The following is a 275,158-nucleotide window of genomic DNA, read 5'->3' on the forward strand; positions in this document are numbered from 1 at the left end:
CACCACAACCTTTTTACTTCTCTTTCAGTGCATAACCATTCTAAACTTACAATGTTAATATAGACTCATACTTCATAGTCATATTACATTACAACATTACATAATAAATTGAAAATTCAATATATTACATAATTACTCATTTTGAGCTTATTATCGCATCGGAAGTCTTTCAGTTATTAGCAACGGAAACAAAACACACCTTGCAAAACTATACAAGAAGCCTCTTGCTCATATCCTTGATTCCCTCACCTGTAGACTTAACCTATACATTGTCGAATAGTGTACCAGACCATCAATGACAAACCCGGTAAGCTTTTTACAGCTCGTATGAGTAAACCACAACAAGTAACACATATATTTTCACATAATTAACATTACACATCCCCTTATTTAGAACACACAAAATCCATGTATTACCATGATAAACTAAATAGAAAATATCGCAATACAATCTCAAATCTTTTATTTTCTCGGAAGCATCAAGTCACTCACTGACTTCCAAAAACTCTCTCTTTAAAAAACAACATTTCGTAATTTTTAGACAAACAAAAGTGAAAATACATTGAATCTCTCATATGTACAAACACTACTTGCAACCACACATGTACATATTGATGCAGTATACTCACGCTACTCGATCTTTAACCAACACATGAACCGGATAGTACACCAACTCATGAGTGAGTATAGTACATGTTCATAATATCACACACATAAACCAGATGACGACAGACTAGAGCTCTAACTGTTTTTGGGTCTTCCATCTAAGGGTTTTAATCCCTAATTGTTGCCATAAGATATGAAATTCCATATTTATAAAATTATATATTTTGAAGATTTAATATTTTATCATTTAATTTATAAATTATAACTATATATATAGTTATATTCATTATATATATATATAAAAGAACCCATATTATTTGCATGGCAGTGTGCACGTTTAGGTCAATCTTAGTATATTTTGATAGATATTTAAATTGAGTGATAAAATTGGACAAACTTATCTTATCATAAATTATATTATATTTTATTGAAAACTTAGGAGTTAATGCTTTAAAAGATATATTTGGTAAGAAGGTGGAGGTGGACTTATTAGCATGAGGTGTTAGATTAAGAGTATTGTAGCTAGAGATGGTGCCACCATTCTTGCTAGGTGGCGAGACATGCAAAGATTGAAGATAGCATCAAGGAGTTGTTATCCTTGACTTTTGTTGCCGCCAAGAATATTAACCAATTAGGGATTTCTTATTGCCTACTCCTACTACTAGAAATATGGCACGGAATGCAAATTTCCTTGACTTATTTTCCCAATGGGTCCCACATTCTGTCCAACCAATACATGGGTCCCTTATTGCTAAAAGTTTGGCATGGAATGCAGATCGCCGTCACTTATTTTCCCTATGGATCCCACATTCTGTCCAACCAATACATGAGTCCTCTATTGCTAAAAATATGGCACGGAATGCAAATTTCCATGACTTATTTTTCCAATGGGTCCCACATTCTGTCCAACCAATACGTGGGTCCTTTATTGATAAAAATATGGCACGGAATGCAAATCTCTGTGACTTATTCCTGTCCAACCAATACGCGTGCATGCATTCTAAATACATCTATGTCTAAATAGATTCAATATGCCATCAACAACGGCAAGAACTTGTCCCATGTGTTTTATTTCTACAACCAGTCAAACAAAAACCATGAGTCGCTAAGAAAAACTCATTCAAATGAAATATTTGTAAGAGACATAACACATATCTAACCCAAACTAGACAATGAGTTAGATTTACAAACACAACACAATACCAAGAAAAAGACGAGAATTTGAAAAAAAAAATAGGCTTTTTATCACAAATAGTCCTTCAGGTTTACAAAATTATCACGAATCGTCCTTCGGCTTTTTTTGTGACACTAATAGTCCTTTAGGTTATCATCCACCCATCAAAATAGTCATTCTGTTAGTTTCTGTTAAAACTGAAGTTAAACTCACGTGCTCATCCTGCTTTTTGAAATATAATCTCATCATTCCACTCAACCTTCGACCAAGCCCAACTGTCGGAACTCTAACTTGCAATGAATTGACTTTTGTTAGGAAAGTGCATAACAATATCAAAGCTTGGATTCCTCAACATAGACTCTCTCCTCCATTGTCGATAGTTAGGAACTACTTTGGTCTTTTTCTTCTTGCTGCTAACTTCATCATCCACATCAGATTCATCATACCCATGTTTGCTATGAAAATCCTCAGAGTTTTCCAAATGGTCTGAAATCTCCCCTGCAAAACCCATCTCTTCAGACTCCTCTTCAATCGGATTATCTATATTTTCCTCAAACATATTATTATCGATCTCAATCTCTTCAACTGCTCCTATTTGCTTATAGTCACTATCTATGAAGTCTATATCCAATGGATCTTCCTCATCTTCATCTTGTTCCTCTTCAACCTCACTGTCGTTTTGCCCCTCATATAGTACCTTCAAAGGCTCATTTTCCCCCCAGTTGGGTTTGGTCAAAAAAGTTGGGTGGAATGATGAGATTATATTTCAAAAAACAGGATGAGCACGTGAGTTTAACTTCAGTTTTAACAGAAACTAACAGAAGGACTATTTTGATGGGTGGATGATAACCTGAAGGACTATTAGTGTCACAAAAAAAGCTAAAGGACGATTCGTGATAATTTTGTAAACTCTGAAGGACCATTTGTGATAAAAAGCCAAAAAAATATTAGACAGAAGGGGTGCGTATAGATTTGAAGCAGAAAAAGAGAGAAGTTTCAGAAAGTTGTTGAGAAAATATAAGAGAGAGAGCGAGAGAGTAATGGAAGGAAAAGAGGAGGAAAAGGAGGAAACAGTAGCAATCTTGGGGAGTAAAACGAGAGTGTGGTTAAGAAAATAATAATTGAGAGAGAGAGAGAGAGAGAGAGAGAGAGAGAGAGAGAGAGAGAGAGGTGGGAATCTTAGGCTGAGAAAAAGGAGGAAAGCTTCTTTTTTTTTTTGGGTAAATGCTACGAGGTGCCCCACATTTGAAGTTGGGATTAATCCTAGTTTGGAATTCGGTTTGTCTTTGGTCACAAAGTTCTTTCAACGGGTTTCAAACCTCTGTCATTGAGATATCAAGTAGCTCGCCAGCTAAAGGTAGCTATTTGTCAACCACATCATATCTTGTAGTTAAAACCATAGGAAAGCCATTTTGGTATACATATAATTTCACTTAGTTGGTATAATGAGTCTTTTATTTATATATTTCTAAAATTTTAATTAAGTTCTTGTGTTGATTCATGTCCACTACTGGAAATGGTAGAGAACTTAGGCACTGATTAATTTGTCAGTGCTTTATTTTCTAATAGGCTTTTTATCACAAATGGTCCTTCACGTTTACGAAATTATCACGAATGGTCCTTGAGTTTTTTTGTGACACTAATAGTCCTTAACGTTTGGGCTTTTTATCACAAATGGTCCCTGCCGTTATAAATTCTGTAAGTGTGACGTGGAAGATAAATGGAGCCTACCTGTTCAATTACATTGAGACATGTGGATAAAAAAAATAAATAATTAATTTTTTAAAGAAAATTCCTTTTTTTTTCTGCAACTTTTCATCCCTCTTCCATACTCCGTCTCTCTCCCCCTCTGCCCTCGCTCTCCACCCTTTGCTCTCCATCTCTTCTCCCTGTCAACTCCAGTCGCCAAATTTCTACTAAGCTAATCTTTTGAAAAAACATCAAATATGGTGATAGGCGTACAAGTAGTTGAATTTCTAGAAGTGAGTATCTTCTACCTCAAAAAAAAAATATCCTAGTCCTCCATGGAATCAGCTGTCCACCCAATAATCAACCAAAAAACTAGTATATTAAGAACTTAAGCCGATCTGCTTGACTTAGAGGAACAGAACCAAATCAAATCACCGTGGAAACCGTGGAGTACATAGAGTACTTGAATTTTGGACCTGGATCAGATACAAGGCACATGGTCAAATAGGGAGGCTATAAAAAGAATTGCAGTGAAAAGATTGCGAGGCAGTTTACAGTTGGTTTGTTCTTACATGGAGCAGGTCATTGGCTAAAGACAACAGGCATTCCACTTTCTTATGGTTCATAAGGAGAAGAAGACAGAGAGATGGAAAGAATTTTTATATGTTCCGGGTATACCACGTCGCTGGTGTACCATCCAATAAATATAGGACATGTTGAATTATTGACGAAAAAGTTCATATATTTTAAATCAAAACATTTATTAAAACCACATATAATCAATATGTTAAAGAATCTTTAACCTTCTCCAAACTCAACAACATATGATTGTACTCATCTCTCTCTCTCTCCCCCTTCAACCTTTTTTCTAATTTCTTATGTATTGAAACTATGAGGTTGTGCTCCTGTTTATAGTGGTTATAGGGATAGGATAAACTTCAATATTTAAAAGGATAAGAATATCCAAGTTTCTCCAAAAGATAAGATCGTCTAAATTTATTCAAATGATAAATATATTTAGAAGAAAAGATCGTCCGTGCACTTCATAAAATACCCAAAATTATTCTGAATATAATAATATTTTCAGGTACACAAGCCAGGTCATATAAACCCCCGCATTTTTCTTTGTTCACCACAATACTTAAATTATTAAACTCTTAAGTTTTATTATTTTGTAACCAAAAAAAATAAAAATAAATAAACAAATAAACAAGTCATCCAACTTAATGCTTAACCCTAGTGCATCTATGCACACCCCACCACTCGTTGGCTCAAATGTAACTTAACCCAGAAACAAATTATCACAGGTATTGTCCGAGAACTAAAACTCAGAAAATTCTCTCTTTCGTTTCACCTCAAACATCAAAACCAATGCTTGCTTTACACAACATAAAGGTTAATACAGAGACTACTCAGGCTCAGCCCCACCAACGATGAGTATGGTCAAAGTTCAAACACTCTAAGTGTGATTTATAACCAAAGAAGGGTTGCAAGAAGAATATGGAAAATCATGCCAAATTTGACGTATTTCTTAAAAGGGTAATTTGTGTTTTTGAATTTTGATACATTGTGTTTATCTTTTTCTTAAATCCTGCTGAGCTTTCATTCTTCTCGGCATTGGTCTTGATGTTGGGTATTGCAGAATAATGGATCTGCATACAAGTGAAGTGACCCTTAATAGAAGAAGCTTTTTGAGAGAGAGAGAGAGAGAGAGAGAGAGAGAGAGAGAGAAGGGAAGACAAGTAAGACGCAGTGTCGGTAGATTAAATCAGTTGGAAAAGAGAAGAGAAGTTGAGGAAGAAAAGTCAGAGATGAAGTGAGTGTGTGGAGCAAAAGAAAACAAACAGATTGTCCCCTCAAAACGGGTCAAGAAGTTGAAAATGGATTTTTATTTTTATATTTTTTATTTTATGCATCACATATTTCAAATTGTTAGCGGGGTGTGAGATGAGAGGTTGATGCGTTTTATTATTATTATTATTTTTTTCTGATGTGTGTGTATTTAAGGGTAGTTTGGGAGGATAGTTGAGTTTTCTTAGAAATTGTGAAAATTGAATTAGAAGTGAACTTAGAATATAGGTGAACAAAGAAAAGTATGGTTTAAATAGAAAAACTCTATAAACAATGCAAATAGCTAATTTTTATCTAGATATTAATTGCCAAAGTAGAATATAAGGATTTTGGTATAAATATGAAATAGAAATAGGATTGAACATGACATGGTCTTTGGACTTTTTATTGTGGGTAAATACCATGAGGTGTCTCTATATATGAAGAGTGAGATTAATCCCCACTTGAGGTTCGGCTTGTCTCTGGCCACAAATTGCTTTCAACGGATTTTGAACCCCTGCCATTGAGGCACCAGTTAGCTCACCAATTAGAGGTGACAGTTTGCCAATCACACCGTACCTTGTGGTTATGGTCTTTGGACAATTTTTACGTGAAGTGAATGTGTATTAAAAAAAAAAGAGTATTTTTGCTCACCTCTTTAACTCAAGATGTATGTTTATCATCATTTTCAACACATGACACGTGTTTATAAGTAAAACTATAATTACATAAAATCAAAATAAAAAGTTAATCATGATTATGTCTATAGACATATATCAAATATTAAGAATGATGATGTTAAAGTGGTGAGCAAAAATATTTTTTTAAAAAGAAATTTGAAATGAAGGAAACCAAAGTGGAATTGAAGTCCTAATGCTGATAATCTACTTGGCTTAAGAGTGATGCAACACGTGGAAGACTTTAATGGGGAGAGGGACATATGAATGGTACCGTGGTTGATTACCATAACATGGAAGACCAACTTTTCCAGGACGTAACGGAAGACTTTAACTTTTCCAGTCCACTATATGATGGAAGACTTTAACTTTTTTGGGACCACTTCCAAATTGGATTATGGACCTCCGAATATTATATATAGTCACTCTTTATTGATGAATTTTTCAAATATTTTTTAGGGTCAATTACGAATTTTTTTTTTTCAACTATTCAAATCATTCATTTTTTAAGTCTACATTCATAGATCATCATTGTAAAAAATTAGACAAATCGGAAACCGTTTTGACATCTAATCGTGTCTTACAAAATTAATAAATACGATACTTCAAGAAAAATACTAAAATTTAATAACTCAATTCGTCATTAAACGATATCGTATTCGTGATTTTTGTATAGATGATCATTGAATGATTATCTAAAAATAGAGGGTTTGGATTAGTGAAATAACAATGCGGAGTGAGTTCTACAAAGATGTCCCTCAAATTACTTATTTGGTGATCTAGTGGAAGCTCTCTGTGCATATATATAGTGAGTTTTTATAGAGATTCTTCAAATAAGTTTATTTGAAGGACACCATTGTAAGGCCTACCACACGTTGTTTTTCAATTATCCGAATCATCTAATTTTTAGATATTCTCTCAAAGATCAAATTTGAAAAAAATCACGTGAATTTGAAACATTTTGACAACTCAATTAGATTATTGTTATTTTAGTCTTTTCTTAAAGCATCCTATTCATCTATTTGTTGCCAGCAATTAGATGTCTTAAGAATTTTTAATTTTTCTGATTTTTTATAAGGATGATTTATGAATGAAGACTTGAAATGGATTGTTAGAAAAAAGAGTGTCATTCCAACAAAATTATTTGAGACTGGTATATATAAACTTGATTTTTGGCCCAGTCTTGTTCTTCTATTCCTTTTAGGCGTACCGAAAAGGAAGCATCAAGGAAATTTCAGCGGTAACGAGGAACCCAAGGAAGGAAGGAAAGAAGAACGTGTTTTCGTTGAATCTTTTTATCGAGGAACCTTCCTACAAATAAGAAAGTCGAAGGATGTGATGTCATGAAAGCTATGCTCATAAAAAAAAGACCAGATCCTAGGGTGCTGTTGATAAAGGACAAATAGGAGGGTCACTGTTGATGGGTGTGAACAAGAAATATTTTTGTGGAGGATGTTTCCTACAATGTGATGGGTGTGAACACAATTGTAATATTTTTGATGGGTCCTACAATATGAACATGTTTTTGTGGGGGATGTTTCCTACAATATGATGGGTGTGAACACTTCACAATTGTAATATTTTTGATGGGTGTGAACACTTCACAATTGTAATATTTTGTAATATTTTTTATGGGTGGGTGTGAAAACTGCACAATTGTAATATTTTTGATGGGTGTGAACACTTCACAATTGTAATAGATTGTAATATCCTACAATATGATGGGTGTGAACACTGCACAATTGTAATATTTTTGATGGGTCCTACAATATGATGGGTGTGAACACTTCACAATTGTAATATTTTTGATGGGTCCTACAATATGCTGGGTGTGAACACCCACAATTGTAATATATTGTAATATTTTTGTGAATGTGAGAGCTAGGGATGAAATGAGCAAACCGCATCCAACTCCCTGTTTGGCAGCCTGGAGATTTTTGGCGCCGGTATCTCCGGTAAGATGCAATCTTTTTCTTTCTTTCTTGGCTATGCGATATCTAAACTGATTTTTTCATAGTTGTTTCGAAACAGAGTAGATTTGAGATGGTTGTATAGTTTTTTGATAGTTGTTCAGAAACACAGAGGAGATTTGAGATCGTTGTATAGTTTTTCGTAGTTGTTTTGAAACACAGAGTAGATTTGAGATGGTTGTATAGTTTTTTCATAGTTGTTTAGAAACACAGAGTAGATTTGAGATGGTTGTGTAGTTTTTCATAGTTGTTTAGAAACACAGAGTAGATTTGAGATGGTTGAACTTCCTAATTTCTGAAATTTGTTCTTATGAGAACATGTCCGTTCGTCAATTTCGTGTTCTCACCCGAGGGACAAATTTTAAGGACCTGTAAGCGACACTTTGTTCTCAGACCTGGGATTGCATTAGACACCGATCTAACAGCTAAAAACACTTGATCCCTTTCTGTTTTTCCCAGAAAAACACTTGATGACTTAAAAGACCCAATTGGGATATATATTTGTTATGAAACAAAACATATCGATGCATAAATCATCTATCTCTCTCTTTCTTTCTTTCTTTCTTTCTTGTGGGTGTCCGTCTTCTCTTTGGGACCGTACTAACTCTGTTTACGATAAAATTTGTCCCTCAGGTCATAAGCTGCTGCTGCTGCCACTTCCTCTTGCATCGTCGCAGCTGCTTCCCCCATCTGTGTGTGTTAAATGGTGGGCTAATATTTAATTGTAGTGTATTTTTTTAATACATTTAAGCCTAAGTTGGAAAATCAGCCCGCCCAGCCCAGCCTCTTCGTAGTTCTTCCCTTGTATATATATCTTGTCGCTTCTCTATTACCAACAAATTAAAGTGATAATTTGTTTGAAATTAGAATTTTTAAAATTGACATGAATGAAAACGTATGAATCCAAAATGATTAATTTCATTTACAAATTTTGCTTCTGTAGATGAGGTCGGAAGATGCTGGATTTGAGCGTTCTAGACTTGTACTTCATTAGACACCAGGTTGACTTTCTTCACGGAAGGAGCTCAAAAATAAGAACTGAAAATAGGTACACAAATTTCAATTTTTATTACGTAGCAATTGTCCTCGACTGAAGTTATATGGTGCCACTGTGGTGATCAATTTTAAAAAAATGAAAAATGAAAAATGAAAACTAAAAACTGAAATGGTTATCAAACATGCATGATATAACTTGCTCTCTAATGTCCGAAACATTAGTCTACAAGATCCATAATTCCTTTCAATTAAATAGCATACAAGTCCCATACTAATTATCAGGTGTCATAAGATTTGTTAAACATTTTTGAGTGGATAAAGTTGAGTAAGACGATCGATTTGAATTTCACTTTAAAGGAATTACTTACTTTAAAGGAATTACTTTTTATGTCTAAATGAAGCAACTGTTCTTCTCTTGAAGTTGTATATCTATGACAACATACTATCGTTTAAATAAGGCCCCACTACTGAGATGAAAGACTTAGGATAAGCTTCATATGTCCAGGAACCTGCTGGGCTGTCTCAAAGAGAACGTGTAGAGAGTATGTTGAATTTCATCATCTTGCTAGATCATTCCATCAAAGAGTGGCACACTTTCCATCTCGCTAGAGAAGAAGTGGAATCTGAGGCTGGAGACTTTATCAGACTAGTGGTGGTGGATCTACAAGGTAGCTATCTCTTACTTTCTTGATGACGTCGGATGCACACTTTCCAGCCAAATCGATTGGCCATGAACCCATCCCAATTAAAAGACAGACACCCCACTCTTTCCAATTCAACCTTGCATTCCCAACAAGAATATGTGCAATCTCTATAAAACTCAGCTGCAGGGTAAGAGCAAAAACCAAAGACACCAAAAACCATGGATGGAGAAGTATGCCTCTGAACACATTTTTCTTCTCTGGCTGCCTTGCATTGATTTGGTTAAACACCTGACAGAGAACGAAAGCGTTGAAAACCATGGACTCACTAACCTTCTGGTTGATGCCTAGGAAAGTTTTCCCTTTGAGTTGCAAGGTGACCAACATGGCTGTCTGGTATGCAACTTGGATGAGTATGTTTCTCCACATTGGGTTGCTAATATTGAGACCTTTAGTTCGTCTTACTGGCGGTGGCTGTTCCTCTGTTGGCGGCTCCATCAGTAGTGCAAACCCAGTTGTGAGGGTCACGACCATCTCTACCCATAATGATTGAATTGTCATGATTGTACTCTGTCCCTTACATATCGTCGCAATGAGGGTTATCAACAGCAATGCTATATTCATGGTGATTTCAGGTTGGATGTACTTTTGAATCGTGTAGTAAATGCACCTTTCAAACTTGATAATCTTGACCATCAAACCGAAATCATTGCCATCCAAGTTGATTATGTCACAACACTCTGGATCTTCACTACTGCGAGTCCCTATTGCAACCCCCACATCAGCTTCTTTGAGAACTGGAGTCTCATCTATTCTATCTCCAACCATTAACACCTCCTGGCCTTTCTCTTTCAGACATTGCACCAAAAGGAACTTGTCAGAATAAGTGGAGTTTACCATCCCATAGATTTGATCTGCTATGTCCATCATGCCTTCTTTATCACTAGTTCGAAACCTTTCACCTTCAACCACAGATTTGTTTGAGTTGGGAAGTACTATTCCAAATAAACAAGCAATGTCTTCCAGCACAGGCGCGCTATCGTCTGAGAACAGTATCACGTTAGATCCTTCTTTTCTCCAAAATTCCACTGCTTCCATAATTTCTGTGTCATAATTATACATTACACCTACCAGTGCTATTAATGTCATATCGTTTTCTTCAAGCATTTGACCATCTGTCTTCTTGTAAGCAAATGCAATGGTCTTGAGATTGTTGGACTGCATGTCTGCTTTTAGTTGGTCATAATCCATTCTTTTCTGTTTATCCATGGAGTTTACGTTCCCTTTGCTGTCACTGTAATGTGAGCACTTGTCTATTATTGTTGTTGCAGGTCCTTTAAAATGCCACCACATGTCTCCATTCTTCTTGTCCTCCTCATCGGTGTGATTCAGCCCCAAATTCTCATCTTCCATTCCCAATGAGGATTCAGTCCACGGAAGGAGTTGGTTCTCTGTGGAGGTAGACCCCGTCGAAACTGATGTTCTGATTGCATTGGACAAGGCTTGAAGAGCATATGGTTCTTCTTTGATGACTTCATCCCCTGTATAGCACATCTTGACTTTCCGAGAGTTCAAAGTGAGCACATTTGTGCTAATGCAAATAGCTGCAGGGCACATGGTGCAAAGAGCGGACATTTCTTGAGCAATATTTGCCTTCTCAGCAGGTAGAATCTTCTTTCTCCCGTGACTGATGGCAAGTGCAACAGAAAAAGGTAGTTTTTCTACCACTGCTGGCAGCAATAAAACCAATTTTGCTAACATATTACTCTTGCTCCCACTTTGTTTCGTGAAAAAATTCTCAATTACATTGATAATTTCTGTGCTTGCAGTTGCTTTCCCTTTAATATTTGGGAGGCCAGAATTGCTGTCTTTCCTTTCAAGCATGTAATGGAGGAAAGATATTGCAAGGATGGCAATATAGAATACGAGGGCAGTCATTTGCATGCACGTGCATACCTTGTCAATTTCAGCCATTAACTGGGCATGGTCAGGTGTAAGGGCCTGGTGCTTTGTGTTCCCAGACCAGAACTTACGCATTGCAGAGAGGACCACAAGTATTATTGCGGCACCCATTAAAATGGCCCCTTCAACCCAACCGGTCCCTGTGCCTTCCTCCTTGATACCAAATCCAATTGAGAGCACTGCGGAAATGAAGAGAAGGAAAATGTTGCAACTTTTGCAGGATTTTTTGAGGAGTTCGAAAAAGCTTGGAGCTGGAGTCTCTGTTATCGTGAGTCGATTAACTCTGGGTCCAGAACAAGCATCTACATCGACTACGAGTCCATTTTCTGAATCTGTATGCTGCTGTTTAGCTTCGTCACCACCACCACCACCACCACCACCTTCCACACTCACATGGACCTCTGTAGAAACTTGAGGCGATACTGGTGAAAGGTCTGTAGTTCTTGGAAGTTCCACGTCCTGCAAAAACGAGTCAGCAATAACTTAAATTACAGTTTGTTACAGATTAACTCTTCATGACAGCATTGCACAATCTCTTAGGTTAGCTTGTCGTCTTTTCTCTTTGTCTTACAGGGTCACATGCTCAGCATTCCAAGCAGCTAATCAGGTATGCCAGTAGATTGCAATGGGCCGGTAGATATACAATACAATTGAGGCTAATATTGAGCCCCAACAAAATGGTAATTAAATGGGTAAGTCTTATCATATCCAGTTATTTAATTTCTTATCACACTCAACATCTAGGAAGTATTTGGAAAAATGCAACTCCAACTAGGGGTGTTAAACAGGCTGTGCCGGCCCTGCCCGCCTATTTAAACTCGTGCTTTTAATATATTCATGTCGGCCAGTCCGGCCCATTTAATTTATTGGGAGGTGCCGTGCTGGCCCATTTCGTAAAATCATTTATCCTAGTTTGGCTCAAAGCCCAAGTCCACATTGAAACGGGGTCGGGCTGGGCCCGTGCTCATGCTCGGGCCCTAGAACGAACCTTAATTTGAATTTTTTTCACTTGATTTTTTTTTTCACTGAAAAATTATCGTAATTAATTTATAAGTCTAATTAACCCAACCTTACATAGAATCAAACTAGGGACGCTAATCTTTATAAAAAAAAAATGAGGAGTTGTTTTATCTCCAATTAATAATCCAAAATGGCCTTCAAAGGTACTCATAAAATCTAGGGGTGGTTGTGGTACGGTAACCGCGAATTTTTCTTCGAACCGCAAATTGATGACTATTTGCGGTAAGGTGATTTTTGAAATCGCAAAAATCAGTCGGTTACCGTGAATTAACAGTTTAAACTGATTTGAATATTTTGAGCATAAATTAGACAATTTTAGATCTTTAAGTGTGGTCTTTTTGTCGGTTACCGTGAATTAACAGTTTAAACTGATTTGAATATTTTGAGCATAAATTAGACAATTTTAGATCTTTAAGTGTGGTCTTTTTGTGTCACAAAAATTCAATCTTCCACACTTTTAAGCCTAGGTTTGGTACTTCTTTTGAAGCTTTTTGAGTTCAAGCATACTTTAACAAAAAACTATAAATTCACAATCTAAAGAAATAAACTCACAACCTTAACTTCTCAAACATTCACAACCTAAAGAAAAATCCAATTCGAAGTTCATTAAAGTTACAAACCAAAAGGAGAACTCAAGTGTAGGTGGTGGTGAGTGGATTTTATTATAAGAAGAAGCCCTTCTTTATGAGTTGGAGTGTAGGTTGTATTTCGGGTGTATCGATTTGTATTTGGGGGATTAGAGGCATTAGGTGTGTTAAGACTCCACCTATAACACAACACAACACAAAAGCAACAACATAAAAGCATATTAATAATAGATTAAACTCAACCAAATTAAAACACGTCGTCTAACTACTAAAATGCAATTTAAAAAATATATATTTACGGTTTACAGTAACTGCAAGTTGCCAAAATCACATACCGCAACCACAATTACAATTGCGATTCGGTTTCTAAAATCGCAATTTTCGGTTAATTTTTAGCTATTGCGGTTCCAATGCGGTATAATGTTGGTTGATTTTTGCGGTTTTTCGATCTAAAATGCCACTCCTAATAAAATCTGCCGGCACATACTTTCTCCTGAACATAGATTACTTAAAAATAGACAATAAATAAAATTATTATCCAATCAGCACGAAAATTTTCAGTACATGAGAAGACATGTATGTGTTCAACATATCAAAAATTCAAATCATTCATCAATATTGAATCATTACACAAAGTCTGTTAGGAAAATTTCTTTTCAACTATCTCATCTTTTTAAATTCCCATAAATTCAATTATAAACGTGTTTTCATGAAATCAGTGCCTAAAGAAACATGAGAAAGTTTACTTTATCACCTAATAATTTTATCATGAATTAATTCGAATTACAACATTATCCAAATAGACATCATAGTAGAATAGTTATAAAAAAATTAAAAAATAAATAAAAAAGTTAAGAGGCCGGGCTCTGGCCGTGCTTGCAGTAGGCTTGGGCTTGGGCCATGAGCCTCATTTTTTGATCTTGACCTTATTTTTTTAAGTTAAATTTTAGCTAAAAACACACAAATACTATAATTATATTTTCCAATGCCTTATAAAATTTGAACTTCAATTATATTTTCTAGTTTAGAAAGTCATAAATACTATAATGAATTTTCAATTCAATATAATTGATCCATGTATATATATTTAGCATTAATTAAGAGTGTTGTTATTTCCACCCACCTTATTTTCAAAATTTTAAAGATAAATTTGCCCCTTTGTAACATGAGTTCTTTGTAAAATGACTTCTAAGGCATTGGGGGAAAAAAAGAACAAACGCAAAGAAAAAAGTGAAAAAAGGGGAGCAGAGGCATGATCAAACTATGTGTGTCTATTTGCATCCACCCCTTTGCTCTCAACTCTGTAAAAACTCTGTTTAGACTAGGAGTGAGAAAGTTAGAGAGAGAAAGAAAGAGTGTATCTGCGTGCACACAACAGTGATACATATATATATGAGAGAGAGAGAGGGAGAGATGCAGCATCACTCAGCATTTTTTTTTTCTTCTTCTTTCTGTGTTTCCTTTCTCAGCAACATCTCTCCACCCACCCAACCCCTCCCCCAAAATCTCAGCTCTCAACAAATCTTCCTTTCGCCCAAACCTTTGATGCATATCTATGAACATCAACATCTCTTCTGTTTCCCCTATTAAAACTTTTCTAGAAAAACCACATAGGACAAACATTAGGGTAGGAAAGAGTACTACATATGTCATGGACTAACAAGAGAGTTCGACACATACCCGAAATAAACGGACAAAACAAAACACAACTCCAAGCCCTGCAAAGAAAAACTCTTATGCACACATAGTTTGATGTCCAGAACAACGTGTTGCGAGCACCCCTATCCACTCTAAGTTCACCTTAACCTCACATTACTAAAAGAGATAAAAACATTGTTGTCAAATGTGTAGCAGCATTATTTTATTATTGTTATTATTTATTTTGTTAAAAATTTGGAGAATGAACGAGGAGATTTTGATAGAGAAATGTTGATAGTTAAATTGATACGGGAGTGGTGCTACGGTTTGCTAACTTGTTATATAAAATAAAATCAACCAAATTTGTTTTGTATATTCAATCTACTTTCATACGTTTTATTTATTTATTTGGGGTGAATATAATTGGAAATTGATCAAATGGGGATGGAGAAGCAGTGGATGATGAGGGTAGTGGATGGTTCGAGGTGAAAAATGTGTAATTTTTTTTTCTCGATTGCCCCATTTTCTTCCATTACCAAAATTAACATCCAGTATACAAAGAAAAGTTTAGGCAGCAGCTTTGGTGTTTTCCTTTTGAGAGCATAGAAACACTTGAAGTTGCTACCTGCTAAAACCCTTTGGCTCTCTCTCTCTCTCTCTGTGAAAAACCAATCAACTCTCAAAATGGCACACACAGCAATGGCAAGTTCACTAGAAGAGACCAAGCTTGAGAGGTTGCTCCGGTGGTTACAAATACCCATATGTTTGTGTTTTTTTAAAACTTAACATGAATGGTGGTGGGGTGTGTGTATAGATGTATTAGGGTTAAGTATTAAGTTGGATGAGATTTTTTTGTCTTTTTACACAATAATAAAACTTAAGAGCTTAATGATTTAAGTATTAAGGTGAATAAAGAAAAGTGTGGAGTTTAAATAGAATAACTCAAAAATATATTAGAACACCACAATTTACTATGAGGGTAAAGTGGTAAAAACCCAATTTGTTAAATCATAAAAATGAAAAAACAAATTCCATCTAAGTAATTATATGGAGGAAGTTACTTCCTACCCCACCCACATTTCTCTCTCCCACTAAGAGCATTCACAACGATGCTCTCTATTTTTTAGCTAAAATTTAGCTAAAAATATAAGAAAGCTATTTTAGGAGCTCTCTATAAATTTCCACTATGGAGAGTCATAAATGCTATAACTCTTTTTTAATTGGTCCATCTCTATTATAAAAAAAAAAATAGTTAGCATTAAATGAATGTTTGAAATACTCATTAAATAAAGCAGCATTAAATTATAGGGAGTACTATGAGTCTTCTCTCTCCTCAAATTTAGGAGCTCCTAGAGGACTCCCTATTTTAGGAGATGGATAGGGAGCATGGGGTTGGAGTTGCATTTTTACAATTCCTCTCTAAAATTTGTCTAAGGAGGTGATTTAGGGAGTTCATTGTGGATGCTCTAAACCTCTATTCTTATCTTTTTAGTTTTTCTATCAGTTTTTTAATTCCTTATGTAAATTTATTCTTTAAATAAAATGTAAATGCAAAAATAAATAAATAAAAGCCAACTGGCATTGACGTAATTTAAAATTAAGTTGGATTAGGTTTTGGTTCACAAATTTTATTTGTTCACGCTAAGTTTGGTCCACAAAAAAGAATTGATAGGAAATTAATTCCTATGTTTTTTAGCAAGGGAAAGAAAATGGAAGATTATTTTCTCATGTTTAATAATGATAGAAAAATATATAGAAAATATTATTTTATTTACTTTCTCATGTTTAGTTTGTGCATGAATTTGAAATAATTTTGTTTTAGTTTATCAATTATATTCCTAGAATAAAAATATGCAGTAAAATGTATTTCATGATTGGTTTTGTATTTTAATTGTTAACGGGTTGTAGTTGTCGTGTTTGTGTCAACATGCTTTTTTTAATGGGTTTACACAAAACGACCCGTTAAGTTAACGGGTGAAAAATACTAGACACGAACGCAACCCATCACAATTTGCGAATAACTGATACGACTGTGTTTCACCCGTTAAGAATTTTTTTAAAAATATTGAAATAACAAACAAACAAACAAAAAAACCCAAAAAACTAAAGAAAAAAGAAAGATGTTCCTTGTGTATTGGATGGTATACCAACCACATGGTATATTCGAGACGTGCAAAAATTACTCCTAACGCTTGCACAACACACTAGGGATGACAACGAGTCGGGTAGGGGCCGAGAATGACAATACCATCCTCGTCCCCGCTCTCCATCCCCACCCCTTTCCCCGAACCCATCCCCATTTAATAGGCTTCGGGAATCCTGTCTCCCTCCTCGTCCCTGGGGGACTATCCCCCATACCCGTCCCAATCCCCGATTTTTTTTTTTTTTTTTTTTGCATAAAAAGAATAGTTATCTTACATTTTAACATTAAGTTTCAAATTAATTTATCATTCAACACATCCAAATTAACTATAAAGTTCAACTCAACTATTCAAAATCACTTCAATATGAAATTCCAAAGAAGATAATAAGAATTAGGAAAAGGAGGTTAACTTAGGGTTAAACATAAATATTATAATTATATATTTATTTATTTATTTATTTAATATAAACATATATATTTTCTGGTCAGGTTCAGGGATGGGGATGCTAATACCATTCCCTCCCCATACTCGTCGGGGATTTTTCAAGTTCGGGATCCCGTACTCAATACTCATTTGGCCCCAAATCTTCCCCTATTATGGTCGGGAACCCGCTCCCGCCAGGATTTTTGCCATCCCTAACACACACCCATTCATTTTTGTTTTGCACTCTTGGGGCAGTCGCCACAACAATCTCCTTTGCCCTCTCAACCGGTGCTTTGGGACGGCGAGATCGCGGGTGAGTCGGACTCGAACACTGCAATCGTGTTAAAGAAGGAAGAAACTGCGAACTGTAAAATTCTCGAATGGCTTGAGAAAGATGTTATCTTTGCTCTCCAAATCGAATCCACTATTACTAAATCACAAACATAAAAACAATCCCAGCCCAACATAACTTACCCACCCTCCAAGAATAAGAATAAAAAATATTGAAAAGAAATAAAACAAAATTTGTGGGGAATTGAATTTGCAGAATGAAATTGGAGCTAAGCATGTGATGGCATTTTAGAGAGAGTTGGAGCAGAGAAAAGTCCTGGAAGGGAGAGCAAAGAGAAGAAAGGAGAAAAAAAAAAACAGCAAATAGAAAATTACACAATTACCCCTCTTAACCGGTGGTTAGTAAATATTTGTGAATTGACACGACACAACCTGCTACCATAACAGGAAGCTAATGGGTTCACTTATTTTCAACCCGATTTGTTAAATCTATCCCGAATATTGATTTTTTACGTGCGAATTCATGTCGTGGACAATACTGATAGAATAGATTAAATAATTCTGAAGTTCCCACATCATCCATGAACAATAAATATGTTCTCAAAGATGTTAAAAGTATAAAGTCAACAGTTGTCACGTCCATGTCAGTTAAGTCTGTTCTTAATCCGTGAGCTTACTTGTACCGTTATTTACAGTTCAGTCTTTTCATCTATCTATTTTCTTCATCTTCTCTCTATTTTTCTTATAAACTAAGAAAGAATAATTGTGGAATGGGAAAACTTACCCCGTATTCTGGGGAAGCAGCATGAGATCCTGTTATATAGTTATCATCAGCATCAGGTGGAAGTGTTTGTTGAGACTCAAGGTCCATAACTTCATCAGGATTCTCCATTGATATCTGTGTTTATTTCCGGTTTGCTTCAGCTCGCAACGATTTGTTCAGTACCTACCAACAACCATAAAAAAAATTAAGTGTTCAATCTCAGATGGTATAAGTTTCTGAATCCATGATATACCAACAAATTGAACTTTAATATTAATTAATAAATTTCTACTCCTATTTATAAATTTTCAAATTCTAACAACTTTCCATGAAAAGTTAATTAAATTTTGTACGAGTAAGAAAATTAATAGATATGCCTCAACTATTTTTCTGTAATGCCATTCTATTTTTAGTTTTAAAGAGTAGTCTACTCATATGCTCCTCACTAGTAAAATGGGGCTATGAGCAATAAATGTGAACCATTTATGGCGCCATTGGGCGGGCACGACACAGTGGGGCGGCACCTCCGAAGAGGCGCCTTTGCTGGTCACCGACCAGCCTCATCCATTGTTTCCGGTAGTCTCCATAACATCGTGGTCGTGGGGAACCACTGCTAGATTTTTGCCTTTTGGAAAGTTTGATCGCCAGCATTAGGCCGTGACTGGCCGTCTGCTTGAGCCCTCCTCTGACTAGGGAGGGTTCTTTCTTTTTCTTCTATAGAGTTAATGTTTATTTTTTTGACGTGTCTCAGGTCATCCAACATAGGACAAGAAACAGGAAGCTTCGAAGAAATTATAAGCTTGCGCGTTCGACTTTTTTCTTCTTAAAATTTTATGGAAAAGCTGCGAAGGAACAAACCTTTTAGACTTCTCCTCTAGTATGATTGGGGTTCCAAAAGTTTGTATATATATACATATATATATATATATATATATATTTCAAGCTTAAGCTAGTAGCCAAATCAAAGCACACTTTAATGATGGGTAAAATTTGGTTTTCCTTTAATTACAAGCAATTAAGAAAATATTATATATTCTCTAAAATGTATTAAAGTGAATTTCCTTTATTTTTCTTCCGGAAAATTAAAGTGAATTTCAATGGCAAATTAGGAGATTAATTAAATTTAATGTAACTATAACTTATAGGTTTGTTGAGAAAATGCACGTCCTGCTCACCATGAGGGACAAATTTTAAGGACCTGTAAGCCACTTTGCTCCAGGCCCTGGATTGTATTAGCTATGATCAAACAGCTAAAAACACTTTAAATTCCTGACCCGTTTTTCTTTCCTCTGTCCCGACTCTGGCTTTCTTACCCGTCTTCCTCATCTTCTCCTCTTCTCTCTTCAATTTTCTTTTCCTGATCTCTCTCTTCACAGATCCAGTTTCTGGTATCCTCTAATGCTGGTGTTAAGAGCATGATAGAAAGAGAGAGAAGAAGATGGGGAAGATGATGCACAAGTCGTCAACTTTGGGTCATATAAGTCGGGTGAACGGGTCAGGAAACATTGGGTCATATAAGTCGTCAACTTTTAAGCTGTTCGATCAGATAGAGTACAATCCAGAATAATCTAGCAGAAGTTTATCAACTAAATGATGCACAAGTTTAAAATGTAACACAAGTTTCTCAGTACATGGTTATAAGGAAATCTCTATTAATTCCACTCACGACTAATCTAGCAGAAGTTTGTATCTGAAAACAAGATGAGAGAAACAAGTAGGATTGAGATGCTTATGTGTACCTTATTTGGAAAATTACTGATAGCTGCTCTCAGAGTTTCCAGAAACCAGCATGATTGATTAATGAAACCGAAGAGGAGGATGATACTTCTTTTTTCTTTTTGAGGGAAAGGATATGAGGAAATCTAGAGTACATTTGTAACGAAAGAGCTAATAGCCTTCCTCTTCCTCTACCCTACAGGAAACTTCGTAGTTAGTAACATAATGAAACAGTAAAAGTATGTTTCAAACAATTTCGCAGCAAAGTTGCTCTTAAAAAGTCAATGAGGAAGCTACACGGATATTTGTTATGCTCTGCGCTACCGACCTTTGCTAATGTGAGTAATTTTGGGGCTTCGTTTTGGGGGTGCTAATTTATATTTTATTTAGGCTTAATGCCGCTCAAACATTCAATTCTCACTTTACCTCAAAAGTAAAGTGACCCACTTTACCCTCATCCTCGTTGCCAAGGTTTGATGTTCCACATTGCTCCCACCGTTAACTCCATCCAAAAGTCCATTAAGTTTGATGACGTGGCAGGGGTATTTTAGTAATTTTGTGCACCTAGGTTTTAAAATAGAGCAAAAACTCATATATGCTTGTGAAAACGTAATGTACCAGCACAACTTATATATGCTTTTATCAGGTCTGATCAAACGGCTCAAATATGAAACAACTTAAAATTCCAATCCATTGCCATTGGAATTTCTTCTAAACCCACCTTCTGAGAAGGAACTCGTTCCAGGGCTTCACTTTGACAATGGGGTCATCCCTTTTCCTTATATTCTCTCTCTCTCCTCCCTCCCACCCCTTCATGTTCGTTCCCCAAGCAAATTTTAGAAAATTTGATTTTTCCCCTTCAAACTCATTTCTCTTACCTTTAACTCAAGATAACATTTTTTTTGGGCTAAACCTTAACGAGTAGGATTCAACCAGCAAATTACCCAATCAAGTTTGATGCATCAGATTTTATATTTTTTATATTCCTAAATTACCCCCACTTAAATTTTGACATACTATTTGAGTTGTCTTGTTGCAATTCGATAGAGATATTTTTGCTCACCACTTTAATCCAAGAGGTGTACCCTCATCAACCTTTTTAATACTTGACACGTGTCTATTGACATACACTACAAAATTGTTTGAAGGAATCAGTCGTTTGAGATGTTTAAGGAGATTCCACGCACACCCAAAATCTCCTCCTGCACTCTTTTGGCCCTCCCTCATTTTCCAAACACAGTCCTCAAATGCAAAGAGGAAACCGACCACTCTCAACATGTCTTCCTATTAGTTATTTTTGTTGTTCTTGTTTGTATTTTTGGGTTTCACACTTCAGCAATTGATGAATTTGTTCTTTTGATTTCAGTTTTCATTATAAATCATAGTTTGGGAGTTCATCAAATTTTGTTACTCCATGCAGTTCTTTCACTAGAAGGTTATGTTTTCTTTTGTTTTTTAATTTTTAATTTTTTTCTGTTTAACTTTCTTGTTTGGTTCATGATTGGGGTTTAATTTTTTGTTTGCTAGGATGGTTAGATGAAATTCATTTTGGCTTTATTTTACATATGGATTATGATGTTTTGTGGAAATTCAACCACTCTCTCCACTGAGCTACCTCCTCCACCAATCAAATGCATCAGCTGAGAGCCCAACACCACCACTGCAGTTGGCATAATGCATGTGGAAGAGATTATCAGCCTTCAGTAGCGATCGATGTTTTATGTGAATGCATTTCAATTATCGAAAACATCTATATTCTAGGCAGTGGCTGATTCAGGATTCTCGGGTCATAGGGTCATAGTGTAAAAAGTGTAGAAATTTTTTAAGACTAATTGTTGAGGTATTTTAGGACAAATGAGTCATTTTCTATCCAATTATTTTTAAATAAAAAAATAAAAAAATAATTTCATATTAAAAAAAAAGAAGAAACAGGGGACTACATTAATTTTTTTTTTTAAAAAAAAAAAAAAACAATATCATGGTGTGCTTCCCAATTCCACAATAGGAGACTTTAGTTTGGCCTTCTGGATCTCCTCTCTGGGGTTTTCACACACCACTTCTTGGGGCTCATCACTTGAGCTTCCAAAGATCACTTTCTTAGCCTTAGCAAAACTTGGATCTCCTCATACACGTTTACCTAGTCAATTCAAGGCCTCCAACCGCTCTTGCATGTCATTAGAGTAAAAATCTACCATCTTTGATCGCTTTTGATTCTCTTCCTGCAATATTTCAGAGGGACTTTTCTCCGACACTGAATGGGTCTACCGTAAAGGGCATGATGAAATTGTCCCCTTGGTCCGAAGTTCGAAAATTAAGCCCCAAAAATGTTTCGAAAGGGTACAGAGCCTTAGGAAGTATTTTGGTTACCTTCACCAGCCAAAACAATAGCAACTTATAGGTAATTTTTGCATGCTTACATATAAACTTTTGAGCTTGGCATGAGAGGCATGTGGCATGGAAGCAAAATCAACATGAGTTTAGCACTGAGGGGAAATTTAGGCTTTCTTAGAGGGAAAAAGGGAAGTGTTAAGGTGATAAAGGAGAGATTTGTAGGAGATTTGGCTAGGAAGAGAGAAATAAAGAACAATGCTCTTCCGACAGCTTGATAGATACTTTGTCTGCCAGAAGAGAAGAATGGAGAAGAGGGTGAATAGTGCATGAGATTGCTGGGTTCTTTGCAAGTTAGAGAGAAAGCTTGCTCTTTAAATCTGAGTTGATTTCGTTGGGTAGAAGAGGCCCCATTTTATAGCCGCTAGAAACCCTAATGGCTTTTACCCATTTTGGCCAAGCTTTTCCCTTCATTTCTCATCTCATTTCTTGACTTTTCCCATCTTGATGAAATCCCCTCTGCCTATTTGCATAAGATCAAAGTTTTTGGAGCTCAAGACCCTTTTCCAATCTGCCTTAATGGGGACTTCCATTCCCAGCCATCTCCTTCATTGCTTTGCTTTCCTTTTTCCATGGCTAAGTCTGATGGGGAAAGGAATTGGGATATATGCTGGTTCGAAGGGTGTTTCTCTTCCCGCATCTTACATGCTAATTCCCTTGGTTCTTTGGAAGTTTTGTGCTTGGAACTTGTTCCTTTCCATGTGCTGGTCTTCCAGCCTCTGCATATGTGGATATTTTGCTCCCTACGTGGCTTCTGCTTTTAGCAAATGGCTGATGCTTTTGCTGCTTCTTACCTCAAATTGTGTGGGTCTTTAAAGTAGCAAGTCAACCAAATGGGCTATCTTCATCTAATATTGGGCTATATGGGTTAATTTTAGTAGATCATTTTGCTTGGGCTTTTGGTTAGACTATTTTGGTTGAACTATTTTGGTTGGGCTATTTTCCCCATTTGTGCTTACCCATATGTTTGGGTCTAAGAAATGAGCTTGGGTTTCGAGGCTCCCAAGCAACCCAGAACCTCCACTTCTCGATCCATCAATGGGCCTCATGACAATTTATTACCATCCATGCCACAACCCACTCAAGCAAGCCCTAGGCATTTGAGTGGCTTGGGTGCGAAATAACGATTTCGTGCTTGGCATGGCATGTCGCTTGGCATGTTTTAATTTTATCATCCTTGGGAAGGCTGCGATGTTTAATTTTGGCATGGGCTTGTAGAGCCGGCATACTTTATCTTGACTCCTAGCATGATGAATTATTTATTTAGCGTGACACGTGAAACGTAACTCGCATGTGGTGGTTTTTGTGAACTCCGCTTTACGCTCGCGTTTTAGTAGAATGTCGTTTTGGGCCTGATAATTTATTCGGGCCCAATCATGAATTTTTTGGGTCTAAAAAATCTCCTTATAGCACTCTAACAATCTTCAACCAAATTTTGTTTTGCCACCAACTAAGCTTTTAACACTTGCACCTCATGGGATTTCACAATGAAGTGATGACCCATACTTGCGACTGACGCCGCACTTTGCACGCCAGTGCCATGGCATCACTTACCACCATGTTATCATCCCTTGTTTTGAGTACGCGCACATCCCTATGAGTCACCAAACTCCTTGTAACTCCAATGGCAACATTGTTGTCAATGAGTAATGAGTCATTTACGGTAATTGGTCTTCGTGAACAAGCAAAATAGGGTATCCACACTGGTGCAGCCCCTTGCCCCCAATGTTTGTGTTAGAGGAGCTAGGTTTAGATCGAGGGAAAATGGCAATAAATAGGCTATTTTATTTTTGAGTTTGAGGAGATAGGTTTATATCGAGAGAAATGGGAAGGAAGAAAATTGGCAGAGTTTGGGTTTTCTTTTTCTGAGTTGTGACCTCTTTTCTCCCCTTGTTTCCTTTAATTTTCCTGCTCCTCGAGCTCCACATCTTAATGGCTTTCCATCATCCCCAAATTTCTGAGAGATTGATTTTATGGGATTTGTCTCCATCGCTTTCTTGAGTCACCCAGATTTGGATGAAAACTAGCGTAATTTTTGAGAAGGAGATTTGTCTCTTGTTCTTTTCTTCCATTATCTTAATATAACAACTGATGATGATTGTGACTCTGTGAGGATGAGAGGGATTTGGGGGTTAGGATTTTAATTAAGGTAAGTTTGGGAATAATTAAGGGTTTTTTGGGGATTGGTTTTACTTTAAAAAAAAATCCTGCCGATAATTTCCTTTCTTTAAAGCTTAAAAGATTAATTTTCCTAATGTTTTTGTATAGGGCAATTTTTTCTTTCAATAATTTTCATGAATTTTTCAGGAGAGGGCAATTTTTTGTAGATCAAATATGAACAAAATTCATGTCAATGACACAATTAATCTAACCAAAATTAATACCAATTAATCTAACCAACAATCCCGATCTCTTGGACCACAGGAGTCCAAGAGATTGTGGTCACCCACCGTTGGATATTAATCCAATGGTTCAAAAATATTTCCTAAAATGAGTGCAAAAGTGAGTGAACTGTTGAAATGACATCCAACTTAAGTGACTAAAAATCTCTTGGACCCTTGTAGTCCAAGAGATCAGGACTGATCTAACCAAAAGTACATATGATTTGGAGGTCACGAGATAAAAGTATACGTGATTACAAGTTTGGGGTAATTTTAGATGAATTTTTCAGAGCACCTATGACTTTTTAATGAATTTATGAAGTTAGTCAAATTAAAAATTGAAATGTGGCGCCTTACTAATGGATCATTTAAAAAAAGAATAAAAATGAGAAGCACTGGAATGCAACCCCAAACACGCTGAGAACACGCTGAGTCTTTCTTCTTCGTCGAACTTACTTTGCAACTTCTTCGTCGAAGTTGCACTAAAATTCATAACTTTGGTTGTGGGATGGAACAAAAGGAATCCCACTGGCTTTGGGATTGGAAGAAATCTCATTAGATAGTTTTTTTTTTAATCTTTTCAAATAAGAGGCGTGTAGGTAGTTAATTTATGAGATCAGCAGCTGTCAAAAGGAATCCCACTAGTGAGTGCTGAGTCACATCCAATCCTGCTCTCCCATCTTGTTTGGAAAATAAACGTTAGACAAGAAGCTCCTCCCTAGGGGGACAACGCGTCAACTTCTACTTTGCGGCGGGTCTCGACCATTAGCGTCAGCTCCTCAACCCAAATTAGATTTTGTGTTGTGATCGGTTGACTATGAAAATAATATCCAAATTTTGTAATACATTATTTTCATATAATTTATCTCAATATTGGTATTTGATCTATACTTCATATTCCCCATATATATTTCTGTAAACCTTGATATTTAACAGATCGATTGGCTAGAAACTCTTCGATAGCTGGTCAATTAAAATCGGAGGTAGCAGATAGGAACCCAATGCTTGGCGATTAGTTGAGGGGTGGTGCTTAAAACTTATGAAGGAAGTTGAGGTTCTACTCTAAAACCAATTGGTAATGGGGAACAACTCCTTATAAGTTCTTATTAGGTTTCTCAATTACTGGGTAGGGCCACACGTGGGTAGGAGACAACTGGAAATATAGTCCTCATATAATATTTTTTATTATCCAATAGGTGCTGAGTGCATGGGACAGAGCCCCCGAGAGAGAGAGAGAGAGAGAGAGAGAGAGAAGATGTTAACCTGGAGCAAACGCCAACATATGCAAAGCCAAACCCCCCAGAAGAGAGGGTGTATTCAAGGGTGTATTCACTTTGACAATGGGTCATCCCAACTTCCGAGAAGGAACTCGTTACTTACCCCACGGCTTCACTTTGGCAATTGGTCATCCCAACTTCTTTTTTGGTTCATGATTGGGGTTTAATTTTCTTACCATTAACGGATTATGAGCTTCTGCATTTAAGGGTGTATTCAATTTAGATTTTATCAGAATTTGTTTCCATTCAAATAATCCAATGCTTATGAGTATGCCACATTGCCTATAATAAATTTGTTTCCTTTTTTATAAAACTACCTCCATCTTCCTCTCCTCTCTTCCTTTCCCCTCTCAACTCCTCTCTCTCGGTTCTCCTATGTGTCTTTTTAATCTTCTTTTTTTCTTTTTTCTTCTGGCTTCTTCTTCTAGTTTAATGTATAGTAATTGAAGATCAATTAATCAGAATAGCAATCAGTTTGGGAATTTCCTAATCAATTTCAGCGGATGACTACATATTGCATTACCAATCAATTGCGGTAGTGTATTTGGATTGCAATAGCAATCAATTGCTATAGTGTAGCAATCACATCCCAAATATGAAATAAAGGATATAATTCTTCTCTCCGGCTTTTTGCAGGAGCAGCAAATTCAAGCTTCATACCTTTGCCTTCTTTAAAAATTGATGATGTATATTGCAGCTATTAAAGGCTTTTTTTTAACAAATCACAATGATGTACTGATGAAAAAAAAAGAAAAAAAAAAAGGGGGATTTGTTTGTACCCAGTTTTGGTAAATGGACCAAAAATGGTTTACTTTTCAAAAAAGAATATTTTAAGAAGGCCCAGGGCCAACAACAACCTTTGTCTTTTCCCTCAAAACCAAAGGGCCCTCGTTTTCTTCATGGGCCATCAATATAAAATAAGTTAGTATGAGGGCCAAAATTAGGAAGCCCAGACTTTTGAGTCACACTAAAGTTAAAAAAATCGGTAACCGTTATACATAGACCCACGTGAGGAGCTGAATGAGGTTATCATCATTAATGATGACTTAACTTTCTTCTCACCCAGCAAGGAAGCAAGCTGTACAGAAGCTACCAAAACTAGAAAAGGACCAAATTGCCAACCAGATCTTCGAGTACAAAGGGTTCAAGTCAGAAGAGCATCACAAAAGACCAGCAGTTCTTGTCAGAAACGTTCCATCATTCCTTCTACGAACTGGTTTAGATCAGCGAACCAACAACTGACTTTGGACAGCAAGCTAAATGTCCTTTCTCAGCTTTCATCATTGCAAGCTCTATCCTTGCGTATAAATAAAGAGCCTCCGCCATAGAAGAAGAGGACTCTATCTCCAAACTAGACACAACGTCTCAAAAAACACTTGAAAAGCTCAAGATCTTTTCGAATCAGCCTGCATAAGTTTTCAGATAACCAGTTAACAACTTATGCGTTCATCTTTGTTGCTCTGCCATCTTCATGGTATGATTTTCTTCTAAAATAATCCATTTGAATTCATGTAGTCATCTAACTGGATAGAGAAATCTCCAGTCTTTCCTTGTTTTGTAACGTATGTTTGGATTAATCGAATGGATTAGTTAAAAAGAGCCTTTGTTTTCTTATTATCTTTTAAGTCAAGATTAGATGAAAAGATCACAGGACCTGTTTTAACTGTTTCATTAAGCATTTGTCATTTAATCACCTAAATATAGATCATAAATAATCTCGGTAGATAAATTTAAGTTCCCGCTCTTGCACTTTTAAATTTATCATTCAGACCCAAAAGAGGGATCTGGGCCCAAATAGAACCGTGATAGCCCAAAAGACAAGAAGTGGATTCGGGCCCGAATTATACCTTTGGGCCTTACACAAATTTCGAATCATGTTGCTAAACCCAATTAGGGTGTTACTAACCACGATCTTGGTTTCTCCTCTTGCTTGCTCAGGTACCGCTCATACTTGTCAAGCTGACATACACGAGTGAAAAATATTGAAGTCTTCTTAGTTGAGGCATAGAAAAGAACTATTCCAAGTCAGTACCCTCCTTGGAGCACAATGGCTTGAACAGAGGTCCAGAAAGAAGCGTGAACATCACCAAATCAACTCACAACATTCCCCCATACCAGGTCTATTGGACTGGTCTCATACCCAATAGTGGCACGCCTACGCAACCCCACAAATTAGGATTAAGAGGAGTCGAGGGACAAGGCCCTAGCCGAGCCCGCTCGACTTTGTCAAGCTGATTCAACTTTCAATTTTGTTCAAGAATCGAAAGAGTCCTCATTGCGAGGCAAGAAACATCAATTGGGGCATTGTTGTTGATCCAACGACCTCTTCGCTCCTTTGGGCAAGCCAACTTCAGCATATGGTAGAGGGAGCGACCGACGGAAAAAAGGACCAACAAGATTACTAGCCAAAATTCGTTCATACTGAACATATGAGAAAAGTATTGTAAACAAAAGAAATGGGGTGTAGAAGACATGAGAGAGAAGATGAGTGTGGGGATTGAGAGGAGAGATCAAAACCATGTATAAACCGCGTCAGTTTGATAATAAGGCAACAAATTTATTGAAATTTCTTCTAAACCCTCCTTCCGAGAAGGAACTCGTTACTTACCCCACGGCTTCATTGACGTCATCCCAACTTCTTGTTTGGTTCATGATTGGGGTTTAATTTCTTTCAATTATCTTAATATAACAACTAGTGGTGACTATGACTCTGTAGATTAAAATCTTTTTGATAATTTTCATAAATTTTTTAGGAGAGGGTAATTTTTTGTAGATCAAATATGAACAAAATCCATGTCACTTACACAATTAATCTAACCAAAATTAATATCAATTAATCTAACCAAAAGCACATGTGATTTGGAGAACACGAGATAAAAGTATACGTGTGATTACAAGTTTGAGGTAATTTCGATGAATTTTTCAGTATGACTTTTTAATGAATTTATGAAGTTACTTAAATTAAAAATTGAAATGTGGCGCCTTACTAATGGATCATTTAAAAAAGGAATAAAAATGAGAAGATTACAACCCCAAAACACGATGAGTCTTTCTTCTTTGTCGAACTTGCTTTGCATCAAATCAAACCGAACCCAGACAGAAAAATAAAAGAAAAATTAACAAACAATATGCATCATCATCATCATTACGAATTTAATCCAGAAAAGAAACAATCCAGACTAATTTAGAAGAAGTTTATATCTAAAAACAAGATGAGAGAAACAAGTTGGATTGACATGCATATGCGTACCTTATTTGGAAAATTACTGATAGCTGCTTTCAGAGTTTCCAGAAACCGGCATGATTGATTAATGAAACCGAAGAGGAGGAAGATGCTTCTTCTTTTTTTCTTTTTGAGGGAAAGGATATGAGGAAATCAAGAGTACATTTGTAACGAAAGGGTTAATAGCCTTTCCTCTTCCTCTACCCTACTGGAAACTTCGTAGTTAGTAACCCAATCAAACAGTAAAAGTAAGTTTCAAACAATTTCGCAGCAAAGTTGCTCTTAAAAAGTCGATGCAAAACTAGGAATTTTTTGGTGGGTGGGGTAGCTAAAATTTTTAACTTAAAATCTAATGATTTTTTATTTATTTATACCTTTGCGGTTTAAATCTCTAAAAATTTATTGACAAATTAAGTTAATATATTGTTCTGTTCTCAGGAATATAAATAAACTGGGAAAATAATATCTCCCTAATGTGTTGTAGTTGATGGTGGGCTAGATAGGCTTTTTTTCTTCTTCTTCAAAAACCTTTTGAGAAAGCCATCTACATCACAAAATATGTAATTTACATATTCTTGCGTAATTATGTTTTAATAGAGCAAAAACTCATATATGCTTGTGACAACGTAAATTTTCACTCACCAAATTATATGAGTGAATTTGTTTACTGCACAAGATATGAGTGAATTTGTTTATTTTCCAGACAAGATGGTAGCACAGGATTGGATATGACCCGCTCACTAGTACTCATATATGGCTATAGCTACCTTAATTATATGAGTGAATTTGTTTACGGACTACGATTCATAGTGACAGCAGGTAAAAAATAATTTCCTATATCTGAATTGAAGTCTCGATTGATTATATATAAATGCATCAAATGAAACCCAAACCTAGAAAGAAAAATAAAAGAGAAATTAACAAACAGTATGCATCATCATCGTCATGAATTGAATCCAGAAAAGAAGAACAGAATAATTTAGAAGATACCTGTCACACCCCAATTATTATTATTATTATTTTAATTATTTGGAAATGTGAGGTAAAAGAAAAACTAAAACTAAAAATTTAATTACCAAGAAACATGAAGATTGAACGTAAACTTCCATTCAAGTAATTTACATTGTATTATTACAAGCAAAATAACAAGAAAGTAACAAAACACTCAAAACTATCCATAATCCATTCTTCTTGTTTCCTCAGCAAAAACTACACTTCAGTTTCAAAGCCTGCAATAGATTCAACAAGGGGTGAGCATTACATGCTCAGTAGGGGTCCTATGTCTTATGTGATTAGTGAGATTTATAATGTACAATTTATACAATGCATGAATGAACTTCAATTCTACCCAACCCGTTAATCTATATAATAGGGCAAGCAAATCTGCATGTCCCATACCATGCATTTTACCACTGTGATTCCGAATGCCCCATTATATAAACTAACACCCATTTCAATCATCCCATAATTTCCCTTTTGCTAGTCATCTTGTCTACACCATTGATCTCCAAGTCCAAATCACCCATTCGACAATTATACCGTCGATTTCTTAATCTACTGTGCACACGGGCTCGCTTGAACTTGGTCCCTACAATGGTTAGACTCAACTACACAAAAGATACTTCTCATTATCCTCTTTTCCATAATTTCTTTATGAACCCAAAAATTCCAACCACCACCGACAACATATGAATATGTCAAAGTTCATCAAATTATAATGATAATTGACAACATGTATACATCTAATATCAAGGATAACAATCAAACAATATAACCAAGCATAACAACAATCAAATATTATCAAGCCTAATGTAGTATTTATAATATTTAATTAACTCAATGTATGCAAAACAAAACCTCCCCAAGATAAAACCCCTACCTCGAATCCAAAGCTATTATACACTTCCCAGTTGAGCTTTTTCCAAAATCTTATCACACTTAGTTTTCACTCTCGAATTTTTAAGAAACTAACATAACTTTGAAGAACCTATGATTCAATAACTACTAGTTAGAACTTATATATAGTAGGTTAGAGTCGGCAAAACAATAGTAGATGAAGCTTTAATATTATGCCACCTAACTAACCTAGGGATCTCTAGGCTACAATCCTAAGATTTATAGACTAAATTGGTGGCTTGAAGGAAAACTGCCACTCCATTTAGTTCTTAGCTGTTGGTTTCCGGGGAGTGCTTAGTAGCACTTTCCAAATACATTTATATATGAGAACATCTATAATTCTTACACCTCAACTCAAAACATACCACCTCATCTTCAATTGGTTTTTGAAGACTTCAGAATGCAACACGTCAAAGTTTAGTAGGCACCAATATATTCTAAAAGCTTTTGTGTGTATATTAAATATTAAAGGAATTACTATAGTTAAAATCATATCAATGAAGTTTGATAGGCTACAGCTGGATTCACACAGCTTACCATTCAACTAACTAATATATATATATATATATATATATATAGTTTTGAAAATTAATAATTATAAATATCAATTTTATGAAATATTAAAATATGGGGTTTCTTCAAATTCAGAAATGGAAGATGATGAATTGTATTCAAGATTATAATTTACATGTGAACGTACTTGAGCATGGTGCTTATCTTTATAACCTGGTAACAAGACCAACTTTACTGGGAAAAGTTGTTGAAAAACAACAAGAGGATAACTCCTGTAAATCAATTCAAGAACATATTTTGGATGGAGATAAAATAGAAGGTTGGACCTTTCATGAAGAAGATGGTTTAAGGTATTTAGGTAAATTATATGTACCTGAAATTCCAGAATTAAAGAATGAAATTCTTCATGAAGCTCATTATTCGTCCTACACTATTCATCCAGGAAGTACAAAAATGTATCAGGATTTACGTCGCAGTTTTGGTGTAATGGTATGAAGAGAGATGTAGCCATTTTTGTATCAAAATGTTTGACCTGTCAGCAAGTGAAAGCTGAACATCGAAACCCGCTGGCCTTCTTCAACCTTTACCTGTTGCACAATGGAAATGGGATCATATCACAATGGATTTTGTCACAGGTTTACCACGATCACCTAGAGGTAAAGATGCAATATGGGTTATTGTAGATCGTTTAACCAAGTTTTCACATTTCATATCAATCAAAACGACAGATTCCACAGAAACTCTTGGGAAATTATATATTCGAGAGATAGTGAGATTACATGGAATTCCTATTTCTATTGTTTCTGATAGAAATTCAAAGTTTACTTCTCAGTTTTGGGGTACTTTGCAAAAAGCATTAGGAAGTCAATTGAATTTTAGCAGTGCATTTCATCCCTAAACTGATGGACAATCAGAAAGGACTATTCAGATTTTAGAAGATATGCTAAGAGCTTGTGTTTTGGATTTTCATGGAACTTGGGAAGATTATCTTGCTTTGGCAGAATTTGCTTATAACAACAATTTTCATTCCAGCATTGGAATGGCACCATATGAAGCACTCTATGGTAGACCATGTAGATCACCTTTATGTTGGGCGGAAGCAAGTGAAACTGCGTTATTATGACCTGATCTGGTACAAGAAACAACAGAGAATATCAAAACTATCAGACAATGCTTGCTTACAGCGTGGTGTCGGCAAAAGAATTATGCTGATAGAAGAACAAGGCCATTGAAGTTTAATATTGGGGATCATGTATTCCTTAAAGTTTCCCCTCGAAAGGGAGTTAAAAGATTTGGAAAGTCTGGAAAATTAGCCCCACGATTCATTGGACCTTTTGAAGTACTACAACGGATTGGGGAAGTAGCTTACAAGTTAGCACTACCACCTCAATTTTCAAATGTTCATAATGTATTTCATGTCTCTATGCTTCGAAAATATGAACCGGATCCAGCAGATGTTTTAGATTGGGGAGAACTAAACATAGATGAGCAATTATCTTTTGAGGAAAGACCAATACGGATATTAGATCATAAAGAACAAGTGTTGCGAACGAAGACTATTCCACTAGTCAAAATTCTTTGGTTACATGGAAATACAGAAGAGGCCACATGGGAATTGGAAGCTGAGATGAAAGAAAAATATCCAGAACTTTTCCTTGAATCGGGTACGTTTCAAAAATTTCGAGGACGAAATTTCTTTTAAGGAGGATAGATTGTGAAACCCCATATTTTAATATTTCATAAAATTGATATTTATAATTATTAATTTTCAAAACTATATATATATATATATATATATATTAGTTAGTTGAATGGTAAGCTGTGTGAATCCAGCTGTAGCCTATCAAACTTCATTGTTATGATTTTAACTATAGTAATTCCTTTAATATTTAATATACACACAAAAGCTTTTAGAATATATTGGTGCCTACTAAACTTTGACGTGTTGCATTCTGAAGTCTTCAAAACCCAATTGAAGATGAGGTGGTATGTTTTGAGTTGAGGTGTAAGAATTATAGATGTTCTCATATATAAATGTATTTGGAAAGTGCTACTAAGCACTCCCCGGAAACCAACAGCTAAGAACTAAATGGAGTGGCAGTTTTCCTTCAAGCCACCAATTTAGTCTATAAATCTTAGGATTGTAGCCTAGAGATCCCTAGGTTAGTTAGGTGGCATAATATTAAAGCTTCATCTACTATTGTTTTGCCGACTCTAACCTACTATATATAAGTTCTAACTAGTAGTTATTGAATCATAGGTTCTTCAAAGTTATGTTAGTTTCTTAAAAATTCGAGAGTGAAAACTAAGTGTGATAAGATTTTGGAAAAAGCTCAACTGGGAAGTGTATAATAGCTTTGGATTCGAGGTAGGGGTTTTATCTTGGGGAGGTTTTGTTTTGCATACATTGAGTTAATTAAATATTGTAAATACTACATTAGGCTTGATAATATTTGATTGTTGTTATGCTTGGTTATATTGTTTGATTGTTATCCTTGATATTAGATGTATACATATTGTCAATTATCATTATAATTTGATGAACTTTGACATATTCATATGTTGTCGGTGGTGGTTGGAATTTTTGGGTTCATAAAGAAATTATGGAAAAGAGGATAATGAGAAGTATCTTTTGTGTAGTTGAGTCTAACCATTGTAGGGACCAAGTTCAAGCGAGCCCGTGTGCACAGTAGATTAAGAAATCGGCTGTATAATTGTCGAATGGGTGATTTGGACTTGGAGATCAATGGTGTAGACAAGATGACTAGCAAAAGGGAAATTATGGGATGATTGAAATGGGTGTTAGTTTATATAATGGGGCATTCGGAATCACAGTGGTAAAATGCATGGTATGGGACATGCAGATTTGCTTGCCCTATTATATAGATTAACGGGTTGGGTAGAATTGAAGTTCATTCATGCATTGTATAAATTGTACATTATAAATCTCACTAATCACATAAGACATAGGACCCCTACTGAGCATGTAATGCTCACCCCTTGTTGAATCTATTGCAGGCTTTGAAACTGAAGTGTAGTTTTTGCTGAGGAAACAAGAAGAATGGATTATGGATAGTTTTGAGTGTTTTGTTACTTTCTTGTTATTTTGCTTGTAATAATACAATGTAAATTACTTGAATGGAAGTTTACGTTCAATCTTCATGTTTCTTGATAATTAAATTTTTAGTTTTAGTTTTTCTTTTACCTCACATTCCCAAATAATTAAAAATAATAATAATAATAATTGGGGTGTGACAATACCTGCCTAGTAATAATTAAGGTAGCTATAGCCATATATGAGTACTAGTGAGCGGGTCATATCCAATCCTGTGCTACCATCTTGTCTGGAAAATAAACATTGGACAAGAAGCTCCTCCCTAAGGGGGCCAACGCCTCAACTTCTACTTTGCTACGGGTCTCCACCATTTTCTTGAGCTCCTCAACCCATTCCGGACGTTGCTTCACGACTGCATCTTTTTCCAAGAGACGTTGCGCTAGCTTAAAATCCTTGCTATTCATTGGCCGCATACACCGTGGATGCATTTTTAACGCCACCACATCACTAGGCCGGAGTCCCAACCACTTTATGTCGCATCCTCCTGCTACGAAAAGAGAGAAATTCTTCACCGACCGTGGACTACTCTCGGCAATGGCTAACACTGGGAGATCCAACTCCTCCTTCATTTTCCTTACAAAGGAGATCGTATCCTCTTCGGGCACGGGGTCTGGTGTGTAGACAATGATACAAGGAAACCTACGGTCAACCTCATCCTTGGTCAATCGAAAGTAAGCCCCGTAACTCCCAACCACCAGTATATGTACTCTGCGTTGCTCGTCATGTCACCACCGCTGCTATCGACATCGCTCAGAGTAACCTCTCGCCCACGGGCATTCGCACAATCAACCATACCCCGCCCATTTTGACAGAAACGAAGATCGCCCGCAATAAAGACCGCCATCGATCAAAGTCAAAGGAAGGAAGGAAGGCAGGAAGGAGTGCTCTGCTGGGGTTTTATTTTATGAGAGAGAGAGAGAGAGCGCTCTCTGATCTGAACTGATCTAGGGTTTTGGAATGTATCTCAACGAGGAGAAGAAGCTTTTATACGGACAATGAGTTTTCATGGGCTACGCTATTATTTGGATTTTAATAGTGTTCCTAATTGTACAATCTCAAACAATCTTACTTACCCGTTTTATTTTCAAACGAATTATAAAGAGAAAAAAAATAAAATAAAATTACTATACTTTCTTTTTCCTTTAGTCGTGTCATCAAATTCTTTCTATTCTATGTGGGACTTGTAAAGGCAAGTCCCCTAGCGTACATCCCCCTATTGGGGGGTGATTCCTTCACTCACACTCAAAATCTCCTCCTACACTCCCCTTTTATTATCCCTCTAGGGACCCATTGAATTCGATTCAAATTGGGAACATAAAATTCCGGGCCTCTACATTTAGAGATAGTGCATTTATCTGCATTTCATGAAATCTAAATCATTCAACTAATCAAACACTTATGAGTATGCCACATCGCCTACAATAAATTTGTTTCCCTTTTTATAAAACTACCTCTATCTTCCTCTCCCCTCTCCTTTCTCAACTCGTCTCTCTCGGTTCTCCCTCTGTGTCTTTTTAATCTAGTTATTTTTTGGCTTCTTCTTCTAGTTTAATGTATAGTAATTGAAGATCAATTAATCAGAATAGCAATCAGTTTGGTAATTTCCTAATCAATTTTGGCTGATGACTGTACATATTGCATTTCCAATCAAATGCGGTAGTGTATTTGGATTGCAATAGCAATCAATTGTTGTAGTGTAACAATCACATCCCAAATATGAAATAAAGGATATAATTCTTCTCTCCGGCTTTTGCAGGACCAGCAAATTCAAGCTTCACCTTTGCCTTCTTTAAAAATTGATGATGTATATTGCAGCTATTAAAGGCTTTATATATATATATATATATATATATATATATATATATATATAACAAATCACGATGATGTACCGATGGAAAAAAAAAGGATTACTAGCCAAAATTCATTCATACGGAACAGATGAGAAAAGTATTGTAAACAAAAAGAAATTGGGTGTACAAGACATGAGAGAGAAGGTGAGTGCGGGAGTTGAGAGGAGAGATGAAGACCAGGTATAAACGGCGTCAGTTTGATAATAAGGCAACAAATTTACTGTAGGCGATGTGGCATTACCTATAAGCATTGAATTATTTGGATGGTCTAGATTTTATGAAATGCAGGTAAATGCATCATCTCTAAATGCAGAGACTCAAGATCCATATGTATACATGGAGCTTCAGTTGAGGGATTCCTCAAATAAGTATTTAAGGGACACTCTTGTAGGGCTCACTTCGTATTGTATTTCACTAATCCAAACAATCTCTTTTATAGATACTCGTTCAAAGATCATCTCTATAAAATAAATAATAAATAAATAAAAAATCACTTGAATCCGATATCATTTGACCATTGAATTGAATTATTGAAATTTTAGTACTTTCTTAAAGTACCGTGTTCATTGATTTTGTAGGACACAATTGGATATTAAGACGGTTTCCAATTTGTGTAATTTTTTGCAAGAATGATCTATGAATATAGACTTTAAAAAAAGATGATTTGAATCGTTGAAAATAAATTTGTAAGGAACCTTAAAGGGTGTCCCTCAAATAAAATTATTTTAGTCTTTCAGTTTGCTTATTTTTGTAATTCTAGACTAGGGCTCGTCAATGGGCCGGGCCGGGCCGGGCTTTAAAGAGGAGAGAGAAAATATCGGGCGGGCCGGGCCGGTTTTTAGAAAATTAGCCAAGCCCGACCCATAGGTCGGCTTGAGAAAGCCCATTGGGCTGGCTAAGCCCAACGGGCCGGGCTGAAACGGGCCTACTTCATTTGAAAAAAATCATAAACTTAATCATAAGGGCATTTTAGTCTAAATTTGAGATTAAACTCACTAAATTCCAATATTTTCACATCAAACCAAATTCATAAAATACTCAATAAAGTCACACAACTTAATAAGATTTTCCACAAAAATAATAAAACAAAGTATTATTTTGAGGTTATTACATAATTAGACCATAATACGTTTTAAGAAATAATTTAAAAAAATAATAAGTATCAAAAAGATATTTTTTTTAAAGGATGGTATAAATAAATATGTAAATGTTTGGTGATGTGTTCAAGAAAAACATGATTATATTTGGTGGTAGTAGTATGATTATGTTTCGTGATATGATTATGTTTAGTGATATGATATATTGTTCATCTTATATATATATATATATATATATAATTGTTGTATTAATAATTGACACAAATTAATATGCTAATCATCCAATTATAAACTAGGAATGAGTAAAGAAAAGTAAATGAAATGAAACAAATTATATATGTGATTTAAGTGATATAATCATAATCCTAAACTCTTATTTATACATAATTATATATCTATGCGGGCCTAACGGGCCGGGCTTTTGTGGTGGGCGGGCCGGGCTTTCTTGGGCTTAATCGGGCCGGGCCTATGCCATCTCAAAGCCCATAACGGGCCGGGCCGGGCTTTTTCCAATGGGCCGGGCCCCCATCGCCCATGAGCCCGCCCAAATGATGAGGCCTATTCTAGACCCAATTGCTAACCTTATTAAAATTGAATAAAAATCTAACGTGGTAACACGTCTTGTGCAAAGTAAACTACAGTACTAAAATTGTTAAGTCCAAAACTACATGATAAAAGTGAAAATTTGTCAAACTATAGTAACCATAAAAGGACTTCCATCGGAATTAAAAATTCGCGGCCATTCTTTAAGGTCGCCCAAATTCTCATAGGTATATTTTGTTTAACTCATGAATGTACGTTTTGGGCATCAACATTTGTAATTACCTGCATTTTATTTTGTTTGTTTGCTAAGTGTAAACACAAGATTCTACGCTTAGTTTAAGAACATCCACAATGATCTCCTTAAAACACATCCTTAGACAAATTTTAGGGAAGAATTGGAAAAATACAACTTCCACCATGCTCCCTATCCACGTCCTAAAATAAGAAGACCTCTGGGAGCTCCTAAATCTGAGGAGAGAGAAAAGACTCATAGCGGCTCCCTATAATTTAATACTGCTTTATTTAATGAGTATTTCAAACTTTTAATTAATGCTAACTATTTTTAATAGAGATTGACCAATTAAAAAAGAATTATAGCATTTATGACTCCCAAAACTAGAGAGTATGATTGAAGTTTAAATTTTAAAGAGAACTCCTAAAATAAATTTTATATGTTTTTAGCTAAAATCTAACTAAAAAATAGAGAGCATGATTGGAGATGCGGGGAGTCCATTTATGTAGACCTACTTATGATTGAATTTTGAATGGGCATAAATCATTCCTTGCTCCTATTTTCTGACCTCGAATGTGTTCTTTGTTTAACTCATGAATGCACGTACGTATGTTTGTATTTTTAAAAATCAATCATATTATGTATATATGATAGACATATATATATATATATATATATGTATTCTTCATGCTTAATACACATAGCTCCAAACTTTGGAGTTGAGTGAACCACATAAAGTCATGCTCTCTTGGTGTCGTTCATCCAGTTTTGAACACCAACAACAAAATCTTCTATTGTGATTTGCCTTTAGTTCAAGTGACAGCTCACATTTCTTGTGAGCAAACTCTGTGTAAAGATATCAATGGTCCTAGTGCTGCCACGTGTCAGAAGATTAAGTACTAAAGCTGTTGAGATATTGTTAGACCTGTTAGGCAGTTTAGGAAAACTGTTAGTACTGATAAGAGAAGGTTAGAGAAGTTAGAGAGGTTAGAAACACGTGAAAAGGCTTTAACCCAGATGATATAAAGTCTGTAATTGTGCTCAGTTGAGCTTAAATGAGAAATACAACAAGTCCCTTCTCTATCTCTGAAATTCTCTCTGCTCCCTCTGCTTTATTTCTTTTATCTCTGCTCTATATTCCTTTTCAGTCTTCCTATCTTAACATGGTATCATTCGCCATGGATCGATCCTGATATTCTGTTCTTCTGCTTCCGTACTCTCTTCCTCTGGCTTCTTTCTCTACTCAAACACAGCAACCAATTTCGTGTTCTTTGCTCTGCCTATTACCTGTTTGATCTTTTGTCTCACTGAAAATTCTTCTTCAATATTCCCTTTTTTGAAAATTTCTTCTTTCTCAACCCTAAATTCTTATATTTTCTTCTTGAATTCTCCACATGGTGACTACTACTCAGCTTCAAATTGTTCAGTCTCCCATTACCACTTTGATTCCCACTGTTTCTTCTTCTGTGACAATCAAGCTTGATGATACAAATTATCTCACATGGAATTTTCAAATGCAGCTCCTTTTTTAGGTTCATGGCATCTTGGGTTTTATTGATGGATCACGGAAGTGTCCTACTCGATTTGATAAGGACTCCAATGTTAAAGGTGTCGAAACTGATGCTTATCAAGTTTGGAAAATGCACGATCGTGCCTTGATGCAATTGCTTATTGAAACTCTTTCTTCCACTGCTATTTCTTATGTCATTGTGTGTACTAGTTCTCATGATATGTGGGTTCAGTTGAAGATCGATTTTCTACAGTTACAAAAGCTAGCATTTTTCAGATGAAAAGTAAGCTTCAAACTATCAAGAAGGGTTATGAAACTGTCTTCCAATATCTGCAAAGGATAAAAGATGCTCGAGATCATCTCTCTGCAGCATGGGTTTCTTTTGAAGATGATGATATTGTGATCTTGGCTCTCAGTGGTCTTCCTTCTGAATATAATACATTTCAGTGTGTGGTTCGAGGCAGAGAAAATGTGTTATCTCTTAAAGATTTTTGGTCTTAGTGCTTGCTGAAGAAGCCACTCTTGAACACACTAACTCTACAACTCTTTTTGTCTCTGCAAAGATGGCTAAAGATAAGACATTTACAGGCAAAGCTCTAGTTCTTAATGAAGGTTCCTCTAATCCTGTTTCGTCTCATACTCAAAGTTATCATTCTAGTTTTGGTTATGCTTAATCTTCTCATTTTCCCTCTGGTAACAATGGTGGTTTCCACACTAGTGGTTATTTTACCAATAGGGGTTCTCATTTTAGGGGTCGAGGCAGAGGTCGCAATCATTATCCATCTGGTCCAAGAACTCATCAAGCTCCACCTAATTCCAGCCCTGACATTCTTGGTCCTGACATTGACATTCCCACTTGTCAAATCTGCAACAAGAAAGGCCATGTAGCTGCTGATTGTTATCAAAGGCATAATCAACTCTCTGCTCCTACCTCATCAGTTCAATGCCAAATTTGCTGGAAGTATGGGCATTTTGTCATTCAGTGTTACCACATAGGCAATTTCTCCTATCAAGGCAGACCTCGTTCAACCAATCTTATTGCAATGCATGCCAACTTCCCATCTTCTTCATCTCATGAGCAATTTTGGGTAGCATATACTAGGGCTACGACTTATATGACTTCCAATTTGTTTAGCTACTCCTTTCTCAGGGAATGATACTATGACTACTACAGGGGGTTCAGGTTTGAGCATTTCTAATGTTGGTTCTTCTACTTTGGTTGCTTCACAACATTCTTTACAATTAAAGCAAGTTTTACATGTGCCAAAGCTTTCTCGGCATTTTCTTTCCATTCATAGTTATGTAAAGATAACAATTGCAGATTTATTTGTGATGCCTTTGGTTTTTGGATTCAGGACAAGATCATGGGGAGTGTTCTTCTCAAGGGACTGTGTACAACCGACTTGTATCCTATTCCTTTCTTCAGTTCTCCACCCAATCACAAGCAAGCATCTTCTTTCCACAATAATCATTTTTTCTACCTTGGACATCACGTCAACACAAGTCTCTGGCACAAACGCTTAGGTTATCCCTCAAATAAAATCACTTTAACTCTTTTATATCAATCACATGTTTCTTTTTCTTTCGATAATACCAAATCTGCATGTACTACTTGTTTAGAAGGCAAACTTGCCAAGCTTCCTTTTCCTTATCTAGCAATCAAATCTATACAACTTTAGAAGTAGTTCATAGTGATGTGTAGAGTCCTTTTCCCACATTCTCTGTTAAGGGTTTCAAATATTGTGTAAGTTTCATAGATGAATGTACTCGATTTACTTGGATTTCTCCAATGATCAATAAAGGAGAATTTTATTCTATTTTTGTCTATTTTCATGCTTTCTTAGTTACTCAATTCTCTACTACTCTTAAAAAATTTCAAAGTGATGGGGGTGGTGAGTACCTTAGTACAAAAGTCAAACTTTATCTTCTTACCAATGGTATATAGTTCATAAAAAATCCTGCCCATATACACTTGAGCAAAATGGTCTTGTTGAAAGAAAACATAGACACACTTTAGAGATTGCAATCACTTTGTTACAAACTGCACATTTACCTCCCAAATTTTGGTTTCATGCTTGTACTACTTCAACCTACTTGATCAATCGAATGCCCTGTGAAATTCTTCATTTCAAATATCCTTATCTTTTATTGTTTGGTTCCAAACCAGTGATTACTCACTTGAAGGTTTTTGGTTGTGCTTGTTTTCCTTTGCTCAAGCACTCCAATTCTCACAAACTTCAGCCCAAAACTTCTACTTGTATTTTTCTAGGCTATGCAGGTCAATATAAGGGATATATCTATTTTGCGCCCCAAACAAACAAGTTGTTTGTAACTAGATATGTCATATTTGATGAAACTATGTTTCCTTACACATCTGTTAATCAAGTGCATGTTTCTCCATCTCAGTCTCTATATACTTCTTATCTTCCACCATCTATTTCATTGCATAACATTGTTTTGACACTTGTATCTCATCTCCATGTTCCTACTCCCTCTCCCACAACCTCTAAAGCCACAGCCTCTTTGAATACACTACCTCCTAGTGCTTCATAATGTTTGATCTCCTCTTCACAAAATCTACCAATTTCAACATCTGTTATACAGTCTCCTCTCCCTGTAGATCATGATTTTCAACTTGAGAATCTTCGTGTTGAATTACCACTTCTAGCCTTGAATCTTCACCCTATGACAACCAGGTCTACAATGGTATTTCCAAAAGAAAGGCTTATTATACTCTTGTACAGTCTGTTGATTTATCTCATATTGAACCTAGTTCTTTCAATGCTGCATCTACAGCTCCAGAATGGCAGTTTGCAATGAGGGAGGAAATTGAGGCTCTTCATGCTCAAGGTATACTTGGGATTTGGTTCCTCTCCTAGCTCATAAGAATCTTGTTGGTTGTAAGTGGGTATATAGAATTAAGAAACATGCAGAGGGTTCTATTGCTCAGCATAAGGCTCGTTTGGTTACTAAGGGATTTAGACAAGAGGAAGGTATCGACTATAGTAAAACCTCTAGCCCTGTAGTAAAACCAACCAATGTTTGATTAGTCCTTGCTCTTGCAGCTCAGTTCAACTAGTCCTTTCGGCAACTCGATGTAAAAAATGCATTTTTGCATTATATCCTTAAAGAGGAGGTTTACATGACTCAACCCCAAGGCTTTGAGAGCACGCATCATCCCTCTAAATTTGTTTGTAGACTAAGGAAGTCTTTGTATGGTTTAAAGCAGGCTCCTCGTGCCTGGAATGAGAGATTTACTAGTTTTGTATTTTTTACCAAGTTTGGGTTTTCAAGCGTCAACTGCTTATCCCTCCCTATTTGTTCAACATTTTTCTCTTGGCATTGTGGTCTTACTCCTATATGTTGATGATATCATCCTCACAAGCAGTAATTCCTCTCTTATTACATCTGTTATTGCAGCTTTTACCCAAGAATTTGATATGAAGGACTTAGGCCAATTGAATTATTTTCTAAGGCTGCAAATTTCATATCAGTCCACTAGTTTATTTGTGTCTCAAACTAAATATATCAAGGAATTACTTGATAAAGTTGATTTGCAAGATTCGAAACCATGTACCACTCCTTGTCTTCCCTATCACAGATTACTTAAAGATGATGGGAAGCCTTATTCTCATCCAACACAATACAGGAGCATTGTTGGAGCACTGCAGTACCTCACCTTCACAAGGCTAGACATTGCCTTCTCAGTGAATCAAGCTTGTCAATTCATGCATAATCCCATGGAATCTCATGTTGTGGCGGTTAAGAGGATCTTGAGGTATTTGAAAGGCACCACTGATTTTAGAATTCATTTTCAACCTGGTCCTCTTAATCTGTAGGCTTACAGTGATGCTGACTGGGCTAGGGATCCTAATGATCAACGGTTTGTCTCGGGGTTTATAGTTTACTTAGGCTCTAGTCCCATTTCTTAAGCTTCTAAGAAACAACATACCGTCTCCCGTTCATCCACTGAGGCAGAATATAGGGTCCTTGCTATTGCCACTGCTAAGCTTGACTGGATTAGACAATTGTTCTGTGATCTTAATGTGCCTTTACGTATTCTTTCGTTAATTCATTGTGACAATATATATGTTATTTCTCTGTCTTCTAATCCAGTTTTGCATTCAAGAATGAAGCATCTGGAAATAGATTACCACTTTGTCAGAGAGCGAGTTATCCACAATGATTTGCTTGTTCAACATGTATCTTCTGCAGACCAGTTTGCTGACATTCTCACTAAGGGTTTTTCTACTCCTCTGTTCCAGCAAAATTGTTCCAATCTTATGCTTGGCTCCTCCAAGCATGCGACTGAGGGGGGATGTAAAGATATCAATGGTCCTAGTGCTGCCACATGTCAGAAGATTAAATAACAAATCTGTTGAGATATTGTTAGACATGTTAGGCAGTTTAGGAAAACTGTTAGTACTAATAAGAGAAGGTTAAAGAAGTTAGAGAGGTTAGAAACACGTGAACAAGGCTTTAACTCAACTGATATAAGGTTTGTAATTGTGCTAAGTTGAGCTTAAATGAGAAATACAACAAGTCCCTTCTCTATCTCTGAAATTCTCTCTGCTCTCTCAGCTTTATTTCTTTTCTCTCTTTGCTCTATATTCCTTTGGGACATTTTGGAAAAGGCCATAAAAGAAGCCAAAATGGACAAAAATGCCCTTATTATTTTTGGATTTCCTAAGGAATTCTTTACAGTTGAGGGTTTTTCTGTCTTTTTCATAAATTTTTTTATTTTTCCAAAATGAAATTTTTTTTGTGGCCAAAACGTAAATTTACTTATTCGTTTTCAATCTTCATATCTTAACACTCTGGTCTTAATTAATTATTTGTTGCCTATTTTCCTTTGGTTGGGCTGGGTTAGGTAAGTTGCACAATCCGTGCTTATGAAGCAAGCAACTAATGTTGTTCAAAGTTCAAAGTTACAAATTTTGCATTGACTCCTCCACATGCTAGGAGGCATGACCATTGCTTACAAGTTCCATGGTTCTCTGCTTCACTGATTTGCTTGTCCTCTTTCCTCCACTTCCCATCCCTCTATCTTTCATAAGTTTCATTAGGGAAAGATCTCGGTTGATTTACTTGATCATTTTTAGCACATTTTAAACAACTTCCTAACCCAAGCACAAAATCTATGGCTCTAGAGAAATTTCATTGTGGTACACAGATTTAGTGCCCCATCATTGTAGAATTCTTTTGTCATTAATAATCATGCGAGGCCCTCTCTCATCCTCTTAATTATTGCACTTGAAAAGCCCCCCTTCTTCATGAAGCCAACCAATGCGCAAAATGCCCTTGATGAAAATGCCAAGCATTCCTTTTTGGAAATTGATAGGTGTGAGTATGTGAGAGGGAAAGGCATAGAGGGAAAAAAGAAAGTTGGACACATGGAGAAGATACCTATCTTATTTGATTAACATTTGAAAAGGTATTTTATATATAAAAGTCAGCAATCAGAACAGAAGCAAGCACATGGAAATTGAATCAAACAACACTCAAAACCTCTCACATCAAATTCAAGATACACAACAATGGGGTATAATATTCCCCCAAAGCCAAAAAGGGTTAGAAAAATACAGGTACAGAAGATTAACTAACAACTCAATTAACAAAGCAATTGAGAAAGAGAAATTAATATGTGGTCTGGTCCTACACTCCATCTTCCAATATCCCACACAGCCTGTTAAAGGAATTCAAAATAATGCGAAGTTTGATGGGTCACATGGAATAAAAAGCAACACTGACACATCCACACATGCCCTGCCTCCTTAATGCATATGCACATGATGCCTGTCTCCTTGAGAGCTCCCTCTGCAACACCACTCATCTATCTATTTCAAACTCTTGTTAACTAAGAATGCTATCATCAGCCGTTCACACGAATTTTAATCGTTGAAGCATTCTCAGTCCCTAAATTAAATCTCACAACTAATCACAACCATTTTCTCCATTTATATTATACACACAAGTCACAACCATCAAAAGTAACTTTTTTTTTTTTTTTGCTTTTTTATATAGTTAGCAAACTATGCACTCACTTCTCTAGCATATTGAGCCCTAAACACTTTTGGGTCATTAATGTTCTCCTCTTTGATGTCAATGATCCTATAGAACTTCTTCCAATGTGGGACGGCGAGCTGCCAATAAGGTACACTGGAGGTGCCTGTGGCAAGTGATCAAATGGTCGTTTGTGAGGCCTGAGGCTTGCATGAAAGAATGAACAACTGTTGGACCCACAAACCTAAATCCCCTCCTAACCATGTCCTTGCTGATGGACTCTGATTTCGATGTCTTAACTGGGATTTTGTAGCCTAATTTGTACTGAGGTGAGATGGGTTTCTGATTGACAAAGCCCCAGATGTACTTGTCAAATGATCCAAATTCCTTCTTAATCTGCAATTAATAGCACAAAAGATGGGGCACATTAGTTTAAATATAACGTACATAATTCTGATGAACAGCCAAGTGTATTAAAATCAAGGGCTATTATTAGGTATATAATTCTTGCAGTAATATAATTCATATATTGCAGACATCATGCAGGACAGTTGGAAGCCACTAGTGGACAAGCTTTTCACCAAATAAGAAGAAAAGAATAATAGATTAAAGATTGAAACCCAAAAAAGAATTAAAGATTAAGCTGCTAATGATGGTCAAAGTCAATAACTGCTTTAATATTCCTTTATTTTTTATGGGTTTTGTTTACTTAAATGTTTCTTTTGAGTAACAAGTCCATTAAAAAAGAAGACATGATCATTTGATCAGCAAAGATGGTCCTTAAAAGAAGGGGACAGAATAGATGGAAAAGATTGATAGATGACAAAATTTTTGAGGATTGCCTAAGTTTTTACCTCAAGAATTCGGTTAGAGTTGTCCACAACTCCTCGGACCCTGCTTATATCAATGCCATATTCTGAACCAATTGACACCATCTGCTTGTCAGTGAAATTGGCCACAATTTCTGCATCAAAATCTGAAAATGCATTCCTGCAGAGAGAAAATATACATGCACTTTTCAGAAATATTATTCCTTTTTTTTTTTTTAAAGAGAAGCAATATGAAAAACAAGGACTCACCTAAAATCTTGGCGTTTCTTTAAAATGGAAGTCCAATCTGAGCCAACTTGAGCTCCACTGAGAACAAGCAGTTCAAACAACATCCTGCAGTATGAACAAATTGAAACAAAATGAGTAAAAATATATGACCAATGCATACAACATTCTTCTGACATTTATCTTTATAAGGTAATTACTTATTGTGAGAGTAATGTTATATACACTCGTTATATATATAATAACTTTTTTGTGTGGAGTAGAGAGGGTTCTTACTTGTCATCATGAACTGGAACTCCCCATTCTTCATCATGGTAAGCAACATAGATGGGATCTGAGAATAGCATACAAAGAAAATGAAACAATCAGTGAATGAGTCGAATATTTTTAAGGAGCATAAGTTTATATTTTCAACATGAAGTTTCTCTTAAGAATATATAGACCATACCTGAATTAGCTGTGATAAAGCTGCACCTTTTCTCTTCTTCAGCTCCCTTGGCTTCTATATTACCAGAAGCATCAACAGGAACAACCCTTTCAAAGTTGGCAGACTTTGATCTTCCATAATGGGCAATCCTCATCTTCCTTTGTGCATGTTGAAGGGCCATCTGCTCCCTCCTCACAGCAGCAATGCTTCCTGGCGCCTCAGTGATCAAAGAAGACGAATAACTCAACGATGCCTCGATATTTGAAGAAGAAGAAAATCCACCAGCACTAAAATCTCCATGATGATGAAGATCAGCAGAAGCACCATCAACACCAACACTAGCACGCTTAAAGCTCTTGGACTTCTTCCTTTCCAAAATCTTAGCTCTAGTGGTACCTCCTGGGGTCACAACTTTCTCAGAACTTGAGTTCAACCCATTAGGGTCATTTCCTCTCTTTATTGCTGGTGGCCTTGGAGACTTTGACTTTGGAGAAATTGGAGGTGTTAACAATGATGAAGCCTTGCTGGAAATTCTAGGACTAGTACTACTAGCAGAAGAAGTTGGCAATGGTGGAGGGGGAGGTGGTGTTGATATTTTCTTAATCGAATTCCGCCTGTCGAGGCTAGGAACCCGATTGCAGGTAGGCTGAAGGACAGGTCTGCCATTGATTCTAGCAACCATAGGTGTGACTTCAACCCCTATGGTCACCTTGGCCTTAGAGCTGCACATAATTTCTTAGGTTCTGTGTATGTTCTTGTGTGTTAAATATGTAAGTCTAAATGTGATGGGTTTTCTAGCAATGAACAGAAGGAGGAAAAAGACTTGATGGCTCAAAGATGTGTACAGGAGAAGAGATCAATGAAGGAGGTGGTATGGGAGTGAAGGAGAGGGGAAGGCAGGGCTTGGGGATTTTATAAAAAGGAGAGAGAGTGGGGACAGGTAAAGGGGGATTTGTAACATGGGGAGGTTGGGGCCTGCCATACTTGCTTGGCCATTTGGGATTGTTTCCTATACTAATTATTGTTAGTATTATAATTGTTCATGTAGTTATATTGAATAGTGAGAGAATCAAAAGGAGATTAAAATGGGGATTTGTTGGGTGGGATTATGGGATAGTGTGCTGAAAGCCACCATGTTTTTCACTTGGGACTTCCCCCCTCTTCGCACTTTACAGAAGATATTTGGATATATCGTTCTGATATGCCAGAACTTAAAGCTGGAGTGGTGGATAAGGAAGGCAACAAGGCAAGTAAAAGACCAATTATTGATACCCTCTTTTTAGCTGGAGGGAATCTCTCTCTCTCTCTCTCTCTCTCTCTCAAATTCTTTTTTTGGTAATGTTTTATAATCAAAACCTAATGGCCCTTTTGAGTAAGCACAAACTATAAAGTTTTTGAGGTTGAAGTTTGGTTAGGATTTAGTTGTTGAGCTAATCAATTGAAAGATATTACAAGTCCATACAAGACCTTTCTGAACTTACAAATGTAACCCCTCTATAATTAATTGATATATCTTTATGTCATCAATAGGCTTCTCTCATTTACTTTCCAGACAAACTGGGCTGCATTTCTTTCCAACTGTGCAGTAAAGCTCTTGATCCATTTTGTATGACCAAAAAAAAAAAAAAAGCTCTTGATCCATTTTCTTTTCCTCTTTCCATTTTGTTTCTGTTTCTTTTATATATAAAATGCCGAAAGGAGAATTACATCCTGGAATATGGGCTTTTGAACATCTGCAAAAGAAAACTGAACTAGCAAAATATTGTACAGGAAGGAAGGAATAATCATGGTTTTACACACAAGTGTAAATGCAAGCTTATATCTGCACACAAAATGTACCATTTAATTTAACCGACCAATTAATTTTACCATTGAAATCTTTTCCCACCATGAATATTTCCTGGATGTGATGACAGCTCAAGCAGTTATTGAAGCCAGTATCATATAATGGTCTCTAAGATATGGTGCTTCTGTCATTGGAAGCAGTTGGAGTTGTCAATTTTCAAACAGAGTGCTGATAAACTTGTCCTCTTGGACTCTTTGGCACCTCGCATGCATTGAGGGGATGACATGTGTCATATAGTACATGTAGTGTTTTCTGAAATCACCAGAAAATGATATTCATACTCGAACTACCTTAAGACTTACAGAGCCCCATTGATTGTAAGTGGACCCTTTTGCTAGCCTCTCATGACTTTTCACAAAGTCACAGACTCACAGGGTCTTAGAGCATACGAAACCTTGCTTCCAAGTGAGAACTTCAACCTGCAGAAGCACTTTTTATCTTAGAGCTTCCTGTTCTTGGCCTATATTACCATCTAAAGCAGCCGCAAGTGCATGCATTTGGGTTTTTTACATTAATCTATCAAATCAATCAGATTAAACTTCTTAATCACATTTAGCTAGTGGTTAAGTTTAATTGGGTACCCCAAAAAAAAAGCATGTCACATGGGAAAAAGAACACCTACCAACATGGGGATGCTATAAGCCCCTATCCTTAATATAACAGATATCAAAGCATCTAACTTTTCTTGTTCCTCTGAGTATAAATTCTAATTTTGTATTTGGAATTTGGTTTGATGTGGACCATTCTCTTGTCTAATGTCTATCCACCACATGAATTTTCCTGGTAATTGATGATGATTGATTTGATGAAACTTAAACTACATTTTCCTAATTAATCTCTTCAAAAAGGAATATTGTTATGTTCTAACTGCATATACATATATTGCCTACCAAAACCAGCTAAAATATTACATCAATGAGACATCCCATGTGACATAGAACCGACATCTGAGCAATAATGAGTTTTCAATCTTTAGACAAAAACAGAGCAAAATCATGCAACTGACAATTTCCATTATACAAAGCCGCGCTTGTGTTCTTCCACTTCTACTTCATCTTTGTATCTTTCTTTATTTTTAAGTCATTTCGTAGAGCCTTCCCTTTTGAATCATTCAGTTTGGATTGTACGTTTCTATTATTCATATCTTTCTAAATTCAAGTTTTCATCAACCAATAATTTTTTCACTTGTGTTAACAGGGAGACGGGGGTTTCTCTCTCCAATCCAAAACTCGCCTAAGCCCTTAAGTAAAAGTCTATTTGGCCAGATGGGTTTAATCTTGATTAATTACTAATTTCTTTACGTCAAACTTGGCAACTCCTGAAGCCAGCCTCTCTAATAAAACAGACAAATGATTTGAAGCAAAAATAGAATTGAGAATTTAGTTGAAAAATAAGAGGGAATTCTGATAGTGCAATTATGAAGCTCATGTGTGCATAATATATTAAGCTTAAGAATGCCAAAGTCTTTGCTTTTTATTGTATCCACCGTCACCAGTATGAAGCTTCAAGGACATCACATTAGGCATATAAGCATTTGCAGAGATGGAGAATATGAAGCACTTTCTGACAAAGTCACTTCTACAGAAATCATTCACGGCATTGGCATTGTCACTGGCAGAGATTACTTTTGTTGAAATTCCAGGAAAAAAAACTCATTCACAGACAAACCCTGCAGAAGATAATATATATAATTCTATATGTATTATTGTACGGACCAAATGGGAGGGAATATTTGGTTTTGCATTGAAGGCTACGGCAGGGAACTTGTGGACATAAGCCCATGGGAACAAAAAGCATAGATATTACCTTGTGTTTTTTTTGGTGCATCATGATCATCAACAATTCATGATCCAAGAAAAAAAAATTGAAGTACAATTCTATCATTCTGTACTTCGTACGTAAAACATTATATTGAATGCATTTTTGTTTTTATTTTCAATCAACATTATTGCATATAGATGATGAAGTAATAATACAAAAGACACATATGTCTCATTCCAAAAGTTTATTTGACTTTAAAAAAAACATATTATTAAGATTAACCATCAACTCAATTGCCATATAAAAACACCATGTGTTGTGTTTCTGACCATGATTTAGGTTTGGTTTGGTTTTTTTTTTTTTTCATGGGCCTGGAGCCATGATGTAGGATGGGAAGTAAATAGAACAAAGCAAATTGGGCTCATTGGAAAGTGGTAGGTTGGAAATTCTGCAGGCAAAACCCAACCTTCACACAGTGTGATTTATTTATTTTTAGGACGACGTGATAATATACTAAACTCAAACACACAACATAAATGCTAAGACTCAAACTTAAGACCTTATTTGAGGGAAGCATATATTCTAAACCACTACTACACTAATAGTCTTTTACCACAGTGTGATTTGAATCTCTAGTCTTTTTCAAGATGTAAATGGGCTGACTGACCTTAATTGGGTCTGGTGTGGAAGCTGAGATGATTGCTTTCTTCCAAGTCACGTCACTATTAATGTTAGAAAAGCCTTGTCAAGATGGTCTAGAAGATGCAAGAATGATCTGTAAAGGTTACCAAAAAAAAAAAAAAAAGGGGGGGGGGGAGAAGAAGTTAATGACCAGAGTATTTGTAAAGAATGAAAAATTCCCAACTGAGGGGGTCAAACTTTAAAAATTAAGTCCAATATCAAACCTGAACTTATCCTAATCGTAACGCATTAACTCGCCACTAACCCAAGGGTTTGTGCATCTCTTATGATATCCTTTTTGTGTACGTAGGTCATTGTGGTGGATGGAGTATTGCAACTTGAAAGATATAAGTTAGACTTGAAGAGTACTTCGAATACAATTTCCAGGTTCTCCTAGAGAGTTCTCCAACATTTGACTTTCCACCCTTTATCTCAAAACGCGCATGGGGAAATGGACCCAACAAAGCCCATCGAAATCAATAATCATCATCTAGGAGAAGCAAAAACACTGTACAATTCCAAATCCAGAAACTTCAAGAAAATCACTTTCGCCTCTTCCTTCCAAATATAAATACTCATACGATCATGTCAAAACACTCACTAAACCATCACTTGTAATTACAACACAACTAAAACAAAACCCAGAATTAAAATCCCTCTTCCAACACACACATACCAGAATTAAGAATGTCTCTCTTGCAGTCTCTCTTGGACCAACCCAACTTCTTGTCTCCTCTCAGAGTTTTTAACTCAGACATAGGCTACAACAACACCTACATGGACTGGAAGGAGACCTCACATGCCCACATCTTTGAAATTGATCTTCCGGGCCTTACAAAAGAGGATGTGAAGCTTGAGGTGCATGAAAATAGAGTGCTTCATGTGAGTGCGGAGAGAAAGGCAGAGCCTGAAGCAGAGGACCCCAAGAATGAAACGTGGCACTGCAGGGAAAGGACAAGTGACAGCTTCTCTAGAAACTTTCGGCTGCCTGAAAATGCCAAGGTTGATGAGATTAAGGCTTCCATGCGTGATGGGGTTTTAGTAATTACAGTGCCTAAGGAGGATGAGTTGAAGAAAAAACACAAGCATCACAAGAAGGTTGAGATCTCTGGAGATGATGAAAAACATGGCTCCAAAGGGCTCGGACGCTTTGTGTGCTGCAAAGCTTAGAGAGTATAATTACATAATTACACTATGAGACCCTTTTTCAATCAATGTTCATGAATTCAAATCTTTCTTGTGATTTTGTTTGGGGTATGTAATCTTGCTTTGTGATTGATTTTTGGTGTGAATTTGTGCTGTTCGTATTGTATGTAGGAATGACACTTGTAAAGGTCTATTAGTTTTTAAGTTCAAGTTCAAAGTAATGTAAATGGAGTGTAATTTGCAACATTGTGATTTTAAGTCCAATTCTCATTTCCGTCTCTTGACTAGTTTAAGTTTAATTATCTTTTTTGATGTCAACTTAAGTAAGTCTAGCCAAGATATAGAAATAATATGTGGCTAGCTTTTGCCTTTTTATATAATAACTCTTAGTGCTTCAAAAAAAAAATTATCAGCATTTCAACAAATAAATGAATTTAAGACCGATTATTCTAATATTTTTAACATTTGTGTAGTGTGTGTGAGTTTTATATATTGTTATTTTTTAAATATTATTCTTAATATTTGTGTAGCGTGTGTGAGTTTTATGTATTATTTTTTTTTTTAATATTATCCTGTGGAAATAAGGAATAATTTGCTAGAATGTTCCACAGGAGATCCCAATGAGCTTGTCCAAACAAAGCAAAGGGAATGTGTTTTGGACGGATTTAAAATGCTTGATTACTTCAACACGTTTGAGCAATTAAAGGATAGTATACTTAACCTAATGATTATTTAGTGGATGAGAAACTTTAAATATTATATGATCTGTACTCTGTCAAGTTCAAGTAAATGTAAACAATGTTCAAATCTTGAACAGCTAATATATGTTGATTAAATTGGTCCGGATGTAAGTTGTCCACTAGCTAGGACCTTCCCCTAGTGGGGTTGACTCAAATTACACCACGAATAAAATACAGTATCAATCTAAAATGAGACTTGATTTCCAAAGCTACATGTTCGCATGTTACCCTCTGTTCGATAAGGCTCAATACTGCTTCTCACGTATTTGAAACCCCACAACATGTCAACTCAACTTCTAGAGCTATATATAAAAACAAGTCTAGCTGAAGATAAAAATTAAGCATACACCATAACACCAACTACCAAGACCTAGCTGAAATTAAACATGAAGTTGTGCATTTCTGTATTGTCTGTTGTTCTTGTTCTGTTGTTTGTATCTGCAGTACCTCAGTTAGCAGCTAAAAATGTAAAAAAGCCCCAGGCCACAGTTGTGCGTGCGGCGGATCTTCTGTCTTTCGACCACTATCTTAAAACATGTCCCCAAGCTGAGGGCATCATTCAGCAAAAAACGGGAGACTGGATCCAGAAGGATTTCACTTTGGCTGCTAGCATCATTCGCTTGCACTTCCACGACTGCGCTGTGAGAGTAAGCTCGCATTCGCATTAAACTTTATCATTTTTTCTTCTTTTACATTGGAAAAGAGCCAACGCTTAACATATCCTAATCCGAACGCATTACTAATTAGTATTTTTTTAATGTCCTTTACCATGTTCTAAACTGTGCGACGAAAATTTAGCAGTTAATAGAACAAAGGCTTAGAGCATATAAAGAAAGAAATCTTTACATGTATTAGATGTGATGAAAATAACTCTACATTGCAGGGCTGTGATGCATCAATTTTGCTTAACCATCAAGGGAGCGAGAGGAGAGCATTTGCCAGCAGGACACTCAGAGGTTTTCAAGTAATAGATGACATCAAGGCAGAGCTTGAGAGGCAGTGTCCTAAAACCGTCTCCTGTGCTGACATTCTCACTTCTGCAGCTAGAGATGCCACCATTATAGCTGGGGGTCCATTTTGGCAAGTTCCGTTCGGGCGTAAAGATGGACGGATTTCAATTTCCAGGGAAGCTGACTCTGTTCCTCAGGGCCATGAAAATGTAACTGCACTGATTGAATTTTTCCAAGCACGTGGCTTGAACATGCTTGATTTGGTCACCCTTTCAGGAGCGCACACCATTGGTAGAAGTTCTTGCTCTTCCTTCAAGTATAGGCTCTCAAACTTCAATGGAACCAGAAAGCCTGATCCTTCACTTAATTCCATGTATTTGAACAACTTCTTGAAGAAGAAATGCCAAAAAGACTTGGACTTGATTTATCTTGATGCCATAACTCCGAAGACATTTGACACGCAGTTCTACTCAAATCTTCACAAGAAGTTGGGGTTGCTATCAACAGATCAGTTGCTCAAGTCAGATGTAAGAACTGGTCCATTTGTTGCTGCATTGGCATCTCAGCCCTCCCTTTTTGAGAGCCAGTTTGCAGTGTCCATGGTGAAGCTTGGAAATGTCCAAGTTCTCACAAGACCAAATGAAGGTGAAATCCGAGTGAACTGCAATTTTTTCAATGCTTGATCAAGCCCATAACATGTTTTTCTGTTTTCCCTTTTACCAGTTTGAAAAGCTAATTACATTTTAATAAGTTCAAGCTTGGATTTATGTGTCTGATCACAAAATACTCCTTAAACAGTATGTAGGTTCGATCCTGCTTAGGGAATTTTCTTGTATTATGATAAAGTCTCTACCCATATATTGTACTGCCATATTGAAAAAGATATAAAAGTAATGATCATGAATGTTATATCTACAATTGCACATTGGTGTGACTATCATACTGCCACGTAAAATAATAACACCACGAGATGAAACAACGGTCGCACCCAGGTATTTTTCGCACGTGTTCCAGGCGACGGACTTTGAGCTTATAAGCATACAGAAAAATGACAAAGTTGAAACAAAAAGGGAATCAGAAAAATTGTACATCAACAACACTGAGCCCGTTGGATCAAATATGCAACTGACCATAGTTATAATAGTCTTGTAAAAGTTGGAAACTTTACCCTTTTGTGACAGCTAGTGGAGTCAATTCCTGCCTGATACTTTTTCCATTTTGTTTCCCTCCATCTTGGACTCACATTCTCATGAAAACATTCATCTTTGACAGAAAAGTAAATTTCTTTTCGGCAAAGAGATTTGTATAATGTGGGAAAAGTGAGAAAAGGGTTTAAATTTTTTCAACTTCTTTCATTTTTCATTTGTGCCAATATGAAAAGGGAGTGTGCTATTCTGGCAATAGATATTATCCAGCAAAGAAAGCAAAGCCAAGACGTGCCTCCAAATCAGTGGAACAAATTTGAGATACTATAATTGGATCTTGGAAATAACCCTAATCCTTAGGCAACTATTATTTATCATGACCCCACACCCAGTCAGGCAGTCACCGATCCAACCCAATCAACGTATTATTTATTACAAGATAAAGCAAAAGTAATCAGTCCAATATTTTTTTCTTTTTCTCAAAACCCAGAAAGGATAAAAAAACAGGGATCAAGAAAGAAAAACAGAGACCAGAGACAACAAAAAAACAGAGTGAGAGAGTGATCAGAATTGAGAGAGATGGCGAAGAAGGCAGTGCTGATAGGATGCAACTACCAGGGAACCAAGGCAGAGCTGAAGGGCTGCATTAACGACGTGAAGAGGATGCACAGCTGCCTTGTGGACAGATATGGCTTCCGTGAAGATGACATCCAAGTTTTGATCGACTCGGATTCCTCCTACACTCAGCCCACCGGGAGAAACATCCGCCGGGCCATCACCAACCTCATCCGATCTGCCGATTCCGGAGATGTCCTCTTTGTCCACTACAGCGGCCATGGCACCCGCCTTCCTGCTGAGACTGGCGATGACGATGACACTGGCTATGATGAGTGCATCGTCCCCACTGACATGAACCTCATCACTGGTCTGTTTCTGATTGCTCTCTCTCTTGTTCTTTCTCTTTTTGTGGCCTGTTTTGGTTTTCAAGTTTTGGGTTTTGTTGGAAAATTCAGTCTGATAATTGTTTTGATGATTGATGATTATGTGGGTTGTCTCTGATGATTGTTTTGATGTGTTTGTTTTCTGTATCTGATGAACAAAATTGATGGATCATGGATAGAGTTACAGCATTTCAGGAAAATAGACATCGAGTTTTGTTGGTCCAAAGATTTTGGATTAACTGAATTTCTGTTTGGAAATCTGGATATTAATTTTAACTACTTGGGTTGTTGGTCTGCATTTGAATGATTCAAAGTGCTGATTCTGAGCTTGACTGATGTGCTTATGTTTTCAGGTTTGATATTGTGTTTAGGTCCAAAATTAGGTCATTTCTATCTAATTATCTTTCTAATACAAACTCAAAATAAACCTTCAGCTCAAAACACTGTAATCTAAATCTCAAAAGCAATATCAACATCGAAATACGAGAAGAGTTTATTTATAAAGGTTCTAATGCTACTTTGAACATAATGTGATTGTTCTGTTTGTTCTTCGGTTGATATGACAAGTTCACAACCGTTGTGGAATGTATTTGCAACAGATGATGACTTCAGGGAGTTTGTAGACCAGCTGCCAGCAGGTTGCCGGCTGACAATGGTATCAGATTCTTGCCACAGTGGCGGCCTCATTGATGAAGCTAAAGAGCAGATAGGGGAGAGCACCAAAGGGGAAGAGCGCAAGTCTAGCTCTGGTTTTGGTGGATTCAAGAACTTCCTCAAGGACAGGGCAGAAGATGCACTTGAGTCTCGTGGAATCCGCATCCCGTCTGCATTGCGCCCCGATCGGCACCATGAAGAAGAGTCTGATGACAGAGAAATTGAAACTGGATATGGGCACAGGGGCTATGTCAAAAGCAGGTCTCTGCCACTCTCAACTCTCATAGAGATACTCAAGCAGAAAACAGGAAAGGATGACATTGATGTTGGGAAGCTGAGGCCAACACTCTTCGATGTTTTCGGAGAAGATGCCAGTCCTAAGGTGAAAAAGTTCATGAAGGTCATCATGAACAAACTCAAAACCATGAGGGCAGCAGCGGTGGGTTATTGGGGAAGATTGGAAGCTTGGCTCAAGGGTTTCTTGAACAAAAGCTTCAAGATAACGATGAGTATGCAAAGCCTGCTTTAGAGACACAAGTGGGTAGCAAGCAAGAGGTTTACGCCGGAGCAAACCACCGCGCTATTCCTGATGGCGGGATTCTCATCAGTGGTTGCCAGACGGACCAAACTTCTGCAGATGCCAGTCCTTCCGGAAATCCGACAGAAGCTTATGGGGCTCAGCAATGCCATTCAGATCATACTCTCTGAAAGAGATGCTGAAGTTACAAACCACCAGCTTGTTCTCAAGGCAAGGGAGACTCTGAAGAGGCAGGGTTACACACAGCGACCTGGCCTCTATTGCCATGACCACCATGTCGATGCTCCTTTTGTGTGCTGATCTAAAGATTTTATATTACATATATGGTGATAAATAATTGTGAGTAGGTACTTTGTGCTGATGAGTGAGGTACTTTGTGCTGTGATTCTGCTGATTTTATTTTCATGAAGGATTTCTTATTATTTTTATGTTCTTCACATAAAGGATTTTTTTTTTCCCAGACGAAGGATTTTCTCATTTCATCGATTATCTGAATGTCTTTGAACATAAAGGATCTTGTATTTCATCTAGTAAATGAATAATATTGAACAAAAATGAAGATTTTCTATTTCATCTACCATTTGAATAACAACTGTATGGACATTGATACAAATTAGTTCCAGCAGAACTATAACCAAGACAGCCTAGAAGACTAACCTCCATTGCCTTCAACAACAATGTCGATGATATACAAATAGGGGGAAAAATGGAGCCAATGGAGGGTGAGAGAAAAAAAAATCAAAATCAATGACTGCTTCCATTACAGTGCAGAAAAATCTGTTTTCTATTTCTTAGGTATTTGGCTTCTGCCTTCTGGAACTATTCCCGTGCCTCCGAGATTAACACGGCATATAGAGCAACTCACCAAAAATTTACAACCAGACTACTGCGTCATCTCAATCCATCAATTTCTTGAACCCATGCAAAATCTGTAACATAATAAAAGCAGCCTCTGTCAAGGTAAACTTCGAAAACCAAACAAATGAGTTAATATCAGGCTGCATTAAACATGTGAACGGATTCCATTCATTAGCCTCTTTAGCCATTTTGGAGTTTCACTTGAGTAAAAACAAGGGCAAGTTTAGCTAGACACCAAGAAATTAGTCAAGTAAATGCTCATTGTTGAAAGAGTTTGGGTTGGAGTGTTTTTGAAAATTTTCTGACTGGTCAAGCATCAGAGCAATAAAAAAAAAAAAAAATTAACAATGGAGATGGGGAGAGACCTTGAAGTACGGATTCAACTGCTGCATTTGGGACAAAGAGACCGACAATTCTGCGGTTATCTGTCGTGGTTTCTATACGCACAACACGTAGCCGCTTGTGGCTTTGCCGGGCCTGTTAAAATTGTCACAAGAGTTAAAAAAATATATTGAAAATTGAGAGGTATGGATGAGATTGCTCACTAATGAACCATAAAGAAAATAGCCTAGAACAATCAAAAGATGTATCCAAAGCAAACCAACAAAACCTTAGTGGGAATAGCTTGGGAACCAATAAACCAAAGTAACACTTGCATTCTTCTTTTTGTATATTTAACTATATATATGATGCTTCAAGAAAGCATGTTTATTACGTATTTCATTATATGTTCTAATTGGATTATTGAATTATATGTTTCGATTTGATTTATGTATTTCATCATACGTTTTTTACCAAATGAAACCCGTTCTGTGGGCATGTATTCATGCACGAAAGCACACATGTTTTCCTGAAGAGTTGAAACTGTTCTACTCTGAAATGGTTGATGCTGATTTTATCCTTCACTATCATGGAAAATGTCTATTGACCATTTTCTTTTTCCTAATATTTTGTCATCCAAGACCCACGGACTTCTGTGAAGGTATGATGACTTGAACTAAAGCACTGAGGGAGAGAGCAAACATGCTTACCATCTCTTTGTTAATTAGTATCAGATAGTACCCAGAAAAATCAAAGAAGTAAACTTACCATGGAAACATTATACAAACAGCTGAAGATAACCATTATAATAAATAAATAAATAAAAGGTCATCTGTACTTTTCCTACAATGAATTATCCAGGAACAATTAGGTGGAACACTGACACTTAATAACACAGCATTGTCATGATTGTCCACAATGGAGAAACAGGCAGCAAATGAAAAAAGTTACCTGCTTAGAAAGAGCCTTTTCAATAGTGCCCCAAACAGGAAGAATGAGGCCACCTAATACATTTACTTCCTGCAGTCTTCTGCCAACAGTACAGAAGTTGCCAAGCTTACAATTGCGCCCATGCATGCACTGCAAGTAAAGGTGAAGTCACAAGATAAATACAATCAGCAAAAGAGATGTATGCACAACTAAAGAATTTTCAACTAATCCACTTAGAATATGAACTGTTATGCACGGGTAGCAGTTTGAGTTCTTTTCTGGTAAAAGAAACAAAATCCAAAACTTCAAGAAAGATAGGGCCAGACTCGCACATAATGTAACCAGCAAAAAATTGCAATGACCATGAAAGTAAACATATTGCACCCGAAGGTTTGAATAAAATTGGTCCAACAATAGTTGCTTTTTCTTTCATTCTTGATCATCATAGAAGAATAGTAAATTTTAATATACAAAAGATATAGATTTTCACCATTATAATATATATAACAACCACCAAGTCATACAATAGCAGTATAGCAACTATTTGTACCAAAAATTCAACAGCCATATCAAATTAAATTCATCAAGCATCTACACCTGTTTGGACGAAACTTCATATTCATCTTCCCAACCACTGCGAGCCTTCTCTAATGTTGACGTTTTTCTGTATTTGTTTTTTAGCTCTGACAGAGGCATTTCTCTGGATAAGGGAAAAAAGTAGGTAAAAGTGAAACATAGATACTTTAAATACAAAAATGAATGGAGCGCGGAAATTATAATTTGATACCTTACTGACTCTCCAACAGCAGGACGGACTATCTTATACGATCCAGAAGTAGAACTGAAACACATTTAGGGTAAACCAATGAAAACAGAGAGTCACGCAGCAGGATTCCCTAATTAAAGGAAAAGAACCACTAACATCTAAATGTCTCTTTTTATAATTAGTTGGCCACCATGGATATAGCTAAATTTCTTGGAACAAAGGTAAACCAATAAATTTTATCATGGCCCACAACATTCAGATTTCAACATCTTGAAATTTTTAAGTTTATTGATCTCAAGTGAACAAATGATATTCCTCCGATTCACTTCTCCAAACTGACATTTTAAAAACTTTAGCAAATTTGGGACCAATAATATCCAATCCAAAAATTCTGGGGATGGTTGGTTCTGTCAATTCCAGTTTGGCATAGTTTGCTCTTATCCAGTTCTATCAATTTATGAAATCGAAATTTCTTTGACACAATTCACGAAACAAGAAAATATACTTAGTATAGACAATTAGGGAATAAAAGTATCAACTATAAGTTCCTCTCAAAGTTTACCACTGCCTAAAGTCTAGTTTGAGTCTTAGCAAAGATGTGCAATTTATTTTTCACCACTTACGGTTGCAATTTGACTTGCAACCAGTATATACTATGTCATGTCTCTTTCCCAGAATTCCAAAACAAATAGATGTAACATGAACTAGCAATCATGAAGACAAACTCAATAAGGAAAAGAAAAAAAAAACCTGGTATATAAATGCACTTGAGTAATATTACCTAGAGCAATCATTGGCAGAACAATCCAAGTTTCAAAATAAAAAATACATACAACTAGAAATGAAGTACCTCTCAAAGGCTAATATGATATGACGTCTCCCCAGCCACTCCCTCCTAGATTCATAGAACCCATCATTGGCAGAACCAAGCCCATCCCTTTGTTTCTCTTCAAGCATGGCACTCGCAGACTACCAAAGATGAACATAATTTAGTATGGTGAATTGACATAGTCATAATCACCACTCAACTACTCAGGTGGAAAAACAATGTACCTCCCACATGATCCCACGATCCAGGGTAAAAGTAAAAAGAACTGTTGAAGCTCCAGACATTTGATCAACATAAACAGTCTGCAACAAATTGGAAGTCAATATCAAGATATATATGTAAAGCAAACAAGTGAAATTAAACAAAGCTTGACCTTCGGAGTTCCTTGTAGCTCTATAACATTAGCTTTCATATCAACAATCCCAGAGTCAAGATTCCCTTCAATGCGTGCATTATGGATAATAAGATCCAAAATGCTAACAAAACACTCGAACAACCTGTGTTTTTTTATGATGTCAGCATATTAAGCCCAACTCTAACTACAACAAGGAAATTATTTTTTAATTGACAGATCATGGACCTATTCTGTATATCAGGTGGCAATCCTAAAATTCGATTGAGGAAACGTCCAACATCATGCATATCTGATTCAACTATACGGCCAGAGAGCTTCCCATAATCTTTCCCAGTAGCTACATTACATATGGCAAGTACAAGTTACCATCAAGAGAAATATAAAATAAAGTTAAAAGCAGATTCACTGTGACACTATTACACAAAATAATATTCTTAAATCAATCAACTGTACTAACATAGTATACAATTTGCAGTATATTTGAGGAAATAAAAGTTAGCATTTAATATTTTATCCAACATAGTACTGTATAGCTGAAAAAAAGCTCACCATCCCTAACTATTCCTACAAAAACGAGAGAAGCTTTTGCCTTCACAATAAAATCTTGAATTGTCTCTGGTTTTTCAGATGAACATCCTGGCGGTACAACAGGCAGAGAATCCTGAAAACTGATTTCTAGTTATTTTACATTACAATTTAATTTTTACTTATATTAATATAATATGGAGGCAACTATATTATTTTTCAGAAGAAGTTCATAAAAACCTGCTCCATAATTCCTCTATACATCAACATCAAAGCTTTCTTTCCATAAGCACTATCATAATTATAGGCACTCAACGATGGGCCTGCCCTGCAATTCATCAAACCAAATGATGAGATAGGCAAATGACTCACAGGATAAGGAATAAAATTACGGCACGTATTCTTATACCACAATGGTAACAACCAATGAATATACATCAACCAAATTCAACTAACCTGCGGTCACCCTGTGTTAGTGCTCCAAGAGATTCTAATCTCTTTGCAACAATGGATGCAAACCGACGTTCTCCACCAAGGTTAGTGAAGAGAAGTCTGCAAAGGAAAGGAAGGATTAAACTACTTTACCAACTCGGAAAAACACTAACCATACATGATTCTCATATCTGTCACAGCTTACACTAATCGCATTGCACAGAAAATGACAAATGAATCATTACAAAAGTATTCTTCTGTGAACAAATGAATTTTATTGCTTCTCAAGAGACAGAAACTCACATAGTTGCAAAGCCACCGGTTGGCATGGTTTAACCATAATTCAACCAAACTACTCATACATCAGCATGATACCATTGCATATGTTGAGCATTCAGTAAATAAGGATATCTAGTTGCACTAAAGCATTAATGATTTTGGATCTTATCCTGTCAACTAGGCGCTCTGATACACTACAGTGTACTGACTCAGTGGACAAGCCCTTACTTCTAACAGTAGAGAAAGCTGGGTGCTTCTAACAGTACTGACTCGAGAGAAAACAAGCCCTGACTGATTTAGCTAACTTAAGATGGGTGAGCCAAATAAAAAAACCAATTATACATAAGCGTCTATCCACCTGTATTCAGGAGCAGAAGCTTGATTTGACCGATGAGTTCTTCCAAACTGTTGAATTGCTCGATCAGCACTCCAAGGAAGTTCCAGAGTTAGATGTACCCTTCTTCTCTGTTGTTAAATGTACATGAGAGAGATATATATATATATATATATATATATACATATCCAATTTCACCGCACTGTAAGCCAGCAACTGATCAGAAGATACAGTTCTAGAAAAATAGGCATACCTGATTAGCAGCTCTTCTATCTGCCTGCAAAGACACACCAGCAGATCCAGCTTCAGAAATGATAGCAACCAACTTCTTGCCATCCATGAAAAGCTGCTTCTCATGCATGTTGACCATCTCCATGGAAATCTCCTTCCTAAACCAAAACATAGTTTAGCCAATTTTAAAAAAATTCAAAATAAGTATGAGAGACAAAAAAATACCATAACTCACGTGTTCCGTGCCTGGTAGGTAACACCTTTCCCACCAGATGCCCTCACAAGCATACCTCGCCTTCCTGTCATTTCTGCTACTTTATCAGGGCCTCCAAGCTGCAGCCCACCCAAAAAAAGAAACTCTGTTGAGGCACTAAACAGAAAATGTTGAGGCCAACTGTTTGAGGGTTGTAGAATATGAATATCAGGTTGGAATCTGCAGTGTAGCAGTCTTGTCAAAGTGACTGTAGATTAAATGGCTTGTACACAGCAGGATCACTGTTAGTGCTTCCTTTATATGGAGCAAGACTTATTGTCAATACAAGTAGAGACTTAAATGGAAATCAAAGATAGTGCTACCTTTCTATCAATCTCACTGATCTCCATTGGCTTTCAATCTCAGGCACAATGGCCTCTCTTACCTAGCATCTTTCTTTCTTCGTAGGACTCTTACCCACCCATCTTAAGTCTTTAAATTTATATTTACTTGAACATACATTGTCATAACCATGCAGGATCGATACTTTTAAGTAGAGGCTGGTATAAATCGGTTTGAACAAAACCAAAGGGTAAAACAATTTTAAGGAGCAACGTTTAAAAATTTATTTACAAGAATCAATTAAAGTAGGAACCATACAGGCACTTAAGATTAAAAGGGATCATTTTACGCATTTGATGATGATGCTTATGAAGAGTGAGCTTATTCAAGGAGTTTGGATGGATATTGTTTCACTAGCAGTGAAGATGTAGACCAGTAGCCTAACTATTTCCTACCTTGGACCTTTGGGGGTTTCTCAAAAGGCAGAGTCGGTGCCGGATTCAATTTTTGAGCCTTAATTAAAAATGACTCGGAGCTTAGAAGAGGATATACCTATCAAAAGTTGTGAAACAGACTTCAATTCGGAGTTAGAATGTGCAGCTGAAGAACTATGTTTTCAGTCTTCTTTTTGAGTAGTTTAATTCTAGGATCTGTGGTAAGAGTTATATTCATAGTGTTGATAGATTTACTACACCAGTAAATGTACCACAGGCATACGGGGTTTTCTTAACTCTTATTTATTGACACTCTGCTTAAGACTAAAAAGAGATGCATGGACCACTAAGTAAATGCATACCAGAGACCTATTTCACATATTTATTATCAGAGATGCCTGCTCTAGCATACAGAGATTTATGACCAAAAAATTTTGGTTCAATTTCAGTTAGTACCCTGACTTTCATCCACAAGGCATGTTGGTACCCGTATTAGTACCTAACAGCAGAACCTCATTATAGTGTGGATACTAAGTCTTAAAATTGAAAAGACGGATACTATCATGCCATCAGGTGAAAGTTCAGGGTACTAAACTGAAATTGACCCAAAATTTTTTTAACAAGTATGCCAAACGTATGCATGAAAAATGATTAATTTAATATAATTGTACAAATAAGAATAGATTTATTCCATTTAGACCTAACTCTTAATGATTTGAGCATCTAACAATTCATGAAAAGAAATAGAAACAGACTACAGCATGGCACACAGCTAGAGCCTCCAATAACTAACAGATCATAGGCACGGCTCTTTCTAGTTAGAATTTGGAAGGAAAAAGAGGGCAAACATGGAGGTATCTACAAAGTCGGATAAAATTAAATTATGAACACATGATTCAGTGTCTTCAAAATGACATGAGAAATAGAGAGAGAGAACATCGCCACTACCTGATCAATGATATCATCCAAAGGATTGTTCGGAAGATTCAAAGAACGAACTAACTCCAATATTTTTAACTTACGATCCAAAGCTGCTTCATACCTACAAGGTTATGAAACTTATATTGATGCTGAAAATTACAATAAAACAATGAATACCAATATGAAAAATAAGTTATTAAACATGAAACTCTTGTGGCCAAAAACAAAATGAAACTAACCTCCTTGTAAGTTCAGCAATATACTCTTGTTTCTTTTTCAAAAAGTCTTCCGTTCTTTCCTTGCATGAATGACATGACCAATCTCCAGATACAACATCTGTCACAGGTGGGATAAGACATGCAGCATGCACCAGTTGGCCACAACAGGAACACTGAAGCAATTTCTTTCTTTCCTGCAGCAAGTATCTAATGGTTAAGAAACATACTGCAAGCGCTAAAACAATCTTAACATGTCAAATGGAATTACCTCCTCAGAACTGCAAATTTCACAAATTTGAAACTCGTCATCAGATTCAGTAGATTCATGAGCAGAATCAGCTGCATTGATCAAACAAAAATTCGAAATAAGAAGCAAAGGTAGTATTGCAGTTGTACTGCTTTTCACCCAAACATAGAATAAAACATGTTGTGATTGCTGTAAAATGCCCCCAAAAGGAGAAGATTGAAAATTAAAAAAATATAATGAACAGTTGCATTGAATATATCAGTAGGTGCATTCTGCAAACAGACTAAAACGTGATGCACCAATAAAAACAATAGAGAGATTTGTGTCGATATTACAATGAGGATCCAAACAAGACAAGTTTGCGAGGTAAATTTCTTGTGAAGAACAAGAAGATACCAGAGACATAATATAAGGGTCCAAAAAGAAGTGTGTTACATCTATTATCAGCCAGTTTCTAAAAACTCACTTTCAGATTCTTCATCACTTTCATCATCACTTGCAGGTTTCCATTTTGCAACTTTCCTCACTCTCCCTTTCATTGAAACACCAGGAGTTGCTGAGTGCCTCTTGCGCTGCAGCTCCTTTACACTTTCTTCTCCTATTATAACTCAAGAAAGTAAATTGGTGGTGACATTAAAATAAACGATGCAAACAATAGTACAAAATCACATATATACCTTCAAGAGGTTCAGGCTTTTCAGGCAAAGGATAATTTTCCTCAACAAATTTAAGTAACAGTTCTCGAGGTCCAGAAATAAAATCATCAAGTTCAAGACCCTGCTTAAGCAAGGACACACAAAATAAATGAAGATTGTACACATCAAAAACCAAATACATCAGGAAAAACCAATGTGCTCACATATTTGGTCACGGCCTCCTCCGTTCGTGCCTCTCCAGTACTCTGAAGGCCAATAACCACACACTTGCCATCCATCAATGCTTGCTTAGCTAGTCTTACTGCAGCTGGCACCTTAGCTGACATACACATATGCCTAAAGAAACGCTGCAATATATGCACAAAACCAATAACAACAAAAAGCCAATAAGTTTGTAATTAAAAAAAAAAATCTAAGGACATAAATGTGAAAATTTTAGAAAACAATTGGAAAACAAAATGTAAACCGACAACATCCAAGAACAGTGAATATTAGATACCTGATGGCTAGCCCAATATAATCGCCAGACTTGACTAGAATTGGGCCTTTCATTAGTGATAAATGCAGCTGCTGATAGTATATCCAATCGCAGCTCTGTCCAAAACCCTGCTGCTTTTTCGTACATGTCCTAAGAAGACAACAAAGTAACATAAATAAATAAAAATTTTAAAAAAAAATAGAAAATTCAAAATATCAAATATCCAGGGAGAAAACTATGCCCCACTCAAAGTTAGTAAGTATGCAGACCCTCACCAAAGGAGAAAGAAAAAAAAAAGTAAATTTATGGGGAGAGGGACTTTACTTAACAACTAGAAAGTCTCAGGTCTTGCCCCTCAAATATGCCTTAAGGTGTTTCTGATGAAATTGTTGAAATATCCAGGTCTAATGAAAGATATATATTTTCTTCCATATCTAGTCTTCTTCCCTCTTTCTATCTCAAAATATCTCTTTATAGATTTATATATCTCTCTCTCTCTCTCCTATTCTTCAAACTTCAAGGAACCTAGCACATCCAGTTGTCCTCTATTGCAGATCAATATTCAAAATTAATTAAAACAAACAGGCAAGCATTTGGTGCATGCTATGATTACAAATTTTGTTTTATGAATTATTCTGAACCTCGTAAAACAATCATTTATCTTTTCTTTTTTTTTTCTTTTTTGCAGATCAATATTCAAAATTATGAAACAAAAGCAGTCAAGTCAACAACCCCTTTCACTTTAATTATCGGACTATTTTCATGACAAAGGCAGTTAGTATATGAGAATCTACAGTCTACCTCACAATGAAGAAACTTGATAAGAATCATAAGCAAATTTCCCTAACCTAAGAAATACTGAATTGTTCTTTTACGCAATATTCCCTTAAAGCAATATTCCAGACAATGTACCCCACATGAACTTTGTCATTATCTTTGAACAATTACCCATGAGTTGGGACAAAAGTTGGCCAAACATGCATGTCATAGGAATTTCTAAACTCAGAATAAGCAATAATAAGCATCTCACAGGTGTTAATCAAGGGCCCATTTAGTAACCTTTTTCTTTCTTTCTTTTTTCCTATTTTGGATTTAAGATACAGAAAGTTTGTAGGCAAGTCTGTGTGACATGTTAGCAAGTAAACTGAAACAGGATAGATTTCATATAAACATGTTAGCACATGAGTATGCCATACCATCATTTCAGGTTCTAGCGGTGCTTCAACAACTTCAAACTCTGCCCCTTTGTAGCTAAGAGTCCGACATACATACATCCCCCTGAAATATTAAATAATACAATTTAAAACATATTTTTATTTCATAATACTGATGGCACTCTAATAAGGGCCTAAGTTGAGGACTTGCACATCAGTTATCAGATCATACATGGACAGATGAGATGCACAGTAGGTGAAGTGAGTACATTTTATCCGTCTATATTTGATTTAAGAGCTTACATGCAAGCCCTCAAATTGAGTCCCCAAACTTAGATCCTTATTACATTGCCTTTGCTCCTAATGTATCTTTTACACGTAACTATCCTTCTCCGTGTTACCTTGCTTTCATGTCCATGGCAACAAGTTCGAGTGCTCCAACACCTCCTTTCTCAAGAGCACCTACATACACTATGCTGTTAGAAAATACACTTCCTAGAATCTGCAAACCAGGTACTCAAATATAGAAAGTGACACAATATGTATAGGTTGGCGGGGGAGAGAGAGAGAGGGGAGGAGGAGAAGGGAGAGGGCATATACCTAAGCAGTCACATGTATGTGCATGTGTATATATACACAAAGAAGCACACACATACAGAAGAACATATGATACATAAGACACCAAAATTTCTTGTTTCATATCCCAAAAATAGTAACAACAGATTGCCAACCAAGCAATCTAATCCTCCAGCAAATTATAGATGTAGAATAACATAAGAACATAAATGTTGGACTACACGAATTCGTTTCAGTTGCCCCACTGGCTGAATGGAAACACATCCTACCAAAAGGGTACCATTCTAAGCCGAATTCACCCATGACTAAATGATATCTAAAGATACTCCATGTTAATTGATACCTCACAAATGAAATTGCATACGGTCTAACCTCCAAATAACAAAACCATTTTAGGATAGTAGCAAAGTGGGGAAGAAAAAAAGGAAAGGAAATTTGGAACAATAATCATGTTGCCAAAAGAAAAAGAAAAAATTGAGTATACCAGAGACAGAAAAGCCAGGTGTTTCTCAGAGAGACATAGAGGTAGAGAGGGAGGTTTCAGCTAAACATGCTAGCACCACAACTGTTTTACTGATTTAAGCATCAAAATTAATTTAGGATAAAGGAAACTAAACTAGATCCAGCAGATATCGTAGTGCAAATGATTTTTCCTATTTTTATGTGATTTCATATTGAAAAGCAATATATATAAAATAAAAATTGGAAGGAGAAGTGAGTAAGAGTTTATAAACAAGAAAAAGAAATATATAGGTACTTCAAACAAAAACCCCACCTAGAAATTCACGGAAATCAGAAAAGGATGTTCCAGGACCCCAAAGACCAAGCCGTACCATGTAACCCATATTCCGTGGTTCGGATGCCCCAGTTGCTGAGCAATAAATAACACGAGCTTCAGGAAGCCGAGCCTGTGATGATACAATATTAATATTACAAGTTAATAGACTCACTATATCCAATTCTTCGCCCTTTTACCACTACATATCATTTTTTAATTATTCAGAGGAGCCATCGGTATCACAGTCATGCATATATGCATGATGTGTTTGTAAATGTGATGCCTGTGTGTCAAGTATACAGTTTGAGTACTTGGTAATTTCCTTTGGGGTTGTTTTGATACACTTGAATATTTATTAAAAGGGAAAATAATCAACAAGGAAGACTTTCACTGTTGCCACAGAAAGGTGTGTAACATGATGGATTTCCTTCCATTGGCTAAAGCGATTGAGGGAGAAAATCCCAACCAATAAAAAATGGCCATGGGAGATTTAAATAGGTTAAAACAGAGGACGAGTTTCAGGGTAATGAAGAACTTTCCCTCAAATGCTTGATTTTCAATGATAAATGATTTGTCTATAAGAATCTTTTTCTGCAAATTTTATTTAGTTAATCCAGTTATGAGTTAATTAATTACAGTGCAAATGTCAAACATAGAGAGTGTAGATTAGAGAAGAATGACATGGCGACTATTATCAGCACTCCTCAGATCAAATTTCAAATACAACATATCAATACACTTTGCCCAAATTTGAGGGCACATAAATATATATATTTTTTTTTAAAATAAGGGGATAGTAGAAAAATAAAATGAAAGAGTGATTCAATTGAGTCTCAACTTGACCTCAAGTTTCATTTAGCTTAATAATTTAATCATAAAGCTCCATGTTTCTTAATTTCTATTACCCATATCCTTTCTTAATTCAAGTTTAACTGACTTAAAGTATCTCAAGGAAAACCTTATCGATGTTATTGTCATTAGTATTTATTTTTAGCTGGATAACATGAATGCAACATACCCTACTAAGTTTATCTGAAATAAGAGTTTTATCAGACTTAATAAAGTAAAATGAAAAATCAGGACTCTGCAAACTCAAATATCTTAAATGTTTCTATAAATTACCCAATAATAAAACTATTAATCTAATTCTTGTACAATGACTAAAAATTAGGAATATATATGCAGTATATGCATCTTCAAACCTGAATGTCAAGAACTGCTTCCCCAGTACGTGTTGGCTGACTTCCAGATTCAGGCACCAGATTTTTGGCTTTGTGGCACTACAATGAAGCCATTGACCCTTAGCAATAAAAAGCAAAGCATATTGACACCATGGAATTTTTTATTCCATCAATTAAAGCACGAAGTAAAAGTCATAATACAAATATTTACAACGAAAATATACTACCTCATCAAATATGATAAGGCCATTGTATCCTGATCCGCACCACTGCTGTAGCTGCTGCATACGTGAACGACCTCTCTCAGAGGATGCAATGAGGCTGCTGTATGTAAGGAAAATAACTCCTTCCTTAACGCCAACAGACTTTGAATCAAGTTTAGAATATGGCAGCTTGTTCAAGGCGTGAACTGCAAGCGAGATTATATATATTGTAATACTGTTCTGAAACAGAGAGCCTCTTGTGCATGAAAGAATAGCTTAATTCCAATTGGAGAATATTTTAAATTCAGAAACTTAGTAACCTGTAGCTAAACCTAAGCAGAGTGACTGTGCCATACTCTATCTGCAAATTTTATATTTTCTGTCTTCTCGTCCTCCTCTATTTTTGGCATGTGGCATCGTCTCATGATAGTATGATACCACAACCCCTTACCAGACAATGTGATATACCAATAAGTTCAACCAAGCCCAAGCCAAACCAGAGTTTGAACAAAAAGTTGTAAACCTTAATCCTTCACATTTTGAATAGCAATTGCATATTCTTTGCTAGAATAATGGGAACTTCATGACTTAAAGCATAGTTTCAGTAGTGTGGTCTATAGACATGCTATCGCCACTTACTTTCCAGTTTCCACCCACAATTGTAGGCCTAATTCATCTGTATCAATTTTTCCTGGCAGTTCTATACTTGACTTCTTTCCATTATTAAATCATCCTCACAGCATTTTCAAATGTCATTAAGCTTTAAAGCATCAAGTTATGACACCCCAGAAAAGAACCATCAACCACAGCAACATACTGTGCAATGATACGGCATACATAAATTAAGCAACACAAAAAATTAACCGAGGAAGCAACTAGTCTAACGCGACAATTTCTGTTCAATAGGAGCGTCAAATGTTTTCACATAATGGGAGATCTATGTACTTGTTTTACCGTTTCTTCCTGATATTGGTGGATTACTTGTCCACCTTCTTGTATGGTTTTTATGAAATAAAACTTCTCTTTAAAAAAAAATTAATAATTATAGGAGCGTCAAATGTAATTATTCCTCAAACTCTAACATGATTTTTTTAAAAGCAATAAAAGAAAGGCTAAAGTACAATTCATAACTATTTAAATCATTTGAATCACATATATCTTCTCTAACCTTCTAATTGCTTCCTCCAATGTCCAGAAATTGTGATGCTTTAATGAGTAATTTGTACCGTTTAAAAAGTAATTGAAAATCAAATTTATTTGCATAAATCATATAAAGTCTCTTATTGCAACTTTATCTATATTCAAAAAAATTAATGCCTTATTTACCTTCAATAGAAGTTGCACCTACATCATCTAAGTCTCTTCTTGCATCAAACTTCAAATCTGAACCAACAGAAACCCACCTGTTTAAGATCAATGCAGAGGAGAAAAGCATTAAATAAAGATTATTTGAAAAGCATAATTCCAGCCAGCCTAGCATAATATTTAGTAATGTAATTCCAACCAACATAATAAAACACACTTACCAACTTTTTCTTACCATATTAAAAGTAGATAAAAATACTGAAACTCCCACAATTGAGTTTCGTTGACATGTTTAAGTGTGACAACTTATTTTTGTGTGGCAGAAAAAAGTTACTGTCACTTAGTATCTTCACCCCTAACACAGAAAATTGGTTTCTTTTGGAGTGCATATGATTTTTTTCTCAGACTTTGTGTCTATTTACTTCTTCTGTTAGTGTCTTAACTTTCCACATGAAACATGTATTAAAAAGACATTTGTATAAGTGATTTTCAAACGCTACTAACAATCTGTATTTGAGTAGCAGTAACAGTTACAATTATAAGTAAGCAACAATTTCAATAGGTACTAGCTTAGAATAGGATCGGAGAGGCTATTTTGCTCCATGTCATCTTTATTTGTCTGCATAGGCTCCATTTTGTCTTTTTATGCAAATGAAGTCAAACACAGACTGCAAGCCAAAACTTACACTGCTTTCCTCATCCCATGGTGCCAATTCTCCCATATTAACCCTGCTATGGTTCGACCTTTCCCCACACCAGCTCCATCCCCAACAAAGAATCCTGCCCTCTCTCCACTTGGAAGATGCTGGAGGTGTCTCTGTCAACAAAACGAAAACTATTTTACAATGGAGCAGACAATTGAAAATTGACAAGAAGAGTGGCAATAAGAGCAACCTGACAAGCATAGACCAATGTCTCAATCTGTAAACATGATAAAGCCTTTAAATTTTCCAGATCATCCTTGATTTTTAGATCATAAGTGGGCTCGGGTGGCTGCACAGCAGACAACGACGATGTTTCCACAACAGGATCTGGATGAGGAGGTCCAATGGATAATTTTGGAGGGCGCTGCACAAAAGCAACATAAAGTGTATCTGAGATGCCAGTTCCAGAGGCTTAAATAACAATTGAAGACACTAAAATTGTAAAAGCGAAAGAAAACTGCAATATAGAACTTGTAATCATGAAATCCTAACAGTTATGAAAAAAATATCACATAGTACTTGTTAATGGAAAACTGAGAGACTCACATAGTCTGTAAATGTTTCTCCTGCCGTGCCACCTTCATCTTCTTCTCGCTCCACTTCAATGGCTACCTGACATATTCAAAAGCAGCAGGGAGAATATAAGCCTACATGTAAGAACCTGGCTAACAGGACTTCAAAATATAAACAAATGTATATGAATGCCAATTTTTTAACTATATCAAATGTTGGATTTTGTATTTTTCAACACTTCCACTCACGTGTGGCCAAACTAGGCCTGACACGTCGATGAGTTGCGTACCATATCTTAGAATATCTAATCTGGTATTTTTGTATTCTGAACACAAACAATTGTTGACTGCATAGATTTCAAAACTAGAAATAACCAACATGGGATTAACATAAAATATATGTACAAATATATATATATATATATATATATAAGAAGCCAGAACCTATATTAAAAAAAGCATAAAGCATGATGGACTAGAAGTCCGTCAGGAACATATTTGTTTAAATAATTGACAGAAATTAACACAAGTTGACATGAAATAACTAGGTAAACAACAAATACCCCACTGACAATGAAGTAGGTCTGCCATGCTGTGTCACCTATAGTTAGTGTGTCATGTTCATGTTGAGCTAAAATAACACAACTGTGTATCGCACTCATATCTTCTTTTTCTTGGCGTGTCAATTAAACTCTAAAACCATCACCAAAAACAGGAATTACCACCCCTAGCAACAACAAGTGTATGTATTTGCTTTACAGACTTAATATACATGTTCGTTATTGATGGGAACAATTCATTAAATTGACACAAAGGAGTGCAGCACCATAATATTATACCTCACTTTATAGTAGAACATATTAGAAGCTCACTAAATAACTTATAATGCGTCCCAAAAGATGCATATGCAGCATTTTGTGATTACAGTTAAGGTTTGGTGAATTCTGAAAAAATCGCTGGAGATTTTTAAATAGAATTAAAAGAATTTTAGAGTTGATGCCAAGGCTTTGCAAGTTCAAATGCTGCACTAGGGTTCTGACCTAAAATCATTATTCTTTTAATTTAAGTAATCTGGTAGAAGTTTCTCAACCATTCCCCATCATAAGTTTCCCTTTCGATTTCCCTTTTTATTTTTATTAGACTGCAGTTAAATTAATTTAAACTCCAAGGACAAACAAATATGTTGGAAAAACAGAGACTTTGGGCACATAAGTGGACACTTATCCCTTGTTAATGGTTGCCCAGTCAAGAACACTGTTCCCCAATAACAAACATATAGGAAAAACAAAGACTTTGAGCACATAAGTAGACACTTATCCCTTGTTAGTGGTCGTCCAGTCAAGAAAACCGTTCCCAAATAACAAACATATAGGGAAAACAGTGACTTTGTGCACATAAGTGGACACTTATCCCTTGTTAGTGGTCGCCCAGTCAAGAACACCGTTCCACAATAACAAACATATAGGAAAAACAGAGACTTTGAGCACATTAATACAAAAAAGAACACCGTTCCCAAATAACAATCCTATAGTAGACACCTCCAATATGTGCTGGTTAGAATTCTATATTCTCATGGTGCGTAGTAATGGAACTGCACAGAAAGGAAACTTTTTGGCATTTTACTAGTTTTAGCTACCAAGGAAGCGAAGTATTACTAGTACTCATAGCATTAACATTAACACATTTCAAACTTTCATTTCCACATTCCCGCAATTTATCAGCAACCAAACAATTGTGTTCAACAATTACCTCATTGACCTCCTCGGGAGGAGGCGGCAGGGGCAGGCGGGGAGAGAAGAACTGTTGGAGCTTCGACACGTCGACGGCGAGGTCAACTTGACACTGAGGGCACCGGAATCTCGCGAGGCCATGAGGCACGTTGAGGATGGCCTTGCAGTTGGCGCAGGGGAGCTGGATCTTCGTGGGATCGACGCCATGGGGGCCCCGTGGGGCGGCAGCAGAGGAGGAACTGTGCCCTTGTTGGGCCCATGTGGGGGCAGCGGGGCATGGGCCGGGGCCCGGGTCATCAGCTCCGGCGGCAGCATCTGCGGCAATTGGCACGTGTCGCACGAGAATTCGGTGGCCTCCACCGTCAGGATCTTACCGCAGCCGGCGCAGCGCACCTGCACTCCGCCTCCGGTCCCACCACCGCTCTTGGATGGCGGTGGGACTGAAGGAGGTTGATGCTGCTGCATCGCACTGGATCAGTATCGCCCTCCTCGTTTTGCTCTCTCTAATCTCTTTCTCTCTGGCTCGCTCAAACGGCTTCAATTTGGTTGAATTGAGCTTTGGATTAAGAGAGAGAGGGAGAGGTTAAGGCGCGAAGAGAGAGGGTTTGGGAGTTTGGGGTTTTTTTTCCCACTTTCTCTCTGTGTGTGTTTTTGGTTTTTGCCTCGGTGGAGAGTAATTATGAGATCAAAGTGACGTTTGACATTTCGTTCTTTATCCGAGCCAACTGTAGGCTCGGGCTGGCACGTGCATTAGGCACGTGACATTCCCCATTTTCAAATTTTTCTTATTTTCCTTTGCCAACACTGTGAAAATCTTGTTGCCAAAGAAGTTGGTAGTTGCTACTTGCTAGTTACTTTCTACATTCAAGCTACTCTCCTCAAACCTCCTATTGTCATCTCCTTGTTTTTGTCTCACCAAATCCACAAACATCCAATGGCCAAAGAGAAAAATCCACAAAGCAATTCCAACAATCCACTCCTTTCCTTATGGTCACTACATCACCCCACCCTCATATATAGAACAATGACATTGTTATATTTTTAGTCTCTTTTTATGATTTTGATGAGAGACTCGTTTAGTTTTGGAAAATGTATCACAATTACAAGTTATTGGGAGCAAACTAATCGATGGAATGAACGAAATGTAAATAGTTAATATAACATGGCCATAGATTTTAGGTTGTAACTTTATCTAGTGAGTTTGTTGATGTTGCACCCATGAAGTATGGAAGGTGTCAACTAATGGGAACTACTTAGGGAGGAGTTAGGACACGAACTAAGAGCATCTCCAACAGAGATGTTATTTGTCAGGTGGATGATCTAACGGAAAGTTTTGACAGCAAGTGATATTCCAACCAATGTGTTAAAGCTAACTTGGAATAAAGGCTAGAGTTATTGACCGCAAATTTGACAGCAATGTGAAATTCATTTTTCTGAGTTTTTTAATAGTAGAGTCCCATCTAAATGCAACTTTCTTTATTATTATATATATATTTTTAATAGCCTGGGTCCCATTTTGTGATTAATATTAGTAAAATAATAAAATGATGTTTTGGTTGGAAGAGGATATGGAAGATGTTAAATTTCACTACCACATTAGCCATGAAATATGACATATCTTATTTGACATCTCCCTTAGAGATGCTCTAAGAGAACTATGGATTACTTAAAGTTGAGGAATCAATTGTATTTCTACATAGAAATTGATGATAAAAAAGGCACTAATTTGATGACTTATTATGGGAAATAAGAAATAAGAGCATGTTATTGAACACGTTTGCATCATAATGCTTAATTGATTTTGAAGTTTAGAGATTGGATTGGACGTAATTGTCATGAATTTTCTTGTTTTGTGGTTGGGATTGGGAGGACTAGTTAGTTATCTTATATGTCCTATTATGCTAATCAATATAAACTTCTTCTTCTATTTTTTAAACGTTAGAAAGAGAAAAGGGGAAAACTTACACACACAAGTATCATAGAGGCTTGAACTCATGACAACTTAGGAGCACCTAAAGACATGGGTCAATCCCACCAATGGCAGACTCAATAATTTTTAAGAGAAGGGGCAATATTTGAATGAGGATTACTAATGCCATTTCATAACTTTATACTTACAAAAATATAGAGCGATAGCCACATCAGAAAAGAATAATTATAAAAAACACATATTATAAAAAAATAAAAAACCAAAATAAAAAAAGACCAAAAGAAAAATAAAATAAAAAACGATTGCAATTCTTCAATTCAATTCAAATGGAGTGAATATGGACTCTCTTTATATTAAATTATTAATAATACTAATTGCAATTTGGCAGCAGGTTCTGTAGAATATAAGGCTTTAACTATTTCTTTATTTTTTGCCCTAGTTCAAAACGACGTTGTTTTGGCTAAGAACTTTAAAAAAAGTACGCAGATTGTGTTGCGCGAAACAGCCCAACAATACAACACCACAACCAACAAAAGGAGTTTCGCTAAGGCATTTCCTTGAGCAGATTGTGGGCACTTTCATGGCAGAGTAGGGCAAATTGCACCACTTCCAAAGCATTTTTAAGAGAGGGGAGGTGCATCTGCTTTATTATTCTGAACTTTCTTAGCCTTGATGATGTACAAGAGGTGAAAATCGTAAATGACCGAGCAACATTAAAAAAACAATAGAAGAAATCACTAGACCATTTCCAAGAGGCCTATGTCATAGGCCTTTCTCTAAAGAAAAGAAAAGGACTGCACGGCAAAGCCCATTACACTTGGAGCACATAAGTTTTCGTAAGTGGACTGAATAAGTTGGATTTGGGAAGGAAAAAAAAAGTTCGTCCCATGAAAACTTCACCCGGCTTAGCTATTGAGAAAGGAAAAAAAAAAAATTGATTTGGGATTCTCTCTCCATTTTTACTTATAATTCCTCTCCAAAAATAAGTAGATTTCACCAAGGAATTGATGCAATCTTGTACGAGACATTTATTTATTTTTCTTCTTTTTGAGGGGGGAATATTGTGGGAGGGACTAGGAAATTTCCCAAAAGTCTTTAGAATAAGAATAAAGTAATAATTTTTTAAAATGTAAAGTGTTAGAGCATCCAAGTAACCCATATGCTTCTCCCTAACGGCTCTTTTTTCACTCATTTAATATAAAAAGTATGTCATATAATGTAATATTCTAGTATCAGGAAAATACGTTTGTGATCGTATTTCAATATCATATAATAATTTTTCCCGATGAGTCAATTAAAATTAAGTTTGGCCCATTGAATACTCTTGGAAGAAGCACTTATGCTCCTTCACTGATAAGTAACGTTTCCATTAAGAAGCCAAGCTCCCTTCTATTTTTTTTCTTCAAAAAGTCGTCTTCTGAGTCTGCTGCTTTAAATTGTTCACAAAAGCATAAACAAAAAAAAGCTACACATATTCCTTCCTTCAGCTCCTTGCAGCTCCCATAATTTTATTTTATTTACCTATAATTAGCTCTTAATTTGTTCTTTGCTGTATCTTTACATCTATATATTTACTTGGGTTGGGTTGGAGAAGACATAAGATGTTATGGGCAGCGTCATGTCAATTTTCAGGAAGAAGCAGAACAGCCGTGGAATTCCAAGAACCAGCTCTGGTGGGCCCAGCAGCAACCCTAGCATAACTGCCAGAACGGCGTCGTATGGGTCTAGCATGTTCAGGAAACCCAGCATGAGTGAAACCAGTGGGAGCAAACCAGACCAGGGTACAGAGAAGAAGAAGCTCTCTACCCAGAAGAAGCAGAAGTACGCTTATATCCCTGATAACTTTTCAACCCTGGAACAGGTCTCTCTCTCTCACTCACTCTCTCTCGCAAAAACAAAAATTAATTTCTTGCTTCTTTGGGTTCATTTCTTTCTCTGAAATTGAAATTAAGCAGATAACAGAGGAAGATTTATTCAATAAATTCACATAGAAAATGGGGAATCTTTTCATTTTGTTGAGAAATTATTCTTTCTTTTAGAAGAATCAAATAAATTGTCTGTTTTCAGAAGTGTTCCACTTAGTTTTCCAACATATTCTTAATTTTTTTATGTACTTAAAATATTTATTCTTTGTTCTTGCATATAGCTTTCTCTGGATTTCTGTTTTGTTTTTCTCCTGGAGGTATCCCTTTGGTTTTTGTTTTGAGGGGTTTTGTTTTAGCTGTAAGGTTGCTATGATGGACTTTTCTCAGAAAATCGAATTACAAATAATTGAATAAATAATAACAATGTCAGCCTCTAGTCAAAATTAATCTATATTTTCTCTCTCTCTCTCTCTCCTCAAATTCTTCCTCAAGTTCAAACTTTGAAATGTCATAGCTTTCATTTTTCATAAAAATAAAATGCAAACTGAAAGAAAGACATGATAGTAGTAGCGGCCGTTAGTTTTGGTTGGTAAACATTTTAATACCATCTTCGACATCTGAAATATAGTATTTAAGGCTAATAAAAATTCTTAACCAAGTCCGTGAGCGGTGAGAGAAATGAGTTAGGATTAAGACTGAGAGTTTTGAAAAAAAAATATATCAAGAAAGCTAATCCATAATTATAAAAATAAAAAAATAAAAAAAGTCGTCACACTGTGAATGAAGTAAAGACATGTCATCCTATCGAAAAATTGACTAATGCCTTTTTTATACAAGCGATATTAGGGAATCGATTACAAATCCTTAGGGCTATAAAAAAAAGAAAAAAAAAAAAGATTTCATAATTATTGGCCAGTGGTTTTGGTGCTATGATCTATTTTATGGTGGTTGGGCGTGGACCCATCTCAAGCAATTCAAAATTGATAACTAAAATCCAAAACAGTCGGTGATCTCAAAGGCATTATAGCGTTTTTATTTTCTTTTATATAAGTGGTCTGCTTGCTCCAATAATCATACTTACAAAACATACTGGGGTCTACTTAAAAGTAATTTAGCTTTTCTAGTAAGTGGGTGGGTGCACGTCTCAGTGATGGCATGTATGTTGCTATCCAATTGGATATTCTCTCACCTTCTAGCTTCTAGTCAAGCTGTGGTAGTGTTGACTTGGAGAGTCCTTTAAACTTGGGTCCAAACAAATTGGAAAAGTGCTTTTTAATTTAATTGTATGGGATTGTCTTAGAACTACTGTTTGATATGATACCTTTAAGTCAATTGTTTAGAATTTCTAATAAAACAACAAAAATAATATAAGGTCCTCTGTTCAAACCTCTCGTTTCTCGTTGATACGAAAAGATTTTGAAATTTCATTTTTCAGTTTAATTATTTTAGAATAATGACATGGTTTTTATTTTTGGTTGAGAAAGAATGGCATGGTATGATTGTTTATAATTTTTTTACATAAAAAAAGAACTACACCCATGTGGCTAAGACTATGTTCAATTTATTTAACATGTTAGGTTAGCTATTAGTTGTTATCAAATAGTTATAGTAACCATATATGTTGCACGTGTTTTTCTTTACAGAAAGATTTGCATTACTGACGTCAACGCGTCTGCATTCATTTGATTGAAGAATCAAGAATCTGATTTTTTTTTTCTTTTCTTTCTAAGGCATCTTTTGGTTTTGGTTTATTTAGCAATAGCACACAGACTAGGGCTTGCTTTTGTAGGTGGTCCTACAAGCCCACCCCACTGGTGGTCTTGTGAATGTGAATGTCAAGATTCAAAGTAAGATTGTGAAACACGAGTGGTTTCTTCTTTCTCTCATTATCACTTCACGTGTTTCATGTTTTAAGCTTCTAAAATAAAACGTAATTGTTGAAATTTTTTACAGTCATACAAGTTCCTTGACTAGTTTATGTACTGCCGGTTTGACCGCCTTGATACAAAACTGGTTATCTGTAAATGCGGTTAGCCGTATTATAGAAAATATGCAGGTTCAAGATACTTGATATAAATTTGAATAAAAGAATAATTATTAGTATAAGTTTGTGCATTCGAACTATGTAATGAAGATTGCTTAAATGGACTGTCATAATACAAGTTGTATCATTCCTTTTGCAGGTGACAGATGCCTTGAGAAAAGAAGGCCTAGAGTCATCTAATCTGATTGTTGGAATTGATTTTACAAAAAGCAATGAATGGACAGGTTTATGGATGTACAGAAAAACTGCAATTTTCATATATATATATATATATTATCATAAAATAGAAACAGATAATTGTAACTTGTATATCTTTGAAGCTGATTTGCTGTTGTTTTAACTGAAGGCAAAGTTTCATTCAACAACCGGAGCCTGCATGCCATTGGCAATGAACCTAATCCATATGAAAAGGCTATCTCCGTAGTAGGAAAAACTTTGGCTCCATTTGATGAAGACAACTTAATTCCTTGTTTTGGCTTTGGTGATGGTAAGGCCCTGCTCCCTCAAACAGTTGAAGCTCTGGACAATTTTCTTTCATTTCCTATTTTGATCACTGGATTGACTTCAACTTTTCCCACCTTCTTTTTATAGCTACCACTCATGATCAAGAGGTGTTTAGCTTTCACACTGATCATTCACCCTGTCATGGTTTTGAAGAAGTTTTGGCCTGCTACAAGAGAATAGTTCCAAGTTTGCGACTATCAGGTTGGTTGAATCTTATCATTTTGTGTTCTTTATGAATTATAATTTGGCTTTTGATAAGATTTACATCTTAATATATATATGTTGTATTTAAGGGCCAACTTCTTATGGACCTGTAATTGAGGCTGCAATGGATATTGTGGAGAAAAGTGGTGGCCAATACCATGTATTAGTTATCATTGCAGATGGCCAGGTTTAAATCTAGTGCTTTCTCTCTGTCTCTCCTCCCTCTCCCATGTATGTGAACAATCTTTTTCCTTTTGCTCCGAGTGAACAATCTTTACTAAGTACGGCTTCCTTAACTGTAAAGGTCACAAGAAGTGTCAATACTAGCGACAATGAATTGAGTCCGCAGGAGGAGAAGACAATCAGATCAATTGCAGATGCAAGGTAGAACCTGGAAATTAAGCATATTTATGCAGTTGTCATAACAAAAGGCACTAGATGTGTCAATTTATCAGTCATTACTTGCACTATTATAGCAGGCATATTGAGTTGAACATACAAAATTTACGTTAAAAACTTATGTAAGCAGTTTCTATCCACTCTCTATTGTTCTTGTTGGAGTCGGTGATGGTCCCTGGGAAGACATGAGGAAATTTGATGACAAACTCCCTGCGCGCGAATTTGATAATTTTCAGGTATAATTGTTGCACTAAGTTAATTTGAAATGGAGAGTTTTTAAGCATACATTGGTTCACTAATTAGATTCTTTTTGTTTGTAGTTTGTAAACTTTACTGAAATTATGTCTAAACCTTCAACTCATTCTGAGAAAGAAGCTGCTTTTGCTCTTGCTGCCCTCATGGAAATCCCAATCCAGTATAAGGCAGCTGTTGAACTTGGTATACTTGGGTATGGTTAGCCAAATTTTCTATGAACTTTTAATTTTCATTTTCTTCATTGTCTGAGTAGGGAACTTTCTATAATCTTGGTACCTTCTGATTCGCTAGCATTGCCTGAAAACTTATTTCTGCAAGCCACTCGAACACATTTAGACAACCAACAATTCAGATGAGGATATAACCACTGATGTGAATATAAGGGATTTTTATTAAAGATTTCAAAGTTGTTATTGGAATGCAATAAAATGAGTTATATTTCATTGCTATTGTAGTCCCAACCCAAATGTGCCTTCTACAGAAATATCATTTTGATTGAACTAGCCTCTTGGCCTCTTGCATGGTTTTTTTAACATAAATCATATTGTACCTGGAAAAAGACGTACGACAGGGAAAGCAAAGAAAATTGTTCCACGCCCTCCACCAGTTCCTTACACTCATCGTGCACCGCCAACTCGTGAACCAAGTGGTGTTTCAGCAGCTGTGGGGGATGACCGAAGCGAGATGGTACAGTTAACTTACCTGTGTTCTTACAGTTTCTGTGTGTAGTATGATATTGAGGAAAAAACAGAAAGGGGTACATATTGACGAAAAAAAAGGTGGAACATGCATAAATGAGTCTGAAGTAGTTAGGAATAGGGCTGAAATAGAGGTTTACCTGCTCAGTTGAAGCTATCCAATGGTTGAAATTCGGGTAACAAATCCTTTATAATGTTTGTGAACAAATTGGTAGGATGGTCTAGCCATACTGAAAGATGTTTAATTTCCAACACATCTTGCCCAATCTGAAGTTATTGTAGTTTGTTGGCTTTGCCATTCTGAATCATCTTTGTTTAAAGATCCGATTGGCAAAGCTCTCAATTTAGGGGTTTCATGTGAGATTACTGATTTATCTTCTTTTCAATTTGAATGCAGGCCTGCCCAGTCTGTCTGACTAACAATAAGGACCTAGCCTTTGGCTGTGGACACATGGTGAGCTGCATTAGAAGAACCTTTGCCTTTGTTCCTTGCTCTTTTACATGTCATTAACTATTGTTTCGTTGCAGTCTTGCAGAGATTGTGGACCAAGATTGTCCAACTGTCCAATATGCCGCCAGCCAATCCGCAGCCGTCTTAGGGTTTTTACCGTATAACTGACAAAGTGATTCATGTGTATATAAGATTGTGTATATCTAGAATGTCTGCTTTCTATCATTGTCTCCCAAATATGGGTTTGCACCAGATTGTACAGTTTTCTAACCCAAATGTGTAATGCTGCTTCTGTTTTTAATAAACTATTAAATATTTGGTTACTTTAAATCACTAGAACTTGTGACCTGTGCTTTTCTGCTACTCCCTTCCAAATTCCAGCTCTTGAAACAGCCTCCTCTGTTCATTCTAGCTCCAAATTACTCTCTCATTGTCCAATACTCATGAGAAATAACAGAATAGCTTCAAATTAGAGATGGAGTTCAGCAAGGTTATTATTATGAGAATTCCTTTTGTCAACATTCCCGAAGTGGCGAGTGAATCTGATCCAGTTCTAATTCATTTTTCAATTAATTTGCACACAATGAAGTCGGTTTTGTCTTCCTGAATTTCGGAGTAAATTAGATCCAGTTCTGATTCCTTCAATTTGCGTAGGGAATCAAGTTAATACAAAAATGAGAAGTGAAAACTTGTAGTACAGCAAGGCACTAGAGTCGAGGTATCCAGCACAATTGCTCTAACAGTGACAGGGACCATTATAAGCAAATTTTCTTGGGAGTTTCACTAAAACACCCAAAATGGGGGTTGAAATTATAAAAAAATCCAAACACTATTTAAACATATAAACACACCCAAAACCTATCATTACACACACTCAAAACTCATTTATAAACACACCCAAAAAGTTGACTTTGTGGTTGATTTTGGGTGTGTTTCTATGTTTAAATAGTGCTTGGGTTTTTTTATAAATACATGTCTAGGATTGGGTTTATTTATAAATTTGTAAATTTTCTTTACAAGGTACTGGACTAACAGTCCAGAGTATTTGCACCTTCCACTTCTTCTGAGGCACAACAATCCCATTAAACCACTACTGTTTGGTCTTCAATTATCCTATCCAATCTCTCCAATGTGTTGAAAATCTGGTCTGTATATGGGTGAGACTCATCATCTGCTCCAAATGTGTGGTATGTGCAGTCCATCTCAATTGAACTACTTCCGGTTGGCTTCTTGACGTTCTTGTCTCTGAGTAGCTTCCTCACTCTAGCTGCATCCTCCCATCTACATGCATCTTCATACATGCTGGCCAGAAGAATATACCTCCCAGCATTTTCAGGGTCCAAAACAAACAACTTCTCTGCAGCTTCTTCGGCGAGCTCTATGTTATTATGTATTCTACAAGCTCCAAGTAAGGCACCATATACATCTTTCCCTGCCTGGATGGGCATGCTCTCAATAAGCTTGAGCGCCTGGTGAAGTAACCCAGCTCTTCCCAGAAGGTCTACTACACAAGCATAATGTTTCTCGTTTTTCTCTACTCCATAATCTCCCATTTCCTCGAAAAGTTCCAGGCCTTTCGTAACCATCCCTAAGTGACTACAAGTGGACAACAAACACAAAAATACAACACCATCTGGGTGTAAGCCGGACTCCACAAACTGGGAAAACATTTGGAGTGCCTCATCTGCATGTCCATGCATTCCATAACACCTCATCATTGCACTCCACAACACTACGTTTTTTTCGCTGATTTGATCAAAAATAACTCTGGCAATGGTTACACGGCCACAACTTGCGTACATAGAAATGAGAGCGCTGCCCAAAGCAGCATCAACTTTCACACTTGACTTTATAGTGTAAGAGTGAATCCAAAAGCCCACTTCGATGGCTGATGCTTGAACACAAGCTGGAAGAATGGAAACAAGAGTGGCATGATCAGGCAAGCTTGTGGCATGATCTTGCAACATAGCACGGAAAAGCACGAGAGCCTCATGCGGATATCCATTTGCCGTATACCCCGAAATCATGGAATTCCAACTAACAGAATCTTTCCAAGGGATTTCATCAAACACTCTTCTTGATATCTCAATTTCCTCGCACTTAGAATACAAGGCTATAAGACCGTTCCCAACAAACAAATCTGAATGAAGCCCGCATTTCACAACATGTCCATGAACAATCTGACCATGCTTTCCATCCTTCATTGCACCACAAGCCTTGAGCACAAAAGGGTATGTGTACTGGTTTGCAGGCACACCACTCAACCTCATTCTATCATACATTTTAAGTGCTTCAACAAAAGGCCCCGCATTTGCATAACCCTGAATAACCATGTTCCACACAAAAACGTCTCTCTCCAACAACCTATCAAACACCTTCCGTGCAGTTTCCATGCTTGGTTCACTGCACTCAACATACTTGCCAACCAGCTTTGCAACAACAAATGGGTTTTGCTCAAAACCTCCGATGATTATCTGGGCATGCAGTTTTTTTATTGATTTGGTGCTTCTACAGTGTTGTAGCAAGTAGGTATAGTGATAAGAGTCTCCGTAATGAGGGGTCATGTATGTTCTCACACCACCAATGAAAAATCCTAATAACCTAAAGGGTTCCCTCCATGAAACTAATAAAAGCTCTGCTTGCCTAGCTAAACCATTCATCTGGGTCTTCAATAGCAGCACCATCACAGAAGACACAGGCAATCACCCAGATGCCACCATGGAAGCAGTCTTTCTGTCCTTGGTAGATAGTTTTATTTTATAGTTGTGTGTAATTGACCAGAGTGTGCCTTGGAATGGCCTGGCTGAAGCAGATAATTTGATGCCAAAGTTAGAAAATGTCATTGATGAATTCAAGCATTAAGAATTGAAATTATTAATTAAATAAAAATAATATGGTAAATTCACATTTTTTATATTAAAAAAATAGAATAAAAACAAAATCATATAATAAGTCCTACTTTTATGGAACATAACTACTCATATTATTTTTTATTAATTCTATAAATAAAATCTAAAATAAAAAAAAAAAAAAAACCAATCAGCACATGCGTTACTAATTATCATGATTCATAGGTAATCTCGTATGTAGCAGCAGAATTGTTAACAACATGAATCATTGACATAAACCTAGAAGAATAATCAATAATGGGTTCCAATATAGCACACCAACCAAATATAGGTTCTTTAGATATTAATTTTGGGCACGAAAACAATAAAAACAATTAAAAATTTAGTGAGGAATGAAACCCGAATACTTCTATATATATATATATATATTTATTTTTATTTTCATATTACTGTTATAGAAATAAGAGTGGGAAAATCATAACCCATAAATAATCACAGCAAGTTTCACTTAAACTGACTCGAACAGCGGACGGTGAAGCCCAGTGTTTAATTATAATATTAAGCCGTCCGTTTTCCAAACCAAAAAAAAAAAAAAGAAAGGAAGGAAGAAAAGCCCGTCCGTTCCTAAAAGCTAAAGGAATCCCACTAATTTGGGGATTTTTAATTCTATAAATACCCATTTCCTTTCCCTCTCCTTCCTATTTTCCTATGACAAAACAAAATTCCCTGCTCAGCTCTCCTACCTACATCACTAGATTCACGTCCATCATAGTTTATTTGTGCAAATAATCTCGCAGGAGAATATTCGCTTATAAATCCTTCAACCTTCGATCTTCCTTCTCTCTCTTCCTCGATTCATGTAAAAAAGATCGGAATAAATAGACCACACCGGGGGGGTGTTGACCAAAGTGGCTCTAACAACCCACCCGGCTGCTTCTGCAATGTCTTGTCTTGTTGGCATATAAGGCAAGTCCGCACGAATGTGTCTACATCTTCCGCATCTATGGCAAGTAGTAAGCTTCACTCATCAATTTTAAAGTTCGATGAGTGCATGGATGTCCCGCCTATTTCGAGTCATGACACTCCTTCAGTAGCTCTCGCCTCAGATTGTCCCACCTTGGAATATAGATTCTCTTCCCTATTGCATAAAGAACACCATCATCAAGCTAAAATCGTCTTGTCTTCCCATTTTTGACAAGCTCCAACAGATTCTTGGCTTGGGGATTATGCAACAAGCCTTATCATATCATTTGCTACTAGTGCGGCCTTCCAGCTTAAGGCATCGGCAACGACATTCGTCTTCCTTTGCTTGTACTCAAATTTGTAGTCGAACTCTGCAGGAAGTCTTGCCACCTAGCATGTTTGGGTAACAACTTTTGTTGGGACTGAAAGTAGCTTATGGCAACATTGTCAGTCTTGACCACGAACTGAGAACCAAGTAGGTAGTGCCTCCAAGTCTGCAAGTAGTGCACTACGGCTGTCATCTCCTTCTCTTGAACGGTATACTTTCGCTCGATGTCATTGAGCTTTCGGCTCTCGAAAGCCAATGGGTGTCCATCTTGCATGAGTACACCACCAATAGCAAAATCAGATGCATCAGTATGTACCTCAAAAGGTTTGCTAAGATTGGGAAGTCTCAACACTGGTTCCTTTATAAGTGCCCTCCTTAACTCGTCGAAGGCATGCTAGCATGGAGGCGTCCACTGCCACATCTTGTTCTTCTTTAGCAAATTCTTCAAGGGGGCGGCAATGACTGAATATCATTTGATGAACCCACAATAATAGCTGACCAATCCAAGGAAAGACTGCAACTTCGGTACCTTGGTTAGTGGTTCCCATTCTTGAATGGCTCACACCTTGCCCTCCTTCATGAACAATTGTTCACCCTATATCTTGTGACCAAGAAACTCTACCTATTCTTGGACAAATGAGCACTTCTCCTTATTCAAATATAGCTTGTTCTCTCTCAGAACTTGGAACACATTCTGCAAGTGCTCGAGGTACTCCTCTAGGGAATTGCTATACACCACAATATCATTGATGTAAACCACAACAAATTTGTCCAAGAAAGAATGGAATACCTTGTTCATTAGAGTGTAAAAGGTTGTAGGGGTTGGTCAAGCCGAATAGCAGGATAAGGAACTCATAAGACCCATATCTTGTTACACATGCGGTCTTCGGTTCGTCTCCCGATGTGATCATCACTTAATAGTACCCTGAGCGTAGGTTCAACTTGGTTAAGTACTTAGCTCTTCCCAACTGATCAAACAAATCTACAATCAAAGGGATTAGATACTTTTTTTTAATGGTCACCTTGTTTAGCACCCGGTAGTCGATGCACAACCTCAGTGTTCCTTCGCATTTGTTATGGAAAAAAACTGGGGCACCATAAGGAGTTTTGGATTGTTAGATATACTCAGCGTCCAGCAATTGCTTCAACTACTTCCTCAATTCCTCCAACTCAGGAGGTACTATCCAATATTGTGCTTTGGCAGGGAGCTTGGCACATGGTTCTAACTCAATGACATGATCCATATCTCTCCTAGGTGGTAAGGTTTTGGGCAGCTCATTGGGCATGACATTTGCAAACTCCTTAAGGATTGCCTCCACAGCTTTTGGGACTGGTTGAACTTCTCTATCAATTGTATCCATTTTCATAGTTGCAAGGAACATCGGTACACCCTCCTTCTAAGACTTGGAAAATTGCATGGCTGATAAAAAGCTTTGACTCGCCTTGTTGCCTCACCATTGGCACCATGCATGGAATTACTCCACTATGTGCTATGCAAATAGTATTATAAAATGGAATAGGAAATGCCTTTACCTTGTCCATGATCTTCATTCCTAGCACGACATCATAGTCATTCATCGATCACGGAGAAGTCAGCCACTCCCTTCTCAGTAGCAATATGAAGCTCCATGCCACGAGCTACTCCATCAATTGGATTGGCAGTTGAATTCACCGTCTTTATACTGCCTGCTTCTTTGAGACCCGACACTTAAGTCTCTTTGCTTCTGCACTGACATGAACTTGTGCGAGGCACTCGTATCCACCAGACAACGGGCTGTCTTGCGATCCACCATGACGTCGACGAACATCACTCCCTTAGTTTGAACATGTGGCTGAGAGTCTTTGACATGTAGAGCATTGAAGCAGTGAATGGCCCTCATTCCTACTTCCTGTTGGCTTCCTCTTCCTTCTTTTGGTTCATAGCATTCAAGGCTTTCTTTCACGGACAATCCCGCATCATGTGCGGGCACAAGTAGCAAGCTAGCTTCGATTTGTTCTTCCTATTATCACCTTTGTCATTCTTCTTCACAGATGACATGTGACGATAAGACTTGTCTCATAACTTGCTACCCTTTTTTGGCTTGTTGTCTCCCTCATCGGATCCACTGCTACCTTTCTTTCCTTTGAACTTGGAGTCGCTTTGATCATTCTTCTTGAACTCTACAAGAGACTCAGTTGTAGCAATTGCCTCTAACAAGGTTTGGACATGTCTTTTTTGTAACTCCAGCATGGCCCAATTCTGTAGGCCACTCATGAAGTACATGAGCTTGTCTTCATCTGCCATGCTATGCACCTCGAACAATACGTTGGTGAATGTGGTGACCTAGTTCTTCACGCTCCCTATTTGCTTTAGCCATCTTAGCTTCTTTTTCGCCTTATACTTAACATTCTCTAGATAGAAATGCAACATAATATCCTTCTTAAATGCATCCTAAGTCTTAAGTGCAAACGTACCTTAGTCGATCTCTATGGATCGACGGCGCCACCACATGAGAGCATTGTCGATGAGAAACAACGTTACTGTAGCAATCTTGGACTCATCATCGTCCATCTTGAGATACTTGAAATACCATTCAATATTCCACAGGAACGTGTCCAGCTCATTCACCTATCTCTTCCTATTAAAGGATTTGGGCTTGAAAGTATCTAGCACCTTGGGTTTCTTCATAGTCCGAATTTTGTTCGAGACAACTTCTTTGCACAAGGCCCAATCTCCCTTCACATCCTTCACTTCATCGCGAAGTGCAGTAAGCTCCACCATGAAATGATCTAGTTTGGTTTGGACATTCAGCTTGATTATATCCAACACGGAGTTGAGGGCTCCCTGAAATTGGCCTTGAAGCTATTCTACCACAGTTTCAAAGCCTACCTTCGTAAGGACATCCTCCTCAAGTCGATGATTGAACTCGACCACGACATTCTCCATCTTTGAAAGCCACTTCTCCATCGCTGCTACCACATCTTTGGATCGGTCATTCCTCGATTTGCTCTCACGATCCAAGTTGACCTTGGACATATCCATCTCTACATCGGATCCGCTCTTCGACATGCTTCTTCGAGTGATTCGAGCTTAGAGCTCTGATACCAACTGTCAGAGGATGACTTTTTCGGAGTCTTCCTTCTGTGCGGCCTTAGACTTGATCGAACAAGCTAAGTCAAGCTTCCTTCCTACAAAATATGATCGAACCAAGCAATAATACAAGAACAAGAGCAACAACGATAAGAACACTCAAGAATACTCGAGAGAGTTTGGGAGAATATATGCTTGTATTGCTACTCAATGCTTTACAAGTTGAGGGGTAAGGATACACAATGAGACATCCTCCTTATATGGAGATCCTAACCCACCTACCACCACAATAGAGAGTTAGGATCGAAACAATCTAATGATCCGAAATCTACCACTACTATACATTGAATCTAGACATGTGGACTAAGAGATCTAGAATGATCCATCCGATGGGCCGAGCCTTGAGCTTCTCTTGTGGGGCTTGACCTTCACAAATGGATCCTCTAGGTTGGTTCGATAGTTGTTGGGTTGAGCCTTCAACATGCGGGCCTTGACGCTAGTCTGTCTTACTAACAATAAGGACCTAACCTTTGGTTGTGGACAAATGAAGAGCTACATTAGAAGAACCATTGTCATTGTTCCTTCCTCTTTTACATGTCATTTAGAATTGTTTCATTGCAGTCCTGCAGAGATTATGGACCAAGATTGTCCAACTATCCGATATGCCGCTAGCCAATCTGCAATCGTCTTAGTGTGTTGACTGTTTTCTCTACTATGTTCTCTCTATTATGTTACCATGTTCATTATGAAAGAGATAATTTCACAAAATCCAAGAAAAGCAAGAATCTGTGAAGAGACAGAGAAACAAAGCTACAAAACTAAAAAGACCGAAATCAGTAAAGCTCCAGCAAAAACAATGGAACATGCACAAGCAAATACTAAGGAAACGGCAGCAGAACTTGAATCAACTCAAGACAGACTGAGTCCTCTTTGTAATCTGCAGAAAATGAATAAGCAATATTATCATTTAACATTCCATACAGTAAACTCAAACCTGCAACTATATATTTAACTAGACATACTATAATTTTTTTTTTTTATAGTGGTAAATCCAGATCACTAATTGATCCAAGAATACAATCTTTGTAATTTGTAGAAAATGAATAAGCAACATTTTTACAAAATTCAAGAGAAATATTTCATATATTTAAAGCAAGAGAAGCAAAAATCTGGGAAAAGTCAAAGAAACAAAGCTACAAAACTAACAAGATCGAAATCAGTAGCAATAATCAAAACCCCTGCATAAGCAAAGCTACAGTAAAAACAATGAAATAAGTCTGCTATCATTACTAGGGAAGTGAGTGTAATTTGAATCAAACTTAAGGTAGAATAAGTCATCTATGTAATCCACATAAAATGAATAAGCAACATTATCACATCAACATTTATCTCTACTCTTTTATGTTGCTTTGATATTGTACTTGATGTTTTACAGTGGAGGGTGTTTGGGGATACTCCACAAGTGTAGCCAATTGAAAACGTTCATAAGATGTTGAAGTCTACACTGAGGTGGAGGAAGTTGGGCAACAAAAACAAACTCAAGAAGAAGAAGATGCTTATAATCAAGTGGACCCGCCATCATTAGCTAGGTCCATGCCCAAGAGAACTATGAAACCCCACTTCTAACACATCATCATATTCTATTAGCTATCAATCAAAATGCATGGCATGTTTACTTACATATACTGTAAGACCCGTGTCTTGGGGAAACAAGAACGGTGAGCAATCCCACATCGCTCGGGGAGGGAAAGGTGAAGTGCTTAAATGTGTGGGCACTTCTCTTCCTAGCACGAGGCCTTTTGGGAGCTCACTGGCTTTGATTCTTAGGAACTCCGAGTTAAGCGAAGTTGGGGGCTAGAGCAATCCCAGGATGGGTGACCCACTTGGGAAGTTGCTCGTGAGCTCCCAGAAACAAAACCGTGAGGGCAGAGAGGGGGCCCAAAGCGGACAATATCGTGCTAGGAGTCTGTCGTGACAAATGGTATCGAGCCCACCGAGGAAGTGTGCCGTGAGGACGCTGGCCCCAAGGGGTGGATTGTAAGACCCGTGTCTTGGGAAACAAGAACGGTGAGCAATCACACATCCCTCGGGAGGGAAATGTGAAGTGCTTAAATGTGTGGGCACTTCTCTTCCTAGTACGAGGCCTTTTGGGAGCTCACCGCTTCGGATTCTTAGGAACTCGAAGTTAAGCGAGTTGGGGCTAGGGCAATCCTGTGATGGGTGACCCACTTTGGGAAGTTGCTCGTGAACTCCCGAAACAAAACCGTGAGGGCAGAGAGGGGGCCCAAAGCGGACAATATCGTGCTAGGAGTCGGGTCGTGAGAAGTCGAGGGACAGGGGTTGGCGGTTTTGTTTTAATTTTGTTTTAAAATTTTATATTATTTTATTGTTTTATATATTTGATTTTAAGGTTTTAAAATAATTTAAGAAATCAAGATTTTTTTAATTATTTTTTTAGCCCACGTGGTGTCCACATGAAAATAAAAACCTGACATATATTGGACACGTAAGCATTTAACGGAAAAACTGATAAATTAATTAACGGATGATGTATTTTAAAAGGTTCTGTAAAGTTGTGGTACTGGTCAAACGAGTCTTTAAAGGTTGTGTATGAGTTTGTTATCTATATATATATAAAGCAAAAGACAAAGAATGTGAAACATTCAAAATACCAGAAAATACCCTTGGTTAATTCAAACATTAAGAATTAAAATTATTAATTAAATGAGGATAATATGGTAAATTCACATTTTTTTTCATATTAAAAAAATTAAAATTAAAAATAAAATCAGATAATAGGTCATACTTTTATGACACAACTACCCATATTATCTTTTCTTAATTCTAAAAAGAAAATAAAAAATAAAAAAGAAAACCAATTGACACATGCATGAGCATGTGCCAAGGGGCTAGTTGCAGTTAATCCTAGATTTAATTTAGGCTTTAATTTTAATTCATATCCTAGATTTAATTTAGGCTTTACTTTTAATTTATGGCCGCGTTGTAATCAAGTCAACTTTTTTATTTTTTAAATTCTGTTTTATTTTTATAATTCTTTTTAGTTACAATAAATTGACAAAAATACCCTCAAATTTAACGAAAACTTTAACGGAATTAGACAAATGTGGTGGATTGCAACACTTTACAAAGTTCAGGTGGTTAAAAATAAAAATTAAAAGTTCAGGTGACAATAATGCAAAATTCCCTTGTTTTTAAGCTTAATTATTTGTTATCTTTTTTTTTTTTTTTTTTTTTTCCTTATATGAGGTATCATGCATGTTCTACTATCAATGAAAAATCATTATATAATCTAATAAAAGAGTGCCTCGGAATGGCCTTGCTCAAGTAGATAAATTAATTAATTGATACCGCAGTTTTGCTCACCTAAAGACCTAAAAATGAGTTCTAGTGCACCAATCTACCTATTAAGCCAACAACACCAATCTACCTATTAAGCTTCGTACGCATAGCCCACCATATTACAAATTATGGTCAATTGGTCTTCGATTTCACACTTAAAATCCTAGTGGCACCCAACTAGGTGGAGCAAGGGATCCTAGCAAGACTTAAGAAAATCCTTGTTGGAAGAGGTGGAGTTGCGGGGGCTCACTCTTGAAAAGTGTGGGTGCCGTGAACGACCCGGTTTCCTTGGCTTGGATCTTGTCAAAGTGGAGATTGTTGGTGTACGTGGTTCAATACAAGCCATGATGTGGAAATCCCATACCGAAGAAGACAATAATAATCTACAGTTTAAATAAAGTGGTCCCACACCTAGAGCTCCATTGGACAATATTTGATGCATAGTTTGGACTAATCCTATTGCCCGTTTGTTCAACACATTTATCATTTGATATATACAATGAATTTTTCTAAGGTTGATAGTGTATGTGTAGATTGATTCTAGCCATTAATTGATGCTCTATGGGCTCCCATAAGCTTTAACTTGTACTTAGTTCCTATTGTCATATGTTAGCTCGTTTGGAAGTGCTTTTGGAGCAGTGAAAAACGCTTCTAAATGAGTGAAACCGCTTCTGTCTTTTAAAAATGGTGTTTGGCAAAAATTACAAAAATGCTTTGGGTGAGATCCAAAAGCACTTGGAGTGGTTTTGGAAGAAGCACTTGAGAGGTGCTTCTTAAAAGCAGTGCATGACAAAAACATGGGAAGCACTTGGCTCCCTTTAATGAAAGTTTTAAATACCAAAAATACCCATATTTAATTTTTTTTAAATGCCAAAATACCCTTTTTTTCTTCTTTTTTTTTCTGTTTAAACTGAGAATATCTTATAAACACCCTAATTAAAATACTCTTGTTCATTAATTTGACACCCCTTTTATCTATATCATGGACCAACGATAAAAATTTCAACTATAGGCCATCATATCTATAATCTGACAAAATGAACAAGGAAAATTACGAGTGCAGGGGCAGCAAAACAGAGAGAACATAATAATTGATTGAAACCAACCAACCTCTGCTGAAGATCCAGTTGGCTCCGTGAGTATGATTCGGGGCAATACATTACCATCATGTACTATATTCAACGGCATCGTTCTGAGCCTAAACCTCTCTCTTACAAAAACCCAAAATAAAGGGATACATCAAGATTAGTCTTTGACAACCAGAACAGAGAACAATGTAAGAAAGACAAAATCTTTCCAAGAAAAACAATGAAGAACCATAATGAACAAGCGTAACAAGAGATGGGTTAGCTTACGTTGATTGCTATTTCATATGGAATGTTATCGGCTTCTGATTTTGAAGCAGAAGAAGAAGTAAGCCTAACTGTGTGTTGGGTTCATAGAAAATCTTTGCTGCAATGTCACATGGCCATAGATACGATATAATAAAATGAATGATTTTATATCTGAGGGAAAGAGAAAGAGAGAGAGAGAGAGAGAGAGAGAGAGAGAGAGAGAGAGAGAGAGAGAGAGAGAGACAGTGAGGAGAAGGATATCCAAAAGAAGAAAACCAAGCACTCAACAAAATATAAAAAGTGCTTTTATGTAATGTAAAAACACTTTTAAATGTGACATCTAAACAACAAACTGCTTCTTTGTAGAAGTGCTTATATCATAAGCGCTATTGGCATAAGCATTTCGGGAAGAAGCACTTCCAAACAAGCTCAAAGTAGTATAGTTATAGCAGGACTCTTCTAATACAAGTTAATGGACCACATCTCATGGATTATTGATTCTAGGCAGTAATTGATGCTTTAATGGACTACTACTAAGAAATTAGGTGGTCTGTGACCCATTGAGCATAGCTCGAACTATGAGTAGCATATAGCTTTTAATGGCGGGGCGTATATTTCAAAGATGAATGTAAATTTCCTCTTATTAGCATATAGCCCATTATAGAATGTGTTTATATATATATATTATAATTAACTACATAAAAGTACCCAACCTTTAGGGGTCGTTTCAAATTATAGTACCCAACCTTTTAAATTTTTCACGGGCATACCTGATCTTTCGTTAAAACATACAAATTAGTCACTCTGTTAGTCAAACTGTAACATCCCACATCGACCAACGGAGAGGGGGTGATGTACCTTATATGTACATGCCTACCTCCATTTAGCATGAGACCTTTTGGGAGCTCACTCGGCTTCGGAGTCATGGGAACTCCGAAGTTAAGCGAGTTGGGGCTAAAGCAATCCCATGATGGGTGACCCACTGGGAAGTTGCTCGTGAGTTTTCAAAACAAAGTCAGTGAGGGCGGGACGGGCCCAAAGCGGACAATATTGTCATGGCGGAGTCAATCATGGGATGTGACACAAACCCTTAGTAGAGGCCTTAAGTAATGACGTGGCTACTCCAATGTATCTTTTTTTGCTGATGTGGATACCACGTGGATTAAAAAAATTAAAAAATTTCAATTTTAAATTAATTAAGAAGACTCAAAAATATTAAAAACAAATAAAAAATTAAAAAGAAAACTCTCTCACATTCTCTCTTCCCCCTCCCCCCAAACCACCCAACCATCTCCATCTTGTCGATCTCCCTCAGCCCTCATATGTTTCTCAAATATCCAATAGCCTCACTGCAATATCCCGTCGCAAAGAATTTATTTAATTTCCTAATTCTAAAACAAAGGACGATTCCACCTTTAGGGTTTAGTGGTTTAGGTTTGACTTTTTGCTCTAGGATGGTTTGGGAAAATTTCTTGGCTCCATTATGTAGTGCGTGAGCTCACGAGTTTATAAACACGTAATGGGCCCAAATTGGAGTTGAAACGAGAAAGTTACGATCTATGGAAGTGTAGGGGCCCAATCGTAATTTTTGCAAGTTAAGTGTTCAAAAGTCAGTCATTGTGCAACCATAATTTCTCTCTCCTTCCTCCCGACTCTCCTCTCCTTCGCGTGTCTCTTCCTCTCGACACAGTCACTGTGCAAACAGTGACTATTCATATTCTCCGGCGAATTTTGTCTCTGTCCAGTCATTCCAAGCGGCACCACCACCCAAAAAGCTTCATCTAAGTCTCTTTTACCTAACCCTCGCTCGACGCCGGCAGATTTCTAGGCTTTTCCGACGATTCTAGCTGCCGATTTCATCAAGTAAGGTATGGATTTTCATCCTTTTTCCACGATCTATTCATTTACATAATTGGTTTGGGTTGATTTCAAGGTTTGAAGAATTGATCTGGACACCTAATTTGGCCGACGACTTTGGCTGTGTTTAAGGCCACTCCGGCCAGTTTTTGGCTTGGTCCAAGAACTAAAAACACTCCTCTAGTTGTGCTTGACCTTTTGGTATAGAACTTGACCGGTGGTTTGGAGATTTTCCGGTCACAGGAAATCTCTCATGCCACCCACCATCAGTGGCGGTGTGTGGCGGCACGTGAGTCAGATGTCGACGATTTGTTTTCACCCTAGAATTAACCCCTCGTCATCCGGAGCACAATGGTATGCTCGAACTAGCTAAATTCAACCGGTTGAGTATTATACCAAAACTTACCTATTAGGCGTTTTTGGGTTCGATACATTCGGACCGTCAAATCTTAATGAAACTCTTGGGACTTGTTAAAAGGGTTTTGTTAAACCTGTAGAATTTTTTAAGGTCGTACACACACACTTAAAACTCTGAGAATTAGGTTTTTTATTAAGGGTTTGAGGTGGAGCTTTTATTTAACCAAGCTTGTTTTCTTTCAATAGGTCTTCAGACTCCACGTACTCAATCAGAGGGACCTTCGAAGGGTCAAGCAAGTTTGGACCCACAGTGAATGGACATTTGTTTTATAAATGATTTTTCATACGATGTTTGTTTTATAAAATGCTTTATGAATAAATTACTTATGGTGTTTACTTTCCGAGCATTTGATTTTGGTTGAGGTGATTTCATATTATTATTATTATTATTAAATGAGATTAGCTCGGAAAGTTGAGAATGATTTGAGAAATGGATTTGAGAAAGGATTTGGGAAATGTTTTCAAAACCACCTTAGATATCCTTTTGTTGCATTCAGATATTATGATGTCCTTGGACATCTCAGTTGCCTTCAATTTCCATAGATGCAAACAGCGTTCAAATTTTTTTCTTTCAATTTGTTGGTTTTTGAATTTTCAAAGAGATAGATGGGTAGAGAAAAAGGATGATCCAACGATGGTGGTGAAGAGAGCAGAGGCTTCATGGCCGCGCCTTGCCATGGTTCCTTGGCCGCCAGGTTTGGGAGGCTGAAAAATGGTTTTAAAAGTAGCGATTTTGGGAAGAAATCATGGGATCTAAGAGAGGGGAGGGTAAGGGAGAGAGGGGAGAGTAAAGGAGAGAGTAGTGGTGAAGGGCTGGGTTTGTGTGGGGTTGGGTCACTGAGAGAATGAGAGAAAGAGGGAGTGAGTCGGGGAATGGCAGATTTGTGAGGGTCGGGTCGATGTAGGGAAGGGTCTGGGGTCGGGAGAGAGAGAGAGAGAGAGAGAGTTTTATTAAGTTTATTAATTTTTAAATCCACGTGGCATCCACCTCTGCAAAAAAAGCCACGTCGAACCAACCACATCATCACTTAACGCCTCCACTAACAATCTGACTAACAGAGAGACTAATTTGTATGTTTTACGAAAAATAGGGTATGGCCTTGAAAAATTTAAAAGGTTTGGTACTAATTTGAAAAGACTCTTAAAATTTGGGTACTTTTATGTAGTTCATCCTTATATATATATATATATATATAAATGTACAGAAAATCGAAGTATTTTTGAAAAATACGTCAGTGTGCATATACGTCAATTGGCTAGGCTAGGAGCCCTACCAAAGCTCCGAAGAAATATAAATCAAATCAAATTAAATTATTGATATAATTTTCTCTTTTTTACGTCAAAAGTGAGGCTATATATATATGAACCTTTGCCTCCAAAGAAGATTGCTATACACCAAGTTTCCATTCCATCATGGAGTTTAAAATAAACTTGCAAGCTGATAAACAGCAAAGACGATCTGCCGAGTACAAGCTAAATATTTGGAAGTATGGTTTCCTCGAATCTCTTAACAGCAAATACGATGTGAGTTTTCCTTTGTCCTAATTAGCCTACTTCTCAAGGTATTAATAAATCTTAACTAATAGAGTAGCACATTAACTGAGTGCAGGGAGATAATTATACAAGGCAGTCTGAGAAGCTAATACAAGATGTTAAGAATACGATGTTTGTTGAAACTGATGATTTAATAGCTCAGTTGGAGCTGATTGACAACATCGGAAAACTAGGCCTCACGAACCACTTTCAGAAGGAAGTGAAGGAAGCCCTGGACAAAATAGAGTCTATTCAAAATAACGACAACCTTTATGCTACTGCGTTGCACTTTAAGATCCTTAGGCAGCATGGCTATAAAGTGTCACAAGGTAAATACATAAACAACTCCCATAAGTTTATCTTATTTCCTGTTATTTAAATTGTCCAATTAATAATGTGTACGTGAAAACACATATCTCTACGTACAGATGTATTTGGTGGCTTCATGGATGAGAAGGGTGCATTAAAGGAAAGCCAAATTTCGGATCTCAATGGAATGCTTCAACTTTTGGAGGCCTCAAACCTGGCTTTAGACGGCGAAAATATCTTAGATGAGGCGAAAGCTTCCTCTACGGTAGCTCTCAGAGATTCCAATATCTGTAATATTCTGGACAATAACCTTGCCAGGCATGTGGTCCATGCTTTGGAGCTTTCATCACATCGAAGAGTAGTGTGGTTTAATGTCAAATGGCACATAGACGCCTATGAGAAAGACAATCATGTCAAAACCATTTTACTTGAGTTGGCTAAACTTCACTTTAACATGGTTCAAGCAACGCTGCAAAAAGATATAAAGGAAGCATCCAAGTAAGTAAAAGCATAAATCATGTATCCTAATTCTTCAGAAAATAGAACAATATTATTTAAGAACATTCACAACATAATGGTAACTTGCTGTTGCTTTGGGTTTTGATATGTCACTTAGGTGGTGGAAGAATCTGGGCCTCGCAGAACACTTGAAATTTGCAAGAGATAGACCGGTAGAGTGTTTCATGTCTGCTGTGGGATTAAATTTCCAGCCTGACTACACATCTTTTAGAATACGGCTTACTAAAGTCATCTACTTGATTCTGATAATAGACGACGTTTATGACGTCTATGGCTCACTGGAAGAGCTAAAGCTCTTAACCAACGCCGTCGATAGGTTAGCTAGTTTTGGCATAAAACAAATTAATTAGCAGTATTAGCCAATTAAATTAGGGTTAGTTTCATAATTAATGTCTAAAATTCTCATAAATTAAAAGTGCCTTAAATTTAGGTGGGATGTTGGGGAAACTGACCAGCTTCCAGAGTGCATGAAGATCTGTTTCCAAGTGCTCTACAACACTACTTGTGAAATTGCTCATGAAATTGAGGAGGACAATGGCTGGAACCTAGCGTTACCTCAGTTGAGCAAAGTGGTACTATGGCCTACCTAGGCCTGTTCCTTTTCTTTCATTATTTTTTTCTTTTAAAGTTTAATTTTATTTATCTTTATATATATGTGTGTGGGGTTAATCATTTTATTAGTCCCTGAATTTAGATTCAATTTGCATTTGAGTACCTCAATTTCCAAAATGATTCCCGTGGTCCTTAAAATTCACTTTCGTTGGGACAAATGGTTATGCCACAATTTTGTTAACTTTTTATGTTAAATGTAAGGGCAAAATGGTATTTTTATATTAAAACCAAAAAATGAATAGAAAATTATATGTTTAAAATAACAATAAAAGAAAATCAAATAAAAAACCAACAAAAAAAATAAGAAAAATTAAGTTTTAGGGGAGTAGAAATCGGATTTGGGGGGGGAGAGAGAGAGAATTTAATTTTAATTTTTTATTCATATTTTAATCAATTTTGATACAAAAATACCATTTTGCCCCTGCGTGATTTAATGAAAAGTTAACAAAATTAACGGCAGGACATTTGTCCTCACGAAAGTGAAGTTAAAGGATCACAGAAACTATTTTGGAAATTGATGAGATACTCAAATGCAAATCGGGTCTAAATTCAGGGACTAATAAAACAATTAACCCTATACATGTGTGTGTGGGGTTGAAGTTGATAAATTTTTTGTTTGGCTCTTAGTGGGCAGATTTCTGTAAAGCATTACTATTGGAGGCAGAGTGGTACGGTAGCGGCTATACACCATCCCTTGAAGAGTACCTAAGTAATGGATGCATTTCATCATCAGCTTCAGTCCTTTTGGTTCATACATTTTTCTCCACAACTCATCGTGATCAGCCAACCGAAGAGATTGCCGATTTTTGGCACAAGAATGAAGATTTTGTGAATAACATATCTCTTATAGTTCGGCTCACCAATGATTTGGCAACTGGCCGGGTAATGTTCTTTCTTCCTATAATCAAACGAGGAAAACTTTGATCAAAATTAGTATCAACGATTTGGCAGTGTCCGATCAACTTTTACAGCTTACTTCCCTTATCTTTAAGAAACTAATGAATTAATTAACAGGCTGAACAAGAGAGAGGCGATGCTCCTTCAGCAATCCAATGTTACGTGCGAGAGATGAATGTTTCTGAAGATATAGCCGAGATGAAGATTAAGGGCATGATAGACAAAGCGTGGAAGAAAATAAATGGGAAATGCTTGAGAACCCCACAAGTTCCTTTCCTCTCACCATTCGTCAACATTGCCACAAATATTGCGCGCATGGTGCACAACCTTTACCAAGATGGAGATGGATTTGGTGATCAAGAAAAAGGCTCTCGGCTGATCCAGTCTCTACTAGCTGAGCCTTTACTGCTGTGATCATTTGAACTCATTAAACTCTCTGTGTATTTGACAAGAAAGGCATCTGCAAATAAAGTCATTAAACTCTCTGTGTAATCGTTGAATGTTTAGACTCCCTTGTATCTTAATGTCATAAAAATGATAAAGTAAATTGTCTTTACGTAATGTCATATAAACTGGTTGTCGTCTTTTGAATTACATATAATAATTCAAATCAACGGTAGCTGTGCGGTGGGGATTTCCAATCTAAATGCAAGGCTTGTTCGTTCTTTCTTAATTTATTATATTATTAATATTGTGACCAAAACGAAAAAAAGGAGTTGGGTACTTATTTTTCTCCACAAATTTTAGGGAGGTTGTCTTTGTTAATTTCTCAAGGGTAATGAGACCACAATAAAGGATTTGGAATGAACTTTACAGTTTTATGCATGTTAGGTAGATATCATGTAGCTTGCTACCCTGAATAAGCATCCCGTGGTGGAACTCCTTGAAGAGGCACCACAAGTAATTAAAGGGGTGCATTAAATCTAGATTTCTAGAGACTTTCATAGAGACTTGTTACCCTGAGCATCCCGTGGTGGAACTCCTTGAAGAGGCACCGTGAGTAATTAAAGGGTTGCATTTTCAAACTAGATCTGTAGAGACTTATGGAGATTTATGTAGAGTACCTTTCAGCTCGCACAGCAACCGATCACTTTGCAAACACAATAATATTAAAGAAGTAGTTTCGATCAGCTATGGCAGAAAAGTTAGGAATGTTCCACCTTCAGGTTGGTTTTCTCAAAAATTGCAAATATAATTGAAAAAATAGGTTAATTTGTTTGACATTATATCTTCTTGTGTTTAAGGGCCAATTTCTTATGCTCCGGCAACTGATTTTTGCGGTGGACATTGTGGAGCAAAAGGGTGGCCGATTTCAAACACTTTTTCTTGTTGCCGATAACAAGGTTTCAATCCTACTCTCTCTCTCTCTCTCTCAAAAGTCTTAGAACATGCATAATCTTATTCTTTATGGTATCTTCTGATGTAAAGGTTACCAAAAAAAATTTCAACACAAGCGATGGAGAGTTGAGTACAAAAGGGGCAAAAACCATCGAATCAATTGTAAATGCAAGGTACATAGAAGCTTAAGATTAATCGATTCTTGCTTTAGGCTCTCAAATTTTCTTAAGACCTTTGGCCTTGATCCCATAGTTTTATAGCGAAAAATCAAATGGATTATTTGCTACTAGGAAGGTATGGGTGTATTTCATGAAGGAGATATCTGAGGTCTACACCAAATTCAAGGAGTGGAAGGTGGGTCTAGAGAACCTTATCGGAAGGAAGATCAAGATTATAAGGAGTGACAATGGAGGAGGATATTAAGTTAGCAAATTTTTTGAGTTTTGGAAGAGCGAGAGTGTTAAGAGGCATTTTACTTTGAAGAAAATTCCCCAAATGAAGTGAAGCCATAGAGAGGATGAATCGAACTCTCATGGAGCATGAGAGGTGCAAGAGGATTCACATAGGCTTGCCTGAGGCATTTTGGGCAGAGGCAGTTAACCACACTTCCTATTTGGTTAATTGGTCACCATCGAAGTATCTTGATTTCAATTGTGTAGAAGGGGTATGGTCTAATAAATCTGTTGAGTATACTAATCTTAAAGTATTTGGATGGAGTGTCTATGCTCTCATACCTAATGATGAGAGAACCAAGTTGAAACCGAAGTCCCTTGAGTGCATATTCCTTGTCTTTGAGAGCGGTGTGAAGGGTTTCAAGATATCAGATCCACTGAACCAGAAGAAAATACTCAGCGGGGATGTAGTGTTTGAAGTGAAGACCATGCCTATGATCAATGTCAAGAAAACATGAGGCGATGGATGTTGTTGTTGGAATAAAGACAACCGTTACAATTCCATCATGGAGGGTGTTTGGGGATACTCCACAAGTGTAGCCAATTGAAAACATTCATAAGATGTTGAAGTCTACACTGAGGTGGATGAAGTTGGGCAACAAAAACAAACTCAAGAAGAAGAAGAAGAAGAAGAAGAAGAAGAAGATGCTTAGAATCAAGTGGACCCGCCATCATTAGCTAGGTCCATGCCCAAGAGAACTATGAAACCCCACTTCTAACACATCATCATATTCTATTAGCTATCAATCAAAATGCATGGCATGTTTACTTACATATACGGAATAAAAAATTATTTGAGTTTCATGGTAAAATTTGTAGTCAAATACCCTCAAAACTAGGGATCATATCAATTAGAGGGAATACTTGATCCGATTCCACCTATTCCCAAATTCTTAAGTTCCCTGATTCATTACTTCTTCAATTTTTATTTTTTTATAAATTAGGGGGGATCAGACCCCAAACCAAACAGACTACAAACTGTCAGCACAAACTAAACAGGTTCTAACAACCCCTTCCCCATTTCTTTTTCCTTGTAAGTAAACATGTCATAAGTTGAGAACTAACCTACTTTAAATTTTCTTACAAGCAGTTCATATGCACTCTCGATTGTTCTTGTTGGAACTGATGATGGATGCTGGGAACACATGAAGAAATTTCAGGAAATGATCCCTAAAAGAAAATTTGATAATTTTCAGGTATTAATTGCACCACTACTCACAACATACAACTTTTTATCAATATAGTTATTCGATAACTTTTTAACTAAATGCATGTTTTTTTTTCTTTCTTCTTGTACATATAATATAGTTCGTCAACTTTACTGAGATTATGCCTAAAGATGGAACTCTTTCTGATAAAGAAGCGGCTTTTGCTCATGCTGCACTCGAGAAACTCCCATCCCAGTACAAAGCAGCTGTTGAACTTGATCTTGTTGGGCAGGTCTTCCTACACTAAATATAATGCTTTAAGGGATGACCAAATATGTGCACCGAATTTTATTCACCAAATGACGTGATAGTATTTTATTTATTGAATAATTAACGACTTTTACATAATTACATAACTTGACTGACTCAATCTAATCTATTCTAATCTGTCTGTTTTATTGGAGAAAAGGCGTGTGGCAGGAAAGGGAAAGAAAATCGTTCCAGGCTCTGCACCAGTTCCTCACACTTGCTGTGCCAATGCCATGCCAAGTACTTGTGAACCAAGCACTTCGGCATCCATGATGATCAAAACCTGATGGTGTCATGGTATGCTTAAGAATTAATATAACAGAATTCACATGTAATTCACTTCTTGAAATATTGCTATCTAAGTAGTGCTGGTGGCTTAGATGCAGAATCAATCATTGATTTACTTCTTTCTCTATTCAATCTAAGTGCAGGTGTGCTCAATCTGCCCTGAGCGAAGGACTTTTCTTTCGACATGGTGATGAGCTACATATTGATCAGATCTTAAAATTATTTCGACATGGCAATGAGCTACAAATCAACCAGATCGTGCAAATTTTAGGGAGGTTGTCCTTGTTAATTTCTTAAGGGTAATGAGACCACAATAAAGGATTTGGAATGAACTTTACAGTTTTATGCATGTTGGATAGATATCATATAGCTTGCTACCCTGAATAAGCACCCCGTGGTGGAACTCCTTGAAGAGGCACCACAAGTAATTAAAGGGGTGCATTAAATCTAAATTTCTAGAGACTTTCACAGAGACTTGTTACCCTAAGCATCCCGTGGTGGAACTCCTTGAAGAGGCACCACGAGTAATTAAAGGGTTGCATTTCCAAACTAGATTTGTAGAGACTTTTATGGAGATTTATTACCATGAATAAGCATCCCGTGGTGGAACTCCTTGAAGAGGCACAGCATGTAAACTAAAGGGATGTATTCAATCTAGATTTGTAGAAACTCTTATAAAGAATTTGATGTGATAGGACTTTTGTAGAGTTTTCTTATTGAAGGGCCAAAAACAAGGAGAGAGTGCAGAACGAAGAAATGTGTGTTAGTTCTCGGATGTCTCTCTTATCCGGGAGTTCATACTGCACTTAAATATTCATTAAAGAAAAACACAGCTCACCAAATAGTGCCTAAACATAACATCCAAAACATAAAATACCAACCCCATAGTTGTTCTGAAGAAATATACAGATATCCTGAAGGCAAAAAGGGTTCATGGCGGTAATAGATGCACATATCCCCATCTACTTCTGTTCCTTGTCAGCTTCGGTGTTGCTTGGCTTTGGAATCGGTTGAATTCTCACATATGGATTCCTAGTCAATGTCTCTCCTTTCAGTGCAGCAACATAGCGATCATTTGTATTTTCTTTCCGCTGCAACTCACCAAGGAATTCAGCCAATCTTTCTTTATTTACTTGCCCCATCCTCTGATACACAATTTCAAGCAATATACTGTCAGCTTTTGTCTTGATTCAGAGTATGAAACTGCTTCGAAGAAACAACCCAAATTTGAAATCCATTGGAACTGAGCAAGTTACTTTAGCCTTCAATAACAGAATTCTATCAAAACTTTATATCTGCAATCTTGGTTTACATAACATGACTTATTCACTATTCCAATGGATGACAGGGATTAGTGACAAATGAGTTAACCTGACTTTGTAATGGGACAAACCAGTGATAGTTCCTCAACAAGATCCAATTTATTCACTGTTTCTGATGAATTCAGCTTGCGGAGAAGTTAAATGTGGAAACAAGAAAAAGTTATAGGTGTTATCTACGTGCAATTATCTGTTCAAGAGCCCAAGTAAGGAAAACATGGAAGCAATACTTGACCTCAGTTTTCCATACATTTTCAAAATCACAACAAATTTGAGACATGAAAGTGTAGACAATCAAGTAGGGGGGCAGGCGCAAAAGTGTTAGTGAGGGGATTTTCTTAGCAGAACTAACTCAACAAATAGATGATTGAAGCAAAACTAATTGGTTCCATAAGATTCAACAACACACACTACATGTGGGTAAAATTCGTTTAGCTGGATATCTAGATGTGCTTTACCTAAAGTCTTAAGCTTACACAGATCCCTGCATCAATAAGGATGCCATGGTCTTGGTTTTTCTCAAAACAAACTGTTCTGTTCACTACGTAGATAAAATGAATTCGTTTTATAATACCCACTACTTCTAGAACATAATACAGCTTGATAAACAAGTCAAGATTGAAGCTTTCAATTCCATCAGGCAAAAACAACCCACACAAATCAACTGTCAATTTCAGATCATCCGATCGCCAATTTGATTAGCTAGTTTCTTCAAAATTAGGAAAGGGGTTGCTTTAAGTCTCCATAGTTGTTTTGATATCCAATAAAGGAACACTTTTGAGGCTATTACAAGCAAAAACCATTTCTTAAAATCGAAATAATTTCAGAAAACAAATTGGGTTGAACAGAAAACGTACGATGGATTCGGGTCGGGCGTTGCGGCGGAGTTCGGCCTCGAGCTGTTCATTTCGGGAGTTGGTGGTCTGCATAACGAAGTAGCCAATGACACCCGGAACGACGCCGCATACGGTAGCGAAGGCCAAGAAGAAGGGCTTCGAGTCACGGGTCTTGTTCACTATCCACCGCCATGTCCCGCTCTTCTCCCACAGTATCGACATTTTCAACTTCCCGCGGCACACCCTGTCTCTCCTCCGTTTCTTTACCTCTACTGGTTTTTGTTAATTTATTTTCTTTAGTTCGAGCGAAATTTGGGCTCTTAATTGTTTGGGCTCCTATTGGGCTTAAGACTTGGACTGATGGTGGAACACGTGTCAAAAACTCTACCTTTTGAAGGACCAATAGTATGGCCCAATGATAATGCTTTTTCTGACATGCTCACAATCCCATCAGAGGCCACGATATGAGAAAGAGCTATAGGTCCTTTGCACGTGTACACCTTTTTTTTCTTTTTCTTTTTTTTTTAAAAAGAAGTTAGACACTCCCTACTGTTTAACCCCAATCCCTTCCCAATAAAATTCCTTGATTCCCCCTTGGATGTGATGTATTATACATTTTTTGGTAAATACAATGAGGTGTCCTCATACACGAAGGGTGGGATTAATCCCCTTTCGGGTTTGGCTTGTCTTTGGCCACAAAGTTCTTTCAACAGGTTTCAACTCCTGTCACTAAGGCACGAGGTAGCTCGCCAGCTGGAGGTGGCAGTTTCCAACCGCATCATACCTTGTGGTTGATGTATTACACCTTTTGTTTATAACAATCTATCAATTTTTATTTTTGGCACAACCACCTTCTTTTAGTTTTGGTATTAACAACTCTTTGTATAGCCACTCTCTAGCTAGCTAAACTCTCTTTTTTAAGAGAATGCCCAATAATTTTGGGTCATACTAGACTCTCTTTTTTTCTCCTTTGACAACAATTGGTAAAAGGAAAGGACCTTGCAAATTGCAATTAATTAAGTCTCTGGTCTAAGTAGTGGCTGCAAAGTTCAGGCCACCCACCAAGTCTCAGAGTTTGAGTTGGTCCAACTTTAAACTTGAAGTTGATTGATAAGCATGATGACATATGGTCATATATACCAGGACATCTAGGTCAGAAACTAAAGCTGTTGCATACAGTTAGCAAATGACATATGTGCCCTCAGGACAGGAGGCATAATAGGCTCCCAGAGAAGGGCCAGAGCTCACATGAAAGCTACATCTATATGATCTCATTGCTCTGTAAGGAAAAAAGAAGAATCTAATTAAACATTTGTCTTTTGTGCACAAACTAAAAGGATATATGTTGATAGAGATAGATAGACAGCAGCCGACATTTGGGAATCTGATTTTCAAAGCCAGCCTACAGTCTTCCACAAGCGCCCACATCCCCACCATCCCCCCTTTGCCCTTTGCTTTGCTTTGCTTTATCTCTTACCCTTCTACAAGATCATCATCGTGTGAAAGGTTGCATGGCTTTAGAACCCCATTTAAACTACTCACATCTCTCTCTCTCTCTCTCTCTCTCTCTCTCTCTCTCTCTCAATATAAAATGGCTAAAATCCATGCTAGGAACGTGGTTTGAAATGATAAATGACTGAAAGGGTTCGAGCTTGAATCAGGCTTACATATTTTATCAGGAAGCATATGTGATTTGTCATTGGATTGGAGAAATGGAAGAGTTTGGAATCTCTTTATGCAAAATGATCAAATGCTCCCTCCTTCAATAAGGTTGATCCGGGCATTGTTCGATCTCTCTTAGGCATGAATATTGTGCGGGACGGTTGGTAAAGGCCACAAAAAGTAATTCTTTCGGCAAAAGACCTTAAAGCCCTCTAGCTCTCCTCTTGGTGATCTCTCTCTCTCTCTCTCTCTCTCTCTCTCTCTCTCTCTAAATGTAATTGGTTATGGACAACTCATTTGATGTTGTGCTTGTGGTGTAAAAGCCATAAATCAAATTTAAAGAAAGGATAACAAACATAAAAAAGGCCCTGTTTTTGCTGTAATCATGACTAGAAGTTCACTTCTCAACCACAGAAACCTTGCACTAATTGAGAAGACATTATTGCTACCACTTTAGCAGCCTTGCACTGTTATACATAGACCTAATTCTAGCTAGCTTAATTTCATGACCTAATCCTAGAAGAACTTAGAATATGGTCAATAAAAACGCGGTGCAAACATATGAAGCTCCTAGCTCTGAGGATCTAGAGCCCTTTCATCTAAAGCCAAAGTTTGAACATCTCCTCTCTCGTTTGTCTTGTTTTACATAAGAGTTTAACTAGTATTCATTTTTCTAGCTAAAACATGTGGTAAAAATACTTATTTAGTTCTCAATATGCGACATGTATAAATCAGTGGTAAACAAATGTAGTACAAGTACTTTTGTTGCGTTGGTAGTATATAAGCATTCTAATTAAACTAGTAATTAGCATCCATCTTCTTAAATCTTGCTTTCCAAAGCATAATTTTTGTGTGACTATATTTACACAGCGTTTTTTTTTTTCCACTCTAATCATGTGTAATGTTTGTATGAGAGAGAGAGAGAGAGAGATAGACCAGTCAAAGATTTTGTATCGTAATCATTAAAGATGTTAGCATGTCTTTACCCAGATGAAAATGATATTTTAAGGAAAGGAACTAAAGGTTCACTATAGAGAACAAAAATGGATAAAGAAAAAGCAGTTTGGATGGCAGGAAAAATAAAAGAAAAAGAAGACTGTGACAGTGTGCCAGGTAGATTTGTTCAGCAAATGATCATGGGTCCCTCATCAAGTCATCAACTACTGTTGAATGATAAAAGTGTTCTTTTCCCTTTGCGATAAAAAATAAAAGAGATCAGAATTATCTGATGGCCCCCATCTTCTACATGGGTAAGGTCCATCACACTCATCCCTGTTATGTAAAAATTCATCCAAATATATTTATGTGTTGTCTTGTGATGAAGTATTCTGCTGCTATAAACACTTTTTCTTCTTCTGAGATACTTATATCTTTAATTCTGGACAGCAGGGAATTACGAAAATATTAAAATTCTCCTTTAGCAGATTCTATTATTTGATGCTGTGACTCGTGTATATGTATGAACAGAACTGAAGTTGGGGTCCATTTGTTTTTGAAGTATTAATAGTTTAGGAAGCGATTATTGGTGCCTTAATCATACCATTTGAATGTCGTGTTCATGTTTCCACTGGTTTTTTTTTTTTTTTTTGGTGGCTAAAATATTGTATTAATTCATTACAAACCCCACCTTCGTGGAAAAAGTAGATCATCATCAATCGTATGTTATACTAAAAGTACCTATACATGCATTGTTCATAGCTTTAGTTTCAAGGAAGATTCTACGTAGAGTAGAATAAGTAAATGTACTGTAAAATATACAGAGGACCAGAAGGGTGCTTAAACCATATACCTGCTAGCTTTGTTTCTTGACTGAATCTAGATATCATCAATTGGTAAGATAACATTGCCCTATAAATATATACTTTTAAACAATCCAACAAATCTTATTATAGTAGGTAATATAATGACATAAAGCATAAAAAGCTTATCCTATTATAGTAGGTAAGTACTAATAATAGCTTTAAATTGGAAGCTTCCCCCTTTTATTTTTGTTGTTGGATCCCTCTTGCTATCCTTTGATCAGCTGAACCAAATATAGGAAAATAGTTCGAACATAAAGACAGCCTACGTTTATGATCTCAAGAGACCTCATCTAAGACCTAATCCAATCTCCCAAATGTTCAGAATGTAGACCTATCTATACCTTGTTCGCCTTCAAATGGTATGCCAAGAATATTAACGATGAGATTGCAAAATACCCTAACGGTGCATTTGGATTAGGGAAATAAATTTGGGATTTTGACATAAACCAATTTCCGTGTTTTGATTAAAAAAATGACGAAATTATAAAATTCTTTCTAAATAGTGATCATTTCTAAAAGGTTATCAAATTTCAAAATGATAAACGTTAAATTTCGTGTTTAAATCCAATAGCCAACAAAATAAATTACAAATTCTAGAACATTAATTTCTATCATTTTAAATTCCATCGTTTATGAATTTCATAATACTTTAAAATTTCCGGTTCAAACACACTGTAAAAGGCAATCACAAATGATAACCTTGCTAAATAAAGTATTCAATAGTACAATACATCAAATATTGTATGTATAAATGTCGATAATAGAGCAATGTATAAAATAGGATTTCGGATTGCAAGATTGATTAAAATAGTAGGAGTTTAGGGCATAGTATTGCGTGTTGTAGGGTATGGACGGTCGAGTGGCCCACACAGCCTTTTGAGAGGCCCTCTGTTTTTTGTTAGTTTGTGTTGTGAGCAGACAAAAGCAGGGAAGCTTCTTATCCTTCCCTCTGGGTTTTCACACAAAACCTTACACATAGAATCTCTTTAAAAGCCAAAGATCCAAACATCACCATCCCAATATTCCCTCTATTTTCAACCCCATTTCCAATCTTATTTACAATACACACCACTCTCTCTTTTTATCAATCATGGCAACACAAGGATAAGTAATACATTGTAAATCTAAGGGTAAATGCTTTATAGGTTTGATGCCAACAGTGGCCTATATAGTCCATTGTCGTACAAGCCAGTTTAGTTCAAGGTCCAGTGTTTTGCTCTCTCTCTCTCTCTCTCTCTCTCTCTCTCTCATTCTTTCTTTGCTTAGCTTCATCTTTCTCACTCTCAGAGAGTGCAATGGCACCCATGAGCCTTCCTCCTGGATTCAGATTTCACCCAACAGATGAAGAACTTGTTGCTTACTATCTAGATAGAAAAATCAATGGCCGCACCATTGAGCTAGAAATAATCCCAGAAGTCGACCTCTACAAATGTGAACCCTGGGATTTGCCAGGTAAGTAATTTTTGGTTTAGTGCATCATCTAAATAATTCTATAGTGATATTAATCATGGTCATAAACTTGTAAATCAATACCTAACATGTTTTATATTCTCTAACTATGCATAGTGTTCTGACATATATATTTGATTTGTTTGTTTCAGATAAGTCATTTTTGCCGAGCAAAGACATGGAGTGGTACTTCTACAGCCCAAGGGATAGGAAGTACCCAAACGGGTCAAGAACGAATCGGGCAACTCGAGCTGGGTACTGGAAAGCCACCGGAAAAGACCGGGCGGTGAACAGTCAACAGCGTCCTGTTGGGATGAAGAAGACATTGGTGTATTATAGAGGCAGAGCCCCTCATGGGATTAGAACCAACTGGGTTATGCATGAGTACCGGCTGGTTGACTCTGTGTGTGGCAATGCATCATCATCTCTAAAGGTATAAGCTTGTAATACTTGTCGTTGATCATCGATTTTACTATGCATCTAATTCCCTCCTCTTCCCTTTTTCTTCCTTTCCTTGAAAATTGGTAAATAAATATGAAGTTATGGAGTTAAAATCTTATGAAAACCTATTAATATATGGGCTAGCTGCTTGAATTCACCGACGTGGGATCTAAGCGACGGAGGAGAGAGAGAGAGAGAGAGAGAGAGTCTTTAGGGTTTGATGAAATTTCCAAGAGAAAAAAAAAATTAGGGTTCGGGAAGAAAGATAAAAATACAATTAACGACATATATCTACACTTAAATTAATTAAGATGCATATGCATATGATGTAGGAAACTTCCCCAAGATTCATTTAAATTAGTCAATAGTTGTAAGCTAGCAACACATATGACTGTATATGAGTTACAGTTTACACCATCTTTTGTACAAAATATATATGTCTATGGACTCAAATAAAGCAAATAATCTCATCAGTCTTTGTTCTTTTTCTTCCTTTAACATTTTTTTTGTCCTTTTAAAGGAAATGGCTTATCAACATGATGATTAAAGACTCTTAGGCCTACACTTTAGGTGTACTTGCTAATATCTTTTTCTAGTCTTTAGCATCATCATATATATATATATATATATATATATATATTTCTGTTCTTTTTCCCCTCTTCTTTCTCGTCGACTTGCTTTTCAATTACAGTCTTTGTAATTTGTGTGTTTCTTACATATGCATGCATATGTAATTTTAACATGCCATGTTAACAAAATTTGAATTTTCTAAACCACAGGACTCTTACGCATTGTGCCGCGTTTTCAAGAAAACAATACAAATGCCCAAGAACAACAAAGAAGAGAAGCCGATTGGGATTGATAATGCAGAGAATGATTCAGTTTGGGTCTCCAATAATGAACAGTTATTAGGGGAAGACAATAGTGGGATTAATGAGACAGCTTCAAGAGGGATTGAGACTGATCAAGATGAGAATTATTCCAATCATGATTATCCCAAATTTCTTTCTGACACTTCTTCTTCAGATCTCACTCAAGGGACACCAACTGAAAATGGCATAGCAGATGATTTTCAAGCTCCATTTGCCTCTGATGAAGCAAACAGTTCTGCTGATCTCTACTCTTTTGGTGTTCGCTGCTCCTCAAATCTAATTGATCAGGTTTGTACAAGTATTGCATATACGGTTTGAAAAAATTTAGTTTTCTTAGCACAGTACATTTATACTAGGCCCTACGTTAGACACTCATAGGAATTATTAGTACATTGATTGCTTTAATTAGGAACTGGTATTCTATGTACTTTCTTATCGAACAGTCTAATATATTATGTTATTAAATCATTAATTTAGAACATACAATTAAATAAAAGCCTATATGATTAACGATTCAGATTAACTATTTGACGACATTGGTAAGAAAACATTGCCCTTATATAGCAAAATACTATGCTTTTTTTAAGTCTTTCCAAAACCAAAATCTTCATGATTTGATTGCCTCTTTTGCCAAGGCAACATTTTTGGGCAATATTCTACTTTTGTATATAGCTAGCTGCTTTAAGGCTTCATGTTCACACCACATAGAATTTTGAGATGAAGCTGGTCTTACGTAAATAATTTGATGCATCATGGACACATTTAAACACGCGCAAACAATTCCATGATTGGTTGGAAGTGGCCCACAAAACAAGGCCTTGGAGCTTTCTTTTGATCTTAAAGTAACAAAAGTTATAAGTAATGAGTTACATATAGCTTTTGCTAAAGCTTCGTTCAAAAATCTTTTGTGGTAGACTGACTCAAATGAGCTTTCTTCATCATCTTCTATAACTTCTTTTGACTGACTTAAACATCTTTCTTCCCCATTTTCCTCAGAGTGTTCCTCTCAAAACTTCTAGCTCTATCCCCAATGACTTTAAATCTCCCTAACAATTTGAACCATTCTCTTTTCTTCTTCTTCTTCTTTTCTTTTTTTTTTTTTTTTTTTCCGAAAACAAAAACAATCGGTTCAATAATTTATACCGAAAAATGAGCAATGAAAGAATATACATTTTCCAATAATTTCTCATATTCAATCTTCAATCATTTGAGTCTAAACAAGTATCCCTTTTTCTTGTTTTCCTGTTTTCTAAGTATCATGCACATGAATATCTTGTTCTTGTACTGTTTCATGCACCAAAATATAGAAAGAGTCATGTAAGCTTATTTGAATTTTGCCTCACATATAATTTGCATCTTGATTATCTTGGTTTATGATTGTGATCAATATTAATTCGTTGTATCCATCTGCCAATTTATGCAGGAAACATATATACCACACAATGAAAGCTTATTGAATAACTATCAATTTCCTTACCCACCCTTAGAACTTGAAGACTTCCCGCAGATCAATTTAGCTGCAGAGGCAAATGCATCGAAGCCTGAAATCATCGACGACTACATGTCGTACGACAAATTCAAGGATTACATGAATGGAACATTTGAAGAAATCTTCTCTTTATGTTCCTCTCAAGACAACTCTGCTGCCCTCCCCATGCAAGAATTATAAGTACTACCCTGACGTACACTCACATATTTTCATATACTAGAATTCATTCACACACAAAGGTAGAATTTAGAATTGTGTTTGGCTAAATTTATTACTAATAACCAGAAGTGGTGGATTATATGTTGACAGCAGTGAGATGATCATGATAAGGCGCTATCTATATATAATGTACCACACAAGAGAATGAGGAGTCAAAGCAAACATTTATATATATTTTTTCTTTTATAATGTTCCTTGTAATTTTGATTCCCCCCTTTTTGCATGTTGGTGTTGATTCATTTTAAGTCAATTTTGGGAAGGGAAATGGATACGCTGATTATATTGTAACACTGTTATTATTATTATTATTATTTTTTTTAAAAATTTATTGTGGCAGTGTCCATGGGCTACAGACGCAATGTACTTACATGTCTTGACTAGGCCCAGCATATGGGATGAGTTTTTGTGTTGGCAAAGCTTAATTTGGCTTTGATTACGATTAACAATCTCATAAGCACGAGAATAGGAGGCCCAACCCAAGTGATATTAATTTGGCCCTAGAAACTGAAATAGTAACCTACAATTTGTTTTGTCCCTAACTTTTTGTCTTTTCTTTTTGCTTTTTTGATGAGGCAACCTAACTATAGGATCTTTCAAAAAATATATTAAAAACTAAAGTCACATCATTGTAGTTTAGAGGTTTTGATTTGAGTGTTCTATATATACAGTGTTTTTTTAAAGTATGATTTGCGGGGAATTCGCTAATATACGATGATTTCATTTCCGGGAGAGTGTAATAGTGAATGTAGTAGTACCATAATTTCTTATGGTGCAAAAGAGGATTTTACAATGTTGTTTGATTAATTTGAGGGTTCATGAAATCAATTGCCAAGGGTGCCACCACTCACTCAGCACTACTCACTAACTACACGGGAATTGGACTGAATTGTTGGAAAAGAGGCATTCTCCAATGACAGTAAAAAGGGGAAGGTCTCTTTATGGAAGGGCACCTTTAGTCTTTTTAAAAACATCAATACATAAATAGTCAAGCTCTATTTGATTACCTTTCTCTTTTTTGATAAAATTATTCCAAAACAGTCAAGCTATGTATGATTTCCAAAAAGAACCAAGCTAAAGTAAGAAAAATTATTTAACTGAGTTCTATATGCACACACAGAAAGTCTAATAGTTCCATGCAAAATCAGCCATAGAGTTCAGATCATGAGATGTTACTCCTGTAGACATAAGTGTAGACTCCAAAAAGCTAAAGTCAAAGCTAGTGCTCTCCATCAATGAAGCATCCATGTCCTGATCAATAGCCTTGAACATTTCCATCTCCAAGAGCTTTTCCTTTTCTTGCTGCAGTACTTCTTCTGATCCCTTCGATTGCTCTCCCTCTAATAATATTCTTGGGGCTTCAATGGGCTGAGCACTAGCATAGAGGCAATTACTATTATCCAAGAGCCCAAACACTGATAGGTTCATTGAGGAAGATGATGATGAAGAGGAAATGTTGAGTGTGCTTTCTGCAGATGGTTCATGGAAAGTAGGATCCTTAGCACTAGTCCAAGCAGCATTAGGGTTTTGATCATCATGATATTGATAAGTGGGTGGTGTGGCCATGGTTTGGACCATTGGAGGTTGTTGAGCATTGTACAATGTTACTATAGGTGATGATGATGAGTTTAATTCTGCTGAACAATTTTTCTTCTGTGAATTCACAGTAGTGAAATTTACTGAAATGGGTTTCTGTTGGTCATGGGGTTGTGATCTGATGCTGCCTCCAATCTTATTAGATGATCTCTGATGAGAAGAGATCAAGTTATGGGTTTTTGGGTCCAAACCTTGTGACATGAGCTTTTTCTTAATGCATGAATTCCAGAAATTCTTCACCTCATTGTCTGTCCTTCCAGGGAGGTGCTTGGCTATCTGAGCCCATCTGCCACATTAACCAAAATTAACCAAATTAACCAAAATTTCCATGAAATCTAGCTTTTCCCAACATCTCACATCACAGGAAATTCCTTACCTGTTGCCTAAAATTCTGTGAACATCAATGATAATCTGTTCTTCCTCAGGAGTAAAGGAGCCCCTTTTCAGTTCTGGTCTCAAATAGTTTATCCACCTCAATCTGCAACTCTTGCCACATCTCTGCAAGCCTACCAGGACATAAAACTATTTAATCAAATACACAAACGCTTACGTTAACATTCAAATGCTTATATCGTCAGACTGTGAATCTCAGCTACACGTTGCTAGACAGTCTGATGATAAAACATTTTCCTTGAACCCCGGCCTTTCTTTCTCACTCAATGCCACAGAAACAAATAATTAAGAGATCTTGTATACCTGCATGTTTTGGGACAGAACTCCAACTGCCATGGCCGCGGGTGGTGATGTGTTTGATGAGCTTCTCATCTTCTTCAGGTGACCATAGACCTCTCTTGACCTTCTGTTTGCCACAGCAGCGATGGCCCATCTTACCCCTGCAACCCACTCTTCCTCAAGAGTTCTCAGCTCCAGATTCGTATATTATATACACGGCCCCTTCACGCACAAGTTTAAGTATGCATATTTTAATATTCATATAAAATTGTTTATAATCAGACAAGACATACAATATTCATTTCCTATTTTCAATCCGAAATGGAGAGAGTCAATTAATTGATTAATTAATTAGTGTGTGAGTGAGATTACTGTGTGACATACGCATGACAAAGGGCCAACTGGTAACACATTTATATTTTATAATAACATAATCATTGCACCAATATATATAAGATATTCGTAAATTATATCAGTAACAAATAGCATTGCATAAACTAATCATACATAAAAATAATGCTACTCTTACTACATTTGTATGTCACATTCTCATACAACCTTATGTGGCTGATGAAATGGACAGTCATATCAATTAAAACGTGTCAATAAATCATAAAAAAAATGTTAAATTAATTTTAATTGATGTGGCTTTACATCTCATCTGCCATATAAGGTAATATAGAAATGTGGTATACAAATATAATAAGAGTATAATATTATTCCATGCATAAAACACCTACAATGATGATTTTGTTCTATGGTCAAGGTCAACCATTTTGTAGTTAAACTAATTCAATCTTTTCTCTTCCATACACATTAATTTGCCAGATAGCTAGCTAATGTAAGATAGTTATAATTCTAAAATGTGGAGCACATGAGGCCATTGGACTTCACACGAGGGCAAACCTTGCTCCGATACCATGAGGTTCCTCATAGGAGGAGTAATCCAACTCCTTATAAGTACAAATTTATTAATTTTCTAATATGAAACATTTCTTCACATCCTCACAAATTTAAATCAAATATGACGTAAAAGTAGTTATAGCTATTCTACTGAAGATGATCCTAAACATGAATTTGATTTTATAATAATATGTTTTTCCAAAATTAGAGGAAACCCACAAGTACAATAACCATTTGGGTAACATCAAGGGAAACATGAACCCACTTGTGTTTTTTTAAATTGGGATATATCTATCGATAGCCTCCTATTCCATGTGTATCTACCTGAGTATACCTGAAAGACAACAAGAATCCAATAGAGATCCTGTCTGTTTTGTCACAAAAGCTAATACCCCAATTAAGAAATGTGCTGGAAATAGTAACTTGGGGTGCACTCATGAGAGGGTAAGGACCACAAAGGTTTAATTGAGTGCTTTGTTTCTGGTAAGCCATCGATGGCTTCTTACCACTTTCAATTACAAAACTCATTACAGTTCATTGCACCAATTAGAGATGGAGGATGCACAAACAAAACATGTGCTTTGAGAAGCAACCTCCTCGTCCTTAATCATTTTGCTTTGCTAAAATGTAAACAAAAAGCCTCCACTAAATACATCTACGTTTGCATGGTGAAAACGTGCAAGTCATAATATTCAAACACAACAAAGATTTAGATCAGTTATTCGATTTCTAATAAATATTTTACATAGTAAGAAATTTGTAGCTCAAGTGATTAAGAACAGTTACCACAACACATTGTTAACAAAGGAAGCTTTGACATGATGATTAAGAAGAAAGAATTTAGAACTTGAGCTAAGAGAGAATTGAGAGAGAAATCTTTGAGAATTTTCTGAGTGCTATTTCTTAATGATCAACTTCCTTCATACCCGAGATCCTGTATTCAAATCCACTCTCCTCTAATATTATTTCTATTAAAAAAAAATAGATATTTTATGAGACCGTAAAATATCTAATACAGGACCATATTTGTCCTCTCGGAAAAGCTTTCTTAATCAAATTCATTCTCAACCCATAATTTAGTTTTGGAATGATCTCGACTTCTCTTTTTTCAAGCTGGACATGCTTTTCCCTTATCATCTTAATTCATTAGCTATGTACCTTCTTATATCTTTTCTTTCCCTTACGAAACCTCATCTTTGTTTTAGTTTCTTGTTTTCTCTAGTTACTTTTTGAAGTGGTCTAAGGGATGCGTGCTAGTCACGTGCATCCGTTGTAGACATCTTGGTGATGATTTATTTATATATTTTTCTTTCCTAGCTGCAGAATCATTGTTATGTTAATGAAAAAAATCCAGTGTTTTGTTGGATAACGCTTTCTCTCTATCTATTTCTCTGCGCTTTCTCTCAAGGAAAACAGTACTTAGTCAAAGTTCAACTTAATTTCCCTTTGTTCTGTCTTTATATATATGCTGTAACATCGAGGAAAATTCATATCTTTTGATACAAGTGATATTGAGGAGGGGGTAATTGAATCTATGACATCGGGTGCAAGAGTAAATGCTCTTAACCAGTTAAGTTACAAGTTACTGGAGAAAAATTTATATTTAAATAATATTTTGAATACTTCTGCACATGACTTGTGTGTGCGTAATATATATTTAGGACTCATGACCAATTCAATCCATTGAAGTTAACGAAATCACTCAATACTTGCAAGTTATGCATTTGAAGTATTGTGTTTGATTTTTCCCTCCTCCAGTAATCACTTTGAACCACCCCAGTGCACATTGTTGAAAATACAACAATTTAGTGCTAATTTTAAGGATTCATCACACTAAAAGAAAATTAGCTCATTCCATCCTTACAAGAATTGGTCCACTGCACTCGAATAACTCCTTGCATAAAACCACTCAGCCACGAACACATAATAGACAAATGAAAAAGATTATAACTCAGTCGTGTGAAAATTTCTGATTTCACCCTACATGTGTCTAATAAAAACTCAATATTCTGTAAATTAAAATCAGTATATCACTCTCTTGGTAGATCAATGTTAATGAAAGATACGAATATGCATCTCTTTTTTCCCATAATTTCCTTTTGAGAAATTAACCATGGATGGATTATCGCTTCACACGTATTCATTACTCCTTGTCATTTACTTTTGTCTCTAGCTAACCTAATTGTTCACGTTTTGTCTCCATGCCGTCTGCATGTATAGTATCTATGAAGTATTTATTTTTCTTTTTTTGTCGAAAGTTGAAATTTAATAAATAAAGAAAGGAACCTCACTCAAAACAGGGAGAGCACTGAATTACAAAACAAGAAACCCAGTAAGGAAGTACAAGAGAACAACTAATCTGTGACATCACATGAACAAGAACACCAAAATTGTCCCACATAATGATACCAACAGATAAATAAAAGTTAAAAATATAACAAAAATTGAAATAAAACAGCAAAATGCCCAATTGAACAACAAACAACGGATAAACTTGTCGGCCACAAATCCACCACCATAACCCCAATACCACTCAAATCCGTCAAAAACCATAACCCCATAACCCCGAAACCATGAAAATAGGAAGGAGGTGGTGCAAGTATAGACTATACATGATTTCACGTTTTGTCGCTATGCCTTTGCATGTACAGTATTTGAGCAGCATTTTTAGACTAAACTTGCTTTTCCCAAAAGCCTCCCCAAAGAAGAGAACAATTTACACCAACATGGTGGAAGATTACCTTAATTTTGTAGACCAATGATTTTATGTTTGAAACTTTTTATTATCTTAGAAGTGTGTGTGAGAAAATTCCTCTCTTCTTCCCTAACTTTGAAAAAAAAAAACAGAGGGTAAAAAAGGAGAAGAGAACAATTCATCCAAAGGCGACAATATTCCCAATAATCATGATTAATGTCCCATCACAAGTTATTACACCAGTCCATGTCAGTTTGACATTTATGATTTTCTGAAGTATTATAGTGAATGACTAATCATTAACAACGCGCTTTTGCGGATGTTATGAGTCTTATGACCCACTAATTAGTATCTCACCTTTTAATTATGTTCTCCCATATTCTATTATGGAACTGTAATTAATATAATTCCGCTGATAAACAGATCTCCAGAAATTTAGCCGTTGCAGTGCCTCCACGGCATAGCTGATGAGCTGAGTTATCGTTAAAAACTAATTATGCGATTATTGTAAATGACACCAACTAGCTATTAGTCTAACGATATTTCTCTTCTTTCAATATATTGGAAGAGGAAGACTCAAGTTCAAATCCGTCCTTCCTTCCGTGTTAGTTCGTAGACAAATTATTGTGAGAGGCAGTCTAAAGCAGGACAAACAACTCTTAATTCTTCTAATGTTATTTATATTATCATCACTACTTTCGTCACTCATACGGTAGATTTAGTCAATGCCAAACTTTGATGTTTCTTGTAGTTCCATACATGTTTGTGTTTCCAGTTATATCTAATCACTTGTCTTGCTAATTAATCCTTGTCTTAAGGACGTCAGTGGATAGCGAGGACCAATAGCAAATCATATGTTTGCTAGTCTGACTGCAAAGCTCTCTCTTACATAATTTAGAACTAAAATAAAATTATATTTTTTTATTTCTGGATTTTACTCGATCGATCGTGTTAAAAGATGCACAGCAATGGAGTGCTCAGCATTGTTTATTGATAATGACATGATTGGGTTAGAGGTTGTCGCCTGGGATTAAGCTTGAGCAAGACGCTTTTGGTCTGATGAGGAATATTTATCTTTCTATCACTTTCTATAAAGCATTTGCCCATATGGTTGTATATAATGACTTAATTTGTAGAGCAAAACTTTGATTTGAAATAAAAAAAACAATGACTTGTATGTATGCCTCATTTTGTAGAAAATACTACCCACCTCATACATTTCTTGCAGCGAGTCATATTGTCATATACCACATTAGCACGATGACGTGGTATATCTGGTTACCTCTAGATTCTTCTTCATTTCATGAGATAGAAAGTTTAAATCTTACGCATTCCTTGAACACAAATTAGTATGATGACGTGATATGATGTCTTATATGATGGTAAAAGAAAAATTCAAAATCTGCGCATCAGATAACATAAGAAAAATTCAAAAGTCATCAGCATATGCATTGACGTTCATGGTCAAGTGTTCATACGAGTCAAGAGTCCATGATGGTCAGAATCTTAGGTACAGCTGATCAGATTCATTACAAGACAAAGTCATCAACATATCCAACTCCAACTCCCAAGTTTATGGGCAACGCCGTTTCTAATCAGCTAGCCCCAAATTCATCATCTATAAGTCTATATAATCCAATTCTTAGGGTTACGTGATCAATTGATTTTATCTCTCCAATACGCTACTTCTCTCTAATTAGCATATTAATTAGCACAGTTAATTTCCCATAACCCGAGCAAGATGTCACTTCACTGATTTAAAAATCTTCACTTTGGCTTCTGATTCAATTCCTTCCTTAATGTAAAATATGTATTAGTTAGAACAGTTTGTGTCCCTACATTAAAAATCTTGTAAAACAAGAAAACGCAAAGGCAATCAAAGTCTAAATTTCAGGTTGGCAAAAGCTCTAGCTAATGCAAAGGTAAAAAAATAAATAATGCAATGTGGATTTTTGACCCGAGTTGGAGAAAACGGTGTCGATGAAGTGCAAGAGTGAATAATCAAGCATACAATTTAAACCAATTAATATTCTATTGACGACTGTGTCCAATAATGACTGACCTATTTGACAAAATCTGATGGACAATTGCAAGGTTGCAAGTCTTTGCTCTACATATACATTTGTCTGTCTCTGTCGTTCTAGAATCATGTGAAGTTGCCAAGACGTATAATTTGGAGATGCTCTACCAATTCTTGGCAAGGCTACCAACTTAATCACTGTAGCTAGGGTCCGCAATAGGATATATGAAATGGAGAAAAAGTGTTTGGAGTTGAAATTAATTAAGCTAGCTCAATTATGGTCGGGAATGTGATAATTTAGGGTTTAGGGTATTATTTATGAGGGATTGAAGGTCATCAGAAGATGTATGATTCATACAAACTAGCTCTTAGCTTAGTAGCATTTCTCTTTTCAATATTAGAAGATGTTACAAGGTCGAATTCCCGTCTTCACTTAATAAAGAAAAAAAAAGAAGAAGAAGATGTGTATGATTCATAATTGGTGGTAGATCTAGTAGGAAAATTATGTCTAAGGTTAGAGTTTTATAGGATGGGATGTGATAGGCCCAAATCTCAGAATAGAACTAAGTGAATATATGGTGCAGCCCCAAGCAGGTTGAGCTCAATCCAATGTAAGTAAGCAATAATCAGAGCAGAGGACTAAAACTATTGGGCTGAGTTTTGGGTTATCCATCAAATCCAAAACTCACAGAAGAGTTAGTATTGTTTGGCCCTTGGCCTCCACTTGACAAAATACATTTATGGTAAATTACAATGAGTAAATCATCAAATAAGTATACAACTTTTATGTATATTTTTCAAAATCGATAAAATTTCCTCCCACCGAAAAATAATAATAATAATAATGGAAATTCTAAAAATCCCAATAGATTTGAATTTACAAAAAATGATAAATAAAAATATAACTTCTTTTTCATTTAAGGCAATAGATGCGTAGTCTTTGGAATAGGGATACACTAGTGTTGATAATTTTTATTTATTTATGGCTTAATTATGTATATGCCCCATGTGCTTTCAAACTTGTTTCTAATTATCACATGTGTTTGCAAACGACTCAAAGTACCCCCAAACCTTTTAAAGGTTATTTGTTCAGCTTTTTGACGTTATTCGAATGTTGGGCCCCACTTCCTTTTTTCTTCTTTTTCTCGCCCTCTCCCCATTCGAGAACATCAGCCCTCCCTTTGTTACTATTCATCCGACCAGTTTTGCACCTCCATCTCCTCCTCCGCCACCCTAAGCGACGGCATGGGTATCAAAAGAACCAAAGATGTTGTCCTCTAACACCTCACATCTCACCCATCGCCAACCGCCGTCTGGATCGCGGAAAAAGTAAGAAATTGCAGTTTTTACCCAAAATCTCCAACGCTCATTTGAGCGATTCCGAGCACCATTTGCTTCGATCTAAGTATGATTTTTCAACCTCTCGAGTTATTCTTGCTGCTAGTTGTGTTGGTTAGGAGAAATTTTGAGTTTTGGAGGGTAAATAAGCGATGAACAATAACAAAGGAGGGGTCTGTTCTCGAATTGGGGGTGGGGGAGGAGGAGACAAAGAAGAAGAAAAAGGAAGTGGGGCTCAACGTCAGAAAGAAACGTCAAAAATTGACAGTAACCTGAGACTATTTTTAAAAAGTTGGGGTACTTTGAGTCATTTGCAAACAAATGTAGAATCGGCATAAATTAAAACACAGATGTACATAATTAAGCCTTTATTTATTTATCAATTTCAACTTATTGCAAACACAAAATTTGTGCAAATCTAAATTTTTATAAACTTTTTTTTTTTTTTTTTGCATGAATTGGGGGAAAACCCCCCAAACAACACAACTACACAGAAAAATGCTTAATATCTTGATTATCACGAGAATAATTTAAAAAGAAACTTATTTTCATATGCCGTAACTCTTATTTAACTTATACTTGTACAATTTTCTAAAGAAAAAAAAAAACCTTGTGTGCTTGTACAATTCACACATTGCAAAATTCTTATAACCAAAGGTGAAGTATGACACAATCTTTCCCATTTAAATTTCTAAAACCTAAATTTATAATGTAACAAAAATTATAAAATAATAATTTAAAGAGTAAACCAAAAAAAAAGAAAAAAAAAGAGAGGCCTCCGGGGTGAAATGCTCGGCAGCGGCCAGTCCCAGTTCAGCCTGTCTGCAACGCAGAAAGACCCTTAAACCCCAAAAATCTCAATATCCTAAAAGAAGTTTAAACGTAAAAATGAGAGGCGGAACCGCCATTGGAATAGGAAGGAAGCTCACGAACCCACCATCAAGCCTCTCCATTTCCAAACAAACCCTAATCCCCTTCTCCACTTCCTCCAACAGTGGCGGTGGCCGAGGTAGAGGTCGCGGCGGTCCATTTCCCCCGACTCCCGCCCGATTCGACTTCACTCCCCCACCTCGCGTCCCTGGTCAACCAGACTCCGACGACCCCAAACCTGACCCACCCCCGTCCGCGCCCGGACTTGGCCATGGCCGCGGCAAACCCTTACCTACCTTCTCTTCCTTCGTCTCTGCCATCAAACCCAATTCAGGAACTGGTCGTGGCCAGCCGAATCAAGTGCAATCCATCCCCGAATCACGTGATTCGGTGGCCCCTGATGCCGGACCCAGCAAACCCAGTAAACCCATTAAACCCATTTTCTTCGTAAGGGGAGATGGGTCCGACCCGACGTTGCCCGGTAGCGGGCGGGGAAAACCCATGAATTTTACCCGCCCGGAGGTTCAAGTTAAGGAGGAGAACCGGCATATTCAGGCCCGATCCGAACCGGATCCGGACCAGCCTAGAACCAGGCCCAGAGGTCCGAAGTTGACCCGGGAAGAGGCGGTGAAGCAAGCGCTGGGAATATTGGCACAGGATGGTGCTGAGGGAGATGATGTTGGTGGTGGTGGTGGCAGAGGCAGAGGCAGAGGGAGAGGGATGAGAGGCAGAGGAAGAGGCCGAGGCAGAGGAAGAGGAAATTTTAGAATGAGTGAGAGAGGGGATGGGAGAAGGGGTAAGGATTCGGATGATAGCTATGCTTCAGGGCTCTATCTTGGGGACAATGCTGATGGGGAGAAGCTGGCTAAGAAGCTTGGCCCTGAGATTATGAATAAATTGGTCGAATCGTTTGAGGAGATGAGTAGTGAAGTGCTGCCTTCGCCTCTGGATGACGCGTATGTGGATGCCATGCATACCAATTTTATGGTAAGGAATGCTTCAATGCTATGTCTTTTTTGGTTGCTAAGGAAGTGTAGGAAAGGAGTAGTATGTTTCAGATTGTGAATCTTATGTTGTCTGCTTGTTAGAGATTGTTGTAGTTAACTGAGCCTAGTACTGCATTTAGCTTTGTGCGAAGATTCATGTTGTCTGCTTGACAATTTTCGACAATTTTAGTTTTTTGACGCTGTGGTGATTGTTCACTATTGTTATTTGGATTGCAGATAGAGTGTGAACCAGAGTATCTGATGGGAGAGTTTAATAAAAACCCGGATATTGATGAGAAGCCACCTATTTCTCTCAGGGATGCTCTTGAGAAGATGAAGCCTTTCTTGATGGCATATGAGAATATTCAAAGTCAAGAGGAGTGGGAGGTATATTTTGTTTTCGAGTGTTAATTTTTTTCTGCTGATTTTGCTATTGTGCAGTTCAATCCTGCATCTTTATCTTAATTCACGCTATAATAGGAGTTTGGGTTCTGCTTGTCCTTTTTCTTCGTTGCAAAGTCATTGGACTTTGGTAGCAGTTGAATTTGATGTTAGGAATTTAGGTTTGTTGGAAGCAGGAAACCTTTTCAAGATGATCAAAAGCTGTATCTTATTTTGTTTCTGCTTGATTGCTGTCATATTCACTTCTCTTTGATAATGCACATGTGCCATCTAGGTTGTTTATTTATTGGTTATCTAGACTTTATCAGATAAGAATCTGGTAAAATGAAATTATTGTCAAACCTTTATGTTTTGTACCTAATTTGTTTTAGAAGGTCTTCAACTCATATCAGGGAGCTCTAATTGACAGAAGTTGGAAGTGGCAAATATTTTAGACTTCAACTATAAAAGGAAATGTGGGGGGTTTGATTCTTATATGCACCTGATCTGCTAGTTCTCTAAGTTGACATTTTATTTTTTGGCATATTGATGTCTTATTACCTACAACAAAGAGAAAAATTGAGGAATGTGTGTTTGCAAGAGAGTAGACTTATTGAGAGTGATAGCCAGGAAGGGTGAAGGGGCAATCAGCTCTCTGGTTCCAGTTTTCAACAGTTGGTTTATGTACTCGGCTACCACTTTTGGTGACCTTTTCTAATGATTTTAGTTTTTTGTTGTTAGAAAAAGAAAACTGTCTTTGTTTTATGGAAAAAACCAGATATAGAAATCGATATGGGCAACTGTTATTCATTCTTAAAAAGAGAGAGTGGGAGAGAGGTAAAGGAGAAGGAAAAGGACTGCAAGAAGGTGCTCCCGTCTAGAAGGCTTATTTAATTGTCTTTTTAAAGGTTGTCAAATGCATCGTTTGTTCCATTTTCCAAATAAAGTAAACAACGAAAACAAATACGGAAATTTAACATATCAGCTTTTTAATCTTTTAACCTTCGCCACTACTGGGCTTACTTTGTATCTCATTTAAGGGTCTTGGACTGGTTATGGGAGTAATTTGACGTAGGGTAGACCTACCATGAGTTTGTAGGCTACTAAAGGTTATGGGAGTAATTTGATGTAGGGGAGACGTACTAAAGGTTAATTTTTAAAACTTCATTATTAATGCACTGATTATGTTTGATTCTTGGGAATTGGTATGATGGACCTTAAACTTTGAGCATGCTCATAATAAATAAAAGTACAGTTCTTGTAAATGGGGTGACTCATTTGTTTCTGTTATTCTATGACCTCTTTGATATCATCAGGAAGTCGTGAACGAGACTATGGAAAGAGTTCCATTGTTGAAAGAAATTGTTGATCATTACAGTGGGCCAGATAGGGTAACTGCAAAGAAACAACAAGAAGAGTTAGAAAGAGTTGCAAAAACTCTTCCTGCAAAGGTACCTGATTCTGTAAAGCGGTTCACTGATCGTGCAGTGCTTTCTCTCCAGGTGCGTGTTTGTCCTTGTGCATTCTAAGCCCTCATGTTGTCTATCCAATTTTATGCATGAAAAACAACATAGCAATTTTTAATTTTCTTTGCCTTTGGTTGTTCTTTTGTCATATTATATTTTGGATGATTTACTCTTGGAGCCTCATGTTCCGGGAGTTCCATTTATGCTGCTTGAAATTGTTTCACTGCATTGTTGAGGGACAATATTAGTCAGTTTGGCATGTTCATACAAAGAAGGGTTTCTTTTTCTCAAGAGCATGGCACCAACATGTCAGTACATTTTACTGTTTAGGATGAGCTGTAGCGAAATCATCTGTGCAGTATAATGTCAAGTTGTGTACAATAGTTGTTTTACTATTCCTTTGAGCGTACATGGGATGGGTATAATAAGTTGTTGAAAATTAATTTTACTTTATAGTTTAACTTGTATTTATTTCTTTCGTATTAAAATTTATGTGAAGAAACACTACATAAGTATTTTGTTCATCACACTCTCTTGATTTGCAGAGCAACCCTGGGTGGGGATTTGACAGGAAGTGCCAGTTCATGGATAAGCTTGTGGCGAAGGTTTCCCAACACTACAGCTAAACTCAGGAAGCTTAGTTTTTAATGGTTAATGCTGAAAATGGTCATTGCCTAAAGCTCTAATGCTGAAGTTAATTATGCTTTGATTTCTTGAGTTCAATTTTTTTATTCCTCAGAATTTTGTGCTTGTAGTTCTTGTTCTAAGCTTTTTTAGTTGCCATTAGCAAAAGAAAATGTCAAGCTGTCTTAAAATTCTATCTGCAAAAGTGACAGAAGAGTTGCATAATTTGTCTGTAATAATTTGCTCTTTATGCAGCATAGCACTTTTTGTGAAGCGCTTGTCAGGGCGTTCGATTGAATGCTGATAGTATATGCTCAATGAGCTGATTACGTGATTTGTTGCTTGCTTATAAGAAAGGTTGTTCCTTTTACACACTCTTGGCATATTGTTTATCATGTGCATTACATGTTCACTGAGGAATTGTTGCATTGGCATCCAGTGAGAAGAGCTACAATCCAATCCCGGTAAAACTAGTTTTAGATTTGGTGAAGTTAACAGCATAAGCATTTAAAGTTTTTGGCTTTAGATGGTCTTTTGATCAGTTTCTGGCTGTGTAGCTAATCTAAACTGGAAATCATTGAAATGAAACTCGGAGAACGACAATTTTAAGGAGCAAGATTTGCTCTTCATTGTTTGTTTTCTTATTCCGTGTAGCTAACGTTGCCCAAGGTTCAAATGCCCTTGAGCCCAAAAACAGAAGGAAAAAACAAAAAAAGAACAGGAATCGTTGCAGGTGATCCTCATCTGCTTTTGTTCTTCTTTTGGGTAATTGAAGATACACTCTTCTTCTACCCAATTCATTTCGATGTTGTCATAAGTCTTTGAATCTTCTAAAATATTGATGACTGTGTCATGCGATGATGCATGCTGCTCATTCTTCGTTTATTTTGTGCCTTAAACGCAGTAGATCTTTTGTGTCAAATGCTGATTGTATTCCACCACTTCTTTTTTTTTTTTTTATACAAGCGTCATTTTATTTTAATCTAGTCTAAACTACGAAGAGGGGATTCGAACTTGAGTGCATAATAGGGTACATATACGCTCTAACCAACTTCACTAAGCACGTGTCTGCAGTTGGATCCCACAGCTTTATCAACCATGTCAGGCTCTACAACATCATTTTGTCGATATGATCATATTATGAATCTTTATTATCGTTATCATGTTGAGAGAGTTGTGAGTGTATGACCACCAAAAAGCTCCAAAGGCCTGGGTCCATGCTTTTCTAATCAACAGCTGCACTGCACTCCACAAAGCCTGCTATGATATCTTCAACATATATAAACAATTTTATCTGGAAAAAGAAAAAGAAAAACCCTTTTTCTGTGAGTTTCTGGGGTCTTCAAAGCTTATCGATAAAATTTGAACAGCTTTTTTGGTCCACGTGATGGCCACAAAAAAATACAGACAAATATTATAGTAGAGTTGTTTTTCAACTTGAATTGATTCTTACAAACGTACACTTTGATTTCATTTTGACATGAAGAAATAGAAATAGCAGATGGTATTGAAGGGTGATGATCAAACTTTTTTTTTTGTAAAGGAGATGTATGACAAATTTTGATATTTTACAAAGACAATTCCAATCCAACTCTCAACTAGCTATGTTCACCATTTAAAAACGCAACTTTAGATAAGTTAAGCAAAGGTAGCCCTACAAGACAAAGGTAGTTAAAATCAATCTAGACACGACCAACCGCGTTACAAGCAGCTGTGTCTTTGTACTCTTGTTCATCCATCGTATCACAAATCCCACAACCTCTTGTCTCTGGCAAACATAAAGCAAACAACCCACAAACCCCAACCACAACCCCAAACACTCCATACGACAAAAACCCGCCATTGGCTCTCCCAGCAGCCGCCAGCATCGGACTAAACACACCACCCAACACCACCGCTTGCCTCACCATCGACAGAGCCGAGTTTCTCACGCACGTGGGAAATAGCTCAATCATAAATATAAGCAAGACATTGAAAGCTGAGCAGGCGCTGAAAAAAGACACAAGCTCGAACCCAATTTGTAATCTTGTCCATATTGGATTCATCCCTTTCAGCACAGACATAATGCTGCAAATCCCACAAAGGCTGGTGAAAACAAGGAGTGAGGTTTTCCTGTTCATTTGGTCGATGAAGAAGAATGCGATTAATGAAGCTGGTAGTTCAGACAAGGCATTGAATGTGACACTCAGGTAGAGATTGAAGTTCAAGCTTCCCAAGGCTAAGGGCATGCCATAATACACCATTCCCGTGCCAAACCCCATTGCCATAACGGCGGACAATCTCCGAAAAGCCCATCTTCTCTCTACCAGAACGCTGATCGACGAGCAGAGATCAACGTTCCATGTTTCTTGCTCGAAGGACAAGCTCGAAATAAAGCTCGAGGTAAATGGTGTTTTAGTAGTAGCACTATCAATGGGTGCAATGCATTTTAGGGTTGCAATTGCGTCGTCTTTGCGACCTCTAACAAAGAGCCATCTTGGTGACTCACGAACCAAGAAATGAACCATAATAGAATACAATAATGTGGGAATAGAAGTCCAAATATAGAGGCTTCTCCATGAATGAGCTCTTTGACTATATGCTGTTGCGGGTAGGGATAGAAACCCTAGGGTGAAGCAGAAGAATCCGATAACACCAACTTGGCCGCGCCACCGCCTCCCAACAAGCTCCGTTGATAAGACAAGAGCAGAGGTGCCAATGGTGGCGCGGCCAAATCCGGTGATGAATCGGAGGGCGGAATAGATCCATATGTTGGTAGAAAAGGCGGTGAGGAAGGTGGACAAAGACATCATGAGACATGAGAGGAACAGCATGTTTTTGCGTCCCAATGACGTGTCAGCAAGTGTGGCCAAGGCCAGTCCGCCAATTAAACAGCCCATAAAAAACGCGGAGGCGGGCAGGCCAGTCACGAGGGATGACGAGCACTCAAGGGCCCATTCAGAGACGGTGGAGGTGTATTTCGGCCTGTCCCAGGCCCATAAGTTTTGGGGAAGTTGGCAAATGTTGGAGGCTGAATTGCATGAGCTGTGGCGGTCAGTGAGTTGGGTGCAGTGCCATGTTGGCTCCGCGTCTGTGAAGACGGTGATGAAGGTTTGTTGGGCATCAAAGAACCATGAAAATGATACAAGGGTAGCTTGGAGGAATTGGGCCCACCCGAAATCTCCGATGCACCGTTCAATCATGGAGTCGAGGGAGGGAAGGTGTGTGTGCAGTACCGGAGGTTCTGAGTCGGCCAAGTTGAGTTCGGAGAGAAGAGGTGTTGAATAAGCCATTTGGTCCAGAGCTAAAAGCAAACGCGTTTGAGTTATGAATGAGTGAAATAATATAATGAATGCTTTTATAGGGCTTTTGGTGTTTGAGAAAATTATTGGTGCTTTTGTATAAGAATTTCAGTAAAAGCAACTTATGTATATAAATTAGTGTATACACATCAACAATCTACGAACATAATTAAACGTGTTTCACATGGCATCTGCTCACATCTCTTAACTTTTCTTACAATGGGCTGCTCTTTCAATTTGGTATATGGGGGACCAACTTTTACTATGTTTTAGGGAATATCCTAATTTTTTGTTTCCAAATACATATTCTTTTTCATTTATATTGTTTAAATTTCATCAAGGCAGTAATTACAAGACAATTGACAAGCATGCAGTATCACAAAGGTGGTTTTATACAAGGACTTGTCATAGAGTTTTATTGGTTCGGAAGACTACTTGACATTTCTAAACTGAATTAATTAACATAAAAGATTAGGCTTCATACAATTTTTTTAGATAAAAAAACGATAGATTACATTTATATTTCAGGCACAAACACCGTCAGCAACAAAATTAACTTCATTGATTAAGAAAAGAAAGAGAGCACACATTTTAGCTTTGTTCCTTGAAAAAATTAAATAAACAAATATCACTTGGAAGTCTGAGTTTGGATATTGAATGGCGAACATTGCAATTGGGTGGTAAGTATTGATAAATCTTTCCTCATGCTTTAATGTGACCCACACGTTTACATATCAATCGCAAGTGACAAGTACTCTAATTTAAATTAGAGAATTGAAAACATTCACGTAATTGGATGTTTGAGGCATCAATCTTATCACTACAGAACATAGTTTAATCAAGACTTAAAAAATCATATAAACAAACCACTGAAGCAAACAAAAAATGGCGGTAGTTGGGTTAATATTAAATGTCATTGAGCTTCTTAACATTGATCGACGCATTAAGCGACAAGAGAGGTCAGGTTAAGAACTTCTTAACCGGAATAAAATTAATGGTTTTGAGCTTTTGGTTTTTATTATCTTATTTTTTTAGAGAGCTTTTGGTTTTCCATGATTAACAACTCGAAAATTGCTTTCCAGCCCACAAGATATATATGGTTTAGTTTTGCTTGATTTTCCAACAAGTGCACTTTAATAATGTTAGAAAGTGGAAGATGACAAAGCTTCTCATCAGGTATCACCATCTATTAGTATATTGTTTCAAGCATGCATGAATCGACCATCCTCCAACTTGGATAAAAAAGAAGCCTTTTAGATATTCTAAAATAAAACCCCTTTTGCCCTTTTTGGGTCTGAAATCTTCCTATTATGGCAGGCAGGCACATTAATGATTGAAAATATTTTCACTCAACACTTTAACTTAAGGTGTATTTTTATTATCATTCTCAATACTTGACACGTGTTCATTGGTATAACCATAGTTAACTCATTACTTTGTATTTCTAGAGCCATGGCTGTGTCAATGGACATATGTGTTGAGAAGGATGGTACGGGCACACTTTGACTAAAGAGGTGAGCAAAAATGCTCTCTTGACGATTAACATCTTGTGCATTTTAATTAGATTAATAAAAGGGTGGTTGAGGGACTAGAAATTCCATAGCAGAAATAAAATTGCCAAATACGTTAAAGAAAGAGGCGCATGTTGTCGCTTTTACTTGGCAGTGAACTCTGTTAGAAAATTTAATAATTTTACGTTCTTTGGAGGAATACAAAATAAGAAACTTGTATTTAGCCACAATTTTGTTGGGAACCGGGTTTTGCCTTGCACAAGTTTTGAATGACAAGTTGCTTCGGGTGCTTGATGAATGTGGGTGTGTTTTATGAATAGATCGATGCATCATATCTATTTCAATGAAAGGTTATACGTATTTAATTGCCTGTGATAAGCTATGACTCATGGCAGTTATCTTATCTAAACAGTTGTGGTCAGGAAATAGTTAGCCCTGAATTTGAAGAATGAATTCGTTTATTTATTTTGGTGGTGCTTAGGGTCAGTTTAGCATTGTTGTGTTATTGAAATAATCACTGTCGAATTTGTTTTAAGAGAAATCAGCTGTGAAAGAAATCAGTTTGGTGTTTGGTAAACTTTTTGTTAAAAGTGACGATGATACAATAAATTTTTGTGTAAAAGTGTTGTGAGCTATGTACAATAACTTAAAAAGGGCAGCAAGTGTTATTTTAAATTGCAATACCTAAAAACTAAATGTTATCAAACCAATTAGAAAACTCAATGATTGGAATTTACAACCCAAAATCTTCAGTGCCCTCTTCTTGCATGTTCATTAATAATTCGCACCATTTAACTCAATGGCCAACAACCAATTGCCATTAAAAGAGTCTAGATTGTTGTGGTTTTCCATTATCAAATAGCATAGGGAAAGAAGGCAATTCAAACACGCATACACTCACAACCACCATAGTTCTTCTTCCATTCACTTTGAACCTCCCTCCAGATGCGTTATGTGGCATCCTTGTTCTTTTTATTTATTTATTTATTTATTAATTACTAGCTTTTCATTGAAGCCCAGAAAAAGAGTAAACAAAATACACCAGGAATCCACAAAAAACAGGGGGATACAATCTTGAGAATACAACGTAACAAGTAAATGAGAAACAACTTAAACTTTAGATCACTCTGCTGGACTGAATATCCATAATTATGGAATTGAACTGATGACTGGAAACAATCTGGAGATTTGAAGGACTGTCAGAATTTGTTCTTTGTTGAGAACTAGTAGCGCAACCAAGGTCAACAAGAAACAAAAGGAACTCAACTAGAAACAGCGAAGAAAAGATTTTACCATATGAGGCAGGAGCATAATGCATGGGCAAGTGCGGCAGAGTGATATTGAGTAAAACCTTGTTTGAGAATACAACCTAGAAATTTAGAGAGAAGGAGAAGAGTGAAAAAAAAAAGAAAAAAAATCTTAGATCTGGTTGTAGGAATCCTGAATCAAATTAGAGAAGAAAGGTGTGTAAGATAAGAGAGAAAGGAGAGGGGGAGGGGGAAGAAGAAGAAGAAGAAGAAGTGGCTAGTAATCACCAGAGAAAAGGAAAGAGCCACTGAGGAATACACTGGCAAAAGTGAAGAGGACAGTAGATGTAAAAGATTTTAGATTGTCGGATCAGTAGTCTTACTAGCAACAACGATATTGTTCCCAACTTAATTACCTACAAAACCCAATAGGTGTGATGTTTTACCACAAAAAGACTTGGTGATATTAGTAGTGGAACCATTCATTATTTGTTGAATTTTATTTAGTTAAGTTCTAATATAGGATTCATATTCTTCAATATATGGTTGTAAAATATCATTCACTAAAACTTTGAGAAAGCTTGTACAGAGTGGAGGAGGACCATTCAAGAAAGTTAGAGATGAGAAAAAGTCTTGTGAACAGGTTTTGTGGTGTCAGATTGTTATGTATCTAGTTTTATATCCTACATGATATCAACCTATCTAAAATTCTATCGGACACAAAGTTAAATTATTACATATATGATGTTGACTACTTTGGCTGTGTGTAACCAAATGATCATTGCGCATTCATCGCAAAAGGCCCTATAAAATCCTTCACCCATATGCTTCACTAACTCATAGATATATCTTAAACATTTTTCTATGAGCCAATGAATGGGCGATTCAACCCCTCTTCTCTCCGAAATCAACTCGGCCGAGTCAGAACCCCCATTGTTGCACAAACACGTTCCCTCCCTAGACTCCACGATCGAACGGTGCATCGGAGATTTCGGGTGGGCCCAATTCCTCCAAGCCATCCTTGTATCGTTTTCGTGGTTCTTTGATGCCCAACAAACCTTCATCACCGTCTTCACAGATGCCGAGCCAACATGGCACTGCACCCAACTCGATGATCCTAACAACTCATGTCACTCAGCCTCGAACGTTTGCCAACTTCCTCAAAATTCATGGGCTTGGGACTGGCCAAGACACACTTCCACCATCTCCGAATGGGCCCTGCAGTGTTCACCGTCACTCGTCCAGGGTATGCCCGCCTCAGCTTTCTTCATGGGTTGCTTAATAGGTGGGCTTGCCTTGGCCACACTTGCTGACACGTCACTGGGCCGCAAAAACATGCTCTTCCTCACTTGTCTCTTCATGTCTTTGTCCACCTTTCTCACTGCCTTCTCCCCCAACATATGGATCTACTCCATCCTCCGATTCATCACTGGATTTGGCCGTGCTACCATCGGCACCTCTGCTCTTGTCCTATCAACGGAGCTTGTCGGGAGGAGGTGGCGTGGCCAGGTAGGTGTCATTGGATACTTCTGCTTCACTCTAGGGTTTCTATCCCTACCAGCTATTGCATACACTCAAAGAGCTCATTCATGGAGAACACTCTATTTTTGTACTTCCATCCCTACATTCTTGTATTGCATAACGGTTCGTTTCTTGGTTCATGAGTCACCAAGATGGCTCTTCGTTCGAGGCCGCAAAGAAGAAGCAATTGCAACACTAAAACACATCGCACCCATCAATGGTACTAGTACTAAAACACCACTCACATCTAGCTTCTTTTCGAACTTGTCCTTTGAGCAAGAAACAAGGAACGTTGATCTGTACTCGGCGATCAAAGTTCTGGTGAAGAGAAGATGGGCTTTTAGGAGATTGTCCGCGCTTATGGCAATGGGATTTGGTGTTGGAATGGTATATTATGGAATGCCATTAGCCTTGGGAAGCTTGGACTTCAATATCTACTTAAGTGTCACGTTCAATGGCTTGTCAGAGCTACCAGCTTCATTAATCACATTAGTCTTCATTGCCAAAATGAACAGGAAGACCTCACTCTTGGTTTTCACTAGTCTTAGTGGGGTGTTTAGCATCATGTCCGTATTGAAAGGAATTCATCCAATATGGACAACAATACAAATTGTGTTCGAGCTTGTGTCTTTTTTCAGCGCCTGCTCGGCTCTCAATATCTTGCTAATATTTACGGTTGAGCTTTTCCCCACCTGCGTGAGAAACTCGGCTGTGTCGATGGTGAGGCAGGCGGTGGTATTGGGAGGAGTGTTTAGTCCAATGCTGGCGGCCGCTGGGAGAATCAATGGCGGGTTTTTGTCGTATGGAGTGTTTGGGGTTGTGGTTGGGCTTTTTGGGTTGTTTGTGGTTTGTTTGCAAGAGACAAGAGGTAGAGGGATTTGTGATACAATGGATGAAGAAGAGTACAAACAAAGAGACAGCTACTTGTAATGCGGTCCCTGGTGATGTACGTAGATTGATTTAAACTACTTTGTCTTGTAAGGCTTTCCTCAAATAATCTGGAGTTAATATTTTTCCACGACAACTCCTTTGGTCTTTGTTTTTTGTTTTTTTTTTCATGCGGAAAGGAATATTATAAAGCAAAACCTCTTGGACACGCGGGCCAAAAGAGATAAAAAATTAGTGATACATAGGATATGATCAAGACACTTTATTAAGGGAGTGACAAAGATATAATATAGCACGCCAACTATGACTTGTACTCGGACAGCAACAATTTGAGGAATTAATCTCTTCCTCGAACAGTAGGATTTGTCTACACCCGATTCGTGTGAGTTATTTTGCCGGCCATACACTAGTGCTTTGCTTTCTAACCATAAATCAATCATTGTACGCTGATAATTACCACCCAATACATAGAGGCCACAAAAACCAAATATTAATATATTTGAGAAAATTTGAGAAACAACTGCACTTTACAACACTAAATATTAATATATTTATCTAATGGTGAAAATTTATTTTTTGTGATTGGTGAAAATAATCCAATTTTATCATAAGGAGTTTAGAAACTAACAAAGGTTTGTTTCAGATAACTTTGTGGTGTTGAAATCAAATTTTACATCATTCACTCCCAACACTCAAAGTGAACTAGACCCAATTCATGGCAGTTTTAGGCTAAAATTCCAATTCCCCCATGAGTATCTATAAACATAAAATCTCACAAATGCCTTTAGGCACGCTGTATTCGGTGTCGGCATTGGATAAGGCTACAACTTTCTGGTTTCTTGCTCCGCCAAGGAATCAAATACCTCCCACAAATATGAAGTAGCCAAAAGTGGGATTGCCGGATGTGGACATGGCATAATATACTTGCCTTAGAAGGAGTGACATTATGTGTAATTTTGATATTTTTAAATTATATTATTGTAAAATTAGGTAAGACCAAATTAGTAAACTATGTTGTGTTTTAAAACTAAAGCTCCCTAATAAAAAAAATAGTTATTCTTGACATCTGATTCACAAAGCCCCATTGGCGGGTGACAATTGATGAGTATAAATATAGTTTTCAATTTGGATATTTCACCAGCTTAAAATTATCAAGTGAGTATCTATCTGGAGGCTTCCCCTAGGTACTCTGATAGCTGTCACTATCAATTTGTTTAATAGTTGTATGATCAATGACAGAATTGTTAATATTAATCTGGTTTTCTAGACTTATCTTAGGAATACCTGCATGAGAAATAACATGATCGGGTACTGTAGGAGTAGAGGAGGGGAAAGTAGTATAAGAAGCCAAGAGGTCTGAAGAAGACGGCAATGGCGGCGACGACGACGTCGCCGGTACAGGTTCTGCCTATGAGTCTGGTATTGTACTCGTTGCTAGTGGTCTCTTCAAATCGAGTTCTGTCAAATCTGATGAGGGTACATCAACTAAATCTGGTAGCCCAATCATCTAATTTGGCTCTTCCATGCTTACAATCTCCCCCTGAAGAGGAGAATTGGACATTGGTTCAGCAAAATACATCTCTGTTTCTGAAAAAGTAACATTCATTGTATGACGAAAGAAAATCTTCTGGTGTGGAAAGTAGCCAACAGACACACACTTCAAAGCACAAGGGTCAAGTTTAATACGCTGATTTTTATGAAAGTAGACAGAAACAACACATCCAAATATCATAGCGCAAGGGATAAATGGGAAGAATGAGTGACATAGGTAGAGAGTTTCTCCAAAGGTGACTTAAATTGTAGGGTACTGGTTGGGACACGATTGATGAGATACACTGCAAAGGTGATAGCATCCTCCCATAAGGTAGGTTTCATATGGGCACCAATGAAATTGGCTCGAGTCACCTATAGGATCTGACGATTTTTCCTTTCCACAACACCATTCTGTTGTAGTATTTGAGGACAAGTTGTCTCGTTAATAATATCATAATCCTGAAAATAAGCTTGTAATAATTGATTGACATATTCACCTCTATTACCAGAACGAACAACTTTCAAGGTAGTAGAAAACTAAGCATGTACCATTTTTAAAAAAACACGAAATCAATCATAGACATCACTCTTGTTTTCATCAAATATAACCATGTCATACGGGTGCAATCTTTCACAAAGATCAGAACCAGTAGAAACAGGATCATGTCCCCAAACATCAGTTTAAACCAAAGCAAATAGAACATATGTTTTATTTGAACTTAATTGATAAGTAGCACACTGACTCTTAGTCAAAATGCAAGTATCGTACTTAAAATCCGAAATAGTACAATATGAAAATAAAGACAGAAATAAATGTCTTAGATAACTAAAAGAAGAATGGCCTAAACGATGATGCTATAACCAAATATGATTCTCTTTATCTCGAGCAGTGCTCTTTACTGACATAATCCTTCCTAAAGAAGACAAAAAAAAGATAGATCAATAGAAGACAATTTAATTGTTTTATCACTTGAGGAACATATAAGATATTATTTGACAATGCGGTAACAACTAAAGTATGCTCCAAATATAAGGAAAGGGTTAATTCGACTGTGCCAGCACCTTTAACAAGATAGGACACACCAGTTGCATTGGGCACGTACTCGAGTGGTTATGATTCCGAAGAGCATATAGATCGTAAGTCATATGATCCGTGGCTCTAAAATCAATTATCAAGCCAGGGTGTGCAATTGCTAATGAAGTAGAAGAAGACAAATTATGGAGACAAAAGGAAGAAGAGAGAGAGAGGGTAGGTGAGACTAAAGTAAGAAGGAGGTGATGGTGTTTGCCATTAGAGAAAAAGGAGTCATTACCGTCAATTTGGGAAGGAGGAAAAAAAACCTAAGCTGATGTGGCCTACCCACAACCATTAGATTATTTGAATGCTTCATATTTTGAGAAATAAATCTACATATTTTGCGAAATAAATCTAAATACATGCTTTCTAAATGGAAAGACTCAGGAATTCTATTTTATGAATGGATGCATCTATATAGTTTGAATGGGTCATATCTATTTCAATGAAATATTATACTCATTGTCTTTTCACAATAGATGTACCTATAGATACGTATCTATTGATGGGTTTCCCTCGTTAGTGGAGGAGAGAAAAAGAAGGAAATAAATATTAAAATGAAATGAAAGAAAGGACGGGAAAATTTGAAGAAAATGAATGGAAGAGAAAATGAGAAGAATTCTCTTTCATGCACGGCCACCAATTAGTTAGGAACGTTTGCCTATAAAAGCAATTGCATTCTTTCAGTTATAGGCATCCTTTAGAAAACCAAAACATAGAGAGTTTTGAGAGATAAGAAAACCTCACTTGTGTGAGAGAGAAAACCTAAGAGAGAGTTTAGCCACCGGTGTTTGGTGAGATTATTATTGTATTCTCATTATTTTTTCTTAGTGGAAGATAGAGTATTAATTTTGTCCATTTTATTTACACAAAGCTGGGAGAAATCATATCATGAGAGTGCCATATTTATTTATTGGCTCTTTGATTTTTCGCCATCTTTCCCAACATCTATCTAGACTTTTTATCACAACTAATTCATATACTGTTTTCAAACATACAATTTCTTCCTTATTCTTTCACAAGTAGTTCATGTACTCTTTTCAAACATATCAATTTCTTCCTTATTCTTTCAATTTGATCAATGTCATCTCCGTCTTCTTTTGTTGCACATTAATGCTGTCATTCTCGACACCAATTCTATTCAATTTCGGTCAAAATTGATCATGTGCCTTACACATCAATACTCGTGGGTGGGTGGCAGTATATTTTTCTTTGTGATAAGCTATGACTAATTATGAATTTGAACAATGAAATCGTTAATTTATTTTGGTGCATGCGTAGTGTACAAATAACCTATAGTTAATTACTTAGCATAGAGGGCATTTATGATAAGGAGGCGACATAAGTAGAGATTAAATCCCAAGTTAGCACGCATGTCGTATAGTACTGGTTTTCATAATGAAATTTAAACAATAAATCAAAATAACTACGAGTATCTTTAACCGATATGTCAAAATTGTTATATGGATATGAAATTGAAAAAATTGAAGGTTAAAGTTGCTCCAACCAAGTAGTCAAATCTTACATGAATTTGAAGTCCAGAAGAGATATGTCAAATCTTAGAGCATATCCAACCGATGTGTCAAAAGTGCCACATAGACATTTAACAGCTAGAAATAACATCTCACATCACTCCAACCGATGTTTCAAAGCTGATGTGGAATGAAGGCTGAAGATTGAGATGTTATTTTTGACATTCCAAAAGCAAGATGTCAAATGAATATTTTATTATTTTTTCTATGCGCATTCATCTTAAAGCAACATATAGATCGACGCTGACTAATTTGACTGCCCGTGACCAAATAATCATATGCGCATTCATCTTAAAGCCCTATAAGAACCTTCACCATATGCTTCACTAACTCGAGTATATATCTTAAGCATTTGCTCTGAACCAATAAATGGCTGATTCAAACCCTCTTCTCTCCGAAATTAACTCGGCCGAGTCAGAACCCCAAGTGTTGCACCATAAACACCCTCCCTCACTCGACTCTAGGATCGAACTGTTCATCGGAGATTTCGGATGGGCCCAATTCCTCCAAGCTTTCCTTGTATCGTTTTCATGGTTCTTTGACGCCCAGCAAACCTTCATCACCGTCTTCACAGACGCTCAGCCAACATGGCACTGCACCCAACTCAATGATCCTCACAACTCATGCAACTCAGCCTCAAACGTTTGCCAACTTCCTCAAAATTCATGGGCTTGGGACTGGCCAAGACACACTTCCACCATCTCCGAATGGGCCCTGCAGTGTTCACCGTCACTCGTCCAGGGTATGCCCGCCTCAGCTTTCTTCATGGGTTGCTTAATAGGTGGGCTTGCCTTGGCCACACTTGCTGACACGTCACTGGGCCGCAAAAACATGCTCTTCCTCACTTGTCTCTTCATGTCTTTGTCCACCTTTCTCACTGCCTTCTCCCCCAACATATGGATCTACTCCATCCTCCGATTCATCACTGGATTTGGCCGTGCTACCATCGGCACCTCTGCTCTTGTCCTATCAACGGAGCTTGTCGGGAGGAGGTGGCGTGGCCAGGTAGGTGTCATTGGATACTTCTGCTTCACTCTAGGGTTTCTATCCCTACCAGCTATTGCATACCTCAAAGAGCTCATTCATGGAGAACACTCTATTTTTGTACTTCCATCCCTACATTCTTGTATTGCATAACGGTTCGTTTCTTGGTTCATGAGTCACCAAGATGGCTCTTCGTTCGAGGCCGCAAAGAAGAAGCAATTGCAACACTAAAACACATTGCACCCATCAATGGTATTAGTACTAAAACACCACTCACCTCTAGCTTCTTTTCGAACTTGTCCTTTGAGCAAGAAACAAGGAACGTTGATCTCTACTCGGCGATCAACGTTCTGGCGAAGAGAAGATGGGCTTTTCAAAGATTGTCCGCGGTTATGGCAATAGGGTTTGGTGTTGGAATGGTATATTATGGAATGCCATTAGCCTTGGGAAGCTTGGACTTCAATCTCTACTTAAGTGTCACGTTCAATGGCTTGTCAGAGCTACCAGCTTCGTTAATCACATTAGTCTTCATTGCCGAAATGAACAGGAAGACCTCACTCTTGGTTTTCACTAGTCTTAGTGGGGTTTTTAGCATAATGTCCGTGTTGAAAGGAACTCATCCAATATGGACAACATTACAAATTGTGTTCGAGCTTGTGTCTTTTTTCAGCGCCTGCTCGGCTCTCAATGTCTTGCTAATATTTACGGTTGAGCTTTTCCCCACCTGCGTGAGAAACTCGGCTGTGTCGATGGTGAGGCAGGCGGTGGTGTTGGGAGGAGTGTTTAGTCCAATGCTAGCGGCGGCTGGGAGAGTCAATGGCTGGTTTTTGTCGTATGGAGTGTTTGGGGTTGTGGTTGGGGTTTTTGGGTTGTTTGTGGTTTGTTTGCAAGAGACGAGAGGCAGGGGGATTTGTGATACAATGGATGAAGAAGAGTACAAACAAAGAGACAGCTGCTTGTATAATGCGGTCGCTGGTGATGTGTAGATTGATTTAACTACTTCGTCGTCTATCAAATAATTTCAAGTTGCGTTTTTTAGTGTTGCATGTAGAGGTAGGGAATTTGGGTTTGATATTTCTTTCTTTCTAATTAATAAAATTAATACAAATCTAAAAATCTATATGCCTCCCTCCAGTACTGAAACAAGCACATGCTACCTATTCAGAAAATGTGGCATTTATATTATTTTAGTGTTGTCTAATTAAGGATGGGTTTTAGCTGACAAGTTGGAATAGATCATATATCAAATCGATGATCCAGTTTGATTTGAAATTTCTTTTTATTTTTCTTTTATACTAATTTGATCCGAGAAAGTCATAGTAAAGAATTAGAAATTTATAGTAGTATAAAAACCACAACCGACCAACTGAAATTAACCATATGTAAACAGAATTTATCTAAATCCAATCTTATTTGGTTACGGTTCGACAAAATCACCACCACCAACGCAAGATCACAACCGCCAAGGAGAAACTAGTAACCTGCAACAAAAGAATATGGAGAAAGCCATGATTCACGTGTCATAGGTATTTGGATGAATATTGCTCATGATGTAATTGACTACAATGTCGACAAATAATGCCAACGGTGGCGAGGTTGGAAGTTACATTTTTTCCCACCGAAGATTTGACATAATATCCAACTTTAATTTGTTTTGTAGCTTATTATGTTGGCCGATTTCTCAATCAAGGTGGGAAAGATTCTTTTCTGTTGGCAATGTAAGGTGGTTTTATGTCATTTGAAAAATGTTGGTGTATCTAAGCCATAAAATTAAGAAGTATGTAGTTTGCATCAACGTCTTATAGTCGCAAAGGCAGCAAGTCTGAGATGGTGGAGCGGCGAGGTGGAGAGGAGCCGTAAGCAAGTATGTGACAGAGTTGTTGTCTTGGCCCGAGAAAAGCTCTGGTTTTGGAATGTGAAAGGCCTAAAACTAAGAATCCAATCTAAAGTCAGCTAGGTTAACCACTCTAGCCATAAGCATTAGGCCCAAAAATTCATGCCCATCAGGGTGTTTCCCTTTTTAATTGTCTTGACAAATTGGAAACTTTTCAATTTGTAAATAGCCAATGTATCTTTCTCCAACAAGTCAACCTCTCAAACCATAAACCAACCAAGTACCAAAACTAGCACATGATCATTTGACACCAATTAGAGCACTTTCAGCAATTTGCCCCTTGTCATGGCAGGGGGGGAGGAGGGCCTAAGACAGCTACTATTTACGTGAATAGTGGTTGCCCTTGCAAAAAGCAATGTGTGTTTTCGGCAATTGCTCTTTGCCATGGTAAATACTTTTCATTTTTTTATTTTTTTCACAACTTTTTTTACCTAAACAATTAATTTGGATAATATTTTCGAATAATATTTTTGGTTCCTACGTGTCAATACTATTCATATCGGATAAGATTTTCGGTTTCAAATTTCAGATAAATTTCAAAATTCATATCGAGTATTGGTTGGTATTTATAGAAAATAAAAAAATTCACTAATTTTTTGGTATTTAAAAAAAAAAATCGATTTTTTTCATTTTTTTTATTGCACAAAAATTGGCTGCCGTTGGATTTGAGGAAAATTCTGATCGGAGAGCCCAGAGTGCGACACGTGGACGAGAGCCATTTGCGGCATGTAGTGGAGCATTCAAATATTTTTTTACATTAGCGCGTTAAAAATTTGACGCTGTGTCGACGTCGACATGACGCCGCCTTGCCTCGGCCAGCCCATCACTGGGTCCCACCATCTACCCGAGCCATTTAGTGTTGCTGGAAACGTGATTTTGGGCCAAACCAACCCCGGTTGCACTGCTGGAAGTGCTCATATGGCATATATGTGACAAAATATGAAGGTATTTCAGATAGGGCATTGAACATTACACTAAGGTAGATGTTAAATCCTAAGTTTCCAACCCCAAATGGCATGCCATAGTAGACCAATCCAATGCCAGTTCCAAGTGTTATGACAGCCAATTTTCTTTTAAATGCGCATGTTTTCTCAAAAAGGGTCTTCATAGATGAGAATATAGTAGTAGTTTTGGGGTGATTTTTGTTTTCTTGCTCATGGGGCAAGCTTAGCAAGTACACGGTCAAGCTCTTGTCTTCCACTGCTGATCCAATTTGTTTTAGTACTGACATTGATTCGTCCTCACTGCTGTGCGTGAAGAGCCCTCTTGGGGACCCGGTGACAAAAAATTGAAGCAATGAGCCGTAAAAGATACCTGGAATTGATGTCCAAAGATACAGAACTCTCCAAGTAGAAAATCTATTAATGTATGCTATAAGTGGCAAGGACAAAAACCACAGGTAAAGAAAAAGAATCCGAGGATTCCTACTCTTCCTCTCCATTGTTCACCTACCTTTTCTGTTAGTAAAACAAGGGCACATGTCCCAATCGATGCGCGGATATAAATCTCAGGGCAGAGTAGGTCCAAATGTTGTTGGAGAAGCTGGTTATGAGTGCGGCAACAGACATGATCAGGCATGAGATCAAGAGCAGGTTCTTGCGGCCGAGCGATGAATCAGCAAGTGTGCCTAGGATAAGGCCACCTATAAGGCACCCGATGAAGAAAGATGAGGCAGGTAGGCCTGTAATGAATGAGCTAGCACATTCAAGGGACCATTCTGATATGGTGGTCTTTGAGGCAGGGCCATTCCAATGCCCAATCGGGGCAGGGAAGTGCACAAATGGAAGAGGTAGAGCTGCATGTAGTGGAATTGGTGGTGGAATGCCATGCAGGTTGGGCATCTGTGTAGACACTTATGAATGACTGTTGCCCATCACAAACCCAAGCCAATGACACCACAATGGATTGGGAGAGTTGTGCCCAGTTGAATGCCCCAAGACTCTGCTCAATCATTTTGTTCAGGGATGGGATATTTTTTGTGTTGGGACTTAGATTTTCTGGCTCCGATAAATTGGAAGGAGGTAGAGGAGATGTTGGATCATCCATGTGCTTGGTGCACATGGATGCTTGTAGAGAGACAGAATTCTTGGCAGCTATTGCCATGGGGTTTATTAGAATCTACCCTTGAAAGGTTTTATAAAGTAGAAACAATTTGACAACCAAGGAATTTGAATCTCCCCTTGATTCTCCAATTAATTTACCTTAACACTAATGTCAATCTGAGATTTCTTTCATTTTTTGTAATTGATTGATTCCTTGATTTTGCATCCTCTTTTGCTGTACTTCCTATAAGTAAACAGCTTGGGAACTCTTTATTATTTCAGAATAATGGGGAAAGCCAGTGATGTCCTCATTTTAAGGTTATTATTTGAGGATCATCTCTGTAATTTATACTTACTAATCACCCCCTTAGCTATCTTGTTTAAGTCAAGAACTTGCATCTCAGCAATTAAATCATATACGGATGACTACGATACATTTCATTCAATCTAATTTAAACCCAGGAACATTAACATTGCATAACAAACCACATAAATTGTCTACAACTACAAGGAAAACCAATATGTGTTCTTCCTTTATTTGATGGATCATTGAGTCTCTCTGTCATTATTCAATGAGAAAAGAAAAGCTTCATGGTCAATTGAGACATGAATGGGCCAAGGATTTCTCCTCAATGAGCTCTTGTGCAGTTGCATCCAGCTTTCCCCTCGAAAACTCATCAATCTTGAGTCCTGCATTGAAATAGGCATAAGTCCAACTTTAACTATTCAATTTTATTTGGCAGAACCATTACTAGGATTTGAAAGTGTTTCATAATCCTTAATGACAGTAATTTGTTGTTTCCAAAACATGATTTTGAGTTCAAAGCTCAGGTTTCAAATGGCTGAAGGAAGTTAACAATGGGCACTGAGTTCAAACTTACCCTGCACAATTGACCATTGTCCTTTTTCACATGTAACTGGGAAAGAGTATACGAGGCCTGGCTGGATTCCATAAGAGCCATCAGAATACACACCCATGGAAACCCATGAACCCTGAATGACATTCAGATCAACAAAGAAAAATATTAAATTTGTATAGAATTATATCAAGAACGAAAAAAAAACAAAAACCATTAATTGTTCAAGAACAAAATACTGGTAAAGATGACAAGAAACCTTAGGAGTCCCGAGAACCCAATCACGTATATGATCACAAGCAGAACTTGCAGCAGACAGTGCACTTGATAGCTTCCTGGCCTTAATAATGGCTGCACCGCGCTGCTGCACGGTGGTGATGAACTCGGTATTCAACCTAGAGAATGATAAAATGGATGAAGAATTTGTGTAACTTAAAGATTTATACTAAATTTTACCTGTCAGAAATTTGAGATGTACCATTGATCATTAGCCACAAGTTCTCTGACAGGTTTCTCTCCACCGCTGGTGGTGACAGTTGCATGGTTGACATCAGGATACTGAGTTGAGGAGTGATTGCCCCAGATGATAACATTCTTCACATCACCGACGTGAACATTTAGCTTCTCAGAGATTTGTCCTAATGCCCTGTTGTGATCCAGTCTTGTAAGACATGTGATGTTTTTCTCCGGGATTGAAGGTGCAAATTCTTTCAAGATGAGCGCATTAGTGTTTGCTGGATTGGCAACCACCAGCACCTGAATGGTAGAAGAAATGAAACTGCATCAACTTAAGCATAGCAACATTTTGATGTAAAGAAAAACACAGCAACAATATCTCCAAATTTTCAGTATAAGGATTAGGGATGAACATAAAAGATAATAAAAAAGTAACGTCGTGCACACATTTCATATGGCTTCTCTCACCTTGACATCTGCAGCAGCATTCTTTTCTAATGCTGAAGCTTGAGCCTTGTAAATCGATATATTTTTCGACATCACATCCTTTCTTTCCATACCTTCCTTCCGTGGGAATCCACCAACCATAACAGCAATATTGACACCCTTACAAGCTTCCTGGACATCTGTTGTAGCAACAACACCTACAAACATGTACAAGGTAAACCCTAAGAATCCTCAAAAGGAGAAATATCAATCTACCATAAATTAGTATCCAAGATCAGGCTTAACAAGAATACCTCTGAGAAGAGGAAAGGCAGCATCAATCAATTCCATTTTCACCCCATTCAAGGACTCAGCTGCAGGTTCAATATCAAGCATGTGCAGAATTACAGGCTGATCTGGGCCAAGCATGGCCCCCCTAGCAATCATTGGAACAATAGCATAGCCTATTTGCCCTGTTGGATATAATCAAAATCCAATATTATATTACACATTAATTAAAAAGTCATATCAAAGAATCTAAGTTCACCACAGAATTACAGGAAGATGTAGTTCAAATGCAAAAAATGAGTCCTAATCATTATGGGACACTTAACATAAAAGCTTGTCCCTTTTCATTATTTTGTTAACTTGACAGACAAATGCTTAGATACTTGGCCCAATATTTTCAAATCACAAAATTGCATATCATGAGCTTATAAATTCAGGAAATATTCCAAGATGGTTTTGTGGCAATGAGAAATACATGGTGTCTGAATTTTGCATCAGAACCGTTATAAGAAAATGAACTTGTAATTTTTTTTTATAAATTTTTTTAAAACAGGGGGGTGGGGGGGAAGAAATAAAAGGATTGATTTGAGCATGCCTGCAGCACCAGTAACCAATACAGTCACAGGCTCCTTCTCCATGCTCAAGAAACTCCACATGTATTTTATAAGCTTCCAAAAGAAGGCAATAGTGAACAGAACAAGCAAGATTTTCTGAAAAAGAACAATATTCTCCATTTTCTCAAAAGCAGACAGATGCAACAAACAATTCCTGTCAAAATCAAAACAATCCAGTCCTATGTTTTTATATAGGTGTAAGAGTACCGTGATTGAAACAAAGAATCTACAGGGCACTTCCAGAACAAGGCAATCAGATGCCAAAACAAAGTCCACAAGATACTTAAAAATACAGAACATATCAAATTATTCCAAAGAACAGAACCAAACCATCTGTTTGGTCTCTTTCTAAACCAAGGAATACAAAAAATTAATAAAAAGAACAATCTCAAATCCATGATTGTTGAAGAATTTTAGTGATCTCATAACAACCAAAAAAAAAAAACTTGAAACTCTTCTCTTAATCCACATTTTCATTCAAGCCAGCCACACAGTGAAAATAATACTAGAAAGGAAGTAAATTTTGAAAGAATGACCATACCAGCAGCACCAGTGACAAGAACTCGAACTGGGTCTTTCGCCATTGCTGCGAAGTGTGGTTTTGGATAGAGAAAATGGGGTTTTAGGAATGATAAAAATAGAGAAAATGGCGATGAGACTTGTTGAAAACAGGGGTGGTTTAATAAGGATGGGAACTAATGAGAATGAGGTTGAGAAAGAGAAGGAGATGAGGATTTGGAAGATTCAGAGTGACGGAAATCGAGGGTAGAGATAAGCGTGATGATAGGAAGACTGCCAACTTCCATACTCACGCAGATAACAGAAATTGGCACCATGCAAACACTAAGAAACGTCCACTTGTAACCATTTCATCTCAACGACCATGTCATCTTGGTATTTTTTGCCCTACTTTTCAACAAATTACGTCTCATTTTACATATCACACTTTAAAATTTTGTAAATACATCTCTTATTTCATTATTAGTCGAGTTTGGATTGATTTGGTGAATCATTTTTTATCATTTAGTGAGCTAAGTTGAACTATGTGAAGGCTGAGACTAGTAACGAACAATATAATTGACTTAGCTAGCGGTATGGATTAGATAACACCAGGTTATTTTTTGGTGAATTGCAAATTATTCTCCACTCTAAATGGTGAGGCACGTCGTTCGAGTGGGCACTTTATCAATAACAAATTAAGGCCTATGTTTTTTTTTTTTTTTTTCTTTTGCCCCAACTCCATGTGGATGAAAGTTCTTTGCAATTGATTATTAGATTCGTAATCAGGTTATGAGGAATTGAATTGAGGAGGAATTGGAATCCGATTTTCCATTAAAATTGTTTACTAAACTATGTGGAATTGGATTTAGAGTGAAAAGCCTATATCTTACCAGTAAGTTATAGAGTGAAAAGTTTGTATCCTTATTTTGTGTGGGCCTCGTTTACGTTTCGTTCCTCTATTTGTAGTAAATACAAGAATAATTCGTAATTGGAATTCAACTCCTTATTTTAATTCCCATCACGAATTAATAAACATGTCACCGAGAGTAATACAATTAATCTTGTTGAAGCATGGGATGCAATTTTATTCAACCAGTAATCCAACCCATAAAAGACAGAACACATGCCAATTGCCAACGCAACAAAATCAACCAACACATTACAAACGATCTAGTTTTATTATGATAATAAACTAAGCATGTGACAGAAAAAAAATTTGAGCTCTCATCCCAAAATCATCTTCTCTTTGCCTTCTTGTTCTTCCATGGTGTCACAAAGCGTTCCTCCCCTTGTGTCTGGCAAACAAGCCACAAAAAACCCAGAAAAAAATATAGCCAACCCAAAAACTCCATAAGAAAGAAACCCATTGTTGCTCCCTACAGAAACCAGTATTGAACTGAACACAGCACTCAGCACATAAGATTGCCTCAGCAGAGATGTAGCAGAATTTCTCACACAAGTTGGAAACAACTCAACTGTAAACATGGAGATCAAATTCCATGCTGTTCTTGAACAGAAGAAAGAAGCCAATTCCAGCCCAATTCTAATACCCTTTTGCCCATTTCCAACAATTGCACACAAAATGCCACATATCCCACTTACCAAGCAAAATGCAAGCACTGAATATTTCCTGCTCCATCTTTCTAAAATGATGCAAGTGATTGGATATGAAGGTATTTCTAGCAAAGCATTGAACATGACAATTAGATAAATATTGAAGCCCAAATTTCCAACTCCTAATGGCATGCCATAATAAACCATTCCAATGCCAAAACCAAGTACCATAACTGTTAGTGTTCTCTTCATAGCCCATCTTTTGGCAAACAAGTCCTTCATTGACTTGTATGGGTGATTGTTAGTCTTTGAAGTTTCCTCCACCCCCTCAGATGGCATGCCTGTTGAGACCAACAACAATTTCAACTCACTTGGGTAGTTTGGTGCTGAAGATTTTTCCAGTATTGCTATAGCTTCTTCCACAAAACCATGCATATAAAGCCATCTTGGAGACTCAGTTACAAAGAATTGAAGCAATATGCAGTAAAGAATTGCAGGAATTGAAGTGCACAAATACAGAGCTCTCCATGAGTTATCTCTGTTAACATAAGCAATCAATGGCAATGACAAAAACCCCAAAGTGAAAAAAAAGAACTGCATAATTCCCAATCTAGGCCTCCATTTTCTTCCAACTTTTTCCATCAACAACACAAGAACACATGTACTGATTGACGAGCGGCCGAACCCGCTAACAAATCTCACTGCAGAGTAAACCCAAATGTTTGGGGAGAAGATGGTAAGAAAAGAAGCTAAAGACATTGTGATGCTTGAGATCAAGAGCAGCTTCTTGCGGCCAAGTGAAGAGTCAGCTAGAGTGCCTAGAAGGAACCCACCAACCACACCACCCAAGAAATAAGATGAGGCAGGGATGCCTCTGATGAAAGAGCTTGAACATTGCAGGTCCCAATCAGATATGATTGTATGGGAGGAAATTGCATCCCAGGACCAATCAGAGCTGGGAAGATCACAGATGCTGGAGCTTGTGGTGCATGATGATGATGATGATGATGTGGTGGCAGTGGAGCAGTGCCATGAAGGCACAGCATCTGTATAGACACTGATGAATGTTTGTTGGCCATCAAAAAGTGAAGCCAAAGAGACAAGGATGGCTTGCAAGAACTGCTTCCACCCAAAACTTGATTGACTCTGCTCAATTATTTGATCCAAGGAGTCAAGGAGATTGTTTCTTAGAGTTTCTTGGTCTTCCATGTTTGATGGAGGCACAGAAGAGGGGTTGAATCAACCATGGGATATATAAATTGTAGTTGTTAGCTAACATATAAGAATATTTCTGTGTAGTAGATTTGACAGCTGGGTGGAGGCAAAACATCTACTTGTCTTTTTCCATATAGTCATTTGTTTTCATAGACATAAGGGGTGCACTATATAAAATATCTAAGCTTGTTAGCGATTTCTACTTACCTGCAAATTAGTTTGTGTATTTTATCATGCTATCATTTGCAAGAACGAAATGAGCCAAACACTAACCGTGAACTTTCACTTTCAATATAATTTTCTTATCTCGTCCCTTGACATAAATTAAAAAACCAAAAAACAAACATTGGTTGTCGGTTCACATGACAGAGATACAATTTAAGGATTAGTCAAAGAAAGAGGCCCGAGGGGTTTGTGTCACAAGGGATGCGGATGGCAAAGTGCCTTAACATTTACAAGTTGTGAGGGCAGTGTTCAAGTCTTTCTGTGTCCCTTGGGTTAACAAAAAGGCAAAGATTATGTAACAACAAAATGAGGGAAAGACGTATTTGTCCTTGATGGGGCACTTTTCCGAAAATTCCAACCACGGCCACCATTTGTGGAGAAGAACTTACATGGGATATCACGCTATATCGAGAAGTTAGTAACACATAGAAAGAGGTGATTGAGTCGGAATAGCGCCGTAGTGGCACCCCCGTATAGCTAACCCAACCCAAGGAAAGGGTGAATTCCATACGGCACCCATTGATGTATTCAGTGCACCCACTAACAATCCCAACTTTATCTCAGTGCACTCAAAATTCCATAAATCCCAACTTTACAGAGAGCTGGAAGAAGATTGAGTCCAAAAAAATAAAAGAGAGCTGAAAGAAGAGAAACCGGCCAGCCACGGCATCACAAAGCTTAAACCGGTTGGTCGAAAAACTCTCTTCTTCTACGCTGTCTCTAAATTTGAGTCCATATCCGCCGTCGGCTTCAGAGATGAATTGCAGCTCTCAGAATTTGTCATATGGGACTATAAGCTTTGCTTTCTTCTGTTCTTCTGTGGAAAAGGAATGGACTTGCCTCCCAAAGTGTGGCCCTTGCGGATTTCCTTCAACCCAAAATAAAAAATTTCAAGATTTCCACATTCAACCCAAAGTGTGGCCATGAATTGCAGCTCTTTGATTCTTTTCCGGTATGTCACAGTCATGTTCTAGTAATTAATTTATTCTTGTGTAAACTCAGCACTGTGATTTCATTTATATTTTCCATTTGTAGCAGCATAGTCTGCAATGTGCTAAGCTTCCCTTGATGATGGAATGAGTAAGGCATGGATTGGTGAGAAAATTGTTAGTCACAGAATTTTTGGTTTTTGGTTTTGAAAATGGCAGTGATAGAAAATTGGGTGTATGGATTGTTGTCAATAAAACATTGCTTCTAGGAGAAGTTCAAAGAAGAAAATAAAGTAAACAAGAAGATGACAGGGAAAACACAATGTAGGTGTATTTGGACCATTTAATGTCATATCATTAGCTAGGAACTAGGAACTATACTGGCTTGGCTTCAATTGGTTTAAGCTGGGCTAATGCTATCTTAAACAAAACAATTAGTCATTCATCCGTATCAACGTAAACATTTTTTATTTTTATTTTTATTTTTTTTGTGTGTGTGGAGTGTGCTGATTATATGTGCTTAATTAGGGTGATCAATACCCTACAAAACAAAGCAATTCACTAGCAGTGCTGCAGTATAATCTCATACACTAATATTGATCTGCTCTTCATTCTCCTTGCGCTCTTGCTCATCCATGCTGTCACAGAGAGCCACGCCTTTTGTTTCCGGCAACGCAAACACAAACACCCCACAACAAATAATCACAACCCCGAAAACTCCTTACGACAAAAACTCACTGTAATTCCTCCCAGCTGAAATCAACACTGGCCTAAAAATGGCCCCCAAGCACCAGCCCTTGCCTCACCATGGACGTGGTTGAGTTCCTCACACACGTCAGAAATAGCTCCAATGTGTAAATCATTAAGATGGAAAACACTGTGTTGGCACTGAAAAACGACCCTATTTGCAAGGCCTTCTATTTGGAGCTAACCACCACACACCTTATACTGCAAACCCCACTTATCATTATAAATGTTAGCAATGAGCTCTTTCTGTTCCATTGTCCTATGAAAAATAAAGTGAGAGCGAAGGAGGGTATCTCAGACATTGCATTGAATGTCAGACTAAGGTACATACTGAATCCAAAGTTCCCGACCCCCAAAACGCATGTCGTAGTAAACCATTCCAACCCCAAAACCAACTGCCATCAGCGCAAGTGTTCGATGAAATGCCCATTTTTTCTCAAACAAGTTCTTCAATGATGAGAATAGATCCACTTCAGCCGATTCCTCCAAGAGCGCCAGGATGCAAGATAAGTACAGGTTCAAGCTGTCAATAAATTAGAAATGAATCTAAAACCACACATTCAGAAAAGAATCAAACTTACGTTGTGAGACTGAATTTGTGCACATTGGACTCGCAACATTTGGGCTAGAAAGAAAATTTTGTGCACATTGGAACACTCAAATTTGTGCACAGAATCTGTATAGACACTCTGATGAATGTTTGTTGGCCATCAAAGAGTGAGGCCAAAGAGACAAGGATGGCTTGCAAGAACTGCTTCCACACAAAACTTGATTCACTCTGCTAAATTATTTGATCCAAGGAGTGAAGAAGATTGTTTCTTAGAGTTTCTTGGTCTTCCATGTTTGATGGAGGCAGAAGAGGAGTTGGATCAGCCACATGGGATATTTAAATCATAGTTGCTAGCTAACATATAAGAATAGTTCCAGATAGTCCCTTTTTTTTTTTTGTGGTGAAAATAGCCATTTGTTTTCAAAGACATAAGATGTGCACTTTCAGCCCAAAAAAAAGGGGTGTGCACTTTATAAAATATCTAAGCTTATTAGCGATATGTACTTACCTGCAAATTAAGATTATAGTTTGCATATTATGTCAAACTGTGATTTGCGAGAATGAAATAAGCCAACCACTAACTGCCCACTTTCACTTTCAATATTTAAGTTTCTTATCTTGTCCCTTGTGATAAAATAAAATAAACATTGGTTGTCAGTCCACATCACAGAGTAATACAATTTAATCCCTTTCAGTACTGGTGATTAGCCCCCATTGTACCCACCAACAAAAAAAAAACAGTACTGGTGATGACTAAGGTATATATGGTTTGGTGATAAAATTAATAACCAAGACCAAGTTCATATGATTAGCTGGGGAGCCGAAAGATAACTTGTCCACCACATCAACAACCTCTATTTTCTCTCTCTCTCTCTCTTCCATTATTGGGCTTCCTAAAACCTCTTCTCCACTAATCCCATACTTTGTTCTTATTGTTTTCAATCTAGGTGGGATGGAAATCAGATAATTGAAGAAAGAAAAAAAGCAAAGGACCGGTCCTGGAAGGTTTCTTTTTTCTTTTCCTCTGTAAATTTCCTTCGATTTCTCAGTAACCAAACAGAGGTATTAGTCTTCTCTGTCTCAAAGTAATCTTGACAGGCCGTTGAGTTTCAAGGATGAGGTTGCACAACAGCTATGTCTATGAAGAGCCCATAAAGGTAGTGATCACTCTAAACTTGATCATAAGTTCATAACCATAGGTAGACAAGCTAGCCAAAAAAAATTATTGCATATTTCTTGATTGGTAGCTTTAATTTTGAATTGAATTTATAATTAGCTAGTTTCTTCTTTAGGGTACTTCAGAATCAGCAGAGTGGATATTTTTAGCCACTAGCCTTGGCCTAGAGATGTTGTCGGCTGCTTTTGATCAGGCTTCCTCCCCAACAAAACCCCACTATGCACTATTTGGTGTGCTGTTGGCTACTGCGGCTTTACTTATTTCCATCTGGGAGCTAATTTATAATGGTAGAAAGGAAAGAGTTGTGCTAAGGAGATGGGGAAGGCTCTGGTGGTTTTATTATCCACCTCCTCGGAACGCACTTTTCGGTACTCTTCCTGACATTTATGGACTAGTTGGCGGCATCTCGCAGTGCATTTGCTCTGTAGTTCAGTACATGTACTACCTTCGGCATGCCGATAATCCTATCAAAGTATCCATTTTGCCTGCCATATTTCTTGTGTGCTTAGGTGGTTCAAAACTAAATAGGAATCAGCGGAACATGAACACCATCGAACATAAGATGTTTAGGAAAAGGCAACTCTTGCACAGTGAGTCTATCTAAATATGTGGTGAGCAAATCCAACCAGGAAACTAGAGTTTCTTTTAGACAGGGGAAGCAAATATTGCATCGATGCATTTTGAGATAAAATCTCACACCTGGACAAGTTCATGTGTGTTATGAACAAATGAAATACTGAAAATTAAAATTAGACCCTGTGAATGACAAGTTTTTAGCTAGGTAAATTCATGCGAATTATCTTTGATATCATGCAGAGTGAAGGAGGTTGTTCCTCATGAGTGTCTGGATCTTCCACATTGGATGGAGGCACAACCGGGGTTGGATCATCAGCCATGGTATTCTTACTTTAAAATGTTTACAACTCAAATATGTACTTGTCTTTTCCAGATAGTCACTAGCAAAGGTGCCCGCGCGCAATGCCGCTGGTATTAAAACCGTATAATATATGTATAGAGTTGAAAAAACAGATAGGAAGCACAATATTATTTACATGTGAACGTTTAAGTTACAAAAGATAGATTAGTAACATGTGTGAAGTAGTGTTTAAAAAACTATTACTGCTGTTGCAATAGATGGATAAATAACATGTTTTGTACACTAAGTTATACGCTGATTGGTGGCAGAACTTCTCTCTTCACTGGTTCTTGGGTTTTCATCTGTTTTGATGAGCTAATAAACGTTTTTTTTTTTTTTTGCAATCGAATTGTAGTTGAAGACAACCATGAGAAAAAGAAACTGTCCCCAAATTCAACTCAATGAACTATCACTTAATATAGAGAAATTGAGTGGGGAAATAAGCTATGAACAATGAAAAACTACTTGAGTATTGCCTTATTTAAACAAAAAAGGAAACAAAAGTTTACACTCTGCAGCCACCAAAAGAGTATATATCCTAAACCCTTTCAGTAATTCCTTATATGTACCAGATTCCAACTGTCTTTACCAAATGCACAAATGGGTAGCCCCAAATCCCAGTTGTCAACTCTCAAGAAGGCAAACAATGCAAAACAAAATAAAACAGCATCTGGGTAAGACATATATACCAAAATTCCAAGTCAGATCAAATTTGTAAAATAATGTTTTTAGGGTCTTTGATTTTCAGTGGAGGAAAAATGATAATTGTATGCTATCATGATGTAAAGCGTTTAACAACAGAAGTTTAAATTGTTGTTTAACATTTTAGTAGAAACATAAACAGTAGTTCAACAGAATAGAATGAATGGGCATGATGGGGCATTTCCAAATGGGTTTTTTCCTACAATTTGCTTCTACCTGTTGATTTGAACGATTTCTTGAAGGATCCAAGCCAATGTGGGCATTTGTGTTATAAACAAAGGAAATACTTACTGAGAATTAAATTGCGGTCCTGTGCAGGACAAGTTTTTAGCTAGGTAAGTTTTTCCCTCTTGTAGATCCATGCTAATTATCTTTCATATATGCAGGCTTATAAATGTCATCAAGAAGGAAGGCTCTTGGACTTGGTTGACAGAAGTTTGTATACTTACCATACAAAACAGAAGCCTTCACCATCTTAAATTTAGCATTGAAGTGCACCAGTATATCCCCTACTCTAAGACCTACAATGTCTGAAACAAATGTCTCAGATCCATGTCTCATAACTACGTATCTACGTTACCGACAACATCCGTACACCATAATTGTCTCACTCTGGAAAATGTTGCCTCATAACCGATCTAGGGGTAGATACATAGTTATGGAGACATCGATCTGATACATTTGTTTCAGTCATATCCCCATAATTAGCAGTAGTCTTTCTCAATTTGTTGCCATTACTAGTACCCTTAACATTCTAAGCGTGCTTTATTTTGTACATTTTTTCTCATGTTCTGTGTTTTTTTACCTTTCAACCTTGATAAACCCTTTCTTAAGGCAAAATGTTGTACCAAAACTGTGAAATTTGTACCGGGAGGCCACGGATAAATGTTTACCGTCCATCAAAGGCTTTCAAAGAGACAAGGATGGCTTGGCAGAAGTGCTTCCACCCAAAACTAGTTTCATGCTCAATTATTTCATCTGATTGAAGGGCGTTGTTTCTCAGAGTTTCTGTATCTCCATATTGGAGGCACAAGCAGGTTTGGATCAGCCATGGATATATACTGCTAGCACATATATTTAAAATTTCCGGCTTGCATATTAAAATGTTTAGAATTCAAAGATCTACTTGTTTTTCCAAAATAGTCTTTGATTCTTCCTTGACACAAAGTATGGACTTTTTGTTAAACTGAGTTATCTGTTGGCCTGTCCTGTTTGTTAGTACATTGTTACTTTGAATGACTATGCTGGATTGGCTTCAATTGGTCTAAGCTGGACTAATACTATTATTCTAAACAATTTATATCTGTCGTCCACTGAGCACAAAAGAGTGAACATGGAGAAACATATTGTAATAAAGAGATACTCATCAACATTAATTCAGCACAACGCTTAACTGGTGATCAATAGCCTACAAAACAGAGCAATTCTCTAGGAGTTTAATGTTAAACACTAGTATTGATCTGGTCTGTAACCTCCTTGCGCTCTTGCTCATCCATGGTGTCACAGAGAGCCACGCCTTTTGTTTCCGGCAACGAAAAGACAAACACCCCACAACAAATAATCACAACCCCAAAAACTCCATATGAAAAAAACTCATTGTAATTTCTCCCAGCTGAAATCAACACCGGACTAAAAATGGCCCCAATCACTAGCCCTTGCCTCACCATGGACGTGGCTGAGTTCCTCACACACGTCGGAAATAGCTCCAATGTGTAAATCATTAAGATGGAAAAAGCTGTGTTGGCGCTGAAAAATGACACTATTTCCAACCCTATCTGCAACCATTTGGAGCTAACTACCACACACATTATGCTACAAACCCCACTTATCATCATAAATGTCAGCAATGAGCTCTTTCTGTACCATTTTCCTATGAAAAATAAAGTGACAGCGAAGGAAGGTATCTCAGACATTGCATTCAATGTCAGACTAAGGTAGATATTGAATCCCAAGTTCCCAACCCCCAATGGCATGCCGTAGTAAACCATTCCAACCCCAAAACCAACTGACATCAAGGCAAGTGTTCGACGAAATGCCCACTTTTTCTGAAACAAGTTCTTCAGCGACGAGAATAGATCTACTTCAGCCGATTCCTCCAAGAGTGGGATGCTGGATAAGTACAGGTTCAAGCTGTGAAAAAAATTAGAATGCACATATGTAGTCATGAATCTAAACAGCACATTCAGAAAATAATCAAACTTACGTTGTGAGACTGCAAATCTGTGAACATCGACATAACCTTAAAGTTAGAAAGAAAAAATATATATTTATTGTATAAGTATCTTATGTTGCCAAACCTGCTATGATTCCAATGTCCAAGTCTTCCTAGTGTAGCCACGGCCTCATCTTTACGACCCCGAGTGAACAGCCATTTGGGAGACTCACTCACAAACAAAAAGACTAACACACAATACAAGATGCCAGGAACTGAAGTCCACATATATAATGTTCTCCATGATGAGTATCTATTAACGTAAGCTATACCTGGTAGTGACAAGAACCCAAATGTGAAGCAAAAGAACCCGGCAATGCCAATTCGACCACGCCATTTTCTGCTCACGATTTCGGTGGACAGAACCAGTGCACAGGCACCGATAGAAGCACGCCCGAATCCACTGATAAATCTCAACGCGGCATATACAAAAACGTTTGTTGAAAACGCGGTTATGAGTGAAGCCACGCACATGGTGAAGCACGAGAGGAAGAGCAAGTTCCTTCGGCCAAGTGATGAGTCAGCGAGTGTTGCCAAAATGAACCCCCCCAGTAAGCAACCAAAGAAGAAAGCTGAGGCCGGCAGGCCTGAGATTAGGGACGAGGCACATTGAAGGTTGAAGTCTGAGATGATGGTGGTGGAAGATGGTCTGTCCCAAGCCCATGCGGAGGTGGAGAGGTCGCAAATGTTGGAGGTTGAACGACATGTCGTGTTGGGATGTTTGGTGCAGTGCCATGTTGGTTCCGCGTCTGTGTAGACGGTTATGAAGGTTTGTTGGCCGTCAAAGAACCATGACAAGGAGACCAGGATGGCTTGGAGCAACTGTGGCCAGGCCGAGTTGGTTGTGACTCGTTCGATGACTGAGTCGAGCGATATTGGGGGAGTGGAGATGGGGTCGGAGGAGGTTGAGTGAGGCAAGAGTGGAGTTGGATCTGCCATGTAAAATATATTCTGCTTGTGCTAGTATGCTAAGCTAGAATATGATCAAGTAAGGTATACACTTATATAAACGGCTTAATGTACAGTTTACTTGTGTTGACATGCTGTGAATCTCGACTACAAATTTACACAAAACACATCGTCAAAAATAGTAAATTTTCGATTACATCGAAGGAAAAGAGACTAATGTATGTCCCACTTATCTTCAACAAAAACTGTTGAGTTAGCAGTTTGCTTAAAATTTCCCAAAGCCACTCTTATGCATTTGTATCTATCTATCAGTGTGTAGTGAATGATATTCTATTTGTGAAAGTGGAATGTATCCGTAATGGTTAATTTTGTAAAAGCAATCGACAATATGCCACTGCCAGCATGGGGTTTGCCAAATCCAGGCTTTCAGTTTGAGCCATCACATGTGCTACGTAGCCCTCCATATCTATTCATATCTTTGACTGGACATGGATTAAATTGTCATCAAGTACTTAAATGCAGCTCATGCGGGATTTGTATATTTCTTATTCTACTCATCCACGACAAGAGTATAAACCCATATGCTTTTGAGTGATTAATGAATCGATCAGTGATCTCAACTGATGGATGCACAAGAATTTGAAAAATTAATTTGAGAAAACATAGATTTTCAATGTAATCTAGCAATCAATGTAGTCATGACCACGGTACACATTCATCATTCTGGAATTTGGTCCGAGATAAGATTTGTGATCAGGGACAATGGTCACAAAACTAATTGTCACTAAACTCTTTTATTTTGACCCAGGACCTAAATCACATGTGGGATATTCTATAAAAAAAAACAAAATCACATGTGGGATGACTGTATATTAAGTCAGACAAGAGAGACACTTAGTCCTTAATTAATATTTTAGTTCAAATTGACTATTTTACCCCTCAATTAAATTGCAGAATTGACAAACTTTGATGGTATGACCAATTTGACACCAAATAGAGAGTTGTATGACCATTAAAATGAAAAAATTAGTTGAATGACCAAAATGTAAAACTCAGACATAAATTTAGGCTCGTTTCAATCAAAACCTCTAATATGGAGTTGCTTAAAAATATACACCCTGAGATTTTTGGGTGATTTTTGAAAAGCCCTTTCAATTTTTTCACATTACTATCTAAAGTTTTACGATGATATCAATTTTATCCTTTTGATAGTGTTCATGTGTTAACTGCATACATGACAAGAGCGAAGCCCACTTTTCATAGACAATGAGCCCACACCCTAGTACCTCGTTAAGGGCATTTTCGGAAGAATCTTTTCTCCTCCAAATCAAATGAATTAATTAATGTTGGTACATATGCAGAATTAATTTAATTTATTTGTCCTTGATAATTTTATAAATAGGTCAAATGAAATTATTTTGTTAGTTTATGGTCTTAGGATAAATCTATGCTTGGAGTTCATTCTAAACAAATTTAAGTTGAGTTTTTGTTTGTTCTACCCCTGAAAATTCATCCGCAGTGGCCTGGTGTTGGCCATGAGATTGTTTTCGTGTTGTTTGCATAGGCGTGCCATTATTGGCAGCGAAAGCTCCAATAGAAAGTGATTGAAAAATGTAAAATGCACTCCAATATCGATTCTAATAAATCGATTGTGAATAGATGTTACATCTCGAGATCGGCTCCGCCGTAGCACGATATTATCGACTTTGGACCCCTCTCTCTGCCCTCACAATTTTGTTTCTTGGAACTCACGAGCAACTTCCAGTGGATCACCCATCCTGGGATTGCTCTAGCCTCAACTCGCTTAACTTCGGAGTTCCTATGACTCCAAAGTCAATGAGCTCCCAAAAGGCCTCGTGCTAGATGGAAGCGGGCATGTACATATAAGGCATATCACCCTCTCTCCATTGGTCGATGTGGGATGTTACAATCCACCTCCCTTAAGGGCCCGACGTCCTTGTCGGCACACTCGCACCACACGGCAGAGTGGTTCTGATACCAAATTGTCACATCCCGGGATCGGCTCCGCCTTAGCACGATATTATTCTCTTTGGGCCCCCTTCTCTGCCCTCACGGTTTTGTTTCTGGGAACTCACGAGCAACTTCCTAGTGGGTCCCATCATGGGATTGCTCTAGCCCCAACTCGCTTAACTTCGGAGTTCCCATGACTCTGAAGCCAGTGAACTCCCAAAAGGCCTCGTGCTAGATGAAGGCGGGCATGTACATATAAGACACGTCACTCTCTCTCCGGTGATCGATGTGGGATGTTACAATTGGGTGAGGAACTGGCCCAATATAGGTTCTTTTTTATACCTCAATGAAGAAGACTTCAATATTTTTCTAGTGCGAAGATAAGAACAAGCATAAAATAAAAATAACATAAATGAAAATGAGAAACAATGAGATGGAAATGAAGATTTCTCGATTTAGTTCAATATCGATGCAAACTCAAAGTAAATGACATATAGCTACCCTAAATTGAGGATTTCTCTACTTAGTTCATTGTAACTATAGACTTAAAAAGTACATGACATTATTGAAAATGATGAATGTTCATATGAAAATTTCTCTATTCATAAACATTTGAATAAAAGTAAACAACATAGTCTGAAGATTTCTCTATTCAAACTTGGTACAGAAAAAGTAAAGGATTTGGCCTAGCTACTGGGAATCATACCAAGTGTTGGCAGAGCATAAAAGTAAAAAGATAACGATCAAGAGTTGTAAACTAGTTATCTTGAAAGAAAGCAAGTTGTTTATGTTAAATTCAGATAGACGAGTCAGTGGCCCACTACTAACAACACATATTGGGTAAGGGTAAAGACCCAATTCAAGCTCAGTCAATCAACCCACTCTGATACCATGTTAAATTCAGAAAGACGAGCTAGCAGCCCACTACTAATAACACCGATATTGTCCCCAACTTAACCACCTACAAAGCCCAATAGGTGTGAGGTTTTATCACAAAAGGCCTCAGTGATATTAGTAATATAATCATTCATTATATTTTGTATTTTATTTTGTCAAGTTTCCGATGTATGACTCATATTCTTCAACAGTTTCAAGCTTAAGGTTTTCAAGTGTTGAGACGTTGAGTTCGTTTGAGAGAACTGTGTGTTTGATTGATGACTTCTCCTTCTATTTATAGAGAAACTGAGGTGGGTTAAGTGTTGGGACCAACAGCCAATGAGAAGTACCCACTTGCCATTGATTTTGGTGAGTGGGTTGCTGAAAATGCAAGCAAAACCAAAAAAGTTGCTTTGGTGTTGTTCCCTAGGTGAAGCTCCCTAGGTAATTCAAAATATCTTCCAAGTCAAACTTGTTTTCCTCCTTCGGCAAGCATACTTTAATATTTATTTTTTGAGAGTATGCTCAGGCCTTCACATGTTTCATTGACCTCCATTGACTTAACAAAAGTGGCCAGCATACCATTTAGCTTCTTCTCCAAACCTATTTTGATGTGTGATGACTTGAGCAAGCTATATTTATCCAAATGCTATTAAATGTTAATATGTTCTTCTACACATATGTAGGAACAAACTTTGTGAAGAACTCGGATCCATTTTAGCACGGGAGAATATAATTTCGCATTACTGCAATTCACATGTCGTCACAAACATTGTCTTAGACCAGACTTTAGTGTTTAATTCATTCTAAATGAAATTAAGTTAAGAGTTTTAATTGTGAACAATCATAGTTTATCACTCCTACTCTCTTCTCATGCTCTCCTCCCTTTTCTTTTTTAGCCTTAGGATTGAATAAATCTATGGAGGATCAAGGGAAAGAAACAAGGGGAGGAGTGTAGAAAGAAAAACAAAAATGGAAGTGTGAAAATCACAATCCTTTTACGCGCTCATCACCTTAGTCCTTGGATTATCATTATCATACAAATCGTTCATGAAGAACAATTTCCTAAAGAACTATGTAATTATTGTAGTGTACTGTCTTCTCTATTCGAGTTCAATCCCTTTCGCCGCACTATTCCAAACAAGACAATTTGCTGACTATACATGAAAAAGTATATTCAAGACAATTCCTTTTTCCGTCGTCCTTTATGTTAATTTAACCATACAAAAATACATTCAACATGTGCATACCGTCCAATAGCCTCATTCCCGCATGTTCACTTTTTATAGTTTCTAAGAATTCTTTTATCTTGAATTTGCATATATATATATATATATATATATATATATATCATGGTCATTGGTCGCGAGTTGGAAAACTTAGGTATGGCTTAGTTGGAGGTGCATATATATGTTCATGTTTTCCCAAAAGTTATCATTTGGTTCATAATTGTATTTAATTAACACTATGAAATTCAGGTTTTAGTTAATTCTTTTCATAGTTGTTTCGGTCAGTTTCGACCTTCGTACTTGTAATCGCGCGGCTTATAGCCTTGCACGGTTTGCTTTTTCTATTTCGGACCTTATAGTTTGAATGGAAGATGGACCTGAATGGTTGTCTCCATTCTCACTAATGATGTTATGCTTATTCCTTAATGAAATGTTATGATCTGTTTCTCAAAAAAAAAAAAAGAATGGGCATGATCATTCTATTCTTTGGTTCACACATATAGTTCAGAATTGCTGATCTCATCCCTAATGCCCTAGGTAAGGAATGGGGCATTTCCAAATGGGTATTTTGGCACAAATTTACTTCAACCTAATGATTTAGAACTCTCTTGACCAAAACCTAATGATTTAAAAACTGCAAGTCCTAAACCTGAATCCAAAACATGGATCACGAACTTTAAATTTCAAACTATAAATCTAAATCCAAAACACGGACCACAAACTTTAAATTTCAAACAGGAAATCCCAAGTCCTGCATTCTAAACTCGAGTCTCAACACCTAGGACCTAAAAGTTAAAACCCCAAGCTTAGAGATTCAGGACCCCAAACTCACAAGACTTAAAGATTAATTTTCTGATGGTCTACTCTTAAGAGATGAACCAACAAATAGAAATTTGAAACAAATGCTTGCCTTCACAAGGACGTTGATTGATAAAGAAATCAAGAATGAATGAGAGAGGTAGGCCCACTATGATCCAAATCACAAATGTGATGATGCCCATTGGCCAGTCCCAGTCCCAAGCCCAAGTGCCATTAACATTTCATGGACCAAACATGCATCCAAATCAATCCAATGTGGTGCAATTTTTCCAACAACCTATTAAGTTTCTATGTTTAAAAATAAAATAAAGAAAGGAGAGAGAAATGTTGTGGATAAAAATCCAAAAGTCTAAAGACAATGAAACATACCGCATGTGTCAGTGCACAATTGCTTGAAGGATCTAAGGCAATGTGGGCATTATGTGCCTCTCCCAACCAATGAAAGCCACACTTGAACCTCAATATAATACGAACAAAGAGAGCTTGGCTTCAAAGATCACTCAAACCTGAAAACCCATCAACATCATCAAACCCCCAATCCCCATCCGCCGCTCCACCACCATTCATGCACCCTCCTCAACTCAATCGGTCATTCATTTCCCTTGATGCCGACCTTACACCATCGCCACCACTTGCCACTTGCTCTCATCTCCATCTCCCTAATTGGATTTTGGACCAACATCCGGCCCCACCCTCCCTGTGGGCCCCATTTTTTGCACTATCATTATCAAACCCTCCACAGCCGGCCACGTTGACCATCTGGGCTCGAGGTTAAAATCGTACAATTTTGTGTTATATTTTGTGGGGGTGGGGCCCATTTGGGGAAGTGTGAGTTTTTCGCGTTTATTGTTTGGACCGAGGACGAGAATCAAAAGAGGAGAGGAAGATACCGAGTACTAAACTAAAGTACTGCTAAGTAAGGCGTGATGAGATTGAGATCCTTGTTTTTGGATTTGATTTTGATTAATTTGATCAGAGGTTCAGAGTAATTAATTAATTAATTATGTGCAAAGAAGATTTGGTAGATTTGTCCTATATGGAAGTGGGTGCAGAGCCTGCAGTCATTCAACCCACTTTACCATAATACCCTTGGGTAAAATTCACTAATATTTACAAGGAAAAAATGTCCCATCATCGAGTGTGATTCATATGCTTCTTCATATAAAGTGAAACAAAATAAGTGTGGTTCATATGCTTTTTGTTCCCTGCTCAAATATAATATATTAAACTTTATAGGCAATTATCAAACCAATAATATTTAAGTTTTAAGGCAACTTATTGTGCGGCGGAATCGTACTTCGATTTAAAGTGGTCGTGACTTATAAGCTCTAGCATTTCATGTAATAACTGGTAAAATATTGAAAGTTTTGTATTATCGTCCTCAAGAGTGGTAAATTTGTCATATTAGTCTTCTAAGAAATCAAAACATACTTCGTCACTGGACTTATCTATAGTTATCAACAACATGCTATAATCTTAACGAATATGTCATTAATTCAAGTGAATGGGACTTATATGATACTCAAAATTTGTATGGATCATGTGAACATCTTTTGAGTCTCATGTCGATTAGGAAAATTAGCTTATATAAATGATTGTAACCTATTAATGGATGACAAGTCATTTTGGAGACTCATGACTCTACGTTAAAAACAGACGTTTATCTCTATGTTCATGGATATGTCTCACCAGAACTAATACATTACCCCAAGAACTAAAACTGTCATTGTGTTCATACTACAAAAGTACAAAGTATATACCACACAGTGACTGTATACTTGCTAGCAACAAGAGCAAGCCAATAAACAGAATCAGAGACAATGCTTTTTGGTTTCCTTTAAAGGGTATTAGGGTCTTTTACCACTCAAGACATGTAAAAGGGACTAGACCATTCCACATAGGCCCCCTCTCTCTTCCTCTCAGTTGGGTAAGAGAGGCTGAGCAGCTCAAGAGAATAATGAATATAGAAATAAAACGACAAGAGAGAGAAACCTAAAGGGAGAAGAATAAAGTAATAGACAGGCCAACATGCGATAGTGTGGTTTTATTATATTACTACCATTCTCTGCCGTTGGACAGATAAGCTGTCCCTTTTGTCTCATCCCATTACAATACAGTATAATCCAATCCAATCCTCCTCACTCTCCCAACCTTCCTATACTCTCCTCCTCTCTTAAAAAGCTCACAACCCTCAACCCCATTTTGATCATTCTCTCTTTCCATCTTCCATAAACCAAGTAACTGATTTATGGGTTCCAAGGCAAGAAAGAAGCAGATATGGTGTCCACAGCCATTGACGCCGCTCATGGAAGGCCCAGACCCTGAAATGCAAGAAGAAGGAGGCAAGAAGGAGAGCTCTTGGGAAGTCATACGTGAATGGTTTAGGGCACAGAAGGGTGGGCTTCCTAATCCAGGGACTAATTTATGTACCTCAGGATATGGAAGTGGTGGTACTATTCCTGCCAAAAGGCAAGACCTAAGGCTGTTGCTTGGTGTGTTAGGCTGTCCCCTTGCTCCAATTCCCCAAGCCAATGACCCAATTGATCATCACCTCCTTCACATCAAGGACATCCCATTTGTAAGAAAATTCAATTATTTATCTCACACATTGGATTATATACATGTTTTGTTACTAATATTTTGATTAGTTAATTAATGTTGGGTTTTTGAAAAATATTGTGTAGGAAACTTCTATAGCGCATTACATTATACAGCAGTACTTGGCAGCCACAGGGTGCTTGAAGCAACAGAAGTGCAACAAAAACATGTATGCAAGTGGGAGTGTGAAGATGGTTTGTTGTGAAACAGAGGTTTCTGCCGGAAGAAATGTCAAGACTCTAGGAACAAGAAGTGGGGAAAGTGGGTGTTTTGTTCTTTGGCAAATGTTGCCTGGCATGTGGTCTTTGGAATTGGTGGTTGGGGGCAACAAGGTGGTGGCCGGTAGCGACGGCAAGACAGTTTGGAGGCACACCCCTTGGCTCGGTATTCATGCAGCCAAAGGTCCTCAACGCCCTTTGCGTCGCCTCATACAGGTATACAATATTCTTCTCACAATAATTTATAATCATGCAAGAATTTAGAAAATTCTTTTATTTTTGTGATTTAATTTGAACTATAAAGAGCATGAACGAACCGTAACATTCAATTATTCCAAATAGCTTAGCTTTTGGGCTTTACCAAACAAAGATAGAGATTGAGGAACAAATCACAATCCCAATAAAATGGTATGTGGCTGACAACGATAGAGAAACTGTCTCGTGCTTTACCCTACAGACTTCTTTTTTTTGAACAGCTCCAAAGGGACCTAAGAACGGCACGTGATTGCCGTTCTGACGTCATCTAAGGTCATATTATATGAACATCTTGGTCTTGGGATTACCACATACTGAACTAAAGTGTTTCTGTATTATTTGGTTGCTTTAACTTTTTCTTTTACACTTTAGTGAATGCTGCCGGATCTAGTGCATTATGGCTCCTTACTCTCTCTTTCTTTCTTCTTCTTCATTCTTTTCTTTTTTTCTTTTTCTTTAGAGATGTTTCTTTTTGCACCAAAATTATATTAGCTAATATAGTATTGATTGTGTCACACCTGCAAAAATGTGTGGATACCTGTCGTTCACATGTGCATGAGTGATTGTGTCATCATTGTTAATTTGCTACAAAACAAGTAATTTAAGAAGGTGAGGATGTGAGGATGTGCATCAACCATTCAATATCACCATTCATAAGCTTAACCTTCATGTATACTCACAAACTTGATCAGCTATATCTTATGTTTTATTGCAGGGCCTAGACCCAAAGAGCACAGCAAGCTTGTTTGACAAGGCACAATGCTTGGGGGAGAAAAGAATCGGAGAGGATGATTGCTTTGTACTAAAAGTTTCCGCCGATCGAGCGGCTGTGATGGAGAGAAGTGAGGGACCAGCAGAGGTGATCAGGCATGCATTGTATGGCTATTTTTGCCAAAAGAGTGGCCTCCTCATATACTTAGAGGACTCACACCTCACTAGAGTTGAAACCCCAGAAAATGAAACCGTCTATTGGGAGACCACCATAGGAAGCAGCATTGCAGACTATAGAGATGTGGATGGTGTGCTCATAGCTCATCAGGGGCGTTCGATCGCCACCGTCTTTCGGTGCGGTGAGGTGTCCATGGAGTACACAAGGACTAGAATGGAGGAAGCTTGGAGCATTGATGACGTTGTGTTTAACGTACCAGGGCTTTCCATGGACTATTTCATTGCTCCTGCGGATATATTGGACAGTACTCTACAATCACCATGATTAACTCTTCTTAAGTACTGATTAAAGCTTTAATTATTAGGATGTTAGTTTGTTTCTAATTACAAAAAATATTGGTGGTGGGTACACGTTGTTGATGATGTAATATTTTGGGTTTTTCTTCTTTTTCTTCAAGTGTATTATGTAATATGTAGTGGGCTTTGAAGTCATGACCAAGCTTAAAATGACAAATTCAAGCATGGGGTGGAATAAGGGATATGTTGTTGTATTCTAATCTAATGCCTTTTTTTTTTCGACCTTTTTTTATTTCAGTTTTTGGCATATGATAGAAATGCAAGGATATGTCGTGTGAGTAGGAAACAAAAGTTATGTATTCTAATTCATCACTTATGGGTTCGAATTTAGGAGAATATTTGCTACCTTGAAAGGAAATGTTTTTTTGGTCCAAATGTCTTTGTGGAGTATTCTGCAATTTCTCACAAAACTTTTATAATAAAATTATTTGTACCACGTTAATAACATCTCTTATAAGTAGAGATTACTGTGAGAGATGTGACTAATAATATAATCATTTAGCGTTCTCCAACTTTTCAATTTGGGGAGATTAACATGAAATTATTACAAAAATACTATTTTGTCCCTACATTTAACATTAAATTAAAAAAAAATTAACAGCAGGACCATTTGTGCTAATGAAAGTGAAGTTGAAGAACCACTGGAACAATTTTAAAAATTGAGAGACCAAAATTCGAATCATATCAAAATTTAAGAACCATTAGACCTAAAAACCCTTGTTTCTTTATCGTCTTAGGTGACACATGTCTTGTTTACCCTTTTTTGTAGCGTCGGCCCGAGTAAATTGTACTTGGGGTTTCTTACCTTTAGACACTTGGGCCCATACCTTAAACTGAACAAACAACTTATAAAAGAAAAGTGGAAAAGAGAGTTTGACTCCTTCAAAATTGGCCCAGTTATGAAACCCGCCATGTCCAAGTTCTTACAGGCCCATACATACAACTGAGAAGCTTTGTTTCCAGAATAGCTAAAAAGGAGCTCTCTTTTTTTCTTTTGATGATAAGGGAGCTTCTGTTCATACGAATAAATTTGATGTCAACAAAGTTTTTAACAAAATTAAGCAAACATGAAAGGGTAATATCATGAAGTGCGTAACAGCTATTTAACATATTTTGAAATAAAGAGGCACTAATTACATCGTAATCACATATGTTATATTAACTATCTACTAATATCAGCAAAAAATCAAATGAAATATATTTTATAAAAAATACTCACAAAGAAAATGAACAATAATTTATCACTATAAAATCAAGAGTCGAAGCAATAAGAGATATGAAAGGGCAGCAATGATAGTGAGAAAGGAAAATAAGAGATAAATCAAAGAGATAAATAAAATTTGGTTAAGAAAAGTATGATTTTATTAAAAGATAATAGCAATGAAGATTTGAGAGGGGGCACATGCCCACCCTGGGCCAGCTCCCTCCACCATTGGTAACATGTACTACATTGTTTCGATTATTTACTATTTAAGTGTTGTTCCAGTCCCATATATGTGTGTCAAAAACCAAATGAATAGCTTTTATATCAAAGTTGAATCAGGGACTAGGGATTGTAGGTGGACATCTCTATATACTAGCTTAATTTAAGGTGTCTCTTTGTCTCCTTGTTCCCTTTTTCTTTAACATCAAAACAACATATATTTAAGGTGTCTCTTTATTTTTCCATTCGGATGTCTGTACGTTATTATTATGCGGATGCCACTATAACAGAGAGGAAAGTAAGGAGAGATAATAGAAAATACATGACATCTGCACGATAATAACATCCGGAAGTTCACATTGAAGACTTTATGTATATATATTAGTATCGAGACAATATATAGCAAGGAAGAAATTTTGATGGCTTCTTCTGTTTGCTCTTTATTTCTCTCTCTTTTGGTGGGGGGTGAAAACATAGACAACCAGTTCCATGAGCTAGTTTTTAGGGGTCAAAATATGTGTGTGTGTGTGTGTGAGAGAGAGAGAGAGAGAGAGAGAGAGTAAGGGTGTGAGGAGTGGGGAGGACAAAAGAAGCTTCTGGAGGATACTTTGTAAGAAGCAGGAAATTCTTTACTAGACCCAAAGTTGTCAAATGAAGTAACAGAATCCAAAGTACTGCAGATGATTTGCATTTGCATGGAAGGATGTGCCTTGAACACCATATCATTACCATAATCATATGCTGATCATGATTCTGTGCATATAAATCTATAGCAAGAGAACCCAAATAACATTATTGCATGCAAAATGTGGAAATATTATTATTTTTTAAATAAAAATAAATTAACCAATCTAGCTATACACACATATATATAGCCATGCATCATCATCAGCAGCAGCTTTTAATGCAATAAGGAGTATCCCCAGCTAGCTTTAACTTTGCCCACATAAAGATAGAAGCTTCCTCGAAATCTGCACGCGTGGGAGTGCGTTGTATTCTTCCTTGCTTTTAGGCTTTATCATCTTTTCCTCTTCTCTCTCTCTCTCTCTCTCGAGTTGTGTCTATGTGGAGATCAGAGGGGGAGCTTTCCTGCCAACTTGCAGTGGCCAAATTTTCTCTGCAACCAATAAAGCTATGGTGGCACCACTTTCTTTTTCTACACCAAAGAGAAACCCTCTCTCACTCTGCATGGATCTAATTCTAATTAGTCTCTTAAATCCTCAAACGATTTCATCACTTGGGTCTTAATTTGTTGTTATCATTTCATTATCTCACCTAATTATTTAGTTATTGCGTTAAACACATTAATTATCTTTTATAAGAGGATGAGGTCATGTATATATCTTTGTTGAGTAAAAAACAAAGGGAAAAAAGATGAAAGGTACACTTGTTGTCGTCCTTGTATGACACCCAAGGAATGTGAAGTAGTAAAGAGTGAAAAAAGAGCATTGAAAGATAGATACTATTGGTCGGCTTCTATTGTAGAAAATTCTTTCTCATCTTTAAAAAGGAGCTCGCTCGACTCAAATAAACCCTTGTGATGATCTCTCGATCCATATCCTAGTTATTTTTTAATCAATTTTTTCTTTCTTTACTGTGATCTATGCATGTGTTCCTTCCTAGCTAGCTCATACTCCTACGATCTTTTGCTTTATTGGGGTTTATAGTTTGTTAATTTTTCTTTAATTATCCCAATGGCTTTGTCTGCAATAACTAACTTGGACCAACTAACTTAAAAAGCAGCAGGACAGGACTGATAGTAGAATGCTTCCTGCTGCATGATCTAGAATAAACTTAACAAAATTCCTCCAAGACGTGCATGTCCTCACCTCTTAACCCTTATGAAAACCACCCATCAACTGTTAAATGACCTACATTATAATGAAAATGTCTAAATTTTGAATGAAAATGTCTAAATTAATACCTACGTGAGCAAAAAAAAAACTTGTCTATCCCACGTTTTATAGACATTTCTCTTTATCTCTCTTATCAGGTGATGTGAGAGATAGAAATGCATATGAAACATGTCATGAAAGTTTTACTCCTATGGGAGACATGATATATATATATATATATATATATATATATATCAAAGTTGAAAAGTAGGAAGTTATATAACTTGCAAGTAAGGAACAATATATCAATTAAGTAATGGAAAATTAAATTTTGTTTGCATGTACTTTGCTTTCTCAATCAGATATCTTAATAAAGAAAGAGAACATCTTCAGGTTGCTCCATCTAATTAAACAGGAGATAGTGATATTAGTGAGACAACATTGTGGGATATTGCACCTTGCTAGTAATAGTTTTATTCATGTCTAGATCAATTTTCCATGACATCCATGGAAATCTGGAAATTAAGTATCAAGGAGTTACAAGGATATCACACTAAGTTACAAATGTACTGATAAAATTAACAATGTAACTTTATAGGTTTGCCATGCATGGCATTTTATCATACTTTAGTAGAACCCTAATGTGACCTACTCACCTTCGTGACCACTTTGACAAGACAAACAAAAAAAAAAAACTTCATGATCATGATCAAAACCCTAGATCGATCTCATTCTTCAAATCTTAATATCAATTAATTTTTTAGCTCACCCAAACGGTGAATTTCTTCCTTGTCGAACACCGGTATTGATCATGGGGTTCATCCTGTCTGAGCCTAGTGGTGTTCGCCGTGGTGAAGGCCTTTCGAGTTTATTTGCCGAGTCAAACTTCTTGTCATCTCCTGGATCATTGGCTTGGATTCGTAGATGTCCGAAATGGAATCCATCTCCGAGCCTCTCTCAATGGACGGTGGTGCAATCTGAATTGAATCTGAAGATTTGAAGGGATCATCCTGAGGTCCAAGACATGAGGCAGCTGTTCCCAAATCTTGAAGCCGGAGATCATCAGACCAAATCAAAGGGCTCTTGCCACTACCACTATAAGGACTAGGCCTCTTCTTGGGTCCCAAGCAAATGTTATTGTCATTGCTTGGCATGAAACTGTGATCAAGAGGTGGCCTGTCCAAGTTCTGTTGAAGATCAAGGTGGTCTCCTCCATATATGTTAAGGTCTTGAAATGATGGAAAATTGAGAGGAGAGTTGAAATCTTTCAGAGCTCCCATGTCAGCAGGATTGACACCTTGATTTCCAATATTACCCTTGTAGCTTCCCGCTGCAGCTGCCATGTTGTTCTCACCAGCAAGGGTTTGACAGGCCTTTTCTAATATGCTTTGCATGTACTTTCCCTGAGCCTCAATTCTCAACTGCAGGTGTTTCTGGACCTGTTATATATTAATTAAAATCAAGATCACAAGATCATACATGAAATAAATAAATAAAACCTTTCTTTTATCATCATTTAAAGAAAGGTACTTTAATAATTTTTTTGCATGTGTGTTTAGTTACCTCCAATTGTTCATGCAGTCTTCTCTGCACCTCCATTTGCATCCTAATTGCATCAACCATGTGGCAATTAATACACTGTTATATGCAGTTTTTCACATACATTCCACAAGAAAATTCGAATCCCCCAGCCCCAACCAAGCATGAAAGGAAATACTTAGGCAATTTTTTTTCGATAAAAAGAGATAAAAAAGAAACACAAACAACTTCTTGGTTGGATGGATAAATTCCAAGAAAGATTTGGAAATCATTTTTTTCTTGAAATAGAAGAAGAAAGACCGAATACATACTCATTCATACTGCGGCCGATCATGGCAGAAGAAGATGCACTACTTCGTTGAAGATCCAGTGGAGATGCTGCCATGAAAATTAATAAACAGAGATCAGATATTTCAAAAAGAACTGTGGAATGAAGGCGCAGTCCAAATTCAAGAGCTTATAGTTTGTAAAGAACCCTAGAAAGAATTGTCATGCGTCTCATACCATGATCCTTAAGCGAGTGATCATTGAATTCCTTGTGAGGTTGCTTTCCGAGCCTAAATTTCTATTCAGGTAGGGAAACAAAAGAATTTAATGAAAAGAGAGAAAAAGAAATATCGTCAAGGCAAACCGAAAATTGGAATGTTGTAAAAGTTAAGCAAAGAAAAGAAGAAGAAAAAAATCATTGTGTGTATGCAAATTAAACCTGGAGGTGGCTCTTGAGGTGGTAAAGTGTAAGACCCTTTACACCCATAACCCTCATGATAGTCTTGGGTGTGGCCTCTGAAAAAATAAGAGAAGAAATGAGCAGATGTAACATAATTAATGAATTTAGATGCATGAAAACAAGAAATTGAAGGTGAAGGTTATAAGTAGTACTGTCTGGTCCTCCAAGCTGAGTGACAGCATCAACAAAACGTTCATGGAGCTCGACGGTCCATCGGAGGCGGGGCTTAGGGTCAGTGGTGAGGACAAGACCAGAGTCCCCTTGGACACACATGGGTCTGTCATGAGAATTCATAGTTGATGGCTTCTTGTGGTGTTGGTGTGGGTGTTGGAACATTATTCTCTTTTTTTTCCTTTTTTTTCTCTCTCTCTTTCTTTCTTTCTCTCTCAGAGCTGGGGGCTCTGGGAATACCGAGAGATTCAAGAACAAATGCGATGCAAATAGGGAAGAATAGGGTGCGTTTTTGAAGAAGAGGAGGTGGGCTGCCTTTGGTTTCTCTCAAGTACTAGAAAGAAAGCAAGGGGGACAAGCTAACCTTGTAGTATAAAAGAAAAAATAATAATATAAAAAAAGAACAAAGAAAATTAAAGCACACCTATTCTACAATGTGCTGGCCTTCCTTTGCCAAAAGATACTCTCTCTCTCTCTCTCTCTCTCTCTCTCTCTCTCTCTATACAGTAATTCTACGCTAAATATACTTATGCCGGAATGATCATAGTATAATGTGAATTAGAGTGTATTAATTTGAGTGGTTTTTCTGAGAGTGGTATATGTATCTTTTGTTATATCTCCAAAAGAGGAGATCTTTGTGGTGTTATATATTCTGTTAGCATGTGAAGCTTTATTTTTCGCATTAAGATATGAGTGAGAGTGAGACCCCTCATGGCAATGATGATGGGCAGTATGTTGTACCTTTACCCTTCTTTTTCTGAACCGTGTATATATACATATAAACCCTGCATGTTGCCCTCCCAGTCATTAATTATATATCTAAGCACCCGCGCGCGCACACACACATATATATATATAGAATCCTGGCCACACATCCTTTGAACCAGTAACCTATCAAGCATGGTGTTTAGAACACAAAGATTAATGTATCCTTTATGTCATTACCAACAAAAAGGTTTCAATGACAGCAAAATTTCTGATGAAGGGACTAATGATCATTGCCGTTGTCATATGTGTCATATGTTTGTATTATTTTTCTAGTTTTTTTTTACACTTTTTCTTGCTCCTAGATTTCATTCAATGAGTGCTTAATTAGAAGTAGGTTTTTTAAAATTAAATATATGATTACAATTTTAATTAGCCTCTGTCTTTTTGGAAGATTCTGAATCTGTCATTACTTGAATGGTGTAGAGATCATTGTATCAAGCTTTTGAGGCATATGATTACAAGAACTTTGTTTCTATATCATTCAATTCTAATTAGATCTATAATACGATTTAAGAAAATTGAAGATTAACAATATGAATGTGATTTTCTATCGTGGAAGAGAAAGCACTAAAAAACAACAAAATATGGAACCAAAAACTTTAGGGGTCTGTGGTTGGTAATATATGAGGACGTGAACATCAATGCATAAAAGAGTATTGTAATGTGGAGCTTTTGATGACAGGAGGGTAGGGGACCTTAGCCTTAGTCCTTCTAAAGCTTTGCTGCTGGGCCTCAATCCCTTATCTCACTTTCCTGGAATTGAAGATGAAGACTGCTCTGCCAGTGCCATGCATTTCTTCTCCAATCCAAATCACAACAAACAAAACAACTCAAGTAAGGTCAACCCAATAAGTTGCCTCAAGGCCCCACTCACACTCTACTAATAAAGGATGTAAAATTAGAAAGAGTATAACAACAACTTGAGCCTTGGACCCGAGAAAATTAAAAGGAAAAATAAACGTTAGAGATTTAGAATTCAAATTTCATAGACGAGAGTTGTTCATAGAAATGAAAAAAGAAGCAATCTCTTGTATAATCGTACATATATATCACTCTACAGAAGTAATATATACAATTTACTTTTGTTGTAAAAAAAATTCCTACGATTTAGTATTTGCCCCAATCTCAGTTGGGAATCAATGCTTTCTTCTTTGACAATCAAAGGAAGATTCTTCTCCCAAAAATCTAGAACACCATGAGTTACACAAAGCTCATTATTTTAAGATATAGAACAATTTACGACCGTCCCATCTTGTTGTATATGTATGATTTGGTCCTACCGAGTAAAAGATGTTGACCAGGTCCTACAAAATTGTTCAAATCAAAACCTATGCATGCAAGCCAGGTAGGAAATCAAACATTGCAGCATAGATTGATTTTTGGGGGTTCTTTCCTAGATTTTGACCCTCCCCCACCACCCTTTGCATGTAAACGAAAATGCTTTATAATTTGGCACCTCTCCTGGACTCCTATCCAAATGTGTTAGGAAACAAAGCTTTGCATTTAGAATTGGAGATGCTTCTTTTAGACAATTGGCACAAAATTGGCTGGACCTTTTATAATTATAATCAAGCAAAGTTGGGATTTAACTTTTAGTTGGTAATAATGGGAACTTCAAAGCCGAAACCCAGTGGAAAAGTGGGTTGGCTTAGTGTTAAGGCCATGTTTGCTTCAATTTCAAGCATCCTTATGTGATCTATAGAGAATTATTCTTTAAAATGAATATATTCCTTGAAGGTGAATTTGTGGGACCCTACTTTATGTACAATTTGAATACTTTACAAAGCTTCCCGCTTTTCTATCGAGTTCCCAAGAAGGATTGGACAGCACGCATGCATGCATGGTGCATCATCACCATCACCCCATGTCGATGTAGCAACTCGAACTCACTCAATGATTCTTTTATACAAGCGATATTGAAGGGGGATTCGAACACAGGACTTAATGATTTAGTTGACAAAAGAGAAAAAATTAATGAATTTTGTTTTAAGTAGAGATGGTGCAGATGATGGATGAGAAAAGAAAACATACTTGATCTTGAAAGCATATATAACATTGGGGAATATATGACATTCCATTGTCATATTCACATCTTTTTCAGAGGATATATTAAATTAATTTCCACAAACTAAATCACTTCAGAAAACAGACAAGCTGACCTAGACTTGCATGCTTTTCTTGACATTTACTATCTTTTGCAAGTGAAGAAAAAATAGACACAAAAAACGGCGACTGAAAAGTTTGATTCTTGTGGAATTTGGATTAGCTAGCCCAATACAACTGATTTGGTGTAGAACTTCAGTCCAGCCTCAAGCTGGGTGAGCTCAATCTGTAGTCCGTACCAAACATTGGGCATATTCCTTCAAAGAGTGTTGCTTATACACCCAGACATTTGATCACTACACCCTAAACCCTATAGCAACACCCCTTTCAGCTATGGAGTTTGGACTTGGACCAGAAGAAATCTAACCCCTTGCCTCCATTGTAAACCTCAAGGTTCTGTTTTCCATCAACAAAAAACCAACCTCAAGGTTCTGATTAATTGAAAGCCCACACCAAATTTCTAACAAGTCTGCCCAAATCACCCTTACTTGGGCATTGCGCTTTTGTAACTTACCATGGATTTCAATTAGTACAGAAACATTATTAGCAAAAAAAAAAAAAAAAAAAAAAGAGGAACAATTATAATAGAAACATCAAAACTAAATGTTATTTCTGTTCTGCAAAATTACATCAAAACTTAATACAAAAGAGACTTATTTTTCTGTTCTCGCAGAACTACCTCAAAACTAAACACTTATTTTTTTCCAATGCAACACATTTATCATTTTTGAAGCAAAAGATACATCAGATATTTCCAACTTTCGTTTTAAGATTGGCAAGGATCCAGCACGAAACCAAGCACATCAGTTACTGCTCATATTCCCCAGGCACACGTATTTAACCTGCAACACAGTATTTAGAATTGCCTTAATATTACGCGTAGAACTAAGAAGTATGCCTATGTAACTTGCCCACAAGATAGAATTTTCGACTTCTGAAACAATATGGCAGGGATAGCACACAAGTTTTTGATTAATTCAGGATCAAAGAAATGACTAAGTGAAGGGAAAAGAGTATACAGACCAGCACAAGTATATAGATTTCTAGCTGCACACATGCAAGTGCATTTGTGTAAACGTGCATATCCATGCCAACATCATATTTTCTAGATTGTATTAGATTCTTTGTTTTTTTTTCCTTTCTAAATTGACAAAACATTCAGAGTAAACAAGTGATAATGGCCATTCTACAACATTTGAACTACTGATGCATGCCATTTGGGTTTCTTTTATTAAGCATAGTAAAAGGGATCTCTGGTGCACTTACTTCCAAATATTCATCCATCCCATACTTGGAACCTTCCCTTCCAAGACCAGACTGTTTGACACCTCCAAAGGGAGCCACCTTCATTCATACAGATAATCATGAATACACCAATATGTTATTTAAAAATGAAACTGCTGGTGGATGCAGTGTGGGACCCACCTCTGTTGAAATTAAGCCTTCATTGACACCGACAAGTCCATATTCAAGAGCTTCAGAGACACGCCATGAACGTTGAACATTATTTGTAAATATGTAAGAAGCTAACCCTGTATATGCATGCAGGAGAATTTGCTGATGAGTAGCAAAACAGCATTTTAAATGGAAATATCACCATTTTCCTTAAGGTCCTAATGGACGTATCAAAATATGAACAGATACTCAAAAAAGAACCTGCATTGGTGTCATTAGCAATTCGGATAGCCTCATCCTCAGTTTTGAAACGCAAAAGGGGTGCGACAGGCCCAAATACTTCCTCTCTGAGCCAAGACAATGTTTTCAGTGCACAGGTAATAATCTACTCAACAGAACAGGAGGCAAAAGTTGTTGAGCACAACTAGGCAAAATTTTGCAGACCCAAAAGAAGTCATAAAGAAAGTAATAGGTAGAAGCTAACCACCCTTGTGATCATGTCACCCACATTAATGAGTGTCACGGTTCATTAATTCAAATAATCAAATCAACCAATAATTTGGTTATGTCATTTAAATATGTCTAAAATAAAGCAAAATTTTATCTAAGTGTTTACCTTGCTATTAGCATATCATTCTTGACATCACTGAGAACTGTAGGCTCATAAAAGGTCATTCCAAGGCTATGCCTTTTGGCCCCAAGAACAACTTTTGCTCCCTTCAAAAGATTAATTAGTAAAGAATCGAAGGTCATTGTTTCTCATTAAAATAATAATAATAGTTTCAAAGAAAAGGTTCATTCATTTTATGCCCTCAAGCTCAAGTAATGTTGAATAAATGTGGAAAAGTAACATAACAGCAATGAGGAAGATCAAAAGGCAGATATAGTTTGATCCAACATATCTTAGTTCCAATCAACAGGAAAGTAGCAACAAAGTCAAACTTCTACATTTGTTTTTCAAGGTCAAGTTAAATATTCTTATGACACCACCTACATAGCAACTGAATCAATAGAAAATGCAGAAAACCAACCTTTGATATAGCATCTTGAATAAATGATTCAACCTGTGATGTGAATTCCCAAAGTGACATACAGATATCAGTAAAGTGAAGGGGGGAGCACAGACATAATGGAATTACATATTTGAATAGAAAAGCAAACCTTTTGTACTGCTGCTTCATTGATTAGTGGACCCTGCAATGAAATGAAAACAATACGTTAGACTATGATTTTAAAGCTTGAGTAACTTCTGGTTGAATTTTATTATCCAGGGGAAGGCTTTGTCTTCAGATTATCATTTTCAGGTCAGATAATATAGAAAATATCAATAGTCAACCTATACGATGTAATTTATGGCTATATAGGTGACTCCAAGCGTATTCCCTGGAAATCAAAAACCACTTAAAAAGAAATGACAGCAAATGCATGAAAGAGACTACCTGGGCCACACCTTCACTAAAGCCATTCCCAACCTGCATATTCTGAACAGCTTTAGCAAAAGCATCCCTAAATTTATCATAGATACCTGAACAAATAACAATCTACTTAGAAATCAGCATTATCCCTTTGGAGTCTTAATGCATAAGAAACTGAGCAAGAAACCAAAATCAGATCAGAAATTATAGTCAAAAGCTGGTTTTGTGTACACAAGCATGAGAGCCTTAAGTAATATAATCAGAATCTAGCACTAACGTCAAAGCTACCCACTCCAGTCTGCATACATAATCTTATTTTTCGATATGACAAAAAAGGCTAGTATATCAATAGGAAAGGTTGGAGCTCTTGGAAAACAATTCTTACTGACAAAAATCTTTAATTTAAAAAATGAACGCCTTCACTATTCCCATGTACCATTACTTCAGTAAAATTAATATTCCCCTCTTAGTTATTGCATATTATAGCTCTTTAATATATATATATATATATATACAGAAAATCATTGAGCCATGTCTCATTGTCTATTTTATTGGCGATAATGATTGTTCACCATCTGAAGTCCTTGAAAAAATACAGGATATCCTTCCAATTCACAAAATTTGGTGTTTAAAGGATTCTTGTAACAAGGAATTTTATGAAATCTTATACTTGCCACTGGAAAGTAGCTGCTGCTTAATGAGCAAACAGCCACAAAAGCTTCCAATGTTTATGGAAGCAGACATCAACGTGTAGTCTCAGCATCTCTACACAGGGGAGCATTATCTTAACTAGATATTAATACAGACTGAATAGCAATATGGTTTCAAACAGTCAAGCATAAGTTTGTAACTTATTAATTGAATGTGTTTCCATCATACCTTCTTGTACAAGAATCCTATTTGCACAAACACATGTCTGTCCAGTATTACGAAACTTTGCTGCAAGCTACAAAACAAATTGCACACTTGATGGTTCAGCCAATGAATGTAACAGAAGAAAAGAGAAAAGATTCTTTGAATTCAACTATCAAACAGAAATAATTAAACAAGGTGCAATAGTCAAATAAATAAGAACATATCTAATATGAAAGCAACAGTTTTACTTACAGTTCCTTTTACCGCCACATCCAGGTCTGCATCGTCAAAGACTATGCAGGGTGCATTGCCACCAAGCTCAAGAGATACCTAACGTAATCAAGAAACAATAGCAATTAACCACATGATGATTCCTCAAACCTCACTATTTAGCATATACACTTATCATTTAGCCTATATATTTACCTTTTTGACAGTCGCAGCTGCACCAGCCATCAGCTTCTTTCCAACTGCTGTTGAGCCTGTGAAAGTGATCTTTCTTACCTGAATAAGTTATATCAATCAAGAATGGTTAATGTTTTATATTTTCTATAGCTATATACCTCCAAAAGAAAATTGAATTATGGTGTCCCACAGAGAAAGGACCGCATTATGTATGAATTATAAAACCTGCGAACTTGCAAGTAAAGCATCCCCAATTGCTGAAGCATTTCCCATAACCACGTTCACCACACCCTATATCAGAAATGGTAAACACCATTAGAAACAGAAGAGGCAGTAAAAGTTGTGATGACTGAAGCAACAAAAAGTTTAGGAATGCGATGCTCTTTAGAGAATATGTAAAATCAGCAAGTAGCTATTACATGACATGTCTCCTTGTGCATCAGGATTGTTCTTTCTAAGAAGAAAAATGGTCAATATTCAACATCGTGAAATAGAAAACTATAAAGCAATTGAGATTGAATCTCCAAAAGGATATTTGGTCTCAACTATTCATTATCTTTAGAAGAGTGAAGAAAAAAAGCACTCTTTCTGGCCATAATGGCAAAAGTCTTTACGAATTTGTATTATATTATCAAAGCATGAACACTTAAAGCTTTGTAAGTACATTTACATGCTCAAATTTGTTATATCTCCAACTCTAAAGCAAACAGCGCAGACATTTGTTACATGCACCATTCATACAACTCTAATCACCAGCACACAAATACTTGTAGCACTAAGCAATAAATTAAGACATTCATTTCCAGCACAGAGCTGACATATGACACTCTATATTATATGTCAAGCTTGAGGGTAATATTATCCACAATTGCAAGGCCAAATGAAAAACAACGTGCATTATACTAAACAAGAAGTGTGCTTGTGTGTGTGTGCAAACATATAAGAAATATTACCGGTGGTATTCCAGCTTGAAGGGACAGCTCAGCTGCTGCTAAAGCTGTGAGGGGTGTAAGTTCAGAGGGTTTTATGACCACTGTACAGCCACATGCAAGAGCAGGACCAACCTGAAACAAGTGTGGAGCAGAACAGGAGATTTTGTGAATGACAGTCATGCGCTAAAAAGGTCGGAGTTCTTCTACTTAACAAATTCAGCACCATTAAAATATCATAAAAATACCTTGCGGGTAATCATAGCCAACGGGAAGTTCCAGGGAGTAACTGCACCAACAACACCAACAGGCTGCAAAAGAAAATTTAATAAGACATCAAAGAATAGAAACAGAAGTAAATCCAGTGCCCTGCCCTCCACCCCAAAAGAAGGCCAAATATCATTTTTTGTATTTTTATGCCAAAGATTCATAGTAGCACTTAGAAACCCTGCAGTTGCGCATTAGAGGGATATTGAACAGTTTTGTACTATTGTACTTGTATGTTTGGCCAGCAAATGTACCTTCGTGCTTTTCCTTTTCTTTTCTTTTTTCTTTCAGATTTATTTGACAAACTATTCAAAAATATATTCTCAACATTTGGCTACCGGATGAACTAGTTGTCATTTGGAGTAATTATATAGGCCATACAAAATTCAAAGAAACATATAAGTTCACCTGCTTCAAAACAAACAACCGTCGATCAGAAAGAGTTGGTGGTATGATATCACCATATACGCGTTTTGCCTCCTCAGCATACAACTCAATAAACCCGGCCCCGTAACTCACCTGTAATATGAGTTTGAAATTTGAATCACATGATGAAAGTAAGATGCAAAGCTACAGCTAATTGCTTAAATCCCTTAAACAGAAGTCTGAAATAGGATACCTCGCCAATGGCTTCTTTTAGAGGTTTCCCTTGCTCCAAGGTAATGAGTTGTCCAAGATCTTCTTTGTGGGAAATTAGTAGATCATACCTTGAAAGATGGGAAGGAATATAAATATCAAGAACAAATGAAATTTTTTACAAAACCAGATATAGAATCACAGGACAGCAATTATACCATTTCCTTAGACATTTGCTCCTTTCAGCAGCAGTGAGCTTGCTCCAAGCTATACACAGGATAATAAGTTCAGATACTTAAATTAGTAAAAGAATTTTTTACAACCTCAGGCTATGTTAAACAGATGTCATCTATATTTGCAAGATAATAAACGCATAAGCACGATTAGCTCAGTTTATGGAAGTATGCTAAATGCTGTAGATAAATTTCTTCAACTGTCTAACGTAATCACAAATTCACAATGTGGATCAGTTCCCATACAATTAAATGCACCATAGGCTGAAGATATTGCATCATTTGTCTCCTTTTGACCCATGCATGGGACAGTTGTTATTACTTCGCCAGTTGCTGGATTGTGAACCTGCCATGATATGAAATAGAAGTGGTTTCTGAAAACATCGAGGAGAGGAACGACAGATGCAGTGTGAAGGTTGGTAGGTGGACCCAACAGAACTAATATTTAATTAAGTATGGTCATAAGTAGGTGCTCCTATCTCAAACAAACAACATGTAATCAAAAGAAAATGAGGCATGAAACCAGCAATATTCAGAACCAGATAACATTTATAGATTTAATGTAAAGATCATCCAAAGGCATAGGTATCAGAGGAAACGAAGAGGTTCCTAGCTCATACCTGTATGGTTTTCCCATCATATGCATCAGACCATTTCCCTCCGATAAGGCCCTGGCTACGTAATAGGCCAGAACTACTAAGCCGAGAAGCAAAACTTTTTACATCCATGCTAATCTGACAAAGAATCCCCCATTCAAACATTAACATATTGATAAATACTACTTTAAGATAGAAAATTCTACAAATAAATTGTAGAATAACACGAGTTCAACATGTACCATTATTGAGTATTAAGAAGAGAAACCCAAACATAATTAAACAAAAGTACTAGAGTAGAAAAAACAATCTCATTTGCAACAACAAATAATGCTTTTATATACAAAATTTTGAAGGAATGGAGAAGAAAAAAAATTAGATATTAAACCTCTGCCCATGTCAGGACTATAACAACATTTGATATCACCATGTATGCATCAGTCCTTCTATTGATATTTCTATGCACTGATTTTTATATATCTATGCATGTCTGAGCACACAGTCGAAAATGCAAGGGATGCATATTAGCATTTTGTGGTTCCAATATAAACTGGAGAGCTCCTTCAACATCCCAAACATTAGCAACAACCATATTCAATCAAACCCAATATATCACACAGACCCATCTCGATGACAAACAAAACAATCTAAGGCAGGCTTTAAAACTAAAACTCATGACTATTTTGAATGAAATTCAGAAATTCAACAAACAGAACAATATTTCTTGTGCAACATTGACTCTTGATTTTCAATCAACCACCTCAAATTCAAAACTTCATCTTTTCATCAACATTTACAATCAAACCAAGCATATACATATTCATTCATGATCTTCACATACAGACAGAGAGAGAGAGAGAGAGAGAGAGAGAGAGAGAGAGAAAGGCAAATACTTACAACTGCTTACTGCTACAGAACTGAAATTTGAGACTCTTTGAGCTCTTGGGCGATATAAATACACATATACAGAGACAAATGACAGACGGATGGGGGGTTACCTGGCGAGAGAGGAGAGAAGGGGCTTGCATGGAAGGCAAATGTGTGAAAAGCTTAAAGGATCGAGCTGACATGCGTGACGCTCGAAGGTCATGTTAGAAATCAGATTCAAATTTATCGTCTTTTTATGATTCTAGTGCTTCTACGAAGCTCACTAGTCTGGTTTCTTTTGTGATCGTTGAAGTTGAAGCTCACTACTTCACAGTGAAGCTCCACGCTGCCTCTCTGTGACAACAATTTTTGACAATTGTGGCATCCTCTCTGCTCTCTCTGCTTTTTATTATTATATAGTCATCATTTGGGGGTGTTTGGCTGCCCGGCAAGCCCAATCCTTTTCTGGACTGAGCCTTCAGAACCTTTTTCCTTAATTTGGCAAATATTTTGTTTCAAACTTGTTAAAGGTACAATCATGATTTGGGATCTTCGGCTGCCCAACAAGCCCATTCCTTATGACACGTTTGCTTACTTGGAATTTGGTGAGGTCATATCAATTAGTTCATGATTTAGTGACATTTTTCTTACCAATCTTAGACTTAGGTCCCAAGTTCAAACCTAACACTTTTGATTAATAAAGATAATAGTCATGAATTGAGATAGTACCACTAATTGATTGTTATGTTTTTCTTTTTAATGGAGTTAAGGGAGTCGAACTTGTGACTTCAATCACACCAATTTAAACTACATTTGGCACCCTTCTTCTTTTTTCTCATTTTTTTGGGTCTCTCTTCTTTGCAAACCCCTACGGAACCAACTTCTTCGACAAATAAACCGGGCAACTCACTCCCCCGTCATGTTGTAGAGAGATTTTAATCCCTAGTTTTATGTTGGGTTTTGATTCTCCCCAGTTTTGTGCTCGGTTTGGTTTATTCCCAGTCCTTTTGACTAACTTTTAAAATCTTTTATGTTGAGGAGGTAGAGTTGTTATATTTAGATGGATCTTTCATACTGGGTGTTGTGAGATCATGTGGGATGTTGGAGGTGTTGTGGCCTTCTTTGGCCAAGTGGATGTTGAGTGGTAAGGCCCTTTCACTTTTGGTGCTTATGGTTCTATATTCATACAAAATTAGTTGTTCTCATGGTCTCTCTGTAGCACTAGTGTTGTAAAGAGTCTTTTTGATCCTCTATATGTCAACTCTGAGTGAGTTGGACTTGAATTTGTGATAGTTATTACTCACTGTCTTGTTGAATTTATTTTTTCTGCTTCATTGTATGCAAGAACCTTTATTTAGAGTGTGTTCTTCTTGTACATCTCTTGTATTTACCCCTTTATTAATGAAATTCTGCTTGTTCTAAAAATAAATAAAAACTTATGGGGAAAATTACCATTAAACTTAGAGCTAATAGGTAAATTTTATTAGTTTTATTCTAACCTTTTAAAATTAGGAATTACACAAGTTACTAAGTTTTTGGCAAGATATACATATTTATGAAGATTATATAAAATAAAATTTGAGATATTTCTATGAGGTAGACAAGATTGATGACCTAATAATCTTTTCATATAAAAATAAGTGAATCTTATCCAAAATTCATAATAGCTACTAAACAAAAATTGAGGATATTATGAAATATGTCGAAACATATTATAATTACTGTGAGTATGGCACAAAATTTAGGGTCGTTCCAGGTTTTCTAATGGTAAGATCACAAAGAGGGCCACTAACCAGTCCCTAATTGGTTTTTCCATACATTAATCGCTTTCTTATTAATATAGAGTGCTTCCCATGTCTTGTTTCTCCACCCACTTTATTTTTAAAATTTTAACGACAAATTTACTGTTTTGTAAAATGACTTCTAAGGACTTAAGGAAAAAACTTCACTTCTAAGAATATATTTATTTATTTTAAAACTCATTCTCTTTCTCTCCCCATTGCCCAACCACCACTAACCCCCTTCCCCGACCTCTACTTTATTTCCATTTCCTCCTAGAACCATTGCAGGTCCACACAAACTGGTAATCAAAAGTTTGTACAAAAACAAACAAAAGGAAAAACCCAATTTGCTCTCTTTATTCCTCTCTGTCTCTCATCACTCTCTGTGTTTGATTTGTGCTACCTAACCCAAAACCCAAACATATTATTTAGTTGAAAGCTCAAATGAATTAAAAGAAAAAAAAAAAACCCACTTTTATGGATCTCTTTATTCACTCTCTGTTGCCCCATTTCATACAATATTGTTGGGCTCATGGTGAGGGAATGGATTGTAGTGGTATTAAGACGGGCATGGATGATAGTGGGGTATTGGATTGGTTGCATAGACTGTTTGCACCTTAATCAACCGAGCACATTCGACACTGGGGGACTGGCGCATTGACAAGCACATCGACTGCCAAAGGAAAGACACTTTTAGGGTAATCCCTAAAAACAGTGATGACATCATCCTCTTCTTAACCTGCCAAAGGAATAACTCCCTTTGAAGTGGTAATTGCCTACCCAAGACAGTTGCCAAAGCTCCCAACTATATAACATAAAACCTTGGACACATGTGGCCACCACAATGATTCACACAAAGTCCCACATCGAAACTTTGTGCAAACTCTTACTGTCATTTCTCAATAAAAGAGGAATAGTGCCAAAATAAAAAAGGTAACTAGTTTTCACCTTTACTATTACTTTGCTAAAATCACTGCATATCTCACGCTTTATGATCAAAGGCCTCTCCTTGCCGAAGGTCCATAACCCTCTTGTCTTGCTGAAGACTCCACATTTCATCTATCTAAGTTGGAGCCCGATTTTGGGCATCAACATAGACAATGCAACAATTAACGATCTAGAGGAGCATTGGACTTTTGGGTGAGGGGGTGATGTGGATAGGGGAAAGTGGGCTGTGAGGGTGGTGGGTTTGAGAGAGTTTGCAGTGGTGCAGGGAAGGGGTCGATGATGGCAACTGGGCAGTGGAGATAGGAGATTGAATTTTTTTTTTTTTTCAAGATCTCATTTTAATAGTTAAATTAGGTTTTTATTATTTGTTTTCTTGCACACATGGCATACATTTCACAGAAAAAATGTGTCTTGAAGTTAAAGTTATCTATTTTGATTGAATTAATAATTAAAGGGTATTTTAAAATAATGATGGGTGAAAAGATAATAATTATATATTTTTTTTTCCAAATTTACATAATAAATGAAAATATAAAATAAGTGGAAAAATAAATAAAAGGTAAAAATAGCAGCACTATAAAATGTATTGAGAGAACCCCAGAAGTCTCTTTTACTGTCAAATGCATGTTTTTGCCCAACGCATCCGCCCTTGAAAGCCAATTCCAAATTTGCAACTGTTTGATACTATTAATTCAACTATATTATATATGGCTTGGTCTTGTATGACCATTCCATGCATGTGCATCGACATGATCGAAAAAATTGTAGTCTAAGAATAAGAAAACATTTTTTTTACCCAAAAAAAAGGATAAGAAAACATTTCTTTATAACAATGAATTTGAAAATATGATTACAATATGAATATTAAGATTTCTCCACAATATGAGAATCAATCCACCTTTTGTCCACATGCAACACATGTGTATTAGTTTTCTTTTTTAGTACAAGCGATTGGGAGAGAGGGGGTTTACACAAATATTCATTGGCTGCTTGGGGTTTTAAAATTCTACCCACATGGATGAAATGAAAGTGAAATAGCTCAACCAACCGAACTATACCACCAACACATATGTATTAATTAACTACCTCTAAATTCTCATATGTTAGTGTGTAGTGAAAGATTTGAAAATTAATGTTCCAGTTTGTGAGATCATAAATGTATTTCATTGAACTCATTTAATCTCAAAATATTCCATGTTATATGCTCGGGTATGTGCAGTTGAATTTGATAGGACATTGTTAGGGTATTTACATTTGTGCAAACGAAATAATGTATGATAGAATTATATCCTACAACTCAAAATAAATTGTTAATGAACGAAGAAACTCAAAAGAAAATATATCATTATGCAAAATACTACCCTCCATAACAAGCATAAACACAATTAATCAATAGCAAAACAACATGGAAACGAAGAGCTCACACCTCAAGAGTTTGATATGAAGTGTCTATCTCAACCAACTAAAATATGAATTTCTCAGTTTAAACGACCCCATTGAAGTTGATCATGTTTTGACATCAACATGTTTCTGGAGGACTATTATATTACAACTAGTAGCTTTTATGGTAGTTAGGTGCCTATATTTTAATTTACTTTTAACTAATAATTATTGGATCATTGAAATCAAAACTTACTTGACAAAGTCGATGAGGTCTAGCCTAATATAAAAGGGTCTTGACATACAAATCAGTAATCTCAAGTTTGAATTCCAATGATGCCTTGATAATATTTTGTGTAAGAACACCCTCTCTTCCTCCCTAGCGTTAGCCAATATATATCACTAAATTTTAATATGTGACATAGCTTCTTTATGAATGGTTAGATTTTAACTTCTACTTGACATAGCTTCTTTATGAATGTTTAGATTTTAACTTCTACTTATGCTAAGAAAATAGTTTAAGGAGCTCATTATGGATGTTTTTGGACTTTAACTTATTTTTATGCGACTTTCTGTTGTTGATCAATTCAATTTTGCATAAGAAATAGTCGCCTAAAAAACTCTTCCACCTACTTTTCACCTCACAATAATTAAAAAAGGAAAATTCCAAATTCCAAACTTCAAACTCCAATACTATTCTTTTCAATTATATTTTTTTTTTGAGAGACTTTTCAATTTTATATTTATTCATGATGGAAACCATAATATTTTTCCTTATTCACAAAATAAATCGACTAATCAAATTCATGTTTCTATCCGATCCCTTATAACAGCCATTCATTGGAGGATGCCTGAAATTGTGAAGTAAAGCGACATCAAAAAGCCGAAATTTCAAATATATTTCATATTACAAGTTTAAAGTCCAACAAAAATCTTTATTACAAGTTTAAACTTTATAATTTAATTATTAACTTTCACTTGAAACTTAATTTTCATAAAATAATAAATCATTGATAAAAAAAAAAATTTAAATCAGAATTTGTTTTTGCTTTTATGTTCTATAATAGAAACCAAATATTAATATTAGCAAATTATAAAATATAGTAATTAACGCAAAAATAAAAGGAAAAGGATTGGACAGGTCTCGCGCGTGAAGCATTGTATTAGTTTGACATTTCAATGGTCTTTGTTTCTCTCTCTCTGAAAATATTCTTATTCTAGTCTTCTTTCTTCTAGAGAAGAGAGAGAGAGAGGGTCGCCGGCCAGCCACCTTGTAGAGAGGGAACGAAAGGAGACACTTTCTTCCAAACCCTCTCTCTAAAAAAGTCAATACAATCCAAATCTTCAAAACTCAAAACCCACCCACCCCTGTTAACGCCAATACCAATTTACGAAAATCAACCAAAAAGAAACACAACCCTTTACCCAATTCTCCATCTGTTCGTCTCTTTGATCATTTACATACCCAATCCTTCATTTCTTTCTTACAGGTCGAGTGGGTTTTTTTTTTAATTTTTATTAAAAACAAAAATCTTTAAAATCTTTGCTGGGGAAGACAGGGTTTGTCACTGATGAGTTCCAATACGGCGCCGTCTAGCTCAGGAGGCGCCGGATCTGCCGATCCAACATCTACCAGGAGGCATTCCAAGCGACCCAAATGTAATTTCCTCCCAAAGCCCTCAGCTTTTGTTTTCTTTTAAGGTTTTGAGTTCTTCTCAAGAATACCCAGATGATACTTTGTGGATATTTGCCTGTGGGTTTGCCATTTTCGCTTTCCAGTTATCTGATTTACATTTTTATTCTTTCTAAATTAATATTTTTATTCTTTAAATTTATTTCTGTATCTCGAGATTTTCCCGTCTGATATTTATTTGCTGAGTTAGTTTCATAAGATTTCAGAAGTCAATGATATACCTGAGATAGTTCATTAAGTTTGTGAGAGCAAATCTGAAAACTAGGCTGTTTTCATGCAAGGGGCTTGTAGCTCATGTGGTTAAAAGCATTTACCCCTAGGTCCTAGGTTAAATACCTCCTTCCCCCAGTATTGTTTGTATCAAAAAATCTGAAAACTAGGCTGTGTTCATTAATTCGAAGGCAAAATTAAGAAGACTCAGTTAAACATCGAAACAAAGAACTCTTCTGATTTTATAATTTTTTATTTTATTTTAAATATTTAGAGGCATTAAAGCTTGTATGCATATAATATCAGATGGCCTAACATAGATAATGAATACTTAAGAGTCCATACCATTCCAATTACTTTGACTTCAATCAAATTTGTAAGGCATGGTAACTAGTGTTGGAAATCTTTTTGTAATTCAATTGTGGGATGAAAGTCTTGTGATGGTAATCTAAGGGTATCTAACATTGGAGAATTAGGATGCAGTCTGTGTACTAATATTTGGCAAAATAGACGGGTGTGCCACACGCTTAACGCTTTTGGCCAATTTGTGAAATCTGAGTCCACCTAAAGCTGACATACTGATATGTACAAGATGTTTTTCCTGTTTATCATTTGATACGGTGTAGCTGGGCATTGAAAACCCAACTTCATGCCTTCAAACTGTAATTCACATGTTGCTCAGTAGCCTTTCTATCAATCATAAACTAAAGAGATTATAAAATTTGATCTTTTCAGATTCAAGATTTACTCAGCAGGAACTTCCAGCATGCAAGCCAATTCTCACGCCACGATGGGTACATTTTATACTATTGTACCTGATATCCCCTTAGCTACGGTATCGGCATACCTGTTAAAATTTAAATTGAACTGTGGCCTTATCTCTTTATGTGTGTACACGCTTGTGCTTGCAGGTGATCTCAGCATTCATGCTTGTAAGCATTGTCTTCATTCCCATCGGAGTTGTTTCCCTCTTTGCTTCTCGAGACGTATGGCTAAATGAAATCCAATTCTATGCATAATTTGTTTATTCTTTTCTAGTTCTACATGCAGTTGATCAGGAAAATGTTTCTATCAGGTTATTGAAATTATTGATCGGTATGAAACTGATTGCATACCAACACCCTCTAGAAGTGATAAGGTCGGGTACATACAAGGCCCCGGAGATAAAAAATGCAACAGAACTCTGAAGGTAAGGTTCTCCTCCCCCTCCCCCCTTCCTTTATAATTATCATCAAGGGACTGTAATTGGTGGGTGATCATTGTTGAGCTACCAAGACATCTCTAGAAACTATGCAGTATTATATACATTTAGATAATTTTTTTTATTAGCACTGGAAACTCAATTCCCATATTTGTTGATGGATATCTTTTTCCCTCGTGAAGGTAACTAAGAATATGAAGCACCCTATATATGTATATTACCAGCTGGATAATTTCTACCAGAACCATCGTAGGTATGTCTACTGCTTAGCCATAACCCTCCATTTATATTTAGTATGGTTGATGCAATAATATTTATGTGGAAAATCAATGAAAGGGTTGGTTGAATTTAATGCATTGCCAACTTTTATCATAGTTTTATAGGGACCTTGATATTTGTGGGCCATATATGAGCAGGACGGTAGGTAGGCCAGGGTCCATGGAGGCTCTTGTAGCAGATAATGACTTGTAGTCAAGAGTACCACCCATTTGTTTCATGGGTAATTCTGGGACATGTTTTATTTTTCTTTTTTATAGTTGTACAGTCTAGTGAAGATATTGGGTCCTTTATATAGGACCTTAAGTCAGGTACTTGGTCTCCTACAAAATAGAATAAAAACTTAGTCAGTTACAAGTCTTATTAAAAGCCTGTTCCTAATAGGAAAAACTGAAAGTGTACGTAAATGAACGTGAATAGCACCCACTTGTTTCATAAGTTATCCTGGGACATGTTTTTTTGGTGGTTGTTGTAGAGTCTAGTGAAGATATTGGGTCTTTTATATAGGACCTTAAGTCAGGTACTTGGTCTCCTACAAAATAGAATAAAAACTTAGTCAGTTACAAGTCTTATTAAAAGCCTGTTCCTAATAGGAAAAAACTGAAGTGTATGTAAATGAGTGTGAATTTGCAGACTTATGGATTGGAATAATTTGGCTAATAAAAAATGAGTATCTGGTTTAAGGCATGTGCATTCTGTGAATAATTGTTCATGTAATTCAAGCTTCTGCTGCCAGCAAAGCCTAGGGTCTCTCTCATTCTTGATTAATTTCACTCTGCAACTACAATGGATGTTTCCTGGTAGAGAGTTGATACAATTAGCTTTGTGTGGAAATATATATTATCAAGTATGAGATCTTCATTTGGCAAAAAGAAAATATCTGGTCTGACTGTGGCTTCCTACATTTCAGGTATGTTAAAAGCCGAAGTGATCAACAATTGAGAGATCCAAAGTCTGAAAATCAAGTGGATGCTTGTAAGCCTGAAGATAAGGCAGGTGGTCAACCTGTTGTGCCTTGTGGTCTCATAGCTTGGAGTTTGTTCAACGACACCTATAGTTTTTCACGCAAGAAGCAGCAATCGACGGAGCCGTTGACGGTGAACAAGAAGGATATCTCATGGAAGAGTGATAGGGATCACAAGTTTGGCAAAAAAGTCTTTCCAAAGAACTTTCAGAATGGAACTCTTAGAGGTGGTGCGTCTCTCGATCCATCCAAACCAGTAAGCAATTTGCCCACTTCTCATCTCTAGTTTTGAAGTGTTATTATTGCTCTTATGCATCTTTGAAGATTCTGAACCCCAATAAAGTGTTTTTTTTAGTCAGAAATAAGGAAAAATGACTTGTATTACATGGAAGGATATTGTTCTGCTGAAGATGTATTATTTTAATGGTTAAAAAAGGAAAGTGATTAACCAGGTCAATATGTTTTGTTGAACAGTTAAGTGAGCAAGAGGACCTTATTGTTTGGATGAGAACTGCTGCACTGCCAACATTTAGAAAGTTGTATGGGAAGATTGAGGTGGATCTGGAAGTAGGTGATGAATTACACGTGACGTTGGAGAACAATTACAACACATACAGTTTTAATGGAAAAAAGAAGCTCGTGCTTTCTACCACTAGTTGGATTGGTGGCAGGAATGACTTCCTTGGCATTGCTTATCTCACTGTTGGTGGGTTGTGCTTCTTTCTGGCCATGGCTTTCACAGTTGTATATCTTGTTAAGCCAAGGTAAAATCCTAAACCAAATATGCCATTCCTATTTTTATCATGCAGGGAATATAAATTCTGTGAACAGTTGCCTTATATGAACTCCTCCATTTTGTGGCATTATATTTTGTATGATTGTGTGATCAGTCTTTCACGCAGTGGCGGAGCCACTCCCAGACCTGGAGTGGCCCTGGCCCCCCCAAATTTGTATCCCTCCTCTATTATATTATATATAATATGTAGAATTTGTAATCAATAATTTATAAATTAAGTTAAAATTTCCTCTAAAACAAATTAGACATGACTCAATTAGAAAAATTTAGCTTTAAATATGTAATTATTGCATATTTGGATGTTTATATACTTGTATTTTCTACTTTGGCCCCCCTAATTTTACAATTCTAGCTCCGCCCCTGCTTTCACGACGCATAATAAGAACCAGCAATCGAAAGTGTAGTTCATGTCCAGCTAGTTGGTAGATGGGATTGGTCAGAACACAGATATGTGTCCTTTCTGGTCAGTCATTGCCCATTTGTCACTAAAGTAACACTCTTTGTTAGCAGGGCACTTGAAGATATTTATTATTTGACCACTTTTCCCTTGCACCTCAAGTGCATTCCATTTTAATTTATGGCTGGGGCCGGCCTTTGCTTTTCATAACGTGATATTACTTTTTTTTTTTTTTTTTTTTGGGGTCTGAATAACTTGATATTACTTGATCATGATTTTTTATAGGAAACAAAATAATTTTCTTATGACCCATTTTTTTTTTCTTTCAGGCAACTTGGAGATCCATCTTATCTGTCGTGGAACAGAAATCCAGGAGGGCATTAAGGCGTTTTAAACTGCTCATGACAATTGCTTCACTCAAGCGTTTCCTAATGACCGATTTTAATTATATGTATATTAATGTTTTCAATGTGAGCAGTACATATGACTTTGAGATGCATTTCGGTCATTTGGAGTTTTCTTTTATTTTTTATCCCATTCTCTTTTGAGAGCATGACATTATGAACTTTCATGTATAATTCCAGAAATAGTATTGAATACATCTAAAGTTATTTCCATTGTTCGATCGCTTTGTTTAAGCTCTACAAAAAAACTATGATTGGTTTTTTCGCTTGTGTTCCAATGTAAGTGATTGTCATCTTCAAAGCACTCTCAGAAGGATGTTTGAAAGGTATTTGCCTTCAGGGTAGGACGGGTCAATGGGATGATCACATGCTGCTCCAGCCTCCCGCAGAATGGTTATTTTTCTCCCTGCAGCTGAAGCTGCACCCTGATTAGACAAATAAAAATTAAAAGATAAGTTGAGAAAGATGAAGAGATGCTTATAAAATTAAATGGAATTGCATGACGCTCATTTTGTAACAGCAGATAATTACAGCCAAATTTCAGGGAATAAAGTTCTTATGTTATGGCTGATTAATTGCCTATTTTTGTTATAATTAGTATATACCATTTGAAAATCTACTCATTTTGGCCAAAAACAATTTTGAGAGAAACCAGAATTGACCTGAATCTGGAAAGTTCGTCCGCAATCGCAACACATGAACCTGAATGAGTAATGTTCTTCGCATATACGAGGCTCCTTTACATTATGCAATGAGTGATTCCCTTCTTTACATATAATTTAATGACATATGACATCTTACTCTGTCAGTATGTCATTTTTCCTATCAATTTTAGTCTGATGAGAATTTAATGGCGTCAAACATTTTGGGAAGGTGGTTATCTTTATAAAATAAGAAATCTTTAGAATTTCACTAGTCAGGGTACTGCACACCAACAGAGTACAACTTGCCTGAAGAATGTGCAAGAACATCCCACTTTGCGTCATAGCTCCTGAACACGAACAGGTCATGAGAAGACCACCTCTCTTTGTCAGTTGCATTGCTAATGAATTTAGATTTCTATACATGCCTGATGCATTTTGTAAAGCCTGGATTCAATAACGACCCAATAAGAAGTGGAAAAATTCACAAAAGAATCACTTACAGACAGGCAGAGGAAGAAGAAGTAATAGGTAGGGAACAAGCAATGCACTCAAATTTCTACTGAAAAGTGATTTTGATCATGAAACAAATGCATTTAACTGATAGTACCTTCTTTCGGGGAGCTAGTTTCGGAGGATCTAAAATGACAATATCCCATGATTCATTCCTAGAAAGAGCACCCTTCATAAACTCACTTGCATCTTCTCTCAAAAATGTTATTCTTCCTGGATCCATGTTGTTAAGGACAATATTTTCTTTAGCTAGCTCAACTGCAGGCAATGATGAATCGACACCTGATGCAATACAGGAATAATTAGAAACTCATCTAGCCTTGAACATGGAATCTCAAGATGTCTTGTCCAGATGAATTTATAGCATCCAATTCTAGATGCCCTTTGGGAATTTTTTTTTTCCAGAGAAGTTAATGTACCTCAAATGAAAAATTCTCAGCTTTCGTTGCCTCCTAAAATGAGTATAATGCTACTATAATGCTAACTCCATCACCTCAATGTGGTTATTAGTTGATCACTGATACCATATGTATATTGGCATGCTACGAACAGGATGGCCAAAATCAAAGTGGAACAAAAGCAAGCCTCCATTCCCAACTCAGTAACTGGCCAGTTTCAATGAAGTTCTTATAAAAAGAAAGGTTCTAACTTCAAATAAAATCATCCGAATACAGTAAAACTTTATTCATACCAATGACATTCACAGCACCCCCTCGTGCAGCATTTAGAGCAAAACCACCACTGTAGCAGAACATATCAAGAACTCTCTGACCATCTGAAATTGTTGATATAAATTGACGGTTTTCACGCTGATCGGCATAAAACCCTGTCTTTTGTCCCTCAAGTGAAATGGCATAAAAAATCCCGTTTTCCGTAACCTAAGTAATTTCAAAATGAAATTAAATATTCACATTTAAGAGATCTCATAACTGGTTAAAATGTGCAAAATGTAATACTTTGTGGGATATACCTTTGTTCTTTGAGGACAAATAGACGGATCCCTTTCCTTGTAATTTGACGCATCCAATCCTTCTTCTTTCAAAACTTCCGAAGAGGGTCTCCAGTTTATATAATTAATTTCATCAATTCTACCAACACAAGCCTCTACTTCTGGTTTGTACTTCTCAACCCAAGCAGCAGATGATGCTATTACTGCCACATCTCCAAATATATCAACTATTAGTCCCGACAACCTGTGGTACAAAGGTGACATGAATTTGTAAATTAGTGACACAGATAATTCTATGCAATAAAGAAAAAGGTGAAACATCAAGACCAAAAAGCTATGGAGCCCCAAATAACAATTTAGTGTTACCACTAAAAACTAAACATTTCAGATCAAATTATATATATTCCCCATATTTCATTTACACTAATTCAATTTCAAACTTAACGAGTTTCCTATCAAAATACAACCTGAAGAAGTTGCTCTCAATCCCAATATGCATACAAAATAACATCCAAACATGTTCAACTCCTGGAGGAGCTTAATTATTACTGGTATGTCAAATAATTAGCTTAATGAGTGTGTCTTTAGTTCTGTAGTGCACACACAGATATGGACTTTCTAACAAAAGACAAGGGGAGAATCGTTATCTCATACTCAACTAGCAATGACTTCTAGAGATATTACAGGTGCAATTCTCTGTAAATATACTATCAAAAATCTCAATAGACTAAGGTCAAGTACCTGTCTCCTTCACTATTGACAAGACGGAATGCATTTGTACTAGCTGATGGAAGCCCCAAACTCTTACGTAGTTCTTTAGCTTCATTAATTCTTGTCTCAAGAAGTTTCTCCATGTTCAATGCACATGACAAATCCCTGTTTTATAAAGGATAACAATTTAAACATCCATGTGAAGGTGATGATAAATCAGAACTAGAAAGGCCTCATATGAGTAGTACCTCGTTGCTTCCTCTTCCAGCTGCATCAGCCGAACACAGAACATGGAGACGGAATTATACATGCCCCAGCCTATTGGTTTTTCTGCCCCATCAGCTACCAGCACAATGTCTCCAGTCCTAGGTGGTGGTCTACCAATTATTCTATCAACTGCTCCACTGTAAACCATTGGGCTTCCATCCTTGAATAATTGTGTCTTCCCCTTTTTCAAGACAACCCTCGCAACACCTACCAAGGCCAGACCAATTACCATGATGTTTAAGAAATTTTTTTAAAAATTAATCGATGCATTGAAAGCTCTTCGAGAAAAGCAGGCATTTCTAGCATCAAAATAAGCTTAAGGGAACAAAAAAAAAAAAAAAAAAACCTTTCTTTTGGATGATAGGAAATTTTTTAATTTAAGTTGACATGACAATCTGGAATTAGGTTATTCCTAGCAAGATGCAGCATGTAGGAAGATACATGTCGCATTTAGAAAGAGAAAACAAATGACTGGGAAAAAAAACCAAACGGATCATCCACTATCAGGTATATAAATGTACATGGTTTTGAGATTGATCGAGACATAATTACAATGAGCGCAAGCATACTGCCGAGTCTCACACAAGTTACAAAAAATCAATGACTTTCTTCTTGCATATTATTTCTCCTTGCCCGTGGTGGACCATCTTGCCAACATACAATATACACCCAATCCAGTTATAAATTGGTAGCTCTGTTTCGATTAAGAAAACAAATTAAACAGACCCAATAGCCAAAAGCTTCATAATTCACATTTAAACAAACATATGGAATGATGGTTTTAGAGATAACATATGCTCAACAAAGCCCCTATATAATCAAAAATAAGAAAAGAAAAAAAAACTTAACACAAAAGAGAGGAAGAGAGAGAGAGAGAGAGAGAGAGAGAGAGAGAGAAGGACATACCTTTGGGGTGAGCAGAGGCAAGTTCTTGAAGGGTAGTGGTGCATGGTAAAGAAGTAGCAGACAGAGACTTTACCAGGCGGGCTGGAAGATGCTGCATATTTTTTGAGCTCAGACAACAGTGTCAAAGGAGATTTATCACTACCATTTCCATGAGCAAACGATACCCGGTTAAAATCAACATAGGTCGGATTTTCTCCCCTCCAATTTTTCTGGTTCAGTTTTTTGGGTTGGGCTCCATTTATCTAAGGTTCTTAATGGGCCATTGGGAATTTAGCTGCTAAATTGTGTTTGGACAGAACTGCCCACATTCTTGGTTCAATATTATAGATTGCCCATCCATTTTCTTTCTCAATCGCCTCCACCATACTACCCGCTGCTCACCCAAACCAGTTTGTTTATCAACTCTCACCATTTTAAGGCACCTCCTCTACAGTGTCCACACAGTGGATACGCATTAAAAAGCTTGTTCCTTCCTCTTCTTCTTCCTCCTTCCTTCTCGGTATTATTGATTATAAATTAAAAAGCTTGTTCCTTTTGATTGGTCTCTTGGGACGTTTGTGCAACTCGAAGCTGCTGATACAGAAAGGAACCCACCTCAGATAGGCTCAGGTGAGTGGCAAAAACCCATCTTTCTCAGTTAATGAGCTATTTTATGAATTATAGTTTCCTTTTGAACTCTTTGCAACTCTTTCACATTCCAGTATGTCAAGCCTGAAGAGTCGCTGCTTAAATTTTTGATGAGAATTTTAATTTCCCTCTTGGCAATAGAATTTGTTGCACAAAATCAATATTTTCTCTTAAATTGGTTGTTAAGGGATTGACGTCTTTGTGATGTTCGGACTTTATTAGTAATTTATATCATTCTACTGGATCCTCTGCTGTCCAATGGGGAATTTCCCTTTATGAATACTTGTCTGGCTTTGTTCTGTAATAGGAAGAAATGGTTCTTTTAAATAACTGATAATTCCCGCTGATTATGTTTTGTTGGTGTTCTGTTTGTGTGTGTTGATCTTTTAAGAAATTAAGGGAAAGTGAACAATGAACAAGGATAAGATTTTCAAGCTAGCCAAGGGCTTCAGGGGAAGGGCCAAGAATTGCATAAGGATTGCCAGAGAGAGGGTGGAGAAGGCCTTGCAGTATTCCTACAGGGATCGCCGCACCAAGAAGCGAGACATGCGCTCCCTTTGGATCCAACGCATCAATGCTGGCACCCGCATCCATGGTGTATGTATCGAATTGTGACTATTATCTTATATGTGATGCATGCGGTACTATTGGTTTGAGAGAATTATAGCAGTTTCTCTTTCACTTGGTTTTGGACTTCAATCAAAGTTACACTTTTCCATACACTTCTGTTTGCTATGTCTATTTAGTTATCTTTATCCAGTGAAATTATTTCTGAGTTCCTTTCTATATTGCCTACAACTTGGACGCAAAGGAGTGAGGGAGAAGAATACACGTGAAGAAAGATAGATGATGAGTATTGATTTGGTCAAAGATTGTTATCTTGTGCAATAGTAGCCAATACTTTGTGTATATAGATGGTGGTGTGGCAGTAGAGTAAAAGGGCCATCCTATTGATATGGCAGTGAGTCAATGACTCTGGTGATGTGATGCTGTAACTGAGTCTCAACATAGCCTCTGTAGGTCTGCTGATGTGGATTTTCTTTAAACAAAATGTGAAGGGAACTGTTTCAGGTCATTTTGGTTGGGGATAATTCAAGAGACCTTTATTCCTAGCTTGCCCATTTTTAGTCACTCTGTACTTCTCTTCCTTTCCTGGCCCTCCTGCATTCCTTTCACTCTAAGATTGCGTTGTAATAAGTCATGTTTTGTTGAAAATCCTGATTATTGAAAATTAAGGACTTGAGCTTTTCAATGTACTGCAGAACAATGAACTTCATATCAGTTTTTGTTGGTTTTAGGAGTTAAAAGATGGGAAAATGAGAGACTATTTTATATGCTAATGTAGAAACTTACCTCATAGGAAAGTAAGAGAAGCATGGGTCATGTATCCTAACCCGGTTAGAGTCTTTTTTGTTAAGTTTTGTTTTGCAATTGTGTCTAGAGGTTGATTAGTAGCCTTGGTTGCATAAAAGATCAAGAGGATTGTTCTTTCTCCAATATTGGTTAAGCATATTATGGTTGTATTTTTTAAGAGATGGAAATCAAGAGAATGGAGAGTAAACGTCTAAGAACTTGGTTAGTGAAAAGTAGATGTAAAAAAGTAAAAAGAATAGCATGTGAAATAAGGGTCCTCATTGGAATTCTTGGAATTGGTTACAAAGATTGTTAGCATGTAAACCCTGCCTGTGGTCTTAAGAACTTTGCCAAATATTTTCAAATTGACTTCAAGTTTTTTGTTTGACTTGGATATTCTCTGCACAACAGTACTTCCAAATTATATTTTTATGGTCGGGTTTGGAAAAACTAGGAAGTTGGGGAAGGCTACAGAAGTTTAGATTAAGGTGTGAGGAATCATATGTATCTTAGACCTTCTGGCCTGAAAGCTGTTGAGCTGTTGAATTGGTAGAAGCTGGAATATATTGCTGATATGATGATCCTACGCTATTTGAGCGGTTTTCCTGTTTAAAAAAATAAAAGAAAAGTTATTTGAGTGGTTGTCATGTGATTCCTGTATAATATATGTTTTCTACTGAATTTTGATCTCCCTTTTATTTTGTTTTTACTGTTTTCATCAGGTTAATTATGGGAATTTCATGCATGGGTTGATGAAGGAGAACATTCAGCTGAACAGGAAAGTTTTGTCAGAGCTGTCCATGCACGAACCATACAGTTTCAAGGCCCTGGTAGACATCTCTCGCACTGCCTTCCCTGGGAACAAGAACGTGGTGCATGCTCCCAAAAAGGAAGGCCTTTCAATGCTTGTGTAACTGACCATTTAGTTAGATCCATCTTTGCTTTATATTTTAGAGCTTGTATGGAACTGAACTTTCTGAGTCTCTATTTTTGTCCTTTGGTCCTTTAGATTTTGGTTAAGATTGTTGCTTGTTGATGCAAATTTTAGTGACCTTGCTGGCATTTCTCTTTTCCTCCTCCCCCCACCCCCTTATCTGAACTGAGACCTCTCCATTCGGATGGTCGTGTATGCCGTAGACATTCGTTCATGATCATCGTTCCATACAGACAGAGGAATCTAATAATCTAGTAGGCTGATAAACAAATTTGGAAATGATCTCTGCAGGTAGAAAATGAGTAAAAGCACCTCCCCTAGAATGTTATATCTGAGTGAAAGTGTAGGGACAACAAAATTAAGTCTTGAAATTGAATTTTAAAATTTTAATATTAGACTAAACCAGCAAGCACCTCCCCTAGAAAAACTATACACATGTATTCTGTTGATGAAGAAAGCTTTTATATTAAGAATTGAAAATTGAAAAGGCAACTATATCTTCCTTAGGAAAATTATTGGTGGCCCGAATGTTACATGAAAGGAAAATTTATATACCAAGAATTGGAGGAAACAGGTACTGAGTAACTCAGGTGTATACCATATTCATCCAATAATAAGATTCGATGTATATGACAACAATGGAATGAAAAACGCAAATATACCAAAATTAGTCGGATTCAATGTTCTTTGAGAATGAAAGGACATTTTTACCTTTCTGTATTATATTCAATGTTCCATGATGAATCTGCACAAGACCGACTAAACATTAGGAATTTCAAATCCTAGATAAGAATAAGGGAGAACGAATTTCAAATTTGTAATACAGTATTTGTTTTGTTTATAAATTTCACATGTTATAATATTGGGGATTGACAAGATTATGATCAACATTGAGATCCTACCTTTGTACCTATCCATGCCAATTTGCCAAAGTTTGGTAATGCCAAAAAACAATACCATATTTATCAAATAGGAGGAGAAGGTGGCAATATATTCTTGGACAGTGACACGTCAAACAACACTGCAGAAGCAGAAGCTTAGAAAGCAACAGGTATAAAAGAAAAAGATACCAAAGAAAGAAAGAACCATTTGAATTCTTTCTAAGATTTTATAAAAAAACCAGTGTCTTACTTATACTCTTTAATGATAGTCGTTTGTTTCTGACAAGCAGCATCTTCCTCTTCTTCCTGTAGACTTCTGTTGTCGTTTTGGGGTCTCCTGGTGGCCGGTATCTCTTGCCATTTTTGTTCCCATTCTCCACTTACATTTATACACCCCATTTACAAACCACACTCTCTTTCTTTCATTCAGAGGTTTCTGGAGTTGCAGCTCTCACAATCTCTGTGTGTTCGTTCTGAGACAAGTACAGCCATGTCTTTTTCGCACCTCAGCACTGTTAAATGTTCCACCTTTTCCTTATCATCAGGTTTCTCTCTCTCTCTCTCTCTCTCTCAACATATTTCATTTGTTTTTGTTTTGTTTTGGGATTATGCTTGATTTTCTTGAACTGGGTATTTTGTGTTTATGTTGTTACTTTGGTTATCTTGACGGTATTGATGTCCGAACTTTAGAATTTTTCTGTCATTGATCTCAAAAATTAGTTTTCGAGTTATTAGTGTCTCAGGTTGTTAAATTCTTAAATCCAGGCTTGGTTGCAACTTGAAGAATTAACCAAAAGAAGGTTCTTTAATTAAGCAAATAAAATGCCATTTTGACACCTCTTGTCAGGATTCATTCAAGTTTGAGAACCTGATTTATCTGTTCACTAGAACATGCATGTAAAGGATCACACAGGAAGCATTGGTAGCATTACTTCTCAAGAGTTGCCACTAGAAACTAGGAATATATTGGTAGATAATCAAAGAGAAGAATTCATAAAAAAATATTGCGAGGAGTCCGAGGACTAAGGATTTATCTTTAGGATTTCAAGACTCTTGTCTTTGTAGTCTCTCCATCTTCTCTCTTATTGTAAGAAAATATATAAATTTATATATAAGGTGGCTCAAAAGAGCAGGAACTTCAAAAGTATGGTAAAAGGGTAAGCAATTAGAGGACTTACTAAGACTCTTAGTGGGAGAATGTGGAGTCCAAAAAGCATGAATGTAGAGTCCAAATTGCATGAATGTAATTAAGAGATAAATTAATGAATGTGTATTCGAATTGCTTTGAAATGAGTGTAACTAAGGCAGATCCCTTATGTACTAGATCAAAGTAGAAGGTAAAAGACCAAGAGGCTGACCAAGACTAATGTGGAAAAATCAATACAAAATACTTCAAACAATGATTTTAATAGGAGATATTGTACAACATGGAAAAGAATGGAAAGCAAGAATTTGTGTAGCTGATCATATATTAATGAAACACAGTGGTAAAAACTGTTGACTGGAAATCTTATGCTGCAATCTAAGCTTCAGACTCTAAGTTGAAATCTGCTGCATAAGCAGCAAAAAGTTTATTGTCCATAAACTGTGTAGTTGAACTTAAAATCTTGAGATGGATGGGCAGCCATATATACATTAAAGGATGTCATCATGTTGATGCTAAAAAATGGACCAAGGAGTCAACAATCAGTCAAATCAGATAGATTGAGCTGTGTGTATCTTTTCCCTGCTCAGAGTGTCCGAGCAGTCTGCAAGACAAGCCACCAAGTAGCCAACGAAAGGCACCATACGGTACTGGCCTACGACCCTTGGATGCCCAATTCAGCAGGGGAATCTAAATATCGATTTTAGCAAAATCTCAGTAATAGAGGGTAATAACTGCATACCTTAAATGGGGTGAACAATAGGGTATTTATAGTAGCAATAAAGGAGTTCACCTTTGTGGTATTTATATGTAGGATTTGTGCATATTGATTAGGGAATGCCTGGCACGTATATGTCCCTTTCTCAATTCCAGTGTGGGAATCTTTTGAGGTCACTTGGTGTGCCTTCTACTGATGCCATATGGAATGGGAATGCCAGCTGGTGGAGGGTCTGGTGCTACCAGCAGGTCCCATGGTAATGACTGCGGTAGGTTCTGCGGAAATAGCATGGCCCTTTACCAACAGGCTGCTCGGTCATTCAGGCACCTTGTGAGCAATTGGGATCAAGCTACGGTGCTAGGATCTCCGAGTCAAATGGTCCCTATGAGGATAATGCCGACCTTGCTTATTGGGTTAAAGGAGATATCCTTAGGCTTGCTCAAGGATCCTAAGCTCAGCACTCTGATAGTGCCAAAGAGTTTGTGATTACTTTGGGAGGAGGTTGTATGCATGAAATGAAATGGTGACAAACAATCTGTTGACTTATGTCGGATGCTATAGCAATAGAGAAAACTAGGTAAAACCAAGATTGGATTCATGGAAACATCAAATAAGTGAAAGATATGATATGGTTAATTTCAGTGCTAATTTGGAAGAAGAAGGTTTTGTTTTAACTGTTTCTTTTGCGGCTTTTTTCTATGATTGGATTGTCATAGCTTGAAAATCTTTGAACATGTTCCAACAAAGAGATAATGAACTTATGTTTATACAAAACACAAATCCGAGTGTCTACTTATGATGCTTACTATCGGGTTTCCCTATAATGCAAAAACACTGCTTTTTGGGTAACCTACATTGAATTTCTGCTCTATAATATTTATTTTTTTTTCAGAAAAAATTTATGGAAATCATATCTTGCCACAAGCAGCTTCAACAATCCCGACATTAAATGGGGAAGCAGAGGGCAATACTGCTGGTTTGGTAAGATTTATCCTCTACTAGTTCTATTATTTCCTTTGTAGTATTTTATATCATATTGTTGACAGTAAACGTGTCTTTTAATTTTAGCAGAATTTTGAGGGTACTAAACTGAGAATAAAGAAGATGTTCAACAAGGTTGATCTCACTGTTTCCTCATATGACACTGCTTGGGTGGCAATGGTCCCTTCTCCAAATTCCCTGACGGACCCTTTTTTCCCTGAATGCGTAAACTGGCTATTGGGAAATCAACTCCATGATGGTTCATGGGGTCCTCCAAATTTGCATCCCTTGTTGATGAAAGATGCTCTCTTGTCCACCATAGCATGTATCCTTGCACTAAAACGGTGGAGTGTGGGCGAAGAACAAATTAACAAGGGTATATCTATTGTTCTTGCTTCTTGTTAACTGCCAAGTTTCCTCCATTAATGTTCTATAAATGAACACCTCTCTTTTTCTTTTAGGGCTACATTTTATCAAATCAAATTTGGCTTCAGCTAATGATGAAGAGCTACATTCTCCTGTTGGATTTAATATAATGTTTCCTGCGATGATTGAATCTGCCATGAAGTTGGATATGAATCTTCCCCTGGGAGCACCAACTCTAGATGCTTTGTTTCACAGGAGAGAACGTGAGCTTAAAAGGTATATTTTGTTTCTTCTTTTCTTGTTTTAAGTTTGGTCCTATCTCATAGTTATTTATTACTATTATTATTGTTGTTGTTGTTATTATTATTTTATTGTTCTTTTTTTATCTTATCACTAGGCTATCAAGCCAGGTGAGCTCAAATCTGTAGATGTGGAATTAGCTTTGTCTATTAGATAGGAAAGGAATGGATATACGTGATACAATCAGTTCATGTGCTAGTCAAAATAATGGAAATGCACTGGTATGGTTAAATTTCTATATTGCATCCTAAATTATTCTAAAAGATCTCCATTCCAAAATGTTATCATTTAGCGGTTATGGAAGCAACTCAGAGGGGTGGAGAGCCTTCTTAGCATATATTTCAGAAGGATTTGGAAAATCGCAGGATTGGGAGTTGGTCATGAAGTATCAAAGGAAGAATGGGTCCTTGTTTAATTCACCGTCAACCACAGCTGCTGCTTTTACTCACCTTAAAAATGCTGATTGTCTTAAGTACCTCCGCACACTCTTAGAAAAGTTTGGAAATGCAGGTTCGTCATTCAAAATTTTCCATTAATTTTCTAGGTGTATCTACTATATCAGGATAAAGTTTAATCGATTATTTTCAACTTATTATTTTCAGTTCCAACGGTTTATCCTCTAGAGAACTATGCCCGTCTTTCTATGGTTGCCAGTCTTGAAAGTTTGGGTATTGATCGACATTTCAGGGAGGAAATAAGAAGTGTACTGGACGAAACATACAGGTAATGTTTCCTATACATGTATGCACCAGTGAATGAGGTGTTTGGGTGTAGCTTGGACGACGAATTAATTGTGATTATTTTAATCATTCTCAAGTGAAATATTATATTTAGAGATTTATTAGTTTTCATCCATGGGGAAGTATGACATTAGCCAACAAACAGATGCTGGCTGCACGGTGATGAAGATATATTTTCTGATGCTGCCACCTGTGCAATGGCATTTCGGCTCTTACGTGTTAATGGATATGATGTTTCTGCAGGTATTATCAGTTTTAGGTGCATTGGTCTTCATGAGTTTGTTTTTGGCAAAAAATATTTAATTGATTCATGCTGTCTTGTAGATCCATTAAGTCAATTTTCAGAAGATTGTTTCTTTAATTCCCTTGGAGGATATTTGAAGGACATTGGTGCTGCCTTAGAATTGTTGAGGGCTTCAGAATTCATCATACATCCAGATGAATCAGTTATGGAGAAACAAAATTACTGGACAAGCCATTTTCTGAAACATGAGTTATCAAATACTTTAGTTCAGGGTCATATATTCAATAAGCACATTGTCCTAGAGGTAGCTTGTTATGAGAACTCTTATCATATTGATTTGGTGTTTTAGCTTTTTGTAATCCCTAAAAATGCAACTTTTGATTGTCTTCAGGTGGAAGATGTTCTTAAATTTCCTTCCTATGCAAATTTGGGTCGGTTGTCAACCAGGAGGGCTATAAAATATTACAACACAGATAGTACAAGGATTTTAAAATCTTCTTACCGGTAAACCTCTAGCATTTTCTTCCACAGCCCCTGTTGTTTTTTCCTTTTTAAGAAGAAATTGATTTCTGCTGAGTTATTATAACGGACCAGTGTATTACTTACTGATTGGTGTGCTCTTCTTATGTTAGTTGTTTGAATATTGGCAATGAAGATTTCCTAAAATTGGCAGTGGATGACTTCAATATTTGCCAATCTATACACCGTGAAGAACTCAACCATCTTGCAAGGTACATGTTGTTACTACACACACTCTCTCTCTCTCTCTCTCAAGCTGAGCTTCTTGTTTCTAGATTTTCTGCTTCTTGCTTTCATTGCTTAAAGGAATGCAGAATATTTGTATTTTTTTATTTATTATATTGTGATTTCCCTCCATGTAAGCAGGTGGATTGGGGAGAACAGATTAGACAAGCTAAATTTTGCTAGGCAGAAGCTGGCATACTGCTACTTCTCTGCTGCTGCAACCCTTTTTGCTCCTGAACTATCAGATGCCCGCATATCATGGGCCAAAAATGGAGTGCTTACAACTGTGGTTGATGATTTCTTTGACATTGGAGGTTCTGAAGAGGAACTGGTAAACCTCATACAATTGGTCGAGAAGTATGTTTCCTTTTCCCATTCCTTTCCTATTATTTTTTTATTTCTGACAGAGGTCTTAAAAGTTCGTTGTAATTGGACCTCAGGTGGGATGTGAATGTGAGTGTTGATTGTTGTTCCGAGCATGTTGAAATTATATTTTCAGCACTTAAGAACACAATTAATGAGATTGGAGTCAAGGCATTCAAGTGGCAAGGACGCAGTGTGACAAGTCACGTAATTGAGATTGTAAGTTGGAATCTTTTAATTTGTCCTTGTTATCATTGCTTTATCTATTGAGTAATATCGGAAAATATTTTTCTAAAAGCACTAGTTGTCCTCCTAAGCAGCTTAAAATGCACTTCACATTCCTGAACACTCTCTTACACTGATTTTGATGGTACCTTATTCTGTCTGTCTGGTGGATGATAAGATGGTTATTTGATTTTCTATTCCCTCACTTCACAAAAGTAGAGTACATGACAAGGGAGTCTAAATGGTCTTTATCATGTTCATTCTTTTATTCATTTAACTAGGGATGAAGTGAGCTATCTTTGATTTTCAGTGGTTAGATTTGCTCAAGTCTATGTCGAAGGAGGCTGAGTGGTTGAGAAACAAGTCGGTGCCAACAATGGATGAATATATGACAAATGCATATGTATCATTTGCGTTGGGACCAATTGTTCTCCCAGCTCTCTATTTGGTGGGGCCTAAGCTTTCAGAGGAGGTTGTCAGAAATTCCGAATTTTATAATCTGTATAGACTTATGAGCACTTCTGGGCGTCTCCTCAATGATATCCAAGGCTTTAAGGTAGACAACATCACCCCATTCTCCTTGAGAAAATAAAAAAATAAAAACCATATCCCATCTAATATTGTTAACTCATAACTCCTTGCTACGTTGCAGAGGGAATCTGCGGAAGGGAAGCTAAATGCTTTAACGTTGGCCATGATTCATGGCAACAGGGTCGTCACTGAGGAGGAGACTATCAATGAGATGAAGAGTGTTATAATGAGTAAGAGGAGAGAATTGCTAAGACTAGTTTTGCTAGAGAAGGGTAGCGTAGTACCAAGAGCTTGCAAGGATTTGTTTTGGAATATGAGCAAAGTGCTGCATCTATTTTATGCAAAGAATGATGGATTCACTGCACATGATATGATGAAGACTGTTATGGCAGTAACTGAAAAACCCATCGTTGCCGATGAATTTTGTAACCAATTTCATGTGTAGTAGATTTCTCCATACAAAAAAATTGTTCTTTACCAGTCAGTAAACCAAATAGGGATGATATATGGTGCTTATGGAAATATGGATGTGGTTGATCAAGTTTGGAGGGAAAACTAATTTGAGATTATCTTATAGTTTTCTCTATGGCTGTTCCTTCTTCTATTCTATGACAAACCAACTCACTCTTTCTAATTGATTCATCTGGCACATGCACAGAATAGAATGGCTGCACATGACAGGCTAACCAATGAGATTGTAAACCTTCTTCATTTATTAATTATTTGCAAGTTAATATTAGTAAATATGTTCTATACTAACCACCACCAAGTTCTTACTCTTGTGTCAGTAAGGACAATCAAATCTAAACAAAAAAAATATTATATATGATTCTTGATATTATTAATTTGCTGTGTGGGCCCATAAATTGTATCACTTGAGGCACATAGGCAGAACAATTTTTAGCTATCTATAGTGATTTTCTGCAGATGCAAACGAATGTGTTCACATGTTTGTACGGAAAGCCAACTTTTGTCTTATTTTTTCTGTCCTACTTACCTATTTATGCAAATCCTATTGGATTTGGATTCTCTTTATTGTCAGTTTCAATTGCTGGGAAATCTGGAAGCACCACAGTGCGATTGTATTCCTCCAAATCCTGATGCTTTCATTCTCAAATGAAGAATGCTTGGCTACGCAGACATCATTCCATGTAAAGAGCTAATGCCCTGGATCATCCCAAAATGCGTCATTTATGAAAACCAATACTGGTGCTGCATGCATGGGATCATTCTATCCCATATATCTGGTACGCATAGCATAGCTCTTTCCACTGCTTCTATTTTCCATTTTATTGTGTTTTTTGTTATGTGGCCTTTGTTTTGTGCATTCTTCTTACGTTTGACTTGGCCCCTGCATCCTCCTCTTGCTGGCTGCGTCGATTCTTTCTTCCTTCTTGCTCTGCCGTTTGGCTTGACTATATTCAGTTCCGACCAAAAGAAAGAAAACAAAGTTAAGTCAAAACGTCGAAGAAACATTGTAGAAAATCTACCAACAATGTAAAATTGGAAACTCAGAATGTAGCTTGGATTGGAGAGCAACAAATATGAATAAATTCCAATAGCCATCCATGACTTAATTTAAACTTTAGAGCTTCCTATTGGCCGTATCTTTGATTCCCCTGCCATCTTAATTCTCAGGCTCTCCATTCACCACATACTTACATACATACACATACATATTCCAACTCTCTCATTCAAAGCTTTCTCTTTCCTTTTTGGAGTTGCAACTGTCTGTCACACTCTTTGTTCATTCTGTACAACCATCAACCATGTCTTTCTCCCACCTTAACAATCTTAGGTGTTCCACCTTTCCCCCCTCAGGTCTCTCTCTCTCTCTGGCCATATTCTATTTTTTGTTTATTTATTTTTTTGGTTTATGCATGGTTTTCTTGGATTGCGTCTTTTTATTGCATGCTTAATCCTCTGTTACCTTGATAAGTTTTTGTCATTGATGCTCCGATACTAGAAATTTTCTGTGCATAACTTCCTAAATTTGTATTTTGAGTTATTATTGTCTCAGGTGTCTAAGGTGGTTTTATGAGAAATTGGAAGTTTAAGGTGTCTAAGGACATCTAAAATCAAGATTGAACTCATGGAAACCTCTAATAAGTGGAAGATAAGGTTAATTTTTTTGTTTTCAATGATTGGATTGCCACAAATATGAAATTCTATTAGCATGTAACCTATAAGAGGTATAAGCAAAGCATATAATTAGAGTTCTCTCAACTGTTTAGTATTAATTCTTACTATCTCAGTTTTTGTCTATAATGTAAGAACATTGTTTTTTGGGTTACCTGGATTGGATTTCTGCTCTTTAAGATGTACTTTCTTTAATAATCTGGAAAAAATTTATTGCCACAAGCAGCTTCAACAGTCCAGAGACTAAATGGGGCAGCAGAGAGAGAGAGCAATACCGCTGTTTTCGTAAGGCTATCCCTCACTAGTTCTATTGTTTCCTTTATACTCTTTATATTGTTAACAATGCCAAAAAGTGTTTTTTTTTAGTCCAATCAGAATTTTGAGGGGACTAAAGAAAGAATAAAGAAGATGTTCAACGAGGTTGATCTCTCTGTTTCATCATATGACACTGCTTGGGAGGCAATGGTCCCTTCTCCAAATTCTTCAAAGGACCCTTTTTTCCCTGAATGTGTAAATTGGTTATTGGCAAATCAACTCCATGATGGCTCATGGGGTCCTAAGTTTAATCCCTTGTTAATCAAAGATGCTCTCTTATCTACCTTAGCATGTATCCTTGCACTAAAGCGGTGGAGTGTTGGCGAAGAACAAATTAACAAGGGTATATCTGTTGCTCTTGCTTCATGCTAAGTTTCCTTCATGCTGTACTAATGAACGCCTCTCTTGCTCTTTTAGGGCTACATTTTATTGAATCAAATTTAGCTTCAGCTACCGATGAAGAGCAACAATCTCCTGTTGGATTTAATATAATATTTCCTGCCATGATTGAATCTGCAATGAATTTCGATATGTATCTTCCCCTAGGAGCACCAACCCTAGATGCTTTATTTCACAGAAGAGACTTTGAGCTTAAAAGGTATGTCTTGTTTTCTTTAGAGGAACAGATATATACAACAGTAGAGTCTAGTTCATATGCTCGTTACAACGAATGGAATGCACTGAAATTGTTAAGTGAAAAATCTCTGTTTGAAATATTTTAGAGGCTATGGAAGCAACTCAGAGGGGTGGAGAACCTTCTTAGCATATATTTCAGAAGGACTTGGCTCACAGGATTGGGAGTTGGTCATGAAGTACCAAAAGAAGAATGGGTCCTTGTTTAATTCGCCATCGACCACAGCTGCTGCTTTTACTCAACTTAAGAATGCTGATTGTCTTAAGTACCTACGTGCACTCTTAGAGAAGTGTGGCAATGCAGGTTCTTCACTCAGTACTTACCATTAATTTTCTAGGCGTGTTTATTATATTAGGTTGAAGTTTAACCGATTATTTTCGATTACCCTTTTCAGTTCCAACGGTTTATCCTCTAAATAACTATGCTCGTCTTTCTATGGTTGCCAGTCTTGAAAGTTTGGGTATTGATCGACATTTCAGGGAGGAAATAAGAAGTGTACTGGATGAAACATACTGGTAATGTTTCCTATACATGTATGTATGCACCAGTAAATGGTGTGCTTGGCTTTAGCTTTTGTGAAACATTAAGTTTAGATAGATTGTAGCTCTCTTCCATGGGGAAGCATGACATTATCCAATAAACAGATGCTGGCAGCAGGGGGAGGAAGATATATTTTCAGATGCTGCCACCTGTGCAATGGCTTTTCGACTCTTACGTGTTCATGGATATGATATTTCTGCAGGTATTTGTCAGTTTAGGTGCCTTGGTGTGCAAGACTTTGTTTTGGCAAGAAATGTTCAATTGATTTATGCTGTCTTGCAGATCCATTAAGTCAATTTTCAGAAGATCATTTCTTCAATTCCCTTGGGGGGTATATGAAGGACATTGGTGCTGCCTTAGAATTGTTTAAGGCTTCAGAAATCATCATACATCCAGATGAATCGGTTCTTGAGAAACAAAATAACTGGATGAGTCATTTCCTGAAACAGGAGTTATCCAATACTTTAACTCAGGCTTGTAGACTCAATAAGCATATTGGCCTGGAGGTAATTTTGTGATAAGTCTCTGTTGTTGATCTGGTGATTTAGCTTTTTATAATCACAAGGTAATTCCCTCAAATTTAACCTTTTGATTATTTGAAGGTGGATGATGCTCTTAAGTTTCCTTTCTACGCAAGTTTGGGCCTGTTATCAAGCAGGAGAGCAATAAAATCTTACAACACAGAGAGTACAAGAATTTTAAAATCATCTTATAGGTAAACCTCTTGTATTTCCTCCTGTCTCTCTCTTCTTCTCCCTCTATTTTAAGAAGAATTTGATTTCTGCCAAATTATTATGAGGGATCAATGTAGATTACTTATTTATCCTTGTACTCTCATGCTAGTTGTTTGAATATTGGAAATGAAGATTTTCTAAAGCTGGCAGTGGAAGACTTCAACATTTGCCAGTCTATACACCATAAAGAGCTCAACCATATTGCAAGGTAGATATATCCACTTGACCTTGATTTCAATTGAAACAAGGGAAATGCAGGTCGTGGAGGTGGTTGCTTTCGTTGTTTTAAGGCAACGCAGAATATCTTTATTTTATTTTGTTTGATTATTTACGATGTCCATCCATGTATGATTATTTACGATGTCCATCCATGTAAGCAGGTGGGTTGTGGAGAACCGACTAGACAAGCTAAAGTTTTATAGGCAGAAACAGGCCTACTGTTACTTCTCTGCTGCTGCAAACCTTTTCGCTCCTGAACTATCGGATGCCCGCATGTCATGGGCCAAAAGTGGAGTGCTTACAACTGTGGTTGATGATTTCACTGACGTTGGAGGTTCTGAAGAGGAGCTAGTAAACCTTATACGATTGATCGAGAAGTACGTTTCCTGTGTTCCCATTCCTTTCCTATTTCCATTGGATCAATTTGTTGGTCAGCAGTTTATGCTTGCGCTCCTTATTTTGTTTTTCTGGCATTGAGGGCCTAAAGTTCCTTCTGTCTGAACCTCAGGTGGGATGTGAATGTGAGTGTTGATTGTTGTTCCGAGCATGTTGAAATTATATTTTCAGCACTTAAAAACACAATTAATGAGATTGGAGTCAAGGCATTCGCACAACAAGGACGCAGTGTGACAAGTGACATAATTGAGACTGTAAGTTAAAATCTTTTATTTTTCCTTTCTAAAAGCACTATGTCTTCCTCAACAGCTTCTTTTATCAAGTTCAACTTGTTTTTATTCATTTAACTGGGGATGAAATGAGCTATGTTTGATTTTCAGTGGTTGGATTTGCTCAAGTCTGGGCTGAAGGAAGCTGAGTGGTTGAGAAACAAGTCGGTGCCAACAATGGAGGAGTATATGACAAATGGATATATATCAATTGGCATTGGACCAATTGTCCTTCCAGCTCTCTATTTTGTTGGGCACGAGCTTTCAGAGGAGGTTGTAGGAAGTTCCGAATTGCATGAGCTTTATAGACTTATGAGCACCTGTGGACGTCTTCTGAATGATATCCAAGGCTTCAAGGTAGACAATATCCCCACATTATTCTTTCGAAAAGAAAAACTAGTATCCAATTTGTTATCGTTCACTCATAACTCCTGGCTGTGTTGCAGAAGGATTCCACTGAAGGGAAGCTAAATGCTCTATCGTTGACCATGATTCATGGGAACGGTGTCGTTACTGAAGAAGAGGCCATCAATGAGATAAATAGTATTATAAAAAGTAAGAGGGGAGAGCTGCTACGATTAGTTTTACAGGAGACGGGTAGCATAGTACCAAGGGCTTGCAAGGATTTGGTTTGGAACATGAGCAAAGTGCTGCACTTTTTTTATGCCAAAGATGATGGATTCAGTACACATGAGATGATGCAAAGTGTAAATGCAGTAACTGAGGAACCCATCATTCTCAGTGAATTGCGAGTAAAAAGTAAATAAATGGCATTTGAATTGAAGCTGCAAGCAGCAAAGAAATACATATAACTGTTTTACATTTACAAGTCATAAAACATTATGGAAATGTGGATGTGGTTGATCAAGTTTGGAGGGAAAATAATCTTAGATTGCTAGTTTATGAATTCTAATTGGTAGAATCATTACATGGACTGCCGTCAGCCGTCAGGCAAATTGAATTCAGCATAGGCTTCTGTCCCAGAAACCAAATTTTTGGATGTGAATTTTCCATAAGAGGTGGTAATAAATAGGATATAATCTGGTCAAACCAGTTTACTCTGATACAAACCAGAAGCAGAAGCAATACAGGATAAGGCCAGAGAGCATAATTATGTCATGGTTTTTGTTTCTGTAATGTTGTATTTGTAGCTATTATTCTACATGCCCCGTTTGTCTCAGTCAGCTAATAACACCAACACCTTTTGTGACAGAACAGGTTAACAATAGTATGTAGAAGGTTGTCTCAATGATATTATAGACAAGATCATGCATAATCCACTGATAAACAACTTGGTGCTTTCTAGGATTGTTGGGTTGTAGGTTGAATTATCAATCAATTTAGATTATGTTGTTTTTCATCAAGTTTATCACCCAAATCAGTTAATCTTTATGAGTCATTCACTTACATTAGTCAAGTGTGGAAAATCAATCATATAACTATCAAGCACAAAAGAACACACCAAAAAAAAAATTGCACACGCACGGGCCAGACAACCCAGACTAGTCACACCACAAACAAACCAAACGAAAAAAGAAAAAGGAAAGTAAAGGAGCAAAAGAGGGACCAAACAGCCGACATGAATCATGATAAAGGCCAACGATCCTCGGTAGTGAGAGCCGAAAGACACAGACGTTTTGCACAAGTGAGAGGAACACCCTCCCACTTTGTAACTCCTTTGATCGAGTGATTTAATTTTTTTAATTTGACGGTCTGCTATTTATAGGCCCTACCTATGTGGGGGCCACCTCTATTAAAGAGAAGTCCAGATCTCCAGCGTTATCTCTCCACGTCAACCACCTAAGAGAGAGAAGGCCTAATGAATCTCTAGATGTGAGGTTTTATCACAAAAGGTCTTAATAATTAATAGTGGACAACCTATATTTGAACTATAAATTATTGTTGTATTCTCTGATGTGAGACTTACATATCATGAAGTTCATATACATGAATAAGGTATTATATTCCCAATAGCTCACTTACCAAACACCAAAATGCAATTTAATACACATTCTCAAGCCTCTAAACCTTGAATAAAACGAATGTTAGGAATTATAATTAAAGTCTAAAACAAAAACAACAAAATTTCAAAAAAAACCTGAAAAATAAAATGTTCTTTTGACCTTATCTCGTTCTCTTCGAACTGACGGGTTATGATCCCAATCGGAGCTTGAGGCCCAAACCTGCAACAACCAGTTTTGATGACCTTGTGCGTGCATCGGTCCAATTGCCCCTCAATCTCCTCTGCAAGCCGTTCTACATCAAATACTCTAAAATATAAAAATATATCTTCCACCCATATTATCATATGTGAATTAATAACAACTGTGTGACGATGTGATCGTCATGCTTTCTCCTTTTACCCTTTCTTCATTTATTCATCTCTTATTAATTAAGACCTCCTCGGATACGTATATTGTATGATCAACCTCTGCAAAGAACACCACACAACAAAAACACATGTTTGGTACTTTTCCATATATTTCAAATGTCTAAGCAATTTGGTGAAAGACTCAATTCATCAATCGAAGTCGTTGAAGGTAAAGATTGCTACCAACTTGTAGAGCGGAACATATTCATAACACCTTCAAACCAATTTAATGTGCCTAGAATTTAATATAAAAATAGAACCGGATCTTTTATGATAAAACAATAGTACCGGATCTTTTATGATAAAACAATTTAATACATAAAAGGTTTTCTCATTCATATATAGATAGATTATAATTTAGGCACGATCCACTACCACTAGTAATTAAAAAACAACTTGGTGTGCTGTTTAGGTTTGATTTTCTTTTTTGTTTGTGCGAAACACGCAAGGATCTATCTTTCTATTATATGTTTGAAACGCGCAAAGACCTTGACGTTTTGATCCACTACATAAACACCTTTTTCTTTTTTGTACCTTTATCTTTTGCTTTATCTTTTTATATTTTTATCTTCTTCTTTGAAACGTGCAAAGACATATTTCTATCTCTAGAGGTCAATTTGGCCTAATTCAACCCAATAATTGGACCTAGGTGGTTAAGATGATGACAATATCAGTGTATGATTTGGATAGGTAGTGAACTCCTATTAGGCCGTCGGCACAACACTAATAACTATTACTAGTCCTAAAACCGTATGGTAATATGGATTATAGGGTCCTTATGGAAATATGGATGTGGTTGATCAAGTTTGGAAGGAATCTAATCTTTGATAATTTTAAAGTTCTCTATATGGAGTGTAGTGAGCAAATTTAATTTTTATTTTAAATATTTTTTGTCCTTAACAGTAATTATGTACATGGGTAAAATAAATTATTCATATTAAAAATTAATATGGGATCAAAAGAGCAAATTATGGAGTTCAAATAAAATCATCCTTAACTAAAATTGCATGTGTATAAGCTACAAATAACTGTTATTTACTAGACATAAAACAATATGGAAATATTGATGAAAAATATGAAGAGCATATTGATGCCTTAGTGTTGTTAGCCACCGTGCCCGATGCGTGATATTATAATTTTTTTTTATTTTATATTCTTCTAGGAGACTTCAATATCGTGATTATTCACAACAAAGTGATTAGGTCTTGTTTGAGATTTTTTTTGTTTTTTGTTTTTTTTTTTGTTGTCAAAAACTTACTTCACTTTAAAGTTAAGCAGTTTAAGATGTTTAATAAAAATAAAATATCTCGATTATTTTAAATACAAATTTATATATATAGAAAAATTATATTCGCCTATTTCTTTGATCACAACTAGATAATTAACTTTTTGCAGAAGAGAAGAACGGTTAGGGAGTTTATGAAGATGAAGAATATCAACCTGGTAGGCACCTAGTGCAAGTCCTAGTAAAGGCAAGCCAGTGCCACCATGTCAGCCCAGGGCCAGGGGTTGTCGCGGCAGGTAAGTTTCTGGCTGGGGCCAGTCTTTCTCGAAATTGGAAACATTTGCAGGCCGGCCCAGACTGAACTAGGAGTAGAATACTAAAGCGGAGGGGCGGAGTCCATGAACGTTTAGAGTGGTCACACCTGACCCTTCTCAAATTTGGCATATCTTATAGTTATCTCTATGGTTGTTCTGCTTCTCTTTTCTTTATTGGCCATGGCTATTTTACTTATTGTACGATCATGTGGCTCAATTCATTAAGGCATTAGAAGGTTAAGATTGCTAGTTATGAACTCCAATTGGTAGAGCAGAACATATTCAAATGCATCGATTGCATCGTTATGGACTGAGCCAGCTGCGTCTGGCAAATTATAAATTCAGCACAAGCTTTTAGTCCAAGAAATTGAAATTTGGGATGTGATTTTTCCATAAGAGGTGGTAATAAATGGGATAATATGGCAAAACCATTTTACACTGATACAAACCAGAACTCAGCACTTGGATGAAAGGATAGTTGACGTTGAAGATTTTAATCGAGTTGAAAAACAATATACATGCTAAAGTTCATATGAAATACAGTATGTTTAAACACGAGGATGGTCCATTTGTTCAAAATAGTTGTTCAATTTAGATCGTAATGAGTTGTTCAAGTGTAGTATCTTCTGGTCCTCTACAGGAAGAAGCCGGTTGGAACGATAATACCTTGGAAACCATGTGCATTGTTGGCCTGGATTGTGGATGGGAATGTCTGCATGCAATTGATAGCCTTGCAATGGTTATGAGTTCATCTAGAACTTGAGGCGTTGGAGGGGGAAGGCGTTGGTCCAGTACATCCTTGAGCAATATGTTTGCATAGGTGGTGGATGGAAACGAAAAGGAGGAGACAAAATCGCCTAGCTGCTTTCCCAAAATCACTTCCAGTGCCAGCACTCCAAAGCTATAAACATCACATTTCTCTGTTACCTTCATTGTGTAAGCTAGCTCTGCATACAAATGAAAGAAGAGAAAATCATCGATATAGTTATATCTAGACTTAATAATAATAATTTTTTTATAATGAAAAGTTCTGTATTTTAGTATTTTACCTGGTGCTACATATCCATATGTGCCTGCAAGAGCAGTCCAATTCGAAGAGTCTGGATTCAAAAGCTTAGCAGTGCCGAAGTCAGAAACACAAGGCTCATAGTCACAGTGCAGCAAAATGTTGCTGCTTGTTATGTCTCGATGCACAATTGGTGGTGAGCAATCATGATGCATATAACACAACGCATGAGCAACACCTTTTACAATTCTCACCCTTGTGCTCCAGTCCAATTTTTCAGCTTCATTCTTGTTGCTCAAGATTGCAGCCAAGCTACCTGTTTCCAAATACTCATAGACCAAAAACGAGTGTTGGGCACTTGAACAAAAGCCAAGAAACTTCACAATGTTTCGGTGTCGTATCTGAGTTAAGGCCCTTATTTCATTAAGGAACTCCTTCCGAGATGCCTCCTCACCATCAAGTGTTTGATGGAATTTCTTCACTGCAACAATGCTGCCTGATGGGAGTTTTGCCGTGTAGACGCTTCCCTGTCCTCCCTTCCCGATGCAATGAACGACATCAAAACCATTGGTTGCTTCCATGATTTCTCCATACATTTTTCTTCCGTCAAAATTAGATATTGAGAAAAAGCTTTCGTGCATATTGCTCCGTTTGATTTCCTGTTCTTGCTTTCTTCTACTTCTTCTTCCAATCAAAACAAATGCCAGGAAAGCAAGTAAAAGTGTTCCCAAGATAGGGAAAATGATTAAGAACGCCTTCTTTGAGGTATGCTTATGCTCCACAGAATGATTGCAGGGTTTTAGTCCTCCAACGTTGCCACACAATCCGTTATTCCCTTCCATTCGAGCATTTTGAAATGCTTTGTTGTTGGGGATTGGACCCTGCAGTTGATTGTAGGATATGTCGATGCGATACAGGCCATGCATTTCATCAATATTTGTTGGAATGAGACCTGTAAGATTATTATAGGAAAGATTCAACTTCTCCAAGCTTTGCATACTGCTCATTTGTGATGGTATCTTACCCTCAAGTGAGTTATGACTTAGATCAAGTTGGGACAGATGAACTAACTTCCCCAACTGAAATGGAATTTCTTGACTGAACTTGTTGTTGCTCAAATTCAAGTAGTGTAATTTGAGAAAGTCACCAAAAATGCCTGGAATTGACTCTTTGAATTTGTTGGTGGACAAGTCAAGGTATTCAATATCAGTCAACGATCCAAATTCTGACGGTATAGGACCCCAAAGTTGATTGCCATTCAACATCAAATTCACCAAAGAAGTCAATCTCCCAAAGTTCTTTGGGATCACCCCGACTAAACTATTGGAAGAAAGATCGAGTTCATGAATTTGGGTTGCATGGCTAATCTCAGGTGGTATACTACCAGTAAGCTTGTTCCCCGCAATTCGTAGGGTTTCTAATTGTGGACACTGTCCCCAGAGGTGTGAGATCTCACCGTGCAAGTTATTGTGGCTTAGGTCAATGAATCTAAGATTTGGATAGGCACCAAAGTCATCAGATATATTGCCTGTCAGTTGGTTCCCTTCAAGACGAAGTCTCACTAAGCTCTTGCAAGTTTTCAAGCTTTTGGGGATTGAACCTATCAAGTGGTTGTTTTGTGCTGTAAAGTTTTCTAGGTATCCGCCTCCGCAAATATTTTGGGGCAAATGACCAGAAAAGTTGTTATTGTTCAATTGCAGCACAGCCAACTTCTTGAGATTCTCCATCTCTTGGGGGATGGGGCCAGAAAGTTGGTTTTCGCGTAGGAATAAGATTTCTAGGTTGCTCAAGTCACCAAGCGAAGAGGGGATGGAACCATTAAGGTGATTCTCGCTCAACTGTAGGTCCACAAGAGATTTTAAGTTCCCTATCTCTTTTGGAATTACGCCGGAAAGCTTATTTTCATAGGCATAGAGAAGGGTAAGGTTTGTTAGATTACCTAAAGATGTCGGGATTGAACCAGATAGATTGTTCTTATAAATGCCTAGATTCACTAGAGACTTCAAATTTCCAATTTCGGAAGGGATAGAACCAGAAAGTTGATTTTTGAACAAGTACATCATGGTTAGGTCTTTTAATTTTCCAAAATCTGGAGGAATGGGACCTGTTAAATTGTTTTTTTGCAGACAAAGCTCATTAAGAAACTGAAGCTGGCTGATTTCTTGAGGGATTGAGCCATTTAGTTGATTCTCATTTAGGTGCAGGACTTGAAGACTATTTAGAAGACCAATTTCTGGTGGGATTTTCCCAGACAACTGATTATGAGAAAGGTCAAGATAGATGAGTTTAGAGAGGGAACTGATCTGAGATGGGATGGCACCAAAGAGTTGGTTCAAGCTGAGGTCAACATATTCGAGATTAGGGAGGGACAGGAATGGAAATTCATATAGCGTACCTTGTATTCCAGAATTGGTGAGGTTGACCCTGTTGACACTTGCAGCAGTGTTGCATGAAACACCAGTCCAAACGTTGCATGGGTTTGTATTTACGTTTGGATAGTAAGCCCATGAGGTCAGATTATTTTTGGTTTCATTTTGAAAGGTAGCTTTCCATTTGAGAAGAGCCTCGGCCTCAGAAGAAGTAGCAGAAGCAAAAGCAATGTTTGGTGATAAGAACAGCTGGACATACAAGATAAGGCAAGCTAGACAGCATAATAAATTTGTCATTGTTTTTTGTTTCTTCATACAATTGTGTATGTTTGATGGCTTTATTTATAGCTATTATTCTACATGTACTGTTCCGTTTCCGCAATTGTGTACTTGAGACCTCCTGTTCACTACTTTTCCACAAATTTGGAATATGGGAGAAGACTTTGAAGCCGCCTCTGTTAAAGTCCGACTTATAAAAGCAATGTTTGAATTTTGTGGACGCAAGGTTGACCTCACCTAATTTGGCGCTGTCTTAAAACATTCAACCAACCCCAACCACACTCTCTAATTTGGAGAGTCATAAATGCTTTACTTCTAGTTGTCATAAATGCAGTACTTATTTTTTAATTTAATTACTGATTTTAAAATAAGATTTTCATATTCAAATAATGAATATTGCCAAATAATTGTAAGTTTAATTGTTATTCAATTTTGATATTCTATGATTTTCTGCTTTGAAAGAATTGGTTAAGGATGTGGTGGTGGTACACTCTTCGTTCTTTTACTTTCATTTATTTTTATATTACTCTATTTACTTAGGTTTACAATGTAAATAAAGAAGTACCACCTATTTGGATTCAAATAAAAATACTAGAAAATCAAATTCCCACCAAATCAAAATATGAAAAATCGGTTTTAGTGCAAAATATGATTTAGGCTAAAAATGATGGCTCATTAAGTCAATATACTTCATACTAAAATCCCATAAAATCAAGTTTTCTTATTTGAAGTATAAGGAATAAAAGCCGCAAAAAATTATCTTGAGAAAATAATTATTCCAAAAAACCATTTTTCATACTTAGTCAATATTTTTACATAAAACTTTTTTTTTTCATGTATGATATGAATGCATGAAGGGACCTAATGTTTTTTTAGTTTGAGAAATTTTGATTTTTTCTTTCTATTGGGTTTAATGGGGGGAAAAGCTTTACAGATATTTGTTAAATCGCTACTCTTTGTCTATCTCTTGCAATTTTTCTTGCTCAGAATGTATTTGTCTATCCCTTTGTCGAGGACAATTATGATTGCAACCAATAAGCAATATAAATCTTGACATATGTGATAATATATACTATTTTTCGTATGTATTATGAGTTCGAATTTTTGATTCTTTATAATTTATAAGAGGCCTCCACACACATAAAATCCTGGCTTTACCACTGTGCATGCGTGTACTTCCTCTGGTACTTGCTCAGGAAGTGGCTAAACTGCTCCCAAAAAATCGGCTTCTCTCTAATTTATGTTGTTGTGTTTTGGGTTTAGCTGGACCTGGTTTAGAAAACTTGGATTGGGAGTTTCGAGATGACTTAGAGATTGAGGGGATTAATAGTCTGAATCATTTTAGAAATTGGTTGCTTTGATGATTGCTTAGAGAATATGATCGAAACCATTGGTTGCTTGCATGATTTTTTCATACCCTTTGTTGGGTGGCTCTTCCACTGTGGGCTATGTCAACTCACCCTTAGCACCAAAATGGGTGCTTCACAAGAAAAAAATTACTTCGCAATATAAAAATATTTTTTAAACTCTTAAATTATGTATGGAAATAGTAGTATGAAATAAAAGGTATTTCTAATTTGATATTATCTATTGGGAGGCGTTCAACATCACATCGTTTTTGTTTTCACCCCGAAATTTCTTAAAATCTGCTTCATGTAGCTTGGCGAGGAAATTTTGATGCATGGGCCTTATTCTTTACATTGGTCAACCAGCTGTAGAAGCTTTTATTGCTGGCGTGCGCTATTGGCCAGTGAATATAGCTTGTTCTGGTGTTTATCAGTGGTGATGCATACAGTAGGAATAGAACTTGCACTACTTAACCGTAAAGTTAACAGTCTTAATTTTGAATAAAAATTAAAAAAACTAAAATCAAAGAAAAAACACGAATTTAATTACTCTTCTTCTTTTTTTCTTTCTTGTCTGCCAAAGTTATAAAGGAGAGAGAGAAACTTGAATGTAGGACTTGGGAGCACACCAATGGCCTGGGCCAATCTAGCAAACACCTCATTTGTCCCACTCCAATTACGTAGTCTAATCGTGGTAATTTTATACTATCTTTTCTTTTAAAGTTTTTTAATTTTATTTTTCTAATATAATTTCAAATAAGGAAATGAAGTGGAGTTCAGCTGTGAAAGCTTAAGAACTTGACTATATTGAGTAGAAGATACACATTTTGACGTGGTGTATCCATTCTATTCTATAATTTCTCATTTGGACTGGAGAAGACTCTACACCTTAGTTAAAGTTAGTCTTGCATTTATTCATAGATTTGAATGCAAATTTTGAATTTTCTGGTTGAATTTAACTGATGAAATTGATATAGCTAGTCCAAAACTAATGACAGGGTGGACACGGTAACCCATCCTTGCCTATACTCACAAAAATCTTGACTAATTAGTTTTGGTTTACATAAGAGCATTTTCACCTATGGGGTTTTATCATGGCAAAAGGTCCATTGGGTTGAAAAAATCGCTCCACCAATGAATTCCAGCCCGGGCAGGGGACGTGGGCTCTGTCAAGACTGGGCAGGCCTAAAGGTAAGACCAGCCTGAGTTGGTGCCTGAGGGCGCTGACATGAGCGAAGAAATAAATTGGAAAAATATTGAAAAATAAATAAATAAAAATTCTGAAAAATTACCAAAAAATTCAGACTTTTTAAAATATAAATACCTGCCAATTTTTTTATTTATTAATCTCATGTGGATAGAGAGTTAGCAATGGATAGAGAGTTAGCAACTTGGATGCTTGGCAATGTTCATACTTTGTTTCTAGCTGTCAAAAATTAATGTACCCTATCAGAAACTTTACAAAATATATTAGAGTGTTTGAGATTACGTAAAAGCCTCACACACTTAGGTGGGCTGAAATATATTTATTTTTATATAAAGGGTTGTTCCAACATAGGCCCTTACAACTACTATATCATAGACACGTACCCACCTACTTTTAAATCTTTACTTAAAACTCAAATTTAAAATAGGTTGCCAAGTAAGATAGATTTGTGCTAGTATTATTAACTAAATTACAATACATGCCATCTACACCTTCATATTTATTTTCAAGCATGTCATTAACAACCTTAATTATAATTATTACTCCCCATTAATAGCATATCAATCACCTCATTTCTTTTGGTTGGCACTCCCTCTAACCCATTGGCAATTTCTAAAGTAATATATATATATATATATATTGGTACATTATTTACCCCCAAAAAAAAAAAGCCAGTTACTTTCGTAATTGACATTTCTATACATTTTTCATAAATTATAATTAGGTACATAATGATTTTAAAAAATATAGATAGATTATTTACAAAATAAAATATAGGTATTATTTACAATATAAAAAGGTTTTTTTTTTTTTTTCAGAAAACATGTACGTTGTATAATTGAAATTTGTGCACATTTTTCATAAATTAAAAATAGGTACATTATGTAGAAGAAAAAAAAATAGGTTCATTATACTAGATAAATTTTTTTACTAGGTACATTATTAGAGAAAAAAAATAGGCACATTATTTAGAGGAAAAAAAAGGTTCATTTTTTTAAAATTTTTTTTAAAACAAACAATAAATAGATTATCAAATTATTTTTCATAAAACAAGTAATAGGTACGTGATTTAGAGAAAAAAAATAGATACAAAATTTAGAGAAAAAATAGGTTCATTATATCAAGTACATTATTTAGAGAAAAAATAGGTTCATTTAAAAAAATTTCATAAAACAAACAATAAATAGATTATCAAATTATTTTTCATAAAAACAAGTAATAGGTTCATTATTTAGAGAAAAAAAATAGATACAAAATTTAGAGAAAAAGAGGTTCATTATAGTACATTATTTGGAGAAATATTTCATAAATCAAACAATAAATAGATTATCAAATTATTTTTGAACATAATTAGAATGTGCACTATTATTCATAAAACTATAATAAAATAGATTACTAGTCGTATAATTCATAAAAGGAAAACAACATAATTTTTTTATTAAATAAACCAAAACGTTAATCACCTATAGATTACTAATACATTAATGTTGAATTTAATATTTAATTTCAAATACATTTCTAAATTAATTCCTACATCCATTAAAACGATTTGGAGATCTTTCCAAATTTAAAGTGTGTCATTAGTTACACCCCCATATAATACGTTAACTTGTAAATAGGGGTAGTTTTGGAATTCGAAAAATATAATAAATCATATTTTAATCTAAATTAGGTAACTTGCTTACTTGGATCCTAGTAATCGGGTTTCATTTGAAAAAATTGAGTATTTTAAATAGAAAAATAAAGGAAAGAGTTGTAGGTGATTAAAAATAAATTTTATGGGTCTAAACTTAATTTAGTATTATATTATAAATACAAAAGAGTCCTCAGTGGTAGTGGTTGGTTTCCACTGATTTCATTATTTAAGGTCTGTGCGCACAAAAACCTTGACTAATCAGTTTTGGTTCACATAAAGGAAGGTGCGGCAGTGTTGTGAAACGCGCAAAGACCTTGACTAATGAAATCAGTGGAAATCACTACCACTTGTGCGGTGTTTACTGGCATTATATATAATAGAAGGAAGGTGGTTTGGGATTGGGGATAGGACAAGCGAAACTTTGTACCCGACTGGCTATCATAAAAATGGTTCCATCCAAAGCGAAACTTTGTAGCTACCTGATGAGTCTCTTCATCCTAATGTTGTTGTTCTCATCCAAAGCAGCGTTTGCCAGAGTTTCCCACTTTTCAGAAACCAGTTAGTCTCTTTCCCAAATAAACATATATATATATATATACATATATATATATACAGAGAGCTTCCATTGAGGGATCCCTCAAATAAGCTTATTTGAGGACATCCCTTGTAGGGCCCACTCCGGATTGTATTTCACTAATCCAAACCGTCTATTTTATAGATACACATTTAAAGATCATCTCTACAAAAAATCACTTGAATCCGATATCTTTTGACCATGCAATTGAGTTATTAAAATTTTAGTATTTTCTTGAAGCACCGTGTTCATTGATTTTGTAGGACACAATTGGATGTCGAAACGGTTTCCGATTTGTCTAATTTTTTGTAAGGATGATCTATGAATGAAGACCTAAAAATAGATGGTTTTGATCATTGGAAAAAATTGTAGGGTACCTAGGGCATCCTCAAATAAAATTATTTGAGGATGTATATCTATATATATATATATATATATATCTATTGAGGATCCTCAAATAATTTTATTTGAGGGACGCCTTTAGGTACCTACAATTTTTTTCCATGATCAAAACCATCTATTTTAGGTCTTCATTCATAGATCATCCTTACAAAAATTAGACAATTTGAAACCGTTTACATCCAATTGTGTCCTACAAAATCAATGAACTCAAGAAAGTATTAAAATTTCAATAACTCAATTGAATGATCAAATGATATCGGATTCAAGTGATTTTTTGTAGAGATGATCTTGAATGAGTATCTACAAAATAGACGGTTTGGATTAGTGAAATAAGGTGTCCTCAAATAAGCTTATTTGAGGATCCTCAATATATATATATATATATCTTCTATGTATGTGTGTTATGTTCGTGTTCAACGAAACTTAGAGTTTTCATCAAAAAGGTGTATTCGCATATATCTTTGATTAAAATAAGAGCAAATGACCCAATTGGCTCGGGTTCAACGTTTCCGTGAACGGGATAAATTAAATATCTACTGCTCCGGACTGAGCTAGCGGTAATAAAGCCGATGGGCGGTGGTCAGCTGACGCCTCTCATATTTGGCATATATAATATTTGTTTGTATGTTTGAATTTAAAAATTATAAACGAGAGAGAGAAACTTGAACCCAAGACTTGGGAGCACACCAATGGCTTGAGCGAATTCAGCTAACACCTCATTAGTCTCACTCCAATTAGGTAATCTAGTCGTGGTAATTTTATACTATCTTTTCTTTTAAAGTTTTTGAATTTTATTTTTCTAATATAATTTGAAATAAGGAAATGAAGTGGAGTTCAGCTGTAAAAGTTTAAGCACGTGGCTATATTTGAGTAGAAGATACACATTTTGACGTGGTGTATCCATTCTATTCTATAATTTCTCATTTGGATAGGAGAAGACTTTAAAGTCTTTCTACACCTCAGTTAAAGTCAGTCTTGCATTTATTCATAGATTTAAATGCAAATTTTGAATTTTCTTGTTGAATTTAATTGATGAAATTGATAGCTAGTCCAAAACTAATGACAGGATGGACATGGTAACCCATCCTTGTCTGTACTCACCAAAATCTTGACTAATTAGTTTTGGTTAACATAGGAGCATTTCCACCTATGGGGTTTTATCATGGCAAAAGGTCCCTTGGGTTGAAAAAACCGCTCCACCAATGAATTCCAGCCCGGGCAGGGGACGTGGGCTCCGTCAAGACTGGGTATGCCTGAAGGTAAGCCCAGCCTGAGCTAGTGCTTGAAGGCACTGAGATGAGCGAAGAAATAAATTGGAAAAATATTGAAAAAAAATTCTGAAAAATTACCAAAAATTTCAGAATTTTTTGTTATAAATACCTACAATTTTTTATTATTAATCTCATACATATAAATAAAATTAATCTCATGTGAATAGTAATTGCCCTTAGGTTGCCATGGTAATGGGTGGGAAAGCAAAAAAAAATTTGCTAGTGCAGAAATTATTCGCATGAACAGTGACCATCCTTAGGTTTCCATGGCAATATGGGTGGCTCTTCTTCTACGGGTTATAGTGGTATGAAATAAAAGACCTTGACTTTGTAGTTTTGGTTCACATAAAGGAAGGTGTGTGGGTTGTGAACGCGCAAAGACCTTGACTTAATGTAATCACATAAAGGAAGGTGTGTGGGTTCATTATACTAGGTAAATTTTCTTACTAGGTACATTATTAGAGCAAAAAAATAGGTACATTATTTAGAGCAAAACAAAAAAGGTTCATTTAAAAAAAAAATTCATAAAACAAACAATAAATAGATTATCAAATTATTTTTCATAAAACAAGTAATATGTACATTATTTAGAGAAAAAAATAGATAAAAAATTTAGAGAAAAAGAGGTTCATTATAGTACATTATTTGGAGAAATATTTCATAAATCAAATAATAAATAGATTATCAAATTATTTTTTAACATAATTAGAATGTACACTATTATTCATAAAACTATAATAAAATAGATTACTAGTCGTATAATTCATAAAAGGAAAACAACATAATTTTTTTATTAAATAAACCAAAACGTTAATCACCTATAGATTACTAATACATTAATGTTGAATTTAATATTTAATTTCAAATAAATTTCTAAATTAATTCATACTTCCATTTAAACGATTTGGAGATCTTTCCAAATTCAATGTGTGTCATTAGTTACACCCTCATATAATACGTTAACTTGTAAATAGGGGTAGTTTTGGAATCCCAAAAATATAATAAATCATATTTTAATCTAAATTAAGTAACTTTTCTTACTTGGATCCTAGTAATCGGGTTTTATTTGAAAAAATTGAGTATTTTAAATAGAAAAATAAAGGAAAGAGTTGTAGGTGATTAAAAATAAATTTTAGCAAAAATTAGGTAATAGACATAACTATCTTTACTAATTAGTATTTGAGACAAACAATATTTCTGTTTGGGCTTTAATACCTAGGAATGAAATTTTGTTTTGGATTTGGCTGAAGAGGAGGCCCAGATTCGTTGGCCCACCTTATATTAATAACTGAAAAGACAATTATACCCTTTTTGTTTAAAAGATTAATTGGTTTCCCTTTTTTTATTTTATTTTTATTTTTATCATATTAGATCTCTCTCTCTCTCTCTCTCTCTCTCTCTCTCTCTCTCTCTCTCACAATGACGACCACACCTTCACCTGCTATAGAATTCTTAAGCTGCTCATCCCTTCGGCCTTCACCGGCAACTCCAAGGTCTTTTGGCTCAAGATGAAGAGCATTACGATCACTATATTGCTAAGTTCAAGATCGGCGCTGATCACAATGACCAATCAACCCTATTTGATCTCATTCTGGTATGTCAAAACCCTATCTGAACTCACATAACGATTTGCTTCTTGGTCGCGATTGTAGTGTTTTAAAGATTATATTGCTTTTCTGCCTTCTTCCTTGAGAATCAATGTTCAAGTCCATTCAATGACACAAAATATTTTTTTTTAAAGGTGAATAAAGGGCAACGGAATTGGTCCCCTGCAGACGGTGGCAGGCCTGCGACGGGTGGTGGTGATGGCAGGTGGTCGGCGACGGTGGTGGCCGGCGGTGGTGTTGGCAGGTGGCGGTGGCGGGATTCCGGCAATGGTGGCCTGCGGCAGTTGGCCAGCGATGGTGGTTGGCTAGATATGGACATGTGGCATAGTATGCTTGCCTTAGAAAGAATGACATTGTGTGTAATTTTGATTTTTTTTAATGATATTTTTGTAAAATTAGGTACTACATTTGGTTTTTGGTCTTTGGTCTAAACTCAATTTACTATTATATTATACATACAAAAGAGTCCTCATATGAGGAAAAAGAAGACGTTTTTAACATGTTAGAACCGGCCTGTGCGCACAAAAACCTAGACTAATCAGTTTTGGTTCACATAGAGGAAGGTGCGGTAGTGTTGTGAAACGCGCAAAGACCTTGACTAAAGAAATCAGTGGAAACCACTACCACTTGTGCGGTGTTTACTGGCATTATATATAATAGAAGGAAGGTGGTTTGGGATTGGGGATAGGAGAAGCGAAACTTTGTACCCGACTGGCTATCATAAAAATGGTTCCATCCAAAGCGAAAATTTGTAGCTACCTGATGAGTCTCTTCATTCTAATGTTGTTGTTCTCATCCAAAGCAGCGTTTGCCAGAGTTTCCCACTTTTCAGAAACCAGTTAGTCTCTTTCCCAAATAAACATATATATATATATCTATATATATCTATATATATATCTATATATATCTTCTATGTATGTGTGTTATGTTCGTGTTCAACGAAACTTAGAGTTTTCATCAAAAAGGTGTATTCGCATATATCTTTGATTACAATTAGATGTATGAATGATTTTCAATTGACTAACCTTTTGCAAGAGAATCTTTAAATAGAGACTATAAAGAATTTATATATTATTGAACTACAATGCCATGTGGCTCTCAACGGATCCTCATTTTCTGGAAACAATAGAAATCTCTCTCTACGAGGGTCATGATTATTAATCAAGTTTTTTTATTGTCATTGCAGAACAGAACAAAGGTAGAGAGCTTCTGAAAATGAATAATATTCACCTGGCAAAGAAAATAAGAGCAAATGACCCAATTGGCTCGGGTCCATCGGATGGTCCATCGAATCCGTGAACGGGATAAATTAAACATCTTCTGGTCCGGACTGAGCTAGCGGTAATAAAGCCGATGGGCGGTGGTCAGCTGACCCTTCTCATATTTGGCATATATAATATTTGTTTGTATGTTTGAATTTTATATGACTGTAAGGATTTATATAAAGGATGATGGATTCACTGCACATGATATGAAGACGGTGACTGATGACCTCATCATTGCCAGTGAATTGTAACAGAGCTACGATTTACAAATAATTATTATTTACCAGTCACAAAATGTTGGATTGTAGGTTGAAGGGAGTTTACGACGATAAGAACAATAATTGAAACAAAATGATCTAATTAGACTGGAGAAAAATAATACATGACTTTGAGTACATAGGACTATAGGCTATTGGCCTTCTAGTTGTATAGATCTTCGTCTTGGCTATTGACCCTTCACTCATATAGCTGCTACTACACATCTCAGCTCCTTGAAAAAGGCTATTGGGCACCTTAGTTGATTTAGGTTGGTGAGCTCTTGGCTCGACACCCTTGATTGTTGTAGCTATTGCCTACTTGAAGCTTCTTGCTTAGGCCATCTCCAATGCAAATGGGACTAACTTGAAATTTTTCACCTCCAAAAACATATTTGCCCGGACTCAAATATTTTTTTCATCGAAGTCATTGAAGGTGAACTCTAACTGGTAGAGCAGAGGATATTAAAGTGCAAAGAGTGTGTTGGGTTAAAAAAAATAAGATTCTTGGGATCAAATAAAATGACCCTTAATTTTGTCTAGACCACATTTTTTTTCTGATCGTATGTATATGCATGCGTGTACTTCCTCTGGTACTTGCTCAGGAAGTGGCTAAACTGCTCCCAAAAAATCGGCTTCTCCCTAATTTATGTTGTTGTGTTTTGGGTTTAGCTGGACCTGGTTTAGAAAACTTGGATTGGGAGTTTCGAGATGACTTAGAGATTGAGGGGATTAAGAGTCTGAATCATTTTAGAAATTGGTTGCTTTGATGATTACTTAGAGCACATGATCGAAACCATTGGTTGCTTGCATGATTCTTCCATACCCTTTGTTGGGTGGCTCTTCCACTGTGGGCTATGTCAACTCACCCTTAGTACCGAAATGGGTGCTTCACAAGAAAAAAATTACTTCGCAATATAAAAATATTTTTTAGACTCTTAAATTATGTATGGAAATAGTAGTATGAAATAAAAGGTATTTCTAATTTGATACGATCTATTAGGAGGCGTTCAGCATCACATCGTTTCTATTTTCACCCCAAAATTTCTTAAAATCTGCTTCATGTAGCTTGGCAAGGAAATTTTGATGCATGGGTACATTATCCTTTACATTGGTCAACCAGCTGTTGAAGCTTTTATTGCTGGCGTGTGCTATTGGCCAGTGGATATAGCTTGTTTTGGTGTTTATCAGTGGTGATGCATACAGTAGGAACTGAACCTGCACTACTTAATCCTAAAGTTAACTGTGTTAATTTTGAATAAAAATGTAAAAACTTAAATTAAAGAAAAAACACAGATCTAAAAGCCAATCTAAGTGCCGACAGCTATCCACTCCAATTGCTCTTTTTTTTTTTTTTTTTGCCAAAGTTATAAAAGAGAGAGAGAGAAACTTGAACCCAGGACTTGGGAACACAATAATGGTATGGCCAATCTAACTAACACCTCATTGGTCCCACTCCAATTATGTAGTCTAACCGTGTTAATTTTATACTATCTTTTCTTTTAAAGTTTTTAATTTTATTTTTCTAATTTAATCTCAAATAAGAAATGAAGTGGAGTTCAGCTGTAAAAGCTTAAGTGTTCATGGATATGATATTTCTGCAGGTATTTGTCAGTTTAGGTGCCTTGGTATGCAAGACTTTGTTTTGGCAAGAAATGTTCAATTGATTTATGCTGTCTTGCAGATCCATTAAGTCAATTTACAGAAGATCGTTTCTTCAATTCCCTTGGGGGGTATATGAAGGACATTGGTGCTGCCTTGGAATTGTTTAAGGCTTCAGAAATCATCATACATCCAGATGAATCGGTTCTTGAGAAACAAAATAACTGGATGAGTCATTTCCTGAAACAGGAGTTATCCAATACTTTAACTCAGGCTCGTAGACTCAATAAGCATATTGGCCTGGAGGTAATTTTGTGATAAGTCTCTGTTGTTGATCTGGTGATGTAGCTTTTTATAATCACAAGGTAATTCCCTCAAATTTAACCTTTTGATTATTTGAAGGTGGATGATGCTCTTAAGTTTCGTTTCTACGCAAGTTTGGGCCGGTTGTCAAGCAAGAGAGCAATAAAATCTTACAAGTACAAGAATTTTAAAATCATCATATAGGTAAACCTCTAGTATTTCCTCCTGTCTCTCTCTTCTTCTCCCTCTATTTTAAGAAGAATTTGATTTCTGCCAAATTATTATGAGGGATCAAGGCAGATTACTTATTTATCCTTGTGCTCTCATGCTAGTTGTTTGAATATTGGAAATGAAGATTTTCTAAAACTGGCTGTGGAAGACTTCAACATTTGCCAGTCTATACACCATAAAGAGCTCAACCATCTTGCAAGGTAGATATATGTGTGTATTACATAAATATCCTATTCTATTATATATGGATGTGCTTAGTCTTTGTTAGTGTAGCTACGTGTAGTCATTGCTATTATGGATATGCTTAGTCATTATTAGTGTAGTATGTGTCAAAGAAAAACAAATGCTTAGTAAGCATAGCTATATACTAGTTCTGTCAATTCACCAAGAAAGGTTGTATAGGATTGGAGGAATTGGGAACTACGTACCTTAACTGCAAAACTAGACCACCACATGAATATAACTTGGATGGTAAGTAAATGTAAACCGCCAAACACCATCCAATAGGAAGGAAGTCACTGCCGACATATTGCCTATATATATAGGACATTATGTGCATAGCAATTGAACATATATATATATATATATATATGATGAAATTCTTGGAGGAGGTATAGGACTTAGCTTGTGTTTTCTTAAATTGAAGCAATGCTTTGGAATCGAGGTAGGGGTTTCTTGGTGACTTTTACAAAGATTGATCTAATTAAATTTCGTGAGCAATATATTATGCATGATATTATTATTTAATTATTACTGATATTGGGTGTTTAAGTGTTGTTAATTATCATTATATTTTATTAATATTGACATAATCATATGTTATCGGTGATGGTTAGAATTCTTGGATTAATAAAGAAATTATTGAAAAGAGGGTAATGAGAAGGTTCTTTTGTGTAGTTGAGTTTGACCATTGTAGGGACCAAGTTCAGGCGAGCTCGTGTGCACAGTAGACTAGGAAATCGGCGGTATAATTGTTGATTGGGTGATTTGGGTTTGGAGATCAATGGTGTAGACAAGATGACTAGCAAAAGGGGAATTATGGGATAACTGAGATGGGTGTTAGTTTATATAATGGGGCATTCGGAATCACAGTGGTAAAATGCATGGTATGGGACATGCAGATTTGCTTGCCCTATTTTATAAATTAACGAGTTGGGTAGAATTGAAGAGCATTCATGTATTATTATTAGTATTATTTGGTTATGTGATTGCATGTCACTTAATTTAGTTATATCAATCTACTGTGATAAGGTCTCATGTCCCTACTAAGCTGTGGTTACTCATCCCTCACCCTGTTTAATTTTTCAGATGAATTAGTGGGCAAGAAAAAGACTAAACCAGTTGAGGCTGAATTAGAAGAGAGTGATAGAGCTTTTTCACTAAAACACCCAAAATGGGGGTTGAAATTATAAAAAAACCCAATACCCAAAACACTTTATAAACACACCAAAAACCCATCATTACATACACTCAAAACCCATTTATAAACACACCCAAAAAATATACAATTGTTGATTTTGTGGTTGATTTTGGGTGTGTTTCTATGTTTAAATAGTGTTTGAGTTTTTTTATAAATACATGTCTAGGATTGGGTTTATTTATAAATTTGTATTATTTATTTCCTGTAAAGTTGTAATTTTGAGCTATTTTTATAAGAGAATTTTAAACTATGTTTCGACATCTTTTTATTTTAGTTTTTATTTTCTCACGCACCGGGCGCCGGGTTTCCACCAACCCCCGGGTCCGGGGCGTGACATTTTCCCTCCTGAACTATCAGATGCCCGCATGTCATGGGCTAAAAGTGGAGTGCTTACAACTGTGGTTGATGATTTCACTGACGTTGGAGGTTCTGAGGAGGAGCTGGTAAACCTTATACAATTGATCGAGAAGTACGTTTCCTGTTCCCATTCCCTTCCTATTTCCATTGGATCAATTTGTTGGTCAGCAATTTATGCTTGTGCTCCTTATTTTGTTTTTCTAGCATTGAGGGCCTAAGCTTCCTTGTGTCTGAACCTCAGGTGGGATGTGAATGTGAATGTTGATTGTTGTTCCGAGCATGTTGAAATTATATTTTCAGCACTTAAGAACACAATTAATGAGCTTGGAGTCAAGGCATTCACACGACAAGGACGCAGTGTGACAAATGACATAATTGAGTGTAAGTTAAAATCTTTTAATTTTCCTTTCTAAAAGCACTATGACCTTTGGGATTGCTGCTGCTTTAAAAAGAAGCTGCTTCTACTGTGTTTTAAAAAGAATCACCTGTAAAGTAAAGCGAGTTAAACGTTTGGTAAACTATAATTTTAAAAGCGCTGTGAGTATGAAAAGCAGTGTCAGAGCGTTTGATAATTTTTACCGTAAAAGTGCTGTAACTATTTATAATGACTAAAATGGACATGATGCTGAAAGTGCTTTTTACTAATTTGTTTGGTAAAAAATAAAACTGTAAAGTGCTTTTATACTTCTTTCCTAAAAAATTATATTAATCTTTGCTTAAAGAAAAGTAAAAATTCAAATTCAAATTTAAAAAATATATATATCATTTCTTTTCTAGGACCAAATATAACCTGCTTTTTCTTTTTTTAGCCTCAAATACCATAATACACAATCACTTCATATTCTACTAGAACAACCTTAAGGTCTGGGATAAACAAACATAATTATTTATTGAATAAATTTCAACAAAGATAAAGAGATAACCAGGACGATTGCCTGCCTCCACCTCCTTGATACATAGGTCACAAAATATAGTTGTATTCTAATTATTCCATACAGCCGGAACTCGTGATCCACTAGCCATATTATTATTCTTCACCATCTGTGCATGTCCTTATATAAATATATATGTATTGGGAGATGAACATGTTATAGCAAATAAAATTTTTACTAAAAATATGCATAGTGCCTAAGTAATTACATATAGGAAAAATGGGGCAAAACTACATACATCAAAAGAAATACACCAAGTCGTACAAGATAACAAGGATTAATTGAAGTCAAAGAAAAACTATACATATATTACTTATGGAAAATAAAAATAAAGAGCAAACTTTTATTTCTTTTATTTCATCAAGAATATTGAGTGGGAAAGTCTGAAGCTGTTGATAGTATAAGCAATGGTAGTGAGACCAAACTGATTATCAAGCCAAGAAAGTGAGCATGCTGGTACAGAAAAAAAAAACTAGAAGTACGTACCTTTCAATTGAAATATATATGAGCAAAATATGTAGCCCTATTATCCCACTGATATCACCTCTTTTTTAAGCTAAGAATCTTTTGTGAACATACATCAATTTATACCCAAAGTTATTGTCAACAAACATCAGGACTTCATGCTCCTGAACGAACTTCTATCTCTTCCCCAAAACAATACAAGAAAACAAACAACATAATAGACAATCTAATTGGCACGATCATATGGTTAGATTACGAGGGAGACTTTGGAATTGAATTTTAAGTTTCAAGTTTTAATGGAGAAAAACAGATGTAAGGCAGGAGCACACATAAAGAAACAGAGAACATGTGATGCATAGGGAAGACAAAAGGCACCCTCTAACAACAACTCCGGAGCTGCCATAGAAAGGCGCTCTGGCAATGCAGCAGCTAGTTCTACAGAAACTCCAGTAGAAAAAAAAAACACAGAAACAGCACGTCTACAAAAAGCTTGAGAGATTGAAGAATAAAAATATCCCAGAAAATTATAATCAATAACTTTAAAGAGATTGATAATCTACCTTGTGAAAGAGATTGAGAGAGATTGAGCGAATGATTGTCTCCAAACTTGGGAGGCTATGTGATGAACTTGGTGTCTGCAGATTTGTGAGAAATACGTGAGGATAAATTTCTAACCTAATAAGGGTATTTGTGGAATTGCGAAAATTTCATTAAAGGGAGCGCGCTGCTTCAATTAAAAGCAGCTTTAAAAGCAACCCCGAGGTTGCTTTTAAAAGCTGCTGTCAAAAGACCATTGCTTTTAAAATAAGCAGGATATTTTATTTTTACCAAACACCTTAAACTGCTTAACTTTAAAGTTAAGCAGGTTTTTGGCCCAAAAAAACAATCCCAAACGGGGCCTACGTCTTCCTCACCAGCTTCTTTGATCAAGTTCAACTTGTTTTTATTCATGGAACTAGGGATAAATTGAGCTATGTTTGATTTTCAGTGGTTGGATTTGCTCAAGTCTGGGCTGAAGGAAGCTGAGTGGTTGAGAAACAAGTCAGTGCCGACAATGGAGGAGTATATGACAAATGGATATATATCATTGGGCGTTGGACCAATTGTCCTTCCAGCTCTCTATTTTGTTGGGCATGAGCTTTCAGAGGAGGTTGTAGGAAGTGTTACAAAAAATAATAGTTTTCCTCTTTCCGTAAAGCCAAATACAAAATATTTATATTATAAATAACATATAAACAAATTGAAAAGCTTTGAAGGTATAATGAAATTGAAGAAAACAAAATAATAGGGAAATAAAAGGAAAATAAATAATAGGTAAGAAGATGAGTTTGGTACGGTGAAGCACGTCAAAGACGTTGTTCTAAAACCTTTGTAGCCTCCCTACGTGCAGGTACTGATAGTCTACAAGACTCCAAGATATGGCCCCTTGTATACAAACTCAAGATCCGCTATGAGCACGTTCATAGACAGATATAAGTATCCAAGTCACATAACCATTGCCCAAAATAATAATAATAATATAAAGTAGAGAATATATGTAAAAGTAGAAAAAAGAAGAATTAGAATGTGTATGTGATATTCTGATAGTGTATTGTGGTTATTTCAAATGTGAAGGAGGGGTAGCCTTTTATAGGCATCCAAAAACATGTAACCTTCACCAACCAAAAAATTAAGGCATTCACCAACCAAAAATAAAACCTGAATATTAAATATTTATAACCCCACAATAAATAAAATAAAACAGCCAAAATAATTAAATAAATAAAACGGTTAAATTTTTAAAACCTTTTAAAATTCCAACAGGAAGTTCCGAATTGCATGAGCTGTATAGACTTATGAGCACCTGTGGACGTCTTCTGAATGATATCCAAGGCTTCAAGGTAGATAATATGTCCACATTAATCTTTCGAAAAGAAAAACTAGTATCCAATTTGTTATCGTTAACTCATAACTCCTGGCCGTGTTGCAGAGGGATTCCGCTGAAGGGAAGCTAAATGCTCTATCGTTGACCATGATTCATGGGAACGGTGTCGTTACTGAAGAAGAGGCCATCAATGAGATAAATAGTATTATAAAAAGTAAGAGGGGAGAGCTGCTACGATTAGTTTTACAGGAGTCGGGTAGCATAGTACCAAGGGCTTGCAAGGATTTGGTTTGGAACATGAGCAAAGTGCTGCACTTTTTTTATGCCAAAGATGATGGATTCAGTGTACATGAGATGATGCAAAGTGTAAATGCTGTAACTGAGGAACCCATCATTCTCAGTGAATTGCGAGTAAAAAGTAAATAAATGGCATTTGAATTGAAGCTGCAAGCAGCAAAGAAATACATATAAATGTTTTAGATTTACAAGTCATAAAACATTATGGAAATGTGGATGTGGTTGATCAAGTTTGGAGGGAACATAATCTTAGATTGCTAGTTTATGAATTCTAATTGGTAGAGCAGAGCATATTCAAATGCATCGATTGAATCATTACATGGACTGCGTCAGCCGTCAGCCGTCAGCCGTCAGGCAAATTGAATTCAGCATAGGCTTCTGTCCCAGAAATCAAATTTTTGGATGTGAATTTTCCATAAGAGGTGATAATAAATAGGATATAATCTGGTCAAACCAGTTTACTCTGATACAAACCAGAAGCAGAAGCAATGTTTGGTGATAAAAACAGCCAGAGAGCATAATTATGTCATTGTTTTGTTTCTGTAATGTTATATTTGTAGCTATTATTCTACACAGGGGCGGCCCTGGGGTGGTGCAAGTGGCGCCACCGCACAGAAAAAAAATTTCTTTATATTATATATATATTATAATATTATAGAAATTGTATATATAGTATATCGTGCTAGACATTTACACAAGGGTGTGTCTGGTGGAGTTGGCTCCAGTGCTTGCCATTTAATAAAGCGCAAAGAAAAGCGCTAACTACAGGATGAGTATATATATCCCCCAAACACTTTCTACTCCTTACCTATCGTTCTTTATTAAATTAAATTTTTTATTTTAAAAAAAAGGTTTTCTCTTCTAAGAAAAGTACTTTCTTCATTAAAAAAACAAAAAACAAAAAAAAACTTCATGGCTTCTTCTTTCTCTAAACTCTAATTTTCTGGTAAGTAATCATCATCATTTATCAGTCTCTCTTTGGTTCTTTTTTCAATCCTTTGACAATTTTTTATTATTATTTCAATTTCAGGAATTTCAACACCAAAAAGAGAAAACCCTAATTCCTAAATTCATAAAGACCACTCAAAATCAAATAGTCATATTCAAATCTCAATTCAAATTCAGGTATGTAACTAAATTGTTAATGACATTTGTGTGCAACTACTCTTTAATTTATGATAGCCAATTTTTTTTTTCCTATTAAACACGAATTGCTTATTGGAGGCAACAAGGGACCTTGTAGGGGCACAAGAAGCTTATTTTTGTACTAAACATTTAATTTTATCAAATAGAAACATTTAAATTTTTATAAATTTGATTTTTGATTGTCATTACATATTTATTGATGGTGTCTTTTAGTTATAAAAAAATTGTTTATGACATTTAGTTACGGCAAATTTTTATTTATAGTATTTTCGTATTAGATTATGTGAGGCCCCAATTTAAGTTTCGCACAAGGCCCTCAAAATCTCAGAGACGGCCCTGATTCTACATGCCTCGTTTGTCTCAGTAAGCTAATAACACCAACACCTTTTGTGACAGAACAGGTTAACAATAGTATGTAGAAGGTTGTCTCAATGATATTATAGACAAGATCATGCATAATCCACTGATAAACAACTTGGTGCTTTCTAGGATTGTTGGGTTGTAGGTTGAATTATCAATCAACTTAGATTATGTTGTTTTTCATCAAGTTTATCACCCAAATCAGTTAATCATTATGAGTCATTCACTTACATTAGTCAAGTGTGGAAAATCAATCATATAACTATCAAGCCCAAAAGAACACACCAAAAAAAAAATTGCAAACGCAAGGGCCAGACAACCCAGACTAGTCACACCACAAACAAACCAAACGAAAAAAGAAAAAGCAAAGTAAAGGAGCAAAAGAGGGACCAAACAGCCGACATGAATCATGAATCATGATAAGGGCCAACAATCCTGGGCAGTGAGAGCCGAAAGACACAGACGTTTTGCACAAGTGAGAGGAACACCCTCCCACTTTGTAACTCCTTTGATCGAGTGATTTAATTTTTTTAATTTGATGGTCTGCTATTTATAGGCCCTACCTATGTGGGGGCCACCTCTATTAAAGAGAAGTCCATATCTCCAGCGTTATCGTCTCTCCACGTCAACCACCTAGGAGAGAGAAGGCCTAATGAATCTCTAGGTGTGAGGTTTTATCACAAAAGGTCTCAGTACAATTAATAGTGGACAACTTATATTTGAACTATAAATTATTGTTGTATTCTATGATGTGAGACTTACATATCATGAAGTTCATATACATGATGTGAGACTTAAATATCATGAAGTTCATATACGTGAATAAGGTATTATATTCCCAATAACGCACTTACCAAACACCGAAATGCAATTTAATACACATTCCTAAGCCTCTAAACCTTGAATCAAACGAATGTTAGGAATTATAACCAAAGTCTAAAACAAAAACAAAAAAATTTCAAAAAAAACCTGAAAAATAAAATGTTCTTTTGACCTTATCTCGTTCTCTTTGAACTGACGGGTTATGATCCCAATCGGAGCTTGAGGCCCAAACTTGCAACAACCAGTTTTGATGACCTTGTGCGTGCATCGGTCCAATTGCCCCTCAATCTTCTCTGCAAGCCGTTCTACATCAAATACTCTAAAATATAAAAATTATCTTCCACCCATATTATCATATGTGAATTAATAACAACTGTGTGACGATGTGATCGCCATGCTTTCTACTTTTACCCTTTCTTCATTTATTCATCTCTTATTAATTAAGATCTCCTCGGATACGTATATTATATGATCAACCTCTGCAAAGAACACCACACAACAAAAACACATGTTTGGTACTTCTTCCATATATTTCAAATGTCTAAGCAATTTGGTGAAAGACTCAATTCATCAATCGAAGTCGTTGAAGGTAAAGATTGCTACCAACTTGTAGAGCGGAACATATTCATAACACCTTCAAACCAATTTAATGTGCCTAGAATTTAATATAAAAATAGAACCGGATCTTTTATGATAAAACAATAGTACCGGATCTTTTATGATAAAACAATTTAATACATAAAAGGTTTTCTCATTCATATATAGATAGATTATAATTTAGGCACGATCCACTACCACTAGTAATTAAAAAACAACTTGGTGTGCTGTTTAGGTTTGATTTTCTTTTTTGTTTGTGCGAAACACGCAAGGATCTATCTTTCTATTATATGTTTGAAACGCGCAAAGACCTTGACGTTTTAATCCACTACATAAACACCTTTTTCTTTTTTGTACCTTTATCTTTTGCTTTATCTTTTTATATTTTTATCTTCTTCTTTGAAACGTGCAAAGACATATTTCTATCTCTAGAGGTCAATTTGGCTTAATTCAACTCAAGAATTGGACCTAGGTGGTTAAGATGAGGACAATATCGATGCATGATATGGACAGATAGTGAACTCCTATTAGGCCGTTGGCACAACACTAATAACTATTACTAGTCATAAAACCGTATGGTAATATGGATTATAGGGTCCTTATGGAAATATGGATGTGGTTGATCAAGTTTGGAAGGAATCTAATCTTTGATAATTTTAAAGTTCTCTATATGGAGTGTAGTGAGCAAATTTAATTTTTATTTTAAATATTTTTTGTCCTTAACAGTAATTATGTACATGGGTAAAATAAATTATTCATATTAAAAATTAATATGGGATCAAAAGAGCAAATTATGGAGTTCAAATAAAATCATCCTTAACTAAAATTGCAAGTGTATAAGCTACAAATAACTGTTATTTACTAGACATAAAACAATATGGAAATATTGATGAAAAATATGAAGAGCATATTGATGCCTTAGTGTTGTTAGTCACCGTGCCCGATGCGTGATATTATAATTTTTTTTATTTTATATTCTTCTAGGAGACTTCAATATCGTGATTATTCACAACAAAGTGATTAGGTCTTGTTTGAGATTTTGTTTTGTTTTGTTTTGTTTTTTTTGGTTTTTTGTTGCCAAAAACTTACTTTACTTTAAAGTTAAGCAGTTTAAGATATTTAATAAAAATAAAATATCTCAATTATTTTAAAAGTAGTGGCCTTTCGATAACAGCTTTTAAAAGCAAACTCTGAGTTACTTTTCAAAGCTACTTTCGAAATAAGCAGAGACATGCAACACCTTTTAAATGTGCAAAGACCTTGACTTTAGTTTTGTTTCACGAAAGATGCAACTTATATGGTGTTTACTGGGATTATGTAATGTATAGTGTGGGTGTGGGATTGGTAAAGGAGGAGCGAAAACTTATACCCGGGAACGGCTGGCTATCATAAAAATGGTTCTCAAGGCCAACGCTGTTTACATAAATCTCTTTAATCCTATTGCTGCTGTTCTCATCCAAAGTATTGTTTGTCCGAGTTTCCCATTTTTCAGAAACCAGTTTAGTCTCTCTCTCTCTCTCTCTCTATATATATATATATATATATATATATAGAAAAATTGTATTCGCCTATTTCTTTGATCACAACTAGATAATTAACTTTTTGGAAGGAGGATATTTAAATAGAGACTAAAAATAGTTTACAATGCCAAGCGGGGCTCAAAAGGGGTCGTCAATTGTTGAGCATGATTGGTTATTATTATTAATCAAGTTTTTTATTGTCATTGCAGAAGAGAAGAACGGTTAGGGAGTTTATGAAGATGAAGAATATCAACCTGGTAGGCACCTAGTGCAAGTCCTAGTAAAGGCAAGCCAGTGCCACCATGTCAGCCCAGGGCCAGGGGTTGTCGCGGCAGGTAAGTTTCTGGCTGGGGCCAGTCTTTCTCGAAATTGGAAACATTTGCAGGCCGGCCCAGACTGAACTAGGAGTAGAATACTAAAGCGGAGGGGCGGAGTCCATGAACGTTTAGAGTGGTCACACCTGACCCTTCTCAAATTTGGCATATCTTATAGTTATCTCTATGGTTGTTCTGCTTCTCTTTTCTTTATTGGCCATGGCTATTTTACTTATTGTACGATCATGTGGCTCAATTCATTAAGGCATTAGAAGGTTAAGATTGCTAGTTATGAACTCCAATTGGTAGAGCAGAACATATTCAAATGCATCGATTGCATCGTTATGGACTGAGCCAGCTGCGTCTGGCAAATTATAAATTCAGCACAAGCTTTTAGTCTAAGAAATTGAAATTTGGGATGTGATTTTTCCATAAGAGGTGGTAATAAATGGGATAATATGGCAAAACCATTTTACACTGATACAAACCAGAACTCAGCACTTGGATGAAAGGATAGTTGACGTTGAAGATTTTAATCGAGTTGAAAAACAATATACATGCTAAAGTTCATATGAAATACAGTATGTTTAAACACGAGGATGGTCCATTTGTTCAAAATAGTTGTTCAATTTAGATCGTAATGAGTTGTTCAAGTGTAGTATCGTCTGGTCCTCTACAGGAAGAAGCCGGTTGGAACGATAATACCTTGGAAACCATGTGCATTGTTGGCCTGGATTGTGGATGGGAATGTCTGCATGCAATTGATAGCCTTGCAATGGTTATGAGTTCATCTAGAACTTGAGGCGTTGGAGGGGGAAGGCGTTGGTCCAGTACATCCTTGAGCAATATGTTTGCATAGGTGGTGGATGGAAACGAAAAGGAGGAGACAAAATCGCCTAGCTGCTTTCCCAAAATCACTTCCAGTGCCAGCACTCCAAAGCTATAAACTGTTAGCTGATGTTACTAGTGACACGTGTCCTTGGTGAGGTGGCAAGTTTGTTAGCCCTTCACGTGCTTAGTTAGTCTGTTAAGCAATCTGTTAAGCAGGTTAGCTAGCTATATAAGCTTGGGTCTGTGGTTCATTTAAGAACTATGTAAAAACACAATTTCTGAGAATATACAGAGCTTTACTTTTCTCTCTTCAGCACTTCTTCTTCTCCATAGTTAACATGGTATCAGAGCTTCGGCTCTTGATCTCCGGCTTCCGCTCCGCTTGAAAAGCTTGATTCTGTACCTTTCATGGCGAGTTTTCATGGAAATTTTGTGCTGCACAATCTTGCGATTCTGGATGCGATTCTTTGCTTGTGTTTGAGCTTCTTCTTCGTTCAATAAATTCAGCTCTGGTATGAATTCTAAACTTGTTCTATGCATCGACATTGAATTTAGATCAAATGATTCAGTGAATTGAGGCATAAAGCTCCTATTACGGCACGAAGCCTATATTGAAGCACGAAGCTGTTTAATTTCTGATATTTTCTTTTTCCTGAGGCACAACGCCATTGTTGAAGCACGAAGCTTTTATTGAGACACAAAGTACAGTACTGAGGCACGAAGCCCTGTTTTCTTGAAGCACATAGGTTTTCTTGCTTATATTTCATATCAGCAGTTGATTGTCAATCATGACTTTTCCGATGCCTAGAATTGAGGGTTTATTAGGAGTCTTAACCATTAAGCTGTCAGAAGATAATTTTGTCAAGTGGCAGTATCAATTGCAATCTGTACTACAGGGATATGATTTGTATGGGCATTTTGATGGCACTACTGTGTGTCCACCGAAATTTACCATCTCTGAGTCAGAGGGAGTCACAACAGAGATTACTGAAGATTATAGGTCTTGGATTCAAGTTGATAAGGCACTTTTAAGTCTTCTTATTGCCACATTATCCGATGATGCTATGGAATATGTCATAGGTTGTAAAACGGCAAGGGATGCTTGGTTGAATTTAATTGACAGATATGCCTCAGTTTCTAGAGCACGAGTTAATCAACTCAAGACTGAATTGCATACTCTACATAAGGGCAGTGATTCTATTGAAAAGTTCTTGCTTAAGTTGAAACACATTAGGGATCAATTGTCTGCAGCAGGAGTTCACTTAACTGATGATGACATTATCATTGCTGCACTTAATGGTTTACCTCCTGAATTTGACATGATTAAAACGGTGTTAGTAGCAAGGGAAACACCAATCAATCTCAAGGAATTCAGAGCTCATCTGTTGTCTGCAGAACGTAATATTGAGGCCAGAATTGTAGCAATGTCTCACTCTATGCATGGTATGATGGGTGTAACCTCCTTTGAATTGGGATCTTCATCTACTGCTAACAATGTGCATAGTTCTTCAACCAATTCATCTGCTACAGTGGGAACCATAACTGGTCCTTCTCAGTCAAATACTTCACCAACTATGGGATTTAATGCCAGGTTTCAGTCCTCCTCTGTGCCTCATTCTCAACCAACAATGCATTATTCTCAAGCAAGTCAGCCTACTAATTCACACTACAATAATAGAGGTCGAGGCTTTCATGGCAATAATGGTGGCCGTTTCAATTCTCAACCAAGGTCTTTTGTTCCCAAGTTTTCTTCTGGTCCAAAAACACAGGCAATTCCTGAATGTCAGATCTGTAATAAGAGAGGTCACACAGCTACAAATTGCTTTTATCGAATTCCTGAAAATTCTGCTCCTCCTCCTATTGTGGAATGTCAAATCTGTGGGAAACGTGGACATATTGCTTTAAATTGCTATCACAGAGCGAATTTTGCGTATCAGGGAGCCACTCCACCTCCTTCTCTACAGGCTATGACAGACACGTGCCTTCTGTGTATGCTCCTGATGATCTGTGGATAGCTGATAGTGGCGCTTCACATCATATGACTCCACATGTCTCCAACCTTATGACTGCTACTCCATACTCTTCGAGAATAAAGTGACAGTAGGCAGTGGAGAAGGTTTGGTTATTTCTAATATTGGTACTTCTATGTTGACAGATCTCCCTGGATCTTTACATTTAAATAATGTGTTCCATGTTCCTCATCTTGCTGCCAATCTCTTATCTGTTTATCAGTTATGTCGGGACAATCACTGCAGGGTTATCTTTGATGAACACTACATCTATGTGCAGGACAAGCACACCAATCAGATCCTGTACCAAGGGCCAGAGTAGACAAGGCCTCTATCCCATTCCTCAGTTTGAGAACAATGCCTCTTCTACTTCCCTAGTTCAATCTAATAAATCTGCCACAGCGTCTCAGCCTTCCCCAACGGCTTTTCTAGGACAACAAGTGACGTCAAAGCTATGGCATCTTCGATTAGGACATGTCTCCAATGAAGTGCTGCTTCATATACTTAAGACCTCTCAGATTCCTTGGCATGCAGATACTAGTTCTGAAGTTTGTGTTGCTTGTATTCAAGGCAAAATGCATAGATTACCATTTTCTCATTCTCAATCTACCACTATAGTACCTTTTCATAAGCTTCACAGTGATGTTTGGGGACCTTCAGCATGTATAGCAGTGGGAGGTTTTCGATATTATCTTACCATCATTGATGATTGTACAAGATACATGTGGATTTTCCCACTTATTAATAAATCTGATGTTTTGCCAACATTTGTCAAGTTTCATGCCTATGTTGTTAATCAATATCAAGCTCATATCAAAATTTTTCAATCAGATGGAGGGGGTGAGTATACTAGTAAAGCTTTTCGGGAGTTCTTGTCATCTAAAGGTATTAGTCATCACCTATCATGCCCTTACACTCCTCAGCAAAATGGAGTTGCTGAGAGAAAGAATAGACATGTGATAGAGACAGCTATTACTCTCCTACAGACAGCTGAATTGCCTACTAATCTCTGGTATTATGCAGCAGCTCATGCGGTTTTTCTTATCAATAGAATGCCTTGCAAAGGATTGGACATGACTTCTCCATATTATAAGTTCTTCGGTCATCATCCGGTTTTAAGTGCCATGAAGGTGTTTGGTTCAGCTGTATATCCTTTGCTCAAACAGTATAATACTCATAAACTGGAATCTCGATCATCCCAATGTGTGTTTCTAGGATATTCATTGAGCCATAAAGGAGTTTATTGCTATAATATGCTCAGTCAGAAACTTCACATTTCTAGACATGTGATTCATGATGAGAGTCTCTTTCCCTTTAAGGTGTTAAAGTCACCTCCAATTTCTACTACAGTTGCTTCATCTAATCCAAGGCCAGTCAATATCTCGGTTACTTTGCCTCATACATCTTCCCAACAATCTACCTCTTCTGCTCAGTCTTCTATGGAACCTCATTCAGAACTTCCAATGCCCAATAATATTGAGCCCTTGGAGTTCTCATCAGGTTCTATATTACCTGTTACTTCAACCAATCAATTGGAGGTCGTGTTACCTATTCCATCTAACTCAAATATTCATGAGTCATCGGATGCCTATGCAATGCCTCTTTCTACTAATTGTCATCCTATGCAAACCAGACTCAAGTCTGGGGTTGTTCAGAAAAGACAATTTCCAGATTTCTCATGCTTTGCAACTATGCTTACTTCTGTCATAGAACCTGAGGCTCCAACTTATTTTAAGGCAGCAGCAGCTCAACCAGAATGGCAACAGGCTATGGCAGAGGAAATTCAAGCTCTTCAATTACAAGGTACATGGAATCTTGTTCCTTCTCCTCCTGACAAGAATATTGTAGGATGTAGGTGGATATATAAAATAAAAAGAAATTCAGATGGAACAATTTCTAGATACAAAGCTAGGCTGGTCGCTCAAGGATTTAGTCAAGAGCATGGTTTGGATTATGACGAAACATTTAGTCCTGTAGTGAGACACACCACAGTCAGATTAGTACTCAGTTTAGCTGCTATGTTTAAATGGAATCTACGGCAATTGGATGTAAAAAATGCTTTCCTTCATGGGGAATTACAAGAAGAGGTTTATATGAGGCAACCTCAAGGTTTTACTGACTCTACATATCCTAATTATGTGTGCAAATTACAGAAATCCCTATATGGTTTAAAACAGGCACCGCGTGCATGGAATGCCAAGTTTACAGGTTATCTGCCTTCTTTGGGGTTTCAATCATCTCACTCAGATCCTAGTCTGTTTGTCAGACAAAATTCTACCTCTGTGGTTATTCTATTATTGTATGTTGATGATATAATCATCACTGGATCAGATACACAAGTGGTACAATCTGTTATTGATTCTTTGGGGGAGGTATTTGATATGAAAGACATAGGTCGTCTTACCTATTTTCTTGGATTGGAGGTTCATTATCAGGACAATGGTGATATTTTTGTCAATCAAGCTAAGTATGCTCGAGATTTGTTTAAGAAGGCAGGCATGGACACTTGTAAACCATGTTTGACTCCAATTAAACCTCATCAGTCTGTGTTGAAAGATGAAGGTACTCTTCTTTCTGATCCAACATTGTATCGAAGTCTTGTTGGAGCATTACAATATTTGACCTTTACACGACCAGATATTGCTTTTGCAGTAAACACAGTGTGTCAATTTATGAATGCTCCCACTGATACACATTTTGCTTTGGTCAAACGTATCTTGCGATATCTGCAAGGTACTCTTCAGTATGGGATCACATTCTCTCCTGGCTCTATGCTTTTGTCAGCTATTGTGACTCTGATTGGGCAGGTGATCCTAACACCAGACGTTCTACCACAGGTTATGTTGTATTTCTTGGTGATAATCCAATCTCATGGTCATCGAAGAAGCAAGCTGCAGTCTCTCGTAGTTCCACTGAAGCCGAATACCGTGCTCTAGCCAATTGTGCAGCAGACATTGCTTGGATTAGGACAGATAATGTGTGATTTACATATGACACTGCCAGAGGCACCTATTATTCATAGTGATAATATGTCAGCATTGGCTCTTAGTGTCAATCCAGTTTTTCACTCGCGTATTAAACATTTGGAGATCGATTATCACTTTGTTAGAGAAAGAGTTCAATGTCGAGATCTGGTTGTGCAATATATTCCCACAGATGGTCAGGTTGCAGATATTCTTACCAAGGGACTTCATAGTCCAGTGTTCATTCGACATCGTTCCAATCTCAGGCTAGGTAACAACCCAGCTGAGATTGAGGGGGAATGTTAGCTGATGTTACTAGTGACACGTGTCCTTGGTGAGGTGGCAAGTTTGTTAGCCCTTCACGTGCTTAGTTAGTCTGTTAAGCAATCTGTTAAGCAGGTTAGCTAGCTATATAAGCTTGGGTCTGTGGTTCATTTAAGAACTATGTAAAAACACAATTTCTGAGAATATACAGAGCTTTACTTTTCTCTCTTCAGCACTTCTTCTTCTCCATAGTTAACATAAACATCACATTTCTCTGTTACCTTCATACAAATGAAAGAAGAGAAATGAAAGAAGAGAAAATCATCGATATAGTTATATCAAGACTTAATAATAATAATTTTTTTTATAATGAAAAGTTATGTATTTTAGTATTTTACCTGGTGCTACATATCCATATGTGCCTGCAAGAGCGATCCAATTCGACGATGTCCGATTCAAAAGCTTAGCGTGCGAAAGTCGAAACACAAGGCTCATAGTCACGGTGCAGCAAAATGTTGCTGCTTGTTATGTCTCGATGCACAATTGGTGGTGAGCAATCATGATGCATATAACACAACGCATGAGCAACACCTTTACAATTCTCACCCTTGTGCTCCGGTCAATTTTTCAGCTTCATTCTCGTTGCTCAAGATTGCAGCCAAGCTACTGTTTCCAAATACTCATAGACCAAAAACGAGTGTTGGGCACTTGAACAAAAGCCAAGAAACTTCACAATGTTTCGGTGTCGTATCTGAGTTAAGGCCCTTATTTCATTAAGGAACTCCTTCCGAGATGCCTCCTCACCATCAAGTGTTTGATGGAATTTCTTCACTGCAACAATGCTGCCTGATGGGAGCTTTGCCGTGTAGACGCTTCCCTGTCCTCCCTTCCCGATGCAATGAACGACATCAAAACCATTGGTTGCTTCCATGATTTCTCCATACATTTTTCTTCCGTCAAAATTAGATATTGAGAAAAAGCTTTCGTGCATATTGCTCCGTTTGATTTCTGTTCTTGCTTTCTTCTACTTCTTCTTCTTCCAATCAAAACAAATGCCAGGAAAGCAAGTAAAAGTGTTCCCAAGATAGGGAAAATGATTAAGAACGCCTTCTTTGAGGTATGCTTATGCTCCACAGAATGATTGCAGGGTTTTAGTCCTCCAACGTTGCCACACAATCCGTTATTCCCTTCCATTCGAGCATTTTGAAATGCTTTGTTGTTGGGGATTGGACCCTGCAGTTGATTGTAGGATATGAGAAACCTCACCTCACCCGTCGGAAATGGTGGCTGGAGGAGAGAGATCGAGCGGTGTGAAGTTCTGTCAAAACCGTTCGTTTTATATTCCGCGAGCACAAAGTGGGACGGTGATGGCTGGCCCAGTCAGGAAAGGCGAGGGAGAGTGGCGGTTGAGCGAGACCGGCCTCGAGGCGGTCGTGGATCAGAGCGGCGGCGGCGATCTTGGAGGGTGGCGGCCGTGAGAAAGCGAAAGGGAAAGGGGCTGTCGTGCGGAGAGAGAGAGAGAGAGAGAGAGAGAGAGAGAGGTAAAAATAGAAAAATCTGATTTTTACTCAAACTTACTTTGAAATAATTACGGTTCCGCCACCGAAAGTAATTTGATCGCCAAATCTCCATTACAATTCCGATTCAAGCCTACCGCATGTCTACGGATTCGTCTCAGTACCATCTACGCAATCAAACCACTCGTGGTCCCAAAATCCTTCCGGATAAGAAAATGACCAAAATTACCCTTAACCCAAGGGTAAATTTATAATTTCTCTTAATTTAATTAAAATAGGAATTAAATTGGAGTCGGGGTGTTACAAGACGTGGGCTCTATCAAGACTGGGCAGGCTGAAGGTAAGATCACTGAGCTGGTGCCAAGGCGCTGACATGAGTGAAGAAATAAATTGGAAATATATTGAAAAATAAATAAATAAAAATTCTGAAAAATTACCAAAAAATTCAGACTTTTTTAATATAAATACCATGCCAATTTTTTTATTTATTAATCTCATACATAGAAATAAAATTAATCTCATGTGGATAGAGAGTTAGCAACTTGGATGCTCGGCAATGTTCATACTTTGTTTCTAGCTGTCAAAAACTAATGTACCCTATCAGAAACTTCACAAAATATATTAGAGTGTTTGAGATTGAGTAAAAGCCTCACACACTTAGGTGGGCTGAAATATATTTATTTTTATATAAAGGGTTGTTCCAACATAGGCTCTTACAACTACTATATCATAGACACGTACCCACCTACTTTTAAATCTTTACTTAAAACTCAAATTTAAAATAGGATGCCAAGTAAGATAGATTTGTGCTAGTATTATTAACTAAATTACAATACATGCCATCTACACCTTCATATTTATTTTCAAGCATGTCATTACCAAACTTAATTATAATTATTACTCCCCATTAATAGCATATCAATCGCCTCATTTCTTTTGGTTGGCACTCCCTCTAACCCATTGGCAGTTTCTAAAGTAATATAAATATATATATATTGGTACATTATTTACCCAAAAAAAAAAAAAAAGCCAGTTACTTTCGTAATTGACATTTCTATACATTTTTTATAAATTATAATTAGGTACATAATGATTTAAAAAAAATATAGATATATTATTTACAAAATAAAATATAGGTATTATTTACAATATTAAAAAGTTTTTTTTTTTCAGAAAACATGTACGTTGTATAACTGAAATTTTTGCACATTTTCATAAATTAAAAATAGGTACATTATGTAGAAGAAAAAAAAAAATAGGTTCATTATACTAGGTAAATTTTTTTACTAGGTACTTTATTAGAGAAAAAATTAGGTACATTATTTAGAGGAAAAAAAAAGGTTCATTTTTTAAAAAAATTCATAAAACAAACAAGAAATAGATTATCAAATTATTTTTCATAAAACAAGTAATAGGTACGTGATTTAGAGAAAAAAAAATAGATACAAAATTTAGAGAAAAAATAGGTTCATTATACCAAGTACATTATTTAGAGAAAACATAGGTTCATTTAAAAAAATTTCATAAAACAAACAATAAATATATTCTCAAATTATTTTTCATAAAAACAAGTAATAGGTTCATTATTTAGAGAAAAAAAATAGATACAAAATTTAGAGAAAAAGAGGTTCATTATAGTACATTATTTGGAGAAATATTTCATAAATCAAACAATAAATAGATTATCAAATTATTTTTGAACATAATTAGAATGTACACTATTATTCATAAAACTATAATAAAATAGATTAAGAGTCGTATAATTCATAAAAGGAAAACAACATAATTTTTTTATTAAATAAACCAAAACGTTAATCACCTATAGATTACTAATACCTTAATGTTGAATTTAATATTTAATTTGAAATAAATTTCTAAATTAATTCCGACATCCATTAAAATGATTTAGAGATTTTTTCAAATTTAACGTGTGTCATTAGTTACACTCTCATATAATACGTTAACTTGTAAATAGGGGTAGTTTTGGAATCCAAAAAATATAATAAATCATATTTTAATCTAAATTAGGTAACTTGCTTACTTGGATCCTAGTAATCGGGTTTCATTTGAAAAAATTGAGTATTTTAAATAGAAAAATAAAGGAAAGAGTTGTAGGTGATTAAAAATAAATTTTATGGGTCTAAACTTAATTTACTATTATATTATAAATACAAAAGAGTCCTCAGTGGTAGTGGTTGGTTTCCACTGATTTCATTATTTAAGGTCTGTGCGCACAAAAACCTTGACTAATCAGTTTTGGTTCACATAAAGGAAGGTGCGGCAGTGTTGTGAAACGCGCAAAGACCTTGACTAATGAAATCAGTGGAAATCACTACCACTTGTGCGGTGTTTACTGGCATTATATATAATAGAAGGAAGGTGTTTGGGATTGGGGATAGGAGAAGCGAAACTTTGTACCCTACTGGCTATCATAAAAATGGTTCCATCAAAGCGAAACTTTGTAGCTACCTGATGAGTCTCTTCATCCTAATGTTGTTGTTCTCATCCAAAGCAGCGTTTGCCAGAGTTTCCCACTTTTCAGAAACCAGTTAGTCTCTTTCCCAAATATACATATATATATATATATATATCTTCTATGTATGTGTGTTATGTTCGTGTTCAACGAAACTTAGAGTTTTCATCAAAAAGGTGTATTCGCATATATCTTTGATTACAATTAGATGTATGAATGATTTTCAATTGAACTAACCTTTTGCAAGACAATCTTTAAATAGAGACTATAAAGAATTTATATATTATTGAACTACAATGCCATGTGGGGCCTCTCAAGGGATCCTCATTTTCTGGAAACAATAGAAATCTCTCTCTACGAGGGTCATGTATATGTATGTATACGTTTATCAATTGTTTATCATGATTGATTATTAATCAAGTTTTTTTATTGTCATTGCAGAACAGAACAAAGGTAGAGAGCTTCTGAAAATGAATAATATTCACCTGGCAAAGAAAATAAGAGCAAATGACCCAATTGGCTCGGGGCCATCGAGGCCGGGAAAGGGATAAATTAAAAATCATACCTATATATTTGAAACATCTACTGGCCGGCCCTTCTCATATTTGGCATATATAATATTTGATTGTATGTTTGAATTTTATATGACTATAAGGATTTATATAAAGGATGATGGATTCACTGCACATGATATGAAGACGGTAACTGATGACCTCATCATTGCCAGTGAATTGTAACAGAGCTACGATTTACAAATAATTATTATTTACCAGTCACAAAATGTTGGATTAGGTTGAAGGGAGTTTACGACAATAAGAACAATAATTGAAACAAAATGATCTAATTAGACTGGAGAAAAATAATACATGACTTTGTGTACATTGAACTATAGGCTATTGGCCTTCTAGTTGTATAGATATTCATCTTGGCTAGTTGGTGTGTTGATTTAGGACTAGGCTATTGACCCTTCGCTCATATAGCTGCTACTACACATCTCAGCTCTTAGAAAAAGGCTATTGGGCACCTTAGTTGATTTAGGTTGGTGAGCTCTTGGCTCGACACCCTTGATTGTTGTAGCTATTGGCTATATGAAGCTTCTTGCTTAGGCCATCTCCAATCCAAATGGGACTAACTTGAAATTTTTCACCTCCAAAAACAACTATTTCCCAGGACTCAAATATTTTTTCCATCCATTTGAAGGTGAACTCTAACCGGTAGACCAGAGGATATTAAAATGTAAAGAGTGTGTTGGGTTAAAAAATAAGATTCTTGGGACCAAATTGTTGGGAAAGATGGCAAAAAATAAAAGAGCCAATAAATATTTGGCGTCTCAAGATTTTCCCTAGCCCTGTGTAAATAAAATGGGCAAAAAATAACAGTCAATATTTTCCACTATGAAAATAATGGGAATACAATAATAATCTCAACAAACACTAGTGACTAAACTCCCTCTTGGTTTTTCTCTCAAGAGGATTTTCTTTTTTACACAAGTAAGGTTTGTGAGAAATATGCCCTTAAAGCCAACTAATTATGTAATAGTTAGAGTTAAGGACATCTTTGATAAAAGACATATTATATTATCAATGGGCAAGAAATGTTATTTTATACAGTAAATCATCCTATAGTATCTTTCAATATGTAGAACAACCATAGTCCAAGAAATACACAAGTGGATATGAGAGCTATGTAATGAGATTGCATACATGGAGACTTCTCATCATCCCAAAATCCTGAATATGTTCATGGTCATAGGAATATTGATTGGGCCAATATTCCGCAAAGACCAGTACACACAATATCGTCTCTAATTGTAGGGAATGGCAAGGTCTCAAGTCATTAAGTGTTGAAACACATTGATATGTGTGTAGGTGCTTGTAGAAGAACAAGTACACTGAACGCGATCCAATACAAGAGTTAAAGCATGGAAGTCTTTACTCACATGTCAAGGTGGAACTTATAAATTGCAATGGTGCAAACTAATCCTTAGTGTTCACTCGTTTTTGATTTGTTCCTATGATGGTAGGGTAAAGTTCCTCATTGGCTTGAAAACCATTTGTGGTCAACAAGTCAACTTTCTTTTGTGTATGAGCGTGCCACTGCTAGCATAAAAACCATAGCAGACTTCTTAAAAATAGATAACTTGCGCCCCAAGTTATTAACTTCTAAACAAGCGATTGTGAATTTGGGTGATGAATATCTCCCAAGTAAGTTCTTTTCTTGCCCCAGACTGGTGAGGACTTCACAATTTTTCACAGAACAAAAATGGTAGTTCCGGCGAATAAATGATAAGAAAGTGGACTGTTTTAGGCATAACGCTTTTTACAAAGAGCGGTGGACTTCAATTTCTGCCTGGATAGTTGCTTTTGATCCGGACTGGATTGGATATGTCTGTGCTGGATTGGACTATCAACACCTTCAACTGTCAAGTTTCAGCTATAAATCGATACCAAAGTTGAGTTTGGTGAGCTTTAATCTATTTCAAGCCCTGTAAGGCTTTTTGAAAGGTAAAATTGGAATCTCTTGATCAGGAGGCGTATGGCTAGATTTGATGATTACTGAGCTGGAACTGCACTATAGTACCTGTTCTACTTGATTAGGGCTTTCCATAAATTTGTTGAGGTTATCATATTTGTAAAAACTCGGACTTTGCTTGATTTGGCTTATGCTGAACCAAATTTGTAACGAGAGAAATCTCGCTTTGTATGACTATTTTTCTGAAACTAAACTGAAGTTAGAGATTCTGAATTATAGCTGACTTGTTTCTTATGGCTCAGTGAGCTTTAGTTGCTTCAATGTTTTGAAGGCTTTTGAGGTCAAGTGATCATTTTGAGTTTTTATTTATTTATTGATTATTTGGCTGTCTTTTTGATCTGTTCACCTCCTTTCATATTTATAGAAAATGTTGGAGTGAGGCTTTTAATGTTTTAATAATGGGTGACAAATCTTTTAAAAATATCTTTTTTTCTTTTTCAATGTCATAAGAGAAGGAAGCTACTATTTTGGCAGAGAAGGGCTATCAACAATCAGCTTTTATGGAGGTCTTTTCCTTACTTTTTTTGAAAGAAAAAACCAACTCTTCTTTGTTCCCTATTTGTTTCTTGTAAAGAGAAAGAACACGATCTGCCATGATGGTCAGTTTGCTTTTCTTGTTGAACAACTCCCTCATTCTCTACTTATCTCTTGAAAACGTAGTCTGCTTATCTCTTGGAAAGGCGACCTATTTTTTTGCAGAGCTTCTCTCTCTCTCTCTCTCTCTCTCTCACTATATATATATATATATATGTATATATATATATAAAGAGATTTTGATCTTCTTCTTTTGGCTGAAAAAATAAGGAAGTCTTTTTGTAAGACTTGCCTTCATTAATTTCCTATCAACTTCTCTGTAATAGTTGAAAATTTTGACTTTTCAAAGCCAGGTAGTCATGTGGGGTTGTTTAGAAAACATTTGCTAATTTTGTCAATCTTTTGGGGTAGAGATTAAATGGTGTGAAAAGGCTAGGCTAGTCTCTTTTTCTTAGTGGATAAAAAAGCCCAAATGTTTTTGTCTCATAGGCCTTTTCTGAAAAAATGGGCTGGGTGTGTCGAGAATTGGCCCAATTTTAAAGAAAACTTTGGTGGCTACCAAAATTGACACGAGCTTTTTGATTTTTGGACTGGGCGTGCCAAATTAGGCCCAAACACTTAGACATGAGGCATCATAGATGTTTTGTGGCTATGTTGTTAATCTTTGAGGGCATTATATGGTCATGCTGAATTAGGCATAGCTTGAAGGTGCTCATCAGGATTCGCAATAGAGTTATAGAACCAAATGAATGTACAACAAGGAATCTCTACTCTCAGTAAAGGAGAGAGAATACTCCAAGATATGATTGGTTAAATCTCTGCGCAAAGTAGTGGATAAAATGTGAAAGAAGAAGTCTTCAAATCTTGCCAGGATAATCAATAAAAGGAATGATTCACATTTGTAACGACCCGGTCCTAAATAAATAGGTAAATATTAATTAAACATAATAAAAGACCATTTTGCCCATAGAATATTATATTAGTTTTAAAGTTGACTTTTTTACCGGGAAGAAATTTGGGAATTTCGACTGTATTGTTGAGTAGAGCACGGTGAGATGAGTTCATAAACATGTAGTGGGCTTGAATCAGAGTTGTAACGAGAGAGATACGATCAAAATACCATCAGTGGCATAATCATAAATATTGCGAAAAGGGTTGGTAAAAGTCAGAAAAGCCCTCATCTCTATCTCTCTCCTAAGAAACAGCCCCTATTCACATTCACCACTAGGTTTTTGGGCCACCACCGTCGCATCCGCCACTACTTGGGGTGGCACGGTCCCAAAAGAACGGGCCACCTCCCTTTTCCATTCGACCAATCTTAGCCTTTGGAACCACGTGATCGCGAAAAATGTAAAAATCAGTCGGTTTTAACCTAAAATTCACTGAGCTTATTCGGACGCCTTCGCCACCATTTTCGTCGATTCATGTATGCTTTCTCAACCTCTCAAGACATTCTAGCTGCTGGTTGTGTTGGATAGGAGAAATTTCTGCGTTTAGGGGGTTAATTAAGCTATTGAAATTTTGCGATTTTATTTGATTCCGCCACTTTCGCCATTTTTCGAGGTATGTCCAAGAACAAAAGTGATTCCAAATAGGGTGTTTTACCTAGGGTAGGAAGCTGAGTTTCCAATTTTGAAGATTTTCGGTTGCCGGAATTTGATCAAGCCACCCACGCTCTACCGCGTGTGTGGCAGCGCCACTTGTTGGCGGTCTTTGAGTCCTAAAATTATCCTCATGTCGTCCGAGCACAACAGTATGCTCGGGTATGAATTTGAATATCATTTGATCGTTGATCGGATATCGCATATTGCACGTTATCCGGGTTCGCTAGGTTTGGACCGTTGGATGGTCCTGAGTTTACTATAGGTTAATCTGGACATCCTTAGGAGCGTGTAAGATTTAACAAATCATAAAACGGAGTCCCGAATACTCTAGAAATGCCAACCCTAGGGTTAGGTTTATAGTAACCGTCCGATTGTGGCGATCCACTGTCTGATCGTGAGCCTTATAGAATAAACTTGCAGGACGTGTGTCCTAAGCCTTATAGAATACGTAGGAACTTTTGGATTGGAATTTGGAGGTCGTGGGCCCCATGGGCCCGGTTGACCAAGTTTGGGTAGTTTGACCCTTGGTTGACCGTGAGTCTTCCGAGGCAGTTTTACCATCCTAGGAGGATTATAATGATCCTAATGACAAGTCCTGAGCATTAGTTGAGTTATGTTGATATGGTGGGATTATGGTATTAGTTATTGTTTTAAACTAGGGAAAAGCAGAAATAAGTATTATTATTTATTGTGGGAAATTATATTTATGTATGTTAAGGATATAAAGACATACGATTACACTATGTAAGTACCACCTACAGTTACTAGACTTCCCACATGTGGCGTTGGTAGTTCCGGAGTATGTTGAGATATTGTGATATAATGTTGAGGTCACACGTGGCGTAGGATTTTCCGGCGTGCGGATAGGCCCTATACGTGGCGTTGGTAGTTCCGGCGTATGGGGAGATATTGTGATATTATGTTAAGGTCACACGTGGCATAGGATTTTCCGGCATACATACATGCCCCATACGTGGCGTTTGTAGTTTCGGCGTATGGTGAGATGTTGTGATATTATGTTGAGGTCACACGTGGCGTAGGATTCTCCGGCGTGTTGACAGACCCCATACGTGGCGTTGGTAGTTCCGGCTTATGGGGAGATATTGTGATATAATTGTGAGGTCCTACGTGGCATAGGATTTTCCGGCATACGGACATGCCCCATATGTGGCGTTGGTAGTTCCGGTGTATGGGGAGATATTGTGATATTATGTTGAGGTCGCACGTGGCTTAGGATTTTTCGACTTGTTGATAGGCCCCATGCGTGGCGTTGGATTTTTCGACGTATGGGGAGATTATGTGATTATTAGAGAGATGAATTCAAGATTATTATACTGAGTTGGGAATGAATGATGTTTGAAAAAGATTTTGTTTGGGATTTTTGTAATTGATTTCATGTTGATGGTTTTGGAAATTTTGTATGAAAGAATTACGTGTGGCTTGATCCCTCGGCGAGGGTACGTAGGCAGCCTAGGGTAATGCCTAGGTGCAACCGCGGGTTAAACCTTTTGTATTTTATTGAATGTGGTGCGGACCTTATCGTTGGTCCTGGAATTCGGGTGAGAACGGGATGTGATTGTGTTAGGAAGTTAAAACCTCGTATGTTGAAATTGGAAAAGTTAGATGATGTAAATTTGCATCCGGCTTTCATAATTATGTTTAAGTTAAGTAATTGCCTTATTTAAAGTATTATTTGGCTCAAGAGCTTTGTTGGTAGTTTGGATTCAGAATATTTGAAGGTCGGAGACCGATTATGTGAATTGCATGAGACTATATTGTGCATGCTGCCGGTTGGTGTTGTTAAATGTGTTTTATGCAGGTTGAAATTTTTGGGAAATGTTCAATTTATAGGGGAGACTCTGCCAAAATTTCAGCGGAAATCTCGTGCCCTTATTCCTTTTTGGGAAAGGAGGATATAGTTTCAGATGTGGGCCCGACATCGGGGTGATGTCGGGAATTCCACAGGGTTCGTATCGTTTCGAGAAATTAAGGGTGGGTCCTGTCAACATTAGGATATTGACAATCGGATTCCATGATCTAATAATGTGCACAAGGAGTGGTGACATAATAGAAGGATTCAATTGCATGGTCATTCCAATTTGAATAGGTTCTTTCATAATGTCTCATTTAGCTCAGATAACCGTGACTTGCTACTAGGCAACAACCATGGTTTATGGATGACCTAAAAGGTTTCAACTAACCTTTATTAATAGGAAGAATTAAATTGTGGAATTTAATTTGTATATCATCTCTGAGGAGTTGAGTCAACCCATTACCTTATTAAAGGGAACCTACGGATTTACACACCCAAAAAATGTGATTAGAGGTACAAATAAGGAGAAATGAAATGAGGAGACACAAGTCAATGGTTGATAATCAAATGTCAAAGTCAACGGGCAAAAGTCAACATGTTGACCAGAGCAATTGGTCAAAGTCAAATAGGTCGATCGGGTTAATTAAGTATGACTATAATTATTATTTAATAGTTAAATTATAATTAAAAGATTAATTATGGAATTAATATTAACATATAGAAATATTGGATTAAGTTTTTAAATATGATTTAAAAGGAAAGGGACAAAATAGCCCAAAAGGCTATTAAGCCCAAGGGATAAGTGGCATAAGATGACAAGACTCATGGACCAAATGGAGCCCCAAATACCCACCCAATTGCCTTTTCTGTTGTTCTATATAAGCTAAGTGTTGGAGAAAACCTAGCTAGGGTTTTTGGTTTCCTACTTTGGTTGATGAATGATCATCTTTGTATCTGATCTTCTATAAACCAAAAATTGGTCCAATAAAGAAGTAGACTAGCAATCATACTTGATTGCTTTCTTTTCATCTCTAGGAGCATTTGTTGTGGTGAGGTAGAAGACTTCTATCTTAAGGCCTTAAGGTGAAGGAGTTAAAATCAAGAGAAACATAAGGTCTTTCCAACAAAGGAGTTCATTCTTGAGAAATCAAGAAAAGGTTATCAAGAGTAAAGATCTATCCCATTTTTCCCTTTTCTATTTGTGTTCAAAGAGACTAGGCTAAGATACTTGGTTTAAAATGAAAAAGGTTTAGTTCAACTAGTATAAACAAAATGAATCCGCCATTTAGAATGTTTTTGTTGTATAGGTTGTGGCTAAAGAAGGCAACTGCTTTTATAGCCAACATTCCTTACTAATTGGGGGCCATGCATGAAGGAGAGTTTTTCTCCTTTTCTCCCCCATTCGTTTTCTTTAAATTCTCCAGTCCTTTATTTTATTTTATTTTACAATTTATCAATCTCCCTTCTTGACTTAGGTGTGGCTTCAAATCCTGCTTTTCTGCAAAATTCATACTTGTCCTTAGGTAAGGACTTGGTCATCATATTTGAACTATTGCCATCAGTATGGATCTTCTGAAGCTGTAATTTCTTGGACTCCAACACATCACGTATCCAGTGATATCGCACATCAATGTGCTTCGCGCTCTAACTATCACAATGCAAAATGTATTTATGCAGCTCTTGCCCTAATTCTTGTAGGAATGACTTCATCCAAAGTATTTATTTGCACGCTTCAGTAGTTGCAATAAACGTTGCCTCTGTAGTTGATAGAGCAACACATTTCTATTACTTTGATAGCCACGAAACTGCTCCCCTTGCTGTAATCAGGTATCCTAATGTAGATTTTCTGGAATCAAGAACTCTTGCCATGTCTGCATCTATGTAACCAATCAATTCAGGTTTTCCACCTCCAAAGCACAAACTCATTTTGGAAGTATCCTTGAGATATCTGAGAGTCCACTTCACAGAATTCCAATGCTCTCTGCTGGTTTAGATAGGAATCGCTTACAATCGCTTCATACGTTATGTCTAGTCTTGTGCAAGTCATTGCATACATCAGACTACCAACTACTGAGGAATATGGTACCATGTTCATCTTTTCTTTTTATTTCTTACTTGTAGGACTCTGCTTCGAAATAAGCTTGAAGTCACTTGGAAATGGAGTAAAAACTGGTTTTTCTTGATCAATGTTAAATCTCTGTAGTACCTTCTCAATATAACTTTCTAATGATAACCTCAACTTTCAATTTTTCTTATCATAGGATATACTCATGTTGAGGATTCGTTTTGTGTGTCCCACGTCTTTCATAGCAAAAGACTTGCTCATCTTTTTCTTCAGCTTGCTAATCTTGTCATTATTTTGTTCTACAATCAACATGTCATCAACATAGAGAAGAAGTATGATGATTCACCATCATCAAATCTTTTCACAAATACACAATGGTCTGAAGTAGCCTTCTGATATCCGTGTTCAATCTTGAAGGAATCAAACTTCTTGTACCATTGTCATGGTTCCTGCTTGAGTCCATATAAGCTCCTCTTTAGCCGGTATACCAAATCTTCGTTTCCTTTGACTCTGAATTATTTTGGCTACTACATGTAGATTTTTTCTTCAAGATCTCCGTGAAGAAAAGCTGTCTTTACATCTAGCTGTTCGATCTCGAGATTCAGGCTTACAGTCAAACCGAGTACAACCTGTATGGATGACATCTTCACTACGGGTGAGAAAATATCTTCAAAGTCAATTCCTTTCTTCTGACTGAAACCTTTCACAACTAGCCTTCCCTTAAACTTGGGCTTAGAGTTGTTTTCTTCCGTCTTCAGTAAATACATCCATTTGTTCTTGAGTGCTCTTCTACTTTTTGGTAGGTCCACCAAATCATATGTGTGGTTCTCATGCAGAGATTGCATCTCTTCATGGATGATTTTTAACCACTCACCTTGTTGATCATGAGTCAACGCTTCTTCTTAGCATTCTGGATCTCCTCCATCTATTAGGAGAACGTAATCATTTGGAGAATACCTACTCAGAGGTCTTCGTACCCTGGTCGTTCTTCTTGGCTGGAATTCGGCCACTAGCTCTTCATGGGCTTGCGCTTCTTGCCCCTCATCAGCAGCATCATCTACTATACCATCAATTGTATGACCATCACTCACGTCATCATCAACTAGTTCATTAATAATAGGATAATTAGTTGGATCATCATTATCATTGGATTCATCTCGCTCGTCATTCTGGTCCAATTCAGGAGAAATTGGATCCAAGTTAGCTGGATATTCTCTAGGATTATCAAGTTTATCATTTCTTCGAATGTCTTCAATGTTCTGATCTTCCAATAAGACAACATCTCTACTTCTAATAATCTCTCTTGCTACAAGATCCAATAACCTATAACCGAATTCTTCATTACCGTATCCCACTAAGATACATTCTTTCAACTTCGTGTTGAGCTTAGATCTCTCGTCTTTAAGAATGTGAATAAAAGCTCTACAACCAAACACTTTCAGATGATTGTAGGAAACGTTTTTTCCCCACCAGAACTTGTTCAAGACATCACCATTGGGAGCTGAAGGAGAAAGGTTGATTAGATTAACCGCGGTCACTAGGCCTTCACCCCAAGAGCTTTTGGGCAGCTTGGCATGAGATAACATTGTTCTTATTGTTTCAACAATTGTTCTGTTCATTCTCTTAGCTATGCCATTAATCGAAACAGATCGTTCATGCCTGATTCTATTACTTCTACAGTAGTTTCTGAATGCCCCCATATATTCTCCTCCGTTATCGGTGCAAATACATTTCAACCTTCTACCAGTCTCTAGTTTAATGTTGGCATGAAACTACTTGAAAACTTCATACACTTGATCTTTTGTTCTAAGTGCGTAAAGCCCATACCTTTCTGGAATGATCATCAATGAAGGTAACAAAATATCTTGCACCACCAAGAGTGCTAGTGGTCATAGGACCAGAAACATCATAGTACATAACATCCAATATATTGGGTTTTCTTTATGGAGGTCTATGTTGAAATGAAGCTCTATGTTGCTTTCCAGCCAAGCAATGCAGTCAAGATTTAAGAGGCATGCCTTTCATCATCCCATTTAGTGCCTCTCTATTGACTAGAATTTGCAACCCTTTCTTGCTCATGTGACTGAGTTGTTTATGCCATGCTCAATCGAGTCTTCTATGAGAGCATTTACGTACCCATTATTAAATTTTGCATGCATCATGTATAGGGTGTTCTCATTCTTCCCTCGTGCTAGGACAAGAGAGTTCTTGCTAAATTTCCATTTCCTTTCAGTAAAGACATTGGTGTATCCTTCATAGTCAAGTGCTAGGACAAGAGAGTTACTGGCTGAGTTTCCATTTTCGTTCAGCAAAGGCATTGGTGTATCCTTCATCGTCAAGTGCTAGGACAAGAGAGTTCTTGCTGAGTTTCTATTTTCCTTCAGCAAAGACATTGGTATATCCTTCATCATCAAGTAATCAGGTGGAGATTAAATTGAGATGCATGTCTGGAACATGTTTCATATCCTTGAGAACCAAGTGGCAACTTGTGTTGTTTCAAGGGAAATATCTCATCTTTCCACGATCTTGGAAAATTTTTCATTTCCCATCATCACATTACCAAAATCTCCATTGGTGTAAGATGTAAAGAAGTCCTCTCGTGAGGTGACATAAAATGATGTATCAGAACCTACTACCCAGCATGTATCTTGAGAAAAAAAATTAACGAAGCCATGACAACATAGAATAATTACCTCATTTTCACAAGAGGTAGTTGCGGTCGTGTGCCTGACATCGCTTTTTTCGTTACCTCTATCTTGCTCTCGTTTAAATAGCATGCACTTTCTTCATGTGCCATATCCCTCTACAATGGTAACATTCTAGGTCCTTTCTTTTCTTGGACCTCCTTCTCGAATCATCTCTTAACTTGCCTTTTGACTTGTCTTGCCTGTGGAATTTTCTATTGCTAGTTCTTCCAGATGCTCTGAGACAATGGCTTCTGACTTAACTATTACACCTTGTTCTTTCCTCCTTACTTCTTCATTGAACATGCTATCTTTAACTATGTCCAACATAAGAACACCTTGATGAGCTGAATTGCTTAAGGACACTAATGCTTGTAACTCATCATCAAGCACTTTTTGCATATTTGTCAATTGGTTGATCAAACCTTGGAAGTCACTAAGATGCTCGGTAACACTTCGACCATCTTTGTACTTGAGGTTTACCGTCGGATAACTAAGAGGCTTTGTTTTGAGCAGTCTTCCGCTTGTACATGGATGGCAATTTTGTCCATAATTTGTATGCATCCATCTCTTGTGCCACATGGTGGAACACACTTTGATCTACCCATTGTCCGATTTGTCCGACAACTTTTCTATTTAGAATGCTCCATGCATTATCTGACTTCCCTTCTGGTTTTTGCCCCAGCAATTAAAGGGGCTCATACAAATCCTTGCAGTAAAGATGTCCTCTATTCTTGGCTTCCAAATGGAGCAATTGGATGTAGTCAATTTTAACATTGTTGCTGACGATGATGATGACTACTCCTCCATCTTAAATTACATAAGAATATAATTTTTGAGCCAAGCTCTAATACCACTTATTGGGAAAGATGGCTAGCCAATAAATAAATTTGGCAATCTCAGGATCTGACTTTTCTCAGCCTGGTGTAAATAAAATGGGCAAAAAATAACACTCAATATTTTCCACTATGAAAAGAATGGGAATACAATAATAATCTCACCAAACACCAGTGGCTAAGTGAGGTTTTCTCTCAGGAGGATTTTCTCTCTCACACAAGTGAAATTTTTTTATCTCTCAAAACTCTCTAAGTTTTGGTTTTCTAAAGGATACATTGAATTGAAAGAAGGCAACTGCTTTTATAGCCAACATTCCTAACTAATTGGTGGCCATGCATGAAGGAGAGTTTTTCTGCTTTTCTCTTCCATTTGTTTTCTTCAAATTCTCCCGTCCTCTCTTTCATTTTATTTTACTATTTATTTTCCTTCTTTTTCTCTCCTCCCTGACGAGGGAAACTCATCACAAATAAAATGACCCTTAGTTTTGTTTAGACCACTTTTTTTTCTTTCTTTCTTTCCGATCGTATGTATGCGTGTACTTCCTCTGATTCTTGGGATCAAATAAACTGCTCCCAAAAAATCGGCTTCTCTCTAATTTATGTTGTTGTGCTTTGGGTTTAATTGGACCTGGTTTAGAAAAATTGGATTGGGAGTTTCGAGATGACTTAGAGATTGATGATTACTTGAATCATTTTAGAAATTGGTTGCTTTGATGATTACTTAGAGCATATGATCGAAACCATTGGTTGCTTTCATGATTTTTCCATACCCTTTGTTGGTGGCTCTTCCACTGTGAGTTATATCAACTCACCCTTAGTACCAAAATGGGTGCTTTACAAGGACAAAATTACTTCGCAATATAATAATATTTTTTAGATTCTTAAATTAGAATATTTTTTAAACTCTTAAATTATGTATGGAAATAGTAGTATGAAATAAAAGGCATTTCTAATTTGATATGATCTATTCGGAGGCCTCTTTCAGCATCACATCATTTTTGTTTTCACCTCGAAATTTCTTATAAAACCTACTTCATGTAGCTAGGTAAGGAAATTTTGATGCATGGTACAATATCCTTTACATTGGTCAATCAGCTGTAGAAGCTTTTATTGCTAGGGTGCGATCTTGGCTTGTGAACTTGTTCTGGTGTTTATCAGTGGTGATGCATACAGTACTAGGAAATGAACCTGCATTTCGTAACCCTAAAGTCAACTGCCTTAATTTTCAATAAAAATTTAAAAACTTAAAATTAAAGAAAATACACAAATCTAAAAGCCACCCTAACCTAATTGCCGACAACTGTCCACTCCAATTACTCTTTTTTATTTTTATCTATTTTTGTTTGCCAAAGTTATAAACGAAAGGGAGAAATTTGAACCCAGGACTTGAGAGTACAATAATAGTCTGTGCCAATCCAGCTAACACCTCATTGGTCTCACTCCAATTACGTAGTCTATGCGTGTTAATTTTATACTATCTTTTCTTTTAAAGTTTTTTAATTTTATTTTTCTAATTTAATGTGTTTTTGGATCGTCAAATCTTGTTGGGTAATCGTTAGGGGGGCTGCTTGTATGTTTGATGAAGAGGTAATTCAGAGCATTATGATGATGTGCATCATCGTCCATAATATGATTGTGGATGATGAGTATGATATGATGAACCAGAGATGTTTGAACTCGATCCCATTAACACAGTATTGACAAGAATTTATGAATGGCCCGTGGGAGCAAATGGACAACAACTGGAGCACTGAACCATTGATTAGGGAGGGTCGTTACAACAATCGTATGATTGACTGTTCTATGGAAATGCAATATTCTTATTTTCACAAAAGACATCAAGTTAACTTAATGGAGCACTTATGGGCGCTGAGAGACAATCACGGTCAATGAAGTCAAGTTGAGTGCTTAGCTTTGAATTATGCTTTGTTTTGTGTTTTTTTTTTTAATGAATTATGATTTGTTTAGTCTGTGTATTTTGTAATGAATTATGCTTTGTTTTGATGTATGCAATGTTTTAAATAAATAGCTATATTATTGAATATTTTCTTTATTCAATAAAAGACAATCGATAAAACTAATTAAGAAATAGCAACTCTATCAATACAACCTAATGGTTTTCATCATTTAACCAATCTGTGTTGCTAGGTCCATCGTCAAGGAAATTCTTCTTATTACATCTCTTCGTTCTTGCTTCCAAAATGACTTTGTTTTAGGGGACATATGACTTGTATCCATGGTCATGGTTTCCCAATCTTTCTTGTCCATGTCTTGTTTGTGTGCAGACTCCCTTTCTCTTGCAAATGCTTCATCTCTTGCCTTGTCAGCCTCATCTATTTTCATGTCTCTCTCAATTCTCAGTGCGCCGTTGATAACAATTCGCTTCAAAAATTTTGCACAATCATTGTTTGAAGTTCTCCCTCTCCATCTCTTGGCCTTTGCTCCTTTCTCCCAATAGGCCTTGGCTCCCTTTGAATTGGTGAGTCTTGATTCATTGGGGAGTCCAATGGGGAATTTGATGTTGGTGAATCGTGGAGAGGCATCTTATTTAATACAACGGTTGGACCGTGGAATAATTTTCTCGAACAATTCACAACCTCCCAACATTGGTGATTGTTGAAATATTTTTTGCCTTAGCCAATGGCACTGAACCACATTTGTGCTTGAATAATCTATAATAAAAAAAACAAATTGAAAATGCAAGAAAATATCAAAAATATGACATTAAATTTAATAAAACTACAATTACAAAATTTTACCTCATTGCCAAGATTTTTGTTGCTTCGAACGTTGTCCTTTGCTTTTTCTAATGCATCTCTCTATTTCCCTAATTGTTTATTCAAAATTTTCCACATACTGGCCAACTCCATTTCTGTACGAGATGAACCTAGTCTTTCACAAAATTCTCCTTGAATTTTTCTCCACATACGAGAGAACTGCATCTCATTGCCCGTGATCGGGCAATGACCGACTTGGACCCAACACTCACACAACAAAACATATTCCATGGTTGTCCACGAGCCTCCGACTTTGATGGAAGAGGCCATTTGTATTTTTACACAAACGAAATTTAGTTGTAGAAAATTTGGTGGGGAAAGTGAATAGTATTGGTATGTATTTATAGGGAAAAAAAATCATAATTTTTTGGTTTTTAAAAAAAAAAGAAAAAGAAAAAGTGGAAGAGTGGATTAGACACCCCAGGTAGTGCCACGTGGCTTCTATTTGTTGGGGGAAAGTAGATGCTGATGCCAAGCTGGCGTTAGCGACCAAAATTCAAATTCTTTTTATCATTGGCGTGCGTGATGTGCGCAGTTCCGTGTACGTCACACGCCAACCGTAAAAAATTTTGGATTCAGAATGGAGTCAGCGGTGACATCACAACCCTCATGCAGGAGGGCGGACTGATTTTGCCTTGGACCTTGCCCTGGCAAGATTTGGCGCTAGAAACAAGATCAAGGGCCTAAGGGGACTCTTACCCGGGCTGGGAGGGGAACAGTGAATATATATGCAAAGTAACCACGATGAATTTATTTATTTTTCTTCTGAATATTAAAAACAAAGAAGATGATGAATGATTAAATTTCGTTTCTGCTAGCGGAATTAGAGCTGTTCTCATAGACCAGTTGGGTGGGAAATTTTATTTTAATTTAATTCATCGTTTTATGAGTGGAGTTTGTTATTGTATGAGGAGGTGCAGCAAAAAGTGAAGTGAAGGTGTTGAATTCCATGTGGTTATTGTTATTGTTATCGTCATTCCCTTCACTCATATAGCTGCTACTGCACATCTTAGCTCCTAGAAAAGGCTATTGGGCACCTTAGTTGAATTAGGTTGGTGAGCTCATGGCTCGACACCCTTGATTGTTGTAGCTATTGCCTACTTGAAGCTTCTTGCTTAGGCCATCTCCAATGCAAATGGGACTAACTTGAAATTTTTCACCTCGAAAAGCATATTTGCCCAGATTCAAATATTTTTTTCATCGAAGTCATTGAAGGCGATGAACTCTAACTGGTAGAACAGAGGATATTAAAATGTAAAGAGTGTGTTGGGTTAAAAAATAAGATTCTTGGGATCAAATAAAATGACCCTTAATTTTGTTTAGACCACTTTTTTTTTTCTGATCGCATGTATATGCATGCGTGTACTTCCTTCTGGTACTTTGCTCAGGAAGTGACTAAACTGCTCCCTAAAAATCGGCTTCTCTCTAATTTATGTTGTTGTGTTTTGGGTTTAGTTGGACCTGGTTTAGAAAACTTGGATTGGGAATTTCGAGATGACCTCGAGATTGAGGGGATTAAGAGTCTGAATCATTTTAGAAATTGGTTGCTTTGATGATTACTTAGAGCATTTGATCGAAACCATTGGTTGCTTGCATGATTTTCCATACCCTTTGTTGGGTGGCTCTTCCACTGTGGGCTATGTCAACTCACCCTTAGTACCAAAATGGGTGCTTCACAAGAAAAAAATTACTTCGCAATATAAAAATATTTTTTAAACTCTTAAATTATGTATGGAAATGGTAGTATGAAATAAAAGGTATTTCTAATTTGATACGAGCTATTGGGAGGCGTTCAGCATCACATCGTTTCTATGTTCACCCCAAAATTTCTTAAAATCTGCTTCATGTAGCTTGGCAAGAAATTTTGATGCATGGGTACATTATCCTTTACATTGGTCAACCAGCTGTCGAAGCTTTTATTGCTGGCGTGTGTAGGCCAGTGAATATAAGCTTGTTTTGGTGTTTATCAGTGGTGATGATAAACACAGATCTAAAAGCCAATCTAACCTAAGTGCCGACAGCTATCCACTACAATTGCTCTTCTTTTTTTTTTTCCTTTTTTTTTAGCCAAAGTTATAAAGGAGAGCGAGAAACTTGAACCCAGGACCTGGGAACACAATAATGGTATGGGTCAATCTAGCTAACATCTCATTGGTCCCACTCCAATTACGTAGTCTAACCGTGTTAATTAATTTTATACTATCTTTTCTTTTAAAGTTTTTAATTTTATTTTTCTAATTTAATCTCAAATAAGAAAATGAAGTGGAGTTCAGCTGTAAAAGCTTAAGCATGTGACTACATTTGAGTAGAAGATACACATTTTGACGTGATGTTTCCATTCTATTCTATAATTTCTCATTTGGACAAAGAAGACTTTAAAGTCTTTCTACACCTCAGTTAAAGCCACTCTTGCATTTATTCATAGATTTAAATGCAAATTTTGAATTTTCTTGTTGAATTTAAATGATGAAATTGATAGCTAGTCCAAAACTAATGATGGGGTGAACAAGGTAACCCATTCTTGTTTGTACTCACAAAAACCTTGGCTAATTAGTTTTGGTTTACATAAGAGCATTCCACTCATGGGGTTTTATCATGGCAAAAGGCCTTCTAGGCTGAAAAAACCCCTCCACTAATGAATTCCATCCCGGGCCAGGGACGTGGGCTCCGTCAAGACTAGGCAGGCTTGAAGGTAAGACTAGCCTGAGCTGGTGCCCGAAGGCGCTGACATGAGCAAAGAAATAAATTGGAAAATATTGAAAAATAAATAAATAAATAATTTGAAAAATTACCAAAAAATTCAGAATTTTTTGTTATAAATACCAACCATTTTTTTATTTATTAATCTCATACATAGAAATAAAATTAATCTCATGTGAATAGTAATTACACTTAGGTTGCCATGGCAATGGGCTGGAAAGCAAAAAAAAATTTGCTAGGTGCCACGGCCCACATGTTCAAGGCCCAGCCCTTTGGATTGATCATGCTGAACCTCTTAGCCCACATGTCCGATTCAATGTACGATGTATACGTAGCGTCGGTCGGTGGAAGTAGTAGGTAGATCTCGGTTGGTGACATTGTATCTTAGCCACCCACTGTGGAGGTGGGTGGGATAGGAACAGTATATAAGGAGCATGCCGCATTGTGTATCCTCACCTCACAACTTGTAAAGCACTTGAGTAGCAATACAAGCATATATTCTCCTAAACTTTCTTTAGCATTCTTTTGCGTTCTTGCTCTTGCGATTGTTCTTGTTTAGCTCGATCTTGTGTTGTAGGAAGGAGGCTGACTTAGCTTGTTCGAGAGGCGATCAAGTCTAAGGCTGCACGGAAGGAAGACTCGAAAAAATTCATCCCGTGACAGTTGGTATCAGAGCGCGTAAGCTCGAATCATTCGAAGAAGCATGTCGGCGGATCAATGTGGAGATAGATCTATCAAGGTCAACTTGGATCGTGGGGGCAAATCAAAGAGGAGAACGATCTAAAGATGTTGTAACCATGATGGAGAAGCGACTTTCAAAGATGGAGAAAGCCGTGGTCGAGTTCGATTAGCGACTCGAGGAAGGCGTCCTTACAAAGAGGGCTTGGCATGTGGACGACTTGGAGGCCAATTCGGGAGCCCTCAACTCCGCTAGAGCAACATCAAGCTAGATGTCCAAACCAAGCTGGATCACTTCTTGGCGGGCTTCCCGCCGTGATGAGGTGAAGGATGTGAAGGAGATTGGGCCTTGTGTAAGGAAGATGTCTTGAACAAGACCGAACTGATGGAACCCAGGTGTTAGATTCTTTCAAGCTAAAATCCTATAATGGGAAGAAAAAGGTGAAGAGTTGGACATTTTTGTGGAATATCGAAAGGTATTTCAAGTATCTCAAGCTAGGATGATGAGCCAAGATCAATACAACAGCGTTGTTTCTCATGAGACAATGCGCTCATGTGGTAGCGTTGTCGATCCATGGAGAATTGAACAAAGATACGTTTACACTTGAGACTTAGGATGAATTTAAGAAGGATATTATGTTGCATTTCTATCTAGAGAATGCCAAGTATGAGGCAAGGAGAAGCTGAGATGGCTAAAGCAAGCGGGCGTGAAGGACTATGTATACATTCACCAACTTGTTGTTCAAGGTGCCTAGCATGACGGATGAAGACAAGCTCATTTACTTGTGGTGGCCTCGAGAATTGGGCCAAGTTGGAGTTACAAAGGAGGTACGTCAAACCTTGTCGAGGAGGCAATGCTGCGGCAGAATCTCTCATCGAGTTCAAGAAGAAGGATCAAGGCGACTCAAGTTCAAAGGAAAGAAAGATGGCGAGTGGATCCGGTGGGGAGACAACAAGCCAAAGAGGAGTAGCAAGTCAAGAGACAAATCAGCGATCCGAGGTCATCGGGAAGAAAGAATGACAAAGGTGACAAAGCGAAGACAAGTCGACTACACTACTTGTGCGATAGGCGCACATGATCTGACTATCATAGCCTTGAATACTATGACCAGAAAAGGAAGGAGGCCGAGAGAAGCGGGAATGGGGACCATTCATTGCTTCAATATAAATAGGCCAAATCGCTCAACCACGGAGTTCAAGCTAAATGGGTGATGTTCGTTGGCGCCATGTTGAATGGCAAGACAACCCGTTACACAGTGGATCAGTGCCTCACACAACTTTATGTCCGTAAAAAGCAAAGAGACTTGGGTGTCAGTCTCGAAGGAAGCGAGACAGTATGAAGGCAGTGAATTTAGCTGCCAAACCAATTAATGGAGTAGCTCGTGTTGTGAAGCTACATTCTGCCTTGGAAGAAGTAGTGACTTCTGTGATCTCAATAGATGACTTCTGACGTCATGCTAGGAATGGAGTTCATGGACAAGGTAAAGGCATTTCTCATTCCATTTTACAATATTATGCATTGCACATTGTAGAAACAATACCATGCATGGTGCAAAGTGGTGAGGGAACAGGCGAGGCGCGAAGCTCTTGTTAGCCATGCAACTTTCCAAGTCTTAGAAGAAGGGTGAACCGACGTTCCTTGCAACTATGAAGATGGACACAGTTGACAAGGAAGTCTAACCAGTCCCGAAAGCGGTGGAGGCAATTTTTAAGGAGTTTGCAGATGTCATGCCCAAGGAGTTACCCAAAACCTTACCACCTAGGAGAGAGGTGGATCATGCCATTGAGTTGGAACCAGGTGCCAAACCTCCTGAAGCATTACAGGATGGCACCTCTTGAGTTAGGGGTGAGGAAGCGGTTAGGCGGTTCTTGGGCCAGCGGTACAT

General features: G+C 36.8%; 26 protein-coding genes, 6 long non-coding RNA genes and 7 pseudogenes across 51 annotated transcripts; 22 read left to right on the forward strand and 17 right to left on the reverse strand.

The window, feature by feature from the left end:
- The first annotated feature begins 7,774 nt into the window (after window positions 1-7,774).
- LOC107880801 (uncharacterized) lies at window positions 7,775-19,359 on the forward strand. Of its 7 annotated transcripts, XR_016125188.1 has the most exons (8): window positions 7,775-7,931; window positions 8,580-8,652; window positions 8,890-8,994; window positions 9,448-10,642; window positions 10,915-11,295; window positions 11,413-11,977; window positions 12,119-12,237; window positions 19,163-19,359. It is a non-coding gene; the product is annotated as an uncharacterized LOC107880801 (long non-coding RNA). The 7 variants fall into 7 exon arrangements; XR_016125185.1 differs by lacking the exon at window positions 19,163-19,359 and having other exon boundaries at window positions 12,119-16,564; XR_016125189.1 differs by lacking the exon at window positions 19,163-19,359 and having other exon boundaries at window positions 9,512-10,642; window positions 12,119-16,564.
- Window positions 19,360-35,120: 15,761 nt separating this feature from the next.
- On the reverse strand, window positions 35,121-35,764 carry LOC103325634 (DNA topoisomerase 6 subunit A-like). The gene is made up of 2 exons (XM_089048672.1): window positions 35,628-35,764; window positions 35,121-35,559 (listed from the first exon to the last, which is right to left on the reverse strand). The coding sequence occupies exons 1-2, from the start codon at window positions 35,762-35,764 to the stop codon at window positions 35,121-35,123; spliced, it is 576 nt and encodes a 191-aa protein (XP_088904798.1).
- Window positions 35,765-45,631: 9,867 nt separating this feature from the next.
- LOC103325571 (uncharacterized) lies at window positions 45,632-48,689 on the reverse strand. Its single transcript, XM_089048573.1, has 5 exons — window positions 47,659-48,689; window positions 47,487-47,544; window positions 47,235-47,318; window positions 47,010-47,145; window positions 45,632-46,551 (listed from the first exon to the last, which is right to left on the reverse strand). The coding sequence occupies exons 1-5, from the start codon at window positions 48,365-48,367 to the stop codon at window positions 46,264-46,266; spliced, it is 1,275 nt and encodes a 424-aa protein (XP_088904699.1). The 5' UTR covers window positions 48,368-48,689; the 3' UTR covers window positions 45,632-46,263.
- A 3,704-nt stretch (window positions 48,690-52,393) lies between these two features.
- LOC103325572 (18.1 kDa class I heat shock protein-like) lies at window positions 52,394-53,345 on the forward strand. The gene has a single exon (XM_008227759.2). It carries the CDS (start codon window positions 52,613-52,615, stop codon window positions 53,093-53,095), a length of 483 nt encoding a protein of 160 aa, XP_008225981.2. The 5' UTR covers window positions 52,394-52,612; the 3' UTR covers window positions 53,096-53,345.
- Window positions 53,346-54,179: 834 nt separating this feature from the next.
- LOC103325573 (peroxidase 7-like) lies at window positions 54,180-55,624 on the forward strand. The gene is made up of 2 exons (XM_008227761.2): window positions 54,180-54,458; window positions 54,695-55,624. Exons 1-2 carry the CDS (start codon window positions 54,198-54,200, stop codon window positions 55,442-55,444), a joined length of 1,011 nt encoding a protein of 336 aa, XP_008225983.1. The 5' UTR covers window positions 54,180-54,197; the 3' UTR covers window positions 55,445-55,624.
- A 731-nt stretch (window positions 55,625-56,355) lies between these two features.
- Window positions 56,356-58,499, forward strand: MC4 (metacaspase 4). The gene is given in 4 exon segments (XM_089049389.1): window positions 56,356-56,831; window positions 57,447-57,923; window positions 57,926-58,178; window positions 58,180-58,499. Coding segments are annotated over 4 exon segments (1,236 nt in total). The 5' UTR covers window positions 56,356-56,485; the 3' UTR covers window positions 58,340-58,499.
- An 84-nt stretch (window positions 58,500-58,583) lies between these two features.
- EMB1135 (RING/FYVE/PHD zinc finger superfamily protein) lies at window positions 58,584-76,138 on the reverse strand. Its single transcript, XM_008227762.3, is given in 33 exon segments — window positions 58,584-58,968; window positions 59,263-59,374; window positions 60,170-60,298; window positions 60,746-60,848; window positions 60,936-60,989; window positions 61,765-61,883; window positions 61,968-62,045; window positions 62,117-62,240; window positions 62,324-62,435; window positions 62,648-62,759; window positions 62,864-62,951; window positions 63,080-63,175; window positions 63,693-63,799; window positions 63,922-64,057; window positions 64,135-64,232; window positions 65,817-65,910; window positions 66,029-66,201; window positions 66,276-66,346; window positions 66,721-66,852; window positions 66,932-67,031; window positions 67,114-67,257; window positions 67,410-67,538; window positions 68,585-68,666; window positions 68,944-69,004; window positions 69,894-70,026; window positions 71,099-71,176; window positions 71,305-71,486; window positions 72,607-72,683; window positions 73,272-73,402; window positions 73,480-73,653; window positions 73,836-73,901; window positions 75,551-75,741; window positions 75,744-76,138. Coding segments are annotated over 33 exon segments (3,777 nt in total). The 5' UTR covers window positions 75,997-76,138; the 3' UTR covers window positions 58,584-58,930.
- Window positions 76,139-78,771: 2,633 nt separating this feature from the next.
- RGLG4 (Ca(2)-dependent phospholipid-binding protein (Copine) family) lies at window positions 78,772-84,211 on the forward strand. Its single transcript, XM_008227764.2, has 11 exons — window positions 78,772-79,322; window positions 81,510-81,594; window positions 81,717-81,857; window positions 81,962-82,075; window positions 82,168-82,265; window positions 82,383-82,462; window positions 82,608-82,713; window positions 82,798-82,925; window positions 83,293-83,419; window positions 83,828-83,884; window positions 83,959-84,211. The coding sequence occupies exons 1-11, from the start codon at window positions 79,068-79,070 to the stop codon at window positions 84,043-84,045; spliced, it is 1,278 nt and encodes a 425-aa protein (XP_008225986.2). The 5' UTR covers window positions 78,772-79,067; the 3' UTR covers window positions 84,046-84,211.
- Window positions 84,212-84,856: 645 nt separating this feature from the next.
- On the reverse strand, window positions 84,857-86,689 carry LOC103325577 (pentatricopeptide repeat-containing protein At3g24000, mitochondrial-like). The gene has a single exon (XM_008227765.3). It carries the CDS (start codon window positions 86,563-86,565, stop codon window positions 84,964-84,966), a length of 1,602 nt encoding a protein of 533 aa, XP_008225987.3. The 5' UTR covers window positions 86,566-86,689; the 3' UTR covers window positions 84,857-84,963.
- Window positions 86,690-97,088: 10,399 nt separating this feature from the next.
- Window positions 97,089-98,400, forward strand: LOC148918646 (uncharacterized). Its single transcript, XR_016125375.1, has 2 exons — window positions 97,089-97,653; window positions 98,246-98,400. It is a non-coding gene; the product is annotated as an uncharacterized LOC148918646 (long non-coding RNA).
- A 577-nt stretch (window positions 98,401-98,977) lies between these two features.
- On the forward strand, window positions 98,978-102,490 carry LOC103325635 ((E,E)-alpha-farnesene synthase-like). Its single transcript, XM_089049468.1, has 7 exons — window positions 98,978-99,583; window positions 99,669-99,921; window positions 100,021-100,399; window positions 100,518-100,736; window positions 100,851-100,992; window positions 101,660-101,914; window positions 102,047-102,490. The coding sequence occupies exons 1-7, from the start codon at window positions 99,473-99,475 to the stop codon at window positions 102,341-102,343; spliced, it is 1,656 nt and encodes a 551-aa protein (XP_088905594.1). The 5' UTR covers window positions 98,978-99,472; the 3' UTR covers window positions 102,344-102,490.
- Window positions 102,491-102,851: 361 nt separating this feature from the next.
- Window positions 102,852-105,159, forward strand: LOC148918647 (uncharacterized). Its single transcript, XR_016125679.1, has 3 exons — window positions 102,852-103,272; window positions 104,810-104,915; window positions 105,028-105,159. It is a non-coding gene; the product is annotated as an uncharacterized LOC148918647 (long non-coding RNA).
- A 1,066-nt stretch (window positions 105,160-106,225) lies between these two features.
- Window positions 106,226-107,895, reverse strand: LOC103325578 (centrosomal protein). Its single transcript, XM_008227766.3, has 2 exons — window positions 107,641-107,895; window positions 106,226-106,609 (listed from the first exon to the last, which is right to left on the reverse strand). The coding sequence occupies exons 1-2, from the start codon at window positions 107,839-107,841 to the stop codon at window positions 106,427-106,429; spliced, it is 384 nt and encodes a 127-aa protein (XP_008225988.1). The 5' UTR covers window positions 107,842-107,895; the 3' UTR covers window positions 106,226-106,426.
- A 4,394-nt stretch (window positions 107,896-112,289) lies between these two features.
- Window positions 112,290-115,869, forward strand: LOC103325579 (NAC domain-containing protein 53). The gene is made up of 4 exons (XM_008227767.2): window positions 112,290-112,535; window positions 112,685-112,965; window positions 113,753-114,133; window positions 115,269-115,869. The coding sequence occupies exons 1-4, from the start codon at window positions 112,379-112,381 to the stop codon at window positions 115,512-115,514; spliced, it is 1,065 nt and encodes a 354-aa protein (XP_008225989.1). The 5' UTR covers window positions 112,290-112,378; the 3' UTR covers window positions 115,515-115,869.
- Window positions 115,870-116,527: 658 nt separating this feature from the next.
- Window positions 116,528-118,000, reverse strand: LOC103325636 (uncharacterized). Its single transcript, XM_008227821.2, has 3 exons — window positions 117,843-118,000; window positions 117,523-117,652; window positions 116,528-117,432 (listed from the first exon to the last, which is right to left on the reverse strand). Exons 1-3 carry the CDS (start codon window positions 117,970-117,972, stop codon window positions 116,676-116,678), a joined length of 1,017 nt encoding a protein of 338 aa, XP_008226043.2. The 5' UTR covers window positions 117,973-118,000; the 3' UTR covers window positions 116,528-116,675.
- A 7,485-nt stretch (window positions 118,001-125,485) lies between these two features.
- LOC103325580 (hydroxyproline-rich glycoprotein family protein) lies at window positions 125,486-129,471 on the forward strand. The gene is made up of 4 exons (XM_008227769.3): window positions 125,486-126,631; window positions 126,868-127,017; window positions 128,328-128,513; window positions 129,023-129,471. The coding sequence occupies exons 1-4, from the start codon at window positions 125,663-125,665 to the stop codon at window positions 129,101-129,103; spliced, it is 1,386 nt and encodes a 461-aa protein (XP_008225991.2). The 5' UTR covers window positions 125,486-125,662; the 3' UTR covers window positions 129,104-129,471.
- Window positions 129,472-130,582: 1,111 nt separating this feature from the next.
- Window positions 130,583-132,457, reverse strand: LOC103325581 (organic cation/carnitine transporter 3 pseudogene; annotated as a pseudogene). The gene has a single exon (XR_016125157.1). The product of XR_016125157.1 is annotated as an organic cation/carnitine transporter 3 pseudogene (transcript).
- Window positions 132,458-134,816: 2,359 nt separating this feature from the next.
- Window positions 134,817-135,437, reverse strand: LOC148918648 (uncharacterized). Its single transcript, XR_016125387.1, has 2 exons — window positions 135,187-135,437; window positions 134,817-135,073 (listed from the first exon to the last, which is right to left on the reverse strand). It is a non-coding gene; the product is annotated as an uncharacterized LOC148918648 (long non-coding RNA).
- A 527-nt stretch (window positions 135,438-135,964) lies between these two features.
- On the forward strand, window positions 135,965-137,685 carry LOC103325582 (organic cation/carnitine transporter 3-like). Its single transcript, XM_008227771.3, is given in 2 exon segments — window positions 135,965-137,567; window positions 137,569-137,685. Coding segments are annotated over 2 exon segments (1,608 nt in total). The 5' UTR covers window positions 135,965-136,016; the 3' UTR covers window positions 137,626-137,685.
- Window positions 137,686-142,039: 4,354 nt separating this feature from the next.
- On the forward strand, window positions 142,040-143,795 carry LOC103325637 (organic cation/carnitine transporter 3 pseudogene; annotated as a pseudogene).
- Window positions 143,796-145,420: 1,625 nt separating this feature from the next.
- Window positions 145,421-146,739, reverse strand: LOC103325639 (organic cation/carnitine transporter 2 pseudogene; annotated as a pseudogene).
- A 321-nt stretch (window positions 146,740-147,060) lies between these two features.
- On the reverse strand, window positions 147,061-149,951 carry LOC103325583 (malate dehydrogenase, cytoplasmic-like). Of its 2 annotated transcripts, none has more exons than XM_008227772.2 (7): window positions 149,792-149,951; window positions 148,663-148,821; window positions 148,391-148,566; window positions 147,945-148,222; window positions 147,726-147,861; window positions 147,491-147,602; window positions 147,061-147,299 (listed from the first exon to the last, which is right to left on the reverse strand). In XM_008227772.2, exons 1-7 carry the CDS (start codon window positions 149,832-149,834, stop codon window positions 147,205-147,207), a joined length of 999 nt encoding a protein of 332 aa, XP_008225994.2. In that variant the 5' UTR covers window positions 149,835-149,951; the 3' UTR covers window positions 147,061-147,204. The 2 variants fall into 2 exon arrangements, with proteins under 2 accessions (XP_008225994.2, XP_016648367.2); XM_016792881.2 differs by lacking the exon at window positions 149,792-149,951 and adding an exon at window positions 149,232-149,406.
- Window positions 149,952-150,804: 853 nt separating this feature from the next.
- On the reverse strand, window positions 150,805-152,658 carry LOC103325584 (organic cation/carnitine transporter 2 pseudogene; annotated as a pseudogene). Its single transcript, XR_016125646.1, has one exon. The product of XR_016125646.1 is annotated as an organic cation/carnitine transporter 2 pseudogene (transcript).
- Window positions 152,659-154,257: 1,599 nt separating this feature from the next.
- On the reverse strand, window positions 154,258-155,505 carry LOC148918649 (organic cation/carnitine transporter 3 pseudogene; annotated as a pseudogene).
- A 242-nt stretch (window positions 155,506-155,747) lies between these two features.
- Window positions 155,748-159,025, forward strand: LOC103325585 (uncharacterized). 7 transcript variants are annotated; one of them, XR_016125577.1, is made up of 4 exons: window positions 155,748-155,976; window positions 156,070-156,128; window positions 156,965-157,045; window positions 158,153-159,025. XR_016125577.1 is itself a non-coding variant. In XM_089049228.1 (4 exons), the coding sequence occupies exons 1-4, from the start codon at window positions 156,464-156,466 to the stop codon at window positions 158,623-158,625; spliced, it is 273 nt and encodes a 90-aa protein (XP_088905354.1). In that variant the 5' UTR covers window positions 156,376-156,463; the 3' UTR covers window positions 158,626-159,025. The 7 variants fall into 7 exon arrangements, 2 of the variants coding, with proteins under 2 accessions (XP_088905353.1, XP_088905354.1); XR_513637.3 differs by adding an exon at window positions 156,264-156,759 and having other exon boundaries at window positions 155,763-156,128; XR_016125575.1 differs by having other exon boundaries at window positions 155,763-155,976; window positions 156,264-157,045.
- A 65-nt stretch (window positions 159,026-159,090) lies between these two features.
- Window positions 159,091-160,936, reverse strand: LOC103325586 (organic cation/carnitine transporter 3-like). Its single transcript, XM_008227777.2, has 2 exons — window positions 160,064-160,936; window positions 159,091-159,896 (listed from the first exon to the last, which is right to left on the reverse strand). Exons 1-2 carry the CDS (start codon window positions 160,915-160,917, stop codon window positions 159,209-159,211), a joined length of 1,542 nt encoding a protein of 513 aa, XP_008225999.2. The 5' UTR covers window positions 160,918-160,936; the 3' UTR covers window positions 159,091-159,208.
- Window positions 160,937-167,779: 6,843 nt separating this feature from the next.
- Window positions 167,780-170,298, forward strand: LOC103325587 (C-type mannose receptor (DUF620)). The gene is made up of 3 exons (XM_008227778.3): window positions 167,780-168,360; window positions 168,467-168,814; window positions 169,569-170,298. The coding sequence occupies exons 1-3, from the start codon at window positions 168,031-168,033 to the stop codon at window positions 170,064-170,066; spliced, it is 1,176 nt and encodes a 391-aa protein (XP_008226000.1). The 5' UTR covers window positions 167,780-168,030; the 3' UTR covers window positions 170,067-170,298.
- A 3,606-nt stretch (window positions 170,299-173,904) lies between these two features.
- On the reverse strand, window positions 173,905-176,109 carry APL (Homeodomain-like superfamily protein). Its single transcript, XM_008227779.3, is given in 7 exon segments — window positions 173,905-174,258; window positions 174,261-174,795; window positions 174,920-174,962; window positions 175,207-175,273; window positions 175,400-175,460; window positions 175,602-175,678; window positions 175,775-176,109. Coding segments are annotated over 7 exon segments (1,104 nt in total). The 5' UTR covers window positions 175,959-176,109; the 3' UTR covers window positions 173,905-174,121.
- A 3,134-nt stretch (window positions 176,110-179,243) lies between these two features.
- Window positions 179,244-186,698, reverse strand: ALDH5F1 (aldehyde dehydrogenase 5F1). Its single transcript, XM_008227780.2, has 20 exons — window positions 186,334-186,698; window positions 185,360-185,473; window positions 184,986-185,085; window positions 184,725-184,773; window positions 184,550-184,637; window positions 184,339-184,449; window positions 183,912-183,974; window positions 183,688-183,798; window positions 182,960-183,025; window positions 182,756-182,833; window positions 182,582-182,659; window positions 182,354-182,420; window positions 181,499-181,584; window positions 181,221-181,253; window positions 181,091-181,123; window positions 180,676-180,776; window positions 180,321-180,406; window positions 180,090-180,196; window positions 179,931-180,008; window positions 179,244-179,506 (listed from the first exon to the last, which is right to left on the reverse strand). Exons 1-20 carry the CDS (start codon window positions 186,403-186,405, stop codon window positions 179,468-179,470), a joined length of 1,560 nt encoding a protein of 519 aa, XP_008226002.2. The 5' UTR covers window positions 186,406-186,698; the 3' UTR covers window positions 179,244-179,467.
- Window positions 186,699-191,462: 4,764 nt separating this feature from the next.
- ALIS5 (ALA-interacting subunit 5) lies at window positions 191,463-196,471 on the forward strand. The gene is made up of 8 exons (XM_008227781.3): window positions 191,463-191,970; window positions 192,950-193,008; window positions 193,126-193,200; window positions 193,290-193,403; window positions 193,598-193,668; window positions 194,602-194,911; window positions 195,130-195,419; window positions 196,178-196,471. The coding sequence occupies exons 1-8, from the start codon at window positions 191,883-191,885 to the stop codon at window positions 196,230-196,232; spliced, it is 1,062 nt and encodes a 353-aa protein (XP_008226003.2). The 5' UTR covers window positions 191,463-191,882; the 3' UTR covers window positions 196,233-196,471.
- On the reverse strand, window positions 196,407-200,378 carry LOC103325591 (S-adenosyl-L-methionine-dependent methyltransferases superfamily protein). 2 transcript variants are annotated; one of them, XM_089047653.1, is made up of 8 exons: window positions 200,240-200,378; window positions 199,315-199,540; window positions 199,097-199,231; window positions 198,377-198,599; window positions 198,098-198,284; window positions 197,504-197,688; window positions 197,203-197,340; window positions 196,407-196,664 (listed from the first exon to the last, which is right to left on the reverse strand). In XM_089047653.1, the coding sequence occupies exons 1-8, from the start codon at window positions 200,334-200,336 to the stop codon at window positions 196,647-196,649; spliced, it is 1,209 nt and encodes a 402-aa protein (XP_088903779.1). In that variant the 5' UTR covers window positions 200,337-200,378; the 3' UTR covers window positions 196,407-196,646. The 2 variants fall into 2 exon arrangements, with proteins under 2 accessions (XP_088903779.1, XP_008226004.2); XM_008227782.3 differs by having other exon boundaries at window positions 196,407-196,677.
- A 326-nt stretch (window positions 200,379-200,704) lies between these two features.
- LOC107880798 (uncharacterized) lies at window positions 200,705-203,281 on the forward strand. Its single transcript, XM_016793112.2, has 3 exons — window positions 200,705-200,848; window positions 201,258-201,463; window positions 202,942-203,281. Exons 2-3 carry the CDS (start codon window positions 201,278-201,280, stop codon window positions 203,131-203,133), a joined length of 378 nt encoding a protein of 125 aa, XP_016648598.1. The 5' UTR covers window positions 200,705-200,848; window positions 201,258-201,277; the 3' UTR covers window positions 203,134-203,281.
- A 971-nt stretch (window positions 203,282-204,252) lies between these two features.
- Window positions 204,253-210,976, forward strand: LOC103325592 (ent-kaurene synthase-like 1). 3 transcript variants are annotated; one of them, XM_008227785.2, is made up of 15 exons: window positions 204,253-204,381; window positions 204,465-204,579; window positions 206,789-206,877; window positions 206,968-207,253; window positions 207,339-207,519; window positions 207,836-208,053; window positions 208,146-208,266; window positions 208,429-208,526; window positions 208,608-208,831; window positions 208,919-209,031; window positions 209,160-209,258; window positions 209,413-209,628; window positions 209,712-209,853; window positions 210,170-210,415; window positions 210,512-210,976. In XM_008227785.2, exons 2-15 carry the CDS (start codon window positions 204,525-204,527, stop codon window positions 210,833-210,835), a joined length of 2,412 nt encoding a protein of 803 aa, XP_008226007.2. In that variant the 5' UTR covers window positions 204,253-204,381; window positions 204,465-204,524; the 3' UTR covers window positions 210,836-210,976. The 3 variants fall into 3 exon arrangements, with proteins under 3 accessions (XP_008226007.2, XP_088905148.1, XP_088905149.1); XM_089049022.1 differs by having other exon boundaries at window positions 204,259-204,579; window positions 206,965-207,253; XM_089049023.1 differs by having other exon boundaries at window positions 204,260-204,579.
- A 148-nt stretch (window positions 210,977-211,124) lies between these two features.
- On the forward strand, window positions 211,125-216,335 carry LOC103325640 (ent-kaurene synthase-like 1; annotated as a pseudogene). Its single transcript, XR_016125316.1, has 14 exons — window positions 211,125-211,637; window positions 212,756-212,814; window positions 212,896-213,187; window positions 213,262-213,442; window positions 213,567-213,781; window positions 213,873-213,993; window positions 214,123-214,220; window positions 214,301-214,524; window positions 214,621-214,733; window positions 214,862-214,960; window positions 215,133-215,348; window positions 215,480-215,621; window positions 215,748-215,993; window positions 216,083-216,335. The product of XR_016125316.1 is annotated as an ent-kaurene synthase-like 1 (transcript).
- Window positions 216,336-220,008: 3,673 nt separating this feature from the next.
- Window positions 220,009-223,254, reverse strand: LOC103325641 (uncharacterized). The gene is made up of 2 exons (XM_089049394.1): window positions 220,596-223,254; window positions 220,009-220,493 (listed from the first exon to the last, which is right to left on the reverse strand). Exons 1-2 carry the CDS (start codon window positions 223,234-223,236, stop codon window positions 220,138-220,140), a joined length of 2,997 nt encoding a protein of 998 aa, XP_088905520.1. The 5' UTR covers window positions 223,237-223,254; the 3' UTR covers window positions 220,009-220,137.
- Window positions 223,255-231,827: 8,573 nt separating this feature from the next.
- Window positions 231,828-232,803, forward strand: LOC148918650 (uncharacterized). Its single transcript, XR_016125353.1, has 2 exons — window positions 231,828-232,081; window positions 232,430-232,803. It is a non-coding gene; the product is annotated as an uncharacterized LOC148918650 (long non-coding RNA).
- Window positions 232,804-233,644: 841 nt separating this feature from the next.
- On the forward strand, window positions 233,645-240,294 carry LOC103343621 (ent-kaurene synthase-like 1; annotated as a pseudogene).
- Window positions 240,295-244,452: 4,158 nt separating this feature from the next.
- LOC148918651 (uncharacterized) lies at window positions 244,453-248,599 on the forward strand. Its single transcript, XM_089047652.1, has 2 exons — window positions 244,453-244,656; window positions 244,888-248,599. The coding sequence occupies exon 2, from the start codon at window positions 246,612-246,614 to the stop codon at window positions 247,836-247,838; it is 1,227 nt and encodes a 408-aa protein (XP_088903778.1). The 5' UTR covers window positions 244,453-244,656; window positions 244,888-246,611; the 3' UTR covers window positions 247,839-248,599.
- Window positions 248,600-254,907: 6,308 nt separating this feature from the next.
- On the forward strand, window positions 254,908-255,830 carry LOC103325593 (uncharacterized). Its single transcript, XR_513638.2, has 2 exons — window positions 254,908-255,124; window positions 255,491-255,830. It is a non-coding gene; the product is annotated as an uncharacterized LOC103325593 (long non-coding RNA).
- The last annotated feature ends 19,328 nt before the right edge of the window (window positions 255,831-275,158 follow it).

This window comes from Prunus mume, linkage group LG3, assembly GCF_029339155.1.
Source record: "Prunus mume cultivar Tortuosa linkage group LG3, ASM2933915v1, whole genome shotgun sequence".
Taxonomy (NCBI): domain Eukaryota; kingdom Viridiplantae; phylum Streptophyta; class Magnoliopsida; order Rosales; family Rosaceae; genus Prunus; species Prunus mume.

Bases quoted from the DNA above. Each gene is read 5' to 3' on its own strand.
- LOC103325572 (XM_008227759.2), top strand. From the start codon at position 52,613: ATGTCTCTCTTGCAGTCTCTCTTGGACCAACCCAACTTCTTGTCTCCT.
- LOC103325641 (XM_089049394.1), bottom strand. From the start codon at position 223,236: ATGAAGAAACAAAAAACAATGACAAATTTATTATGCTGTCTAGCTTGC. The intron at 220,494-220,595 runs GTAAAATACTAA...ATTTGTATGCAG, and splicing joins ATATGGATATGTAGCACCAG to AGCTAGCTTACACAATGAAG.
- LOC103325579 (XM_008227767.2), top strand. From the start codon at position 112,379: ATGGCACCCATGAGCCTTCCTCCTGGATTCAGATTTCACCCAACAGAT. The intron at 112,536-112,684 runs GTAAGTAATTTT...TGTTTGTTTCAG, and splicing joins TGAACCCTGGGATTTGCCAG to ATAAGTCATTTTTGCCGAGC. The intron at 114,134-115,268 runs GTTTGTACAAGT...CAATTTATGCAG, and splicing joins CCTCAAATCTAATTGATCAG to GAAACATATATACCACACAA.
- LOC103325573 (XM_008227761.2), top strand. From the start codon at position 54,198: ATGAAGTTGTGCATTTCTGTATTGTCTGTTGTTCTTGTTCTGTTGTTT. The intron at 54,459-54,694 runs GTAAGCTCGCAT...TCTACATTGCAG, and splicing joins TCCACGACTGCGCTGTGAGA to GGCTGTGATGCATCAATTTT.
- LOC103325634 (XM_089048672.1), bottom strand. From the start codon at position 35,764: ATGGCGGTCTTTATTGCGGGCGATCTTCGTTTCTGTCAAAATGGGCGG. The intron at 35,560-35,627 runs GTACATATACTG...GGTTGACCGTAG, and splicing joins GACATGACGAGCAACGCAGA to GTTTCCTTGTATCATTGTCT.
- LOC103325635 (XM_089049468.1), top strand. From the start codon at position 99,473: ATGGAGTTTAAAATAAACTTGCAAGCTGATAAACAGCAAAGACGATCT. The intron at 100,737-100,850 runs GTTAGCTAGTTT...CCTTAAATTTAG, and splicing joins TTAACCAACGCCGTCGATAG to GTGGGATGTTGGGGAAACTG. The intron at 100,993-101,659 runs GTACTATGGCCT...TTTGGCTCTTAG, and splicing joins TACCTCAGTTGAGCAAAGTG to TGGGCAGATTTCTGTAAAGC.
- LOC103325577 (XM_008227765.3), bottom strand. From the start codon at position 86,565: ATGGTGCTGCTATTGAAGACCCAGATGAATGGTTTAGCTAGGCAAGCA.
- LOC103325592 (XM_089049022.1), top strand. From the start codon at position 204,525: ATGTCTTTTTCGCACCTCAGCACTGTTAAATGTTCCACCTTTTCCTTA. The intron at 206,878-206,964 runs GTAAGATTTATC...TTTTAATTTTAG, and splicing joins AGGGCAATACTGCTGGTTTG to CAGAATTTTGAGGGTACTAA. The intron at 207,520-207,835 runs GTATATTTTGTT...GTTATCATTTAG, and splicing joins AGAGAACGTGAGCTTAAAAG to CGGTTATGGAAGCAACTCAG.
- LOC103325636 (XM_008227821.2), bottom strand. From the start codon at position 117,972: ATGGGCCATCGCTGCTGTGGCAAACAGAAGGTCAAGAGAGGTCTATGG. The intron at 117,653-117,842 runs GTATACAAGATC...ATGTCCTGGTAG, and splicing joins TTCTGTCCCAAAACATGCAG to GCTTGCAGAGATGTGGCAAG. The intron at 117,433-117,522 runs GTAAGGAATTTC...TTAATGTGGCAG, and splicing joins CACAGAATTTTAGGCAACAG to ATGGGCTCAGATAGCCAAGC.
- LOC148918651 (XM_089047652.1), top strand. From the start codon at position 246,612: ATGACTTTTCCGATGCCTAGAATTGAGGGTTTATTAGGAGTCTTAACC.
- LOC103325587 (XM_008227778.3), top strand. From the start codon at position 168,031: ATGGGTTCCAAGGCAAGAAAGAAGCAGATATGGTGTCCACAGCCATTG. The intron at 168,361-168,466 runs GTAAGAAAATTC...AATATTGTGTAG, and splicing joins ACATCAAGGACATCCCATTT to GAAACTTCTATAGCGCATTA. The intron at 168,815-169,568 runs GTATACAATATT...GTTTTATTGCAG, and splicing joins CTTTGCGTCGCCTCATACAG to GGCCTAGACCCAAAGAGCAC.
- LOC103325571 (XM_089048573.1), bottom strand. From the start codon at position 48,367: ATGTGCAGCTCTAAGGCCAAGGTGACCATAGGGGTTGAAGTCACACCT. The intron at 47,319-47,486 runs GTAAGAACCCTC...TTCATACTGCAG, and splicing joins GTTCCAGTTCATGATGACAA to GATGTTGTTTGAACTGCTTG. The intron at 47,146-47,234 runs GTGAGTCCTTGT...TTCTCTCTGCAG, and splicing joins AAGAAACGCCAAGATTTTAG to GAATGCATTTTCAGATTTTG.
- LOC103325586 (XM_008227777.2), bottom strand. From the start codon at position 160,917: ATGGCAGATCCAACTCCACTCTTGCCTCACTCAACCTCCTCCGACCCC. The intron at 159,897-160,063 runs GTTTGGCAACAT...TTTTTTTCACAG, and splicing joins GGACATTGGAATCATAGCAG to CTTGAACCTGTACTTATCCA.
- LOC103325580 (XM_008227769.3), top strand. From the start codon at position 125,663: ATGAGAGGCGGAACCGCCATTGGAATAGGAAGGAAGCTCACGAACCCA. The intron at 127,018-128,327 runs GTATATTTTGTT...TGATATCATCAG, and splicing joins AAAGTCAAGAGGAGTGGGAG to GAAGTCGTGAACGAGACTAT. The intron at 128,514-129,022 runs GTGCGTGTTTGT...CTTGATTTGCAG, and splicing joins GTGCAGTGCTTTCTCTCCAG to AGCAACCCTGGGTGGGGATT.
- LOC103325591 (XM_008227782.3), bottom strand. From the start codon at position 200,336: ATGCAGCATCTTCCAGCCCGCCTGGTAAAGTCTCTGTCTGCTACTTCT. The intron at 199,232-199,314 runs GTACTACTCATA...TTTATAAAACAG, and splicing joins CTGGAAGAGGAAGCAACGAG to GGATTTGTCATGTGCATTGA. The intron at 197,689-198,097 runs GTATGAATAAAG...GTATTGCATCAG, and splicing joins GGGTGCTGTGAATGTCATTG to GTGTCGATTCATCATTGCCT.
- RGLG4 (XM_008227764.2), top strand. From the start codon at position 79,068: ATGGGCAGCGTCATGTCAATTTTCAGGAAGAAGCAGAACAGCCGTGGA. The intron at 81,595-81,716 runs GTTTATGGATGT...TTTTAACTGAAG, and splicing joins AAAAAGCAATGAATGGACAG to GCAAAGTTTCATTCAACAAC. The intron at 82,714-82,797 runs GTATAATTGTTG...TTTTGTTTGTAG, and splicing joins GCGAATTTGATAATTTTCAG to TTTGTAAACTTTACTGAAAT.
- LOC103325585 (XM_089049227.1), top strand. From the start codon at position 156,087: ATGAGGTTGCACAACAGCTATGTCTATGAAGAGCCCATAAAG. The intron at 156,129-156,263 runs GTAGTGATCACT...TTTCTTCTTTAG, and splicing joins TCTATGAAGAGCCCATAAAG to GGTACTTCAGAATCAGCAGA.
- LOC103325583 (XM_016792881.2), bottom strand. From the start codon at position 149,370: ATGGAGAATATTGTTCTTTTTCAGAAAATCTTGCTTGTTCTGTTCACT. The intron at 148,822-149,231 runs GCATGCTCAAAT...TATATCCAACAG, and splicing joins ATTGGTTACTGGTGCTGCAG to GGCAAATAGGCTATGCTATT. The intron at 147,603-147,725 runs GTTTCTTGTCAT...AATGTCATTCAG, and splicing joins GGGTTCTCGGGACTCCTAAG to GGTTCATGGGTTTCCATGGG.
- LOC103325578 (XM_008227766.3), bottom strand. From the start codon at position 107,841: ATGTCGATACTGTGGGAGAAGAGCGGGACATGGCGGTGGATAGTGAAC. The intron at 106,610-107,640 runs GTACGTTTTCTG...ATTGTGTATCAG, and splicing joins ACGCCCGACCCGAATCCATC to AGGATGGGGCAAGTAAATAA.
- ALDH5F1 (XM_008227780.2), bottom strand. From the start codon at position 186,405: ATGTCAGCTCGATCCTTTAAGCTTTTCACACATTTGCCTTCCATGCAA. The intron at 181,124-181,220 runs GTTTGCTTTTCT...TTCACATCACAG, and splicing joins ATGAAGCAGCAGTACAAAAG to GTTGAATCATTTATTCAAGA. The intron at 179,507-179,930 runs GTAAGTGCACCA...ACTGTGTTGCAG, and splicing joins GGATGGATGAATATTTGGAA to GTTAAATACGTGTGCCTGGG.
- ALIS5 (XM_008227781.3), top strand. From the start codon at position 191,883: ATGAGTTCCAATACGGCGCCGTCTAGCTCAGGAGGCGCCGGATCTGCC. The intron at 193,201-193,289 runs GTATGGCTAAAT...TGTTTCTATCAG, and splicing joins CCCTCTTTGCTTCTCGAGAC to GTTATTGAAATTATTGATCG. The intron at 193,404-193,597 runs GTAAGGTTCTCC...TCCCTCGTGAAG, and splicing joins AATGCAACAGAACTCTGAAG to GTAACTAAGAATATGAAGCA.
- LOC107880798 (XM_016793112.2), top strand. From the start codon at position 201,278: ATGAACAAGGATAAGATTTTCAAGCTAGCCAAGGGCTTCAGGGGAAGG. The intron at 201,464-202,941 runs GTATGTATCGAA...TGTTTTCATCAG, and splicing joins CTGGCACCCGCATCCATGGT to GTTAATTATGGGAATTTCAT.